General features: G+C 43.7%; 2 protein-coding genes, 1 long non-coding RNA gene and 1 pseudogene across 8 annotated transcripts; 2 read left to right on the top strand and 2 right to left on the bottom strand.

Moving 5' to 3' along the window:
* Positions 1-34,451: 34,451 nt before the first annotated feature.
* TMEM14C (transmembrane protein 14C) lies at positions 34,452-65,247 on the top strand. Of its 2 annotated transcripts, XM_073631044.1 has the most exons (6): positions 34,452-34,603; positions 38,751-38,804; positions 54,140-54,216; positions 57,677-57,778; positions 61,486-61,573; positions 65,137-65,247. In XM_073631044.1, the coding sequence occupies exons 3-6, from the start codon at positions 54,141-54,143 to the stop codon at positions 65,192-65,194; spliced, it is 324 nt and encodes a 107-aa protein (XP_073487145.1). In that variant the 5' UTR covers positions 34,452-34,603; positions 38,751-38,804; position 54,140; the 3' UTR covers positions 65,195-65,247. The 2 variants fall into 2 exon arrangements, with proteins under 2 accessions (XP_073487145.1, XP_073487146.1); XM_073631045.1 differs by lacking the exon at positions 38,751-38,804.
* Positions 65,248-69,398: 4,151 nt separating this feature from the next.
* Positions 69,399-72,879, top strand: LOC141144925 (uncharacterized). The gene is made up of 2 exons (XR_012244483.1): positions 69,399-70,507; positions 71,019-72,879. It is a non-coding gene; the product is annotated as an uncharacterized lncRNA (long non-coding RNA).
* Positions 72,880-83,482: 10,603 nt separating this feature from the next.
* On the bottom strand, positions 83,483-215,124 carry MAK (male germ cell associated kinase). Of its 5 annotated transcripts, none has more exons than XM_073631050.1 (15): positions 214,724-215,124; positions 179,755-180,048; positions 175,570-175,624; positions 170,334-170,455; positions 161,149-161,231; positions 158,773-158,905; positions 140,425-140,596; positions 140,133-140,300; positions 125,274-125,567; positions 123,427-123,611; positions 120,405-120,520; positions 115,447-115,578; positions 99,910-100,035; positions 97,434-97,457; positions 83,483-83,808 (listed from the first exon to the last, which is right to left on the bottom strand). In XM_073631050.1, exons 2-15 carry the CDS (start codon positions 179,853-179,855, stop codon positions 83,651-83,653), a joined length of 1,869 nt encoding a protein of 622 aa, XP_073487151.1. In that variant the 5' UTR covers positions 179,856-180,048; positions 214,724-215,124; the 3' UTR covers positions 83,483-83,650. The 5 variants fall into 5 exon arrangements, with proteins under 5 accessions (XP_073487151.1, XP_073487147.1, XP_073487150.1 ...); XM_073631046.1 differs by having other exon boundaries at positions 97,371-97,457; positions 214,724-215,123; XM_073631049.1 differs by lacking the exon at positions 161,149-161,231 and adding an exon at positions 164,856-164,935 and having other exon boundaries at positions 97,371-97,457; positions 214,724-215,123.
* LOC141146395 (U1 spliceosomal RNA) lies at positions 119,200-119,353 on the bottom strand (annotated as a pseudogene).
* Positions 215,125-288,358: the final 73,234 nt, after the last annotated feature.

Here is a 288,358-nt window from a genome sequence, read left to right on the forward strand (position 1 = left end):
GCACCTGGCATATCCAGACTTTATTGTCGTGATGACATGACGACATGGAAGGTTTTACCCCCTTCCTGACCAGAGCACTTCTTACAATTTGGCACTACGTCGCTTTAAATAGTAATTGCGCAGTCATGCAATGCTGTACCCAAACAAAATTTGTTTCCTTTTTTTCCCACAAATATAGCTTTCGTTTGGTGCTATTTGATCACCTCTGCGTTTTTTATTTTTTGCGCTATACACAAATAAAAAGCGACAATTTTGAAAAAAATAACTACATTTTTTTCTTTTTGCTATAATGAATATCCCTAAAAATGTTTTTAGAAAACAAATTCATCAGTTCAGGCCAATATAGATCATTCTACATATTTTTGGTAAAAGAAAAAAAGAAATCGCAATAAGTGTATATTGATTGGTTTGCGCAAAGGTTATAAGGTTATAGCATGTACAAACTATGGGAAAGATTTATGGCATTTTTATTATTTATTTTTTTTACTAGTAATGGCAGTGATCTGTGATTTTTAGCGGTATTGCAACATACATATCGGACACTTTTGACACATTTTTGGGACCATTGACATTTATGCAGTGATCAGTGCTAACAAAAGGCACTGATTACTGTGTAAATGACACTGGTAGGAAAGGGGTTAACACTAGGGGGCGATTAAGGGGTTAAATGTGTATTCCCTCAGTGTGTTCTAACTGTATGGGGATAGGACTGAGTAGGTGAGGAGACATATCACTGTTCCTACTCACTCCTACTCAAACGACATGTCTCCTCTGACAGCACAGGGATTTGTGTGTTTACATACACATGCCGTGCAGCGGGCGCGCGCCCTCTGGTGGCTCGTAAAGGAACCCCGTACTCGTACGGGGTTTCGCACAGGGGAGCCATTCTGCCTCTGTAAAATACATATTAGCTGGTCGGGAGCCGAGTAAGGTGAAAAACCTTGAGGGTTTAGAACCCCTTTAACAACCACTTTAAAAGAGAAGTATGGGATTTTTTTCCCCATAATCATACTTACCTAGGTGGATGCTGCATTTGTCCCCCGCCGCTTCTACACTGAGAACCAAGCCATCGAACATCGCCGATGGCTCCGTTCTCTTAGCTCCCCGAACAGAGAGCTGCTGCCTGTCAGTCAGCCACTCTCCACTCTGTCCCCCGCACTCACTGGAGTGCTGAGCTGTGGAGCGCCCGTCTCAGTCTCCCAGTGGCTCGCTGAGAGGCTGAGACAGACATCAGTCCAGGCACCTGGCATATCCAGACTTTATTGTCGTGATGACACGGTGCCTGGACTGATTCCTGTGACGTCAGCAGAAAAACGGGTCACAAGAGTGCAAAACTAATTCCAGTGGCGGCTGGTGCTCAAAATTTTTTGGGGGGGAGCAAACAAACTGAAAAATTCAGAAAAAAAAAACCCATCAATTGCAGCCTCACTGTGCCCATCAAACGCAGCCATTGTGTCAGGAAATGGGGGACCAGAAATGTGTGGACTGCCAGACACAAGTAGTGTAAAATAATATAATTTATTTAAGATAAGTGAACAACAAAGATATAAACGCACCTCCAACATACCAAACTGTGCAAAACAAATCAAATAACCAAAATATGACCCACAAAGAACAACTGTCTAAACTAAGTATATACAGCAGATAGGGAATACCAAAATTGTAATCGTAGCTGGGGTCATATACAGATCAAGCAGTTGGAGTTGGGAGCAAGACAGGGCAGGAAAAGGTTAACAGGAGATGGAAAGAGCAGGTGGGAAGGGATCAGGTTGCAAGGCAGGGGTCCAGGAACGGCGGATTCAGAGTTCAGGAACACAGGATACAGGCATTCAGGGCTCAGGCACACAGGATTCAGTAAACACAGGTCAGGGCTCATGGATAGAATACGCTGGTGGGCACTGGAACTGCGGCCCATAGGAGAGACAGCGCCACCAGCAGGTGAAACCTTTCCTGACACACTGTGCCCATCAAATGCACCCACTGTGCCCATCAAATGCTGCTACTGTGCCCATCAAATGCCACCACTGTGCCCATCAAAAGTAGCCACTGTGACCCCCCGCCCGGCCCTTACCCTATCTCAGTGGCAGGTCAGGCAGCGGGTGACAGCGGCGAGCTGTGGGACCTTGCAGCAGGTCAGACAGTGGCGAGCTGTGTCCTACATGCGTCTCCGCCCCTCCTCCTGATAGGCGTCCAATTGCAGCGCCTGTCCTTTCAGCCAATCAGGTGACGGGTAACAGACCCGTTCTTCCTGATTGGCGGAGAGGCGGTTCAGTGTTAGAAAAGCGAATATTCATTCGCTTTCCCAATACACCTGGGTGGACTCCGAGTGCAATGCTTTGAGCTCCGAGTACACCTTTTTTGAAGCCTATTAGAGCCTTGGGCTCTAATCAAGTGCTTCAAAAATACACCCCCTGCCACTGTAATTCAGGCGCCCGGCATCCGAAAAGGGGCCAGACGCCTGAATAGGGGTGGCACACATGGATAGATTCATGCAATGCATGAATCTATCCATTAGTCATAGAGGGGGCAGGCTGGAGAGAGGGGGCGGCGCCCGTGCGCCCTTAATGGACGCACCGCCACTGCTCCTGTCTGTGACCCATAAGAGAAGCCCAGTTAAACGAGCTCAGGCTGAACTTCTACTTTAATTTAAAACTGCACACTTTGACCACTAAGTGGAGCCCAAGACAAATTTAACAGATAAACAACAAACATTATAAACTATAGTATGTAGTGTTTCTCAACCTTTTTTCAGTCAAGGCACCCTTTAAAAATGATGGACAATCTAGAGGCACACCATTCTAAAACGTAAAAACGATTCTAATAGTTTTACATAATGCAGCAACATCCACACATGTAGGACACCTGTAGCAAAGTCCTGGGCCTCTTTAGGCCTAATGGTGACCTCCAGAGTTAAGGAGAACTGACATCCATCATTGTAGAGTGGGCTACAAGGCGTGGTGACAAGATGAACAGGTGGGCGCCAGCCACTTTTTGAATGCAAAGAGATTTATTGTCTCTTAAACAGAACTGTGAGGGAGGGGGTTAGGGCCAGGAAACCCTCAGGTAGATGCAAAGATAATTAGCAGACTCCAAGACCTCTATAGGTAGACAGCTATACAGGTGAAGGCATCCAGCTGGACACCGCTTCTGTATAGGTAGGAGCGCTCTCCTGTGGCAACAATCTTGTAGCTGTTACGGTACTTGTATTCAACACGAAATGTTCTCAGTTTCCCCCACACTCACTCACTGTGTGTCTTCACTCAATGAGCTCCTAGTCCCTCTCACTAGACTTCAGATCCGCTAGCTACTGGATCCCCTGAGCTCTTCCACTTTAGCACTCAGTATCTTCCTCAACCGTCACTCCTGTTTTCCTGCTGGGTCTCTGGCTTGGCACTCACAGATACTCCTCAAGCTTCACCCATGCTGACGCGTTAGGTCCCTGGCTTAACTCTCACTGATGCTCCACAAGTGTCACCTCTGCTGTCCCGCTGGGTCCCTGACTTGGCACTTGCTGAAGTTTTCCCACTTCTTCACCGTCCGGCTGGCGAGAAGTCTGCTCTGGTACTGGCCTCAGCTTACTCACGGTGGTCTCTGGTAGCAAGGTGGATGGTCCTTCAGTGGCAACAGCTTCCCCCTCTACCTCCGACTGCAACTGGTTCCCCGACTGGCGGAACCGTTACTTCTGGTTGGACTACAAGCCTGCAGTCCCAACCCTACGCTGCTTTTCCTGCTTCTGGACAGGCCCTCAGACAGCCTAGCAGCCAGATGTTCCCAGGATAGGCTTAGGTTTCTGGTCTAGCAGTCTGGGGCAATACAAAACACGTCCACCCAGACAGCTGTCCAGGTGGCACAGAACCCCGATCCCCTGACTCCACTCAAATAAATAGGTTCTACCAGCAGGCCAAGGGAATAAAGAAAATCCCTGCCCATTGGCTGAGACACCCCGTTTATTCTTAATCTGTCCTTGTCTTATCTAATGTCACCAGATACCCGGCCACCTAGCGACAGAAGAGAAAAGTGCAGCAATTCCAGATATAGGGCAAAATCAATTGACCTAGCAATTAGCCAAGGCAACTATTGCCTGACAACTAAATTTGATAACATCCCTGCCTAAACATCAGGGTGCTACACACCTAATGTTAGAGGTGATTTATTCTTTCAAAGCAAATACACCTTTGCAAACTGGTACTGACTTGTATTCCAATGTTTCTCTTCTCCCTCAGTTTTTCTCTATCATTCAGCTAATGTGACCCCAATGCTGATGGAGAGGGGCAGGGGAGGGTTAAACAAGGATGCTATGTAGGCCACTGACATCCTCCTTGTCAATTGATGATGCCAATGGTCATTAGGATGCCGGCAGCTATAAGCTTGTGATGGTGCACAATGAAAACCTGTGGCTTTGTGTAACTAAAATGCAGGCTTCATCCACACACTGGTTTGTATACAATTTTTGGGCAATTTTAGGTATTTTGCCAAGGCACCCTGATTGAAAAAGGCTGTGCTAGAGGCATGACAATGATTGTTCCAGATCATACAGGGTTAATAGATTATCCTCCACCACCTTTACTGCAGCTCCTCTGAGACCTTTAGGGAAATCTTCAACTAACAAGAAAGTGTACAAAAACAGAGGACGCAAATCAACTGTACATAAAAGACAATTTAATATATAAAAAACACAATTTTCCCTTCACATGATCAAAAGGAGAAACGTGTATAGTGTCACCACAGAGTATACACTGCTAGGTCTTGAAAAGACCGATCCAATCCAGGATGTGGTGCCTGTGTATTGGCAGAGAGTCAATACTATGAAAGGCAACCACCATCGAGTAACTCAAGAAGACATACGACATTGTGGGAACCCCCCCGGACTGACATAACTGTCTGAGGGATGGTGGATAGGAGTGGCAACACATGTCAGAGTCACCAAGCTCCTTTCTCAAGCCTGCCCCTACCTTGGAACACTCTACTTAAATAGGTGCAGTGTGGGAGCACTATGGGGTTCAGCAAGTGACTATTCTATACACAAATGAATTACATGATGTCACTCCCGTGGTTCCCAGCCTGTCAGCTGTCTTACTGGGGTTACTCGCTGGTGGTTGCCTTTCATTGTCTTTTTGCCAATACACAATCCACTTCCTGGATCTGTCTTATCAGCAGTGGATAGTCTGTAGTGACATAATACAGTACTGTGCAAAAGTTTTAGTTTTATGAAAAAAAAATGCTGTAAAGTAAGTATGATTTAAAAAATACTACCCTTTTAGCTTCAAACCAGCATCAATTCTTACACTTGGACAGTCAGGGATTTTGTAAGATTAGAGTCAGGAGTATGATTAACCAATTATACCAGTCAGGTGCTAATGATCATCAAGTTCATATGTAGGTTGAAACACAGTCATTGACTGAAACAGAAACAGCTGTGTAGGAGGCCTAAAACTAAGTGACGAACAGCCAAACTGGTACTAAGGCAAGGTTGTATAAGACAGTGTCATGCCACAAGTCATAGAAGACTGAGCACAAGACACAAGGTGGTTATACTGCATCCGCAAGGTCTCTACCAGGCGAATGTTTCAAAGCAGACTAGATATGCTATTCAAACTCTTTTGAAGAAGCACAAATAAACCGGCAATGTTGAGGACCGTACACAGTGGTCGGCCAAGGAAACTTAATGCAGTAGATGAAAGGCACATCATGCATACTTCCCTTCAACAGCAGAATATGTCCAACAGTCTCATCAGCACATAACTAGCAGAAACCAGTGGGACCTAGGTAGACCCATCTACTGTCTGGAGAAGTCTGGCCAGAAATGGGCTTCATGAAAGAAATGTGGCCAAAAAGCCATATCTCGGATGTGGAAACAAAGCTAAGTGACCCAACTATGCACAAGACATAGGAACGGGGGTGCAGAAAATGGCAGCACTGCATGAGTCAAAATTTGAAATATTTGGCTGTAGCAGGAGGTAGTTTGTTCACCAAAGGTCTGGAGAGCGGTACAATAATGAGTGTCTGCAGGCAACAGTGAAGCATGGTGAAGGTTCCTTGCAAATTTGGGCCTGCATTTCTGTGAATGGCGTTGGAGATTTGGTCAGGATCAATGGTTTCCTCAATGCTGAGAAATGCAGGCAGATACTTATCCATCACGCCATACCATCAGGGAGGTGTGTGATTGGCCCCAAATGTGTTCTGCAGCAGGACAACGACCCCAAACATACAGCAAATGTCATTTAGAACTACCTCTAGAGTAAAGAAAAACAAGGAGTGCTGAAAGTGATGGTTTGGCCCCCACAGATTCCTGATCTCAATATCACTGAGTCTGTCTGGGATTATATGAAGAGACAGAAGGATTTGAGGAAACCTACATCCACAGATGGTCAGGGGTTAGTTCTCCAAGATGTTTGGAACAACCTACCTGCCGAGTTCCTTCAAATACTGTGTGCAAGTCTCTCTGCAGTGGACAGGGCTGGTATGAGGACGTGAGGAACGTGCTCTTGTTGGGGGCAGGGCCTGACTATGGCACCGAAAGGGAATGTGAAAGGGTGATCCGAGAAGCGCTGTGGGAACCCCGTGGTGTGAGAGGCTGCGGTGTCCCCCATCCTGACAACCCTGATCCTCGTTGACCACTTATGACCCCTCATGCTGGACACCCGCACACGGTGAAGCTGATACGATACATCAGCGGGAAATCGTGAGTGCCGGGTGATTAGAAGACCCCCTGTTACCCCCCCCCACCTGCAAGATGGCACTGACTGGCTGAGAGCGAGGGAGCCAAGCTTGGAGATCAAGTGAGGGGGAGACCCGGCGGACATTCTTTTTCTTCTCCGGAGAGCCCTAACGGCATCATTGGAACTGAGAGCGTGAGGAGAGTGGAGTGGAGACTGGAGATGCCACAGCTTGTGCTAGCTGACGAGGAGGCGGGGGGTAGCATCTGGGGGAGGAGCCACAGGAACGGATCGCAAAGTAACACCAGAGCCTGCCTGCCGGCCTGCCTGCTAGTGAATCAGAGGGAGAGAGCGGTGAGAGGCATGAAGCCGGGGCAGAGATGGGGGAATCCCTGAGTTCCAGGTGATAAGGCAATACAAGTATATATAGCCCCTCTCCTCTGAAGTCTATCTGCTGGCGCCACTGCTTTTTGCTTTCTGATCTCTATTTTTTTTTTCCTCTCTTCTTTATTCCTCCCTTAACCTCGATATCCCTCTCCCTGAAGACTTTTGCGGGGGGAGAAGCAGAAGTATCCTGAGCAAGTCGGAATCAAAGAAACGAACGGAGAAGAAGGGGTGAGTGTTTAACTGGCACCTAAAAGTGACAAATCTAACACTTAGGGGGTTATTTACGAAATGCAAATCCACTTTGCACTACAAGTGTACTTGGAAGTGCAATTGCTGTAAATCTGAGGGGTAGACCTGAAATGAGGGGAAGCTCTGCTAATTTTATCATCCAATCATGTGCAAACTAAAATGCTGTTTTTTTTATTTTCCTTGCATGTCCCCCTTTAGTCTATAACGAACTGCCTATAATACAGTCAATGAATTGTCAGGAAATTGCTTATAAATTGCCTAGGAAACGGCTTATGAATTCCCTATGAAACAACATACAAACTGCTTATGAATTCCCTATGAAACAGCATACAAACTGCTTATGAAACTGTGGATGAATTGCCCATGAAACAGTCTATGAATTGCCTAGGGAGCTGTTTATGTTCAGCCTTATGCCACATACACACACGGGGAATTTCTGACAGAAAGAGTCCGATGGGAGCTTCTCATTGTATATTCCGACCGTGTGTATGCCCCATCGGACTTTTTCTGTCGAAAGGGTCTGTCAACTTCCATTTTCTAGACCCGTCGTAAGTGTTGTACGTTACTGGACGTGGACGGTCGGAATTTGGTGTGAACGTGTGTATGCAAGACAGCCTGATCGGAATTCCGTCGGAACTCTGTTGTAAAAAACCTTCAGAGTTTATTCCGACGGCAAAACCGTTCGTGTGTACAGGGCATAAGAAATTACCTCTGAAACACCTATGAAATTGTTCATGAACTGCTTATAAAATGGTTTATGAACTGTCTATGGTCAGGTGGGGAAGGGTATTCTCTGAATAGTCCTATACACTACCTATTGATTTGTGCCATAGGTCCATTTGAAGCAATATATGAACTGCTTATGACACTTCGCAAGAAACACTTATGGAATAGTGTATGAAACGCTTAAAAAACTGGTGCCACTGCTTTTTGTTGTGTCTCTTCTTTTGTCTACCCCTCATTTTTTGCATTTAACTTCTTTACCCCGTTCACCGAAGTTTTTGGAGGGGGAGAGGCAGAGGCATCCTATGGGCGCTTATTCTTTTGAGAAGCTGGAAAGGAGGAAGGAAGTAAGTGGAGAAGGGGTGAGTGACAACATACACCTAAAGTGATAAATGTAATGTTGTACTCAAGAATTAACTGCCTATGAAACTTTTTGACTTATCATGAAAATGCAATGATCTGCCTATGAAATTACCTAGGAAAATAGAATACGAACTGCCTATGAAACTGCTTATGAATTGCTTATGAAAACAGCATGGGTATACAGTAGGAAATTGCACATGACTGGCAGAAGAAACCATTATATGAATTTTGCGTGAAGCTGTCCAAAAACTACTTACGAAACTGCTTAGGTACCACTCATGAAACCCATGAACTGTCTATGAAACTGTTGATGACCTGTCTATGAACTGCATATCAACTGCCCAGATTGGTATGGGATAAGGTATTTTCTGAATGGCCCCTATTACTCCTTAATGAATTGTATTGACAGTGGCTCTATACAGGCCGTAGTATCATTTAAACAGCTGATGAAGCAGAGTATGAACCTTACATGAAATTACGGATGAAAATGCAGATGAACTACATATGAAATTGCTTATGGGATGGAAATGGGTATGAATAGTCTATGAATTGCCTAAACAGGGTCTAGGGCAGCCCTCAAATTTTCAACTCACCTACTCGCATTTTGCAAGTGGAAAATGAGGTCTGCCGAGGAGCTGGGCTGCCTGGGAGCGAGGGGGGGGGGAGCACCTGAATGGGAGCTGTTCTCCCAGAGAAAAAGTGTGGAGGAACAGAGGGGGCGGCCGGTTTATTATAGCAGAAGAGGTCCAATGCCAGGGCGCATTCTGTCTGTCACAGGTGCGGGGTCAGGAGAGCGGGGCTGTGTGTGATGACGCGCGGAGTCAGTTGTAATGTAAAGCTGTTACAGCGGGCAAACTCAGCTCTGTGATCAAGCCCGATCTCCTCTTCCTCCACGCTCTCTTCCGCTACAATGATCCAGCCGCCTCCTCTGCACAGGTGACCCTGCAATGATGGACACAGGTGAGGCTGCATGATGGACACAGGTGAGGCTGCATGATGGACACAGGTGAGGCTGCATGATGGACACAGGTGAGGCTGCATGATGGACACAGGTGAGGCTGTAATGATGGACACAGGTGAGGCTGTAATGATGGACACAGGAGAGGCTGCACGGGTGAGGCTGCAATGATGGACACTGGTGAGGCTGCAATGATGGACACTGGTGAGGCTGCAATGATGGACACTGGTGAGGCTGCAATGATGGACACTGGTGAGGCTGTGTTGATGGGAACGGGTGATAAAGTTGTTGTTAATATTTATTTGTGTAACTTAATTCTGCATAAAACAATTAAGTGTCATTTCATGAGAATTTATGAGGGTGTGCATTGGGGCAGGATTAGGGGCAGGGCTAGGGGCAGGGCATGGTAGGGGATGGGTGGGGCAACTGGTGGCGAGTAGCCCTTAAGGCCTGGCTAGTAGCTCAGGACTTGAAATTTTGAGCCCTGGTCTAGGGTATAGGTACTCTTAGAATAGCATTATATATACCCCCTATCGATCTGTGCTATAAGAGACTATTGGTCTGACTAAAAAAGGGTCGGTTGTTAAGAAGTGCTCTATGAATCACTATACGGATGTTTTCGGACTTTTTTTATTTATACTTGAGATCATAATATTATATAGCCTTCAGGAAGGGGCAGAAGTAGCATCAAGTTGAAAATTAACCTGGGGAAACTGAAAATTGCAAGAGAAAAATCACAATGAAAGGCAGAACTATAAAAGGCAATGAACCAAAAAACTCCAAAAGAAAATGCAAGTACAAGTACAATTAAGAAATATCTAACAAAGGACCAGAGCCCAAAGAGCCCAGGACCTGATAAACAGCAACAATGGAATAAAGACAAGAAAAAGGACCCTGGAAAAAAAAGGCAAGACCCCAGAGCAATCCAGAGAACCTATAAGCACAGAAAGTGAACTGGAAACAAGTAAAATGGAGGATCAAGGAGCGGGCGCCCAAATGCCAACAAAATTGGAAATGACAGATATGTTCATAAGATTAGAGAGCTCTAGTAAAACAGAAGTTTCCACATTACGGTTGACTTTGGTCAGTTGCTGACACGGGTAGAGGAGACAGAAGAAAAAACAGATAAACAAGCTCAAGAACTAAGAAAAGAAGAAGTTAAGGTAATGCAATTAGATCAGAGGAGAATGTTATATAAACTAGAAGATCAGGAGAATCAGAACAGAAGAAAGAATATAAGATCTGTGCACCACCAGAAGAAAGAGGAGAAGATCTAAGACAAATAATAAACAAAATATTTAACCCTATATAAAGTGAATATGATAAATGAATGTGCAAAACTTAAACACACAACAATAAAATAACACAACAATAATGATAAAATTGCATAAACCAACAGTGTTAGTGCATATAGTCCATATATGGCATCAAATATAGTGACTGTGAATCTGTGTGCACTGGTTGTCTGTAGATAATCCACCACCGTAAGGAAAGAGGCTTACCAGACAGGTTGAACCCAACTAGGCGTATGCCTGATGAGTCAACCAATTGCCTATTGCCTTGCGGCTTCACAGCCTGGTTCCCTACTGTGCATGCACGAGTCGCAATGTGCGTTCTGAGTGGTCCCACTTCAGCGATCTTTTGCCGGAAGTGGGAGCAAATACCTGTATTAGACAGGTATCTGCTCTCCCCACCCCCCGGAAAGGTGCCAAATGTGACACCGGAGGGGGGGGGGGGATCCGGACAGCGGAAGTTACATTTTCGGTGGAACTCCACTTTAAAGTGAAACTCCAGCCCTCTCCAAGTCTTGCACACCTGTACAGGATCCTCTCCTGCCCTGAAATTGCTTACTCTGATTTCACTGCATACTGTAAGCTTCTCACAGTGTGCATTAGAAGCTGCAAGTCAGATAGAGCTTGCCTCATTTCTTGGTTGGAGGACATCCAGCATCCTCTAGCTCTTCCCTGAGATTTACTATCCCTGGCTTGCCCCATTAACCACTTAAGGACCAGCCTCGTTTTGGATTTTAGGTGTTTACATGTTTAAAACAGGTTTTTTTTGCTAGAAAATTACTTAGAACCCCCAAACATTATATATTGTTTTTTTTCTAACACCCTAGAGAATAAAATGGCGGTCATTTCAATACTTTTTTTCACACTGTATTTGCGGCCTTACAAGCGTGCTTTTTTTGGGGAAAAAAAAAAAACTTTTTTGAATAAAAAAATAAGACATTAGTAAAGTTAGCCCAATTTTTTTTTATATTGTGAAAGATAATGTTACGCCGAGTAAATTGATATCCAACATGTCACGCTTCAAAATTGCGCCCACTCGTGGAATGGCGTCAAACTTTTACCCTTAAAAATCTTCATAGGCGACGTTTAAAAAAAAAAAGGTTGCATGTTTTGCGTTACAGAGGAGGTCTAGGGCTAGAATTATTGCTCTCACTCTAACGATTGCGGTGATACCTCACATGTGTGGTTTGACCACCATTTTCATATGTGGGCGCTGCTAGTCGGGTCAGGGGTTTTTTAAGTATTTTTATTTTTATTATTTTACAAGATTTTATTTATTTTTACACTGTTTAAAAAAAAAAATTGTGTCACTTTTATTCCTATTACAAGGAATGTAAATATCCCTTGTAATAGAAAAAAGCATGACAGGACCTCTTAAATACGAGATCTGGGGTCAAAAAGACCTCAGATCTCATATTTACACTAAAATGCAATGAAAAAATAAAATAAAAAGTCATTTAAAAAAATGACATTGAAAAAAATGTGCCTTTAAGACGTATGGGCGGAAGTGACGTTTTGACGTCGCTTCCGCCCAGCAGTGTCATGGAGACGAGTGGGCGCCATCTTAGCCTCACTCGTCTCCAGGCACAGCAGGGAGACAGACGCGATCGCCTCCGCCGCTACAGACGGCTCCGGTAAGCAGCAGAGGGCACCACATCGTGGCTTGAGGGGCCCCTCTCCCGCCACCGATAAAAGTGATCTTGTGGCGAATCTGCCGCAGAGACCACTTTTATCTGAAAGCCGACTGCCGCACAAAAACGGGGATAACGGGGTTATGGCAGCTAGCTGCTGCCATAACAACGATATCCGCCGCCAAACTTTGGACGTACATCGGCGTGCGGCGGTCGGCAAGTGGTTAAGTAATTACATTTTAGTTCTTTCAGTTATGGAGGTTTTCTGAATCACATGTGTTCGGCTTCAAATTAAAGTTCTTGTATTGCACTAGTATGGCGTGCGTTCTTCTTTTATCTTTTACTTTACTGTACACCATTAGAGATTAATGGAGACTGCCATTGCTGACCTCTCCTTCTGGGAATTTCACTTCTCTGGCTGTCAAGTTGATGCTAAAGTTTCAGAGCTGTGATAACGAATTATAACATTTTTTTGATGCACGTTTACAGCATGAGTGTCCTATAACCCAAAAGTGTTATAGCCAGACACAGCCAGGCAACTAGCATTTTTCATAAGGACATCAGTAATCTTGGTTCCCATACTTTTCATAAAACAGACTTCTAAGAGGTTTAGTATTTATACAAGAAAATATACAGTATCTCACAAAAGTGAGTACACCCCTCACATTTTTGTAAATATTTTATTATATCTTTTTATGTGACAACGCTGAAGAAATGACACTTTGCTACAATGTAAAGTATTGAGTGTACAGCTTGTATAACAGTGTAAATTTGCTGTCCCCTCAAAATAACTCAACACACAGCCATTAATGTCTAAACCACTGGCAACAAAAGTGAGTACACCCCTAAGTGAAAATATCCAAATTGGGACCAAAGTGTCAATATTTTGTGTGGCCACCATTATTTTCCGGCACTGCCTTAACCATCTTTGGCATGGAGTTCACCAAAGTTTCACAGGTTGCCACTGGAGTCCTCTTCCACTCCTCCAAGACGACATCACGGAGCTAATGGATGTTAGACACCTTACGCTCCACCTTTCATTTGAGGATGCCCCACAGATGCTCAATAGGGTTTAGGTCTGGAGACATGCTTGGCCAGATATAATTAGGGATGCACCGAAATTTCAGCCACCGAAACATATCAGCCGAAAATGTCCCTTGCGGCAAAAAAGCCAAAAGAGAATTTTTGCTGATACTGGCGATGAAAATGGGGTGGGGCCTAGCTGGTGCCGCCTATCAGGGGGGCTTCCTATATTGATGAAAGGGGGGAGAGCCCCCGCCGCCTGTTTGATTACAGCGCCGGGAACATCACAGCTTTCATTTCAATAGCTGTGGGTTCCCCGCTGCGCGCCGTCACATACAGCCCCTCACCCTTGTCCGGGCACTTTGATAGACAGATCACCCGTCCAATCCTGGGATGGGTGATCTGTCTATCAAAGTTCCCCGGACAAGGGGGAAGGGCTGTATGTGACGGCGCGCAGCGGGGAACCCACAGCTATTGAAATGAAAGCTGTGATGTTCCCAGCGCTGTAATCAAACAGGCGGCGGCTCTCCTCTCCCTTCACTGGCTGCACTGGCTACACTACTGGGGACACTGGCTAAGCTGCAATGGGGACACTGGCTGCCCTACTGGGGACACTGGTTAAGCTGCAATGGGGACACTGGCTGCACTACTGGGGACACTGGCTGGCTGCATCTGACGGGCACTGGTGAGGCTGCATTGATCTCTTGTATCATGTCCACAGTCTCTGACTCTCTGAACATGTCCCCAGTCTCTGACCATCTCCTGTACCATGTCCCCAGTCTCTGACCCTCTCCTGTACCATAGTTACCACCGCTCCGGACAAACCAAGCTGAAATTCCTCGTCCTCCGGAAAGAAGGGAGAGAGCCCCAGGTGCTGGCAATTGCTAGTATAGATGTTGATGAATGAGAAGATCTGGACAGCCGCACACCGGGATAAACAGATTAAATTCTTCTTTATTTGTAAAACAGGATCATAGGGTACATGAGACACCACTGGAGTGGTACAGCTCAACAGCTGACGCGTTTCACACTTAGCTTATGAGTAAGCACTTTGTATAAGTGTGAAACGTGTCAGCAGTTGAGCTGTACCACTCCAGTGGTGTCTCATGCACCCTATGATCCTGTTTTATAAATAAAGAAGAATTGAATCTGTTTATCCCGGTGTGCGGCTGTCCAGATCTTCTCATTCATCAACATCTCCTGTACCATGTCCCCAGGCTCTGACCATCCCCTGTACCATGTCCCCAGTCTCTGACCATCTCCTGTACCATGTCCCCGGTCTCTGACCATCTCCTGTACCATATCCCCAGTCTCTGACCATCTCCTGTAATGTGTCTGCAGTCTCTGACCATCTCCAGTACCATGTCCCCAGTCTCTGACCATCTCCTGTAACGTGTCCGCAGCCTCTAACAATCTCCTGTACCATGTCCCCAGTCTCTGACCATCTCCTGTACCATGTCCCCAGTCTCTGACCATCTAATGTAATGTGTCTGCAGTCTCTGACCATCTCCAGTACCATGTCCCCAGTCTCTGACCATCTCCTGTAACGCGTCCGCAGTCTCTAACAATCTCCTGTACCATGTCCCCAGTCTCTGACCATCTCCTGTACCATGTCCCCAGTCTCTGACCATCTCCTCTACCATATCCCCAGTCTCTGACCATCTCCTGTAATGTGTCTGCAGTCTCTGACAATCTCCTGTACCATATCCCCAGTCTCTGACCATCTCCTGTAATGTGTCTGCAGTCTCCCACAATCTCCTGTACCATGTCCCCAGTCTCTGACCATCTCCTGTACCATGTCCCCAGTCTCTGACCATCTCCTGTACCATGTCCCCAGTCTCTGACCATCTCCTGTAATGTGTCTGCAGTCTCTGACCATCTCCTGTACCATGTCCCCAGTCTCTGACCATCTCCTGTAACGTGTCCGCAGTCTCTAACAATCTCCTGTACCATGTCCCCAGTCTCTGACCATCTCCTGTAACGTCTCTAACAATCTCCTGTACCATGTCTCCAGTCTCTGACCATCTCCTGTAATGTGTCTGCAGTCTCTGACCATCTCCAGTACCATGTCCCCAGTCTCTGACCATCTCCTGTAACGTGTCCGCAGTCTCTAACAATCTCCTGTACCATGTCCCCAGTCTCTGACCATCTCCTGTAATGTGTCTGCAGTCTCTGACAATCTCCTGTACCATGTCCCCAGTCTCTGACCATCTCCTGTACCATGTCCCCAGTCTCTGACCATCTCCTGTACCATGTCCCCAGTCTCTGACCATCACCTGTAATGTGTCTGCAGTCTCTGACAATCTCCTGTACCATGTCCCCAGTCTCTGACCATCTCCTGTAATGTGTCTGCAGTCTCTGACCATCTCCTGTACCATATCCCCAGTCTCTGACCATCTCCTGTAATGTGTCTGCAGTCTCTGACCATCTCCTGTACCATGTCCCCAGTCTCTGACCATCTCCTGTAACGTGTCCGCAGTCTCTAACAATCTCCTGTACCATGTCCCCAGTCTCTGACCATCTCCTGTAACGTCTCTAACAATCTCCTGTACCATGTCTCCAGTCTCTGACCATCTCCTGTAATGTGTCTGCAGTCTCTGACCATCTCCAGTACCATGTCCCCAGTCTCTGACCATCTCCTGTAACGTGTCCGCGGTCTCTAACAATCTCCTGTACCATGTCCCCAGTCTCTGACCATCTCCTGTAATGTGTCTGCAGTCTCTGACAATCTTCTGTACCATGTCCCCAGTCTCTGACCATCTCCTGTACCATGTCCCCAGTCTCTGACCATCTCCTGTACCATGTCCCCAGTCTCTGACCATCTCCTGTAATGTGTCTGCAGTCTCTGACAATCTCCTGTACCATGTCCCCAGTCTCTGACCATCTCCTGTAATGTGTCTGCAGTCTCTCACAATCTCCTGTACCATGTCCCCAGTCTCTGACCATCTCCTGTAATGTGTCTGCAGTCTCTGACAATCTCCTGTACCATGTCCCCAGTCTCTGACCATCTCAAGTACCATGTCCCCAGTCTCTGACCATCTCCTGTACCATGTCCCCAGTCTCTGACCATCTCCTGTACCATATCCCCAGTCTCTGACCATCTCCTGTAACGTGTCCGCAGTCTCTAACAATCTCCTGTACCATGTCCCCAGTCTCTGACCATCTCCTGTACCATGTCCCCAGTCTCTGACCATCTAATGTAATGTGTCTGCAGTCTCTGACCATCTCCAGTACCATGTCCCCAGTTTCTGACCATCTCCTGTAACGTGTCCGCAGTCTCTAACAATCTCCTGTACCATGTCCCCAGTCTCTGACCATCTCCTGTAACGTGTCCCCAGTCTCTGACCATCTCCTGTAATGTGTCTGCAGTCTCTCACAATCTCCTGTACCATGTTCCCAGTCTCTGACCATCTCCTGTAATGTGTTTGCAGTCTCTGACAATCTCCTGTACCATGTCCCCAGTCTCTGACCATCTCCTGTACCATATCCCCAGTCTCTGACCATCTCCTGTAATGTGTCTGCAGTCTCTCACAATCTCCTGTACCATGTCCCCAGTCTCTGACCATCTCCTGTAATGTGTCTGCAGTCTCTGACAATCTCCTGTACCATGTCCCCAGTCTCTGACCATCTCCTGTAATGTGTCTGCAGTCTCTGACAATCTCCTGTACCATGTCCCCAGTCTCTGACCATCTCCTGTACCATGTCCCCAGTCTCTGACCATCTCCTGTAATGTGTCTGCAGTCTCTGACAATCTCCTGTACCATGTCCCCAGTCTTTGACCATCTCCTGTACCATGTCCCCAGTCTCTGACCATCTCCTGTACCATATCCCCAGTCTCTGACCATCTCCTGTACCATGTCCCCAGTCTCTGACCATCTCCTGTACCATGTCCCTAGTCTCTGACCATCTCCTGTACCATGTCCCCAGTCTCTGACCATCTCCTGTAATGTGTCTGCAGTCTCTGACAATCTCCTGTACCATGTCCCCAGTCTCTGACCATCTCCTGTAATGTGTCTGCAGTCTCTCACAATCTCCTGTACCATGTTCCCAGTCTCTGACCATCTCCTGTAATGTGTCTGCAGTCTCTGACAATCTCCTGTACCATGTCCCCAGTCTCTGACCATCTCCTGTACCATATCCCCAGTCTCTGACCATCTCCTGTAATGTGTCTGCAGTCTCTCACAATCTCCTGTACCATGTCCCCAGTCTCTGACCATCTCCTGTAATGTGTCTGCAGTCTCTGACAATCTCCTGTACCATGTCCCCAGTCTTTGACCATCTCCTGTACCATGTCCCCAGTCTCTGACCATCTCCTGTACCATATCCCCAGTCTCTGACCATCTCCTGTACCATGTCCCCAGTCTCTGACCATCTCCTGTACCATGTCCCTAGTCTCTGACCATCTCCTGTACCATGTACCCAGTCTCTGACCATCTCCTGTAATGTGTCTGCAGTCTCTGACCATCTCCTGTATCATGTCTGCAGCCTCTGACCATCTCCTGTACCATGTCCCCAGTCTCTGACCATCTCCTGTAATGTGTCTGCAATCACTGACAATCTCCTGTACCATGTCTCCAGTCTCTGACCATCTCCTGTAATGTGTCTGCAGTCTCTGACAATCTCCTGTACCATGTCCCCAGTCTCTGAACATCTCCTGTAATGTGTCTGCAGTCTCTGACAATCTCCTGTACCATGTCCCCAGTCTCTGAACATCTCCTGTAATGTGTCTGCAGTCTCTGACAATCTCCTGTACCATGTCCCCAGTCTCTGACCATCTCCTGTACCATGTCCCCAGTCTCTGACCATCTCCTGTACCATGTCCCCAGTCTCTGACCATCTCCTGTACCATGTCCCCAGTCTCTGACCATCTCCTGTACCATGTCCCCAGTCTCTGACCATCTCCTGTACCATATCCCCAGTCTCTAACCATCTCCTGTAATGTGTCTGCAGTCTCTGACCATCTCCTGTACCATGTCCCCAGTCTCTGACCATCGCCTGTAATGTGTCTGCAGTCTCTGACCATCTCCTGTACCATGTCCCCAGTCTCTGACCATCTCCTGTAATGTGTCTGCAGTCTCTCACAATCTCCTGTACCATGTCCCCAGTCTCTGACCATCTCCTGTAATGTGTCTGCAGTCTCTAACAATCTCCTGTACCATGTCCCCAGTCTCTGACCATCTCCTGTACCATGTCCCCAGTCTCTGACCATCTCCTGTACCATATCCCCAGTCTCTGACCATCTCCTGTAATGTGTCTGCAGTCTCTGACCATCTCCTATACCATGTCCCCAGTCTCTGACCATCTCCTGTAACGTGTCCGCAATCTCTAACAATCTCCTGTACCATGTCCCCAGTCTCTGACCATCTCCTGTAACGTGTCCGCAGTCTCTAACAATCTCCTGTACCATGTCCCCAGTCTCTGACCATCTCCTGTACCATGTACCCAGTCTCTGACCATCTCCTGTAATGTGTCTGCAGTCTCTGACCATCTCCTGTATCATGTATGCAGCCTCTGACCATCTCCTGTACCATGTCCCCAGTCTCTGACCATCTCCTGTAATGTGTCTGCAATCACTGACAATCTCCTGTACCATGTCTCCAGTCTCTGACCATCTCCTGTAATGTGTCTGTAGTCTCTGACAATCTCCTGTACCATGTCCCCAGTCTCTGACCATCTCCTGTACCATGTCCCCAGTCTCTGACCATCTCCTGTACCATGTCCCCAGTCTCTGACCATCTCCTGTACCATGTCCCCAGTCTCTGACCATCTCCTGTACCATGTCCCCAGTCTCTGACCATTTCCTGTACCATGTCCCCAGTCTCTGACCATCTCCTGTACCATGTCCCCAGTCTCTGACCATCTCCTGTAATGTGTCTGCAGTCTCTGACCATCTCCTGTACCATGTCCCCAGTCTCTGACCATCTCCTGTAATGTGTCTGCAGTCTCTGACCATCTCCTGTACCATGTCCCCAGTCTCTGACCATCTCCTGTAATGTGTCTGCAGTCTCTGACAATCTCCTGTACCATGTCCCCAGTCTCTGACCATCTCCTGTACCATGTACCCAGTCTCTGACCATCTCTTGTAATGTGTCCGCAGTCTCTAACAATCTCCTGTACCATGTCCCCAGTCTCTGACCATCTCCTGTACCATGTCCCCAGTCTCTGACCATCTTCTGTACCATGTCCCCAGTCTCTGACCATCTCCTGTACCATGTCCCCAGTCTCTGACCATTTCCTGTAACGTGTCTGCAATCACTGACAATCTCCTGTACCATGTCCCCAGTCAATGACCTTCTCCTGTAATGTGTCTGCAGTCTCTGACCATCTCCTGTAATGTGTCTGCAGTCTCTGACCATCTCCTGTACCATGTCCCCAGTCTCTGACAATCTCCTGTACCATGTCCCCAGTCTTTGACCATCTCCTGTATAAAAATATTTTTTAAAAACAGTCACTTTCGATTTCAGTGCTGTTTCGGTATCGGTTTCGGTTTTCGGGATCAAGGAAGATTTATTTTCAGTATCAGTTTCGGCACCAAAAAACCCATTCGATGCATCCCTAAATATAATAAAATATTTACAAAAATGTGAGGGGTGTACTCACTTTTGTGAGATACTGTATATAAAAGAAAACCACCTATAGCTATAATACTGGAAACCTTCACCACATCCCAGTACAAAATAAAAAATTGCAAAAGGGGGTGCCCCCCCAGGGAATTTTATGGGCAAAGGGTAGTAACCAGAAAAGGGAGTAGCAAACGTATAAAAATATACAAAATGTATTGAGTACAAAGCAGTATTAGAATGAGTACATAAGGTACATTAACCTAAAAACAATTTAGTCAGACTGGATAGTCACATAACAGCTAGATCAGGGGTCTCAAACTGGCAGCCCTCCAGCTGTTGCGAAACTACAAGTCCCATGAGGCATTGCAAGGCTGACAGTTACATGCATGACTCCCACAGGCATGATGGGACTTATAGTTTCGCAACAGCTGGAGGGCCGCCAGTTTGAGACCCCTGAGCTAGATACTGAAACATCGGGGGGCCCAGCACAGATGTTGAGCCTTCGGATCACCCACAAACCAAATGTGCATTAGAACTCGTTTACCAGACAAACCCCCGGCACAAGCGGCGTCCGGTGTCACCGCGTAGAACGGCGCAATGACGTCAGACATCGCGAGGCCACTGACACGCTAGGTGGACGGTACGCCTTAGGTCGGATGGACAAGACCCTACTGTGCATGTGCGAATCGGCGTGAAACGTCGACTCATAGTGTGGCAGAGAAGACTGAGCCCAGAGGAATGCCCCGAGATGCAATTAGCACCAGGGTGCCCCTGCGTGGCGGGGGAGCCTCGGTGTCCACAGACAGTAGAGATGGTGAAGAGAAATCACTATAGAGAAATCACCAAAGCATGTGCGATAGAATAGGGATGGAGACGATGAAGCCCAACCCGTACAACAAAAATACAAAAAAAATGTATACAAGGGTGCCATCTCGTGGAATAGATGGTGTATGACAGCCATTGAAAAAAATCCAAAAAATATCTTCTTGCGAACACAATAGCACTGGAAAATATGTACTATATTTGAAGCAGCATTAAAACAGGACTAATGTCAATGATTTTTTCTAATACAGCACTGCTTATGCACTTTCAGAAACCACCCACGCACAAAAAATACACTTTAAACCCTAATACACGCTTTGGTAAATGCTCAATTTATTTTCTGATTGATCTCCTTTAATAGGAAAAATCAATCTATAGATGACAACCCATTCAATCAATATAACACAGTTGGGGAAGTGGATTTCAATCGAAAAGGATACAATTGCAATAGATAATTAATACAATAAAATGCATTTCTGTTTCCATCATGCAATCCCATAATCTGATTGGTCACAATAGTAGAGTGGGAGCAGTTTAGATCGATCTGACAAGTCTTTATCACTGTCTGGGTCCCCATTGTGGAGATTTACTCCTTACTTCCTCCGGGGTCAGAAGGACAGGAAGTAAGCAGAATCTCTCCCTTAGATACCCAGTAATAAATAAGGGGTTAAGGAGCATATACTGTACACATGGTAGCCAATGTGAATTGCAGATTCTCTTTCCATTAATGATTGCTTTAGGGAACTACTAGTATTCCCCCAAATGGTTAAAAGGGAACCCATCCTGAGAAAAATATGAAGGTGTAAATTGCTGACCGTCCTCTGAAAATTCTAGACTCCTGGCTGGCTCTGGCTCTGGTTCAGGGGCGGGCTGGGCCGGGGGGGCAGGGAGGCAATTTCCCCCCGGGCTGCCCTGATGCCCCATAAAAAGACCAGTGTACAAAGGCCATATTTACACAGTCACCGGATGCCGCTACACTGTACTAGAAGTGCTGCGGAGTGGTACAAGTGTTCCGAGTGGGCTCTGCCTCCTACATCCGCCTGGCACAGTCACTTCCCGGTCAGGCGGAGTGATGGAGTGATCTCCGCCTGATAGGAGCTTCTGAGTCCCGGCCTGGCATGACATAATTCAAAGGCCGGGAGGTGGGATGGAAAGGGAAAAGGGAAAGCTGCAGCTGCTGCCGATGCGACCCACGAGGAGCCAGTGAACCAGTGAGTGAGCAGAGGCGAATAGCATAAGCTAAGGTACTGTTGTTCAACTGCCTGAAAAGGTTAACTTTGTTTTGTTTGTTTTTTTTTGGGGGGGGGGGTTCTTGATTAGTTTACAATGCTATTTGTAATATGCAGCATCGAGGGGGTTAATGTACCATCACTGAACACTGATGCATAGGTGACCAGTGGCAATTAATGAACCCCTTTGTGCTGCATTAGTGGCAGTGGCATAATCAGTGTTAATTAACCCGTTTATGCTCCAGCATACATGGGTTCATAAACATTGCCACTAATGTATCAGTGATCAGTGGCAGTACATTAACCCCCTCCATGCTGCATATTACAAATAGCATTGTAAATTAATCACTTCAGCTCCGGAAGATTTACCCCTCTTTATGATCAGGCCATTTTTTATACGGCACTGCGTTACTTTAACTGACAATTACGCAGTCATGCGACACTGTACCCAATGTATGTCCTTTTTCCCACAAATAGCGCTTTCTTTTGGTGGTATTTGATCACCTCTGCAGTTTTAATTTTTTGCACTATAAGCAAAAAAAAGACTGACAATTAAAAAAAAAAAATATATATATATATTTTTTTTACTCTCTGCTATAAAACAAATCCAATAAAAAAATGTAAAACATCAAATTTCTTCAGTTTAGGCCAATATGTATTCTGCTACATATTTTTGGTAAAACAAATCCCAATAAGCGTATATTGATTGGTTTGCGCAAAAGTTATAATGTCTACAAACTATGGGATAGATTTATGGCATTTTTATTTATTTATTTTTTTACTAGTAATGGCGGCAATCAGTGATCTTTAGCGGGACTGACATTGCAGAAGACCGGTCAGACACTAATGCCTCGTACACACGGTCGGACTTTCTGGGAAGCTAGGTCCGACGTACTTGCTGCCAGACTTCCGGCGGACTATCGCCGGACTTTCTGAACAGACGGACTTGCCTACACACGACCGGACTATCCGGCAGACTAGGTCCGCCGGTCTTCCCGACGGACTTTCGCAGAGTTACGGCGGACTTTCAGAATGAACGGACTTGCCCACACACGGCCGTTCATTTTGAACGACGGGACTAGAAAAGGAAGTCAACCACACCACTTTTATCGGCGAAATTGATACCTTGCGAGCCCCGTCGCGGGGCATACAAGGCCCTTAGGTCTGGTATGGATTTTAAGGGGAACCCCCTACGCCGAAAAAACGGTGTGGGGTCCCCCCAAAATCCATACCAGACCCCGATCGGAGCACGCAGCCAGGCCGGTCAGAAAAGGGGGGGGGGGACGAGCGAGCGCCCCCCCCCCTCCTGAACCGTACCAGGCCGCATGCCCTCAACATGTGGGGGTGGACAAGGGCCTCTTCCCGACAACCCTGGCCGTTGGTTGTCGGGGTATGCGGGCGGGGGGGCTTATCGGAATCCGGGAGCCCCCTTTAATAAGCCCCCCACCCTATGTGAATGAGTATAGGGTACATGGTACCCCTACCCATTCACCTAGGGAAAAAGTGTAAATAAAAAAAACACACTGCACAGGTTTTTAAAGTAATTTATTAGACAGCTCCGGGGTCTTCTTCTGGCTTTAGGGGTCTCTCCGGTTCTTCTCCGCGCTCTCCGGGTCTTCTGCCGGGCTCCTCCGCTATCTTCTGCTCTTTTGTTAGCAGGGGCCCGGACTTCTGTCTTCTGTCTTCTGCTTTCTTCCTTCTCTCCTTCTCTTCTTCCGATGTTGACACGATGCTCTCTCCGGCTGGAATGCTCTCTGAGAGCTCCGATGTGACTTATATAGGCGGTGACCCCGCCCCCTTATGCCGTCACAGTCCCTGGGCATGCTGGGACTGTGACGTCATAAGGGGGCGTGGTCAACATCACTCGGTGACCACGCCCCTTATGACGTCACAGTCCCAGCATGCCCAGGGACTGTGACGGCATAAGGGGGCGGGGTCACCGCCTATATAAGTCACATCGGAGCTCTCAGAGAGCATTCCAGCCGGAGAGAGCGTTGTGTCAACATCGGAAGAAGAGAAGGAGAGAAGGAAGAAGGCGGAAGACAGAAGACAGAAGGCAGGCTCCCGGATTCCGATAAGCCCCTCGCCCGCAGACCCTGACAACCAACGGCCAGGGTTGTCGGGAAGAGGCCCTTGTCCTCATCAACATAGGGACAAGGTGCTTTGGGGTGGGGGGGCCGCAGGGTGCCCCCCTCCCCCAAAGCACCCACCCCCCCATGTTGAGGGCATGCGGCCTGGTATGGTTCAGGAGGGGGGGCGCTCGCTCGTCCCCACCCCCTTTCCTGACCGGCCGGGCTGCTTGCTCCGATCGGGGTCTGGTATGGATTTTGAGGGGACCCCCACGCCGTTTTTCCGGCATAGGGGGTTCCCCTTAAAATCCAGACCTAAGGGCCTGGCATGCCCCGCGCTCGCCGCAATAGGAAAATGTGTTTTTCCTATTGTAGCGAGCGCGAGATGCAGTACCCTGCCCTTGCGTCGGACCAGCATACAGACGAATGGGCTTTCTGTCAGGAACTCAGTCCGGTGGAGTTACGTCGTAAAGATTTGAAGCAGGCTTCAAATCTAAAGTACGTCGGATTTCCGACCAAAACGGTCCGTCGGAAGTCCGATGCAGACCACACACGGTCGGATTGTCCACCGGATTTGGTCCGGCGGCGTTTTGTAGCCGAAAAATCTGACCGTGTGTACGCGGCATAAGTGACACTTTTTTGGGAACCAGTGACATTATTACAGTGATCAGTGCCAAACATATACACTGTCACTGCATAAATGACACTGGCAGGGAAGGGGTTAACATCAGGGGCAATCAAATGGTTTAGTGTGTCTCTAGGGGCGCTTTCTTACTGTGTGAGGGATGTACTCACTGGCTGAACAGAGAGATCCATGTTCCTGCTTAGCAGGAACACAAGATCTCACTGTTCATGCCTGACAGGACGGCGATCTGCCTTGTTTACATCGGCAGACCGCCGTCCTGTCTCTCTTGGGAGCTATCGTGGGTGGCCACTGATTAGCACCCCCACTGGCTATTGCACGGAATGATGTACTGGTACAGTACATCGTTTCGCACAATAGAGCCGGTCAGCAAGTGGTTATACCAGTAAATTTCACTGTTATGTACATAAATATATGTTTTATATAAATCTATCCGTTCGGTGTTTACTATTGTCATTAGCTTTGATTGATCCTGTCTGTACCATGTGATCACTGTGACCAATCACAGAGATCAAGACATTAGTATACAATGATTGGCATTAATAGATGCCATTAATTGTGTACAATTATCATGTGATCTGCTGTGACTGGTCCCAGCGATCACATAGTACTGGCAGTGGCCCGGTATACTGATCTGTCAGACAGACAGATCATGCCACAGTGCAACCTGTGGGGCACACACGTGGCACGTTCTGGGGAGGTGGGGATTGGGAGGAGGCAGGGAAAAGGGAGAGTGGGAGGGGGGCCAAGTCGCGGCACCATGGGCCTCTGGGTTGTACTTGCCCCCTGGGCCACTAGTTGCCAGTCCTTCCCTGGAGGGAGGGGTACTAGTGGCGGCGGGGTTAAAAGGGGACAGAGGGTCGGGATATTTGGGGCACTGACGCGCTCCCGACTCGCCCCTCCCCCCTTTTTTGTGAACTTGGGGTGTGGGGGGGTTGGAGAGGAGGCAGGGTCAGAGTCACACCCCAGGATAAGAGAATCACTGGTGGAAACGGATTATGTCTCCACCTATGGTTCTAGGGCCGGAGAGGGGTCAGAGGGGGGCAGGGTGGGCGGGGGGAGAGGGGTGGGGGGAGGGAGAGGGTCCCAGAGATCCCTATCTACATGAGTTACATCAAACAGATTATTTTTCTCCCAGATAGGTCAGAAAGAGAGTACTGTGATCAAAGATGACATCAATAAAATTTATATCATATAATGTTCGCGGGCTTAATACGCCAACAAAAAGGCATAAAATCCTAAAGGAGGTTAAACAGTATAAAGCTGGGGTACTGTTCCTTCAGGAGATGCATATCTCCCACGAGGCCAATGTAAGGCTGTTCTCGAGAGATTATCCAACATGGTTCTATGGGGATTCTACAACAAGAAGAGCAAAGGGGGTAGCTATTGGGGTGGCCAAAGGAGTGCAGTTCATATTGGAGGAAAGGATGACAGATCCTGAAGGTCGATACCTTTTCCTAAAAGGGAAACTATACGAAATGGAATGTACCCTGGCAAACATCTATTGCCCCAATAAGAACCCAACAAATTATTTGAGGCAGGTCAGAGGGAAGTTAATGGACTTTAAAAAGGGAAGTGTGATTATGACAGGAGATCTAAATTTTTGCATGGAACCAAGAATTGATAGTACGTCACGGGCACAGGAGAATAGGAATGTATAGCTGAAAACAATAAAAAAGAAATTGTTTCAGTGTCAATTGCTGGACATATGGAGAGTGCAGCACCCCAATACACAGGATTATACATTCTACTCCCCTGTGCACGCGACGTATTCAAGTAAGGATTATATGATGGTCGAACATAGGTTACTAGAGTTGGTGACTAAGACAAATGTTGAAATAAGAAAATATTGTCAGACCATTCCCCGGTGAGCATGGAAATGAAGATATCAGGTGCCCAAAGACGACTAAATTCATGGAGATTAAACAAAGAACTAATACAGAATATTGAAGAGGAAGAGAAAATAAAAGAGGAAATAGAACAATATTTCAAAATAAATGATACAAAGGAAATAACAGAGGCCACCCTCTGGGAGGCCCATAAAGCCTATATTAGAGGCATCCTGATAGAGAAAAGGAAAGGAAAAAAAAAGATGGAAGTATTAATAAAAGACATCCATGAACTAGGCATGAAAAAAAGGGAGAAGGGGAGCGGCTTCAGGCACTGGTGATAAAAAGGAACAAACTAAAAGACCTACTGGATCAGGAGACGAGGAGGGACTTCAATAGCATTGCAAAAGAAAGATATTTATGGGGAAATAAAACAGAGAAACGTCTGGCAAGAATATTGAAGAAGAAAAAATCATTAAACCATATAGAAAAAATATAGAATAGTACTGGGGAGATGGTATTTAACAGAAATAGTGAAAGTGTTCCATGGTCTTTATATTCAATAAAACAAAAGGGTCAACAAGAAATGGCAAGACTGGAAAAGGTAAAAGAGTTCTTAAAAAGTGCCAGATTACCTCAAGTAGCCGAAAACAAGCTAATCACATTAGAAAAACCCATAACAGAAGAGGAGATCAATATAGCCTTAAAAGAATCGGCATCGGGAAAAAGTCCAGGTCCTGATGGGTTCACGATTTATTATTACAAATAATGTAAAAAAAATGTATTACCTATATTATGTTCATATATGAACGGATTGGGAATAAATTACAAGATGGGAAGAGAAGCCCAGTTGGCCTCAATCACAATCATTCCAAAGGAGGGAAAAGACAGTACCTTATGTTCAAGTTACAGACCAATATCTCTGTTGAACGCAGATACGAAATTATTCGCAAAGGTATTAGCTACCAGGATGAAAGACCTGATGGCGGATTTGGTACATGTGGACCAAGTGTGGTTCATCCCCAACAGAGAAGGGAGAGACAATGGGGTGAGGACATTGCTCTTGATTCAGAAAATTAGGAAAATACTCCAGGTCTACTCCTGTCGATCAACGCAGAAAAAGCATCTGACAGGGTAGACTGGGGATTCGTGATGAACACCTTGGAAGCTATGGGGGTGGGCCCAAGGATGGTCCAATGGATTAAAGTTTTATATAAGCATCCCACTGCAAATGTGAAGGTCAATGGGACTCTATCTATTTGCCACAACCAATAAGATCAGTGGAAAATCTAAGGCCGTTGGAGCGGCTGAGTATGGCACCAAATACAAAAAATGGGATATCACGGATTTATAAAATTCTATTGGCAGAGGAAGGGCTGGAGGTCCCGCCATACATTAAAAAAAATGGGAAAAAGAATTGGGAACCTCCAGTTGAAACACTTTGTCAGAACTTTGCCACAACCAATAAGATCAGTGGAAAATCTAAGGCCGTTGGAGCGGCTGAGTATGGCACCAAATACAAAAAATGGGATATCATGGATTTATAAAATTCTATTGGCAGAGGAAGGGCTGGAGGTCCGGCCATACATAAAAAAAAAATGGGAAAAAGAATTGGGAACACAAGGGAATAAACAAAAATTAGGAACATTTTTGAGATTGGTACATAGCTCCGCAGTTGACTCTAACACAGCAGAGATGAACTATAAATGCCTTACAAGGTGGTATATATAACCCCCGACAAAATTAGTAAATATCAAATAGGAAAATCACCATATTGTTGGCGGGGATGTAAAGTAGTGGGAACGATGGCACATTTATGGTGGGATTGCCCAAAAATAAAAAGTTATTGGAAGGAGATCTTACAGTTAATAAAATAAATTACTAACAGAGAGATATTAGAAGAACCTTGGACGTGCTTGTTTCACGGGATAGAAAGTTTAATAAAACAATATAAAGAATCTGTGATACCTCACCTGATTAATGCAGCTAAAAGTCAGATACCAAGATACTGGCAAGAAACAGAAAGCCCCACAATAAAAGATTGGATTGGAAGGGTAGAAAAGGCATATAAAATGGAATATCTGAGATACTGTGGAGAGGAGGGATTAGAGGGAATGACAAATAAATGGAATGGAAGGCGTTTAAGAATAAGATGAGATATGTGGGGGCTGTAGGAGGATACGACGGGGTAAATTAGGAGAACTGGGGGAAAGTGAGAAAATTTAAATAAGGGATGGATGGAGAAGGGAGGGGGTGGGGGAGGATTTCCTTTCAGGTACTTCAGCCACCTCCCTCTCTGTCACTCTCCTCTTTCGAAGCACACTGTATTAGTCTTTTCACTCCAATTTCTCTAAGGATAGCCGTGATCTACAGGCTCCCAGGACCAGTATCAACCTTTCTTGATGACTTCTCTACCTGGCTACCCTACTTTCTTTCCTCTGAAATCCCCACAATCATTCTCGGGGACTTCAACATCCCTATTAATACTAACACTCCTGCCCCTTCCAAACTTCTGAGCCTAACTTCCTCCTTTGACCTGAATCAGTGGATACATGCTCCTACTCACTCCGAAGGCAATATCCTTGACCTTGTTTTCTCTCACCTTTGCACTCCATGCATCCTCTCTAACTATCCATTGCCTCTCTCTGATCACCACCTTATTAGTTTCACCCTCTCCCTTCCCTTCACCTCCTCTCCCTCCAACCACCTTAAAGTTACCCGCAGAAACCTACGTCATCTCAACCCTTCTCTTCTCTACTCTGCTATCGACAACCTTTACGACAAAATCTCACCCCTATCCTGCACCAAGCTAGCCACTTCTGTCTACAACGCTTCACTTCTAGCCTCACTGGACTCACTGGCCCCCCCTCACTACAGACAGAATTAAGCCCCGACCCCTTCAACCTTGGCAAACAGATGATACTAGAAGTCTGGAAAAACGTAGTCATGCTCTTGAGCGCCTGTGGCTTAAGACCAAGTCTCAGAGAGATTTCAACTAATATAAATCTGCCCAAAAATACAATTTCAGCCTCCTCTCTGCCAAGCAGACCTATTTTACCACTCTCATTAGCAACTTATCATCCCGTCCCTGTCAACTCTTCACCTTCAACTCTCTACTTCGTCCTCCACTGCCTCCACCTGCCAACTCACTCACTGCCCAGGAGATCGCCAATCACTTCAAACAGAAGATTAATACAATTCACGCGGAGATCTCTACTGTTCCGATACCCTCCACGCTTTACACTTCATGCCCACAGGCACAATCATTAGTTCCCTCTTTCAACCCCACCACTACAGACGAAGTTGCTAAACTACTTGCTAATGTCCACCTTACCACCTGCCCTCTGGATCCTGTTCCCTCACAAATGCTACGTTCACCCTCTGGCCCTATGCTACACTCTCTAACCCACATCTTCAATCTCTCCCTCTCTTCTGGCATCTTCCCCAACTCTCTAAAACATGCACTTGTCAGACCCATACTTAAAAAGCCCTCACTGGACCCATCCAATCTTAACAATCTACGCCCCAACTCCTTGCCCCCCTTCTTATCCAAACTCCTGGAACATCTGGTCTACAACTGATTGAGCGTCCACCTCGCTGATAATAACCTTCTTGATCCCCTTCAGTCTGGATTTCATCCTCAACACTCCACAGAAACTGCTCTCCTAAAGCTAACAAACGATCTACTAACGGCCAAAACCAATCAACACTATTCTGTACTCCTACTCCTGGACCTCTCTGCTGCCTTTAATACGGTTGACCACCCCCTCCTGAAAAAACGACACGCCTTTGGTCTCCGTAACTGTACACTTCACTGGTTCTCTTCCTACTTATCCAACCACACCTTTAGCGTTTCTTACAACTATACTTCCTCCTCTCCTCTTCCTTTCTCTGTTGGGGTCCCTCAGGGTTCTGTTCTTGGACCTCTCCTATTTTCAATCTACACCGCCTCCCTGGGTTAACTGATAGCCTCCCATGGCTTCCAATACCACCTCTACGCTGATGACACCCAAATCTATTTCTTTACCTCTCAGCTCACTCCCTATGTCTCCTCATGTATCACTAATTTACTATCAGATATATCAGTCTGGATGTCACACCACTTCCTCAAACTCAATCTATCCAAAACTGAACTTATAATTTTTCCTCCCCCATATGCCCCTTCCCCTGATCTCTCTGTCAAAATCGATGGCACAACTATATGCCCATCCCCACATGCCAAGGTTCTAGGTGTAGTCCTAGACTCTGAACCTCCTTCAAGCAACACATCCAATCACTGTCCAAATCCTGCCACCTCAACCTCCGCAACATCTCCAAAATACGCCCTTTCTAACTAATGACACAACAAAGCTCTTAATTCACTTGCTGGTCATCTCTCTCCTCGACTACTGCAACTCCCTTCTCATTGGTCTACCTCTACATAGTCTATCACCTCTTCAATCCATCATGAATGCCGCTGCCAGACTCATCCACCTTACCAATCGCTCTGTGTCTGCCACTCCTCTCTGTCAATCCCTCCACTGGCTTCCGCTCGGCCAAAGAATTAAATTCAAAATTCTAACAACTACGTACAAAGCCATCCACAATTTCGCCCCAAGCTACATCACTAGCTTAGTCTCTAAATACCAACCTACTCGTTCTCTTTGTTCCTCTCAAGACCTCCTGCTCTCTAGCTCCCTCGTCACCTCCTCCCATGCTCGCCTCCAGGACTTTTCCAAAGCCTCTCCAATCCTATGGAATGCCCTACCTCAATCTGTCTGCTTATCTCCTACTTTATTAGCTTTTAGACGATCCCTGAAAACCCTTCTCTTCAGAGAAGCCTACCCTACTCACACCTAACAACTGTATTTTCATTTTCTCCATCAGCTCATCCCCCACAGTTATTACCTTTTGTTTCCACTTGACCCTCCCTTCTAGATTGTAAGCTCTAACGAGCAGGGCCCTCTGATCCCTCCTGTATTGATTTGTATTGTAAGTATACTGTCTGCCCTCATGTTGTAAAGCACTGCGCAAACTGTTGGCGCTATATAAATACTGTATAATAATAGTAAAACGTATACATCAAATGTAATCATGTTGGAATTTACAGAATTTGTTTTCGTATATGGATAGAATTAAATAAATAATAATAAAAAAATAAATAAATAAAACTGGGTGCAAGAGTACCTAGAAGAACTGATGCTGTTTTGAAAGCAAAAGGTGGTCACATCAAATATTGATTTGATTTAGATTTCTCTTCTGTTCATTTACTTTACCATTTTTGTTAATTGATAAAAATTAAACTATTAACACTTCTATTTCAGAAAGCATTCTTAATGTACAGAATTTTTCACATCTGCCTAAAACTTTTGCACAGTAGCGTACATGTGTGTTCCTCCTTTTGCTCAAGCAAGGGGAAAATTGTCTTTTTTATATATTAAAATGTCTTCTACTTACACATGATTTGCTCTGTTTTGGACACTCCCCTATAATGCACAGTATAACTTCAGTGTTACCGATGTAGTCTCCCATGATCCAGTATACTTCATGTGTTCCCCATGCACTCTCCTCTTATTCACAGTGTACCCACTGTGTTCCAAATATACTCTACTATAATCCAGCCCCATGTGTTCCCCATGCATTCTTCTACAAAGCACTGTATAAACCTTGTGTGCTTTATGAACTCTTCTATAATCAACAGTGTACCATCTATGTTCCCCCTGCACTACTTGGTAACCTGCAAGGTACTTCATGTATTTCCCATGCACTCTCCTGTAATGCACAGTGTACTTCATATGCATTGCACAGTGGATTACAGGAGAATGCATGGGGAACGCAGGAGGTACACTGTGGATTCCAGGAGAGTGCATGAGGAACACAGGAGGTACACTGTGGATTGTAGCAGAGTGCATGAGGAACACAGGAGGTACACTGTGGATTCTAGGAGAGTGTGTGAGGAACAAAGGAGGTCCACCGAGGATTATGGGAGATTGCATGAGGAACACAGGAGGTACACTGTGGATTCTAGGAGAGTGCATGATGAACACAGGAGGTACACTGTGGATTCTAGGAGAGTGCATGAGGAACACAGGAGGTACACTGTGCTTTATGGGAGAGTGCATGAGGAACACAGGAGGTACACTGTAGATTGTGGGAGAGTGCATGATGAACACAGGAGGTACACTGTGGATTATAGGAGAGTGCATGAGGGACGCAGGAGGTACACTGTGGATTCTAGGAGAGTGCATGAGGAACAAAGGAGGTACAATGACGATAATAGGAGAGTGCATGAGGAACACAGGGGGTACAATAATACAATAAGGATAATAGGAGAGTGCATGAGGAACACAGGAGGTAAACTGAGGATTCTAGGAGAGTGCATGAGGAACACAGGAGGTACACTATGGATTATAGGAGAGTGCATGAGGAACACAGGTAAACTGGGGATTCTAGGAGAGTGCATGAGGAACACAGGAGGTAAACTGTGGATTCTAGGAGAGTGCATTAGGAACACAGGAGGTACACTGGATTGTGGGAGAGTGCATGATGAACACAGGAGGTACACTGTGGATTATAGGACAGTGCATGAGGAACACAGGGAGTACGCTGTGGATCCTAGGAGAGTGCATGAGGAACACAGGAGGTACACTGAGGATTCTAGGAGCATGCTTGAGGAACACAGGATGTACACTGTTAATACTAAGAGAGTGCACACAGGGTGGCCTGTAAGAAAAGTACATGGGGTGTAGTAGGAGGGGACATGAGGTGCAGTGTGGATTACAGGAGAGTGCATGGAGTACAGATGAAGTCATGTGTTCACCATGCATTGTGGTTTAAACCACCTACTGCCCGCTGCTGCAGGCATCATTCAGTTATAATTCTTTTCCGCCAGCGATTTCCTGCACTGTAAAAACAATCATAGCGGCCCCTCCCCCCGATGCTTCTACTGGCTCGCCCGTGCAATCGGTGAGTCGGAGAAGGAATCCACCTATGGCAGAAGTTCATCATAGAGAATACTGTGGACCAGATGGTCCTCGGCAGTCTCTATGATCCTCTAAGGCCGGGCGCAACGTTATGACATCATGCCTGGCCCCGTCAGTTGTAAACACTGCTGTGTATTCAGCTGGAAATGCCAAGATTTTTTTTTTATCTCAGTCTTTCCAGGCTAGAGGAGAGATGTGGGGTCTTATAGACCCCACATCTCTTTGTAAAGAGGACCTGTCATGCCCTATTCCTATTACAAGGGATGTTTACATTCCTTGTAATAGGAATAAAGGTGATAAAAAAAAAAAATTTTAAAGGGTAAGTGATCAAAAAAAAGAAAAAATGTTAAGCGCCCCCCCGAGCTCACACGCAGAAGCGAACACATATGTACCTCAAGCCCACATATGTAAATGGTGTTCAAACCACACATGTGATATATCGTCGCAAACATTAAAGCGAGAGCAATAATTCTAGCCCAAGACCTCGTCTGTAACCCTAAACTGGTAACCTGTAAAAAAATGTAAAGCTCAGCCTATGGAGATTTTTAAAGTACCGTAGTTTGGTGCCATTCCACGAGTGTGCGCAATTTTAAAGTGTGACACGTTCAGTATTGGTGTAACATCATCTTTCACATTATACAAAAACATTGGGCTGTTTTTTTTTTAATTCATAAAAGTTTTTTCCCCAAACAAATGTGTTTGAAAAATTGCTGCGCAAATACCATGTGACATAAAAAGTTGCAATGACCACCATTTTATTCCCTAGGGTCGCTGCTAAAAAATATATATATAATGTTTAGGGGTACTGAGTAATTTTCTAGCAAAAAAAATGATGATTTTTACACTTAGGAGTGCCAGACTTGGTATAGAAGTGGTTGAATAAACAATTTATCTCCTGTGCTCCTCATGCACTCTCCTACTAGACCCCACGTACTCTCTTCTCCCTCACAGGCCGCCCTATGTGTTCCTCATGTACTCCTATATCTTACAATGTATACATGGTACAGCCTATATGCTTTACCTTATGGCAATCTGAATGAATCCTGTAGGTGTGGCTCCTCCTTGTCATGTGACCGGTCACATGACTTCTGACACTCCGCCCCTCTGCTGAATATCTCCCTTGCAGCCTATACAGTGTATTGTGGTCGCTGTGACTCGGGGGTCCTCAAGCATCTTGTGCGGCTCTCTTGGAGTGTTGGCTGAGGTGAGTGACGTCACGTTCGGGGTAGAGAGGCAGTCCGCTGGTTCCATGTAGTGTATACAGTCTGGTGGTGTTCTCTGAGTCACGTGGGCAGCACATAGGAGGGTCAGGGCTACTTTAGTGAAGTGTTAGCTGTCCTATATGAGCCTGTGTAGTCTATGGTCGGAGTATTGTATGGTGGTTCATAGTCAGTAGAAGGGTAAAGCATGGCGGAGGCAGCACTTGGGCACAGTCCCTGCCCTGTGACTTATCTGGTGTGGACAAGGACTGCTGGTGTGTGGAGGATAAGATGTGGGAGGGGCTGACATCACACACAGGGCACACAGTGGGCTCCTGGGGACAGGCAAGGGCATTTAACCCTTTCACTGCTAAAGGGGTTTGTGTGTTTTATGCACACGTTAAACAAAAAAAAAAAAAGCATTTAGGCTCCATTCACATTTGTGCAACTTCAAAATCATGCAATTTCCAGTACGGTTTTAGTGTGACTTCGGACGAGTGCGACTTTGGCTTTGACCATGTGACTGTGTGCACTACAAAGTTGTACACAAGTCGCATATATATCATTTGGGTGTGACTTTCCTGCAACTTTTAACGATTTTTTTTTTTACATTGAAATCTACGGCCCTCGTGTCGCATGAAGGCCGGACCAAAGTAGTGCAGGAACTACTTTAACCACTTCAGCCCGGAAGATTTCCCCCCCTTAACCACTTCCCGCCCAGGCTATAGCAGATCAACGGCTGGTGTTGTGTCGAGAAGTGCCCGGGACGAACGACGCATGCGCCGTACGGAACAGCACAACAGCTGATTTTCCGATCAGCTATTGAGAAGGCGCCTGCGCACAATAGCCGACAGAATACATTTTTCTGTCATGTTGTGCCCCGCGCTCCTGTGGCGAGTTCATGCCGGTGAGGGGCGGATTTCTACATGTTGTGGGTGAATTTATAAATGATGGGCAGTTGGGTGCGGAATTTTTAAAGATGCCCAGTGCTGCAAAACAAAACTTTTTATGCTCTTCTATTTTTATAAAAATTCTGCACCCAACTGCCCATCATTTATAAATCCGCCCCTCACCGACATGAACTTGCCGCAGGACCGCGGGGCACAATCTGACAGAGAAATGTATTCTGTCGGCTATTGTGCGCAGGCGCCTTCTTAATAGCTGATCGTAAAATCAGCTGTTGTGCTGTTCCGTACAGTGCATGCGCAGTACAACCCGGGCACATCTCGATAGCGGGTTCTTCTCGACAGAACACTGGGAAGTTGTTCTGTTATCCTGACTGGGCGTCATATGACGTCCAGCAGGATAACATGCCGGTGCGCGGCGTTAGTCTGACACACTGCATCTACGATCGTGATAAGGAGCCTCTGTCAGAGGCTTCTTACCACGCATAAACCGGTAAACGGCATTCCTCGGTTTGTGCTGACAGGGAGAGCCGATCGACGGCTCTCCCTGTCAGAGGGGGGTCTGTGCTCATAATCAGCACAGCCCCCTCAGATGTGCCAATCGGTGCCCCAATAATAAAGTCTGGCAGTGCCCACCACAGTGCCCATCAGAGCCACCTATCAGTGCCGTCTGTCAGTGGCCATCAGTGCTACAAATCGGTGCCCATCAATTCTACATATCAGTGCCCGTCAGTGAAGGGTAAAACAAAATTTTATGACAGAAACTAAGAAAAAACTTTTTTTTTTTTTTTTTTTTTCAAAAATTTGGGTACAATGAGGCACAATTGTCATTCAAAGTGTGACAGCGCTGAAAATTATCCTGGGCAGGAAGGGGCGAAAGTGCCTGGTATTGAAGTGGTTAGTAACCAGGCCGTTCTTTGCGATACGGCACTGTGTTGCTTTAACTGACTATTGCGCGGTCGTGCGCCGTTGTACCCAAAAAATTTTCCCCACAAATAGAGCTTACTTTTTAGTGGTATTTGATCACCTCTCCGGTTTTATTTTTTGCTCTATAAACAAAAAAAAAAGGCAGACTATTTAAAAAAACAAAACAATATTTTTAACTCTTTGCTATAATATCCAAAAAAAAAAAAATTGCAATAAACGTATATTGATTGGTTTGCGCAAAATTTATAGTGTCTACAAAATAGATTTATAGCATTTTTATACTTTTTTTTTTTTTTTACTAGTAATGGCAGTTATTAGCTTTTTTTTTTTTTTTTTTTAATTTTTTGCGGGACTGCGACATTGTGGCGGACAGATTGGACACTTTTGACACTTTTTTGGGACCAGTGACATACAGCGATCAGTGCATTTTTTTTTTTTTTTTTTAGCACTGATTACTGTATAAATGACACTAGCAGGGAGGGGGTTAACACTAGGGGCGATCAAAGGGTTAAGTGTGTCCTAGGGAGGTGTTTCTAACTGGGGGGAGAGGACTGACGGAGTACAGAAAGATCACTGTTCCTAATCACTAGGAACAGACAATCACTCTGTACTTCTCTGTCAGAGCGGGGATCTGTTTGTTTACATTGACAGATCCCCATTCTGGCTCTGTGGAGCGATCGCGGGTGGCCGGTGGACATCGCAGCCTCCGGCCACGCACATCAGCTCCCCTTCCATGCTGCTGTAGCTGTTAAAGGGACCAATGTACAGCTATGGCGATTTGTCGGAATGAGCCGACCTGCCGCAGTATAATGATGTCGGCTGGTAGGCAATCGGTTAAACTCGCTGCAACTTTAAAGCGGAGTTCCACTCAAAAGTGGAACTTCAGCTTATCTGTCTCCCATCCCCTCCCATTTTTGACAGGTACCGTTCCCCACTTCCGGGAGATCGGGCCGCGGCCTGGTCTCCCGGAAGATCATCCCCCTCCTCCTTCCTCCGCCGCCAGACCAATTAGCGCAGCGTGCTTTGCACATGCGGCATGCGCAGGAATGGCGGCGGCTGCACCCGACAGCCGGGGCTCACTGGACAGGTAAGTGTCCATATATTAAAAGTCAGCAGCTGCAGTATTTGTAGCTGCTGACTAGTTTTACGCGGGTGGGGAGCTGGACCCCCTCTTTAAGTCACACAGATATGAACGATCCTCATTGGAAAACGGGGGGTGCGACTTGTCATGCAACTTTGGGGGTCCAAATGTGAATGGCGCCTTAGGCCTGAAAATTACATAAAACCCCCAAATGTTATTTTCTGGAGGCAAATATCTTGGAGAACAAAATGGTGGTAGTTCCAATTTGTATGTCACGTGACATGGAAAAGCAAGATGTCAGTAAAAAATACACTAAAGTTAAGGTGTTACTAAACCCACAACAGTAAAATCAGTGTGTATGCAGTAAAGCATGCTCGTTATACTCAATGGGACGGGTAATCTGTCTATCAAAGTGCCCGGACAAGGGGGAGGGGCTGTATGTGACGGCGCGCAGCGGGGAACACACAGCTATTGAAATGAAAGCTGTGATGTTCCTGGTGCTGTAATCAAACAGGCAGTGGCGGCTTTCCTCTCCCTTCACTGGCTGCACTACTAGGGACACTGGCTGCACTACTAGGGACACTGGCTGCACTACTAGGGACACTGGCTGCACTACTAGGGACACTGGCTGCACTACCGGGGACACTGGCTGGCTGCATCTGACGGGCACTGGTGAGGCTGCAATGATCTCTTGTATCATGTCCACAGTTTCTGACCATCTCCTGTACCATGTCCCCAGTCTCTGACCATCTCCTGTATAAAAATATGTTTAAAAACAGTCACTTTCGGTATCTGTGTTGTTTCGGTATCAAGGAAGATTTATTTTCAATATCGGTTTCGGCACCCAAAAACCCATTCGGTGCAACACACACACACACACACACACACACACACACACACACACACACACACACACACACACACACACACACACACACTATAAACATAGCTGCTGTGTCTCAATATAACAACCATGTGGGTGCGAGTGTGTGTGTGTGTCCCCCGAACTCGCCCTGATTCGGGGCTGTGCACACACATGGAGGTCACAGGGCTGGCAAACATGGCTCTGCATGGGGTACACAAGTTTTGGAATGACAGGGCCCAGGTCTCGCTAACGTTGAGAACCACAGGACTTGATCAATTTTTACATTTCAGCCATGGGCCTATTACTTTAACTTTGTTATTATGTAGGATAAAGTAACACTAATATATATTTGTTTGTTTGATTTTGTTTTGCAGAACAAACAAGGCTTTCTATTGGTACTCTTGTCTTGCAATCTACAGATAGAAAAGGTAACAAAAATAGCTTTCTTTTTCATACATCGTGGGACAGAGTTAGGTTAATATTCATTACCTACTGGGTTATACGCCATCTCTAGGTGAATGGACACTGGTAGTCAAAGTCTTAGACACGAAGTGATCCCCTATATAACCCCTCCCATACAGGAAGTACTTCAGTTTTTTACCAGTGTCTGCAAGGTGGATGGGCACAATTGTTTGAGCTCTCTGAGCTCCAGGTCTCCAGTCCCACAAACTGTTCTTAAATGAATCAAGGGATTGACCGATCAGATCCATTTGACACAGGCTATATATGCTTTAGATAAATGGTACCCGAGCCTCGCAAAGAAGACTCAAGATCCTGCAAGGTTTTATGCCTATAATGCGACCTCGGGCACTGGACCCTGCAAAGTGGAATCCTGGACACCACAGCGCTAAGGCATTATTGCAGGGTGCTGTACGGATCGAAGGGAAAGAAACCCTAAATATGAAAAAGGTACCCAGTCCTTGAAGGTCCTCAAGTGACAGAAACCTGCCCTGATGGGTGAGATTGGGCTCTTAGTTTCTAAGCTGCCCTGCGCCTGGATGGGTAAGTGAAACCCCTTTATTTACTATTGTGGGATGTCCCAGTGATTGTAACAATCATTCAAGCTAGCTGGACACCTGTGTGTGGTGACCATATGGGGGCTAGCTGTGGGTGTTTGCAAAGTGTATGTGCATTCACAAGAGTGCGACTGGTTGTTCCAGCGCGCAGCCAGCTTATTTAAACTGTGCATGCCAAGCATGCAGTGCTTCCAGAAGGCAGCTGTGGGACCCAGAGCAGGCTCTGAACCGGGCAATTGCAGCGGTTCATTTCTTCTTACCTGGGTTACGTGAGCCACCAGGTGTTGCTTGGCAGGCTAAAGGTGCTTAGCACGATTGTTGCATAGGGGCTTAGTGAGCCCTTTTAACCTCTTGACATCCACGCTATAGCCGAATGACGGCCACAGCGCGGACCTGAATTTTAGGGAGGCCGTCATTAGATGGCCTTCCCTGTGCATGCGCCCTGTGCTCGCTGTGATCACCGAGTCACTGAGACTCGGGTGATTACCGTCCCGGCCCCTTACCATGTGATCAGCTGTTAGCCAATGACAAAACAAAAGCTCTGTGATCGTTTTTCTCCTCATGCTGACAGCCGATCACCGGCTCATCTGCAAGGGACATCGGTCCCGAAGAGGAAGAGGCAATTATGCCTCATCTGTGCCACCTGCCATTGCCACCTATCAATGCCCATGAGTGCCACCTATCAATGCCCACCAGTGGTGCCAATCAGTGCTGCCTATCAGTGTAACCGATCAGTGCCCATCACTGCCACCCATCGGTGCCCATCAGTGCCGCCTCATCAACGTACATCAATGAAGCAGAAAGATTACCTGTTTTAAAATTTTATAACAAAATATAAAAAAAAAAAAAAAAAAAAAAAATTTTTTTTTTTTTTTTTTTTTTTTTTTTTTAATTAGGACTTTTTACATAATTTTTTTTTTTTAACAAAAAATAAAAACCGCAAAGGTGATAAAATACCACCAAACGAAAGCTCTATTTGTGGGAAAAAAATGATAAAGATTTCATTTGGGTACAGTGTTGTATGACCGCGCAATTGTCATTCAGAGTGCGTCAGCGCTGAAAATTGGTCTGGATAGGAGGGAGTTTGAGTGCCCAGTAAGCAAGTGGTTAAAGGGTCTCCCTTCTGAGGTGTGTTTATACTACACCCAGGTTATCTCTTTTTGTGGCTTGTAAATGTCTTCAAAAAAGAGGAGCGGGACCAACACTACAGGGAAGGGCACTCCTATGTCGTCAGTAGTTCCTGGTGAACCTAGTCGTACCCCTGCTGTATCCCCTGAAAGGCCAGAGGCTTCTGGGCAATCTGAGCCACTGTGCCTATCTGGTATTTTGCCTACAGTCAACGCTGCTGCTTCACCCTTTATCACCAAGGATGAACTGTCCTCGTCCCTAGCCGGGTCAGAGCACAGGATTGCTGGCATGATTGCCTCAGTCCCGCAGGGTGGCAAGAAGCGTGACAGATCCCCCTGCCCGGAACCTCCTAGTTTGGAACAGGAATGGATTGAGGATGGGGAAGAGCTAAAAGCTCAGGATTCTGTGGAGGGCCTGGCGGATGAGTCTGCTTCTGAGCAATCTGGACAAGATATCCAGTTGATGTCTGCCTCTGTCGCGCCCGCCAACAGGGCGCTGGAGCCAGGGGCAAGCCACAAGGCCTGGGCCAGAAAAAGCCCTGGGTCCAAAACTCTTTTAAACCCAGCACCAAGCCCTCCTTTTGAGGGGACGCCCCCTACTCTATTGGGTGGGGGGAAGGCTGCTGCACTTTGCGGACATTTGGAGAACAATGTTTCAGGACGGGTGGGACACCTCAACTAAATCCCGTGGTTACAAGCTAGAGTTGTGGGGAGTTCCCCCTCAGAGGTTTCTAAGATCCAGCATTTCCTCTGATCCTCAAAAAGAAGCTTATTGTTTCAGGCACTACATCACTTAGTGCATCAAGGAGAGATTGTACAGGTTCTTGTATCCAAAAGGGGTGCAGGGTTTTACTCAAACCTGTCTGCGGTTCAAAAACCAAACGGGGACGCAAGGCCCATTTTGGATCTAAGATCCCTGAACCAGTATCTACTAATCCAGTCCTTTCGGATGGAGTCTGTCCGCTCAGTAGTAGCCTCACTCCAGATGGGAGACTTTCTAGCCTCCAATGATATAAAAGACGCATATTTACACGTACCTATCTTTCAGCCTCATCAGAGGTTCCTGCGATTTTCAGTAGAGGAACGTCCTTTTCAGTTTGTGGCTCTACCCTTCAGGCTTGCCACAGCTCTCCGGGTGTTCACAAAGGTCCTAGCACAAGTACTGGGTCTCTTAAGGGCCCAAGGGATCTTGGTGCTCGGGTATCTGGACAACCTCCTGCTCAGAGATCACTCACCACAAGTTCTAGAACAGAGCATAACCTGCACAATGCAATATTTGGAAAGCTTAGGCTGGATCATAAATACCGAAGTGTCAGCCTTGAGACCAGCTCAAAGTCTGAAGTATTTAGGTCTGATCCTAGATACGGTCCAAGCAAGGGTATTTTTGCCACCCAAAAGGATCTGTGCCCTGAAGGATCAGGTGCGTCAGATAAAGGGCACTAGACAACCCTCCATTCGGCTCAATATGGGTCTTCTAGGAAGGATGGTGTCCTCCTTCGAGGCAGTGCCCTATGCTCAGTTACATTCCAGACCTATACAACAAGACATCTTGTTGGCTTGAAACAGAAGAGGGACAAACCCTGTATTATACAATATTCTTAACTCCTCAGGCATGCTTAAGTCTAAACTGGTGGTTGCAGGATCAGAACATGCGAAAGGGAAGATCCTTCCTCCCCGGTAACTTGGAGAGTACTGACCACAGATGCCAGTCTCTCGGGCTGGGGAGCAAACCCAGAGGGGCTCAAAGCTCAGGGGAAATGGTCAAGGACAGAACTGATCCTGCCCATCAAGGTCCTGGAGTTACAGGCAGTACGTCTGGCCCTACAGTCCTGGACGGTGGAGCTTCATGATTTCTCTATCCAGGTTCAGTCCAACAATGCCACTGCAGTGGCCTATATAAACCACCAAGGTGGTACCAGGAGTCGTAGCCTGGGCAGGGGGACATGTGCCGATTGTATCAGCAGTCCATATCCAGGGAGTAGAGAACTGGAAGGCAGATTATCTCAGCCACCAGCAGATCTGCCCGGGGGAATAGTCCCTACACCCAGGGGTGTTCCAGAAAATATGCCAGCGTTGGAGATGGCCAGAGGTTGACCTATTGGCATCCAGGTTCAACAACAAGCTACAGCAGTTTGTGTCCCAAAAAAGGGATCCTCTGGCACTCGGAGCAGATGGTCTGGTAATTCCATGGAGCCAGTACTCCCTGCTTTATGCTTTCCCCTCGGTCCCTCTCCTTCCACATTTATTGCGCAGGATTCGGAGAGAAGGGGTTCCAGTCATTCTGGTGGCACCAGCCTGGCCCAGAAGGCCCTGGTTAACGAGGATTGTGAGACTTACAATAGACTGGCCATGGACGCTTCCACGTCGCCCCGATCTACCGTCTCTAGGTCCTATATTCCACCCCAATTTACAGTCTCTAAATTTGACAGCATGGCTATTGAAGCCAGGGTGTGGAAGGACCGTGGCATCTTGGGACCAGTGGTGTCTACCCTAGTGAATGCTAGAAAAGCTGTCTCTAGGAAGATCGATCATAAGGTCTGGAAAATGTATATTGCTTGGTGTGAAGCCATAAAATGGCATCCTTGGAAATACGTGATTGGGAGAATTCTCTTTTCTAGAGTTTAGCTGTGGAAATCATATTGGCTTTGAGTACAATCAGAGGTCAGATTTCGGCCCTGTCAGTATTCTTCCAAAGGCCTTTAGCCTCCCATTCGCTGATCCGAACCTTTATGCAGGGGGCAACTCGTTTGCTTCCCCCCATTAAATCACCTATGTGTCCTTGGGACTTGAACTGGGTGTTGTCTGTTACAGAAACAACCATTTGAGCCTATCAAGGAAATTCCATTAGACTTGTGTCACGCAAGCTAGACTTACTGATGGCCATCACCTCAGCTAGAAGGGTGTCGGAGTTGGCGGCCTTTCCTGCAGGGAACCATACTTGATCCTTCACCACGACAGGGTCGTGTTATGACCTGTTCCATCCTTTTTGCCAAAAGTGGCATCAGCCTTTCATTTAATTCAGGTCATTATTTTGCCTTTTTTCTTTCAGCCTCGTTCGGTGGAATAGAGACTGCATTCCTTGGACGTTGCTTGTGCAGTCGATGTTTATTTGTCTAGTTCTGCGGATCAGACTTCTTTTTTGTTTTACCAAAAGGACCCAAGAAGGGGCAGGCAGCTTCCATTGCCAATTGGGTCCGTCAGTTGGTCATTCAAGCCTATGGTCTGAAATGTAAAGCTCTTCCCTTTTAGGGTGAGAGCTCATTCTACCAGGGGTGTAGGAACCTCCTGGGCTTTTCGCCATCAGGTATCTGTGGCTGAGATTTGTAAGGCTGCTACCTGGTCTTCAGTGCATACATTCACAAAATGTTATCAAGTGGATGTTCGAGCAGCCGAGGATTTGGCTTTCGGCCGCAGTGTACTGCGGGCTGCCGTATAAGGTCTCTGGTTATTGTTTGGCTGGGTGTCTCCCTCCCCTCAAGGCTATTGCTCTGGGACGTCCCAGTAGGTAGTGAATATCAGCCTAACTCTGTGTCCCATGACGTATGAAAAAAGAAAATGTATTTATCATACTTAACTGTAAAATCCTTTTCTTTAAGTACGTCATGGGACACAGAGATCCCTCCCCCTCTTTTTTTTGAGGATTCAGTGCTTGCTACAAAACTGAAGTACTTCCTGTATGGGAGGGGTTATATAGGGGATCACTTCCTGTCTAAGACTTTGTCTACCAGTGTTCATTCACCTAGAGATGGCGTATAACCCAGTAGGTAATGAATAACTCAGTGTCCCGTGATGTTCTTAAACAAAAGGATTTTACAGGTAAGTACGACGAAAAAATCCTTTTTTGTGCACTAGTTTGACGTGCTATTTTTAAAACTACTGCACTAGTGTATATGTGTATGTGTAATATATATATTAATCCTGTTAAGGATAAGAGGAGGAACGAGTCAGTTAGAGTTAACTATGGGGTTTGCTCGGTGAATGGCAGATTCATTGCTTCATGTATATAGCCCTGTGTGATCTACACTCGAGCTGCACGATTCTGGATAAAATGAGAATCACTATTTTTTTGCTTAGAATAAACATCACAATTCTCTCACGATTCTGAAGAACTTTTTTTATTTTAAAGATTTCCATTCCCTGAACATTAGGTTCTCAAACAAGATGGCAATAAAATAAGATGTAATACTCTTTGCTTCAGTCAAATGTAAAGAAATGTAATGAAAAAAGAATGTAATGTGTAAAGAAATAAAAAAAAAAAAAAAAATGCCATTAAGTTATATATTAGGGTTTTTTTTTTTTTTTTTCTTGTACTTGCTGATACCAATCAACAATACCTACCGCAACTTTTTCATTTACACGTCAGCTGTCAGCAATAAATAGTACAAAGCATTAAAAAGTTATTTTACAAATTTTTTTTTTTTTTCAATGTGAAACGTGTAAATCTATGTTAAAGGTGCAAAAATAATAACGAACAAAGCAAACAAAAAAAGTTTTAATAGTTAAAAAAGTAGAAGTAAATAAAGAATAAATCAGCAGGAAAATTATAATTAAATGGAGAAGGAGAATAAGGAGTTAATAAGGCTGATCAGAGTAAATTTAAGGGGTTAAACAGGAACAATTTGACCACTTCCGGACCGCCGCACGCTGATGTACATCCCTACTTTGGGGACGGATATTGTTATGGCAACAGCTAGCTGCCAAATCCCCGTGTTCGGCCGGCGGTCCGGTACAGGATAAAAGTGGTCTCTGCGGTGGATTCGCCGCAAGATCACTTCTATCGGAGGCGGGAGAGGGGTGCCCTCCGCTGCTTTCCAGAGCCGTCGGCAGTGGCGGAGGCGATTGCGTCTGTCCCCTGGGCTGACATGGAGACGAGTGAGGGGTAGACGGGCCCCCACCCGTCTCCATGACACTGCAGGGTGGAAACGATGTCAAAACGTCACTTCCGCCCATAGCTCTTAAAGGGCCAATTTATTTTGTTTATTTTTTTAAATGACAATTTTTTTTTTTTATTGCATTTCAGTGTAAATATGAGATCTGAGGTCTTTTTGACCCCAGATCTCATATTTAAGAGGTCCTGTCATGCTTTTTTTCTATTACAAGGGATGTTTACATCCCTTGTAATAGGAATAAAAGTGACACTTTTTATATTTTTACACTGTTTAAAAAAAAAAAAAAAAAAAAAAAAAGATAAAATAAAAAAAATAAAAAAATTTTAAAATGCGCTCCGTCCCGCCGAGCTCGCGTGCAGAAGCGAACGCATACATGAGTAGTGCCCGCTTATGAAAATGGTGTTCAAACCACACATGTGAGGTATCGCCGCGATCGGTAGAGCAAGAACAATAATTCTAGCCCTAGACCTCCTCTGTAACGCAAAACATGCAACCGGTAGAATTTTTTAAATGTCGCCTATGGAGATTCTTAAGAGTTAAAGTTTGTCGCCATTCCATGAGCGGGCGCAATTTTGAAGCGTGACCTGTTTGGTATCAATTTACTCGGCGTAACATTATCTTTCACAATATAAAAAAAATATTGGGCTAACTTTACTGTTGTCTTATATTTGAATTCAAAAAAGTGTATTTTAAAAAAAAGAAAAAGTGCGCTTGTAAGACCGCTCCTCAAATACGGTATGACAGAAAGTATTGCAATGACCGCCATTTTATTCTCTAGGATGTTAGAAAAAAAAATGTATAATGTTTGGGGGTTCTAAGTAATTTTCTAGCAATAAAAAACTGTTTTTAACTTGTAAACACCACACCTAAAAAAAGAGGCCCAGTCTTAACCACTTAAGGACCGCCTAACGCCGATTTACGTCGGCAAGGCGGCACGGGCAAGCAAAATCACGTACATGTACGTGATTTGCCTCCCGCGGGCGGGGGGTCCGATCGGACCCCCCCCCCCCGGTGCCCGAGGCGGTCCCGTTTTGTCCCACGGCGATCGGAGGTGAGGGGGAGGCCATCCGTTCGTGGCCCCCCCCTCGCGATCGCCGCCGGCCAATCAGATTACTTCCTTTGCTGCTGTATGCTAAACAGCAGCAAAGGAAATGATGTCATCTCTCCTCGGCTCGGTATTCCGTTGCAGCGCCGAGGAGAGAAGACATCTATGTGAGTGCACCAACACTACACACACAGTAGAACATGCCAGGCACACAAAACACCCCGATTCCCCCCCCCTCCCTGTCACAAACTGACACCAGCAGTTTTTTTTTTTTTTTTTTTTTTTCTGATTACTGCATTGGTGTCAGTTTGTGACAGTTACAGTGTTGGGACAGTTAGTATTACCCCCCTTTAGGTCTAGGGTACCCCCCTAACCCCCCCTAATAAAGTTTTAACCCCTTGATCACCCCCTGTCACCAGTGTCACTAAGCGATCATTTTTCTGATCGCTGTATTAGTGTCGCTGGTGACGCTAGTTAGTGAGGTAAATATTTAGGTTCGCCGTCAGCGTTTTATAGCGACAGGGACCCCCATATACTACCTAATAAATGTTTTAACCCCTTGATTGCCCCCTAGTTAACCCTTTCACCACTGATCACCGTATAACTGTTACGGGTGACGCTGGTTAGTTTGTTTATTTTTTATAGTGTCAGGGCACCCGCCGTTTATTACCGAATAAAGGTTTAGCCCCCCGGTCGCCCGGCGGTGATATGCGTTGCCCCAGACAGCGTCAGATTAGCGCCAGTACCGCTAACACCCACGCACGCAGCATACGCCTCCCTTAGTGGTATAGTATCTGTACGGATCAATATCTGATCCGATCAGATCTATACTAGCGTCCCCAGCAGTTTAGGGTTCCCAAAAACGCAGTGTTAGCGGGATCAGCCCAGATACCTGCTAGCACCTGCGTTTTGTCCCTCCGCCCGGCCCACCCAAGTGCAGTATCGATTGATCACTGTCACTTACAAAACACTAAACGCATAACTGCAGCGTTCGCAGAGTCAGGCCTGATCCCTGCGATCGCTAACAGTTTTTTTGGTAGCATTTTGGTGAACTAGCAAGCACCGTCCCCAGGCAGCGTCAGGTTAGCGCCAGTACCACTAACACCCACGCACGCAGCATACGCCTCCTTTAGTGGTATAGTATCTGAACGGATCAACATCTGATCCGATCAGATCTATACTGGCATCCCCAGCAGTTTAGGGTTCCCAAAAACGCAGTGTTAGCGGGATCAGCCCAGATACCTGCTAGCACCTGCGTTTTGCCCTCCGCCCGGCCCAGCCCAGCCCACCCAAGTGCAGTATCGATTGATCACTGTCACTTACAAAACACTAAATGCATAACTGCAGCGTTTGCAGAGTCAGGCCTGATCCCTGCGATCGCTAACAGTTTTTTTGGAAGCTTTTTATTGAACTGGCAAGCACCAGCGGCCTAGCATACCCCGGTCGTAGTCAAACCAGCGCTGCAGTAACACTTGGTGACGTGGCGAGTCCCATAAGTGCAGTTCAAGCTGGTGAGGTGGCAAGCACAAGTAGTGTCCCGCTGCCACCAAAAAGACAAACACAGGCCCGTCATGCCCATAGTGCCCTTCCTGCTGCATTCGCCAATCCTAATTGGGAACACACCGCTTCTGCAGCGCCCGTACTTCCCCCATTCACATCCCCAACCAAATGCAGTCGGCTGCATGAGAGGCATTTTTATGTCCTCCTGAGTACCCCTACCCAACGAACCCCCCCAAAAAGATGTTGTGTCTGCAGCAAGCGCGGATATAGGCGTGACACCCGCTATTATTGTCCCTCCTGTCCTGACAATCCTGGTCTTTGCATTGGTGAATGTTTTGAACGCTACCATGCACTAGTTGAGTATTAGCGTAGGGTACAGCATTGCACAGACTAGGCACACTTTCACAGGGTCTCCCAAGATGCCATCGCATTTTGAGAGACCCGAGCCTGGAACCGGTTACCATTATAAAAGTTAGTTACAAAAAAAGTGTAAAAAAAAAAAAATATATATAAAATAAAAAAAAATTGTTGTCGTTTTATTGTTCTCTCTCTCTATTCTCTCTCTCTATTGTTCTGCTCTTTTTTTACTGTATTCTATTCTGCAGTGTTTTATTGTTATTGTTATTGTTATTATGTTTTATCATGTTTGTTTTTCAGGTATGTAATTATTTATACTTTACTGTTTACTGTGCTTTATTGTTAACCATTTTTTTGTCTTCAGGTACACCATTCACGACTTTGAGTGGTTATACCAGAATGATGCTTGCAGGTTTAGGTATCATCTTGGTATCATTCTTTTCAGCCAGCGGTCGGCTTTCATGTAAAAGCAATCCTAGCGGCTAATTAGCCTCTAGACTGCCTTTACAAGCCGTGGGAGGGAATGCCCCCCCCCCCCCACCGTCTTCCGTGTTTTTCTCTGGCTCTCCTGTCTCAACAGGGAACCTGAGAATGCAGCCGGTGATTCAGCCAGCTGACCATAGAGCTGATCAGAGACAAGAGTGGCTCCAAACATCTCTATGGCCTAAGAAACCGGAAGCTACGAGCATTTTATGACTTAGATTTCGCCGGATGTAAATAGCGCCATTGGGAAATTGGGGAAGCATTTTATCACACCGATCTTGGTGTGGTCAGATGCTTTGAGGGCAGAGGAGAGATCTAGGGTCTAATAGACCCCAATTTTTTCAAAAAAGAGTACCTGTCACTACCTATTGCTATCATAGGGGATATTTACATTCCCCGAGATAACAATAAAAATGATTTAAAAAAAAAAAAAAAATGAAAGGAACAGTTTAAAAATAAGATAAAAAAGCAAAAAAATAATAAAGAAAAAAAAAAAAAAAAAAAAAAAAGCACCCCTGTCCCCCCTGCTCTTGCGCTAAGGCGAACGCAAGCGGCGGTCTGTCGTCAAACGTAAACAGCAATTGCACCATGCATGTGAGGTATCGCCGCGAAGGTCAGATCGAGGGCAGTAATTTTAGCAGTAGACCTCCTCTGTAAATCTAAAGTGGTAACCTGTAAAGGCTTTTAAAGGCTTTTAAAAATGTATTTATTTTGTTGCCACTGCACGTTTGTGCGCAATTGTAAAGCATGTCATGTTTGGTATCCATGTACTCGGCCTAAGATCATCTTTTTTATTTCATCAAACATTTGGGCAATATAGTGTGTTTTAGTGCATTAAAATTTAAAAAAGTGTGTTTTTTCCCCAAAAAATGCGTTTGAAAAATCGCTGCGCAAATACTGTGTGAAAAAAAAAAAAATGAAACCCCCACCATTTTAATCTGTAGGGCATTTGCTTTAAAAAAATATATAATGTTTGGGGGTTCAAAGTAATTTTCTTGCAAAAAAAAAAACTTTTTCATGTAAAAAATAAGTGTCAGAAAGGGCTTTGTCTTCAAGTGGTTAGAAGAGTGGGTAATGTGTGACATAAGCTTCTAAATGTTGTGCATAAAATGCCAGGACAGTTCAAAACCCCCCCAAATGACCCCATTTTGGAAAGTAGACACCCCAAGCTATTTGCTGAGAGGCATGTCGAGTCCATGGAATATTTTATATTGCGACACAAGTTGCGGGAAAGAGACAAATTTTTTTTTTTTTTTTTTTTTTTTTTTTTGCACAAAGTTGTCACTAAATGATATATTGCTCAAACATGCCATGGGAATATGTGAAATTACACCCCAAAATACATTCTGCTGCTTCTCCTGAGTACGGGGATACCACATGTGTGAGACTTTTTGGGAGCCTAGCCGCGTACGGGACCCCGAAAACCAAGCACCGCCTTCAGGCTTTCTAAGGGCGTGAATTTTTGATTTCACTCTTCACTGCCTATCACAGTTTCGGAGGCCATGGAATGCCCAGGTGGCACAAACCCCCCCCAAATGACCCCATTTTGGAAAGTAGACACCCCAAGCTATTTGCTGAGAGGTATAGTGAGTATTTTGCAGACCTCACTTTTTGTCACAAAGTTTTGAAATTTGAAAAAAGAAAAAAAAAAAAAAGTTTTTTCTTGTCTTTCTTCATTTTCAAAAACAAATGAGAGCTGCAAAATACTCACCATGCCTCTCAGCAAATAGCTTGGGGTGTCTACTTTCCAAAATGGGGTCATTTGGGGGGGTTTTGTGCCACCTGGGCATTCCATGGCCTCCGAAACGGTGATAGGCAGTGAAGAGTAAAATCAAAAATTCACGCCCTTAAAAACGCTGAAGGCGGTGATTGGTTTTCGGGGCCCCGTACGCGGCTAGGCTCCCAAAAAGTCCCACACATGTGGTATCCCCATACTCAGGAGAAGCAGCTAAATGTATTTTGGGGTGCAATTCCACATATGCCCATGGCCTGTGTGAGCAATATATCATTTAGTGACAACTTTGTGCAAAAAAAAAAAAAAAAAAGTGTCACTTTCCCGCAACTTGTGTCAAAAATATAAAATATTCCATGGACTCAATATGCCTCTCAGCAAATAGCTTGGGGTGTCTACTTTCCAAAATGGGGTCATTTGGGGGGGGGTTGTGCCACCTGGGCATTCCATGGCCTCCGAAACTGTGATAGGCAGTGAAGAGTGAAATCAAAAAGTTACACCCTTAGAAATCCTGAAGGCAGTGATTGGTTTTCGGGGTCCCATACGCGGCTAGGCTCCCAAAAAGTCCCACACATGTGGTATCCCCGTACTCAGGAGAAGTAGCTGAATATATTTTGGGGTGCAATTCCACATAGGCCCATGGCCTGTGTGAGCAATATATCATTTAGTGACAACTTTTTGTAAATATTTTTTTTTTTTTTTTTGTCATTATTCAATCACTTGGGACAAAAAAAATAAATATTCAATGGGTTCAACATGCCTATCAGCAATTTCCTTGGGGTGTCTACTTTCCAAAATGGGGTCATTTGGGGGGGTTTTGTACTGCCCTGCCATTTTAGCACCTCAAGAAATGACATAGGCAGTCATAAACTAAAAGCTGTGTAAATTCCAGAAAATGTACCCTAGTTTGTAGACGCTATAACTTTTGCGCAAACCAATAAATATACGCTTATTGACATTTTTTTTACCAAAGACATGTGGCCGAATACATTTTGGCCTAAATGTATGACTAAAATTGAGTTTATTGGATTTTTTTTATAACAAAAAGTAGAAAATATCATTTTTTTTCAAAATTTTCGGTCTTTTTCCGTTTATAGCGCAAAAAATAAAAACTGCAGAGGTGATCGAATACCATCAAAAGAAAGCTCTATTTGTGGGAAGAAAAGGACGCAAATTTCGTTTGGGTACAGCATTGCATAACCGCGCAATTAGCAGTTAAAGCGACGCAGTGCCAAATTGGAAAAAGACCTCTGGTCCTTAGGCAGCATAATGGTCCGGGGCTCAAGTGGTTAAAGTGGTTAATAAAAAAAAAAAAAAAATGTTTTTTTTTTTTTTTTTTTTTAACAGCTGTGAGCAGGGGAACGGCTCCGCACTTTTTACATGAATCGTGGAAATGCTGGATTAAGATCGTGTGGGGGGTCAAATCAAGATCACAATCTTTTAACGATTAATCGTACAGCTCCAATCTACACATCAAAGAACCACACACTATCAAACTCTAAATATATTATACCAAAAATATTGCTACGTTAAATTTATCAGTGACACACTTTGCAGGCATTTTGAAAAAGGAGGTGCTGCAGAAGCTTCTGAAGCACAGAGTGGAACCCACATTTGGCACCTTTCGGGGGGGTGGGGGGAAAGGATACCTGTCATTCACAGGTATCTTGTCCCCACTTCCGGGAGCCTCGCGGGTATTTGTGTCATCACTGGAGCTCCCTCCTTCCCCGGCCGTTGGGCCAGTAGGAAAGAGGAGCGGAGCCTTGCGCATTCACAGTAGGGTTCCCAGCGTGAAACCGTAAGGCTACACTGCCAGGTTCCCTTACTCGCAATGGAGGCGGCATGGAAACATCAGCTGCGGTGCCGACATCACTGGACTTCAGGAAAGGTAAGTGTCCGATTATTAAAGGTCAGCAGCTGCTGGCTTTTAATTTTTGCATTGGTGGGCAGACCTCCTCTTTAATACCCAAGGTCACCAATTTTTTTTAAGTAAATAAATAACAGATCTGTTGTAATTATGTGATGGTATAATATACAACATAGATTGTAATCTTATGAAAATACTCAGGCTGTACTTCTGTGGATCTCAGGAGCACAGTTCGTGTTCCACTCCTGTGACCCATTTTCAGTAGACAGTGGGCTTCAGCCCGCTGTCGCCTGACATCACAGAGCTGGTCCAGGCTCGCGCAAGATTGCAACTGTGGAGTCGGGATCCTCCCACATGGCTGGACCGGCACCTGGCCCAGCCTTTTAGCAAACTGCTGAGAACCACAGCCCAGCGCTCCAGTGAGCGTGGGGGGGGGGGGGGGGGGCAGAGCAGAGAGCTGCTGACTGACAGGAGGGAGCCATGAGAGCTGAGCGATTAGCGGTGTACAATTGCTTTGTTCTTAGTGTTAGAGGCACCAGGGGACAGATGCAGCATCCACCTAGGTAAGTATGATTCTTCTAAAAAAAAAAAAAAAAAAAAAAAAAAAAAACCCCTTTGCATCTCTCAATATATAGGAATACATTATGATATAGCAGCTAACGAGAGATATATATTTTTTTGTTATATTTTCATAGGTGTTTGTTACTGTTGGTTGTCTTTTTTTATTAGGTTGATCCAACTGAGCTTTTTGTAAGGTGCCTTCATTTTAAAGTGGTTGTAAAGGCTGAAGGTTTTTCCCCTTCATGCATTCTATGTAGAAAGGTAAAAAGCCTTCAGTGTGACGCTCCCCCCCATCTCATAGACTCACAGAGGTGGCTTGGGAGCGAGCACGCACAAGAAGGCAGCTTGCTATGGGGGGCACTCAGGAGAGGGGAGGGACCAGCAGCGCTGGTGGGGGACCCGAGAAGAGGCGGATCTGAGCCGCTCTGTGCAAAACTATTACACAGAGCAGGAAGGTATGATATGTTTGTTGTTGTGTGTGTTTTTTTTTTTTTTTTTTTTTTTTTTATTTGAAATATAAACCTTTTTAAGGACTTAATTCATTAAAAATGTGTACTTGTAGGAGAATGAAAGATAGTAATTGAACTGATAATGATATGTGTATGAGGCAGAAAAGGTATACTGCCATATAAACGTATCAACACTATTAATACCAACACTATTGTAAGATTTTACCATGCTGTAAAGCTTAAATCTGAAGTTCATAATGAAGAAGATGCCAAATTGTTCAGCCTTGCAGCTCATATGGGACCAGAGAAGAGTGCATTATATAATGATTATAACATATCAAAGCAATGTAAAGATTGCAATGGCATGGTACAGCAAGTCTTCTCTATCAGTAATACACTCACAATGGTTCCTGGTGTTGTCTTGCCTTTTCCCCAGCTTTGACAACTTGTAGGAAAGTGCATGGCTATCCTGTCCATCTGTTACCAGTTTAGCTATCCTTCAGCTGGGATGGGAAAGCTACTTTAGTGAGCACTATATGAATTTACCAATACCAGAAGAATATGAATCCACTCTTGTGTAGTACAGATGACTAGTGTGCCAATTTATCACATGGGTTACTTAGTTTTTCATGTATTTTTTCAATTCTTACTGATAATGTTAGAAAAGATTTGTCAATGGCTAATTTAGTTGCATATTTACTGCAGTGATGCTTCCTTTTTCTTTTCTTTTTTTCTAGTATGGGTGTGGAATGGTTTGGTTTTGGATATGCGGCTCTAGTCGCCACTGGAGGAGTTATCGGCTATGTAAAAGCAGGTATGTGTCTGAAACCTAGAGCTGTGTTAATAGTTTGAAGAATTTATATGGACGATAAAGCTTAAAAACCACTCCACAGGTACGCTGACACGTTTCAGCAATCTAGGCCTTACAGCTATGAGAAAGCCAGGAGTGGCTGAAGCATGTCAAGATGTCAAGTTATTTTTTTTTTTTTTTTAAACCATGGGCTGTAATAAAGGATACCAAAGATCTATACTGGAGTGGCTTGCAAAGGCTGAAGCTGAACACTGATGACTGTTCTCTGATGAATGGAAATGGGTGGGATGATTGAGCCAGGGGTTATGAGGGCTCCATCTGCCCGGCCGTATCATGCATTCAAAGTTCTGTAAATGGTAAACTTACAAGTAAGCTCTTGAGCACTTGTAGTTCATTGTCTCTTCCTGTCAGTGTGTAACTGCCTTCCTGTACGAGGTACGAGCAGACAGAAACACTGACAAGTCTGCAGGAGTTCTGCATGGCATCTTCGCTCTGATCGTAGGTGTAATGCTTTCCAGGCTCCTTTTACAAAAATGAATAAATGCATGTTTCTTGTTAATACATCATGGGACACAGAGCTCTATTCATTACATCATGGGTTAGATAGCCACCTTCAGGTGTTGGACACTGGCAACCCTAATTGTAAGGAGAGTTCCTCCCCTATATAACCCCTCCCATATGGACAGAACCTCAGTTTTTTTTTTTCGCCAGTGTCTAAGGTGTTTGGAAAGTTGTAACTACAGATGCCAGCCTCTGAGGCTGGGGAGCAGTTCTGGAAGAAGCTTTGATCCAAGGCAAATGATCCAGAACCGAAGGGTCTTTACCCATTAACATTCTGGAACTTCGGGCAGTCCATCTGGCCCTGAAGACCTGGACAGACAGGCTACAAGGCTGTCCTGTCCGAGTTCAGTCCGACAATGCCACAGCAGTCACCAAGGGGGCACCAGGAGTCTGCCCAGAGGGAGGTGAATCACGTTCTCACTTGGGCAGAGAAACATGTTCCTTGTCTATCTGCAGTCCTTATTCCAGGGGTGAAAAATTGGAAAGCAGATTTTTTAAGCCACCAGCAGCTGCACCCAGGGGAATGGTCGGTACACCCCGCCATACTTCAGGCAATATGCCAGAGTTGGGGTACCCCGGATGTAGACCTACTAGCCTCCAGATTCAACAACAAACTGGACATCTTTGTATCAAGAACAAAGGACCCGCTAGCACAAGGTTCAGATGCCTTGATAGTTCAGTTGGATCAGTTTTTTCTGATCTATGCATTCACTCCAGTTCCGCTTCTTGCTCGGTTACTTTGCAAGGTCAAGACAGAAGGGAAGCCAGTAATCCTAATAGCCCCGGCTTGGCCCGGGAGGTCCCTGGTATGCAGAGATCGTGAGGATGGCAGTCGGAAGGCCATGGGTGCTCCCACTGCAACCAGACCTGCTCTCGCAAGGGCCAATATTCCATCCTTCCTTACAAAGTCGGAATTTGACGGTTTGGCTGTTGAGACCCACGTCCTGAAAAAACGTGGGCTCTCAGGTCCAGTCCTAACCACTCTGGTTAATGCCAGGAAGTCGGCCTCCAGGCTCATCTATTATAGAATCTGGAAGGCATATGTCTCCTGGTGTGAGTTCAAAGGATTGCATCCTAGAAGGTATGCTATTGATAGAATTCTCGCTTTTCTTCAATTAGGAGTAGAAATGAAGCTGGCCTTGGGCACTATCAAGGGTCAGATCTCGGCCTTGTCAGTATTTTTTCAGAAACCGCTTGCCTCTCATTCCCTAGTCTGGGCCTTTATTCAGGGGGGACTGCATTTAAATCCACCATTATGCCATGCTTCTTTGTGTCTTTTGACCAAGAAGTTGGTTTTTCTTGTTGCCATATCCTCTGCCAGGAGGGTATCTGAGTTAGCGGCTTTTTTATGTAAATTACATAATTATTCACAAAGACAGGGTGGTGTTGCGTCCTCACCCGGCTTTCTTGCCAAGATGTGGTCCTACCATCCTTTTTTCCAGATCCGCAGTCTGCGGAGGAAATGTTGTTACACTCTGTAGATGAGTAGTCAAAATCTATCTGGACGTGACTGCTCAGATGCGGAAGACTGACTTCTGTTTGTACTGCCAGACGGTCCCAGAAAGGGCCAGGCAGCGTTGAAGTCCACTATAGCTAGGTGGATTCGACAAGTTATTGTTCAGGCCTATGGTTTGGAAAAGAAGATTCCTCCTTTTGATGTTAAGGTTTCATGGGCAGTGCATCACCGGGTCTCCATGGCTCAGATCTGCAAGGCTGCAACTTGGTCTTCGGTCCATACATTCACTAGATTTTATTAGGTGGATGTAAGAAGGCATGAGGATACCGCTTTCGGGCGCAGTGTACTGCAGGCAGCAGTGTAGGTCCTCACGTCCAATGGCGGTCTTTTTTTCTGATCTGTGTCTCCCTCCCCTCAATTTGGGGATTGCTCTGGGATGTCCCATGATGCAATGAATAGAGCTCTGTGTCCTGGTTGTATGAACAAGAAAATAGGATTTTTTTTTTTTAAAAAACAGCTTACCTGTAAAATCCTTTTCTTGAGATTACATCATGGGACACAGATCTCTATTCATTACATCATGGGTTAGATAGCCCCTTCAGGTGTTGGACAATGGCAACCCTAATTGTAAGGAGAGTTCCTCCCCTATATAACCCCTCCCATACGAAGAGTACCTCATTTTTGTAGCAAAACAATAAGTATCCAAATGCATATATATTATATTATATAATTGTATAACTCCTTACAATTAGGGTTGCCAGTGTCCAACACCTGAAGGGGCTATCTAACCCATGATGTAATGAATAGAGATCTGTGTCCCGTGATGTAATCTCAAGAAAAGGATTTTACAGGTAAGCTCTGTTTTTAAAAAAATCTTATTTTTTTACCTGCAAAAAGATATGCATTTAAAATTATAAAAATATATACATTTCTTTTTTTTTTTTTTTTTTTAAAGGTAAACTTATCCTTTTAACGTACAATAATTCGGTACTAAAAAATGCGAGCAGACATGCCATTGATTTTTAACCCAAACTGTCCCCATTTTGATGCCTAAACCTGTCCTGCTCCCACCATTTGACTGTCAAAGGAAGTATCCTACACACCTTGGTATTTAAAGGGTTAAAAGACCTCACGTAGGCTGATTCATATTTGATAAGAATCTTGACTATGTGCGTATTTGGTCAGATCCAGTAAGAACCCTTTTTAGGCTCCTTGACTGCTTAGTTTTGATGTCAGGGCAGTTGTAAAATGATTGTTCTTACAGTCTGACAGCATTTTGGGACCATTGTTTCTAGTGTTCAAAAAAATATCTCAAATGCCTTATTATTTAAATTCTGCTGTTACACACGCTATGGATTATTACATAGGTCTTAGAAAGCCGTAAAATGTTCCTGCCTAAATCTGTCAATGACTGCAGCGTAGATGGTTGTGTCACATTTTTTCTAGGTAGTGTTCCATCTCTCGCTGCTGGTCTGCTCTTTGGAGGTCTAGCTGGACTGGGGGCCTATCAGATGTCTCACGATTCCAAAAATATTTTACTTTCACTGAGTAAGTTATTTTTTTTTTTCTTTATGTTTGTATTGAGTGGGGAATGGTTAGAACATCTGTTGGGTTTTTAATTGCATATGAGTGCCAATTACAAGGAACTAATTAATTCAGTATATTGAGGCTTATATTCACTACAAAGAACATTATTAGCTTGCCTTGATAAGTTTCATAGCTGCTATTCTTTCGGTAAACCTTGAGATCTGCCCTAGGGTGAGAAAGCGTGCTCTTCCTGTGAACTATAACCTCACATGCCAACTCGCAGGGCACCTGCACATACAACTTGGCAGTTCAAACTGAGGAGTGCCATCTAGGGATGCATACTTCCTCTGTACTGCTCCCAGCTGCATTCATTGATGGTGGCTCCCAGAGGGACCAACTAATGCATCACCTCTAAGAAAAGCATAAGGCATGATGGAACATGTAATCCAGGCTTGCCTGGCCACATCATAACAAAAAGACATGTAGTATACAGTGCCTCGAAAAAGTATTCATACCCCTTTTAAATTTTGTCACGTTACAACCAAAAACGTAAATGTATTTTATTGGGATTTTATGTGCTAGAACAACACAAAGTGCCACATAATTGTGAAGTGAAGGAAAATGATAAATGGTTTTTAAAATTTTTCAATTTTTTTTTTCCAAATAAATGTGAAAAGTGTGGCGTGCATTTGTATTCAGCCCCCCTTTACCCTGATGCCCCTAACTAAAATCTAGTGGAACTACCATATTTATCAGCGTATAACACGCACCCCAAGTTTAGGAGGGAATTTTAAGGAAAAAAAACTTTTAGGAGGGAAGTTGAAGGGGAAAAAAACTTACATTTAAATGCCCATCATTGCAGCCTTCCCCGGGGCAGCCTTCCCCGGGGCAGCCTTCCCCGGGGCAGCCTTCCCCGGGGCAGCCTTGTTAGTGCAGCCTTCCCCGGTGCAGCCTTGTTAGTGCAGCCTTGTTAGTGCAGCCTTGTTAGTGCAGCCTTCCCCGGTGCAGCCTTCCCCGGTGCAGCCTTCCCCGGTGCAGCCTTCCCCGGTGCAGCCTTCCCCGGTGCAGCCTTCCCCGGTGCAGCCTTCCCCGGTGCAGCCTTCCCCAGTGCAGCCTTCCCCAGTGCAGCCTTCAATCCTGTGGTCCCCTGCCATACTGGGCTTCAAAATCACCAACCGCGATTTGAAAATGGCGCCGCCGGCGCCGAAATACACAGAGCCGGTCCTCGGCTCTTCTCGGCGGCTCTTGTTCACTTTCGGCTCCGCTCGTAGTCCCGCCCGGGATGGGCTTGACTGTGAGCGGAGCTATCCAAACCTAGCCGAGTACACTCGGCTAGGTTCGGGCGGCGCTCGAGTGAAGCCGAAAGTGGCCGAGAAGAGCCGAGGACCGGCTCTGTGTATTTCGGCGCCGGCGGCGCCATTTTCAAATCGCGGTCGGCGATTTTTTTCCCCTGATTTTAATGGGAAAAAAGTGCGTGTTATACGCCGATAAATACAGTAATTGCTTTCAGAGACTGATTTAGTAAAAAAAAATAAAATAAAAAATGGTGCGCTAAGGTCAGGAATCAAGCTGTGGAGAAGTTTAAAGCAGGGTTAGGTTGTAAAAAAAAAAATCCCAAGCTTTTAACATCTCACGGAGCACTGTTCGATCCATCATCTGAAAATGGAAAGATTATGGCACAACTACAATACCTACCAAGACATGGTCGTCCACCTAAACTGACAGGCCGGGCAAGGAGAGCATTATTCAGATAAGCAGCCCATGGTAACTCTGGAGGATTAGTATTAGTTGGATATTAGTTATGCACTTCACAAATCTGGTCTTTATGGAAGAGGGCAAGAAGAAAGCCAGTGTTAAAGTAAGCCATATGAAGTCCCATTTTATAATTTGCAAGAAGCCATGTGGGGGACACAGCAAACATGTGGAAGAAGGTGCTCTGGTCAGATGAGATCAAAATTTAACTTTTTGTGTGGTGGAAAACTAACACTGCTCAACACCCTGAACACACCATCCCCACCTTGAAACATGGTGGTGGCAGCATCATGTTGTGGGGATGCTTTTCTTCAGCAGGGACAGGGAAGCTGGTCAGAGTTGATGGGAAGATGGATGGAGCCAAACTCAGGGCAATCTTAGAAGAAAACCTTTGAGTCTGCAAAAGACTTGAGACTGGGGCGGAGGTTCACCTTCCAGCAGGACAATGACCCTAAACATACAGCCAGAGCTACAATGGAATGTTTTAGATCTGGCATCACTAAATGGTGGTCCGCGTCCAGCCCGAGCTGTTGCTCTTTTTGGACCGCCGCGATCACACCATTTAGTTGCCGCTTTTGTCCCCAGCCTCCTCCGCTGTCATAGTAGAGAGGAGCCAGAGGTGGGGGCGGGATCAGCACTGCGTGGAGAGAGGTAGCTGCCTCTCGCGTTAATCGGGAGGTGATTGGTTGCTAGGAGGCAGTCCTAGCAGTCAATCACCAGTTTGCTAATATGAAATTCAACCCGGCAGCTCCCGCGCCCCGCCCAGTGCTGCTGTGCCTTCAGTTTAGGATTGTGCCGCCTCCTGCTCTCCGCTCTGTGAAAGGTAGGAGAGTGAAGGGAGGAAAATACATGGAACTGTGAAGGATGGGGAGCAGGTGAAGGGGGGGGCAGTGCTGTGTGGGGTGATATGTGAAGGGGGGGCAGTGCTGTGTGGGGTGATATGTGAAGGGGCAAAATTGTGGGGGAGATATGTGAAGGGGCAATACTGTGTGGGGGTGATATGTGAAGGAGCAATACTGTGTGGGGTAATACTGTGTGGGGGGGATATGTGAAGGGGGCAATGCTGTGTGTGTGTGGGGGGGGGGGGGATATGTGAAGGGGGCAAGCGGCTGTACACAAAATGAGGTGCTGCACAGAAAACGTGTAGGGGTACCATTGACTCTTAAACGCATTGAAATACAAGGTGCATAGAAATTACATGGTACAAACGCACCACGCAGCTTCCATGCGGCTGCATTTTTTAAAAGGTGCCAGGACTTTCCCAGCATAAAATGCAGGCACAGCAGCTCATTCAAATGAGTGGACCGTCGTGCTTGCACACCTGGGCTGTGATGTAAAGAATCTGAGTCGTCTCACAAAACTGCGATTCGGACCTCGGCTGGAAGAAAATTTTACTTATTGGACCTTCATGAATTTAAATTCAATACCCCTGGTTTAGATCAAAGCATGTTCATGTGTTGGAATGGCCCAGTCAAAGTCCAGACCTAAATCCAATTGAGAATCTGTGGCAAGACTTGAATTGCTGTTCAGACGCTCTCCATCCAATCTGACAGAGCTTGAGCTATTTTGCATAGAAGAATGGGCAAACATGTCACTCTCTAGATGTGCAAAGCTGGTAGAGACATCCCCCAAAGGGGGGCTGAATACAAATGCAACTTTTTACATATTTATTTGGAAAGAATATTGAAAACCATTTATCATTTTCCTTCCACTTCACAATTATGTGTCACTTTGTGTTGGTCTACCACATAAAATCCCAATAAAATACATTTACATTTTTGGTTGTAACATGACAAAATGTGGAACATTTCAAGGGGTATGATTACTTTTTCAAGGCACTGTAGGTGTACATTATTTGTTTTTTTTTAAATGAAAGACCTCTTTTGTGGGGAGCAGCCTAAATAGAAGAAAACCGTGTAAGTTTTAAAATTGCATGGCTACAAATAGTCTTGTAACAGGCATTTTCTGTATTTCAGTTGCATCAGGATCATTAGCTGGAGTTATGGGTTACAGGTTTTACAGCTCTGGAAAACTCATGCCAGCCGGAATTATTGCTGGTGCCAGGTGCGTACATGTTGTTTGACTCTTCGAACTTCTCAGACGACGTGGTGCTGAGTAGTAAAGCTGGCATTTTATTTTTTGAGGGGGTTTACACTGGGAGGATCAACTGCTGGGACTGAAAAGCTTGCTTTCACACCTGGGCAACTAAGAAATTATTTGGGCGACCTTCACTGTGCAGCCCTGTCCAACGCTGCATAGCCTTTCCCGTCACGGTCCTATTTATTACTATGGAGGAGCTGTTGCCCAGCCATCTATTGGGATAATATGGTTCACCCCTGGGGTCTTGATGTGTGTGCCCTCTGAAGATGGGCTTTCGCTAGACAGCCTTTGAGAGCAGGGCCACACAGCAAAGATCACTAGAGCAGGGAGCATGGTGAGTATTTAATACAACAGGTTTGACTGAGGAGGTGGCAAACTACATACAGTGCAAGTTCAATAAAAGTGATGATGATCTTTTACATCTGCCCAGAATTCAGCTTTAAAAGTCAACACAAGATGGATTCTGTTACCTTATTTTCACTGTAAAACTCCTTATCCGTGAGTCCTTTTGATACTTAATATTTACTCCTAAAATTAGGGCATAATGTCCCTAATTTTAGAAGTAAATATTACCCACATCCTCCCTTCTTGCCCAAATAGAATGCCTTAAAGCGTAACTCAATGTTTACTGTGACTTTTAAACTGGCCCATATGAACTATTTCCTTCACTAACAGACGTGCCTGATGGGCGTGTTGTATAAACTGTCACACCGGCTACATACAGTACACGGCACTGTGTTCCGGCAGTGGGATGGTAACTTCTTATCCTGCTCCTGGACCAAAATCGAGTTGGGCTGAGTGCTTCTCAGTCGTTAACAGGAAGTTTTGTATTCTATGGATGAATACAAAATTTCTTATGGCTGGTGGCAGAGATTGAGACATCATCTGGCCACCTGTCTGTCAAAGCCAATCGGAGGAAGCTTCCTGTGCCTGGCTTATCAGCGTTCAGCCCGACTCAGTTTTGTTCTGAAGCAGGATGGGAAGTTCCCATTTCGCTGCCGGCACACAGTGCTGTGTACATTATGTAGTTAATTCTACATACAGTTTATACAGCATGCCCAGCAGGTACACTTGTTAGTGAAGAAAGTAGTTCACTTGGGCCAGCTTGGCCTAAACAAAACATTTAAACTCACAGTAAACATGGAGTTAGGTGTAGCATGGGTTCCCTTAAATCTGAACTCCAGGTATGGATTTTATTGTATGGTTACAGTGGTCCAACTTGGACCAATGTGTACAGAAGCTATGTATATGCCATACTTGTGGGACCACTGTGGAAGCAGAAAATTGCTGCTGTCTTCTGGTTCCCCAAAGTATTTTCTGATTGAATAAGGTGGAGTTTTTGACACCCCGCCCCTCTGTTTTGTCCAGTTAGGGAGAACATTGCATTAACTGAGAAATTCAAGGAGTTCTGTGAATGGTGTCCATGCAGAATGAATGACCCCGGCCTGTGGTTGCTATGCAGCAGGGCACCTGTTTTGCACAGGAAACACTGGGCATTTCAGCCAATATGTAGTCATTATACACAATGCTAGGTACTGACAGAAGGATGTTTAGAGCTAAGCACTTTTTGGATTAACGTTCTGCAGAGGAAATTGGGCAACGGATGTTCCTTGATGTTCCCCTGCTTGTGAACCTGACTTTTTTTTTTTTTTTTTTTTGTAGTCCTGGGAGGAGTCAGACAGCTTGAGAAGTCTGGCAGGTGGGGCTGATCCTTACAAGTCTCGTAAAGTGATCAGGTGGCTCTACAACCTCTCCAGATCACTTTTACTAAATAGCCAGGAGCCTGCTGCACAAAAAAAATAATGCGCCATGTTTTAACCCTTTAGGGTATGTCATTGGCAATTAAAGGGTTAAATAAACCAGCAGTGGCAGCTCCCATACATTTATCCTCTTGGGTTTGTTTTAACCATTTGCCGCCCGCCCACAGTAGTTTTACTGTGGACGGGCAGCACAACATGGCCAGGCAATGTAGTTGGAAAAAGGATCACCCCCCTTTTTAAACACGACTTGTAAACTCAATCAGGTGTAGCTAATCACCTTCTTAATTGCACACAAAGCCATTTCACTTTCAACTGTGATCAGCTGTGGTCATTTTGACTATCTAAGCATGAAAAGAACTTTCCCAGAGTATTTCAGTCCCCGGTAGTGCAACTGAAGCAAACAAACAGTTTGGACAGGCACAAGTTAGGTGTTGAATACAAAACCATTTCAAAGGCTTTATCAATCCCTAGAAGCACAGTGAAGTCTATTATTAAGAAGTGGAAGGTATTTGGTACAACACAGACCCTCCCTTGATCAGGATGTCACTCCAAACTGGATGAGAGAGCCAGGAGGAAACTGGTTAGAGAGGCTACCAAGAGGCCTACAGCAACTCTGAAGCAGTTGCAGGAATATATGACCAAGAGTGGTCAAGAGTGTGTGCATGTGACAACAATATCACAAATTCTCCACAAATGTGGCTTGTATGGGAGGGTTGCAAGAAACAAAACCACTCCTCAGGGGCCACATGCAGTCACATGGAAAAAGGTGTTATGGTCAGATGAGGCTAAAATTGAATTATTTGGCCTCAACACCAAACAATATGTCTGGTGGAAAATCCAATACAGCTCACTATCTAAAGAACACCATTCTTACAGTAAAGCATGGAGGTGGTAATATCTTGTTAATGGGGGTATTTCCCAGCAGCAGGGACTGGAGCACTTGTCAGGATAGAAGCAAAAATGGATGGGGAAAAACGCCGTCAAATTTTGTTAGAAAAATCTGCTGCCCTCTGCCAGAAAGTTGTCAATGGGAAGAAGGTATACCGTCCAACATGACAATGACCCAAAGCACACAGCAGATATAACCACACAGTGAAGGAGAAAAAAGTGAATGTCCTTGCATGGCCTAGTCAGAGCCCAGACTTAAACCCCATTAAAAATCTGTGGAATGACTTGAAGACCGTATTCCACAAACAGTCACCATCAAATTTAACTGAATTTGAGCAGTTCTGCAAAGAGTGGGCCAATATTGCAAAGTCTAAATGTGCAAAGTTGGTAGAGACACATCCCAACAGACTAAAGGCTGTAATGAAAGCAATAGGTGGTCCAACAAAATACTGACAGAAGGGGGTGATCCTTTTTCTAACTCGGTGATTCGGTTTTTGAATTTTTTATTTTTTTTTCTGTCATGTTGGTGTTCTATCTTTTGCTTGAGTGTTATAAGTTGCACTTGAGTAAAGACAGCTGGATAAAACAAATGCTGTGTCTGTCTTCATTTCAGGCTGCAAAGCAATAGAATGCAATTTTTTTAAAGGGGGTGATTCTTTTCTATACCCACTGTACAATATAAAACTCCATTTATATATAAATTACAAGCTAGCTATACAGTATATAGAAATGCGGTATTTGAAACAATAACATTCCTATATATGATGTACTCGCTGCTAATCCTATTCATGTGCATATTTCTAGCACATCAGCAAGGCTGTATAGATTTCATTTATTGCATGTTTAATATTTAACATGATTTTTTTTTTCTTCTTGTAGCCTGCTAATGCTGGGAAGACTGGGGCTTAAAATGTTGGAGAAACCTCATGATGCTTGATGGAAACAGCCTAAGCACTTAAATAAATAAAATATATATAATCGGACAAGCCATTCATTCTTCATGTTCTTGCTTTAATATGTCTCATTCTTAGAGTAAAACAATTGAGTTTTTACTTAAAAAAAAGTGTTTGTCGTTTTTTTAAAAACAATACAAATTATTTTAATGTAAGTATTAGGGAAGATGGAAAAGCTCCTGCAGGCAAACCTTTGATTCCTAAGACTAAGAAGAATTCCTTTAATTTATCTCAGGCCTCTGGGTCTACGTCTGGCTCGCATTTTTTGCTGCAAGACCTAGACTTCCAAACCCACCAAATTCAGGAACAAGCCCTCCTCACAATGAGGGGGCACCCCTACTTGTCAGCCTTCTTATTCTTTTGGGCACAGCACATTTCAGAAGTCTGGGTCCAGAACATTGTTTCCAGGGGCTACAAAACAGAGCTTAAAGCCTTGACTCATCCCTACTTAATACTGTCAAATTTTCTACTGGCTTTACAGAAATGGGCAGATCCATGTGCTGCTCTCAGCAGTTTCTCTTGCAGGGGGTCATTGCCTTGGTCCTAGAAAAGGGGAGGTTTTAGTTCTGTTTACTATCCCCAAGGCAAACGTAGGCATTCACCTCTTTCTGGATCTGAAGATTCTCAACAGTTTAATTCAGAGAAAATATTCCACATAGAATCTGCCAAGTCAGGCATTGCTTTTCTTCGGCTGGTGGGCATTCTGGCCTCTGGATATCTAGGATGCCTACTTGCACATCTTCATCTTCCCACCGCACCAAAACTACCTTAATTTTACTGTGGGCATGCAACATGGCACCAGTTTGTTGACAGAAAGGAAACAGCAATTTTCACTAAGGTGTTAGGCTCCTGTTCTAGCTCTGCTACACTCTGAGTATCCCCATCATGGGATACCTGGGCAATTTCCTCCAGAACAGTCAGTCCAGGCCTTGTCAGCCAATGTTCATTAGACAGTGCAGACCCTACAGAAGTTTGGATGGATCCTAAAACTCAGAAGTCTTCTGGACATGGCCAGGTCCAGGCTTTTTCTCGCTCCAGACAAATTTCTGGCCCTCTGCACAAATGTTCGGACCCCAAGGTCCAGGAGATGCCCCACCATTCTCTTTTGCTGATGGTATCTGCCTGTTAGGCAGTACTGTAGGTCCACTTTCCACACTCATCTTCCAGGACAGCTTACGAGAGAGAAAATCTCTCCCGCTTAGCACAGGAAACACAAGGTCCACATTAACCACTTGACCTCCGGAAGATTTACCCCCCCCCCTTCATGACCAGGCCATTTGTTTGCAATACGGCACTGCGTTATTTTACCAGATAATTGCACGGTCATACAACACTGTACCCGAATAAAATTTTGTCAATTTTTTTTTCAGAAAAGTAGAGCTTTCTTTTGGTGGTATTTAATCACTGCTGCATTTTTTTTATGTTTTTTGCTATAAACAAAAAAGAGTTTTGAAAACTAAATATTTTTTACATCTATAAAACCACCAATAAAAAAAATTGAATTTCTTCATAAATTTAGGCCAATATGTATTCTGCCACATGCTTTTGGTAAAAAAAAAAAATCAGCGCATATTGATTGGTTTACAGGAACATTATAGCTTCTAGAAACTATGGTTTATATTTATGGATTACTGTATTTATTGGCGTATAACACTCACTTTTTCACCATGAAAATTGGGTGCAAATAGTGTGTGCATGTTATACGCCAATACTTCAGTTTTAGCTGCCTCAGAGGGGACAGGGAGGGAGGCAGGACGAGCGCCGTCAGATTACATACAGTGAGAATCTCCTGTTTACTTGGCGGCCTCTGTAATAGGAACTCCTGTCTCCTGGGCCGCCATTGGACCACTGTTCTGTCTATCATATGAGATTCTCACTGTATGTAATCTGTCGGCGCTCGTCCCGCCCCCCTCCCTGTCCCCTCTGGGCTGCAGATGGGCATCGATCAGGCTGCACTGATGGCAATGGTGAGGCTGCTGCATTGATGACAATGGTGAGGCTGCATTGATGTGGACTGATGAGGCTGCAGATGGGCATTGATCAGGCTGCATTAATGGCAATGGTGAGGCTGCAGATGGGCACTGACCCTTATTTTACTTCAAAGTTCCTTATTTAAAATTTAAGTTTTTTTCCTGAAACTTCCCTCTTAAAATGAATGTGCGTGTTATACGGCTGTGTGTGTTATACGCTGATAAATACGGTATTTTTTTTTTTTTTTATATATACTAGTAATGGCAGTGATCAGTGACTGCAATATTGCAGCAGACAATGGGACACTGACACTTTTGTGGGAACCAGTGACACTAATACAGTGCTAAAAATATGCAGTCACTATACGAATCACACTGGCTGGGAAGGGGGTTAAACATCTAGAGCAATCAAAGGGTTAACTGTGTGCCTAGCCAGTGTTTTTGTGTACTGTATGTTCTGATTTTACTAGATGTATTTTATTCCTTGCTTTGCAGGGATACAAAATCCATCCCTCCCTTCAGAATGAAGCTCTGCTTTTTTTACATTGGTAAATCTCCATTCTGTGTGTTTTACCGACAATCGGAGGGAGCCAGCAGTCATCCAGTGCCCAGCAAATGCAGATTGACTTATGTTGTGATTAATCACAGCAGAGGCTGCCCACCAGCAATGTATGCCCCCCTAGGCGGAGGTGCAGAATTAAGTGTATATATGATATCCTGCACAGGAGGGCCACCCTGTAGCAGTAAATCTGCTATAGGGTGGTCCGGAAGTGGTTAAAGTGGATATAAATCCTCACATATACTCAGTGAAGTGAACAGACTCAGATGATACACAGAGATGAAACAAATCTCCCTACATAAGTTTTACATGTATATCTGCTGTCTTCATCTTTATATACTGTTTAGAAAGTGCATGTCCTGTTAGAATTAGAGGTCGACCGATATGGGTTTTTCTCTGGCCGATGCCGATATTTAGAAAATCGCGGTGGCCGATGGCCGATATGTGATGCCGATTTTTTTGGGCCGATATATTTGGCCGATTTTTTTTTTTTCCTTTCTTTTTTCCCTTCATCTCATAAAATCTAACAGTTAGACCCCTTTCACACTGGGGCGTTTTTCAGGCGCTTTTGGGCTAAAAATAGCGCATGTAAAGTGCCTGTAAAACGGCTCCCCTGCAGTCTCAGTGTGATATTCCGAGTGCTTTCACACTGAGGCGATGCGTTGGCAGGATGTAAAAAAAAGTCCTGCAAACGGCATCTTTGGAGCGGTGTATACCGCTGCTCCACTACTCCTGCCCATTGAAATGAATGCGCACCGCTGCCGAAGCGCCTGCAAAGCGTTTTGGCAGCGGCGCTTCAGGGGCGCATTTAACCCCTTCCTCGGCCGCTAGCTGGGTTATAAGCGCCCCGCTAGCAGCCGAATAGCGCCTCTAAAATGACGGTAAAGCGCCGCTAAAACTAGCAGCGTTTTACCATCAACGCATGCCCGCTCCAGTGTGAAAGCAGCCTTAAGTAATACAGAATTTTTTTTTCATTTAAACATTAAACAAAACAAACCGTCAATCAGTTCACTCGTATGTATAATTTAAAAAAAAAAAAACAAAAAAAAAAAAATATCTTAAATAATAAATACACAAAAACAGGTAATCAAAACTTTTGGATGAAAAAAATGGGCTAACTTTACTGCTTAGGTTTTTTTCTTAATTCATTACTGTATTTTTTTTTTTTTTTAAATTGCATTTGAAAGACCGCTGCGCAAATACCGTGTGACATAAAATATTGCAACAATCACAATTTTATTCCCTAGGGTCTCTGCTAAAAAAATATATATAATGTTTGGGGGTTCTAAGTGATTTTCTAGCAGAAAATACAGGATTTTTACTTGTAAGCAACAAGTGTCAGAAAAGATTTAGTCTTTAAATGGTTAAACTGAGAACTTCTACACGGGAGTTCAGTCTATTGATAAAAAGAACCTGAAAGATACAATGTATCTTCTTATCAGATTTGGCAGGCTGCCCAGAGGAGGAGAGAATCCTCTCCACAGATAACCTCAGGAAACTTGCATTAACTTCTATTACAGAAGTCATTTGCAAGTCACGGCTGAAGTTATAATCGGCCTTTTTTTATCAGCACAATCAGCCGATGCCGATTAAGTAAAAAAACGCCAAATATCGGCCGATATATCGGCCGGCCAATATATCGGTCGACCTCTAGTTAGAATGTTCTCTTCTTAAATCCCCTGTAGGAGTGGATTATTACTAGACACTGTAAGGCAGCTGATTGGAGAAAAGGCACACACCCCCTCCCCACACATGCTGCGTGCTAATCTATTTTAAGCAACCTCCCCTGACACACACTTCAGGCTCCCTTCTCGGAGAGCTTGTCAAAAGTTATCAGGCTGATAACAGAAGAACGGAACAGGACAAAGCTATGGGACATAGTGCTTTGAAGACAGAGAGAAAAAAACACTGCAGATATATGTGCCCAGCTCAAATTTCATGAATTGGGTTTACATCCACTTTAATAGAAAAAAAGCCCCAACCCCGGGTTCATCAGTATGTATGTGTGTTTCCTTCGGCCAGACAGGATTACTTCAAGCTTTTTTGTTTTTCTGTCAGGCCTGTGTGCAAGGTGGCAGGGGCCTCCCAGCCGTTGACTCCTTTAATTGGGGAAGTGTTTTTTGGGGGGTATTCTGGGGTTTGGGTTCTCCCAGGCATTGGAGCCTGGGAGGAATTGGGGGACCCCTCTCCTCAGATCTTTTAGTCCATAGAAGCATCAAGAGGTGGAGGAAGCCGCTTGCCTAGGGGGACATACCTGTGCTGGTTGGACTGTCTCCTCTTCCCCAGGTGCATGACATTACTTCCGGTCTGGGTGCTGACATGTTTCTGGCAGAAGTGTCAGCAGCCATCTTTGTTTTGGGTGTCATGGAAGAGGGAGGTTTTACCTGGACATGGAATCAGCAGGCAGACATGCATGCAGATCTTCTCATGCCAGGCTGGGACTTGCAAGTCTGGACAGAGGAGATTGATGGGTGAGGCCCAGACTTTTTAAGAGCATCTGTGCTGGCTCTGTAACCAGGCTCTGCATCGTGGAAGTGGCTGCAGCAGAGCAGACAGATCCAACCCCTAAGGTAGAAAGAACATGTTTTTTTTTATTTATTTTGGTCCGTCTTTTATCCTTGTCTTCCGCTTGGTGGAGGGGGCACCGAGTGAGTTTTTATTGTGCGAAGGCAGGGGGTGAAGTACAGTGCACTGGGTGTCATTCCTTCTGAGTACCCTGTGTACTCGCTTGTGCCTTTCAGGCTTAAAGGGCGCTTTAAGCCTGAAAGGCACTGTCACGGAATGTCCCACACTCCGCTTGAGTGCTTCCGTCATATACCACTTCCTCCCAGTCTGTATACAGATATCCCAACCTCTCTGAGCACAAACAAGGCGACACTTGCTTGTTGCTACCAAGAACTGACTTTATTCAGAACCAGAATACAGTCTTATATACACAGGAGAAGATTACTCTAACAATACAAACGTAACCTAATTAACATGAGCTAATTATCTAATCCTTTATACAGCCTAGGTGACTGAGACCTGACCTTTCGCCCAGACTTGTGGTCACCGAGCTTCACACAGTTATAGCAGTCGTCCCGTCTCCTACATTGTATAGAGGACAATGTCATTAGCTCATTCAATTAACATAAACACAGGTTGATGACAGCAGCATCTCCTCACAGGATGTGTCCCAACAGAATGAATCCATTGAAAATCCAGGGCCCATAATCAAAAGGCAACAGGCTTGCATACAGTCCTCTCCAACAGCCTCTGTCCTGGCTAGGTCTGTGACAGGCACCCTGCAACAACGATCGCCGCAATGCGCGCCCCTAGGAGTGCGCAGCGGCTCAATATCCTGCGGACGTCATATGACGCCCAGTCAGGGTATTGAAACCACTTTGCCGCCGTCATTCTGCTATATGGCGGGTGGCAAGTCGTTAAATAACCCAAAAAAAAACAAACAGCAGTGATTAAATACCACCAAAATAATACTCTATTTGTGTGAAGAACATTAATAAAAATTAATTTGAATACAGTGTTTAAATGACAATTGCGCAGTCATGCAAAGTGCGACAGCGCTAAAAGCTCAAAATTGGCCTGGGCAGAAAGGGTGTGAAAGTGCCCTGTATTGAAGTTGTTAATCACTTGGTTCTCAGCCTTAGAGCTGGCGGGGGATAACCACCTAAGTATGATTTAAAAAAAAAAAACCCTCAACTTCTATTTTAATAGCGTAGTAATGGGGTATAAGGAGCAATAAGTGTTGTGCGTACATCAATATCTATGCAGAACAGCAAAATGTTCATAGATGCAGCACCCCCGAGGAGACTGTGGCAACTCACATGGTCACAGTTAAAATTTAGGCTCAACAAGGGCAATTTACTATGACCTTACTATTAATAACATGGCTGTTAGGCCCCTGTCCCTCAGGACCTGGGCTTTATCAGAGTCAGTGCTCCCTACACTCATAAAAACTAGGGAATAGACTTTTGTGTGCTGCAAGGCTTGAAAATTCAATCCCAGGAAACACGTGGGATGAATCTTCTCTTTCCTAAAATCTGGTCTGGATCAGCGTTTGGCCTTAAAGTGGTTGTAAAGGCACAAGGATTTTTTAGCTTCATGCATTCTATGCATGAAGCTAAAAAAACCTTCTGTGTCCAACAGCCCCCTAATACTTACCTGAGCCCCCTCTCGATCCAGCGATGTTCACAAAAGCCTTGTCTCTGAGGTCTCGCACTCCTGATTGCCTTTTGGCAGCAGTGGGAGCCTATGGCTCCCGCTGCTGTCAATCACAGCCAGTGAGCCAATTAGGATTTGGGGGTGGGGCCGAGTTCCGGCTTCGCGTGTAAACGATCACACATAACCGCGGGTTGGGAGCGCTCCTACTTCTGTGCCCCTCACAACAAGCTGTTTGCTGTGGGGGAACCCGTCAGGAGGCTGCTCTGTGCAAAAACACTGCATAGGGCAGGTAAGTATAACATTTTTGTTATTTTAAAGAGAAAAAAAAAGACTTAATATCCCTTTAATTACCAACAAAGTTCAAATTTCTGCCTAAGCCATTATTTCTGATGTCAGTTTTGGGCTGAAGGTGCTTCAGGCTGAGCTATGAGTTTTCAAGCTCATTGTTACATGGGCCTGGCATTTGTTTGCCGTGTTGCCCAATGCTCAGCTGCATTGCTTATGGGCGCCCCATGGTCTCAGACTAAGAAATTGTGTCCTGTAATTACATTACAGGACACTGGTCCGCCACCCCTCCTATTTCTTATGAGTCGCTCCTTATTGTTTGCTACTGAATTGGGGGTTGCTGGGAATGGCAGAGGTTGAGCTAGGGCTATTCTTACAGCTTTTTTTTTTTGCCAGTGTCCAATCACCTTAAGATAGCTGCATAACCCATGATCTAAGTCCATGATCCTGTGTCCTGTAATGTACTCCAAAAAAAGATTTTACAGGCAAGTCAAAAATCTTACTTTTAGGGGCTAAAGTCTGGAAATAAAAAAATAAATAGATGGATTCAGTGATCGGTATTAAACTCTTTTATTAGTCTTCTGTGTACAATGCTGTTATGTACAAAATAAAATATACATTATGCGTTAAATAAACAATTTAAAGCTATCTGAATTCTGCTGGTAAGTACAATAAATACTGTTACTTTTAAAAATATTCCTATGTTCATTTATTTTTACACTACCTTAAACACACTATTGCCTGTTAAAGTAGAACTAATTAGAATGTGGTCTTGAGGTGATATTTATTTACCCTTTCATCAAGCAGGTCTATTTATATAGAGACAATGCTCTGCTGAAACTGGACACTGCCACATTATGACACTTCCAACATTTGTTTCTGTTTATGTCTAGTTGTGACACAATAGCATATGTTAGACCATTATTTTTAGATGATTACAGGCGGTCCCCTACTTACAAACAACTCCTACTTATTCCCCGTACACACGATCGGAAATGCCGCTAGCAAAACTCCGATGAGAGCTTTTGGTCGGAAATTGCGATCGTGTGTATCGTCCATCGCACTTTTGCTGGCAGAATTCCTGCCAGCAAAAGATTGAGAGCATGTTCTCTATTTTTCGGTTGGAAAAAGTACCTATCCGAAAATGCGTTCGTCTGTATGCAATTCCGACGCGCAAAAAAACATGCATGCTCGGAAGCATTGAACTTTATTTTCTTGGCTCATCGTGATGTTGTACGTCACTGCGTTCTTGACGGTCGAAAGTTCAGTGAACTTTTGTGTGATTGTGTGTATGCAAGCCAAGCTTGAGCGGAATTCCATCGGAAAAACCATCCAAGATTTTTCTGACGGAAATTCCGCTCGTGTGTACGCAGTATTACAAACGGAGGGAGACAACAGGAAATCTACCCCTAGGAAGGGAAATTTTCTCCTGTAATGCCCCGTACACACGGTCGGACTTTTGTTCGGACATTCCGACAACGAAATCCTAGGATTTTTTCCGACGGATGTTGGCTCAAACTTGTCTTGCATTCACACGGTCACACAAAGTTGTTGGAAAATCCAATCGTTCTAAACGCGGTGACGTAAAACACGTACGTCGGGACTATAAACGGGGCAGTGGCTAATAGCTTTCATCTCATATTTATTCTGAGCATGCGTGGTACTTTGTCCGTCGGATTTGTGTACACACGATCGGAAAATTTTATATCCTGCTCTCAAACTTTGTGTGTCGGAAAATCAGATGGAAAATGTGTGATGGAGCCTACACACGGTCGGAATTTCCGACAACAAGGTCCTATCACACATTTTCCATCTGAAAATCTGACCGTGTGTACATGCCACGTGTGTGGCATTAGAGTTAATATGGGAAAAAGGTGTCTCCACTGATGCTTTATCACCAGTCCATGTTTCCCTAACAACCCAAAATTTTCAAAATCCAATTGTCATTGGGACAGAGAGTGAGGTGAAATTTTCTGACCAGGGGCACAGATAGCAAAACAAATGTTACAGGGGTGATAACCCTTCCCTATACTATCCAAAAAGCTTAAAAATAGATTTTTTGGCTGGAGCTACACTTAAAAAATTAACCTGTTCCGACTTGCAAACAAATTCAGCTTAAGAACAAACCTACTGTACATTCCCTATCTTGTTTGTAACCCGGGGACCGCTTGTACATCAGTGTCCAGATGCTTAGTATGTCCTTTAGGTCTTTTTCTTGCTTTTAATACAAAAATAGATGTGTCATAACCATTAAATAGCCTTTTATCCATTATGATGAATTTATCTTATCACTATCGTTTCCCACTTGGAATTTCGTTGTCTTGAATGTGTTCTCTAGTAGCTGTCTCTTTGTACAGAACATTAAAGCTGCAGCAACATTGATAATTTTGGTATTTGCCTGTAGTTCTTCTTAGACCTATTCAAAGCTTTCAATTTACAAAATCTCCACTAGAGTGCAGTATTGTATAACAGTAAACCATAGATTTTCTAACCTCAGGCAGCTCTATGTTTGTTACTTTAAGAAAAAAAAAAAAAAAAAAAAGCTATGACCTTCACCGTCAAAAGAATATACATTTTCATGTTTGTATTATTGCGGCTGTAAGTATCTGCAAATTGTTGCTGAAGGTCTTCTATACTACAGATATATAGAAAAGTAAACAAAGAAATGGCAGGCTTTATTTTCACAGTATTTATATGTCTACATATAAATATATGATTAGTTATTGTCGCACTAGTAACTTCCACCTGCTGGTACTCCTAAAAACATATATTTATATAGTGTGTTTGTCATGATGACCTATTAGGTAGAGCCAAGAATCCCATAGAATGCTTGATGTTGCCACTATCAGTAGTGCTTGTTTTGGGGCATCACTGTGTGTAATGTTAGAGAGGTTTGCTCAGCCCCAGAACTAGCCCAGCCTCTCGGAAATAGTGGTAGCCATTAACACTAAAAGGAAGTCTCACTTGTACCAGAAAAGTGCCAACCTTAAGAATATAAAATATGACCCAAAAAGGAAAATGAACATGGATGCTAAATCTCAAAGCCTATTTACAGAATCCTGCAAGGACATGCTAAGAAAGATACACACAAAAAAGTACTATAACACTTGGGATGAGATGGCTTGGTTCAAAATCACGATTTACAGTTGTAGGCTACAGCATGTTAGAAAATTGCATGGATGGAAAATGAGCTAAACGTTATCTTTATAAAAGAAGTAAAATCAACCAGTAATCAAAGTTCCACATCACCTATTAGTGCACTGTACGCTTGTTTGTTTCAAGTCAGTGACATGGAGATCACTGTTACCTTTGGATCAGTGCAATAACCAGGCAAAAGGATTTGAAGCAGTGGTGTGGCCTGTGCCCTACAGCTAAGCCTACATTAAAATGAGTATTCCTATGCAGGTAGGCTGTATTTCCTGTATACATTTCATTTTCAATTGACTGGAGTGTACCTTTTTCTATTTTTTAATTCTCTATCTCATTGATTGGATGTATTATCCAACATGTTATATAGAGGACAGTTAAATTTGAGTATAGGCTGGAGTGAGGAAGGGTTAGAACCACCTACTAATATCACGAGAGTATTAAAAATGACCAGTGATTTTAACCATACATATCTTCAAATCTAGAAAAAAACAGTGTGGAGTTTAAATGCTGTATCTGATAGTATAGTGCAGCTAAAGTGGAACTTTACTCTGAAAACTATAGCTAAAAAGCTCAGCATGACTCAGTAACTTATGATATCTATATCACAGTGAGAACTTGAAAGTGCAATTACAAAAAAGTAGATATTATCTCAAATGGCTTTTTGACATTAGAATGCATGATAAAGCACTGCTGTGTGATTCATTTTGAATGGCAAACTAACACTCCTGCATTGCAGCTTGTCGCAATGCACATTGATGCACTGTTGTGCTTTCTCTTCCTAAAAAAGGGTCAGATGCAGTTTCCTGTGTGTGTTGGCAGTCTATTCAAAGTGAATAGGTCACCTTAACACAATGCACATTAGAACACCACATAGGCCCTACTGTTTGTAGGCTTTTTTGCTCCTCGTCGCTAGCACAAAATCCAAGTAGCAGGCAGTAGAGAAGGGCTGCTGCTTTCTGCTGTGTATATGCAGCAGTGCCTCTGCCATAATCTAATACCCCCCCCCAAACACCTTGCTTCCCACTGAGTCCACCACTCCAGTGCTTCAATCAGCAATCGATCATTGCATCTCTCCTTCGTACTGTAGTGGTGACTCAGAGGGTGTGTTGGACCACTGCAGAGAGATTGCTGCTTTCAGGCCCTTGAGTTTAAGCTTTTTGTCTCTACTGACATTATTTTACCTTTGATTGGGCTTTAAATATATTTCATTTGCTTCCTTTCAAATGCACAGACCACATTTCTGGCATCTATGTGATGCAAAAAAAGGAACATAAACTACCACAGGGATGTAAATAGCAACTTGATAACTGGATTTTAAGAGCATTTTGTGAACAAAATAAAAGTTTTCAGGTGCTTTAAACCTACATTTGAGATCAGTTTGAGATGCTGATCTGAGTAAGTGCATCTGACCTGCAGTTCACCACATTGTTTGTCTTAGGCTACTTTTCCTTTCCCATTTATTAGTATTGAACATGTACATGGGTTATATAGCAGGGCATTTAGAGACAGCCAAGGCTGTTCAGCTTGGAAACTTGTGAAAAAGGAGATGATGGAATGCAAAGGCAAAAAGGCACTGGAGGAAGACTGAGCATAGCTACAAGTGATGTATTAGGCCTTATGTACACTGCTGTTGGTAAACGGACGTTCAGAGGCAGTCGGCTGCTTTTTTCAGCTGCCCCTGAACTAATCCAATGTTATCCTATGTGTACATGTACACAGGTTCATTTAATGTCGTTTTTAGGCAGTTGTCTTTAGAGGCTTTTCTTTGAAGGCAAAAAAAATGGAGTTCAGACGCCGAAGTTTCAGACGCCAAACGCCGCTAAACGCAGTACAGGCGTTTAGCCGCGTTTCCTTTATAGTCGTTTTTCATTTTTGGCTATTTTGAAAAAAAAAAAAAAAAATTGTTTTTTTTCAAACGCTTCTAAAACGCAAAAGCTGCTAAATGCGGTAAAACGGACGTTTTTAAACGTGGGTTTTTATCTGTCAGGTTAAATCTTTCAGGAGAGGTTGTAAAAACGTCCCGTGTACATTGAGCCTAAATGTACCTAGAAGATGCGGCGCAGGAATAATTTTTTTGCTTTCCAAAAAAGGCCTCTAAACTCAACTGCCTAAAAACGACATTAAACGAACCTGTGTACATGTACACATAAGATAACATTGGATGAGTACAGAGCAGCTGAAAAAAGCAGCCAACTGCCTCTGAACGTCTGTTTACCAGCAACAGTGTACATGAGGCCTAAGGATGACAAGAGCAGGACACTGAGAAGGTAGTAAAAATAACCGATGATAAGTAGGAGACAAAAGGTAGGGGTGCACTGTTGGGGTCTGAAAATGGAAAGCAATCTACAAGACACCTTGAGTGGAGGACAGCGATGGTCCACGCAGCTATGACTGCTCTTATTGGGCCTTTTGTATAAAAGGTTTTCATTTTCATAGTAGTGAAGCAGCAGTATATGTAACTTCATAGCTACCATGGCAGCCTTTAAATTAATGCATGGAAATAGTAGTATGTTTTCACATGTAAGGAATCTGGCTTGTGCCATTTTTGAATGTCCAAACAGGAAAAGGCTACTGACCCTAGATGGTACTGACATAAGCAGAGGGAGGAGTAAGGTTGGAAAGCGGTTTAGAGAAAACAGAATCCAAGTTAGACGTATACTAATTAATATTTATCAGATCCCTTTTTTCTTTTTTTTTTAAAGCAATTTTTTATGATTTTTTTTTTTCAATTTGCTTCTCTCCAGCACTCTCCTACTGGCAGCCCTTTACTACCACAACCAAAATCCAGTCACAGCTTCTGTTATTTGGTAATACTAAAGTAAGCTCACGTTGCTTATGCTTTGATAGTTTCAGTTAATAGTAAGTAATTAATAAGTGTTTATAGGTATACATATTGTATATTATAAATATTAGCCATGGTTCCTTACAAAATCAACAGCCTCAAACTGACAGTTGTTTGGTGTCAAAGTCCACTGGAACATGGTATAACTGGTATCTTATATAGCCTATAGGTGACACATTTCTCTCTATATCGTTCAAATAAATGTATTTTAAAATTTGTTTTTCTGCGGTGGAAAGAGCTCACAGAATACCTGCCAGACCTCTCCCGCCAGGAAACCCCCCCCGCCCAATACTGGCCCGTCTCCTGAATTATAGAGACAGGGAAATTATCCTGAAACTAGCCAGAGAAAAGAGGAATGTCCAGTACAATGGCACGCGGATTTCATTCTACCCAGATTTCTCAGCGGCAGTCCAGAAGAACCGCGCGCGGTTCTCAGAAATTAAAAAACGCCTGCAGAGAGTACAAGCCTCTTATGCAATGTTATATCCTGCAAAACTCAAAGTTACATTGAGAGGCAGAGCATATTTCTTTGAACACCCGGCGGAGGCTGCGGATTGGCTAGATGCTAATGAAAATGAGCTTCGTCAGGATAGGAGACCAGAAGCGGAGATAGACTGACATCCCTAACAAAGGCCCGGGGGTCTATCCTTTTCTTTTCCCCTCAGAGGAGGGTTGTGCCGGAAACATATATTGATTCACTCTCCACAAAAATGCGAGTTCGATGACAAGATGGATCATGGCATTGTACTTCCCAGCAAGTACCAGAAAATATGTCATTGTTGTTTGGAGGGACCGGTTGTCCCACACAGTTTCGGTATATCAGTTGACACACCGGTGTCGTGGATTACAAAAAAAAGTTGCCTTTCAATGCGACAAGTGCATATTGATGGATAATCCAGGTCAGAAGAGGCACTTTTGTTTGATTTATGCACCGTTGTGCATTTTACGATACTTCTACACACAAGTTTGTTCCAGAGCAATCGAGGTATTACGGTCCTTGGATAGAGCGGTAACTTTCTTTTTCTTGCATTGGCAGTCTCGTCACTTCTTGGCCCCTGCTGGGTGCTGCGTGGTGGTCCCCCCCCCCCCATGGGTGGGAATCAGGGGGGCTCTATGTTGCTTTACCCTGTTATTTTCCAACTAGACACCCAACAATGACGACAGTAACTGTCCTTTCTTGGAACATTCGGGGTTTGCAGGACCCCCTAAAGCGGACGATGGTATCATCCTTATTGAGGAAACGTCTCCCGGCTATATGTGCTTTACAAGAGACCCACCTTACTGCTGATTCTCTGTCATGCATTAATTTTAGATGGGTGGGTAGGGCATACCACTCCACTCACACCTCTTATTCTCGGGGTGTGAGTGTACTGGTGCCTGGCTCCATAGATTTTGTGGAGTTAGATTCTGAGTTGGATGATGAGGGGAGATATGTATTTTTATGTTGTAAATTGTTTTCCTTTAAATGTATACTGGCATTTGTATATGTACCCCCGCCATACAATAATCTGGTGTTGAGGTCCCTGGTGACGTTCCAAATGAAGTATCCGGAGACACCACTGTATGTCTTCGGGGACTTCAACAATTATACAGACGCAGTACTAGATAAGCACCCGCCTGTGATGGGGGGGGGGGGAGTACACCGCACGGCTCTGGGGAAATTTATTGAGGAGGTGGGATGGAGGGACCCATGGAGAGCCAAAAACCCGGGGGTAAAACAGTTTTCCTGTTTCTCAAAGAGTTATGCATCACTATCAAGGATAGATTTATGCCTATGCTCTAGTGCAGCTGAACGACACATCTCTGAGGTGACTTATGCTCTTAGGAGTGTGTCGGATCACTCCCCACTGATAGCAACTCTAGAGGTGCGCCCCCCTTCCACGATGGCAAAAGCCCCATGGAAAATGAACGCTTTTTGGCTGAGTCTCTTCCCTTCCCATGAGCAGATAGAATCTCATATAATAGATTTTTGGCGCCTACATGAGGCTGACGACCAATGGCTTGTGAATTGGGAAGCCTTTAAGGCTGTCCTGAGAGGCCTATTTATAACTGAAATTCAAGCTGTTAAGAGAAAGACACATGCTCAAAGGGAGGGAATTGAAAACATGGCAAAAGAACTGGAGAGCAAATTTATCACAGATCCAACCCAGAGTAACAAAGAGGCGTGGCTCTCTGCGCAAGATGCGTTGTATAAAATCACGACATCTACAGCAGAGAGAAAGAGATTTTTCCATAAAGCAGCATATTACGAGGAGGGGGAGCACACTGGACGCCTGTTAGCAACCATTGCCCATGCCCATCAAACTTCCCCCTCAATTGGGGCGTTACGTACACATCTTGGTGGGCTGACCAATGCCCCGGACCAAATCTTAGCAGAACTAGTGGAATTTTATTCCTCCCTCTATGAGTCTAAACAAACATATACCCTAGACTCCTTAACTGAATATCTGGATAATATTCAGCTCCCCTGTTTACAAATGGCAGCTAGGGAGGAACTTGACGCCCCTTTGACTGTTGAGGAACTGCAGTTGGCGACCAGTTTGTTCCCCAATTCCAAGGCCCCGGGTGACGATGGACTCCCCATCGAGGTATACAAACAATATGGCGAGCTTATACTTCCACGTCTATTGAAGGTATTTGATGCAGCGAAACAGAGTGGCAGCCTCCCTCAATCAATGACTAGAGCAAATATAGTTTTGATACTAAAACCCAATAAAGACCCTCTCGACCCGGGATCATACCGCCCTATATCTCTTTTACAAACTGATGTAAAGATATTAGCCAAAGCATTAGCAATCCGCATGAATAAAGTCATATCCAGTATAATCCATTCGGATCAGTCCGGATTTATGCCCCAAAAGTCGACCGCGATAAACCTCCGCAGACTTTTCCTCAATATTCAATCCCAGGCGGACAATAGGGGAGATAGAGCGCTGCTGTCACTGGACGCCCACAAGGCGTTTGATAGCGTCGAATGGGACTATCTATGGGCAGTGATGCGAAAATTTGGAATTGGGGAGGACTTTATCAAGTGGGTGCAGTTACTCTACTCGTCTCCTATAGCGGCCATTAGAGAGGGAGGAAGGATTTCATCACCCTTTAAACTATACAGGGGTACGAGGCAGGGGTGCCCCCTGTCTCCGCTCCTGTTTGCTATGGCTATAGAGCCCCTAGCGGCTACGGTACGCGCTAATCCCTTGATACAGGGTTTTAAATACGGAGACATTCAGGAGAAGGTAATTATGTACGCAGACGACACCATGCTGCTACTGGGTGATACATCTAACTCACTGACAGAGGCAATGAGTGTGATTAAACAGTTCGGGAAATACTCAGGTTTAGTTATTAACTGGACCAAGTCCTCTCTGCTGCTTCTAGACCGTGACCCGCCCACAACCCAACAAAATATGCAGGATATACCAGTCTCGACATCCTTTAAATATCTGGGTATACAGATTACAGCCCATATATTAGACTATGTGAATCTTAATCTAACCCCATTGATCAATAGATGTCGGGATCGGGTCAAAGTGTGGAGTAAATTAAAGCTGTCCCAAGTGGGCAGAATAAACTTAATAAAGATGATTCTTATGCCACAACTACTATATGTGCTCCACAATTCTCCAATGGTTATTACTCTGAAAAAGTTTAGAATCATCAACTCCCTCTTCCGTTCATTTATATGGCTTTCAAAGCCTCCTAGAATTAAACTAGAACAACTACAACGTCCTAAAGACAATGGAGGTTTGGCATTGCCTAACCCCTGGGTGTATTATTTAGCCTCCCAGCTACAGCACATTGCTAGAGCCATAGGCCCCGGGGAGGACCTGGAGTTGAACCTGAGAGACCCTTCGGCCCACATACTCCGGTTCACTTCCAGGAGAGAGGTTGCGGATGGATTAGAGGCCTTACAATATAACAAATCTAATAAACTTTTCCCAACTTATGCACTTATGCAGAAAATCTGGAACAAGGTCAGGATGCTACAAGGGGTGGAGGGCTTTACCAGGTATAGCCCCATCTGGGAAAACAATCACTATTCAGAAATAGCTAAAATACCCTACGGACCCAAATGGCAACAATACGGGGTGTCCCATATGGTACACATAATTGGAGACGGTAAATTGAGACCCTTCTCGGAGCTCAGGGAGGCCTTTCAATTGCCGGGCTCTATGCTCTTCTATTACAGACAACTTAAACATGCAATAGATGCACAAAGGGGCCCCGATATTTGGAACCTGCAACCCACTCCTATTTTCAACCACCTACTTGCCATAACCACCTATAGAGGTTTTATATCTGACTGCTATACCATGCTTCTGAACCTTTTCCTAGGGGACGCGCCTCTGAGGGTCGTGTCCCACTGGGAACAGGATGTTGGCTCCTTTGAGGAGGAACAGTGGGAGGAAGCCCTGCTGGCGGTTTCCACGTGTTCATTAAATGCTGCTCAAAAGCTCTCACAGCTCTATATTATTTCCAGAGTGCACTATACACCGGCTAGACTGGCCCGTATGGGTTTGGGCACTGATCCCACCTGCACCAGATGCTCCAGAGACCATGGAGACCTCATACACCTCCTGTGGAGATGCCCAAAATTGCACCTCTATTGGAACGAGGTCATTAACACCATTAATAGAGTTTTCCAAATAGTGATACCTTTGGATCCAAAGCCATGTCTGCTGGGGATTGTGGATGATCTACTGACTGAGGATATCCTTAGACAGGCTATCAGAAGAGCTTTGTTTCAGGCCCGCCTACTTATCCTCAGGCACTGGAGGTCCACGTGTCCTCCCACGGTACAAGAATGGATTACACAAATGGGGGCCACTATTCGTATGGAAAAAATTATTTACCAGCATAGGGGAGCGACACAAAAATATGAGAAACTATGGGCTCCATGGTTGGATACACCAGGTCTAGCGCCAATAGATTTGATATATGATCGCTTATTCTAAAAGCGGCCCTCATTAACCTCACTTCCTATGGGATATATGTTATGCACTATATAATTAGTCAGTATGCTAAGAGGTAATAAGCAAATGATCCATTGGAGGAGTGTGGATAGCTCATGGAAGGATTTTCCTGATGAGAGGATGTGTTTTCTCCTTTCTCCTCTTTGTTTTCTCTTTATCTGATGCAATGGAGTATGTTCCCCCTTTTTTCTGTACTTATTTTTATATATTGTTTCCGCTCCTTACCCTAATACATATGTAAAATGTGACTTCTGCCATGTAAACTACTGTATGTGCTCTGGAACTGTATACACTTATTCAATCTTAATAAAACTTTTTGTTTGAGAAAAAAAAAAATTTGTTTTTCTTAAAAAGCAAATTGGTCCAGCTTTGCAGGAGACTTGCAAAATATAGTGTGCAGACTAGCTTTGATGATACAATTTGGCAGATGATGTTTATGGAGAAAATCTTTAGCAACAACAGTTTAGCAGGTAATGTAAACGAAATAATCTTTGCGCACTTCAACGATGACCGCCATACTTGGAAATCCAGTCCGTCCTTCCATGCACTGGCTGAAATTGTTGGGGTCGGTTAAGCACAGCAAGATTTTTAGTTGCTGGCTTGAAGGGAGGGCCGGGTAGCTGAGGCCGCACAGCTTTTGTATTCCACAAGTCAAAATCTAAAACAGACAGGAGATATCAGTCATTAGACAGTAAGCTATGCATTGCACTTCTCAACTACAATGGTTTCTGCAATGAGGTAAGAAAGGATCGTAAGAGATTGGAAAACAGGAATGCATAGTTTTGGTATTGAAGAGAAATTTCCTGAATATCTCTTGTCCTACACATTAGTGATCAGTCTTTTCAGATACAGTGATATTATTGACATTAAAGAAGACTTCCGCTAAGAACTGCTTGCTTCTAAATGTATGCAATTTTACAAAAAAAATAAAAAATAAATAAAGGCTAAGTTCACTTTTTTTTTTCTAAATTCCAGCTCCCCTTTGTACCAATATACCATTAATGTACCTCTGTTGCAGAAGAATAAAAGCTTTCTATGTTTTCTAGTACAAGACCTTATCTCAGCCCATGGTGGTTTCATGGAAAAGTTCATGACTTCCTGGTATGTAGATATAGGACATAAAAACCAGTAAGAAGCAGGAAGTGGTTTACCAGCTGACCTCATTATTACACACCCTGCACCCATCAACTATGTTTGCACTTTGCACAGATTTCCGGCATCCCTCCAGGCGTGCATTTGCCTGGCTTGTGAATGCAGGTTGCCGCGGCTGCTATGTTTGCACTGCATACTAAGTGCCCAGCCCACATGCTAGACTCTCTCGGGCCAGGGATTGGACACCCCAGATGTAGTGCAAGGGCCTGCCTGATTGGATACAGAGTAAATGGTTAGATAGATTGATGGGTGCAGGGTGTGTGTGTCAATGACCCCTTGCTGTGTGTGCTAACCCCTTGCTGTGTCTTATTGGTTTTTATGTCCTAAATCTACATACCAGGAAGACATGAACTTTTATATGGAACACACCAGGGGCTGAGGTAAGGCCTTGTACTAAAAAACAGAGAAAGCTTTTATTTTTCTGCAACAGAGGTATGTTAATGGTATATTGGTACATAGAGGAGCTGAAATATAGACCTTTAAGTCGCAGACACTAAGAGGTGCCCTGGCTGCTGCAGCATTAGGCCCTCTTGTGGGAGCTCCCCTTCTCCCTCCTAGACCTGGCCAACCTTTTAGATGCCAGCCTGACACATTGTAGGGCATGCAATACCTCTTCCTACCAGGATGCTTTGATCCCATTTACTATTGAGAAAACATTTGTGGGCTAGGGTCTCCAGCCCTAGCTCATTGGTGGGACACTCACGTTGGGCTGCCGAATTTTAGGACCCAATATGATTGCTATGCTTGACACACCCCCCCCCCCCCCCCCCCCCCGTTGTGGGGACTCTTCCAGGCAACATTAGGCTTCCCAGTGCTGAACCTTATATAGTTGGTTGCTTATACTGTATTTTGTATTCTCATCTCAATTTATCTTGAGTAATGTTTACACATGCTGGATTTCATTGTTAAAACAACTGCTTTTTGAATACATTTTGTAAATGCTAAGCTTCAATAAAGTTTATAAAAAACATATAAAAAAATTAAATCCTGTAAAAAAAAGTGTTGCATATAACAACCAACTTCTCCCATTCATTTTATATTTCATTAGAACAATTAGACAAAGGATCTAAAAAGTTGGTCGGAACAATACAGACATGTCTCCTTCAGACTCTCATGTGTGTGTGTATATATATATATATATATATATATATATATATATATATATATATATATATATAAAAGATTTAAAGCTGAATACTCTGTCCTGATGCTTAATATTCCTCCATGGGTGCATACTCTTTAACTAACACTAGATGGCAAAGAAGGTGCAGGATCCACCCAACTTCCAGACTGAGGGGTTAATTTACTAAAACTGGAGAGTGCAAAATCTGGTGCAGCTCTGCATAGAAACCAATCAGCTTTCAGTTTTTTTTTTTTTTTTTTTTTCCTCAAAACTTTAAGTGTACAAGCTGAAGTTAGAAGGGGGATTGGCTACCATGCACAGCTGCCAATTTTGCACTCTCCTGTTTTAGTAAATCAATCCCTCTGAGTGACTTACAATTAAAAATCATGTTTACCTGACTACACTTCATCTTTAAGGTATATGTCCAGACAAATCTGTATACCCACCTGTCGTGTTTTACAACTATCTGGAGTTCTGTTATGTAGATTTTAGCTCACTTACTGTCCTGCTTGCAGTGGTTTAATGAGACAAGAAGTGAGGAAAAATCTGCAACAGGGGCAGCAATAAGAATCTGATAGTAGTTCTAGCCCTTCTCTGCAGTCTGTGTTGCTGTTGGAGATTTTCTCTCGCTTTCTGAATGGGGAAATTGTTATCACCAGAACAATAAGGACTGGTTCACACCTATGAATTTTTTAGTGCATTTTCAGTTCTGCAGAAACACACTACAGTCCGTTTAACATGGTTTCCTATGGACGTAGTTCACATCTGTGCATTTTATGGAAAGGGCCAGGATTTTTTTCTGGTTTTTGGTTCCATAGACTTCAATGGTTTAAAGATGTGTATTGAAAAAATGCAAAATGCACCTGCAATATGCAAACTGCAACCTGCACAAGTGTGAATCAGACCTAAGTGGGGAGAAATCTCTCTAATGGTGCCCCATATAGCAATAACAACAATAATAAAACTTGACAGGGGTTCTAATCCTTCCCTACTCATCTAAAATTAAAAACAAGTATGGCTGGAAATACACTTTAACTTTTAGGGGGTCTCCATGCTTCCAGCAGTCAGGCATTGTAAAACAATTCTAAAATGAGGACCCCCTTGTGCATGTCATAGCTGAACATAATGCAATGGAAGCATTGCCTTTTACAATGTATGTAAGCTGTGCTGTAATTACCATAATACAGTGGAGAAGGTGGGCACAAGCACCCAGTTGTGTAGGGTGTCAGGAGCTAGGCTGATATGAGCTGCTCGGTATACAGATAAAATTAATCTGAATCCAATTTAATTAATGGTGAAGGAACTCAACCAGTAGTAAGGTGTTACTGATTCATCGGTTAGGACAGGATACCTCCAAAGCAAATTAATCACTGGAAAAATTGGAAAAGGGATAAAGAGATGTCCCGGGAAAGCAATGAGGAGAATCAACCCTATACCGTTTGAAAATGTCTAATTCACTTTATTGATCTTTAAATAGTATGTTACAAACCACTAACAGTGACCCAAATGACATTAATGTGGAGTAATTTTCCAATATACCCAACTATAAAAAGAAAACGCACACATACAATTGGACAACGTAGTCACAATATGGTGCCAGAACTGAAAGCCACATGCACACCCAGTACACACACATATATATATATTTCACATGGATGGTATTTAAACTGAATATACCAGTATGCTAATAGCTAAATGTCCATTAGAGACTGATATTAGGACCAATGTCCATTGGTTGATGGAATTCCTGGGAAGTTAGTTAATTAAAGTATCATGGAGCAAAAATAGTTGTAAGCTGGTCTAGTATTATCATGCATAGATTAGCATCCCGGATATAAAACAAGCAGATCAGAAAATGAAATAACAGGTCCTTTAAGCACAGTTATTCATGCAGTACTGCAAGTGTAGTTCAGGCACATTAACACAGCTGATAAATGCAGGGTATACTTAAGTACATCTCAGTGTTCATTTCATATGTAAGGGGGAACAGGTATGGGAAAGGACAGCAAACACACAATACAGCCCGGAGGCTCTCACCACCACTCCGTTGCAGTGTCTGAGGCCGTCTTCATTCAGTCCGATCCGTGCTTCCCCAGAAATATCACTGAGATGAAAATGAATGCTACTGTATTAGTTTAGATTTGAAGGGTATCCATGCAAGGCAGTGCTGGTGTAGTCCATTGTGTCCTGACTGTGCATAGGAGTTGACCGATCAGCTGACCGGGAGGTAAACTATGGTGGCTCATGAGTCAATAAACAGCAGACTTGTCCATAGAGACCAAAGGAAGATGATGGTGCAGCAAAGCCACAGAGATTTGCTGGGGCGTATAGCAGAGCATGAGGCTAGTCTGGCGCTACCTGCATCGATGCATTTCGCACACAACCATGCGCTTTTTCAAGACGTATGACATGAATTATCCCAGTCATTTTAAAGGTAGCAATGTCCAATCAACCACTACCACGTCGTAATACTATTTAGAGGCCATCTTGTGGTGACAAAACATATTGCATTAATTAAAAAGACAAAAGCAAGAAAAGGTAAATCAATAGAAGGATTTTACATATTTGCATAGTTCTTCCACCTAGTACCTTTATCATGTAAAGACTGTGCGAGTAGATAATGCCAAATTCACAATTTTACATCATCACCCATAACCTTAGATGAATGAACTTGGTTACAGTTAAATTTTGATTGTGAATTAGGCTGAGTGAGTGGGGTTTATAAGCCTCTAGATTATCTCAGATTAATGGCTGTACTAAAGTTCAAGGAAAACCTTGAGGCTTGGCTCATTATTTAAGCCATTAGGCTGTAAAGTATTTAGCCTAAAAATCCAAGATTTCTCCTTTTCAAGTAGAACATTGTCATAGTCATCTCTACGAGCTGACAGATCTAGGGCAAAAAATCCCTTGAATCTCAGACCTGTGGATTTACCATCATGGCACAGTATTAAATGTTGTGCCACTGGTGTCTCCTCCTCTGTCGTATACTTTTTAGGTGTTCCTTGATTCTGATTCGAAGTTGACGTTTCGTCTTACCAACATATCATTTTTTGCACAGAGACTCAATAATATACAGTACCTGTGCAGTTGCACAGTTGATAAAGTGTTTGATCTCAAATTCATGTTTTCTTTCAGATTCAATGAACACCGCTAAGCGTTCGACATGACGGCAGACTCCACAGTGACAACAGGGAAACATCCCATTGAGTCTGGGCATGTCGGTGAGCCAATTCATGTTAGGTATTTTTACAAATTCGGACTGGACCAGTGTATCGTCTAGGTTCCTGGCACGTTTTGTTACCGCATGTGGCTAGTTCCTACAATGTCTTCCATGCCACTTAGACGGGTCAGAATGTGCCAGTGATTCCGAAGTATGGAGCCAATCTGGTTCCATTGGGCACCGTACTGTATGATTAGTCTGACCGGTCCCTCTTGTTCACTGGTAGCAGGATCACGGATCGATAAAAGATCCTTTCTTGTTTTAGATCCAGCAATTTTCCTTGCCTGCTTCAGGGCACGATGAGAGTAACCCCTCTCCCTGAATTGCTGATATAACATATCGGACTCACAGCAGTAGTCCTCCTCGGTGGAGCAGTTCCTGCGAATTCTCAGGAACTGGCCCAATGGAATGCCCCTGACGAGGGGTCTAGGGTGGTGACTTTCCGCTGATAGTGGGGTGTTAGCAGCTGTCGCTTTCCTGTAGGTTTTAGTTAGCAATCTGCCATTCTCCAACCTAATGTAGAGATCAAGGAATGATATCTCTTGAGGGTCCACCACAAAAGTAAGATGTATGTTCCGGGAGTTATGGCCTAGCTCATCCATAAATGCTGTCAATTCAGTGGTGGAGCCTTCCCATATCATCAAAATGTCATCAATGTACCTCAGCCAGGTGCGAGCATGGCCAAGGTACATTGACGATCCATATACCACCTCCTTCTCCCACCACCCAAGGTGGAGGCAGGCATAGGCATTTGGATTTTTAGGCTAAATACTTTACAGCCTAATGGCTTAAATGATGAGCTAAGTCTCAAGGTTTTCCTTGAACCTTAGTACAGCCATTAATCTGAGATAATCTAGAGGCTTATAAACCCCACTCACTCTGCCTAATTCACAATCAAAATTTAACTGTAACCAAGTTCATTCATCTAAGGTTATGGGCGATGATGTAAAATTGTGAATTTGGCATTATCTACGCACACAGTCTGTACATGATAAAGGTACTAGGTGGAAGAACAATGCAAATATGTAAAATCCTTATACTGATTTACCTTTTCTTGCTTTTATATTTTTAATTGATGCAATATGTTTTGTCACCACAAGATAGCCTCTAAATAGTATTACGACATGGTAGTGGTTGATTGACATTGGTTCCTTTAAAATGACTGGGATAATTCATGTCATACGTCTTGAAAAGGTGCACTGTTGCGTGTGTGAAATGCATCAACGGAGGTAGCGCCAGACTAGCCTCATGCTCTGCCATACCCCCCAGCAAATCTGTGTGGCTTTGCCGCACCGTCATCTTCCTTTGGTCTCTATGGACAAGTCTGCTGTCTATTGACTCACAAGCCATCTTAGTTTACCTCCCGGTCAGCTGATTGGTCATCTCCTATGCACATTTAGGACACAACGGACTACGCCAGCACTGCCTTGCACGGATACCCTTCAAATATAAACTAATACAGTAGCATTCATTTTTATCTCAGTGATATTTGTGGGGAAGCACGGACCGGACTGAATGAAGACGGCCTCAGACACTGCAACGGAGTGGTGAGAGCCTCCGGGCTGTATCGTGTGTTTGCCGTCCTTCCCCAGACATTTAGCTATTAGCATACTGGTACATCCATGTGAGATGTATATATATATATATATATATATATATATATATATATATATGAAATTCTTGGATTTATATTAATACCACTGTGTACTGGGTGTGCATGTGTATGTGCGCATTGGGCTTTCAGTTCTGGCACCAAATCGTGACGACGTTGTCCAATTGTATGTGTGTGTTTCTTTCTATAGTTGGGTATATTAGAAAATTACTCCACATTAATGTCATTTGGGTCACTTTTAGTGGTTTTTGACATACTATTTAAAGATCAATAAAACTAATTAGACATTTTCAAACGGTATACCGTGGTTGATTCTCCTAATTGCTTTCCCGGGACATCTCTTTATCCCAAACCCTTTTCCAATTTTTCCTGTGATATAAGCTGCTCTCTTACTGCTAAATACCAAGGTTACAGTATTATCTGGTTATGTTTAGTTCTGTCAACCAGTCCTCATAATATAAAATCCTTTTTACCACTAAACTGTATTTCTTTTAAGGAATGTTTCACTTCCAGTGAAAGGAAGAAAAAACAGTTCCTTTTTGTTGACTTTCATCAAGTGACCCCAGTTGTGCCCTTGTGTGTACCTCTGTAGACAGGGTTTCCTTACTGAAATGAAGGCCTTTAAATGCCAACAAATCTATTCATGTTTGGATAATGTAGACATATACCTTTCCTCTCCCAGCTGCTCCTCCTTGCGGTCACCCAACTGTCAGCTGCTGGACATGAAACTGAGCCGTGTCAACGTGTCAAAGGGGGTGGTCCCAGGGAGGTGGGCACTGTCATTGCTATGCTTGTGGTTGTTCCATTACCACAGTGGTGTGCAGCGGTCTTTTATTTCTCCAACAAAATTGATTTTTTTGATCAGGCATGCTTTCCAACAATGGTTTTAATACTATATTAAAGTGGTTGTAAACCCTTACAGACCACTTTTACCTATAGGTAAGCCTAGATTAAGGCTTACCTGCAGGTGCAAGAAATATCTCTTAAACCTACACGGTTTAGGAGATATTTGCAAAAGATAGGCACCGATGTCTGCTAATGCGCTGTAGACAATGGCGCACAGGCGCACTAAGCGTGCCATTTCTAACGGCGATCGTGCCGTTAGTGGCGGCTCCCGCGTGCATGCGGCTCAGGTCAATCACAGCGCCGGAGCCACGATACCCGGAAGGAAGATAGGAGCTGTTCAATTCAGTTACATTTCAAAATAATAAGAACAGTTGATGTTACTTGCAAAACTCAACTTTTCCTTTAAAAAAAGGAACTTGTCCCTGCCCCTCCTTATTCCTGATTAGTCCTGTGCTATTGGTGGACTCGCTGTGCAAAAGGAAGCCCCTGGAGACAGGCGAGGGAAAATAGGATTTTGTACGTACTGTAAAATCCGCTTCACTGAGTTCATTGACAGACACAGCCTTCTTTATTCAGAACGGTGGGGTTATATCATCTCCGCAGGAGCAGGACTAGGCAGAACAAAACACAACCCCTGGCTACGCCCATGGGCTGTCCTCCGTCAACCCCCTCCCTGCTCTAGGTAGTCAGTTTAGTAGCAAGCAGTAATAGAAGTATCAAAAAACTACATAGAGGGGTGGGTGCTGTGTCTGTCAATTAACTCAGAGAAACGGATTTTACAGTAAGTAAAAAAATCCTATTTTCTTATTCGTTCATTGACAGACACAGCCTTCTTTATTCAGAACGGTAGGGACGTCCCAAAGCAGTGCTGAACATGATGGGTGGGACAGAGAAAAATCCCAAGGCTAACAAAAAAGCCAACCAGGTAACAGGAGCTTCACACAGGACAAGCTGAAAACCAATCTGAACGATACCCCTTCAAGAGGGATTAGAACCTCCTAACAGCAGTCTGCAAAAAGCTTGCGGCCAAAAAAGGCACCCGCAGATGCCAACCCATTCACTTCATAGAACTTGTGAAAAATGCGCCACGAACACCTGAAGACAGAAGGCCCAAGACGCACTAGGCGTTCGAGAAGAATGTGCCATAACAGGGAAAGCAGGAACCCGATTCCTGACAGAATAGCCCAGAGTCATCATCTGTCATATCCATCCAGAAGAAGGTCGCAGAAGAAGCAGACAGCCCCTTTCTTGGCCTGTCCGTGAGTACAGAGAGCCTGACCTCCAAAAGACTCAGTGGCTGGCAAATACAACCAAATCCCCCAAACCACATACTGGGCAGATAAGGCAAATTCCTTGGGATGTTTTGCCAGGGACACAAGAAAGGAAACACAATGTCCTTGTTCAAATGGAAACCCAGGGACGGAACTATAGAGAAGGGCGAAGCAGCGCCTAAAAGTGGGTAAGTTGAATGAGAAAATAACGCCACCCTTTTGTACACCCTATGAGCAGAGGTGAAAGCCACCAAGAGGCCAACTTCCGAGACAGAGTAAGCAGTGGAATCTATTTTGAGAGAGGGAGAGAGAGAACGATTCCTGGAGAACCGAAAACACCAAGTTCAGATTCCACAGTGGTAGAAAAAAAATGCACCAGTGGCAACAGACCTCTAACCCCTTGAATAAAGGTACGCACCAGAGAGCGCAAGACCAGGGGATGCTGAAGATGACCACCCAGGCTGACCCCTGGCCCTTCATGGTACTCTAGGCATATTCCTGCTAAACCCCCCATAAATGGGGGTCAGAATTGGAGCCACCTAGAAAGAACAAGGATGAATGCCCGGTGATTCACACCAGGATTTATGCACTCTCCACACCCGGAGGTTAAAACCTCCTAAAAGATGGACTCCCTAGCCATCAACACTGTCGGAACTGTCGCACCTGGCTCAACACAGCCAGGCCGTTAAAACCAGTAACTCTATGGCAGGATGAAAGAACGGCCCTGGGACCATAGATCCTTCTTGAGAGGCAGTCGACAAGGAACGCCGGCGACCAGGCGCACCCGGTCGGCGTACCCAGACCGACTGGACCCATCCGGGGATAACAGAATGACCGGAACCCCCGCAGCCGTGATCCTGCGTAAAAGCCACAACAGAAGCTGGAGAGGAGGAAGGGCACAGGGAAACTCCACTGGCCCCATGGGCCACCAGAGCTGGCAGAGCAACCCGTGACCTTACCAGAAACCTTGGTACCCATCCAGTTGAACTAGGACACCAAGAGAACTACCTCATGAGTGTCCCAGCAGGAACAAACATGAAGAAACACGGCCCAGTGAAGGGCCCATCCGTGGTCCAACCCTCGCCAACTGAGGTATCCACCTGTCAGCATTCCACTCCTTGAATGCATACACTGGAAAAGGGCCGGACGAAACGTTCTGCCCACCGGGGAATACTGGCAATAGCCAGGGCCGCCACAGCCTATTTGACCCGCCCTGGGGAAGGGCATAAGCCATCGTGGTTGCCTTGTCTGACTAGAACCGTACCGGGAGCCCCCGAAGTCGATCCGTCCATGATCCAGCCTTAGCCTGATCGCTTGAAGTTCCAGGATATTACCTGGTAGTCCGGATTCCACCAGAGTACTATGACCCTGAGCAGAGCTCAGTCCCAGGACATCCTACCCGGACCGACTGGCATTGGTGGTCACCCTGTGACAAGGGGAGAAAGGATTTATCCCGCCGAAGAACCGGAGAGCGGGATAAATCCTGGTTTACTAACTCAGCCGAATCTGAATGTCCCGAGACCTCGGGCATTTGTCTCATGCCATAATCTCCCCGAAGGGAGCTTGTATGGAACTGCACAAATGGAATAGTTTCAAAAAGGTAGAAACTCTCAGACCCAACACCCACACGCAGGTCCGCAGAGGGTCTACCTGCTGGACAGAAAAATAAAAAACGCGGCATGCAACTTCTGGAATTTGTCCAAGAGAAGAAAACACGCTGGCCAGAGCTCGGGCTTAGATAATCCGACGTTCTGGAAGGACCCAAGCAGACTTCAGATAGTATAGATGCCTACTGAAATCAGTCAAGGTCTGTATAGAAACTATATTGCCCCTCGGGGTAGCCGAGGAGTGGCAGAAGAAGACTGTACAGGCAGCTGGGACCGCAAACCCCCACAGATGCAACCACTCCCAATCCGGGGCCAACGCCTTGCGAATACCCGAGGAGCGGTGGCCAGACTATGCGCTGATCATGCGCCGCACCCACAGCAAAACGGAGGAAGTGCTGGAGTTGGGCACATAACGGAATGCGTAAACAAGCATTCGTGATGTCGATAGAAACCAGAAGGTCCCCATGATGAATGGGTGCTACCACCGTGCTAAAGGACTCCGTCCTGACATTCTGTACCCACACAAGGCAGGTCAGGGCCTTAAACTGTTCCCGACACGGGAACCGTGACAACCACATTCTGCAGCAACGGAGCTTGCACACCCTCTGCGGAGAACAGCAAGCGGTCCGGCAGTAGATGCCCATTGGAAGTATTGACATCCAGGGTAGCCCCCAAAATACCTGTCTAAGCACCACTAAGGAGACCTTAGAAGCTCAGCAACCAGGGGAACTACGGCCAAGAGGCGTAGCTGACATACTTCAGTGCCTAGACCATAGGTCCGGCAATGCAGCAAAGGAATTCCCAAATGGGTACCTCACAGTAAGCGTTTTTTTTTTTTTTAGAAACACAAAATGCACTTTAGACCCTCCCAGTCTTCAAGGACAATATTGTCAAGATAAGAGGGAACGATTTCGCTGCGCAAGACGGCTTATGAGGCATCGGCTCTCCGCTGCAGCCGCCTCTGCATCCCCCATCTTAAAAGGTTCCTGCACAGATGTAATAAGTGCGATAACCAGCGCTTTTTCGTGCCCTACTGCAGTCATCCTCACTCCCTGACAAGATAGGGAGCGTGGTCACCACCCCGCAAGGTGGGCCACATCCTCAGAGCCAGATAGGAGACAGAGGGGGAGGGGAGGGTAGGGGTGCCATATACTAGGCTATATGCCTAAGCGCTACCCCAAAAAACACAGGGGGGGCCACTAACTGGACCCCCCCGCCCGAGGTCCTCATATGGGATGTCGACCGAGGCCCCTCACAGGGAGCACAGACCAAGGCCCCTTTACAGGGGCACAAAACAGAGCCCCTAACAGGGGACGCAGACCGGGGCCCCTCACAGGGGGCGCAGACCGGGGGCCCCTCACAGGGGGCAAATACCGGGGCCTCTCACAGGGGGCGCAGACCAGAGGCCCCTCACAGGGGGCAAAAACCAGGGCCCCTCACAGGGGGCGCAAACCGGGTCCCTTCACAGGGGGCGCAAACCTGGGCCCCTCACAGGGGGCGCAAACCTGGGCCCCTCACAGGGGGCGCAAACCGGGTCCCTTCACAGGGAGCGCAAACCTGGGCCCCTCACAGGGGGCGCAAACCTGGGCCCCTCACAGGGGGCGCAAACCAGGGCCCCTCACAGAGGACACATTCCGGGGCCCCTTACAGGGGGCACATATCAGGGCCCCACACAGGGGTGCTGATCCAGGAGGCCACAGAAGCCATGGCCCAATAGGTACAAAAATGTGGGCCAGTAGGCCGCAAAAGCCGCGGGCTAAATTTTGGCCGCCCGCCGTGAGCGCGCGGCCCACGGTGGGACCGGACCACCTGACCGGACAGCCGATCGGTAGGCCTAAACTTTCGGACCTCCAGCCGGTAGGCCAAAGGGCCGCGAGTGCGGTAGGCCGCAAAGCCGCGGCCTAAATTTTCGGTTGCGAGTACGGTAGGCCGCATAGCCGTGACCTAAATTTTCAGCCACTGGCCACGAGTGCGGTAGGCCGCAGAGCCGCGGCCTAAATTTTCGGCTGCGAGGGCAGCCCCCCACCTGGTAGGCCGCAAAGCCGCGGCCTAAATTACGGCAGCCACTCACCTCCCAGGCCCAACCCTAGATGCCCCCCCCAGTAACAACCCGAAGTTGGAAAAGGGGAACCATGTCCCAAAGCCCCTAGGCTGGGAGCCTGGGCCTCAACAGGGGACCCCTTACCTCTCCAGCGAAAAGCACGGGTAATGCTCCCAGACAGATACTCCTCGCCACCGAAGTGGGGGGGGGCTGTCGGCCATGAGAAACGCTGCGACATAGGATGAGACCCGGTCGTATGCGACCCGCGAGACGTTTAACTCGTAGGGCCAGCCCCTGTCCAGTGGAGCTATGTCGCTGAAAAAATCCAGGAAAAAGAGAAAATAACAAAACAAAAAAATTCCCAGGAATAGAGATCCCAGCAGGGAACTAGGACCTTACTCCTGACTAGGCAGAAAAAAAACTGAATACCTAAAGCAGGGAGGCAGTCATATACTGATGGAGGACAGCCCATGGGCATAGCTAGGGGTTGTTTTTTGTTCTGCCTAGTCCTACTCCTGCAGAGATGATATAACCCTACCGTTCTGAATAAAGAAGGCTGTGTCTGTCAGTGAACTAATGAGAAAGACAAAGTTTGACTTTACAGGAAAAGTCAAGGTTTGGATATAAGTTTTGTCACCTATGGATCATTGGATCGGCTGATAATTTTTCCATGCTGTTTTCACTGAAGGAAACCTCTGCTTATGTACTTTCACCTTCTTTTGAATTATCCAGGTTTGCAAAATTCTTACTCTAGCACTGATCTAAGCCAAATATTTCTATGTATGTATATTTATAATGTGACATTTCTGAAATCTCAGGATGATGATTTAGGCCTCATTCACATGAGGCGGACTCCGTTTCCACGGATCCCGCCTCGGTCCGCCGGCTCAGCGGAGATCTCTCAGTTGATCTCCGCTGAGCCGATGGATGACAGGTCCCTCTCTGCTCACTGAGCGGGGAGGGGCTTGTCAGGTGCCGCTGCTGCCTATGGAGGGATCGGATGAAAACGGACAGCATGTGCGTTTTTGTCAGATCTCACCAGATCTGATCCGCCATCCATGGATCCGGACGTAGGGCCATCCATCTGCTTTTAGCGGATCGGACGGGGTTGGATGTCAGCGGACATGTCTCCGCTGACATCCGTCGCTCCATAGGCTAACATGGAGCGCCCGTTCAGGTACGCCGTCAAAACTGACAGGCGGACCTGAACGGTCCGATCGTGTGAAAGGGGCCTTCAACTAAAAAATAAATAAATAAAATATATTTGTATCAAATCTTTCTAAAAATACATAATGACAAGAACAGAACTAAGGAAAGAGGGAATTAAAATAGACAGAGTGACGATTACCTGAGCTATTCTCAGTGACTACCTTTGGGCAGGTGGGTTTAGGTTTAATAATTTTTGGTTTACCGTTAACAGCATCAATGGGTAAAGCTAAAGGAGGAATTAAAAAGGACAGAAAAAAATAAAAAATAAAAGTTGAAGACAGAATGAATAGTAGAAATAGAAGACAAAGAAAATGCTGTGCAGTAGTTAGAACTATTTGAAAACATGTCTGAATATGATGTCAATCAACAGTTTTCATACATATAAAAACATAACCTAGAAATTGTAGTTGATATAAGTGTTTTCCTTAGCTATTCCCACCATTGGCTTTACCCACTTCAAAAGGACCCCTACATACAGGCAACCAATGTACTTAAAATGCTGGGGGACACCACATCCTATATTGTAGCAAAGTACAATGTATTTGGTCTGAGCAGCCATCCTACAGCACATTGCAATAGGTTTTAAACTGTGCAAATATATGCAAGGAAGTGCAAGAAAATACAGTCTTGTAAATCCCAATAAAACATTGTAGTACATATATACTTGGGCTGCTTACACTATTCAACTACTTTTCATGTGTGCTACACTCAGGACTAAGCCAAACTAGGAGATAGGGTTACTACAAGGGCCTCTGTTCATGGACTTTGGGCTGTGTCAATGATCTAGTTTTAGACAACAGTTTAAAGTGGAACTAAGCCCTCCTATCGTTTTCAGCCAAGTAAGCTGCCATTTTAGCCTCTGTTTGATCTTCAGTTGCCATGATGCTGCACATGTGATCAGTTATGATGCCAGCCATTTACTGATTTGACAGTATGGTTGGGAATACAAGCACGTGTCACAGTTCCATTCCCAACACTATTAAATTGATGGCTTTAGTTCCACTTTAAGATCCTTCTGAGATCATTCAAAATTCATTGACAGGCGCATTCAACCTGATTTGACCTCATTTTAACCTGTTTCAAGCTGCTTTTGCATTCCCATAGACTTCTATGGGGAATGAAACATTTATGACCTGAACAAAGGTGACACAAGCCCTTACTCTAGCCCAGACGGGGGCTAAGAAAATAGACCTTGTTCTAGAATCTTGTTTGATATTTGACATGCTTCGAAAAAGGGTCATCATTAGTGGCAGCTTTGGAGGTCACACTTTGCTCTTCCTCTACTGATTGTTGGGCCTAATTTGTGAAGTTACCAGTAGATATTACTAGACAGGCCACATGCAGAGGCTCTGACAAACTGCCCTATTATGCTGGCCATCAAATGTAAATAAAATCAACCATTAAAGCCAATTATAAAGTATACCATTAGGCAAACTTTTTTTTCTCCATTTGGCTAGCATGGAGATGGGTAAGAATCTGTTGGGTTTTTATTTCTGTGTCCCCATTGAGAAGATTTACTCTCACCACTTGTAATGGAAACCACTGCTACTGGGAGACAAGGCAAGTGCAAATCCAAAATGTTACAGTCATCACTAGTACAGGAATAGAGGGGATATTTTCCATTGGAGACACTTGTTCCATTCACAAATGCCAAAGTTTGAATTTCCCCAAATATGAGGAAAAGTAGCACTTTCATGTTGTGTTTCTGTTAACAGTAAATCCTGGGAAATCTCCCTCATGGGGATACAAAGGGAGCAATAAAAATCTGACGGGTTTTATTTCTTCCCTACTCTATCCAAAGATATAAAATTGCTGGGTGATACACGCACCGCACAGTCCACTTGCAAGTTTTTAAGATTTGCCAACCCATCAAATCCCTTTCACACCATTTGATGGTTGAAAACAACTGAATCAGTAGTGAAAGATGATCAAACTGATTCGATCAGAGCATCAAAATGATTGTTTCATCAAACTTATCAGATTGAGAACTAGATAACCATCATAAGATGAATAAGCAAGATTGAGCTTTTCTGTTAGAAGTTTAAATGTTGATTAGTTTATGAAATGTAACAATTTATGTATTATACTACTGCGACTATTTCTTTGCTGAATGTACAAGGACCCTGGATAAATTGATGCAACCTAAGGCCCATTTCACACTGATCAGTTTTTCCTCCATTTTTGCCTTACCAAAGCGGAAGAAAAATGCATGACCATTAAATCCTACAGGGCTCTACACACCAGTCAGTTGTGTTTTTAAAAGTCCTGTTTGCTGCATTCTTGGTACATGGTTGGTGCACTAAAAAAAATGCACCAAAAACACACCTCCCCACTGAAATTAATGCCAAACGCTTTAAAAATGCTGCAAAAACACGGTTGCTTTTTTGGTGTCCCATCACTTTTTTCAAAGGTGCAAAATTCACCAGAAACGTGGCAAAAACACATATGCAATTTTACTGTGTTTTTTCAATAGAGCAGTATGAAAGCAACCTAATGCACTTGTTTACTATCAGTAGGATTCCAGATAGCCCCCCTGCCCTGAACTGTATCTGAGTGTAGCAAGATTTTCAAGACAGCTGGATTGGCCGGATTATCTGGAACTCACATGTACTGGTCCATACACCATACCTCTCTGTCTATTGCCTTTATGGAAATATTTTTCACACACAAAATCTTACTTGTAGTTGGTGCAATCGCTGCAAGCTGTATCCTCTGTCCTGCTGATCCAACCTCCTTCTTGTAAAAAGAAGGAATGTATCCTCCTGTGGTGTTGTATGTAGGGCCAGCAAATCCCGCCAGTGTACCTGGAAAGAGGAATTAAACTATTACACGACAGTATCTTCTAAGATATTGATTTTTTTAAGCTACCATTTAATGGATATGTATGGTATTTGTTATGTCTTTTCATTGGCTTATGTTGGTTATGACACTCCCAGTGTATGCAAATCCCCAGATATGAACAGAAACTAATGAACAAAGTCAACTAAACAACTAAATTTAGGTAATGTCTGCTTTAAATGCCCATGTGATCTACAGTATATCTGGTGATATTCTCTTTTGTGAGTTATAACATTTATATAATTTGTAGAATAGTTCACAGTACCAGACTGATAAAATAATAGTTGTTTGCTCCTATCTATTAGTTCTGAATTAGGTCACTAAATACTTTGATAAATCTTGTAGCATGTTTGCAGAACAAAATCTCATAGTAAATTTTGAGAGCAAATCTGGGTAAATTAGTCTTAAACATTCTACACAAAATTGAGAGGTCATATAGTACAGACTCATCCACCTTACCAAATGCTCAGTGTCCATCACCTCTCTGCCAATCCCTCAACTGCTTTCTGCCCACCCAATGAAAAAAAAATCTAAATACTAACAACATACAAGGCCATCCACAACTCTGCTCCGAGCTACATCAACAATCTCAACTCAAAATATCACAAAACTGTCCTCTTTACTCCTCCCAAGACCTCCTGCTCTCTTTTCCCCTCATCACCTCCTCCCATGCTCAGGTCCAGGACTTCTCCAGAGGCTCTCCCATTTTCTGGAGCTCCCTACCACAAACTGTCTGGCTATACCCTATTCTGTCAGCCTTTAGGCGACCCTGAAAATTCATCACTTTAGGGAGGCCTATCCTGTCTCTACCTAACAAACTAAAAAGCACTTTCTTCATCAGTTTATTCCTCATAGTTATTTCTGCTTTGTATCACTTGACCATCCCTTTTAGATTATAAGCTCCTATGAGCAGAGCCCCCTAACCCTCGTATTAAATTGTATCGTAACTGTACTGTCTCCCTTTATTTTGTAAGTGTAAACATTTGGCGCTATATAAATTCCTCATAATAATATAATAATAGTATGACATGGGATTATGTGCCTTATTTAATTGACAAGGTGTAAATGCATTGGCATTATACAAATATGGTATGCACACTCCTATTGTCATTATTATAGTTTATGTAAAGCCTTACAATTAACTTCTTGTTCTCTTACTTGCTTGGTCACTTAAAATACAGTTAAAAGTGTTTTATTATTGTAGCACCCTCATCCTAAAACAGGACTACGGGTAAATTTAGCTGTGCTGGTTGGTAGCTAGCCTGGCTAATTTGTAGTCTTTAGAGATCAAATAATAGGATTTTTATAACAGCTTACCTGTAAAATCACTGGCACACCCTAACTTAAAATGTGCACTCCGTATATAACCCCTCCCACTGGTTGGAGTACCTTAGTTTTGTAGCAAAGCAATACACGTGTATACTAAGGAAGGGACCTCTGTGTCCCATGATGTACTTCAAAGAAAAGGATTTTACAGGTAAGCTGTTATAAAAATCCTATTTTCTTATCGTACATCACGGGACAGAGCCATAGTAGTTACTATGTGGAATGTCCCATAGCAATGCCAACTGAAGGGAGGGAGACGCAAGAGACTAGAGGACTCATACTGCAGCTTGCAGTATACTGCGCCCAAAGGCGATATCCTCATGATCTTTTACATCTACTTGATAGAATCTGGTAAATGTATGGACTGAAGACCAAGTTGTGGCCTTGCAGATCTGAGCCATGAAGGCTTGGTGATGCACTGCCCAAGAAGCACGAACAGCTCTGGAGAAGTGCGCTTTAATATGAACAATCACTTGACGAATCCATTCATAGATAGTAGATTTCGATGCTGCCTGTCCTCTTTTAGGACCGTTTGGCAACACAAACAAAACATCTGTTTTATGAATCTGAGCGGACACTTTTAATAGACTTTGACCGCTCTCACCACATCAGGCAACTCTGATACTCTTCCTGCAGAAGATATGGCAACCAAGAAAATTATTTTTCCTCATCAAGAGGACCAAGGGAATATCTTGTATTGGCTCAAAAGGCTGCTTCTGTAAAGCCGACAGGACTAAACTTAAGTCCCAAGGGTTCAGGGGTGACCTGACTGGAGGATTAATCCGAGTTACCCCCTGAATAAAGTTATGAACCAGAGAGTGTGAAGCAAGTGGTCGTTGAAAAAAACACAGATAAAGCAGACATCTGGCCTTGATAGTACTCAAGGCCAGCTTTATTTCTAATCCTTTCTAATCCTATCTGTAGGAATTCAAGGATCCTACCTATGACATTTTCCCTGGGGTGCCAACCCCTGGATTCACACCAGGAGACATATGGCTTTCAGATTCTATAGTATATGACTCTGGAGGCCGGCTTCCTAGTTTTAACCAAGTAGAAACTACTGAAGCTAACAGCCCACGATCTTTTATAATGTGGGTCTCAATAGCCAAACCACTAAATTTAGCGTTTGTAAGGTAGGATGGAATACCGGACCTTGCGAGAAAAGGTCTGGCCATAGCAGTAGGGTCCAAGGGTCCCCTACCGCCATTTTTACGAACTCGGCAAACCAAGATTTCCTGGGCCATGCTGAGGCCACAAGAATCACCTCCTTCCCTTCTTGCTTGATCCTGCGAGAAGGCGCGGAAGCAGTAGAACAGGACGGAACTCATAGATCAGTGAAAAAGTGACCTTACAGAAAAACCAAGGCATCTGTTCCGTATGCCATCGGATCCCTTATCCTTGACACAAAGTTGTCGATCTTGTTGTTGACCCTGGACGCAAAACAGATCCACGTCCGGAACTCCCCATTTTTGGCACAATGACAGAAAGCTGTCAAGGTGAAGGGACCATTCTCCCGGGAATAATTATTGGCGACTCAAGTAGTTGCCTGCCAATTCCCTGCAATGAAAATTGCTGATAGGAATGTTGTTTTCCTAAGATAGAATATGATTCACCTCTCTCTGGGCTGCACGACTTCTCGTGCCCCCTTGGTGATTGATATAGGCCACAGCTGTGGCATTGTTAGATTGGATCCTGACAGGACAATTCTGTAGTCTGAGCGTCCAGGCCTCCAGGGCCTGGCGTCCTGCCCTAAGCTCTAGAATATTGATGGGCAAGGTCATCTCTGATTTGGACCATTTCCCTTGGACAGACACTTCTTCCAGGACTGCTCCCCAGCCCAGAAGGCTGGCATTTGTTGTTACCACCTTCCAGGTAACTAGTAGAAAGGATTTTCCTTTTTGAAGATTCTTGGATATCAACCACCAATTGAGGTTTTGACGCACTTTGGGGGATAAACGCATTGGGAAGTCCAGAGCTTGGACCTTTTTGTTCCAAGTTGACAGGATAATGTTTTGCAGCAGTCTTGAATGAAACTGCGCATAAGAAACGGCCTCGAAAGAAGCCACCATCTTTCCCAACAATTTCATGCAAAATTGAATAGAAGGATTCTTCTTTGTTTTGATCAACTGAATCAGTTCCCTCGTGTAACTGATCCTTTCATGGGGCAAAAACACCCTCTTCTGAGCTGTATCTATGATCAGCCCCAAGTACTGCAATCTCCTTGATGGTTTTAAGGAGGATTTTTTCTAGGTTGAGAATCCAACCTAGGTATTCCAGGTAGCTGACTGTGGTGATCAAACTTTGGTTTTAAGCGGGCTACCGATTGATCTATCAAGAATAGATCGTCTAAGTAGGCTAGTATCGTTATACCTTGAGCCCCTAACCTGGTTAAAGGAGGAGACAGGATTTTTGTAAACACTTGAGGTGCAGTAGCTAGACCGAAGGCAGAGCTACAAACTGGAAATGAAGATTTTCTACCTTGAAGCGTAGAAATTTCTGGTGAGCGGGGAAAATCGGCACATGGAGAAAAGCATCCTTGACGTAGATTGACGCCAGAAGTTCTCCCCCTTGTTGGATGGAGACTACTGATCTGATTGACTCCATGCGAAAAGAACGGTATTCAAAAACCGGTTTAGAACTTTGAGATCTAAAATGGGTCTGACATCCCCGTTAGGTTTTGGAATTTTGAAAAGGTTTGAATAAAACCCTAAGACTTGCTGGGGAGGACGTGATGCTGACGTGAGACGTCGGATGGGGGGAGGGGCCTGAAGGTGGCGCCGGAGTGAGGGGCGGAGGCGGGCAGGACGGAGCGGGCTGCCGTGTACGAGGCGAAGGAGCGGGGTGAGAGTCTGCGGCCGCCTCGTGCACGGAGAAACCCGGAGGACGCTGCGGGCCACTCTGTCACCCCAGTACCAGCGGGTAAACTGCCACCCCGCAGAATACACAGCGGGGAGAGGGACGCACGAACGGTGCTCCGGAGCTGGAGGAGTGACAGGGGAGTACGGAGGCAGCGGGGATAGGATACCCCGGACGGCAGCGGTCCCCACCAGAGCCTGTGAAACAGCGAAACAAATGATACAGGCAGCAAGGATACCCCAATAGCGGGACTTCTCCCCCTTCATCCCCCCTTGGAATCGGCCACCAGCAGTACAACCTGGAGCATCAGCGCAGCACACATGATAAGGAAATGGTGAGTTAACAGCGCCAAAGAAGATCGCCTCCCCAGGTATGATTATTTATGACTTTGAACTGATAAATATCAATTGATAAAGTCTGGAGCGGTTGGATAAATTTTAAAGGAGGAGGAAAAGGGAAGAAAAGAAGTTAAGGAAAGAAAGAGCAACATAGGAGCTAGCTCATAGAGCCTGGGATTGAAGCGTTGGACTGGAAGAAACTCCCAAATTGTTGGTAGGTGGGGAGGCCGCAGAAAGGGGTTCGGAATTAGGAAGGCATAGAGGCGCCATAGAGAGCCCGGCTTCCTGACAGACAGAAACTAATTGCAGTAAACAGTTTCAGCAGTGAGCCCTATACTGGGCAGCAAGGGTGGGATATCGGACTGAAGGGGGGTATGAGACATACTGTAAGACGGAATCTAAGCAACTGATATTGACAAAAGTAAGCTAGGCGAAGCATGAGAGGGCGGAACCACAAAACAGCGGAACCCAAGACCCCCAGGGAGAGTCTCAACTCTAGTACAATCCAGAAGTACCTCAAAGAAGTGAGTGTCAAAAGTCTGGGTGCGGATATGAAACAAGCAGGAACGAAAGACAAAAAACCCAGATGAAACAAAAAGGGGGACAGGGGGAGAAGCCCAGAGAAGATACGGAGCAAGAGGGCGCAGGAGCCATGAGTGACCTGGAGGAGTCAAGAAATGCTGCACTATTCATAAATAAAATAGAAATGACAGAAATGTTCACTAATTTGGAAAATGTTATCAAATCAGAAATACTAAATGTACGGTCGGATATGAGTCATCTGCTACGCAGAGTGGAAGAAATAGAAGAAGCTTCAGATTCCCAGGCGAAAGAGTTACAGGAGCTAAAAGCTCAAATTAAGAAAATGCAAAATGATAATCGCATGCTAGCTTACAAACTGGAAGAACAAGAAAATCAAAGCCGTCGCCAAAATCTGCGGATAAGAGCCCTCCCTGAGCAACAGAATGAGGATTTAAGGAACAAGGTGCAGAAAATTTTTAACCCAATCCTGGGAAGAAGGGAAGAGGAGGTGCTGAGGATTGAAAGGGTGCACAGGATCAGAAAACCTCCAAATATAAGACAAGATATCCCGAGAGATGTAATAGTCAAATTCCATTCGTATGAAGACAAGGAGAAGATATGGACCAACCTTAGAGGGGCACCCCCATTAAGTTTTGATAAGAAAGAGTTAAAAAATTTTGCCAACCTATCAGCGGGTACCTTGTCACGAAGAAGGCAACTAAAACCCTTGCTAGACCAACTGAGGAAGGCTAATCTAAAATATAGTTGGGGGTTTCCAACATCCCTGCTGGTAACAAAAGAAGGCAGAATGCACAAGATGAGGTTTCCGGAGGAGATGCGGGACTTTTGTGAAAACCTGGGGATCCCTACACCAGAAGTCCCTACATCAGTGAAATAGAAAGATGAAAAGATGAAGAAGACAAATAGAAGATGATTGGAGAAGAAGAGAAGGAAAGAGGACTTCCCTTTTTTTTTTTCTCCTCTTTTTAGTCTCCCCCTGTCGGCCTCCGGTTAGGGGGGGAGAGTGGAGATTGAAGACTGAGGCTTATAATAAAGGCTCCAGGGGATTGGAGGAGGGAGGGGGGCCCCTATCTGCAGAGAGGGAGTACTCAGAGGACATCAGAGAAAGGGGGATAAGGTTAATCTACATGTATACCTGAGTTAAATTTTGTGTCTTATAACGTTAAGGGACTGAATTCCCTAGTAAAAAGACACAAAGTTCTCAAGGAGCTCCAACACTACAGAGCGGATGTAGTATTCCTCCAGGAGACACACTTGACCCTGGAATCAAACATAAAATTATATTCTTCACGGTTGCCCCTCTGGTATTACAGCGATACACCAATTAGGAGATCTAAGGGAGTGGCAATAGGGTTTTCTAAATCCGTTAAATTCTCAGTAGTGGAAAGGCTGACGGATCCTGAGGGCCGATTCTTATTCCTTAAGGGTATCCTGGGGAGGAAAAAGCTCACTTTAGTGAATGTCTACTGCCCCAATAAAAACCCGATTGGGTTTCTAAAAGGGGTGCTCTCCAAATTGGCAGAATTCAGGGAAGGAGAGGTGGTGCTAGCAGGGGACTTCAATCCCTGTCTGGACCCTGCCCGTGATAGTACGTCCCGGGCACAGGGGACAAGTAAGGCTCAATTAAGCATGATTAAGCGACGGCTGCACCAATGCCATCTAATAGATGTGTGGAGGATGCAACATGTAAAAACTATAGATTATACCTTCTTCTCCCCTGTGCACGGGACGTACTCGAGACTGGATTATATACTGATGGACCACAGCCTACTGGATCTTGTTGAGGAGTCTAGAATTGAGGTTACCTCTTTATCAGACCACGCGCCAGTTACACTGAGGATCAGGATTTCGGAACCCCAAAGAGAGTCCTATTCGTGTAAGTTAAACGAAAACCTACTCAGGGACCAAAAAATCTTAGAAAAGATTCAGGAGGAAATTGAATTTTTCTTCAGAGTCAATGATACAGGAGGAATCTCCCCATCGGTGCTGCTGGAGGCGCATAAAGCGTATATAAGAGGGGTACTGATATCCATAGGGGCCAGGTTAAAAAAAAAAAAGAAGAGAGGAGAGGGAAAGGCTCATTAAGGAAATTTTTGTATTAGAACAGGACCACAAAAAATCAAAAGGCCAGAGCCAGGACAGCTTCCGTCAATTAGTTGCAAAAAGGGAAGAGTTGAGAGACAGTATGGAGCAAGAGTCTAAAAGGGCCCTTAATAAATTAACAAAAGAGAAATATATATGGGGGAACAAATCCAGTAAACATCTGGCGAGGAATCATGAGAAAGAAAAGGGACAGGAATTACATAGAGAAAATTCAAAATAAAAAAGGTGAAGCGGTAGGTACGTAAAAGGTAGGTAAAGGAATAGTAAAGGAAGTAAAGGAATAGCGACAGAGTTTAGAGAGTACTTTGTACCTATACTCTATTAGACAAAAGGGATTAGGAAAAAGCTCAAAGGCGGGGAAGGTGGAAGAATTTCTAAAGGAGGCAGGAGTAGCCGAGTTGTCTGAAGAGGAGAGAGATTTCCTTGACAGACCTATAGAGGAGGAGGAAATACTTTCTGCCCTAAAGAATGTCCCCTCAAGGGGAAAAGTCCTGGCCCCGATGGTTTCACTTCGTTATATCTGGAAAAATGTAAACATAATCTGGTGCCCAGACTAAGCCATTACTGGAATGAACTGGGTCCTAATTGCACAATGGAGGGGGAGGCCCTGGTACCTTCTATTACATTAATTTATAAAGAAGACAAAAATAGGGAGCTTTGCTCTAGCTATAGACCCATTTCATTATTGAACGCCGACGTGAAGCTATATGCTAAAGTCTTGGCAGGTAGACTAAGGGACAGGATGACCACTCTGGTGCACCCAGATCAGGTGGGTTTTGTGCCGGGAAGGCAGAGTAGGGACAATGGAGTGCGATCAGTACTCCTGGTGGAGTCCACCAAACGAGGAGGGCCCCCAGTTCTATTCCTGTCAATGGACGCAGAAAAAGCGTTTGACAGGGTAGACTGGGGGTGTATGATCAAAACTCTAGAAACAATGGGGATAGGCCCAAGATTTATCTCCTGGGTTAAAATACTTTACACCAGTCCCTCGGCATTTGTAAAGGTGAATGGAGTCTCCTCTGACCCCTTCCGGATGGATAATGGCACTAGGCAGGGGTGCCCACTGTCCCCCCTCCTATTCGTCCTCACCTTGGAACCCTTATTATCTGCCATTTGTAATAATCCAGACTGTAGCGGGGTGAGGATAGGATCAGAGGAACACAAACTAGCGGCTTTCGCCGATGATGTGATGTTTTTCATCACAAACCTCAAGATTACGATCCCTAATATTCTGCGGGTCCTTAAAAGATTTAGGGAGATGTCAAATTTCAAAATCAACCTTGGCAAGTCCGAGGTACTCAATGTGAATGTGGGCTCACAAGAGGAAAAGAGCCTCGTAGGGTCGTTTCCCTTCCCTTGGAGGAAAGCGATCAGCTATTTGGGGATCAAGTTATCAAATAACCTGAAGGAAATGTATCTAAACAATTACATCCCACTGTTGGATGAAATTAGACGAGAAGTAAGAGGCTTGGTCTCGCGTCCCCTGTCATGGATTGGTCGTATCAATGCAGTGAAAATGGTCATAACGCCTAAAATACTGTACAAGTTCCAGATGCTCCCTATCCCGCTCCCCCAGTCGTATTTTAGGGCCTTAAGGGGCCTGATATCAAGGTTTGTCAGGGGTGGCAAAAAACCACGAATTGCTCGATCAGTCCTGAGTAGGAGGAAAGAAAAAGGGGGACTAGCACTTCCAGACTTTAATAAATATTACAAATAGGTGGTGCTTACACGAGTAATAGAATGGTCAAAGGGGGATTCGGATAGGAGGTGGGTAAATATAGAACACAGTTTGAGTAGTAGAGATTTAAGTCACATTATTTGGAACCCTCCCAAGTTTAGAACACTGAGCACAGAGACGGCAGCACTAACACATAATGCTTTAAAGTTTTGGGACCAGGTCCACACCCAGAATAAGTGGACTTATAATTCACCTTTGATATATTTGAAAGAGAATATTTTTTTTGAACCGGGGAGGAGGGAGGTGGGAGGGAATTGGATTAAAAGGGACAGTACACAATTAAAAGATGTAATCAAAGAAGGGAAAATATGCACGTATTCTGATTTAAAAGATAGGTCTGATAATTTCTCTATTGATCCATGGAGGTACCTCAAGCTGTCTTTTTTCATCGAGAAATTGCCGAAACCACTGCCGAAGTAAGGAAGAGTACAGGCCCCTGGAGCAGCTCTGTGAGAGGGAGCAATCGAGGGGCCTTGTCTCTCAAATCTATAAGATTCTGAGCGAAGGGGTGGAGCTGGAGGTGCCCCCATATATCAAGATATGGGAAAGGGAGTTAGGGTCACGGTGTAGTAATTTCACATTAGGAAAGATTTTTAAGATGCTACATAAATCAGCAGTAGATAGTAAGAGGACAGAGATAAATTTTAAATGCCTAGCAAGGTGGTATGCCACCCCAGACAAAATAAGCAAGTTTGACTCTGCAAAATCGGAGGAATGTTGGAGGGGGTGTGGGGCGGTGGGAACGATGGCGCATATCTGGTGGGAGTGCGCTGTCATCAAAACCTTCTGGGAAAAAATTATAAAACTAACTAAAGCTATCACGGGCAAAACCTTAGTAGAAGATCCATGGGTTTGTTTGTTTCATGGCACGGAAGAGCCCATCAAGCAATATCAAAAATCTATAGTACCCATCTTGCTGGACGTGGCCAAAAGGCAGATTGCGAGGAATTGGCTGGATCCAGAAAGCCCAAACATTCGAGATTGGCTCTTCTGTATAAATCAAATATACAACATGGAGGGCCTGTATAGTGAGGGAGGTGAGCTAGATGAGGGGGAGGTTCGGGTGGATAAATGGGCTGTATGGCAGGATTATAAAAGCTCTTGGAGCTATCTGGAGGAGGTTACAAGGAGGGACTGATGGGGAGGGGATTCCTGACAGCCCAGATATAACAGGAGTACCCCACTTAGCATTATGATGTCCATCTGCAGATGGGGGGCTGGGGTGGGATAGAGGGGGGAGGGGGGGGGTTGAAATGTAAGTGGGTATATAATGAAATGATTTTGTAAGAAGTGTCGATGTAGACCCTCTGTTGGAGGAGAGCTATTTATTTTTTGTACCTGAAAATTTAAATAAATAAATAATTAAAAAAAATAAATAAATAACAACCCCTAATCCTTGCTCTTCCAAGAGGACCACCGATATCACTCCTTGAGACAAGGGATGATCCAAAGCTAAAAAGAAAGACTTCTTTTTCATTGGATCTCTGGAAACGTTTGAGAAAACGAGGAGACGGGAACCCTCGGAACTCTAGCTTGTAACTAAGAAATTGAGGAAGCTACCCATCTGTCTTGACATTGTTCCTGCCAGACCCTTGAAAACTGTAGAAACCTTCCCCCCCACTCGAGCGAGCGGGGGTGCCCCTTTATAAAGAGGATTTCGTATTTTGTTTTGTGGGTTTCCTCCCCCAGGTCCTCTTTTGGTCCTGGGACTAACCCTGAGGTTTACCTCTTGAACCTGACGGTGGAGGCCGTCATGACTGCCTGGAGGCTGATGCCCTTGGCACCGGAGAAGAAGCAAGTTTTAAAAGAAAAAATGCTTAAACTTCTTTTTAACAGGTAAAAGGGAACTTTTCCCATTAGAAATTCTTTGGATATACCTATCCAGATTGTCTCCAAATAACCAGTCACCATGAAATAAGAAACTAGCCAAGAGCTTTTGCATGGCGCTTTGGCTGACCAATTTTTCAACCATAGGATTCTATGCACATGTACCAGGCCTAGCATGAGCCGTGAGGACTGGAGAATAGAATCTTTCATAGCGCCTACTGAAAAACACAATGTTTCTGATATCCCGGCCAAATCTTGGGCCTGCTGATCAGGAATAATCTTGAGTATCTCCATAAACTGGTCCTTTAAGGACTGAGATACTCTGATCGCTGCCAGTGCAGGCTGAACCTGTGAGCGAAATATAGCTTTTGAAAAGGAATTCCAACTTCTTATCTGTTGGATCCTTTAGCATATGAGCATTGTCTACTGGACAAGTCAGGTACAGCGGATATAGCAGCGTCAACTGCTGGAAATCCCCATTTCTTATAGAACTTTTCCTCCATAGGATAAAGTATTGAAAAACTTTTTTGCAGGAAGAAACTGTTTATCTGGGTGCTCCCACTCAGAATACATAAGCTTTTTTACCAAGAATGGATAGGAAAAGCATGAACAGATTGAGGAGGTTTTAATGAACCCAAACCAGAAGTGGGCTCATCGATTGACTGCACTTATAGGCAGTAAAAAAGTGGAGCGGACCAATACAGTCAGAGACTGTACCAACCAATTTCATCCTTTCGTATTAGGTTCTTCGGATATCAGCCCTTCCCTGGTCCCTTGAGAGAAATTCGTCATCTCTCGTCCCTTGTTCCTCATCATGAGGGTCCTGAGCAAATGGACGGGGATCTGTTATGCTTAGTCCCACTCTGGGATGCGATTAGGCATCAATTTTTTGCTCCAAAGTTAGAATGGTTGGAGAAAAAACCTCCTTAGTCATATATACAGGGGCTGTAATGCTAAAAGCAGCTGCAACCCTTGCCCCTCCTGATGGCCCACTCTGACCAGCCATATTACTCCCAGGGGAGGATGCCCTCTTTTTTGAGATGGGTCTAGGCTCCCTAGTGACTATAGTCTTTCTAGAGCCCTTTTTTTAGGTGATTTTAAGCTCCCTTCCGACCATAGCCCGATGCACAAAGCAGAGGTACTACCAGAAGGAATGCATGCATTGCTTGAGCAATAGTCCAGCTCTGCTGCTGCTATTAATGCTCATCCTGGTGCAGTAGTAAATGTGTCAAAGGAATGCCTGTGTCACCAAACCTCATATATACCTTCGCTCTTGTGTCCCTCCGTCGTTTGAAACAGCAAAAATGGTGCCTTTAACCCCTTCCCGCCGACCGTACGCAGATATGCATACTCGGCTTTCCGGGGTAATACCGGGATGATGCCTGCAGCTGCAGGCATCATCCCGGTACCGTTGTTTACAGCGGGCGATCGGCTACCGGTGTATAACAACCGATGCGGCTAAAAGCCGCTCGGTTGTTATACCGGAGGAGCGGGAGGGGACATCCCCCCCCTCCCGCCGCCTCCCGCCGCTGTTACCGGGCCTCCCGTGCGATCGGGAGGCCGGTGTCCATTCGGCTGCCTTCAGCGGCTGGGGGCGGGCTGCAACGAAGCTGTGAGCGGCTTCGTTCCAGCCTTCTCGTTGTAAACGCGGAAGCGACGTCATGACGTCACTTCCCGTTTACTCGGCTGCCAATGGCGCCGAATTTAAAAAAGTACATAGTATTCAGTGTAAAGGTGTAAAGTGTAAAGGAGGGATCGGGGGTCTTTTAGACCCCCGATCCCTCCATAAAGAGTACCTGTCACCACCTATTACTGTCACAAGGGATGTTTACATTCCTTGTGACAGCAATAAAAGTAAAAAAAAAAAAAAAATTTTAAACACAATTTATAAAGTAAAAAAATAAATAAAATAAATAAAAAAAAAAAAAAGTGCCCCTGTCCCCGCGAGCTCGCGCAGCGAAGAAAACGCATACGGAAGTCGCGCCCGCATATGTAAACGGTGTTCAAACCACACATGTGAGGTATCGCCGCGATCGTCAGAGCGAGAGCAATAATTCTAGCCCTAGACCTCCTCTGTAGCTCAAACCTGGTAACCGTAAAAAATTTTTAAAGCGTCGCCTATGGAAATTCATAGGTACCGTAGTTTGTCGCCATTCCACGAGTGCGTGCAATTATAAAGGGTGACATGTTTGGTATCTATTTACTCGGCGTAACATCATCTTTCACATTATCCAAAAAAATTGGGGTAACTTTACTGTTTGGATTTTTTAAAATTCATGAAAGTGTCACTTTTCCAAAAATTTGCGTTTAAAACACCGCTGCACAAATACCGTGTGATAAAAAATATTGCAACAATCGCCATTTTATTCTCTAGATTCTCTGCTAAAAAAATATATATAATGTTTGGGAACTCTAAGTAATTTTCTAGCAAAAAATACGGATTTTAACTTGTAAACACCAAATTTCAAAAATAGGCTTAGTCATGAAAGGGTTAAAACACACATTCCCCACGCTGGGCGTTGGAGGATGCCAACGCCGCACTAAGCCCCTCCCCACATTGCTACGGCCCTTCTTCTCTCCTTTCAAAATAAAGCTTTTCCGGCACGAGCGCGGGCTCTGATCCTATGGGATCAACAGAGAGAAATGGCGTAGGGGGGGGGCCTGGAAGTCACTAAGAGGCGTGCTGTTCGCGCTTCTTTTTTTTTTTTTTTTGAGCGTTCTTTCCCTGAAGGAAAAACAGCACAGGGGGGCGTCCAACCCCCCCCAGATTTACCGGAGGTCTTCTGCCGGCTGGACGAAGGGAAAACTGCTGTTTCCTGGACACATCGTGGGCTCTCTGAGAAGCATGAGACGTAAGTGCTCTATACAGCCCCCAGTGGTGACACAGGCATGACAACATTTACTAGTTAAAGGAGACATTCATAAGAAAATTTTGAAAATTTCTTAGAAAAACTTCACTTACCTTTCCCGCCGCAGGGTTTTCTGTGGTAAACCAACAGACCCAATCTTCACTCTTCATGGTGGGTTCCGTTAAACCTTCAGGAGCTGGGGATAATTGAGGAAACCCACAATCCTGGACCTGTAATAGCACCTCCGCCAGTAAAACTTTTTGGTCTTAATACCAAAAAGTACTGTATCCCGGGGTCCAGCTCTCTAAAAAAGAGAAGCATTACAGGCAAGACCTCGTTTCTTCAGATATGAGGCCCGGGTACCATTCAATTCAGCTAAAAAGACACTTTGAATGGATCCCGCTGCATGGCTAACCCCAACAAGGATTGCTCCAGTGGAGCTCAGCACAGCACATCTTTATTTGTGACCAACACCCTAGAGACTGGCGAAAAAACGGAGGTACTCCCACCAGTGGGAGGGGTTATATAGGGAGTGCACTTTTTAATTTGGGGTGTGCCAGTGTCCATCACCTGAAGGTGGCCTATAACACACATAGTAACTACTATGGCTCTGTGTCTCATGGTGTACGATAAGAAAAGTTTCCTCCTAAGCCTGTTTCAGTTGAGGTTTGTTGCCTTTGGCATTACTATGATGAGCTACAGTGAATTCAGGTTAGGAATAAACATACCTTTCTCAGCCAATCAGCACTGGCCGCTATAAATTGTGGGAGAAGGTATTTATTTGGCGACAGTCAGGTGATCTGGGTCTTCTCCGCACAGACTGCGGTCTGGGTGGGTGTGTGAGGAACAGCTCCAGCTGGGTAGGCCTGATGCCTGAGCATGTGCTCAAGGTTCTGCAAGGAAGAGCCTGCTCATTACCTGGAGGCAATGCTGAGAGGGATGGAGTTCTAAGGAAGCACATGAGGTAACTCTTCATGAGCCGGGGACTATGAAGTGGCTGGGAGGACTTCAATACAGAACTTATCCAAAAGAAACTGCGTATGGTGCCATGAGTTAAGTTCAGTTGCTATAGGAGACAGCCTACGCTACAAAGTACAGATTGCTGGTTCCAGCTTAAATGCCCTTCTCCTGTACTGCTACCTACCTTTTCTACATATTTTTGTCTAAGGAGTCTGCTGGTCTGCTAGTTACTGCTGTGTGTGCTGTGTAAGGGTGTCCTGTGCACTACCCCTTTCTCCCACATTTTTCCTGTTTGTGAGAAATAAACTTCTCTCTGTTTAAGCATAAAAGCGACTGGCGCCCATCTTTCTACCTTGTACACCCCCCACCATGCCTAGTAACCTGCACCCTGAGGAGGAATGTTGGCCCTCGCTGTCTCTGGGGGTCAACACCAGGCCCCCTGAAATTGGGGGAGGCGCTACATTATCTTTGTTCCATAAATGTAAAAAATACCTGTTGATTCTGCCAGTGAGCTGACACCACAGTGCCTCTGCTGCACTGAAATCCCAAACAAAGTTGTCAGTCCTACATTTCTGTGTGGACCAGAGAACACTTCCCCACAAAGTTATAGAGAGGGGTAGGTCTTCATTAGTCCTGCCCTTGGGTGATAATGCCGTTTCTCTTTTGTATACAGTACAGTGTTGTCACCCTAGGACATGAAGTGTGTTACTGACAGGATTGCCAGGTGAAAAAAAAGAATACAAGAAACTAAAGCAGCCACCACATCTATAAACTAGGAAACTCCAATATAATATATTGTGCTCTTGGGTTTATATAAGCTTTAAGCATAATTATTACCTGCATTGTTTCTGTTTAACGTCACTCCGCCATTAATAGGAGCAAGAGGTTTGGTGGACAGAGAACTGCCCCAAGTAGAATGGTTAGCTTCTTTATTAGTAGATATCAGCGTCACATTTTTGGGATTCATACCTAAATAAAAAAAATATATAAAAAGTATTCTATTTACAAGCTGGTTTAATACAAATGTGCAAATGACCCCTACACACATAGCAGAACAGGGACACACAGTTCAATTGCATAAGAGCCACAAAGAGGCCCAGATTATATTGTTATACAGGATTTATATAGCATCAACAGTTTGCTCAGCGCTGTACAATACAGGGAGCAATACAATTACAATTCAAATCAAATCAAAAGGCTTAGGAGGGCCCTGTTTATGAGAGCTTACAACCTAAAAGGGAGGATCAAATGATACAAAACCTAAAGAGATTCTAAAAGCTATTTTTTTTTTTTAGGTTAAATAATAAACATGGTATACTTACCTGCTCTTATGGGGCCCCACTGCTCCTCCTCTTCTGTGTGTGCCCCCACAGCAATGCAGGTGCGCTCCCGAGCCGGGCTGTGTGCACCCATAGACACACACATCACAGCTTGGGCCCCCCCCCCTCGCTCCCTTCTCACGGGATTAGGCTGACAGTAGCAGGAGCCAATGGCTCCTGCTGCTTTCAGTGAAGCCTGTAAATGCAGGAAGAGGGGAGAGAAGAGATGCAGCCAGGCACAGCGTTAGATCAATGTAGGACTGTAGGTTAGTGTTTAGGGAAAGTGGGGGAACCAGCAAGTAATAAAACATTTTTTTTTACCTTAATGCAAAGAATGGAATATTTGTAAAAAAACATTTTAGCTTTAGAACCACTTTACTAGGTGTATGGGAATTAAATGATGGAGAAGGTTAAAGTTCAGTTGTTAGAGAGAGGCGGGTTAGGCTTCCCTGAAGAAATTAGTTTTTAGGTTTTGTCTAGAGGTGGACAAAGTAGGAGATAGCCAAACAGATTGAGGTAGAGAGTTCCAGAGGATAGGGCAGTCTCTATGAGAAGCCCTGAAATCGAGCATAGAAAGAGGTGACAGAGGGGGATAGAGGGAAGGAGGTTTTGGGAGGAGTGAAGACATACAGTATAAAGATAAAAGCCTTTACTATCTAGAGATGTGCACCAATGAGTTAAATGGAAAGTGTACCTACTCAGTTCTCTTTATTTCTAGTACCTTTCAGAGCTCCCTAGGAGCCCCTGAAGCAAGGGTGGTCCTATATGCAAAGACCAAGTTCTACAAGGAAGTTGACACTTGGGCTTGGCCTCACCCTACCCTGCCCTGCAAGAATGAGTGATGCCACCTAATACACATGGGAGCATGGGAGGAGTGAAGGGGTAGGGTGTGACTCCTACTGTGATAGTCTTCAGCACCAGACAATGTTTCTGGGATATGACTAGTTCCTTCAAGTAATACCACACACAGAAACTTTCCATACATTTGATTTTATTGTAAAGTGATTGTAAACCCTTACATATACCCAGTGAAGTGACTGGCCTTTGGTGATACACAGAGATTAAATAAATCCCTCTACATAGGCTGTACCTGTCTATCTGCAGCCTTCTTTTCTCTACATCAGTTCAAAGTCCAGACTTTATACAGGATCTTTCAGCTCTGAAACTCAGGGGGCGGAGAGCTGAAGTTACATCAGTGAGGAGAGCTCTTAGAGCGGATTGGAGTGGAGGAACACCCCCTCCATCACACAGGAACAGAGCTGAGGCTGTCAACCACAGGTTGTGCCCTCCCCTGTCACCTTTTTCCTCTTGGTGTCAGGAAAACTTGTCAGAAGTGATTCATGCTAATAGTAGAGGAAGGAGGCAGCAGACAGAAATGACACTTAGTGCTCTGGATTGAGACAAGTATACTAGAGCGATATGCTTTGTTCATATTTCATGTCTGAGGTTTACAACCACTTTAATTGAAAACCAGACATACTGTATATTGATGTTTTTTCAGTCATCTCTGCAATGGAAGGCAGTCAGGTCCTGACAGACATTCAGAATACATTGGTAGTAGGTATTCTCATTTTGTAGTACATTGCAGTTGTGAAGTAAGAAATGCTGCAGTGACCCTATGTGGTTGATTTACTAAAGGCAAATAAACTGTGCACTTTGCAAAGTGCAGTTGCACCAGAGCTTAGTAAAGGAGGTAAAGCTTTGCAAAGAATCCCTAATCATGTGAAAGGAAAATTTTAAAAACAGTTTTGCTTGCACATGATTGGATGATGGAAGTCAGCAGGGCTTCTGCTCATTTACTAAGCTCTGGAGCAACTGTACTTTACACAGTCTATTTGCCTTTAGTAAATCAACCCCTATGTATCTATTGCCTCGTTTCCACTGAGCGGATCGGTTCGGGTCGGTACAGTTTGGAAGGCCTAGAATGGTCCGGCCTATTCAGGTGAGCGTTTCCACTGCAAGTTGGACCGACAGGGGCCATACGTGGGTTTCGAAAAAATGCCTAGCATGGCATCACATGTCCACCAATCAGTGGAATGTATCGTAGCTCCGCCCTAACCGAACCGTTACATTTTCTATGGCCCCACATCTGAAGCAGGACCCTGAATGGAGCGGTACGGTTCGGTTGTATGGGCCGCTTTCATAATGGAAACACCCAAAATAGCGCACCGTACCGAACCGAACCGATCCGCTCGGTGGAAACGAGGCATATGTGAATTGGCTTTGGGCTTGTGTTGATGGCCTCAGTTTTACATCATTTTAAGACACATTGGAGATCATTCAGATATCATTGACAGGTGCATTTAACCCGGGGCTGATCTACTGCAAAGAAGAGTTAATAAATAGTAGACATGTGCAATTCGTTTAGTTCCGAATTTGTTTTTTAACAAATTTTGACAAATTTCTTAATTCCGAAATTTCCTAATTTTCAAATTTCTTAATTTTCGAAAAATTGAAATTTTGGGAAATCGAAATTTCAGAAAATCGTAAATTCGAAATTTCGGAAATTGGAAAACTCATAATTTTAGAAATGAGAAATTTCCGAAATTTCGAAATTCCGAATTTCTAATTTCCAAATTTTCAAAATAGACATTTATGGACCTTATAACACTGTAGAACAGAAAAAGAAACTGGGCAGGTGATATTTTCCAAATCGTGTTGCGAGATGTGAACACCATTTATTTAAAACGGGGGTGTCCAACCTTTTGACCTTCCTGGGCCACATTGGAAGAAGAGGAATTGTCTTGGGCCACACATAAAATACGCTAACAATAGGGATAGCTGATGACCAAAAAAAATCACAAGTTTTTGATCACTGATATAAATAATGTACCTATCTGAGTAATAAAACTTAATTTTTTTTGTAATATTTTTTATTATAAAGGAAAAGAGGGCAACATAAAACTATTTGACACTGTTTTTGATAACCTAACGCACCAATATCCAGTTTGATGGCTGTAATAGCAATCCTCAATTAATTTTCAAGGTGCTCATCAGATCTTTTCGGTCTAATTTTGCCCTTCGTGGGCTTTATTTATGAAAATATTTGCTCACAAATATACAGTAGGTGTTGCCGAAAACTGATGACATGACGAAAATCAACATTTTTAATTAAGTTTAAGATTTTGTGTTGGGCCGCACTCATAGCTGTCTTGGGTCGCAAGATTTATAACATTAGGACTATGCATACACGCACTGCAGTACACCACACCAGTACAGTGTGAATGGGGCCCAACAATTATGCATTATTTTATTTTTTATTTATTTTTTTCACGAACTCAGTCCCCCACTACCACAAATTATGCAGTCGAGTTTCCTGCATTTGAGGAAATCGCAGGGGTCAGCACAGCCAGAGTGCAATGGCCTAGCCTCGCCCTGGGAGAACCACCTTCGTGATCATGGTGTCCCCCCTGCCAGGCAAGTATTGATGCATTATTTCTACTGTTCATATGGCAGTTTGGCACAACAGTCTATTGCATACAACTAATTTTATGACTAACAATGGCATCCCTAGGGGGGGCCAGAGGGGGCCCTGACCTCCCCAACATTATGCTGTGCCCCACCATGTGCCCCCCAATTAAAAAAATTTTTTTTTTTTTACAAAAAGGCAATGTCTAAGAGGGAGAGCGTCCCCAGTCAGCTCCTGCGGGTGATTCCTCCCCCCTCCCTCTGCTCGCTGACACTGCACACTGCATAATGCGAGCGCTCACACAACCACGGCTGCCCGATCTGCTCCTTCCCCTGCATCCTCATTGGCAGGGAGCAGAGCGAGTTGCAGGAAGGACTCCACCAGGACTCTCAGTAACTGAAAAAACAGACTGATTTCTCCCATCCTTAGGACAGGAGAACCAGCCTGTAAATTCCAAGAGATGCCAGACCAGCGCTGTCAATAGCAGGGGCAGGACAGCAAGAGGAGGCTGGGGAACCCCACAGTGGCAGGACACCAGGGCCCGGTTGCAAGACAACCTTTGCAACCCTGATAGTTCTCCCACTGCTTTGGACCCTTATATTTTCTTGGTATGCTGGTGACATATATCTCGTTTTCTGCCACCCTGGGGGGGTCCCAATACAGTAGGTAGGGAGTTCACTGCAGAAAGGGCCGTTGTGGGATTGTAGTAAAGGGCCCCAGGAGATATATATATATATATATATACACACACATATTTGCATTTTATAGTTGCCCCCCTACTTTTGTCCCTGTCTCCCCATGTGCCCCCCGAAATATGAAAGCTGGAGACGCCACTGATGACTACCAAGGTGCATATACATGCAGACATAGATATGGCATACACCCCCTGTACACACAGACTCTTTACATGTCAAAGAAAAAAATAGAAAACGGTTCATTCAGCCTCCCTCCATATCTGACAGTCTGAAGTGTGTACAGACCATCCTCCATGCTTCAATTGTTGCAAATCAGAGCACACTGGCTTACCTAAATCAGCCAATGATGGCAATATGGTAAATAATGATTACCTGGTAGGTATCTTGCCTGTCTGAGGTAATGCTGTTTGGCAGACAATGCCTTGCCAGAATCTGTTCTTGCTGTAACCATATTTAAACTTTTGTTTAAATCAGTAGAATCTGTGAAGCTAAAAATTAACCAGTATTTAGTGTACAATGCATTTGACTATTCACATTAAAGCTGAACTCCACAAACACAGCTAAATACGAAACTTCTATACATACAGCATATGAGAGCCGATTTACCTGCCAAAGAATGTATTTTGTTGTGCAGCTTATCATGAGATTTACAAATCCCTGCTACAAAGCAAAGTTGGTGACCTGGTTTTTCTCTGCCCAACTTAAAGCGTTTGTTAAAGTGGATGTAAACCCGAAATTTTTTTTTTTTTATGTCATATTGTAGAGTATAAGATTTCCTATCATTTGAGCCCAGTCTTGCCACACAGAGTTAATCCATCTCTGAGCAATCCTCTTTTATTGTTCAGTAAGAAAATTCTTGACAAAATGAGCAAAACTTTGTCAAATACGCCCCCTTGCTGTGAGTGACAGGTGATTTACATATCTCGTGCACTAGCCTAAGTAAAACACAGGCAGTATTTTTTAATTCCCTTCCACTCCTTTCTTCTGCTGCTCTGCCAGGATTGGCTGTTCCACATAATCTCAGCCCTGGCTGCAGACACTCCACTGGTCTGATATGGGGGGGTTTGCTGCTGGACACAGCTATATTACATATATATATATATATATATATATATATATATACTGTATAAAGCTGTGTCCAGCAGCACTCCACCCCCCGTAAATGACATGTATAGCGTTTCCGTCCTTTCCTCCGCTCTCCATCCTGACAGAGCCCGCTGGAATGGAGGGGAGTCGGCTGCGGGGGATGAGGGGGGTGGAGGAGGAAGACACAGGAGGGGGGCCAGAGAAGAAGGGGAGGTGGTGGTGGTGGAGAGAACAGGTCAGGCACTGGAGGAGGAGGACACAAGGGACAGTCGGGGGTGATCGGTGCAGTGGAGGGACAGCCGTGAGCACCGATCTCCCTGCATGGCGTTTGATCAGCTGCTTCTCCTTCTCTGCCTCCTCAGGGGGATCCGTGCTCACAGCTGTCCCCGCCGCACCGATCATCCCCGACTGTCACTGGACAGTGACACATGAACTGACAGGAGTCATGAGCGTGCTCCTCTTCTCCTGTGCGCGCACTTTTCACTCCGGCCAGGCACGAGTGTAGAGGTGGGCGGGGAGTCTGGTGATGTCATGACTCTGCCCACCAAGCGCCGTACAACGGACCCACCCACTGAATCCGGCGTTTTTGGGGGCTCCAAACAGACAGAGGGGAGACATTTGAAAGGTAAGGATACATGCAGGAGGCATGTATATCCTTATAGATCACCCCTATGGCAGCACTTTAAAAAAGATGGGAGTGGGTTTACATCCACTTTAAGCCAAAAAAAAAAAAAAAACTTAACTCAAAGCAGATTACACAGCACAGTGCTTGTGCTGTGTAATCTGTCCCCCTCTAAACTGTAAAAAAAACCCTGAACCTGCCACTTTCTGTATACCTTCTCTGTATCGACCATGAGAATCAAGGCAGCTCTGTCTTGATCACTGTGGTCTGATTGCGTCCCTTCATCATACGCTGCTGTCCCCTCTGCTCCCCCCCCCTTCCTGCCATTCAGCTAGTGTCTGTGTCTCTGTCTCTGGCTCCCCCCCCCTGCCGCTATTAGCAAAAAAAACTAATGTGAAATTCTCACTGCCAGCCCCTCTATTATATCTGAAAACAGCTCTAAATCAGTATTTACAATGTTTGTTTCTCTATAAAACAGGTATAGTGTGCTATGCCAGGCTCTAATAGAGGGTCTGGCATTCTTTGTGTTATATGGGTTAACAAACCCTTTAACCAATATAGCTAGGTCATCTCTCTGCCTTCGACCTAAAACTAGACAGGGAAGGAGCAACAGCAGATGGATGAGGTCATCCCTCGCCTTCCATCTGCATGTTTATGTACTGATCCTCCCTCTCCATTTTAGAGTGCAGCTGAGGATTGCAGAAAGCTGATATTAAGACAAATTCATGTACAGTACTTATTTTAGCTGTTTTTATTCATTTATTTATTTATTTAATGAATACATAAACAAAATAAATTGTGTTTTTTGTATATATTTGCATGGAGTCCACCTTTACAGTATGTAAAAATACAAAAAAAAGGCAAGTACTATGTTATTTTCTACATTGAAAAACTTCTGTGCAGTGCTACTGACAAAACATAAAGAGAACCTGTTACCACTTTTCACTTCTATGTCTGATAACTGCTGTCATAAAGGTGAGCATCATAATATTGCCCCCTGTGGTGATAAGAACTATACCGTTTTGGCAGAGGTACAAGCACTGATAGACTCCTACTAATCCAACACTTCTGTATGTATCAGATCCCCACTGCTCTCTGTTACTTCCCTCCTCGGCCAATAGTCACTAGACGTTCTCTGCAGCTCTTGCACATACGCTCTGTGCTGTCAATGGACATTGTGCAAGGCTGTACTAGTGAGCTGAACAGTCACTTTAGTGACAAAGTATCCGAGGAAGGGGGTGGACAGTCACAGGGATATGACCAACCAGTAGTGTCAAATTAGGATGATTGTAGAGGTAGCCAACCCTTGAATTTGCAGCTTTAAAGTGCCAATCATTGAATGAAGCTCTGTAATCTCTCCATACCATGTGTCAGGCTTTTAGGATAGAAAACCCTTAACACCCAGAGTGTAACAGAGTTGACAGAGACACTTTGGGGGGGGGATTTACTAAAACTGAAGAGTGCATAACCTGGTGCAGCTCTGCATAGAAACCAATCAGCTTCCAGGTTTTATTGTCAAAGCTTAATTGAACAAGCTGAAGTTAGAAGCTGATTGGTTACTATACACAGCTGCACCAGATTCTGAGTGCTTCATTTTTAGTAAATCTCCCCCTTTGGGTTCAAAACTTCTTTACTTATCAGAAATTACGGTGACTTGTCACAAACACAATTAGACATGAGACTTACTCCAAATCATCATTTTTGTTCTCTTTAACCATTGTCATGCTAGGCTTCTTTGAAAAAGAAATACCAAAGTCTGTGTCAAACTCATCCCAGCTGTCCTTCAGAACCGACTGCCCCCAGCGCCGCCTTCCATGCTTTACGTTAACAGCACTGTTCTGTGGTCCACCGACCGCGACCGTTGGTTTCTGCTGTGATGGGGAAAAATGTGAGATTTATTACGTTTTCTTTTTCCAGGTTTTGAAGCCAAAAAACAAAAAACAAAATACAACCCTGTATTTTTTTATAGCAACAACCTATTTTGCCAGTGTTCAACCTGTCCAAAGTTATCACTGGTGCACTACACCTCTCAACAGAAGCAGCCACCTGTGTCAGATCTTTATGAGATTCTATGGCAAACTGGCTCCCAGAGAATAATAACTACTTTGTTACCACATAAAAGCAATAACCAGTTTTTAAACTAACTAGTCTATCACAATTATCCTTAAAGTGTCACTAAACCCACATCATAAAAAACTATCAATGAATGCAGTCTTACATGCTGTTCATACTCACTCACCAAGATTTGTTTTCTGTATTCTGCAAAAAACCTGGTTGATCCTGCTGTTCTCTGCCCCCCCCCCCCCCCCTTTGATCATATCCCCAATGCATTTGGCCATTTTATAGAGCAGTGTTGGCAGCTTCTACACATGCTCAGTGAGTTTCTATGCTGAGCATTTCCTCCCTATCACATCTGAGCAGCCCATGTGACTATAGAGACACACATGTAGGCAAACACACAGTGGTAAATGAAAGCCCACTCCCTCCTTCATGCTAAACACAATGGTGTTGGAATATTGCATGTAGATTGATGAAGGCTTCACCTCCTTGTTGTTCTAAGACATAGGCTGGAGGGGTGTAACACAGCATGTGACTGGCAGAAATCTGCCCACACCATGTTATTAAAAAATAATAAAGATTTGATTTCAAATATATATTTCTATGATGATTTAAACAGTTTATTGAAAATATATATTTTTTTTACTCTGTATCCCTAAGGCTGTTTTATTGTTTGAACATGTGACCAGGGGACTAGAAGCTCCTCCTGCTCATGTTTCCCTGCAGACAGGCTGGGAAATAGCTGGGTCATGTGACAGCAGTATATCGATTAGGAAAAAGGTACTTCTTTTTTTATTAAAATAATTACAGTGCCATCATTCATATACAGAAAGAGAAGAGATTATGTAACAGTGGTGTAGTGGTTAGCACTTTCACCTAGCAGCAAAAAGGGTTGCTGGTTCGAATTCCGACCACGACACCATATGACTGGAGTTTGCATGTTCTCCCTGTGCCTGCGTGGGTTTCCTCCGGGTACTCCAGTTTCCTCCCACACTCCAAAGACATGCTGGTAGGTTAATCAGATCCTGTCTAAATTGGCCCTAGTATATGTATGTATGAATGTGTTAGGGACCTTAGGTTGTAAGCTCCTTGAGGGCAGGGACTGATGTGAATGTTCAATGTATATGTAAAGCGCTGCGTAAATTGACAGCGCTATATAAGTACCTGAAATAAATTTGCAAAAAAAAAAAAAAAAAAAAAAAGCATGCAGCACATCTCTTCATTAACTTGCCAGCTGAAACAGAAAATAAGGAGCTCACTGGATTTTTGGCAGATCAACGTGTATCTTTCTGTACTTGCAGCGATTTTACAGGTGCAAAACATTGAAAAAGAATTATGCATTACAGAGATGTACACTTTAAGATAGTATGCATATGGTAAAATGTGAAATATATTCATAGTAAAAATCACAGGTACGCAATCATTTTTTGTAAAACGTATACAAAGTATACAACATTACATTACTAGGTACTTACCGGTGATATGACTTTCCTGATGTTGGGAAGAGTCACCTGAGGATGCTTGGATGGCAGCTGGTTGTCAGCTGTGCTTTGTGGCAGCTGTATTTGCTGGAGGGGCCTGCTTGGAGCAGGTGAGTCATTTGATGTTTTTTCTGGTGCATTAGGAGGAGAGGAGGATTTCTTTTTTATCTCAAAGAGCGCCTGAGGCTCAGTGGATTGTGCTGGCTTATTTACAGCCTTTTTCTGTTCCACAACTTGTGTTGGAGGGCCCAGTGCATGTCCAACTTGAAAATACGGGTACCTTAAAGCCTTAATACAGTAAAAAAAAAAGAAAAGAAGAATCACTTTCTTCAATCTTTCATTGTTCCAAAGTCATCCAAAAATCAATATGTGCATGTTCAGTGACATTTCAGGAAATAGATACTATTATAAATTTAGTGCTACCAAGAGTGAGTTTAATAAAAGTACCCCTATGCTACTAAAAAGGGTTAACCAGAGTTAATGCATTCTTGCTGAATGGACTAAAAAAACGTTTATTGAGTGTTATGAAACCATAATGTAATTTATTTTACTGTGGTATCATGTCCATACACATGTATACAGTTAAAGATGTAAAATAAAAGGGGGGGGGGGGGGGGGGTTGCATGCACATTAACCACCTGGAATCTGGAAGATTTTACCCCCTTCATGACAAGGCCATTTTTTTGCTATGGTAAGAGCACTCAGGTGCGCTACTATTGTCAGAAAAAAAATGTTGAAAACCCCTTCAACTTGGGTGTGCATATTTATAAACACAATGAAACAATAACAAGTGCTATACATAGGAAACAATGTATAAGAAGTGAAGTGCAGTCCGCTTGGAAAGGTAAACGTCCTACAGGCTTAATATGTAATCCAGGATTTTTCAGAGTTCAAACTGACATCTTCACTGCTTGGCGCATATAAACGTCTATAAAAAAGGAGTAAAAAGGGGCCGCTTACCAGACGTAGATAACCCCTATTACGGAGGTCTTGTAGGCTCAGATTCCGGCAGGAACAGCTGATCAGGTTCCCGTGTTCAGATATCCATCCACACTGAGGATTATACTTAGGATGACCCTGCAGCGCGCTTCCGAAGGCTTGAACAGCTGATCTGTTTAGACACAGGCTCCGGTCTTCCTTGCGCTTCTCACAGGCACTGTAGAATCTGGATGGTATCGTTTGTCTCCGTGGGATCACTCACAGGTTTACAGAAGAGATGGTAAAAAATAGAAGGTCCTCCATAGTGTAGTATATTAAAACAACACTTTGGGGCGGAGCTAAGGGATCTGTCATTACCACACATCAGCTGGCTGGTCTGATCGCAGTGGAGCTGGTTGTAATCGTGTATTGATTTTTTGCCAAACTTTTTCTGATGTCAAAAAAGGATTAAGATTTCCGCGCTCACAGACCAAGGCTTGCAGCCTCCCCTTGCTTACCCCTGCAGGGATAAGATAGAAAGTGAAGATATGTGTGGGTAGGGGCAAGTGGCGCTACCTGTATGGGTACGTATCGGTTATGTATTACCTATATAGCTCAAAATTACTTGTGTGCTCTCCTAGTAGTGAATAAGTGTGCTTGGGCAAACCCGTGTAATAAAGTGTATATGTGCCCAATGGGATAACTATCCCGTAACAAAAATATATACATCTAGCTGGATAAATCATTTATCTTCTAATTTGGGATATGTAAGCTTGGTGATATTGATCCCCTAAACCAATATCTGCAGGTCTGTTTTGGCTAAGGAACCTGGACCCCGGAAGGATGAGGGGTATGGCTTATACAGGGACCATAATTAAGCATACATCTTAACTTTAAATTGGGATCTGTGTATATATTTACGAGGGTCACTTGTAATATCCTATATTGTCAATAGGGGTCATAATTTATAAACCCCAGCGCTTTAACCGTGCGGATATTGGTGGGAGAAATGGTATCACCCAAGGATTAATTTAGAATGGTTTATTTTGAATTATATGTATAATAAAGTACTGATGCCTGTAGTTATAGGTTTATGGAAATGCTCAATTTTGTCGGAATGTTGGCAAGCGGGGATAATAATACTCTATTATCGAGGGAATATACTTGAAACATCCCCGGCATTTGGTTTGGTCCATTATAGGCCGTTTTGGTAATACATACTATGGGACCCCGCCCAAGGGAGGAGAAATGCCCGCTTGCCTTCAAATAGTTTGCCATCAGGGACGTTAGCTACGCCTTTGAGAACGTCAATGACGAAACGCGTAAGGCGGAGCTACGTACCTACATCATACACGGAAGTCGGAGAGAGCGTGGAGCGCAGCTGAGGCGCACGCCGCTCAGCTGTTTGGCGTATATCCACGAGCTCCTCTCCGGGCTTGATCTCCCCTACGCAGTGTGATATTTTCACTCCTTCGGGAGTGTTAATTGTTTTTAAACTTTTATATTTATTTTTATAATACTGGTCATTGGACCTAATAACATTTTAAATAAATACAATACGTTATCACACGATGGGAGCCCTGTTTTCTTTTATATGAGGATAAAGCCTAAACTTGAAGGACAGTCACACCTGGAGTGGAAGCCCCCTAAGGATAACCCCACTGGACAACTACATCGGATTCCAAGAAAGTATCGAGGATACCAGATGCTCTTTACCCCTGCAGGGGTGCAGGGAGCGGGTGAGTGGGGACCCTTGAGGGGGAGCACCTAAGTCACTGGATTTCAACTGTCATCACAACAGTCACGTCACGCAGGAATTGTTTGAATGAAATATCTTCAAGATAGAACTTTCACAAAATTGATTTTTATTCATAATTCTCTTATATATTACAACTGTGTTATAACTGGTATATTTTTAAAACAACGGATCACCTTATATACACATTTTTTTTCTTTTTTTCTTATTTATATATATATATATTGGTTGGTCACGTTAATTGTGCACAATGGAGATTTAGTGGCAATATGTAACCAGTGGATGGCACTGGATGTGGACGGATAAGAGACTCTATATTAGCCACTGTAGAAAGTATAAGAACGAATTGTAAAATAAGGTTAACCCTTTATAGAATAGGAGAGAGTTGTGTGCAGTCATATTTATTTATTATTTACAATTAATGGTACTGATGATATTTTCTGTTACATTTGTATATACATATACACTTTGGTGGTAAACTGTTTTTTTGTTACGGGATAGTTATCCCATTGGGCACATATACACTTTATTACACGGGTTTGCCCAAGCACATTTTTTCTGATGTCAACCATTCATCGTTTTATTAAAGTGTTGTTTTAATATACTACACTATGGAGGACCTTCTATTTTTTACCATCTCTTCTGTAAACCTGTGAGTGATCCCACGGAGACAAATGATACCATCCAGATTCTACAGTGCCTGTGAGAAGCGCAAGGAAGACCGGAGCCTGTGTCTAAACAGATCAGCTGTTCAAGCCTTCGGAAGCGCGCTGCAGGGTCATCCTAAGCGGCAGTATAATCCTCAGTGTGAATGGATATCTGAACACGGGAACCCGATCAGCTGTTCCTGCCGGGATCTGTTAATCTGAGCCTGCAAGACCTCCGTAATATGGGTCATCTACGTCTGGTAAGCGGCCCCTTTTTGCTCCTTTTTTATTTCAACGAAGTTTATTGAAAATTTTCATGTATACAGAGTATAATCAACATGTATATTACATATTACATTACAATGTTCATAAATGAAAACATACATATTAATGAGGCAGGGCATCCTTCAACAAAGGATATGTGCGCTGCCTTGCGGGAGGAAGATACCTTGAAAGGCGCAATTTCAACTAGTGTCAGTAAGTATTTGTCTATGTCAAGTAAACTTAACTCTGTACCCGGTCACCCGAGAGCCATCCACCCCTCTTGAGGGAGCTTGCTGTGGATGGGGGGCTTCCAGGTACCTTTGAAATCAGGTCAGGCATGGGACGATATGTGGAAATTGTTAAGTCAGTGTCGTTGCATATTAAAAAAAAAAAAGGGGAATAAAAGGTCTTTGTACCTATGGTAAATTAAAAATTTCTTTTCATCCGAAGGTGTTAAGACAGTGAAGGGAAGCACCCGAGAACCAAAGCCAGGATATACTTATTATGCCCCCGTATTCTTGGGAGATGAGATTCCATAGAGTTCTGTGTATTTAACTTATTCACATAAGTTAATGATACGGGGTTTGAGTAAAGTCAGTAGGATTAGGGGTACATGTGGTTAGGGGGTTTCCCGTTTCCTTTTCAGGGTATAATTGTTTTGTAGTCGTCTGTGGTAAGAAAATGTAACCAGCAGGCCCATGTGTGAGTGAATTTGGTGGGTGTGTCTTTTGTTTGATGTATGAGTTCTTCCATTTCTGCAGTCTTTTGAATGCGTTTGTACCAGTCTGCTATAGTTGGAGGGTCAGGAGATCGCCATTTGCATGGAATGCACATCTTTGCTGCGTTGACCATGTGCATAGCAAGCGAACGTAGGTATGAACGTGTTGGGATTGTGGAGTGGTGAAGGAGGAATTGCTCAGGGGTAAAGTCAAGTGTATAGGTGGTTACTTGTGTGATAATTTTGTGAACCTCTTTCCAGAACGGTTGGATTTTGGGGCATGTCCACCATATATGTAAGAAGGATCCAATGTCTGTTTGACATCTCCAGCATTGCTGCGTGAGGGCTGAGTTAAAGTGATGTAGTGTAAGTGGGGTTCTATACCACCTGGATAATATTTTGAACGCATTTTCTTGTACTTGAACATTAATGGTTCCTTTGTGTATGTGTGTGTATACATTTTCCCAATCTTTTTCTGTGAGGGTAGTATTCAGTTCATGTTCCCATTTTTTATTGTGCCATATTAGGTTGGAGTTTTGATTTGTGAATAACAGGTTATAGGTAAGAGAGATTAGGTGTTGTTGCGGTTCCTCCGATAAGCATAGGGATTCGAAAGCAGTGGTGCGTCTTGCCCATTCTGGTTGTGGTTTGAATCTACTAAAGAAATGTCTAATTTGTACATAAGTCCAGAAGGGGAAGGAGGTTTTATTCATCTTGGTGGCCAGTTCTTCTTGAGTCAATAAGCGACCCTCAGAAAAAAAGTGTTCCGCTCGAATGTTTGGATGAGGCCATCCGTCAGTTAGAAAGGATGGATGTGTTCCCGGTGCGAACTCTGGATTGTGTGCTAGTGGAGTCATTGGACCAAGGGTGGAGGAGATATTCTGTTTGTTGCATGCTTCCCGAAAGGCGATCAGCGTTGGGTTAATGAGTGGGTGGGATTTACATTCTGAGGGGACATGTTGTGACTTGGTCCAGGGGAGTTGTGCTAATGGGAGGGGTGACGTTGCTTGTTCCAATCGGATCCAATCTTTATATTTAGTGTGAATGTTCCAATCTATGATCCTGGTGAGGAGACAAGCCTGTTGATATTTTTTTAAGTCGGGTAACCCTATTCCTCCCTTAAGTTTGGGATATGTGAGCCTAATGTAATTAAGTCTTGGTGTTATTTTACCCCATACAAATTTTATGCAGGCTGTGCGATATGTTGAAAAGTAAGCAGGTGGGAGTTTGATTGGAATTGTTTGTAAAAGGTACAGTATTCTGGGTAAGATGTTCATTTTAATGATTGCGTTTCTCCCAAACCAGGAAAATAACCCGGAGTCCCAATTTGATAAGTCTTTAGTTATGTTTTGTAGTAGTGGTAGATGGTTTAAGGAGTATAAGTCAGCAAGGGATTTCGGGAGTTGTATGCCCAGGTATGTGATTGCTCGATCGTTCCAGGTAAATGGGAATATTGTTTGGCAATACTGGTGGGTTGCGGGTGGTAAGGTGACATTTAGGGCGTTAGATTTCGTGAAGTTAATTTGAAGATTTGTTAGAGTCTTAAAGGTATCAAAATCTTTGAGTAGGTTTGGAATAGTGGTGAGCGGGTCAGTGAGAAAGAGCAGAATGTCATCCGCAAAGGCTGCCAATTTATACGTGTGGTTTTTAATCTCTATGCCTTTGACATCAGGGTTCTCCCTCAATCTTCTCAGAAGCGGTTCAAGTGTAAGGATAAATATTATAGGGGAAAGGTGGCAACCTTGGCGTGTTCCGTTCGATATGGAGAAGGCGTCCGACAGGTGGCCATTAACGCGGACATTTGCGGTTGGGTTAGCATATAACGCCATTATAAGATTTAGCAGTTTTGCTGGGAGGCCAAGGGCCCGTAGAGCTTCCGTCATGTAGTCCCAGGCCACTCTGTCGAACGCCTTCTCCGCATCGAGGGAAAGCATGAATCCTTGGTGTTTGGTGTTGGTCAGCCAGTGGTGGACGTTGATAGCCTTGAGCGTGTTATCCCTCGCTTCTCTTCCTGGGACAAAGCCAACTTGGTCGAGGTGTATGAGTTGGGGGAGGAGGGGGAGGAGTCTATTTGCTATTATCTTGGCATACCATTTGAGGTCAACGTTGAGTAATGAGATTGGTCTGTAATTGGAGACTATATTTGGGTCTTTATTTGGTTTAGGAATTACAGCAATGTGGGCGCTCAAGAGGTCTCTTGGGGGTTCCAAGGTCGACATGAATGAGTTGAAGGCGGATAGGAAAAATGGGGTAAGTGAATTCGCGTATGTTTTGTAGTATCCTACAGTCAGACCGTCTGGTCCGGGACTCTTGTCCGTTTTTAGTTGTTTCAGTGATTGGGTGGCTTCGTCTATGGTCAAAGGGTTATCGAGGTCTTGTGCTATGGAGTCTGAAATAGGGGATGGACTGTATTTTTTAAAAAATTCAGAGATTAGCTGTTTTCTTGATCTTTCAGTTGCTCTTGGGGTCGTGGGGGGGATGTTGTATAGTTTAGTGTAGTACTTAACGAAGTGTTTTGCTATATCTGGTGTCGAGTTGATTTTTTTCCCTGAGGTATCTGTGATTGAGTGTATAGTCGTTGAAGCTTTTTTGTGTTGTAATGATCTGGCAAGCAGTTTGCTGGCTTTATTGCCATATTCATAAAATGTTTTCTGCGATAGAATGTATCTACGCCGTATTTGTTTTCCTAGGAGATCTAGTAGTTCCTGTCGGGTTTGAATAAGCTCAGTTAGGGTAGATGTAGCTTGAGCGTGTTTGTGGGCTTTTTCTAGCTTTTGAATCTTTTCCGTGAGTGTTTTATAATGTCGTTGTCGTTCACGGTTACGTTTCGCTGCTGCTGCAATAAAAAGGCCACGTACCACACACTTGTGAGCTTCCCAGTTAGTAAGTGGGGAGGTATCGGGTGGTTTATTGTCTTGAAAGTACTGTTTGAGTTGGTTTTCGACTTCAGTTGCAATGGTGGGGTCTGTGAGTAGGGAAGGGTCCAGTCTCCATATCTGAGAGTGGGGAATGGTAGTAGGGAAGGTCAACGTCGTGGAGATAGGATGGTGATCAGAGAGAAACATAGCGTCTATGGATGCGTGTTTGAGCATGGGCAGGTTGTTTTGGGATATGAAAATGTAGTCAATTCTGGAGTAACGGCGATGCGGCGGCGAATAGAAGGTGAAATCTTTACCATTGGGGTTTAACGTTCTCCAAGTGTCGTGAAGAAGCAGGGTTTGGAAAAGTGACTTTATTTTCCGGAGGGCGGTATAGGGAAGGGATGTCGTTCCCGTTGAGGTGTCTTGTGTAGGGTTGAGTGGTACATTAAAGTCTCCGCCAAGAAGAAGGGTACCCTCTTGGAAAGTGGTTAACAGGTCTGTGATGGTGCGAAAGAAGGATACCTGATTGCTGTTAGGTGCATATATATTAGCTAGCGTAATTTTGTGGTGTAGGTATGATCCTTTCAGAAATAGGTATCTGCCGTCTATATCAAGCATTGTGTCGGTTAGTTGAAAAGGGCATTTTTTCCCTATGAGAATTGACACCCCTTTAGATTTGGAAAGTGGGTTGGTTGCATGGTGTACTGTCGGGTAATGATGATTGTGTAATTTTGGTGTGGAATCTGTTCGGAAATGGGTTTCTTGTATAAAGATGATGTCCGCTTTGTTTCGGTGCATTGTTAAAAGAAGTTGAGAGCGTTTTTCTGGTATGTTGAGACCCTTAGCGTTAAGTGAGATGATTTTAAGGGTGGGCATGGTTGCTGGGTTTAGCGGGGAGTCCATGGTGCCAAATTATCAGTGGGATCGCTGATGAGAGCGTGTATTGTGGTCGAGGAGCTGTGGCAGAGAGACAGGCACAGAGATTGGGAGACCGGGAACTTCGAATGTTGTTGTATTTAATAAATGTAAATGTAATGAAGTTTGTGGTGGGCTAGTGACAATAGAGATGAGTGTGATGGTTCTTGGTTCAGGGGGGGGGGGGCAGGGTGGGTGGAGAAGAAGAAGAGGGAAGAGGGCGGGGGAATCCGGAGACTGGTGGTACAAGGATCACCTGTCTAAGTGGGTAGGGTCCACAACTGTGGAAAATCCGGAAAGTGTCAGTGGCGTGAGCTATATGAGGTGATTTATGAGGAGATACGCTCGTGTTGTGCCACTGTGTGGGGGTTGATCTATCCAAGGAGAGATGTAAAATAAGTTTAATAATCTGAGCCGTCAAATCCATAGCCCATTCAGGAGTACGTGTTAAAAGTTGGGGTTGAAATGTTTTAGGTGGATACGTGTTACGGTGGGACAATGAATATGTCTCGGGGTATGAGTATTTGGGATACAACAATGTATATTAGAGGTTTTCTCTTTTTTTTTTTTTCTTTCTTCCTCTCTCTTCCCTGTCCCAAATGTGTATTAGTGGTGGAATCCCTGGGGGATGACGTAGTGGAATGTGTTTGCATTTTATGGACGAAGTCTGGTATGGCTTATAGTATAGAACTTTCCGAACCGTAATAAACCTGTGTATAATAAACTCATATATCCTAAGTGTAATAACGTTGTAAATGCTTAGTTATCTTATCCCTTTCTGGGATTGTTTTATTGTCAGGAATGGGTGGTATAGCCAGGAGATAGGCAATAGAGGATGGGGAAGTTCTGCTTTCCCTGTGCCGTGTGCTTCCCAGTCCTCTTCGTTGTGTATCTTATATGTTGATATACACCTTACCCTTCTTTCACATCTGTGTTCTGCAATGCCAGTGTTCTTAGGTTTTAATCGAACATGTAGTTGCAGAAGACAGAAGTGTCAATTGTACAGATATAACTCGTAGAACTTTCAGATGGTTAGAGCCCAGAGGTGATTGTAGAGGTTTCGGGGAAACATAAATGTTTTGGATCCCGGTCGTGTGTAATTTATGAAAATGGTGGAGGTATGGGAGACCGTATTTGTTGCATGTACCGGGTGTCGGTTTGGGAATGGGGGATAGAGGAGTTATATATCTTTTATTCTTTACCCTAAGGGTTAATCAGGTAAGGTAATTTGGTCCATAAGGGATCGGGGTATCTGTTTTGTTAGTGTGAGGGGATATGAGTGGTTAGCTTATAGTGATCGTTAGTTGAATCACCTCTGAGCTCTGGCTGATATTAGATACATAAAACAAGCAGTGCGGAAACCCGTCAAGTAAACAATGCTCTGCAAGATTAACTAGGAAACCGAACTGAACTAGCACTTAAAAAAAAAAAAAAAACAGGTATGAGGAGATAGCAGACGTTAAGTTACCCCAGCTGATAACGAAGAGAAGTCCATCGAAAAATAAGAGATGTCCGCCAGATTTCGTGGAGAGGGGTGGGTTCTTCTTGTGATTCTCTAATGATCGCAGTGCTCGATGACGGTACGTTGATAGAAGTCTGTCGTCTAGGTTACTTTCGATCTTTCTGAAGTCGGCCGACTTGCGGTAGTATAGAAATTCTGTGATGCAGGTTTTCTATCCAAGGTCGGGTCTGGGCAAATCTCCGTGTAGTGTGAGAATTTTGCGTGTTCGTCTTGATCAGCAAAGTCCGCCGGTGAGGGGAACAGTGAGATCCCTGCAAAGTGTAAGGTGCGGATGGGAGGTTGTAGTAGGGTTTGCAGCTCCTGGAGAATGTTGGAAAGGGCTCGCGGCATTGTGGAACTTCTCAGTGGAGTACGTTGGCGAAACGATTTCCAAGTGGATCGGTGGTGGAAGCCGGCATAACAAAAGGCATAAGGAGGTTAGAGGTGTAGGATCTTTCAGTAATCACGACGGGCTCTACGAGGCAGGGGAGCCGACATTGGGCTTGCCGGATGTCGCTGTGTTGTAGCAGTGGAGCTGGGTCTATGAGCCGATGGGGATCTTTGTCTCCTGAAGGTCGAGTTTTGGGCTTCCATCGGTTCTTCTCGTATTAGGCTTTCCGGATGAGAGAAAGTAAAGTCCGCATACCAGTTTGGCACATCAACATATGGTATGTTTAGGACTTGGCAGAAATTTTCCAGGTCTTCAGGAACTCTCAAGAGGGCTGAGTTGCCTTGATGTACGGCTTGCAGACCGAACGGAAACTTCCATCGGTATCGAATTCCTTTATTCCTGAGGACATCTAGTAGGGGCCGCAGATCTTTACGGTGGCGGAGTGTGATCGCTGAAAGATCTTGAAAAATGTGGATTGTGCGGCCTTCAAAGGTAAGTTGTTGTTTGTCACGGGCCTTTTTTAGAATATCTTCCTTAAGGGCGAAATCGTTTATGTGGCATATTATATCTCTTGGCGGGTCGGATTCTCTTCCACGAGGTCTGAGGGCCCTGTGTATGCGCTCCATTGCAATAGGTGTGTGGCGCGGTTGTTCAAGGAGGCGGTTGAACAGGTCTGATACTGTTGAGAGAACCTGATCATTCTCTACTGATTCGGGAAGGCCTCTCACCCTCAGATTGTGTCTTCTCCCTCTGTTGTCGAGATCTTCAACGTGTCGCTGAAGATCTCGTAATTGTAGCGTGTGTGTGTCCACTTTCTGATGTACTTTCCGGATGGCGGTGGTGTGTTGGGCCGTTGTGTTTTCTATGCGTTGTACTCTTCCCGCTATGGCCTGCATTTCATGACGGAGGTCCGTTATGGCTGCAAACAACGTGTCCTTAATGTCAGCGGCAACCGTTTTCAGGTCGTTCAGGCTCGGTTGTTGGTTTAGGGCTGGGTTGTTGTCATTTGGAGTGGGAGATAGCTCCGTAGGTGTAAGAGTTATCCCCTCCGGGCTGCGAGCAGAGGATGAGGCGGGAGCCGGAGCCGCCATGTTGGTTCTCTGGGTCCTGAAAATCTCCGGTATGTTTTGGCTGATACGGCCGCTGAATTCCCTCGGTGAACGGGATCTTGTTGCCGAGGAACCACGGGAGGAAGTCCCCATGGTGGGCGACCGTTTAGCAGTAGTAATCCCCTGTTATGTGCTTAATATGGGCTATGATCTGACGGAGCTCGAGGTTTAGGCAGCCATCTTCTCCAAAGGCAAACCACACCCCCCCCTTTTTGCTCCTTTTTTATAGAAGTTTATATGTGCCAAGCAGTGAAGATGTCAGTTTGAACTCTGAAAAATCCTGGATTACATATTAAACCTGTAGGACTTTTACCTTTCCAAGCGGACTGCACTTCACTTCTTATACATTGTTTCCTATGTATAGCACTTGTTATTGTTTCATTGTGTTTATAAATATGCACACCCAAGTTGAAGGGGTTTTCAACATCTTTTTCTGACAATAGTAGCGCACCTGAGTGCTCTTACCATTTGTCAAAACTGAATATTCTGGGGTTTTTTTGGGTTGCAGCACTATTAGTCTATGTGTCACGAAAATCTAGTTTGTTAATTTTTTCATTGTTTCCTTCCGTTTTGTTTATAAAGTAAAGGAAACACTATTCAATTAATTTTTATATATACCCTAATATATATTTCCCTTGTTTAATTCATCACCCTTTTTTCACTATTTTCTTCACTATTTGTTTGATTACTTAATTTATTGGTTCACCAGGGGTAGCGGTGATTATTTTGCGTTACCATTTTTTTGCTATACAGCAGTGTGCTACTTTAAATGAGAATTGCCCGGTCATGCAACACTACGCAAATTAAATTTATTACATCTTTTTTTACACAAGTAGAACTTTCTTTTGGTAGTATTTGATCACCACTGGGTTTTTTATTTTTTTTATTATATAAACCAAACAAGACTGAAAATTTTGAAAATAAAATAAATATTTTTTACATTCTGCTATTAAATATATCCAATAAAAAATGTAAAAAAATCTAATTTCTTCATGAATTTAGGCTACAATGTATACTGCTACATGTCTTTGGTAAAAACTAATCCCAGTAAGTGTATATTATTTGGTTTGCAAGAAAGTTATAGCGTCTACAAACTATGGGATATTTAGTTGATTTTTTTTTTTTATGCTAGTAATGGTGGTGATCAATGATTTAGTGTGTCTGTGATAGTGTGGCGGGCAATCTGACAATAACTGATACTGGCTGGGGGGGTACACTAACATTAATAGTGACATTAATACAGTGGTCAGTGCTAATACTATACATTGTCACTGTACTAATGGCACTGGCTGGGAAGGGGTTAACATGTAGAAGTGATTAAGGGATTAACTGTGTGTCCAACAATGTGTGTAATATGTGCTGCTTTTACTAAGCGCACTTGTTGTTTTTTATCCCTGCTTTGCAGGGAAAAAAAACAGCAAGATCACCTGTCAGTGTACAGAGTTCTGTGTGGTTTACCACACAGAGCTCTCTTACATGAATAATGGAGCCGATCAGCGGGTCCCGGCGATCAATCATTGGCCAGATCATTGGCCAGGACTCACTGATTGGCTTGTGCTGTAGCAAATCATAGCACAGCTGGGGTGGCACACGCGCACACACGCCTTACCCAGAAGGGCTGAATATGTACCAGATAAGTGATCCAGCACACAGCGGCAACCCTGCCGCAGTAGATGTATGTGGGGCGGTCCGCAAGTGGTTAAAATAGGTTTTTTGTATTCACAGTAAAATCCTTTTTCTAGAGTTCATTAAGGGACACGGGAAGTCTTTCATCTTCAGGAAATCCAAAAGCAGTTCTACTGAGGCATGGGCAACACAGCAAACCAATGCTAACAGGTCCCAAGAAAACTAGGGACTGCCTGCAGCTCCAAAAGCCACCTGAAGGAGCCTACACCCCAAAGCTAGCATCAGATGAGGACTCAACATCCATCTGGCAGAACCTAGTGAACAGAAGACCAGATAGCAGTCTTGAAAATATAGAAAACCCTGTGCTTGAGGCCAAAAAGCACTCGCAGATCTAGTAGAATGCACCTTGGTACTAAAATATGTTCTTTATCTAATGGCGCCACTAGTCATAATGTTACAGTGCCCTCAAAAAGTATTCATACACCTTGAAATTTTCCACCTTTTGTCATGTTGCAACCAAAAAGTAAATGTATTTTATTTGGATTATATGTGATCGACCAACACAAAGTGGCACATAATTGTGTAGTGGAAGAAAAATGATAAATGGCTTTCAATTTTTTTTACAAATAAATATATGAAAAGTGTGGTGTGCATTTGCATTCAGCCCCCTTTAAAGTCAAGTAATTAGTAAATAGAGTCCACCTGTGTGTAATTTAATCTCATTATAAATACAGCTGTTATGTGAAGCCCTCAGAGGTTTGTTAGAGAACCTTAGTGAACAAACAGCATTATGAAGGCCAAGGAACACACCAGACAGGTCACGGATAAAGTTGTGGAGAAGTTTAAACCAGGGTTAGGTTATAAAAAAAAAAATATCCCAAGTTTTGAACATCTCACGGAGCACTGTCAAATCCATCATCCAAAAATGGGAAGCGTATGGCACAACTGCAAACCTACCAAGACGTGGCTGTCCCCCTAAACTGACAGGCCAGGCAAGGAGAGCATTAATCAGAGAAGCAGCCAAGAGGCCCATGGTAACTTTGGAGGAGCTGTAGAGATCCACAGCTCAGGTGGGAGAATCTGTCCACAGGACGACTATTAGTTGTGAAGTCCACAAATCTGGCCTTTATGGTAGAGTGGCAAGAAGAAAGCCAGTGTTGAAAGAAAGCCATAAGAAGTCCCACTTGCAGTTTGTGAGGAGTAAACATGTAGAAGAAGGTTTTTTGGCCTAAAAGCAAAACGCTGTGTGTGGTGGAAATGTAACATTGCACATCACCCTGAACACACCATCCCCACCGTGAAACATGGTGGTGGCAGTATCATGTCTGCGAAAGACTTGGGCGGAGGCTCACCTTTCAGCAGGACAACGACCCTAAACATACAGCCAGAGCTACAATGGAATCATTTAGATCAAAGCATATTTATGTGTTAGGATTGGCCCAGCCAAAGTCCTGACCTAAATCCAAATAAGAATCTGTGCCAACATGTTTTAAATTGCTGTTCACAAACGCTCTCTATTCAATGTGACAGAGCTTGAGCTATTTTGCAAAGAAGAATGGGCAAAAATTTCACTCTCTAGATGTGAAAAGCTGGTAGACACATATCCAAAAAAACCTGCAGCTGTAATTGCAGCAAAAGGTGGTTCTACAAAGTATTGACTCGGGGGGGCTGAATACAAATGCACACCACACTCAGATATTTTGAAAATTTTGAAAACAATTTATCATTTTCCTTCCACTTCACAATTATGTGCCACTTTGTGTTGGTCTATCACATAAAATCTCAATAAAATACATTTACATTTTTGGCTGTAACATGACAAAATGTGGAAAATTTGAAGGGTATGAATACTTTTTCAAGGCACTGTAAATGTATAATTTAATACAATAAAACACACACTTACTGGCATGGTATTTGTTTGCAGAAAGGATTCAGAGTTTTTAAGTTCACTAGGGAATTTCAACACTTTCAGACCTCAAATCCCTTGCATTTCCGATATCTCAAAGCAGCTTCTCCCTCCCACTACGTCAGCTTCCTCTCCAATGGTTCTCTCCCTGCCTTGTTTACGCTATGACAGGTTCACTTTAAAATTATTTTATGGCAAATTCCTGATTCTTTATAAAATAAAGGGTGAACATATCAAATACCTGACTGGCTGTGGGGCGCTTTTTGGGGTCCCAGTGCAGCATGTCTCTCATTAGTGTTAATGCCTCTTCACTGGCATTGGGTATCAGAGTTTTCAGGTTTATAGGGACACACTGTGGAAAGCGGAAATTCATAGCTGATGCAAGCTGATATCCTTCAGACCAGTCACTCTGCAAAGTAAATGTAATGGTTGTGTTTGCTTAAAATAGTAGATACATGAAATTCTTGACATGTTTGACAGCTAATCTATCACACTAATCATTTGACTGATCAAGTGGGGGAAACACAACTTACTTTTTTTGGTGTACCCAGAACCTGGCAGATTTTAAAGATCTCATCAACCTCGCTTGTTCCAGGGAAGAGGGGTCTGAGGGTATACAATTCAGCCATAATGCTCCCAACTGCCCATATGTCTATGGGAGAGCTATAAGTTAAAGATCTCAGCAACACTTCGGGAGCTCTGTACCTGCATAGGAACAACATATCTATAGTTGGACAATTGTCTATATACTTGACATATTCCTGTATAGAAATCCACAGCTAATACTGCACATTGGCAGGTACATTTGTTTAGACATGTAAGATAACAGGGTTAAATTCCACCCAAAATGGATTACTCAGGTTCCCAAATTAAAGGATATTGTAGGAGAGATTATCACATGAGATCCTAAGGCTTCATGTACACGGGACTTGTCCAACCTCTCTTGAAAGATTTAACTTGACAGCTATAAACCGGCGTCTAAAAACGTTTACATGCTGCGTTTAGCCGCGTTACTGTCTAGAAACGTTTGCAAGAAAAAGTTTTTTTGTGTTTTTTTTTCAAAATAGACAAAAATGAAAAATGCCTGTAAACAAAACGCTGCTAAACGCGACTTGCCACGTTTGGCATGCCTCTAAACACAGCTTCTGAACGCATTTTTTTGGGTTCCAAAAAAAGCCTCTAAACACAACTGCCTAGAAATGACTATAAACAAACCTGTGTACATGTACTGATAAGATAACATAGAGGAGGGTTCAGGAGCAGTTGAAAAAAATGTCCAACAGCTCCTAAACGTCCTTTACCAGCAGCAGTGTACATGAGGCCTTAAGCCCTGTCACACTTGTGTGTCAGTGGTATTACTCTGCTTTATGTTAGATTTTCTATAGCAGTGGTCTCTGAACTGCAGCCCTTTCCCTCTCTATATCCAGCCCTTGGGGCTTTACTCCCAGTGACACCAAGAAGGGGGCACAATTCCTCCCACTGGAACCAAAGATGGGGCAATATTCCTTCCACCGACACCAATGATGGGGCACCATTCCTCCCACTGACATCAATGATGAGGGACCATTCCTCCCACTGACACCAATGATGAGGGACCATTCCTCCCACTGACACCAATGATGAGGCACTATTCCTCCCACCGACACCAATGATGGGGCACCATTCCTCCCACTGACATCAATGATGAGGCACCATTCCTCCCACTGACACCAATGATGAGGCACCATTCCTCCAACTGACATCAATGATGAGGCACCATTCCTCCAACTGACACCAATGATGAGGCATTATTCCTCCCACTGACATCAGTGATGAGGCACCATTCCCCCCTCTGACATCAATGATGAGGCACCATTCCTCCCACTAACACCAATGATGGGGCACTATTCCTCCCACTGACACCTATGATGGGGCATTATTCCTCCCACTGACATCAATGATGAGGCACTATTCCCCCACTGACATCAATGATGAGGCACTATTCCCCCACTGACATCAATGATGAGGCACCATTCCTCCCACTGACACCAATGATGGGGCACAATTCCTCCCACTGACACCAATGATGGGGCAACATTCCTCCCACTTATACCAATGATGGGGCACTATTCCTCCCTCTGATACCATTGATGGGGCACTATTCCTCCCACTAATACCAATGATGGGGCACTATTTATTTTCCACTCACACAGACAGACCAGCCCCCCCCCCCCAAACATCTGAAAAACTAAACTGGCCCTTTGTTAAGAAAGTTTGGAGACCCCTGCTCTATAGGAATATATGGAGTAAGAGCAAAAAGTGATGGTACTGACATCCTAATACAGCAGATGATGGATATCTTAGGGCAGGGATTTCCTCAAAGGTATCACCAAGATGATTCCAGGTGACAGGTGACTGAACCTGTTCTTGTAAAAATGAAGTATGCAGTTTTGGGATTGCATACCCTTTAAAGTTAGCTTGTACTTTGCTTATTCTAGGCAAAGTTATAGGTTCACTTTAGGACTGAAAGAACTAATCGATTAATCAACTATGAAATTAATCAATTACTATTTTTATAATCGATTAATCGGCCAGCCGATTAGTTGGCCTGCATACAGAATGCACTATTTGTTACATATCAGGTATTACAGTGCAGCACACATACAGCTCAGTACACCATCCATACATGTCAGTAAGTGACTGAGAACTTGTGAATGTGAATGTGTGAGGAGCAATGTCTCATGGGACATGTAGTCCTGGGCAGGAAGTAAGTGGTTCTAAAGGCAGAAGCAGCGTCCGGGGACCCTAGAAGAGGAGAATCAGGACTACTATGTGCAAAACCATTACGCAGAGCAGGTAAGTATAACAGGTTTGTTGTTTTTAACTAAAAAACAAAACAAGACTTTAAAGACTGTGTGCATGGAAGGTCAGCATCTGAACCCAGAGAAGGTGGAGGCTGATAGACTGGAGGCGATAGAAGGGATTATAATTACATTTAAAGTAAACTTTTACCAGTATTGTGCATTAAATATAAAATGATCATATCCATGAGAAAAAAAAAAGTCTCAGCTTTTAGTACTACTTTAATATAAAAGATTTATATCTCCCTTCCACCCTTCATGTTCCACAGTATAAATTAACCCCTTATTGTAGCGATTATTTGCTCTTTTTGTACTATAAAGGGCCAAGTTTAGTTTTTTTTAACCCCCATTATGACAGATGATACAAAAAAAGCATGCTGCTGCTACTAAATGTCTTTGGCCTGGGACACACCTATGGGTTTTTTTTTTCTTTTTGCAGAAACGCACTACAGTTCACTTAACATGGTTTCCTATGGGACAGTTCACATCTGTTTTTTTCAGTTGCTGTGTATTTGGAAAGGGTCAAGAACTTTTTTCAAAGCAAAATGGTGCTTTTTTTGGTTCAATATACTTCAATGGAGAAGTTGCAGAAAAGTATGTAGTGCGTTTTTGCATCAATTTTCAGACGGGAATATTCATACGAAAAATCTTTGTACATAAGCTGAATGAAAGAATGTCATTTGAAATTTTCACTTGCTTTTAACATTCTGTTTTAACATGAATTTAATTTCTTAACGAAAACCACATTCACTGTCTGAAAAATGGAAAATTGTATCATACTCACCGTAATTTTCCTTTCTTGGTGCCTATCCATGGCAGCATACCTGTGATAGAGCTCCGCCTCGACTCCTCCCTCAGGACTAGTGAATAGCATAAATTAAAGGCATAGTCCCTCCCCCTACATTCTCTGTAATATAGAATACCGAGGGTGGAAGCGTATGCTGCCATGGATAGGCACCAGGAAAGGAAAATTACGGTAAGTATGATACAATTTTCTATTTTCCTGGTGCCTCCATGGCAGCATACCTGTGATAAATAACTATCTGACACGGGTGGGATAATACTTAATAAGTATTTAATCAGAAAAGGACATTGCAGCCTGCACTGCCCTCCTTCTGAACAGTTGTGAGAGCTCCTGGATCAATATGGTAGTGTCTGAGAAAAGTATGGCGAGAATACCTGGTGGTGGCCCTGCAAACCGTCTTCAACGAAACAATAGCCCTTGCTGCCCAAGAAGCTGAGTCTGCCCTTGTAGAATTCACTCGGGATGGAGGCTCCATATTCTTCACCCTGTAGGCCTTCTGGATTAGCTTTACAACCCAAGATGCCAGAGTTCTGATGGAAGGTTATTTGCCTCTGTATTTACCGAACGGTATAATGAAAAGTCTCTCAGAGTTTCTGAAGGGTCCGGTGGCTTCTAGGTAAGCTCTGAGCACTCTGGAGATGTCCAGCTCGTGGCAAGACTCTGAATCTGCGTCTGTAAAAACTGGTAGTGCCCAGGGTTCCAACAGGTGGCTTTGAGTAGTGACCTTAGGTGTGAACCCTCGAAGGGGACGAAGTTCCACTGTCTGGGAAGGAGATATGGTTATCGCCTATCCCTAAAGAGTGAATTTCCGAAATTCTTCTGCCAGATGTAATGGCTAGCAGGAAAGCGGTTTTCAGTGTTAGGTTCCATATTGCTAGTTGTTCCACTGGAGCAAAGGGATGATCAGATAGAACTTCGAAGACTAGGGACAAATCCCACTTAGGAAATGATCGTTTGACAGGTGGGTGAATCTTTAATACTCCCCTGAGGAAAGTGACCACCAAAGGATCCTCTGCCCATCTCCTATTTGTTGCTGCAGAAATTGGTGCTACCTGCACTTTGAGGGAGCTTAGACCAAGCCCCAGATCAAGACCTGTCTGAAGAAAACCCAAAATATTGGACGTAGAGAGAAGGATTGGATCAAAGCCATTCCCGGCAGCAAATGACAAGAACTTGTCCCAGATTCTTGAATATATAACATTGGTTGTAGGCTTTCTGGCTTTTAGAAGGGTTGATATGACCCCTGGGGAACACCCTAAAGACTCGAACCTTCGCCTTTCAACTTCCAAATTCGAAGATCCAACTTCTGAGGGTTTGGATGAGACTGACTGCCCTGTGACAGAAGTTGAGGAAAAGGAGGGATCCTGATTAGAGAGCTCACACTGAGGCGCATGGCTAGAGGAAACCAAGGTCTCTTCGGCCAATATGGAAGTACTGCCACCACCTGGACTGACTCTCTGAGGAGCCTCAGGAGGAACTTGAATATTAATGGCTGGGGAGGAAAGGCATACACCGTGGTGATCCTCCAAGGGCATTACAGGGCATCCACTGCTTCGGCTTGGGTATGCGGCAGGCGAGAGAAGAATCTGGCCAGTTTGGCATTCTCCGGCGTGGCAAACAGGTCTACCTGAGAGGGATCCCACAGGCTGGCAATCTGATGGTAGACATGGGGATGAAGGGCCCACTCGTTGTCCAGGAAGTTCCTTGACAGTGAGACTGCTTAAGTGTTCAACTTGCCTGGAAGATACATCGCTCTGAGGTCCAGGAGGTTCTTCTCTGCCCAGAGCATAATCGGCTCTACCTCTCTGAGGAGTGATCAGCTGTGGGTGCCTCCCTGCTTCTGCAGATATGCGACAGCTGCCCTGTTGTCCAGGCGTAGGAGTATTCTCTGGCCTCTGATTTGAGACGCCAATGAAGTCAGTGCCAAGAATGCTGCCCTCATCTCCAAGATGTTGGATACCACTCCCTGGGTGGAACATGACCATCTTCCCTGTATCCTGGTTTCCCCGCAATGGGCTCCCCAGCCTTGCCCGCTTGCGTCGGACGTGATCGTGATCCAGGAGAGGAAGCCCTGGTGACGAGGCTTGGAGAGGTTCTCTGGAACTTTCCACCAGTGAAAACTCCTGTGCATTACTCCCGTCAGCAGGATCCTCTGAGAGAGTCGTTTCTTCCAGTGCGCCAAGAAACCCATCTGGAGATAGCTCAAGTGCCAATGAGCCCAAGGAATCAGGGGTATGCAGGAGGACATTGTGCCAATGAGGCTCAGGCATTGTGAAGCCGTCAGATACGGGCTCCGGATGACCTTGAACATTCTCTGGATGATGATTTTCGCCTTCGGAGGAGGTAATGATACTGTCCCCTCCTGAGTGTCGAACATTGCACCCAGATAGATCATCTGCTGAGTCGGTGCTAGTTGACTCTTGTCAGAGTTTATCAGCCACCCTAGTTCTCTTAGGGACTGTAGAAGCATCTCCCAGTGATATACCAACTGATCCGGACTACTTGCTAGCAGGAGGATGTCGTCTAAATAGTGGTATATCCTCAAGCCCTTCTCCTGCAAGGGGGCCAGAGCGGATATTAATATCTTGGTGAATACCCTGGGAGAGGTGCACAGACCGAAAGGCAGGGCTTGAAACTGTAGGTGGGTCTGCCCCACTGCAAATCTTAGGTATTTTGAAATGCAGGTAGAATTGGAACGTGTAGGTATGCATCCTGCAGATCGACTGAGATCATCCAATCCGTTGGCTGGACTGCTTGAATAATTGTTTGCAGGGATTCCATTTTGATGAGCCTCTTCAGATCTATCACAGGCCTCCACCCACCTGTCCTCTTGGTATCAGAAATAGGGTGGAATAGAACCCTGCAAAGCGCTCCAAGGGAACTGGCACAGCCACCCCCTGAAGCTGGAGTGATGTTATGAAATGTTTTAGAGCTTGAGCCTTCAACGAAGAAGATGGAATCTCTGTTCTTTTGAAAGATATGAGAGGTGGAGGATGAGAAAAATTCCAAAAGTGTCCCCACTGGATTGTTGACAGAACCCAGGGGTCCTGGCAATGGGCGGCCCAGACTGGAACAAAGGACCTTAGCCTGGCTCCTACCGGGGGTGTCTGGGCTAATCTGGCGTCAAAAAGACTGCTTCTGCTCCTGTGGAGCCGTAAGGGCCTTATTCTTCCTGTTCAAAAAAGGTTCCCTGAGTGCCCTTCCAAGGCCTTCTGTTATCTCTAAAGTGTCTTGACTGTCTGAAATCCCTTGGGTTCGACTGGCGGAACCTAGAAGAACCGCCTCTGGGTCTTCGCATCCTTCTGTCTTGGGGAAGCATGGCGGATTTCCCTCCTGTCACCCTGGAGATAGCTTTATCTAACTTGTCTCAGAATAGTGCTTTCCCATCAAATGGGATCTTGCACCAGTACTGTTTGGAAGCCGGGTCAGCCTTCCAGAGTTTCAGCCACAAGGTTCTCTTCGCCATTACTGAGTGCAGCATAGATCTTGCTGAGCACCTAATCGTGTTAATGGCCGCTTCCCCGACGAAGTCTGCCGATAATCTAAGCTCTTCCAAGACCTTAATTATATCCTCTTTGGTGACATCCTGGCGTAAGGCCATCTCGATATTGTCTGTCCAAACCCTTATGGCGTTTGGCACAGAAGTGAGGGCGATGGCTGGCTTACTAGCTGCTCCTGCGGCTAAGTAGCTCCTCTTAAGATCTAGATCGATCCGCCTATCTAGTGGATCTTTGAAAGAAGCGGAGTCCTCCATTGGAAGAGTGATATTCTTCGCGAGGCGTACAACAGCTTATTAAACCGGCCCAATGAAAGTTTTTTATCAGTCTTTGACCACTCATTCTGAATGACTTCACTAATCTCGCCCATCAGAGGGAAGAGAATCTGCTTCCTCTTGTGGAATGGGAAGTAACTCTTAGATTTCTGAGGTGGTTCCTCTGCATCCTCCCAGGCGATTGCAGTCTTGACTGCTTGGATGAAAGGTTGGACCAAGGAATAACTGAACCCAGAAGGCTGTGACTCCTCTGAAGAGTCTCCTGAGGGGTCTACAGGTGGTGAATTTCTAGTCGGCCGGCCTGGCAGAGGCAGAGGGGTACTGACTGCCGGAGGGCCAGGAACATTAGGTTCTGTCTCCTGTACCTGGGATGTCTGTGGGACTGACTGAGCGGGGACCAAAGCTGCTAGCTTAGAGAAGGAGTCCTTCATTGTCCGCTTAAGCAGATCCACAACCTGCTGACTCTAAAGCTCGCGGTTGGATGCATAGTCCCTAAAGCAGGCTTTACAGACCAGCTTGTCCGGTAGTGGCGTAGCCCCACACATCCAGCACTTCTTGCTTGCATAAGTTCTAGGAGAGGGAGACCGATCTCGTCTTCTGGATCTTGACCTTTCTGACCTATGGCGTGAAGAAGGGGATCTATGATGTGAAGAATGGGACCTGCAGTCTGGGCTGTCGTCATCACGGTGTCTTGAGGATTTCTGGTGCTTTTGGAGTGGGCAGGGCTACGATGCAAGGAATCCATGTTAGATTTAGGAAGCGCACTTTTTTTTTTTTTTGTGTTGTGTTTTTTAGTTTCTAAAGAAAAAACCTACCACAGAGCAGTGTCAGAGAGAACCTTAGCAGGGTACAGCTGAGCAGACTCTGTCAGTTATGTCCCTAACAATCTGACCTTTTATATGTAAAAAAGGTGGGTGGGCTAATCCTAAGCTCACCTCTGACATTGAAAATTGGAGAAAGGGCAAAACTGGCACTTTTTCCAGTAACAAAGATGGCCACCGGGCGGCCAGGCAACAGCGCATGTGCAGTAGCTATCGGCACCGAGGGTTCTACACAGATCCCTCACCGGCCAGAGTCCTATTGGCTATTGAGTACTACCCCGAACCACGCATGTGTCAATGCGGTGGTGAGGACGCCAACCGGCACTGTTCTTTTTCCTAATATGACGGCTAAAGAAAGGAAGGGGAGCGAAGAGAGAAAAATAAAAAAATAAAACCACCAGCCTGGGAAACAAGAGCGACTCCGCTGTATTCATCATGATATGTGATGGCAGATTGCATTCCTGTGAGGAAACTCTGCAAGATGACCCCAAAAGATCCACAGAAGGGGTTCCCAGTCTTATTAGCGCTGTAAGCGGCCCAAGAACAGGGACTGCGCACAGGAAAGGCTAAACCCGGCGGAAGCTGCTAAAGGCAGAGGTATGTACGTACTGCTACTCTTCACCAGCACAAGAGGTATAAGGAGAAAAAGGAGAATGTTGGGATGAGGGACTATGCCTTTCATTTATGCTATTCACTAGTCCTGAGGGAGGAGTCGAGGCGGAGCTCTATCACAGGTATGCTGCCATGGAGGCACCAGGAAATTCCTTTGACCAAGAAGTTTTCTATTATTTCTAAATTTTCCCATCACTGTGGTTGAAAACAAACATTGATTTGACCCCACTAATAATTAGAAAATTGAACGAACGTTCTTAACCACTTCCCGCCAGCCCTAAGGCGGATTGACGTCCGGGAAGTGGTTCTGTTATCCTGACTGGACGTCATATGACGTCCAGCAGGATAACATGCCGCAGCGCGCCCCCGGGGGCGCGCATCGCGGCGATCGGTGGAGCGGTGTGTCAGTCTGACACACCGCTACACTGATCTTGGTAAAAAGCCTCCGGCGGAGGCTCTTTACCACGTGATCAGCCGTGTCCAATCACGGCTGATCACGCTGTCAATAGGAAGAGCCGTTGATCGGCTCTTCCTCACTCGCGTCTGACAGACGCAAGTAGAGGAGAGCCGATCGGCGGCTCTCCTGGCAGGGGGGGGTCTGCGCTGATTATTTATCAGCGCAGCCCCCCCTCAGATCACCCCACTGGACTACCAGGGATGCCACTAGGACCACCAAGGAAGGGGCAACGTGGATGGCCAGGTATGTACCCCATGGCCATCCACATGTGCCCAATCTGTGCCAATCAGTGCCCACAAATGGGCACTGATTGGCACTATTATGTCAATGATATGCCCAGATCTGCCCAGCAATGCTTTAGCAGTGCCACCTGTCATTGCCCATCTGTGCCACCTGTCATTGCCCATCTGTGCCACCTGTCATTGCCCATCGGTGCCACCTGTCAGTGCCCATCTGTGCCCATCAGTGCCCATCAGTGCCACACATAAGTACCCATCAGTGCCACCCATATATACCAATCAATGCCACCTACGAGTGCCCATCAGTGCCGCCTATGTGTGCCCATCGGTGCCACCTATGAGTGCCCATCAGTGCCGCATACCAGTGCCACCTATCAGTGCCCATCAGTGCCACCTATCAGTGCCCATCAGTGCCGCCTATCAGTGCCCATCATCAGTGCCCGTTAGTGCCACCTCATCAGTGCCACCTCATTGGTGCCACCTCATCGGTGCCCATCAGTGCCGCCGTATCAGTGCCCATCAGTGCCGCCGTATCAGTGCCCATTACTGAAGGAGAAAGCGTACTTTTTTACAAAAAAATTTAACAGAAGCAAAGAAAAACTTGTTTTTTTTTCGAAATTTTCGGTCTTTTTTTATTTGTTGCGCAAAAAATAAAAACCGCAGAGGTGATCAAATACCACCAAAAGAAAGCTCTATTTGTGGGAACAAAATGATAAAAAATTTGTTTGGGTACAGCGTAGCATGACCGCGCAATTGTCATTCAAATTGCAACAGCGCTGAAAGGTGAAAATTGGGCTGGGCGGGAAGGTGTCTAAGTGCCTGGTATTGAAGTGGTTAAAATGACATTTTTTTGGAAGGAAGACATTGTTTTTGTTTGGCCAGCATATAATATATTACAGTTCTGTTTGAAAATTTGCAAAACAGTCCTTAACTTTTTTTTTTTTTTTTTTTTTGAATAAAAATTTTTTACCTCTGAGTCTGATGATATTTACCAGATTCAACCTCTAATGCCCCGTACACACGGTCAGACATTGATCGGACATTCCGACAACAAAATCCTAGGATTTTTTCCGACGGATGTTGGCTCAAACTTGTTTTGCGTACACACGGTCGCACAAAGTTGTCGAAATTTCCGATCGCCAAGAACGCGGTGACGTCAAGCACGTACGACGAGACTAGAAAAGGCCAGTTCAGAACCAAGCGCGTCACCCTTTGGGCTCCTTTTGCTAATCTCGTGTTAGTAAAAGTTTGGTGAGAGACGATTCACGCTTTTTCAGACTCGTGGTTTTCAGATCGTTTTCTGCCATTCACTTTGTGCTTGTGGGTTTGTATCTGCTCTTCAGTGCGTGCAAGCAAGTTCCGCGTGACTTTTAGTCATTGTATTCTTGTTCGTTAGTTACTGTTTTTCAGGTCGCTCTTCACAGGCCTTGCTGTTCTTCAGTGCGTTCTGTTACTTCGTTCTGAGCAGCCGACCGTTTTCTAGCCATGTTGCGTATGCGTACTCCTCAGAGTTCGTGCTGTGCGGGGGCTTGGTGTTGGGGTCCTGACCTTGACACAAGTCCAGTCCATGAACAGGGTGGGGAGGAGTTCATGGACCAAGAATTGGTTGCTTCAGCGTGACCAGTTCTCTCATATGCCTTTGCTCCGTGAGATCCGTGAGAATAATCCTGATGATTTCAGGAACTTTCTCAGGATGACGGACCCCGTATTTCACCGTTTATTGGCTTCGCTGACCCCCTATATCAGCAGGCAGGATACCTGCATGAGGCAAGCCATCACTGCGGAGCAGAGGTTGGTCGCTACCCTGCGGTATTTGGCGACAGGGAGAAGTCTGCAGGACTTGAAGTTCTCGACAGGCATCTCCCCCCAGGCTCTGGGTATCATCATCCCAGAGACCTGTTCTGCCATCATCCAGGTCCTGCAGGAGTATATGAAGGTAAGATTTTTATCCTTTAATATCACATTTCATTGTATTTAATGTGTGCTAATATATTGTATTTCTTTCCTCATTCCCTAATTACCATGATTGTAATATGCTGTGAATGTCCCCTTTGTCCTCATGCATGCTGGATTTTTATGTAATTAATTTTTTAGGTCCTTCATACAGATTGTCCTTCACTAACCTCCCCAGCATGGTCTCTCCTGGCCCTATATTCACCTCATGTAGTCACTTAACAATGTATTTTATCAGCTCCATAGTAGTGCTTTACCCCAAACACCCGCTAAAATGTTTCGAAATGTTATTTTAGCTTTAAATTCTGGAAGAGTGGCAGAGGCTTATTTTTTGTGGTGTCCCCAAATCATTTTTAGTAACCCTCCCTCCCCCAACTGCTAAGTCAGCTGATCCCAATTCTCTATCCTCAATCATCTATCTGCTGACTTTGCCAAACCCATACACTTTATACCCATCTCTTTTGTGCTCTGATTTATGGATGAATTCCCCAAAGCATGTAGTGCAAGGGCCTGCCTGAATACTTTCAAATGGTACTGTTAAAAGTTTTTGTATCCTATTATTATCTTGACAGGTAATAGCAGAATGTCCAAATGTCCTCAAATGTGTACAGTGTGTAATTCTATCTTTGTATTCGGACACTTCTTACCTGTCCAGTGGGCTGCCAATAGTGTAACTAAGGAGGGTCTGTTCCAAGTAATACCCTGTATTTAGGCATTCTTCTCTCAATGAAGTGAAGAGGGTTACCTGTCCAAGATTTCCACACACCCCATAATGTTAGAAATGGCCCATGAGGGGGGGGGAGGGGGAATATGATAGGTGTACCTTATACTTTGGCGTTGTTAAATTCCCCTTACTAAATGCTATCTGGAGGTTGGCCAAGAATGTTTGTGTCTAATCTGCTTGCCATGTTTATGTGCAAAAATAGTAATTTCTTTTTTTTCCTCTACAGTTTCCTTCCACGCCACAGGAATGGCAGACTGTGGCCTCCCACTTTGCTCAGCGGTGGGACTTTCCTAACTATGGAGGGGCAATTGATGGAAAACACGTCCACATCGTCCCACCACCCAACTCGGGGTCGTACTATTTCAACTATAAGGGGTTCAATAGTATAGTGATGTTGGCGGTGGTGTCGGCTAATTACGACTTCTTGTATGTGGACGTGGGGAAGAATGGCCAGATGTCCGATGGTGGAGTCATCGCCCAGACGGAGTTCTACAGGCGTCTCCAGAATGGCAGCTTGGACTTGCCAGCTCCAGAGGACAATGTGGAAGGACTCCCATTTGTGTTCGTTGCTGATGAAGCGTTTGCGCTGGGGGACCATCTTATGCGGCCATTCCCTATGAGGACCCTCACCCCGGAACAGAGGGTTTTTAATTACCGGCTGGCCAGAGCCCGAAGAGTGGTGGAGAACACATTTGGAATCCTGGCCAGCCGGTTCCGTCTATTTCTGACACCTATCCATATGGCGGAGTATAAACTTAATCATATCATCATGGCATGCTGTATTCTCCATAACTTTTTAAGGAAACATTCGGCCAACTATGCTGGCTCTGTTGGGCCTGAGGCCGGAGTGATACCTGAAACAACACTGACGGCGCTTGAAAGCGGACGTCCTGGCCTGCCCTCCCTGAGTGCCCGTGATGTCCGGTTACGATACCTGGAGTTCTTTGCGGGTAGGGGGGCCATCAATATGCCAGCAAATATGTGAAGCCTTTTTATAATAAAAAAGCAAACAAAAGAAATTCTTTGTGGACATTTACTGCTTGTGTTTGTTTTAACTGACCCTGACAGAAATGTGGGGAGTCCTGAAAATGGCGTGATTGTGTAACCTTATACAAAGCACTGTTGGGTGTTATTGAATAAAAGCAAAGACACTTTTCACTACAAGTGCACTTGCAACTGCACTGAAACTGCACTTGTAGTGCCAAGAGGATTTGCCCTTAGGAAATAACCCCCATTTTCTCTGAAAACAGCAATGACATCACCCCAAAAGTGTTGTAGCGTTGAGACAATAATCCACACATTCTTGATTATCAAACTTTTTTATACCTGCACAATCACATGTGCATTTACCAAAGGTTTTTCAAACAAACCGACATGTTTGTTGTATAACAATTTTTGGGGTAGCATTATCAAAAATAGAAATGTCCATTTAAGATAAAACAGGCATGTGTAAAACCAACAAGAAAGACACAAATCTTGAACTTACAAAGTTCACATTTGCTAGAATTTGAAGGCAATATCAGACATGAGTATTTATGAACTGTGTTTGATATTGCGTTCAGATAGGGTGAAGTCACCCCAGGAAAAGCCAAATTTGGAACATGCACACCAATTTACGAATTTCAACATGTGCAACCTGCCATCACGGGGGATCAAGGGACGTGTTTGGGATGAGAAACCCCTTCCTCACCGCTACTTTATTATTGAGGAAGGCGTTGCACCCCCAAAACGCGTCCATTGATCTCCCGTGATGGCAGATAGCACATGTTGACACACTGTGTGCATCCTCCAAATTTTGGCTTTGTGAAAAATCACAAAAACCTTTTGCACATTGTATCACACCAAAAAACAAAGGGTTTTGGAGGGGCTTTAAACTCGCCCCAAAACATCAATGATGTTTTTTTTTTTTAATAACATCATTGATATTTTTCTTGAGGTTTTCCAATTGTAAATTACACCCCATGATCTCCCCGATCAGGATCTGGGCACCTTCGGATGTGAAAGGATCTGGATCCACAACATCACGATCACCTAAAAAGAGAGGAACTCCAAAAAAAATTAGGTCTCAAAAATATGCCGCCATCCATCTCTTACCTGAGCCTGTGGTTGCAGACACTCACCTGTTGTGGTGACTAGTTCCACCACGTCTTCTTCCTCCTGCTCAGCTTGTGTTGGGGGGATTTCCCCTTTTTCCAGAGGGGGGTGGGCTCTGGTCTCCTCGGATGAGGGGTGTCCTCCGAGTCTTTTCTCCCCTATGTAACAAAAAAAAAGGTATACTTAGCACACAGATATTTGATGGCAGAACTAGAAATAGTAAACATTGCTTGGAAGTGGGGTACAATTGGCAATTTTAGCAGAGTTCCAAAATGTAGCATTTTCAGTGTCCTTTGTCAAACTTCAATACTTTACCTGTTTGGTACAAGCTTCACAGATGTAGCCCAACCCCTATAGTATACACTGGAGCACCTGTGTGGCCCCCTAATAAAAATGGTGTTCTTGTGTCCCACACTAGTGCTCCAGTGTCCAGATGTGAAAACAGCTGCTGAGTGTCCTCTCCTTACACAGAATCTACTTTGCATTTCATTCTAGTAAGAAAGCCATCTACACAACCAAATTCGTTTCATACAAGTAGGCCCTAAAAAATGTGGCCAAATGCATATGGCCTAAACAATGGTATTTTATAGTCCGAAAGAAAAATGTTTGATACGAACGAATAATGTGCCCATGAACATGAAAGTTGCCATTTTAAACTGTACAACAGTTTCTAAAAGCACATGGAGCAGCACGAACGTAATAAACATCAAAAGAATAGGAACACAGCACAACTACTTACTTTTTTCAAGCACTCTCCGGATCTTTCTGTACTGCTCATGTTCTCTGAATTTGAGGTCCGACCACCGCTTCCTGAGCTGATCTTTCGATCGTCGTTCCCCGAATTTCCGGTGCAGACTCTTGACTACTTTCGCAATGATCTTGGCCTTTCTGACATTGAGGTTGGGGTAAGGTCCATACTTTCCATCATAGTCGGCACTCTTCTGGATGTCCACCATCTCCAACATCTCCCCAAAGGACATATTTGCGGCCTTAAATCTCCTTCTGGATTGGGACGTTTCAGGATCCGGGCTTTCCTCCTCCTGCTCGTTGCTACAATTATCACGATCCTGCTGTGTATCCGCCATGTGCTCTTCCTCCACTGCGCAGAACGAAAAGGGGCGGGGAATAGACTAGAAAGAACGTCAGGGGCGGGCGGAGTTACACGCATGCGCAGTGTGTATAAAGCGTAGCACGCGTGCGTCTTACGTACGATCTGTGAGCGGAGGAAGGAGCATCGGAGGCGCCGATCGTGATAACGAAGGTAAGATCTAAACTTGCGCCTATACTGCTTCGAAATGGAAGCCTATATTTTAACAAGATTAGGGGAGTTTGGCCTGACCTTAGGGTTTGTCTTGTGTTGTGTCTTGCAGAGAAAATGGATGGGTTCAACGACCACAATTTCCTCCCCCTGTTCATAGACAAGTACAGGGAGCTGCCCTGTCTGTGGCAAGTGAGACATCCTCATTACAACAATAAACAAAAGAGGCAGACAGCGCTGGAGAAACTGCTGGAGTTGGTGAAGCCGGTGGTCCCCACAGCAACCATCCCTTATTTAAAAACCAAAATTGGTGGCCCGAGGAGCACTTATCTTAGGGAGCGCAAGAAGGTCACAGATTCCCAGAGATCCGGAGCTGCAGCAGATGACGTTTATGTCCCCAGGCTGTGGTACTATGAGAGACTGCGGTTTCTGTCAGACCACACTGAAGTCAGGGAATCCCTCTCTACTCTTCCTTCCACTCTTCCTTCCACCCCAGCTGAGGCTTCCGATGTCCAACCTGGGCCTTCCAGCCAGGAAGAAGTGGAGGAGCCCAGCTTGAGTCAAGTATAGCATTCTTCTACAGATTTCTGGTCAATAAATAAATGATGTTTACTATAAATGTTATTATTGATCACTAATTGGTGATTGATAAAAAGTGTTTTACATATTAATAGACAGTAGTGGGCACCCAAAATTGTTAAAAGAAACAAAAATGCTGGGCTCAGAATGCTAGTCTGTTATATTTGTTAACATTCAATTTGCAACAGTCAGAAGGTGAAAATTGTGTGTGATTGATGAATAAAAAACTAAAACTATGTCCCTTTTTCATACACAGGAAGACCTCAGCCAGGAGGAGGTTGTGGAATGTGGCAGTCAGGAGGAGGCGGGGATTAGTGGCAGCCAGGAGGAGGCGGGGCTCAGTGTCAGCCAAGAGAAGCCTGGGACCAGTCGCAGCCTGACTGAATCGCAGGTTCCTCCCCTCCGCCTTCCATACAAAAGGGCGAGGAAGACGACTCCCGTGCAGGATTCTGCGCTCAGGCTCATTCAGGAGGCTTCTGCGTCCCTCCGAGCCTTCCGCACTCCTGAAGAGGCCTTTGCCTGCATAGCTGCCACCAAACTGCAGGGCATGCAGGAGGGTCAACGCAAACTATGTGAGGACCTGCTTTATAAAGTCCTAAGTAAGGGGGTGAGTGGGGAACTAACACCCAAGACCGACGTGATTGAGTTGGACCATCCTCCTCCTCCTGCTGCCAAAACTCCACCACCACAGCCACAGCGTGGAAGGAAGTGTGGAAGGAAGACCAGAGAGTGATGACTCTGGGTTCAGTCTGGTCTGACAGAAGCTGCAGTCTCTCGTATGACCACAGCCTGGGGACACAGATGTCATCTGCTGCTTTCAGGATCTCTGGGACTTCTGGACCAGACTGCCCTCCCTTAGATAAGGACTCCTCAGGCCAACAATTTTGCTTGAAAATTATTGATGTCTGCCCTGGGGGTCCAAGGCTTCGCCAATTTCTGCAGTTTCTCCAGCGTTGCCTCCCTCTTTGTTTAGTTGTGAGCCCTTAATAGATGTTTTTTTTTGGACATTATACTCTCCTGTGTGTTTTAATCCAAAATGTACAGTTTGTTGGTGACGATTCAGGTACATTTCTAACATAAAATGTGAAATTAACAAGGGACAACAACACCAAAAAATCTCCTACAGATTAAATAGAACAACATATCAATGGTGTTGTGGTAACTTGACACAAAAAACACACACAAACATTTTCGGGAGTACAAATAAAAATCAAAAAAAAAAAAAAAAACACCCTTCAAAAAAATACAAACACAAAAAAAAAAAATCTACATTAAAGCCAAAAAAAAATAAAAAATACACCAAAATAATGTTGTCAGATGTGAGAAATCAAAATATATTGAGGGAATCCCGATAAATAGTAACGAAATAAGTTTGTGAGAAGTGTGTGTGAATATGAGCAGCAAAACTACTTCATTCTTGTCACATTATAAAGAAGAAGAGAGTACGCTGTATTAAACCATTTTTAACATTGCAGCGTGACGAAAGTGCTGTATCCATTGTGAACGCTAAGTTTACCAGACCGAGTTGTTCCGTGTCGGAATTTCTTCTGAGCATGCGTGGCACTTTGTGCGTCGGAACAGGCCACACACGGTCGGAATTGACGCAATCGGATTTTGTTGTCGGAAAATTTTATCTCCTGCTCTCCAACTTTGTGTGTCGGAAAATCCGATGGAAAATGTCCGATGGAGCCCACACACGGTCGGAATTTCCGACAACACGCTCCGATCGGACATTTTCCATCGGAAAATCCGACCGTGTGTACGGGGCATAATAGTATATACAGTATATCTCTTCTGTCTGTTATTCTCAGAGTGGATTAGATATTTTGCTCCCTAACCATATATTAGGTTATTTATATTTACCACTGCGTATAGATATTTAAGAATAAGGTTATTAACCGATTAACCGCTTGCCCTGGAAGATATGGCTGCTGAATGACCAGGCCATTTTTTGCGATTCAGCGCTGCGTCGCTTTAACTGATAGGCCAATATGTATTCTTCTACATATTTTTGGTAATAAAAATCACAATAAGCGTATATTGATTGGTTTGCGCAAAAGTTATAACGTCTACAAATTAGGGATAGATAGATTTATAGCATCTTTATTATTATTTTTTTACTAGTAATGGCGGTGATCTGCGATTTTTATCATGACTGCAACATTATGGCGGACACATCAGACAATTTTGACACATTTTTATGACCACTGGCATTTATACAGAGATCAGTGCTATAAAAATGCATTGATTACTGTAAAAATGTCACTGGCAGGGAAGGGATTAACACTAGGGGGCGATGAAGGGGTTAACTGTGTTTCCTACTAAGTGTTCTAACTGAAGGGGTGATGGGTCTTGCTAGGGGAAGAGATAGATCGGTGTTCATACTTTCTATGAACAGACGATCTGTGTCTCCCCTCCTCTCCTCTTTACACACAGAGATCCCGATTCTCGCCGTGTCACGAGCGATCGCGGGAGCCCAAGATGTTGGAGAAAAATGGGGAAGGTAATGTACAGCATGCTTATGCTAAGTACAAGTTCACATGAATCATCTCATGATTACCCCAAGTCCTAAGAAGCAATTAGGGCAAACAGACCTAGAGTGAAAATGACTACCTGTAATGCTTTGTAAGAAATATTCCTTATTCAATTTTCAATATATATGTTTATTATTAACCCATATTCCATATTAAACGGTATACACATTATTAGCTACTATAGGTAACTTACCATCGGGTGGACACATAATCTGTATAGGGCGGCTGAGATCGCAGTTCTCGTACTAACCCAAAATCAGCTATTTTCACAAGCTCCGGACCCATACATAAAAGATTTTCAGGTTTCATATCCCGATGAAAAAACCCTGACCCAGCAAAAGGAAAAAGGGAGTGAGAACAGAACATGCCCAGATTTTAAAAATTAACAGAAAAAATGAAATGAAAGAATAGCAGTATAAAGATTTTGTGCTTGACACCCATGAATGCCTATAATGCCCCCCAAAAAGTCAGGACAGTATCTTAAGACAAAAACTTGAAATGATAACTTAAAGCAGTATTAAACCCAAAAGCAAATATTTATTATATTACAGCTTACCAATTCTTACATGTGGCTACATTAGTTTTCTTTTTTAGGCTTTCTTTCCCTTATTTTCACCAAGTGATCCTGCAAGTAAATCTGTTGTTTTTCAGCAGAACAAGCTGCCGCGCAGATTTAGCAGTTAGAGGGTTAACACAAACCATTTACCACTGACATTGGTGCTTACAATGATCAGCTTTTATTTATTTATGTAAAACCTTTATCCCAAAAGGAAAAAAAAACGATTTGCTGTAACTTCTTTTATAGTGTTAGGCTTCATTCACACTTGTACGACGCCAAAGTTGCACCAACTTTGATGCAACTTTGGATGAGTGCAACTTGAATACGACTTTGACCATTGATAAGTGATAACTGTTGCATTGTATAACATTCAGGTACAACTTTCATGCAACTTTTGAGGGTTAACATTGAAGTCTATGGCTCTCAAGTTGCATGAAAGTTGGACCAAAGTAGTGCATGAACTACTTTGAAGTTGCTGCAACTTTAAGTCACACTTATATGAATGGTTATCATTGGAAAACATGAGGAACGAATTGTCATGCAACTTTGATGTCCAAAGTTGCATGACAAGTAGCACAAGTATGAATAGAGCCTAATGCCTCGTAGACATGTTCCGATTATCGGATGATAAAAATCGCTTTCGGATTGATCATTCGATAATGTGATCGTTAGTACACAGCTTTCGACAGCCGATCATGACAGTCCGTCCAACAAAATCCAAAAGGGCAAACACAAAAACTTTGCTCGGACAACAGCCCATCGTATGACAATCGTTTAATCAGTACAGTATGCGTCCCCTAAAAATCGATAGATGAACACCATGCATGATTGGAAACAAGAAAATAAACCAGAAGGACACAGGGGTCACACGTATTTGACATCATTTCAGATACGTAGCTACGCACACCGGAAGGTTTTTCCAGAATCGTACAACAAAAATCTTACTTTTCGTAGAGCACATTTTGCACGGTTGTATTCAATATTAGTTTTATGCAACAAAATGCGAATGATACGTTGTACGATAATTGGAACGTGTGTACGAGGCATTAGCTGGAGCTTAGCTTTTTCTTTTTTTATGCAATTCCTTTTTGAGGCTGGGTTCACAGCAGAGTCTCACAGCAGGAGTCCGGTGCGTCTCCATTCATCGTTTCAGGTCCGATTTCAGCCTGAATTTTGGGCTGAATTCAGACCTGAAACTAACAAAAAGATACACAGGACTCCTGTGCAATTCGCACCGGAGCTGCTGCGGAGAGCGCTGGTCACAATCCAACCCACATTCAATTTGCATAAGTGTGAACCCAGCCTTAGACATTGTGCATTTACAAAAGATTGTGGCAGTACTACAATAAATGTGAGCAGGAGCTCCACAACGAACCAGCAAAAGCTCATAAGAGCACAGTGATTTTCCAGTAACAGTGAACTCTAGAAAGCGAATATAATGTATATGTAGAAAACTGATAAGGTACCAAACAAATAAGCTGGAAATAAGGGGGGGGGGGGGTTAATGGTCACAAAATGCACGAGTTTTAATGTTTTAGCTGGAGTTCAGCTTCAATTTGTTAGTGTATCTAAATTTGCTAGTGCCTCTATCACTCCCCTCCCCCCAGATTACCAGTGCTGCTGTGCAAAGGTGCCCCCTGTGCTCCTTCAATCTAATAATTGGTAAGTTGCAATATATTGCATTTTTGGTTTTAGGTTTCATTCCACTTTAAGCTTAGGAAAGAATAAATCCCCTATTTACAGCTACTGACAAGGTGCTTTTCTACATTTATTTTATTACAGTTACTTATATAGTACTGTCAATTTACACAGGGATTTACAGATACTGTATATTACATAAATCTACTTCATATAAAATGTCTAATGCATGTATGTTTTTCCAAACAATATATTATAAAAATATAATACAACAATAATAAATAGGGATAGTATATAATAGGGCATATAATTTAACTTCAGTAACTAACACTTAGCAGGATGCAGATGAAAAATGGCATTCTAAATGCTTACCATGCTTGTGTATAAAGGCTAAGCCAGAAAGCACCTGAAACATAATGTTCCTTATTTCACTCTCAGTGAACATCTTATTCTCTCTGCCGAGACAGTGATGTAGGAAAGCAGTAGCAGAAAAGAAAAGAATAAATAGTAATGAAAGGAAATGAAAATCACAAGGCCTCTTGATACCATTTAGAAGTCTCATCAAAAGACATAAAACAGTGTCCAGGATATTTGTGTATCTTGTTTCAATGCCAATTGTATTCTCTGCCAAGGTAAGTGTTTTCATACATTGTAAAATGAGCCTATACAGGAATCTGATGTGACCAATTTACTGAATGCATATTATCATCTACCCTCTATTCATCTAAATGGTATCAGTAGTTCTCTCTCAAAACTGAAGAAGAAAAAGAACAGTGTAGGTAAAGAATGCATATTTCAAGATCACAGGCTTCTGTTGTTAAAAGAGAAATATATATCTGTAGATTGAGGCCTCCTTCATATGGCCATATGGCATCCACCAGATTCCAGCAGAAAGAATTAGCTGATTCTTGTGGTTGGAATCACAAGTGCAAGCGAACAGCTATATAAACCAATGACAGGCTGACAGCGGCCACCACTATGCACATGTAGCTGCACGTCATGGGGTTACAGTGAGGGGAAAAAGTATTTGACCCCCTGCTGATTTTGTACATTTGACTACTGACAAAGAAAGTCTATCATTTCAATAGTAGTTTTATTTTAACAGTGAGAGACAGAACAACAAAAATATCCTGAAAAACGCATTTCAAAAAAGTTATAAATTGATTTGGATTTTAATGAGTGAAATAAGTATTTGATCCCCTATCAATCAGCAAGATTTCTGGTACCCAGGTGTGTTCTATACAGGTAACAAGCTGAGATTAGGAGCACTCTCTTAAAGGGAGTACTCTTAATCTCAGCTTGTTACCTGTATGAAAAACCCCTGTCCACAGAAGCAATCAATCAGATTCCAATCTCTTTACCATGGCCAAGACCAAAGAGCTGTCCAAGGATGTCGGGGACAAGATTGTAGACCTACACAAGGCTGAAATGGGCTACAATACCATCGCCAAGCAGCTTGGCGAGAGGGTGACAACAATTGGTGCGATTATTTGCAAATTTAAGAAACACAAAATAACGATCAATCTCCCTCGGTCTGGGGCTCAATGCAAGATCGCACTTTGAGGAGTTTCAATAATCATGAGAATTGTGAGGAATCAGCCCAGAACTACACGGGAGAATCTTGTCAATTAACTCAGGGCAGCTGGGACCATAGTCCCCAAAAAGAAACAATTGGTAACACACTACGCCGTGAAGGACTGAAATCCTGCAGTGCCCGCAAGGCCCCCCTGGTCAAGAAAGCACATGTACAGGCCCGTCTGAAGTTTGCTAATGAACATCTGAATGATTCAGAGGAGAACTGGGTGAAAGTGTTGTGGTCAGATGAGACCAAAATCAAGCTCTTTGGCATCAACTCAACCCGTCGTGTTTTGGGGGAGGTGGAATGCTGCCTATGACCCCCAAAACACCGCCCCCCCACCGTCAAACATGGAGGTGGAAACATTATGCTTTGGGGGTGTTTTTCTGCTATGGGAACAGGACAACTTCACTGCATCAAAGGGACAATGGACGGGGTCATGTACTGTCAAATCTTGGGTGAGAACCTCCTTCCCTCAGTCAGGGCATTGAAAATGTGGCATGGATGGGTATTAGATAGGACAATGACCCAAAACATACTGCCAAGGCAACAAAGGAGTGGCTCACAAAAAGCACATTAAAGTCCTGGAGTGGCCTAGCCAGTCTCCAGACCTTAATCCCATAGAAAATATGTGGAGGGAGCTGAAGGTTCAAGTTACCAAACGTCAGCTTCGAAACCTTAATGACTTCAAGAGGATCTGCAAAGAGGAGTAGGACAAAATCCCTCCTGAGATGTGTGCACACCTGGTGGCCAACTACAAGAACATTCTGACCTCTGTGATTGCCCACAAGGGTTTTGCCACCAAGTACTAAGTCATGTTTTGCGAAGAGGTCAAACACTTATTTCACTCATTAAAATGCAAATCAATTTATAACTTTTTTGAAATGCGATTTTCTGGATTTATTTGTTGTTATTCTATCTGTCACTGTTAAAATAAACCTACCATTAACCACTTGCTAATCAGCTGCCGCAGTTATACTGCGGCAGGGTGGCTCTATTGCGCGAATCGCCGTACCGGTACAGCACTCTGTGTAATAGATACAGTGGGCATGCGCACAGCACCGGAGCCGATGTGTGTAGGCAGCAGCTGCAATGTCTGCCGGCCACCCACGATCGCTCCACAGAAAGGCAGAATGGGGATCTGCCAGTGTAAACAAAGCAGATCCCCGTTCTGTCTGGGGAGTACAGTGTGATCTTCTGTTCCTAGTGATTAGGAAGAGCGATCTCTCTGTACTTCCAGTCAGTCCACTCCCCCCACAATTATAAACACCTCCCTAGGACACACGTAACCCTTTAATCGTCCCCTAGTGTTAACCCCTTCCCTGTCAGTGTCATTTATACAGTACTAAGTGCATTTTTATAGCACTGATCGCTGTATAAATGTCATTGGTCCCAAAAAAAGTGTCAAAAGTGTCCGATCCTTTTGCCGCAATGTTGCAGTTCTGACAAAAAAAAAATCACTGATCACCACAATTACTAGTTAAAAAAAAAAAAAAAAAAGTAAAATAAAAATGCCATAAATCTATCCCCCTTTTTGTAGACGCTATAAATAAAACAAACCAATGAATATACGCTTATTGCAATTTTCTTTACCAAAAATATGTATACGTTTATATTGGCCTAAACTGATGAAGAAATTTGTTTTTTTACATTTTTTTTTGGGATATTTATTATAGCAAAAAGTAAAAAATATTGTTTTTTTATTTTAAAAATTGTCGGTCTTTTTTTGTTTATAGCACAAAAAATAAAAACCGCAGACATGATCAAATACCACCAAAAGAAAGCTCTATTTGTGGGAAAAAAGAACATCAATTTTGTTTGGGTACAACATCGTATGACCTCTCAACTGTCAGTTAACGCGACACAGTGCCGTATCACAAGAAATGGCCTGGTCATTAAGGGGGTAAATCCTTCTGAGGCTGAAGTGGTTAAAATTATAGGCTGATCATTTCTTTGTCAATGGGCAAACATACAAAATCAGCAGGGGATCAAATACTTTTTTCTCTCACTATACCTGTGGTCAAGTTAGGTTACTTTGTGTGCAGCTACATATGAACAGTGGCGGCTGCTGTCAGGTTTATGCAGGCTGAGCAGCTGCCGCTAGCCGCTATTCACTTGTACCTGCGATTCCAGCCGAAAGAATCCGCTGATTATTTCTGCTGGAATCTGGTGGATGCAGCTAAATAGCCATATGAAGGAGGCCCAAAACTGACTCTAATACCAGAGCTTTACAATTTAAACTGATAACCAGCAATGGTTGGAAGAATTCCACCTAAATATATACATGTATCTGCCATTTACACAGTAGGGTTGATTTACTAAAGCACTGAGACTTTCAAAGTGAATACCTTTTATCCCTTTAGCATATCAACCCCACCCTTTTAGTAATGATATGGTAGCAGTCCATCCCTGTTTAAATAAGATATCACATCAAATGATGAATATACATTACCAGGAAAAAGCACTGCAAAGGTTACACACGGTTCTCACTTTGTAAACCTACCGTGCTTATGGATAAAGGCTAGGCCTTGTAAAATCTGATACATTATGTTTCTGATGACTGACTCAGGAAACAATTTATTTCTGTGAAGAGACAAATTAAACACTTCAAGTAATGATACAAGGGAGCTTGTGTAAAGTCTCAGGGTATATTATTTTTACATGGCTGCATTTGTCATTGGTGGCTGCACTGAGAACCACATCTGCTAAGTCTGTGGCTACATGCTTTACAACCAATGCCATCCAAAGCACCAACGTTGTTTGCTAAATGATTTTGAAAAATTTTGCCTAAGCGATCTGACAGCATACACATTCATTAGATGTATTTCATGTAATACTGTGCATTGGTTACAATTGCCACATGGCAACCAAAATTTGGCATACATGTGCATACACCCTTAAAGCCTAAGGCCCCTTTCACACTTATACGACTTGTACCACGATTTTGTACTGCAAAATCGTATGACAAGTCGTTCTCCATGATTTTCAATGACTACCATTCATATTGGCACGACTTTAAGTCGTGCCGACTTGAAAGTAGTCCCTGCACTACTTTGGTCCAACTTCTATGCGAGTTGTACTCCATAGACCTCAATGGTAAACCCTCAAGTAGCATGCAAATCGTGCCTGAATAATAAAGACACGATTTCAGTACGACTTTGTAAGCACAAGCCTGGCTCGCTGATCGGGAAAGGAAAACTTTCTTTTTCCTTTCGCGATGACCGACAGGCAGTGCTGACAGCTGTCTGGTATGAATCCTGAGGCGGAACACCGCACAAAGTTTTAAATGAAAAAAATGGCGTGGGTTCCCCCCCAGGGGCATACCAGGCCCTTAGGTCTGGTATGGATCTAAGGGGCACCCCCTACGCCGAAAAATCGGCGTGGGGTTCCCCAAAATCCATACCAGACCGCATCTTCTGCCGACACCTGGTATGCCCCTGGGGGGGGGAACCCACGCCAGTTTTTTTATTTAAAACTTGGCGTGGAGTTCCCCCTTATGATTCATACCAACTACTGTATGTTTTCATTTGTTAACGCCAAAAATGTGGCAAAGTTGTACAAAGTAGTACTGCTCCCAAATCGTGGTAAAATCGCGGCAAATCGCGGCAAAATCGTGGCCGCAAAATCGCAGTAAAATCGCGCGGCTTTGAAGTCCTATAAGTGTGAAAGGGGCCTTAGTCTTTTTTTTTTTTTTTTAAATCAACACAATGGACAATACTTACTGTACATTGAATGAGAAGCATTTCTTGTGGGTGGCTGTTTTCTCACTAATTTAAATCTTCAGTCCTTAGTCGCTCCCCTCCACCAGAGTAGTAAACTTCCGCTGCTGGGGTTAATATGAACCACAGGATCTGTCATAGGCACTCATTGAGAGTGTGGACTGGACTATGACCCCCCCCACAGACACACACACACCTCCTCCATTCATAAAGGTTGTGCTATAGTTTCCAGCAACAAAAAGTGCTTAATGAATGGAGAACAAACTGATGAGTATTAGGTCTTCCTCCTCCATTCATAGTGCGTTTTCACTGTGGGAAGTTATAGTACAGCTTTACAGAATGAAGGAAGGGGCAGAAAGAGTGGAGACAGTTGGCATTCTTTACAAGTGGCTTATAATAACCCCTGCAACATTAGAAGATTACCACTGCGGCAGTATGTTGGAGGGCTGAAGATTTAAATGTCAAGAGCAGCCATCTTTATTGAAAAAGGCTTATTGAAAAGCTCTGAAAGTCCCTGCCTATCTGGAGAGGGGTGTGTGCCTTTCCTCCAGTCAGCTGTCTCCCAGTGGAATCCAACACTGCTGACTGCTACTGCCGAATGAGGAACTAAAAATTCAGGACCTGCACTTTCTAAACAGTATATAAAGCTGAAGACAGCAGATATATATGTAAAACTTATGTAGGGAGATTTGTATCATCTGAGGCTGTTCACTTCACTGGGTATAGGAGAGGGTTTACATCCACTTTATTACTGCCAGTGGAGCCTAATGACTTATTATACAGACCAAAGACTTCAAATAAAGAAATAACTGAAATAGATCAACTTCTTTTTCTCTCTGCAGTGATTACCCAACATCATACCAAGTATATTATGTCACCTTCTGGCACATTGTGTTAGACAAAAAAAAAAAAGATATGGCTTGCCCTTATGAAGAGAGGACATGTTTCAAATTTTCTATACAGAGTTGTTATGCTAATGGGGTTCACTCATGGTCACAGTATGAATTAAATTATTTTTCTTAGGTTTAAGACCAGTAAATATACTTGGGATAAAAGCCACCAGATTATGCAGGCAGTATTGACACATTCAGTGCAGGTGATAAATGGGGTGATTTCAAACTGTCCTGCTGAGGTTTGGCCACAGTGTGGGTGCAACATAGTGTTTTGGTGTGGGGTTATCCACACTTTCCCATAGACTTCTATTATGTCCTGCATTTTTTGGGCATTTTCTGAAAGCACACCAAAGATATATGTCAGTATACATGACATTCGGTGCACTTTCAGAAAATGCACCAAAAGCATGGGACACAATAGAAGTATATGAGAAACCACAGGTAACCCGTACAAAAACTGTGGTTACATTGTGCTACACCCACGCTGTAGCCAAATCGCAGCGGGGCAGTGTAAAAGTGCCATAAAGCTGACTATAGATGGTGCAATTTTCTTTCCTGTAACCAGTGGTTGCTCACACAATTCCACTAACATTCAGTGTTGATGGGGAATCCCTTCCGCAGAGCTACTCTGTTCTCCCGGCGAGCGGGTGTGGGGAGCCATCCTGCTGGTAGTACATAGTAATTATTGCTAGCGGCTATAAACGATGGCAATAATCGCATCCTAAAACTCAGACATGCTGGTTGTTCCCAAGTCAATCGATGGACGGACTTGGGTACAATCAGTCTGCCTATACGTGGTTCGAATCTCTGCCTGTCCCTGCTGAACCATCTGAGATTCAAACATTCTATGGGAGGCTTTAGATTAGTGTACTTGTAACACTTGATGGCTCTAGACATGGCTAGTGCCTTGTGGGTGGGACTCCTTTTCAATAGAAAGTAATAGAGCCCCATACAGCCAAATAAAGTACTACAGTTCCTAGTATACTTTGTTGTCCTGTGAATGGGGAACTTCTGTGGGGCTGTGTGAATAAGCATTTGTTCTACTGTCTACCACTAATGAAGAAATCCCCTTGGGCTGCTTGTCTTTTCATAATTTGCCTATCTAGAGGAGAGTATTGTCTTTAAAGGGACTATATAATAAGAAGACAGAAATAAGGCCTGGAATATGTTTTTTTAAAGCTTAAGTTTGGTGATGTTTCTTTAAAATAAGCAGGGATGGTACTTACAATAAAAAAAAGTGCCCCTTTGGGCTGGTGGCTGCTATTTTGCTTAAAATATTCAGTCCTCTGTCCCCCAGATACCCAAAGTAGCTGTTAGCTTCCAATGCTGCAGGATTATTTTGAGTATCTGCAGCTGTGACAGGCACTCATTGTAGGTGCTGACTATACCCATGTTTTCTGCCCCCCCCCCCCCCCCCCCCAAGTCATACCCTGTTTCCCCAAAAATAAGACCTAGCGTGATTGCCGGTGATGGCTGCAATATAAGCCCTACCCCCCAAATAAGCCCTACCTTTTTTCCCCCAAAATAAGCCCTACCCTGAAAATAAGACCTACAAGGACTTTAGGGCATATTTGGGGGGTAGGGCTTATATTGCAGCCAGCACCGACAATCACGCTAGGTCTTACTTTCGGGGAAACAGGGTAGAAGCTGTACAATTGTCTCCCACAATGAATGCAATGTATGAATGGAGGAGGTGGACCTTTCATTCATCTGCCTGTCCTCCATTCATAAATCACTTATCATCATGGTAACCAATAGTACAGTTTTATGAATGAAAAGGGCGGTGGAAAGGGCAGGCATAGTCGGCAGTTTTGACAAATGTCTGTCTCAGTTGCAGCTAATAGTTTTAACCCCTGAAGCACTGGAAGATCACAGCTGAAGGGGTATCTGGAGGGGGGAAGAGGACTGAAGATTTCAATCAACACAGCAGACACCTGCACACAGGGCAATTTTCATTCATTGGACCATCCCTGATGATTTAAAATAAAAATCACTAAACTTAAACTTTAACAATGCATTTGTTGTTATCAGGTAGAGAACAATGAATTTTTTTATGCTAACACAAGCATATTTACTGACTGAAAGCAACAAAAAATCTATTTTTTTTTTTTACAGGGTTATTCACCTAAAAGTGATATTCCAACTTCTTAACCACCTACCAGCTTTTTATTCCCCTCTAAATGTTTAAGTCTATCCACTTTCGATAATCAAAATGAAAAAGCCGTAATCTCACCGTTTGATTTTGTATTAACTTTATAGTACGAAGAATGCAACAGGGGCATGGGAGGAAGGACCAGAGTTAGGAATTTGGGCAGCACAGTGCCACTGCCACTGTCCCAGTAGGATAGAAGTTGGAGGGTGAAGCAACTCAGACTAAAGTTAGGCCATACATTGTTAGTTTCTTTGGTTCAGCCAAAAGGCTAAACAAAAAAAAAAACACAAAAACTACCAGATTCCTCCATCCACACAAATAGTGGATGGAGGACTCCTCTCCCCACTAGGAGATTGTATGATGGCAGTGGGGCACTTACTGCTATTAGAATATACTGATCAGCATCTGCAGCCACTGATCGAGAAATGTTTTCCAGCTTGTCTCTTTTGACACTGCGGAGCAGGAATGGCCACACACTGATCGAAATTCGGCCGGTCTTTGCGAAACCGCCCAATTTTCAACTAGTGTATGGCAAGCTTAAATAATCAAGTGTAAATGCCAGGGCCGTGCATGTAGACCTATGAATATATAAAGAAAATTATGCTGTGTAAAAATGATATATTGCTTTTTTTTAAACATTTAATAATAAATAGTGACCCAAATCCTGTAGTGATTAATCAGCAAAGAAAGAAAGGAAAAACTACTAAAGCAATCTATTCAAAGGTAAAATGGCTGGTCTGCTATCAGTTATTGCAAGCTTCAATTCATAGGCCCATTTTTAATTCAAGGCAAATTATCATCTTTTTTAATTAGCAGGCCCATCACTACTGGTTTTACACTTCACTAGTATCCCTGCTTACCCGTTCACTCACTGGAGCCCCCTCTGAAATTTCTGTACAGGCACGCACGTGGTAGGTTGAGGCTTATATAGGACTAAGCATGTCCTCTCTGCCTCCATATCACATTGCTCAGGTCTCACAATAGTCCACTTGGGCACTGAAGGCTGCACAGTAGGAGGAACGGAAGAGAGTCACAAGTTCTTCCATAATCAGGAGTATCAAAGTTGTGTAAACTGGGTGGCAGGGGAGTAGGAGAAAGGTAAGTGTCAACAATGTAGGGAGCATGCTTTACCATGAACCAGTTCCAAATGATTTAGGTAAAAGTGAACCTTGATACCAATATCTTGTTTGAATAGTACAGTGATAAAAGGATCATACCTGTCTTTCATCAGCTGATAAAGATTTTCCTTCATATATTCAAATACGAAATAGAGTTGGTCATTCTCTCTGATTACCTCCTTTAACTTGACCACGTTGACATGATTAAGTTTTTTTAGGGACTGTAAAAAAAAAAAAAAAAGTATTGATTAATCTCTCTATATAATACTGAAATCTGCAATAACAGAGTACACAATAATTGATGGATTTCTGTTTTTCTTGTTGATGTAGCAAAAGGAATCTAGAAAGCGAGTGTTATTGCAGCTTACTTGACAGACTATGATTATATCACCTCCCCAGTGCATATTTCTCATATCTAATTTTAACACTCAGCTGCTTTAATCTAGGTTTCCATAAAAGGTGTGCTTTGCGTTTCCACGTGTACATGGAAATATATAAACTCTATAAATACATTTAAATCCACGGGGTCACTGTCAATTCAGCTATTCAGCATGTAAGAGTGCTTTTTTCTTTGTCACCTTACCAGTAATAGATGCTCCAAAGATCTGTTCAGGAAACACTCAAGACTGGTGATGCTATTGCCTGGTACAGCTTGGATTGAGGGTGGCTGGGGATGTTTTAAAAAGCTGAGAGGTGCATCCAACTAAATGTGATTTTTAGGCAAATCTATCCTTAAAAAGGAGACTACCATAAAAACTGCAAGTCACCTATTTGTTTTGAACCACTCCATGTAGCTACAAAGATTATTTCCCAACTCACAGCTCCTGAATTGTTTCATATCTTAGATGTATTATTTGTCAGTTGTTCCTGGAGTGTCACCTGCTGGTTAAATTTGGTAGTGTTATCCAAACATCAAATTTCATGGAAATAAATAGACCAACCATAGCATGATATGACACATGTATGAGTCTGAGAGGCTGCACACCCCAAATGACAAAATATTGTAAAAAAGGAAAATTTCCCCATGGATTTTTTTAGCAGCAATTATGAGTCAGCAAAATTGTAAAAAATATATAAATAATTTTATTATCAAAAAAAAGGGCAAATAGACAATGTGGACAAAAAAGGGCAAATAGACAATGTGGACACAAAGTTAAAACATGAGCTCTGGGTATGTACAATGCGAGACTATTATATTAGAAGCGGGGAAAACACAATGTTAGACAATACCATGAGGGTTAGAAAATGGATGAGATTATCAAATTTTGCATCCTACAATAATAATTTGTGGTTGTACTGTCCGATGTTCGGAACAGTTCGGGTTTTGTTCCGAACATCGGACAGGACAGGACAGGACAGTACAGCCACAAATCATTGTGGTTGTACTGTCCTGTACTGGCCGATGTGTTTGTGTTTTCCCTGCTTGTAATATAATAGTCTCGCATTGTACATACCCAGAGCTCATGTTTTAACTTTGTGTCCACATTGTCCATTTGCCCTTTTTTGTCCACATTGTCTATTTGCCCTTTTTTTATAATAAAATTATTTATATATTTTTTACAATTTTGCTAACTCATAATTCCTGCTAAAAAACCCCACGGGGAAATTTTCATTTTTTATAAATAGACCACCAACCAGGCCATGGTCTAATGACAAGTCAAAGCCTTACTCCTGCTGTGCCCTGGTTCCCTATCTGCTCTGACAGGTAGACTTAAGCTTTTGAAACATGTGAGGGCCAAGACTCAGAAAAAGTGCACTGTTCTGCATTCCTGACAGCTCCTCGAGAGAGGGTGAAGATGCAGGGGGCCTTCTGGCCAGCTCTGGATATCCGGTTTCCAGTAAAGTAATACACACCAGGTTCCAGCTTCCAAACTAGTACAGAGAAGCAGCCAAAACTGGTTGGAGGGCAGTGCAGCTCTGCCCTCATTCAGGGAGAAAGCAGGAGTGCAGGAGAGTGTGGATCTCAGTGTCATATCATCTCAGCATATATGCTGCTGATACCTGCCTGTGCAAGCCTGCGGCACTGCAGTGGACCCCATTTGCAGGCAGGACACAGCCAGTCTCCAGAGATATTTTGACAGGGAAGCATGCAATCTATTTCAGGGATGTTGTGTGGCTCCGGAGGTTGGCCAGCTTGGGGTATGCACTCACATTCACATTGTCCTCCTGGGCTCTTTATTGCTGGGGCTGCCCACTGCCCTCCTCCTGAAAACATTTCTCTGCTGTCAGCCGGGCTCGGGGCTGCCCCAACGATTGCTCTCTAATATAAATAAACAGTTTGAAATAGCTTGTTGCAAGTTTGTATCCATTCTGATTGGTGTGTGCATTTATGTGACAAGTCATTAGGCAAAAAGTCTGCTCCAGGGACTTAACATTACATTAAAAATGAATGCTATAAATAAAGATACGGGACCTCTGTGCTACTATAAATCTGAAATGAATACAAAATAAAAATATATATACAAAGAACGTGGAGATTCTGCAAAATCAATATAGTGATCACTAGTCACTTAAATACAGTAGAAAGTATATCATTAAATTAGATGTGATCTTGCGCATAAATCTCAGTTAGCAGTGAATGGTTGAGAAAGGTGCTAAAAATAATCGTGTGTGCGGCACAGTCACCAACCAATAATTAAACTTTCCACCAATAAACTCATATACAAAAAATGTGCTCACATGTGTAACAGAATAAGAATGATCAATACATAACAGTACATGCAAGCTATAAACATCAAGAAAGGGGTCTATATAATGAATGTTCATAAAAAAGTGTTCAAAAATGATGTGCAAAACCCCCAATGTATCCAGTGAAAATACTAAATACAGTTCCAATAAAAAATTCAAATAAAAAATTCCAATGTGTAAAACTTTCAAGAGTCTTCACCAGCAGATGGAAAATAAATAATGTGTTGACCGTGGTTCAAATGATATCCCTTCATTGTGCTCCCATTGCTCTTACCTTGAGGGCATGGATCGAATGCCTTGAACCATTCCTAGGACAATCACCTCGGTGTTGGAGCCCATACTCAATCTGGATAGGGTGTGGATTCTTGATGCAATAGGTGAATATCTCCTCCAGCCTGGTATCCGGATCTACATGTAAAGGAATAGCCTCCAATAGTGTATTACCACAAAAGACCAATTTCATAAAGATAAAATTATGCTTACATCAAACAAATGAAGGATAAGCCAAACAAAGACCAGAAACAGCGTGTTTTCGCCACCTCATACGTCACTTCCGGTCCACGGTGACCACTTCTGGTTCGCAGTAAACCCCCGGTTCACGGTGAACGGCTTCCGGTTACGCCTTGCGTCTTACGCGTTACGTCACACCCTCGTGACTTCCTCAGAGAGTGACTTCCTCTCTGAGGAAGTCACGAGGGTGTGACGTAACACGTAAGACGCAAGGCGTAACCGAAAGCCGTTCACCGCGAACCAGGAGTTTACCGCGAACCAGAAGTGGTCACCGCAGACCGGAAGTGACGTATGAGGTGGAGAAAACACGCTGTTTCTGGTCTTTGTTTGGCTTTTCCTTCATTTGTTTGATGTAAGCATAATTTTATCTTTATTAAATTGGTCTTTTGTGGTAATACACTATTGAAAGCTATTCCTTTACATGTGGATCCGGATACCGGGATGGAGGAGATATTCACCTATTGCATCAAGAATCCACCCCCTATCCAGATTGAGTGTGGGCTCCAACACCGAGGTGATTGTCCTAGGAATGTTACAAGGCATTTGATCCATGCCCTCAAGGTAAGAGCAATGGGAGCACAATGAAGGGATATCATTTGAACCACGGTCAACACATTATTTACCGTATTTATCGGCGTATAACACGCACCCCAAGTTTAGGAGGGAATTTTAAGGAAAAAAAACTTTTAGGAGGGAAGTTGAAGGGAAAAAAACTTACATTTAAATGGCCATCATTGCAGCCTTCTCAGTGCAGCCTTTCCCCAGTGCAGCCATGTCAGTGCAGCCTTGTCAGTGCAGCCTTCCCCAGTGCAGCCTTGTCAGTGCAGCCTTCCCCAGTGCAGCCTTGCATCCTGTTATCCCCTGCCATACTGTGCTTCAAAATCGCCGACCGCGATTTGAAAATGGCGCCGCCGGCGCCGAAATACACAGAGCCGGTCCTCGGCTCTTCTCGGCAGCTCTCGTTCACTTTCGGCTCCACTCGTAGTCCCGCCAGGGATGGGCGTGACTGTGAGCGGAGCTATCCGAACCTAGCCGAGTACACTCGGCTAGGTTCGGGCGGCGCTCGAGTAAAGCCGAAAGTGGCCGAGAAGAGCCGAGGACCGGCTCTGTGTATTTCGGTGCCGGCGGCGCCATTTTCAAATCGCGGTCGGTGATTTTTTAGATCTGGCAGCTCAGGATCGCAGGGGATTGGCGTATAACACGCACCCGCGATTTTCCCCTGATTTTAAGGGGAAAAAAGTGCGTGTTATACGCCGATAAATACGGTATTTTCCATCTGCTGGTGAAGACTCTTGAAAGTTTTACACATTGGTATTTTTTATTTGAATTTTTTATTGGAACTGTATTTAGTATTTTCACTGGATACATTGGGGGTTTTGCACATCATTTTTGAACACTTTTTTTATGAACATGCATTATATAAACCCCTTTCTTGATGTTTATAGCTTGCACATATATTGTGTTATGTATTGATCATTCTTATTCTGTTACACATGTGAGCACATTTTTGTATATGAGTTTATTGGTGGAAAGTTTTATTATTGGTTGATTAAAAATGAGACTTGAAAATAAGCAAAGAACTGACGTTGCACCTAATACAAGTAAACCAGATTTTACGGATTTCACCACTTGATTTCCAGAAGGTTTTACCCTGTTCGTAGCCTATAATAAGGCTTACCTGTAGGTAAAATTAATATCTCCTAAACCTTACAGGTTTAGGAGATATTAATTTTACCTACAGATAAGCCATATTATAGGCTAACCTGTAGGTAAAAATTACAAATTAGGGTATACAACCACTTTAAAGTAAACATGATAGGATCCACTTAATTTATCTGTTCCAGTCAATTTGTGCTGTTGTTCACATGGTGGTGGTTGGAGGAGAGGAACTCTCTATACTTTACTGTGGACACTACTTGAATATAAACGTCATGCTCACAATATATTAGATCCTCACAGACAAGCATAGTTTCCCAACATAGCCCTACATCTATGTTTGAGGAAATAAACAAAGAAATGCAGTAAAACACATTGCTTCACCATGCCGCATATCACTATGTAATCAATACTAGATGTACTAGTTGAACACAAACTAGAAGTATCCCCAACTAAAATACAGTTCCTTATAAAATATTACCTTCACTTCTTTTAAATTCATACATTCGTCCCAAGAATAGAACTTCCTTTTCATCCTGTAAAAAAAAAAATCGATATAATAATTTTTTTTTTAAACAGAAGTGCATTTCTGAAAGTAGAACTATATTTAAAACTTTTTTCCCCATTTTGGATAGAGTAAGGGAGGGATATAACCCCTGTCAGATTTTTTTTAGCCATCTCTGCCTCATTGCGGAGATTTCCCTTCACTTCCTGTCCCATAGCCAAACAGGAAGTGAGAGAAAATCCCTGTAAATTAAGGGAATCCCTTGGGGGCCTCCAGGTCACCAGAACTAGTGTCCCCATTGAAAGATTTCCTCTCTATTACGTTTCTGGGGACAACCCAAAATTTGGGATTTTCTCTTACTTTCAATGATAATAGTAAACAGGACAAATAGAGAGGGTGGGGGCACAGACAGCAATGAAAACTGACAGGTATTCTAATCAATCCCCACTCTGATTCTGATAAGCCCCCTGTCCACAGACCCCCACAACCACCGAGCCAGGGGTGTGGGGGAAGATGCCTTTGTCCCCATCAACATAGGAACAAGGTGCTTTTGGGGTGGGGGAGTGCAGAGGCCCCCCTGCCCCAAGCACCCCCCCCACCCCCCGGTTAAGGGCATGTGGCCTGGTATGGTTTAAGGACGGGCGCTTGCCTGTCCCCCCCCCCCTCCTGGTCTGACAGGCTGCATGCTTGAGTAAGGGTTTGGTATAGATTAGCAGGGGAACCCCACACCGTTTTTTTTTTTTTTAATTTTAGCGTGGGGTTCCCCTTAAAATCCATACCAGACCCAAAGGGCCTGGTATGCATTGGGGGGGACCCCACACCGTTTTTTTTCATTTATTTTTCAATTCTTTTTTATAAATTCAACTGTCAGTAGGGAAACTTGCTGACAGCTAATGAGTCATCGGTTGTTTAGGACGCCGCGGCCGGCTTCCTGGCCCACTCCTCAACAACCAGCTATTCTTCACACAGAATTCAAATCGATAATTTCTCGACTAATCCGAAATCGTTCCTAAAATTAGGAGATCGTTAGAGAACTAACATACAAAACAAAATGAAATGAGTTAAACAAAATTTTACCACTTCATTCGGAGATTTGGATACACCCGAATCTCTGAATAACCAAAATGTGTTTATTTATATTTGGACCAAAATGAATCGCACATGTCTACCTCTGTTTTTTTTGTTCAGGCTGCTGGGTGAACGAATAAAAACTACCTGTGTGTACTAGGCTTCAATCCTGCTGTCATTTTAATCATTTATTCTGTCTGTTTATCCATGATTCTGTCCGCTGTGCAGGCTGAGAAGATTCAGAAACTTCTCAGCCTGCACAGTGGGCAGAATCACGCTATGTGGCCCTTTTTGTTCTCCTCTCTTCGATTATACATGTGAACATATGGGAGAATGTGAACATATGGGAGAATCTATCCATTTGCCTGTATGAAAATACCTTCCATGGAGACCACTACCCTAATATTGCTTGAGGATTTGTCTTACTTGTCAAAGGTCTCCAGATCTGATGTATCCAACTTTGGCGTTCGCCAATACAAGCTTGTTTGACTCATAGGACGTACGTCCTTTTGAGTTCAAACCATCTGGTAAGCCTTCATCCTATCGGTGGCGGATTACTCACCTTCACATATTGTCTCATCATCTATTCACCATTTTGATGTCTTATTGATGTTATGAACAATTGGCGCATGTCCCCATAAGGGCCATTTGGTTTCACCACGTTTTTAATTTCACTTATGGACTTTATGTTTATTTAATGTTTAATTTTCCTTTTGATTTTTTTCATACAAAATCACTGTGAATTTATTCAATCAATCAGAGTTCCACATTGTGAGACCCATCCAATGATCTTTGTTCACTTGAAGTTTTAGCGCTGCACTTTTACCTCTATTACCATTATTGCAATTGTCTGTTTGCTGTGTTAGCTGCTTTATTTTAGGGCGTAGCGCGGTATTATATTTGCACTTTTTCACATGGATCTGAACGTCCCCTTAGCTGCCCACAAGGTAGACGGGCCTTCCACTGTGATTACCTTTTTAGGTATCACCTTAGACACACACCGCATGTTCGACAGTTTGCCTCAGGAAAAGCTGGATAGGATTCGAGGTATCATACACAATCTGGTCAGTTCCCTGGTGTGCTCTAAGAAGGATTTGCAGTCACTGTTAGGCATGCTGAATTTTGCCATGAGTATTATTCCTCAGGGCAGGTCATTTGTTTCCAGGCTTTTGACTCTTCTTCCTCTCTACCAGGACATGGCGATTCGGCAGTGAAATTACAGGCCGATGCTCGGGCGGATCTGCTCATGTTGGATCAGTTCTTACGTAATTGGAACAGAATCTCCATGTTTATCCATTTGCCTTCAACCATGTCTCCCAGAATTTTTTTCGGACGCTGCCGCCGCCTCAGTGGGTTTTTCAGCTATTTTTGGGTGTCAGTGGTTGGCCGGCCCATGGCCCCCCCGAGGTTTCTGACATTTCCAGGTTTGCTCAGACTGCCGCATTATTTGAAATCTATCCAATAGTGGCTGCTGCTGTCACTTGGGGACCCTCTTGGTCTGGGCACACAGTGGTTTTCTTTACTGATAACTCGGCCACTGCTGAGATTATCAATAAAGGTAGATCGGGGTCTCTCCAGATAATGTCCTTCATGCGCAGGTTGACATGGTTGGGCCTCATGTACAATTTACATTTCCAGGCTGCTAATGCCTTATCTCGTTTTGATTTCCGGCGTTTCTTCCAACAGCATCCAGAAGCAGATATGGTGGGCAAGGCGGTTCTACCTTTTCTCCCTCCTGACGTTGGATTACATGTATTCAGGGCGCAGGCTTACAATCTGGTGAATGCGTCACTGTCAAGGAACACCCTCAGGGCATACAAGACAGCGTGGAGGTGTTTCTGTAGCTTCACGTCCCTCTATCCCTGAACTGGGTGGGGGATGTCAAGTACATGATGGCTTTCGTGGCCTATTGTCATGGCAAGTTGTCACTTTTATTCAACACGATCAAGCTATACCTTTCAGGTATTCAGCACTTCTTCTCACTTCACAATCCTGACAGACTGTCCATTTTTGCATGCCTATCTCCGGTTTGATGTTCCGTGGACTAGCAGATTTGTTGTCCCTTTCACCCTTTGGGTTAGGTCCCAGCTTGGTCCTCAAGGCAGCTGTTTTCCTAAGTTACTCAGACCTGAGGAGGTGTCCCAAGCTGGTCTTAACGCACCTGTACTTCTCAAAGGTAGTCTTACCAGGTCACCTGAACATTTTTCACTTCAACTCCCCAATAACAATAACGGGCATATAGGTCAGGGTTTCGTGATCAATTATTACAAAACCAGCGCTTTCTGGTGTCCAGTTGAGGTCTTGGATCAGCTCTCCTCCATGTTCGCAGCAGCCCCTCTGGATAGCCCATTATATCTCTTCCCCACGCAGCCTCTTGCTTCCAGACAGTTCATCTCACGTGTCAGAATTCTGATTGCTAACTTGGGGTTGAACCCAAAACAATTTTTGGGTCATTCCTTTAGGACTGGGGTGGCGTCCGCAGCATCCAAGCAGGAGGTCCCATCCCATGTCATCAAATACATGGGACGCTGGCAATCATCCTGTTGCAGTCGATACATTACTGATCCTCATGTGGAAGTCAAACAAGCTTTTGCAATTTTGCTTGATTAGTTGTTTGTTATGTTTTCCATTAAACGTCACATTACTTACCTAGTTTGTGTCTCTTTTGCCCTCTTTTAAGCATACTCTCACATGCAACCATGGCACACCTCAGGTCGCCATAGTTGGGGTATATGTCTACTCCAGTATCCAGACTCTGACAACAAGTTAGGAGGCTGGTCATTGGCTAGCCTGTATTTGTAGGAGTCTGGGGCTTATAATCCCCCCTTCTTCCCTACACACTCGTAGGCTAGCGTTTCCGGGTTCCCTCCCAACCATACCCACTTTTTTCTTCATATTTCATACTAAGGGTATGCCCTCTTTTAAGCATACTCTCACATGCGACCATGGCACACCTCAGGTCGCCATAGTTGGGGTATACGTCTCCTCCAGTATCCAGACTCTGACTACAAATAAAGGCTAGCATTGCTCATGTATAATGAAAACCAACACAATACTGACAACATCACCGTTCCTTCTCCAAAGTCTACTTACTTTTTGATAGCTACTAGTTCTCCAGACTCATTGCTTTTCCCCATCAGCACATTTCCATACGTGCCATCTCCGAGCTGTTTCATTGTTGTGTATCGATTCATTTTGAATCTATTTTAAATTCTTGGATGCTAAAGATTTGTGGTTGTAAAAGAGCCACCAATAACAGTCTGATAGTTTATTCGGAGTTTGTTCATAAGAGCATTTTGTGTCACTGTTACCGGTGAAGAGTTAAAATGACAAGATGAAGATAGAAAAAAGGTAAAGGTCTAGTGATTCTGCCATTCCAAATGATATCTGAAAAAAGAAAAAAAAAAGTCAGCATGTATCCTTTTTGTTTGGTTTCCTACAAATATCAAAGAATTTTCACCTAATTTTGCCATTTTTATTTGTATGTCTGTAGGCCTTCTTGGCCATGGTGGAAATCCTCTACTACATGGAAGAATAGATGGCTGGATTGGATATGTCCTAGACCAGTGGTTCTCAACCCTTCTAGTGCCATGACCCCTTGATAAAATTTCCCAAGTTGTGGGGACCCCTAACAGTAAAATTTTCATAGCGTGGGTTGTCAGCACCCAAAGCAAGACAAGTAATTTGCGCCTCTAACCCACAGACATTTAGCGCTCCCTGAGTCCCTTCCACTCATATAGTAATTCATACTCATACTCAACTTGTCCAAAACCGAACTTATAATATTTCCTCCCTCACGTGCCTCTTCCCCTGACTTGTCTGTCAAGAGCAATGGCACAACCATCCACCCGTCCCCACATGTCAGGGTGCTAGGTGTTATCCTGGATTCTGAACTCTCCTTTTGGCCCCACATCCAATCACTTTCCAAAGCTTGCCGCCTCAACCTCCGCAACATCTCTAAACTACGTCCCTTTCTAACCAACGAAACCACAAAGCTCCTGATTCACTCCCAGGTTATCTCTCGCCTCGACTACTGCAACTCCCTCCTCATTTGCTTACCTTTAAATAGACTATCCTCCCTTCAGTCCATCATGAATGCTGCTGCCAGACTCATCCACCTTACAAACCGCTCAGTGTCTGCTACCCGCCTCTGCCAATCCCTCCATTGGCTGCCACTCGCCCAACTAATTAAATTCAAAATACTAACAATAAGTTACAAAGCCATCCACAACTCTGCCCCCAGCTACATCACTAGCCTAGTCTCAAAATACCAACCTAATCGCCCTCTCCGTTCCTCCCAGGACCTCCTGCTCTCTAGCTCCCTCATCACCTCCTCCCATATCCGCCTCCAGGACTTCTCCCGAGCCTCGCCCATCCTCTGGAATTCCCTACCCCAATCTGTCAGACTGTCTCCAAATTTATCCACATTTAGGCAATCCCTAAAAACTTTCCTCTTCAGAGAAGCCTATCCTGCCTCCATTTAACAACTGCACTATTTTCTCCATTAGCTCATCCCCCACAGCTATTACCCTTTTGTATAACTTGAACCTCCCTCCTAGATTGTAAGCTCTAACGAGCAGGGCCCTCTGATTCCTCCTGTATTGAATTGTATTGTCATTGTACTGTCCTCCCTAATGTTGTAAAGCGCTGCGTAAACTGTTGGCGCTATATAAATCCTGTATAATAATAATAATAATAAAACCCCTTATGGTACATTTCAGGATGTACCACTCTCTCTTTGTTCTCCTTTCTTTCCCTTTTATTTCTCTCTAGCCTAATTTCTTGCCCCCATCCCTCTCTCTAACTGTCTTTCTTGTTCTCTCTTATTCTTTCTCTCCCTTTTTCTTTGTTCCTCCCAATCTCTTCCTCTCCCTTCCATGTATTCTCTATTTTTATTCCTTCTCTTACTCCTTGATGGGGGGTGGGGGAATGGGATGAGTGGCGGGGAGTTGGGATGAGTGGCAGTGCTGGTGGGAGGTGGGATCAGTGGCAGCGCTGGGGGGAGTTCTGATCAGCCAACATAGGTGCTCTTGATCAAGGTCATCTGCTGAACTGAGAACTGTAGTGGGGACTTTTAATGGCAACTCTAATCACAGGTAGTGGTACTCATTGTGACTCCAGCTTCACTGTGTCTCCAGCTCTGTGGTGTCTCGCAGCAGTGACACCTATGCCGAAATCAGGCGATAGGGTCTCCTCCAGCCCCTCCTACTTTACATTCCTTACCAGTCAGTTGACCTCTAGTCTCTGCCCCCCAGCTATGCCGTGAACTGAATGGGCGGCTGCGAAGAGGCTGAGTGGGCGGACGCGGGCTCCAGGAACAGCCCAGCTGGGTGGCCATGGGCTCCAGGAACAGCCCCGCTGGGCGGCCACGGGCTCCAGGAACAGCCCAGCTGGGAGGTCACAAAAAGGTTGGGAGAGTGGTGCGGGCTTGAGGAACAGCCCATGATTCGGTGACCCCTGGCAAATCGTCATTTGACCCCTAAGGGGGTCCCGACCCCAGGTTGAGAACCACTGCTATAGAGGGATATGCTTGTTCATATTTCATGTCTTGTGTGGTGCAGGGAGTTGCGTCATCATTCTCCTGCAAGATTTTGTGTAATGTAAAGTTCTCCAATTCTTGCAAGAAGCCACTGAAGCTCAGTACTGCCAGAAGGGTTTTTTTTTATCCTTTTTTTATCCTTTTTCCAGCAGTGGGGGCTGGCAAATGTAAACAGCACACCTTTTTTTTTTTTTAGGTGCAAGTATTGTTTTAAACCCATAAGTGCTTTTTTTCAGTGCTACAGGTACAAAGGCCCGTGCAAGAGTCATTAGCTTTATGTTTCCCAAGCAGGGTGGAACTGTGTGCAGCCAACCTGTGCTAATCAGAGACACATCGGCTGTTTGGATTCACCCGCACATCCAAGTTTGACAAATGTAAAAATACAGTTGGATGAAAGATTTTATTCCCTTGCTCCCCTGGTGGACTGCGCTCTCCTCTTTCCTCCCATGCTCTGGGTTTGGGATGAAAAATTGACATTCTCACTTACAATGATGTCAGAGCTGCAACTGCTTGCCAGAGTGCAGAAGAGAACAGGCTTCAAGGGGGGGGGGGGATGGCGGGATGACAGGAGGAGACTGTGGGAGCAAGGTATAAGGTAAATGGAAGTGCTTTTTACAGGTACCCTAAGCATAAACAAGCATTTAAAGTGTAAGTTCACCCTAACACTAAAATCCCTGCATCTACAGACATCTACAATATAACACTAACCTGTCTAGCGCTGTAAAGAAGAAATCAGTATACATACCTTTTTGAAGCCGATCTGACCCGATCTCCAGTGGCAGAAGCTCTGCAGAGGACACAGCTGATAACGGCTGTGAAATGAATGGGTAGTGACGTCACCCATAGACTTACTATGGGGCTTCCGTTGTCGGCTGTGTCCTCTGCACCCGCCTCCACAGCGAAGCTGCAACTGACAGCTCAGCATGGGATCGAGTCAGATCAGCTTCAAAAAAGGTATGTACAGTGGAACCTTGGATTACGAGCATAATTTGTTGCTTGTAATCCAAAGCACTCATATCAAAGCGAATTTCCCCATAGAAGTCAATGAAAACTCAGATAATTTGTTCCGCAGTTCGTATTGCGAAAAGCTCGTTAACAATGTTACTGGCAATCCAAGGTATTACTGTATACTGATTTCTTCATTACAGGGTTAGATAGGTTAGTGTTAGATCGTGGATATCTGTAGATGCAGGGATTTTAGTGTTAGGTTGGACTTCTACTTTAACCCTTGCAGTATATGAAAGGGGGAGCTCCAATGCAAGGATATCATTTCTGTGGAGTTCCACTTTGACTTTAAAATCAGGACTTCTGCACTGGCAGATAGTGTTGTGCTGTGTGACAGAGCTGTGTAAATCTCAGAAATGGATGGAAAGAAATACAGGCAGGTAATGCGTCTCCCTTATAATTATTTGATCTGTGTATTCGGAGAGCTACAGACCACTTTTAGGAACCACTGGTTCAAATAGCTCTGCCATTAGCAAGTACAGTTTAGCAATACAAATAAACAACACAGGCGCTCAGATGACAATTGCCAAGCTACCCTGAAAAACAAATCACACCAAACCAAAAACACATTCCAGCCATTGTTTAAAAAGAAGTCTGTCACCAACGGAGTGATGAAGTGTTTATGTTTATTTACACAACCAATGGAAGAGATTTATCAACCAAGGTACAGAGAGAGCCACAATGGAAGAGAAGCTGTATTTAAAATTTGGTTTACTAGAGCTGGACACACACTAATCACATTTTCCTAAAGATGGCCATACATGGATTGAAATTCAGCCAGTCCAACAGGCACCGGCTGAATTTTCGATCCATGTATGGGCACTGTGGTTGAACAGAAGTCAATCTACCAATCATTTTCTCTTCAACCAGCCTGTTGGAAAAGATCTGCTCAATCAGCATTGCAGGCTATAGCCAGCAGCACTGATTAGTGTATTCTGAAGGTGGGGAACACTCTCCACTGTCAGAGTACAAAGACACAGAGGGGAGGATTCCCCAACGCACTTTGACTCTTGGTTCACAACTATGCGTTTTTTAGTGCTTTTTGCAGAAACGCACTACAGTCCATTTAATATGGTTTCTTTTGGGATACATTCACATCTATGCATTTCAGCTGCTACATTTTTTGAAAAAAAGAGTCAGGGACTTTTTTTCACAGATTGCATTTTTGGTGCAATAGCATCTTAAGCTAGCCATAGATGGGAGAGGAAGATTCTAAGAAAGTTCATTTGCTTTTCTATCCGTTAGTGGGTCAAATTGATGTTTATTTTCGACTGCAGTGACAAGAAGATTTTTTCTCGAATGAACGAATTTCTAACAGTGAATGTGAGTTTTGAATTTCAAAATCAAATTATAAAGGCAAAGAACATTTTTCGAATGACAAACAAATGTCCTGAGAACATTCTGAGAAATTTTCGTACAAATTTCCCTAAGATTTTCTTAAGAACTTTCATTTGAAATTCTGTCCATCTATGGCCAGCTTAAGGGATTTTCATGACTACAAGGACAACATAGTCTATAAATAGGGATGCTGGGGTTTGCAACATCACAAGTCCCCAAACCCCATTCTAAAGGGGAAAAAAATGTGTCAGTTTTGGCTCTCATGCTACTTACTACACCTCAGTCAGATATCTCAGATTCATCTGAACCTGTAAGTTCTGTAAGGAGCTTGGCTAATTCTGTTCTTTCAAAAGAATCGATTTTTCAAGATTCTGTTCCAAAAAACACGAACAGATCCTTAAACTACGAATTTTCGAAGACGAAGGGAAAAACAAGTGTAAACAGAAAAAGGGCGTAGATGGAGAGCGGGCTAAAAACAGAAAAAAGCCAACGTTATCCACAGAGCAGAATAACAAGAAATAAAAACTGTTATAAATATATTTCTTACATAGATTTAAATGATAGTGATAATGATAGCTGTTCTCTCTAAAAGGTATGTCTCCCCAATGTGTCATTTGAATGTTTTTGATGCAGTTCGGGATGTAAATAGATTTAATAAAAATATACAGAGGCAGCATTCCTCTCAGGATAAACACTAGATATTGATTTCTCTCTGCAATGTGATGATGGTCTATGGCAGTGGTCTTTAAACTGTGGCCCGGGTGCTGAGTGAGGCCCTTTACTTGCCGTTATCCGGCCCTTGGGGCATTTTTCCTTCCACTGATATAAGACACTATTCCTCCCACTGACACCAACAATGGGGCACTATTCCTCCCAATGATACCAATGATGGAGCACTATTCTTCTCAATGATACCAGTGATGGGGTACTATTCCTCCCTCTTATACCAAATGTGGTGAAGTTTACCCCGACCTATGCTAGGAAAATTTTCACTCCTGCTGGACACAGTCCGGCTCCCCTAAAGTCTGAAGGACAATAAACTGGCCCTTTGCCTAGAGAGTTTGGAGACCCCTGGTCTATGGCATGTGGTAATATTTACAGTTTTAGGGAACTCTTCTGCAGACTCTAGTTCACCATCTATACATATTTCCAATAGAAGAGACAAATATTTCTATCTTCTCAAGTCACAGAGCGAAGCTGTTCATTGTTTTCAAGAGACCGTAGAACAGGAATTGCTACAATTGAAAAATAACCCCACACCAGGGGGCCATAATTTTATTTATTAGCCATTACCTCTTTGAAGAATAAAAGTGGAATTACAATAAGGAGTGCTGATAAAGTGCTGATAAGAGATGGTCAGTCGCAGTAATAAATACTTTTACAAAGCAGAAGCTAGTGACACTTAAGTAATCACATTCTGGACTTATATCCTACACCTGTATTCAAGAAAAAGCTCAGAGCACTACTTGAGTTTGGCTGCCATTTGGAAGTTCAAACTCAGAAAACATTGGAGTTCTTAATGTTGTCCTACCCCACTCTCCCAGTCTTATATAATTTTCCAAAAATCCTCAAACAAGGCATCTATCTAGGTCGCCCTATTGTTCCATGCATTAGCTTGCTGTTGGGCCAGTGGGTTAGACTCACCCTCAACCGTTAGTTTAGTTCAGTTTTATCAAAGATACTAAGTTAATTTTAGATCTCTTATCAGAGGGATAAAAATATCCCATTGGTGACTCTAGATGTTAAAATTCTATACTGCATAACTTTGTTCTCCAAGGTTTACAGTAAAATATAAAGCAATAAAGTGGGTACAGTAAATCTGGTTATATTCCAAGCTTAGGTGTGGGTTGAGCTGCTGCCTCCCTTGAGGTGGTCCCAACTGGAACCCCCTTGAAAATTTTTACAGGTATAGGGTTGGTGGCGCTGCACATCACTCGAAGAGTGATCCTCCACAATGAATCAATGGCTTCCCTGCTTGCACACTCACCCGGAAAGAATGATTCACTGTGAAGGATCACTCTTCGAGTGACAGGCAGCGCCACCAACCCTATACCTGTAAAAATAAAGTGGGTACAGTTTGAATCTTGAATTTTTGCTTGTCGAAAAAAAAAAAAAAAAATGTTGTCAAACCTTTTACTTGCATAGATGTGGAGGGTAAATGGGAGCTAAATTCCCACCCTTTCTCACCAACTTCTTGATGGGCTGGTGGGAAGAAGGTCACCTTTTTGCAGGCAGTAACCTCATTGCTGAGTTTATTTTGTGTTACAGTCACTCTGTAGAAGACCTGTTGATGGTGTGGTGGTTTCTGGTGGAAGGTTTACAGCCCTTTTTATCGTAAATAAATGATAATCTAAATTCATTTTTTACTTGTTTTTGGGATAAAAATTATCATTACCTATTTAAGTCTTACCCTGTCAGCTGATTTAACTACTGTAATTATCCATACTTGTACTTTCCCGTAAGCAGACCTCAAGCAACTTGGGTATCTTGACAGCAAGCAGTTGTTGCCGTAATCACACAATTAAGTCTATTCCTATGGATGAATATGTTAGGGTCCCTCAAAATTGCTCCCCTGTTGAAGCACTTGAAAAAGAAGTTGATGTGAATTCATGCCAGAGGATACCCTAAAGGCCTTATTGAACAAGGTAAAAAATGGGCACTTCTAAGATCAAGAGCAGTACGTATCAAAAACATTGGACCTTTAAAAAGGTATACCAACTTTTGTTACTACATATTGAAAATAATACAGCATAATTAACATTATCCAGAATAACCTTCTAATTCTATATACAGATTCGGTGCTTAGGTGCTTAGATTTGTTAGACAGAAAGCTTTGACTTTGGGTTCTGTTTTACCCCCACCCTATTTGTGGACCCTTATGTCAAAAAATATAAGAAAACTTGGTTATCATCAGGGGGCTATTATAGATGTGAAATTGCTACATGCAGGTATTGCATTTAAAAACTAGAGAGGGAAATCTTGCGTCTCAGGAGGGACGTTAGTAATCAATTCATCAACCGTGGAACCAAAAATGTAATCTATCTTATAGCTTGTTCTCAACGTAATGCACAGTATATTCGATGTACTATGAGATACCTCCGCATTAGAACTTCCACACTACTGTGGAAGACAAGCCACATCTTCCTCCAGAATTTCAATAGCATCTCACCATTTTACGATGTACATGGAGGAGACTTTTTTCTTTTCAAGTCTTAGAAAGTGTGCTACCTAGTTCTAAAAGATGGAATTTCTGTAGAAAATGACTACAGGGAGAAGCCCTGTGGATCTTTATACTACAAACCAGATCTTCACTGGGTTCAAACTTCAGGTAGTAAATAAATCTATTCTTAAAGTGAGAAATATATTTTTCATCTTGTACCTACTGATGTTTATCTCTCTTGTTTTACTGTTATATATGAGCTTGGGTATCCATTTAGTTTTTTTTTGCACTTTTTCTTTTGGGATGGTGGTTTCAGCTGATACCTGTTAGTATTGTCTGTTTTATGACTGAATTAGCTTGGATGTATCTCAACTCAGAATTAGTAGACACTTTTTAACCCTTTCACTGCCAGGTCTGTACCTAGTACAGACCTGACAGCGGGGGGGTTCACACACAATCCGGTGGCTGCAGCAACCGGGATTATGTGTAAAACTGACAGGCAAACTCCTGCCTGTCAAGTGAAAGCATGTGGGCCTGGGACTGACATGGCAGGTGCCAGCCGGTGGAGGGGAAGGAGAAGAATGGACACATGTTTGCTCTCCTCCCCTTCTTGCTGTGACCTGGAAAGCGACGTCTATGATGTCACTTCCAGGTCAGCCTCTTAGTGTCCCCAGCTAGCATAGCCAGGAAGTAGAGGTCAGCCGATATATCGGCTGGCCGATATATTGGCTGATATTTGCCCATTTTTGATAAATTGGCATGGGCCGATTATTATCTAAATTAGGCTTATATTTATTTAACACTGGCCGCCGTTCCTCCTCCCCTCGCCACACTCAGCGGCTCTGGCAAGCATCAAGCGCCGCGCTCAGTGTGTGAAACTGACAGGTAACGCAGAGGAGAGAGGGGATCTGTCAGAATTGAGGTTGATGTCGGGGGTGGGCGGGACCCGGCTGGGGTGGGCGGGACCCAGCAGCTAACCCAGCAACTATCAAACACAGCCAATAGGATGGGATCTGGGCGGGCCGCTATGTGTACGTGGCCCTGCCCCTTTTCTTAAGCAGCCCAATCATTGGCTGCTGTTTGATAGCTGCTGGGTCCCGCCCACCCCGGCCGGGTCCAGCCCACCCCGACATTAAGCTCAATTCTGACAGCTCCTCTCTGTTAGTTTCACACACAGTTTACACTCGGCTCAGTGTGAAACCTGTCAGTGCCACCTGCCAGTGTCAACTAATGCCACCTGCCAGTGTCACCACCAACCAGTGCCACCTGCCAATGCCAACCAGTGCCACCTCCAATCAGTGCCACCTGCCAGTGCCAAGTCAATCAGTGCCACCTGCCAGTGCCAATAGTGCCACCTGCCAGTTCCAAACCAGTGCCACCTGCCAATGCTTGCCAGTGCCAACCAGTGCCACTGCCAATCAGTGCCACCTGCCAATGCCACCTAGTGCCTGCCAGTGCCACCGCCAATCAGTGCCACCTGCCAGTGCCAACCAGTGTCTCCTTCAACCAGTGCCACCTGTCAGTGCCAACCAGTGCCACTGTCAATCAGTGCCAACCAGTGCCACTTGCCAGTGTCATCTGTCAGTGCTACCTGCCAATCAGTGCCACGTGCCAGCGCCACCTGCCAGTGCCAACCAGTGCCACTTACCTGTTCCAAACCAGTGCCACCTGCCTGTTCCAAACCAGTGCCACCTGCCAGTGCCAATCAGTGCCACCTGCCAGTGCCACCTGCCTAAGCCAACTAGTGCCACCTGCCACAGCCAACCAGTGTCATCTGTACTGAGGACATCAAGTGTGTGGTAGAGTGACAGGAGCAAGCAGGGAGGAGTGGGTGAGGTTTTTTTTTTTTTTAAATCGGCCTAAAATATCGGCCACAAAAATCGGCATCATATATCGGCCGCCCTAATTTCTAAATATCGGTATCGGCATCGGCCAGAGAAAAACCCATATCGGTCGACCTCTATCAGGAAGCAATATTTAGCAGTGTGATCTGCATTGCAAAAATGCAGTGGAGCCCAGAGGAGACATGCAGGGCGTTTTAGACCCTGCATGTCTCATTAAAGAGAACCCCTCATCTGAAAATCATCACATAGGGGACAAAAAGTCCCCTATGTAATGAAAAAGAAAATGGAAGTAAAAAAATTTTTTTTTGCAAAAAAATACAATTACACCCAAGCACATAAAATTTACCCAAGCACAAAATATTTTTTTGAAACTCCCCACCTACATATATACACACACGTACAAACTTAAAAGCATGTGCCGGGGGCGCCTACGCATGGAAACGTCAATTGCAATACACGTTACATATCGCCGTGCACTCCAGAGTGAGAGCAGTAATTCTAGCACCAGACCTCCTCCGTAACACTAAACACATATACAATATATATATATATATATATATATATATATATATATACACACACACACAATATATATATATATATATATATATATATGATGTTTTCCAGGCACTAGGAGAGGTGGCATAAGAAAGGGTGAGCTGTATACTTCTTTTTGTCTATGCCCTGTTGTCTCCATGTGGATCCAGAAAATTCAGCAACTAAGCTTTCTACATTTAAAGTGGTTGTAAACTTCAAGCATGAAATATGAACAAAGCATATCCCTGGGCTATAGTGTGTACTTGTCTCAATTAAGGGCAATAAAGAGTTGATTTACTAAAACTGGAGAGTGCAAAATCTGGGGCAGCTCTACATATAAACCAGCTTCCAGGTTTTTTTGTCAAAGCTTAAATACACAAACTGAAGTTAGAATCGTATTGGCTACCATGCACAGCTGCACCAGATTTTGCACTCTTCAGTTTTAGTAAATCAATCCCTAAGTTTAATTTCTGTCTGCTGCTTTGTTCCTCTGCTATCAGCACGAATCACTTCTGACAAATTTTCCTGACACCAAGAGAAAAATGGTGACAGGGAAGGGAGCTCCAGCAGATTGACAGCCCCAGCTCTGTTTTTTGTGAGCTGTGAGAAGGGGGGGGGTGTCCTCTTCCCTCCAATCAGCTCTCAGAGATCTCCTGGCTGATCTCTGCAGAGTGTAATTTTAACTCTACGCCCCCCCCCCTTTTTTTTAACTCAGAGACAAGCTTATAAATTCAGCACTTTGAATGGATGTAGAGAAGAGAAAACGGCAGATAGACAGGTACAACTTATATAAGAGGATTTGTTTCATCTCTGTGTATCACCTGAGGCCAATCACTTCACTGGGTATATGTAAGGGTTTACAATCACTTGAATATAAAAATAAATTGTTTATACAGAAAAATCATTTCACCAAAATTACAGAATATACCTGGAGTAAGCATCATTGAAATATTCTATTGACATATTATTACGTTTCTGCTACCCTTCTCCCAATAACCTGCTTTCTGCATTGCAAAATGTGAACCATACTAGGGTTGTGAACTGAAGTACTGGCTGTGACCTAGTTGTGCTCACTCGTGTGCCAGCTAATACACTTACACCAGATGGACAGTTACATTATATGATGATATCTTTTCATTGCCGATATCCTAAGTAACTTGGTATCCACCTAATCTTTAATTATCCCTATCATTATACTTTACACTTGGTTCCTGCAACTGAACAATCCAAGTAGCACACATTGTTCTTTGGCCTCTGACTTACTGGTTCTCATGATAAACATATGAGCAAATTCTGTAATTACAGAAAAAAAAAAGAAGCAAGAATACTGTGATACTAGGAGACTCAAATTAAATACAGATCCTGACTACTGATCCGTTTCATAAGGTCTAGCAATAATTAAACCCCAACTCTGGGAAAGCTAAACATTTTCCCCGTAAGTAGACTGCGCCCACACTGCAGGGGACAGGAAAAGCACTTTTCTTTTCTCATCCTTTCCATGTTTATGGTGGCACTTTCCTATGCTCTGGCAGTGGACTGCCCCTTTAGCAGGAATGAAGGGCATAAGTTTTGGATGTCTACCCAGGAGAGGTTTTACAGGGAAAAAAATAAAATAAAAAAAGCACATACAGTTGTGTGAAAAAGTATTTGCCCCTTTCTGATTTATCATTTTTTTTGCATATTTGTCACACTTAAATGACTCAGATCATCAAACAAATGTTATTATTACACAAAGAGAACCCGAGTAAATACAAAATGCAGTTTTTAAATGATAGTTTAATTGCCCCCTAAAACTAATAACTGGTTGTGCCACCCTTGGCGGCAACAACTGCAATCAAGCGTTTGTGATAACTGGCAATGGGGGTTATTTACTAAAGGCAAATCCACTTTGCACTACAAGTGCACTTGAAAGTGCAATCACTGTAGATCTGAGGGGAAGCTCTGAAATGTGGGGAAGCTCTGCAGATTTTATCATCCAATCATGTGCAAGCAAAAATGCTTTTTTTTATTTTCCTTGCCTGTCCCCCTCAGATCTACAGCGACTGCACTTCCAAAGTGGATTTACCTTTAGTAAATAACCCCCAATGAGTCTTACACATTGCCGTGGAGGAATTTTGACCCACTCTTCTTTGCAGTTTTTGAGTTGTTTTAACTCAGCCACATTGGAGGGTTTTCCAGCATGAACGGCCGATGTAAGGTCATGATACAGCATCTCAATTGGATTTAAGTCCAGGCTTTGACTAAGCCACTCCAAAGCCTAAATTTTGCTTTGTTTTAACCATTTGGAGGTGGATTTGCTGTTGTGTTTCGGATCATTGTCCTGCTGCATAACTCAAGTGCACTTGGGCTTGAGGTCACGAAATGATAGCCGGACAGTCTCTTTTAGGATTTTCTGGTAGAGCTCAGAATTAATGGTTTCATCAATTATGGTAAGTTGTCCAGGTCCTGAAGCTGCAAAGCAGCCCCAGACCATCACACTACCACCACCATGTCTGACTGTTGGTATGATGTTCTGGTTATGAAATGCTGTATTTTTGTATCATTAGTCCACAGAATATTTGCCTAAAAGTTTTGGGGATAATCAAGATGTTTTTGGTAAATGTGAGATGAGCCTTTGTGTTCTTTTTGGTCAGCAGTGGCTTTGGCCTTGGAACTCTCCCATGGATGCCATTTTTGCAGAGTCTCTTTCTTATTGTTGAATCATGTACACTGATCTTACCAGAGGCAAGTGAGGCCTGCAGTTCTTTAGATGTTGTTCTGGGTTCTTTTATGACCTTCTGGATGAGTCGTCGTCATGCTCTTGGAGTAATTTTTGTAGCCTGGCCACTCCCGGGAAGGTTAACCACTGTTCCAAGTTATCTCCATTTGTGGATAATGGCTTTCCCGTGGTTCACTGGAGTTCCAAAGCCTTATGGGGCGTACACACGGTCGAACTTTTCGGCTACAAAAGTCCGACGGACCAAATCCGGCGGACAATCCGATCGTGTGTGGGCTTCCCCGGACTTTCAGCTGACTTTTCCAGTCGCAAATCTGACGGACTTTAGATTTGGAACATGCTTCAAATCTTTACGTCGTAACTCCACCGGACCCAGAAATCCGCTCGTCTGTATACTAGACCAACGGACAAAAACCCACGCTAGGGCAGCTATTGGCTACTGGCTATCAACTTCCTTTATTTTAGTCCAGTGTACGTCATCACGTATGAATCCGTCAGACTTTTGTGTGATCGTATGTAGGCAAGTCCGTTAGTTAGAAAGTCCGCCGCAAGTCCGTCAAAAGTCATTTGAAAGTCTGTCGAAAGTCTGTCGGACTTTTGTAGCCGAAAAGTCCGACCGTGTGTACGCGGCATTAGAAATGGCTTTGAAACCCTTTCTAGGCTGATTCATGTATATTACTTTGTTTCTAATCTGTTTTTGAATTTTTTTTAGATTGTGGCATGATGTGTGGCTTTTTGTGATCTGTTAGCATGCTTCACTTTGTCAGACAGCTTCTATTTATGTGATTTCTTGATTCAACAGGTCTGGCAGTAATCAGGCCTGGGTGTGGCAAGTGAAATTTAACTCAGCTTTTCAAAAAAATGTGGTTTATCACAGTTCATTCATGATTCAGCATGGGAGGGGGCAATTCCTTTTTCAAATAGGGCCAGGCAGGTTTAAACAGCTTTTTTCCCTTAATAAATGAAAAAATAATTTCAAAACTGCATCCTGGATTTACTCTGGTTATCATTGTGTAATATTAAAATTTGTTGGATAATCTAGATCATTTAAAAGTGTGAGAAATATGCAAAGAAATAAATAAATCAGGAAGGGGGCAAATACTTTTTCAAACAACTGTATATTCCTATGGGAAGATCTATGTTGAAACAAATAGTGTGGGAACAGGGTTACACCACTTCCATACCGGGATTATTCTGGCACTTCTCTCCTACAGGTAAAAATCATTTTTTTGCTAGAAAATTACTCAGAACCCCCAAACATTATATATGTTTTTTTAGCAGACACCCTGGGGAATAAAATGGCGGTCATTGCAACTTTTTATCTCGCACAGTTTTTGCGCAATAATTTTTCAAACAGAAAACGGTTTCATGAATTAAAAAATAACAAAACAGTAAAGTTAGCCCAATTTTTTTATATAATGTGAAAGATGATGTTACACCGAGTAAATAATACCTAACATGTCACGCTTCAAAATTGCGCACACTCATGGAATGGCGCCAAACTTCAGTACTTAAAAATCTCCATAGGCGAAGCTTTGAAAATTTTAGTTTAGAGTTACAGAGGAGGTCTAGTGCTACAATTGTTGCACGCGATCTACCGCACACGGCGATACCTCACATGTGTGGTTTGAACGGCATTTACATATGTGGGCGGGACTTGTGTGTGCATTCGCTTCTGAGAGCTAGCTACCGGGGACAGGGGCGATTAAAAAATTTTTTTTTTTATTATTATTTTTATTTTACTTGATTTTTTTTTATTTTTACAGTTTTTTTTCACATTTTTATTTTTTTGATCACTTTTATTTCTATTACAAAGAATGTAAACATCCCTTGTAATAGGAATCTATGTGACAGGTCCTCTTTATGGAGAGATGTGGGGTCAATAAGACCCCACATCTTTCCTCCAGGCAGGAAGGCATGAGATCGATGAATCATAACGTCGCGCCCGGGCCTCCAACGGTCATAGAGATGACTGGTGACCATCTGGTCACCGGAAATCTCTATTGTAGTCATCCAGCGCCGGCCGATTCTTTCCCCGGGCCCCCGATGGCACGGGAGAGCCCGGAGAAGCACCGGATGGCAGGCGGGAGGGGGCGGACGTCCCCTCCCTTTGCCTATAGATACTATCAAACGGCTGAACTGCCGCTATGTTCGTTCATATGGTGCACAGAATCGCCAGCTGGAAATAATGATATCTGAATGATGCCTCTAGCTGCAGGCATTATTCAGATATCACCACACAAAGTCAAGGACCTCATTTGACTATGTGTGGTAGGGAAGTGATTAAAGAGGAACTGCAATCTGCTCACATAATTTGTAATAAAAACATCTTTGCCATTCTGAAGCTTCCCTCCAACCACTTTGCATATTATTTTATATATACTGTGATTCTGTACTTGCCAAATATGCCGTAGAAATCTCCCTCCACTGAGTCTGGCTGCATCTATTTTAACTGTGGGTAGCTGAAGTTGCTGCCTGTTCACTTCCTGGATTTACACAAACACACAGAGGCACACCTCCAGCTCTGCAGCCCTGCAGCTCTCATTGGCCCTCTTATGACTTATCCCCCCCCCTTAATGGGAAACTCTCACAGGAGTGAGAGAGAGAGCTGTGCATGATGTCATAAGCCTAGGCTTTTTACCAGACAAGAAAGAGGAAGAGCGCTGTATAAGGTATTTACTGGCAGAAAAAAAAGTTTTACTATCCAAAGTTAAAACAAGGGCGGGGGCGTGGCTTGGCGCACAGCTGAGATGGCAGCATACTTGAGGAGCTCCGGAGGAATCGCAGCCTCTAGCCTGTCTTTCTGCACATTCCACACCTGATAATGAGCAGGCAGAACTACCGAACACCCCACACCCGATCCCACCGTTCGGCGGCGGCTTACAAAGGCAGGAACATCCTCTTCAGACCTCTTCAAAAGCCAGTCTTCATCCCAGAGCAGCATGGCTGGAGTCAAGATGGCGCTGACCCGCACAGAGGCGAGGACTCTCAGTCAGCTACAGAGGACAACAGTAGGGGGCTTTCACACTCCAGTCACTTACTTATGCTGATATCTTTACTGCAGACATCAAAGTCCACATTCTCAGCAGCCATAACAGATCTCAAAACCAATCGGCTAGTGCTTACTAAAAAGATGGCCTCTGCTGAGGCGGCTGGGAAGCACAGGGAAAAAGCGATTAGCAGACTTGAAAGAGTGACAACATCACACTACCCATTTCATAGAAATGAACAGACACTTAGAGGACCTTGACAATAGAGGGAGATGGAACAATATTAGGGTCAGGGGGATCCCTGAATCAGTGGACACTAAACAAATCATTTCGGCCTAACAAAGGGTATTCAATAGTCTGCTGGATAAGCCTGAAGACACCGAGACTGAGTTTGTAAGAGCCCATAGAGCCCTGAGAGCTCGTGGCCCAGATACCATGCCCCCATGTGACATCATCTGCTGCCTGCAGAGCTTTGCGCGGAAGGAAGATATCATGCATGTGCCCATCTGCAGCCTGATCTGTGTCCATATGCAGTCTAATCAGTGCCCATCTGCAGCCTAATCAGTGCCCATCTGCAGTCTAATCAATGCCCACCTGCAGCCATGCTCCTCACTGCAGCTTGATCAGTGCCCACCTGCAGCATTGGTCCTCACTGCAGCCTGATCAGTGTCCATCTGCAGCCTTGCCGAAATATAGGCTGCCACCGAGGGGAAGGAGGGGACGAGCGCTGCCGAAATAGAGCCGGATCTCCTGTGTACTTGGCGCCACGCCCAGTCCCACCCCTTGGCCTGGATCCTATAATGGACATAACGCCGTTCCAATGCCGGGATGTCAATGCTAGGAGATGTACGGGGGGGGGGGGCGGGACTGAGCGTGACTGCGAGCCGAGCCGAGTACACAGGAGATCCGGCTCTATTTCGGCAGCGCTCGTCCCCTCCTACCCCTCGGTGGCAGCCTATATCGGCGTATAACACGATTTTCCCCCTAATTCAAAGGGGGAAAAAGTGCATGTTATACGCCGATAAATACGGTACTTATTCATATCCTGCAGAGACCTGTATGTAGTCTCTGAAGCAAATATAGGAATCCAGTCCATATCTGACGCCCCTATCTCTCTATCATTGAACCGTGCAGCTCCCACCCCTAAATCTCCCACTTGGCGATTGAACTCCTCATTATTAACGGACCCTGTGATGCTTCCAAAAGTTACGTCGCTCTTAAACGAGTTTTTTGAGCACTATGCGTCCCCTAAAATTGACCCTTTGATAGTCTGGGAGGCCCAACACAAACCGCAACTGATTTGCTGGAGACTAAGAAAACACTACAGCAGACACTAGATGCCACCACTAAACGCTTCCTATTCTTTAGGAGGAAGATTTACTATGAATATGGGGACAAGACAGGAAAATTTCTGGCTAGGGCCCTGAAAGGTTCTCGGAACAAGAACAACATTCTAGGTATAAAGAATCAAGATGGGACATTAGACATCACTTATGAATTAATTGCTCACCACTTTCATGACTATTATACCAACCTCCACAACCTCCCGAGACAACACAAACCAGCTGACATGCAGGGCAATAGAACACAAATACAAGAATACTTGAACTCCTCTAAACTTCCTAAATAAACAGACACAGATATTGAACTCCTAGATCAACCTATTGAAACTTCAGAAATCCGACTAGCAATCAAAAGATCTAAAGACAGGGAAAAGCTCCGGCCCAGATGGCTTTTCATCCATCTACTATAAAACATTCATAGACACTCTAACAAATCCCCTCACAGAAGCACTAAATTCCTTCTCAACACCCAGGGAAGTCTCCCTGGATCCCTTGGACAAGTTGCCCACCGACCTTAAAACAACACCCTCTGATAAGTATCACCCTATCAATATTTCATTTATTGACTAAACAATATAAGCTTTCCACACCACTGAGTCTATTTACCCTGTTAAAGAACAACCCTGACTTTCCATCGGGAGTGGCGGATCACTTACTACAAACCTCAGACCCAGACATCCCTCTCCTAACAAAACACTGCTTTCAGAACACACCGATTAAGGATTTCCATGTGCTCAAATCAGACAGACAACCGCATCCCGCACCTACCCTTTGGACATCTTCCAGATTCGTAGCTACGTTAACAATATGCGCCGCAAGGGCCATTTCAGTAGACCATTAACTGAGCTGGAGTGAGTGTGCTTGGAGGGCGACCAAATTTAAAAAGCCACCTCAGTATCATACGCCTGGCTACAGAATTCAAATCAACCACCCATGGACAGATTCAGAGAGAGCTGGTTGGAAGACCTTAATATGGTACTAACAGACAGTCAATGGCAGAGGGCTTGCATGTTCGCGCACAAATGTTCTCTTAGCACCAGAATGCAAGAAACAGCATTCAAAATAGTTACATAGCCAAGATGCATAAATGGTATCCTCAAACTGCGGATCTTTGTTGACGCTGCCAGAAAGACAAAGGTACTCTCTTCCACATTTGGTGGCAATGCCCCTTGATATCTCCGTATTGGATGGAACTAAACAGAATCATTCGCCATATTACAGAAACCAAATTGAAGCTTGATGCAGCATGCTGTCTGCTCCATGTCACTAACTTCTTATTCCAAAAGGACAAAAACTCTTTGTCCAAACATCTACTGAATGCGGCCAAATCTCTTATACTGCTGTTCTGGAAATCTACTAGCACCCCATCCATCAGGGATTGGCTGCACAGAATCACAGACATCTGTGACATGGAGGAAACTTTTGCACAGTCAACTGACAAAATCGGATTAAATATTTGCCTCACCTCCCTGGGGGCCTCGGCCTCAACCTGTGCCTGTACCTGTACCTTGATCTGAGTCTTCTGTTTTGCATGCATATCTGCACCTGTATTACTTCCTCAGGTTTGAATTCAACTACTGTAATCACATAATCGTCAACTGTTGATATCCTATTACTGAGTAACATATATGAAGTGTTATGCTTTATGACAGATTATAACTACTGCTCCTTTCTTCCCCTTCCCCTCCCACCCTCACAACCCTCCTATCTCTCCATCCTCTTCCACCTCCTTTCCCCTTTACCTGCCTCCCCCCAGCTCAATACCCCAACTTTATTCTTATTTTCTCTGTTTCTACTCTTTTATTCTCAAGTACTGTGAATTTCAGATACTTCCAGAAATAGGTATACATGACTGGTCACCTATACTAAGGTTGTAGATGATAGTCCGAGCAGACCTCACACAATACACAGTTCAAATGAAAATTTCTTGATATTATGCTAAATATGTTGCGGCAAAACGCAAAACACGTGAAGCTTACCACCCAAAAGAAGCTCCTGCTCCTTTTTGGGCGACAAGCTTCACACGATGCAATTTGCAGAGATTTCCGAGTGACATTTGTGGCAAAACCGCAGCGCGTTTCAGCTGCCATTAAAAATAATGGCACCTGAATCTGAATTTTGCGATTGTACTGCGTTTTGAGATTGCGGGCAGAATCCCAGGTGTGAACAGGGCCTTAAAGAGAAATACTTTTGAAATTTCTACTAATTCAAACTTTGATAAATGTGTTAAACCTTCTTATCATTGACAACATTCTGGCAGAGGACAGCAGATTTTCCTCAAGAATTTTACAGTATTTTGCCCCATCCATTTTTCCTTCTATCCTGTCCCTGCTGCAGAGAAGCACCCCTAAAACAGAATATTACCACCTCCATGCTGTAGGAATAGTGGTATTTGGATAGTGAGCTGTACTAGATTTCCACCAGACATATTGTTTGGTGTTGAGGCCAAATAATTCAATTTTAGTCTAATTTGACCATAACAACTTTTTCTATGTGGCCCCAGAATCTTCAAGGTGCATTTTGGCAAAGCTCAGTCGTCACTGAGAAGTGGCTTTTTTCTAGCAACCCTCCCATACAAGCCACATTTGTGGAGAATTTGTAATATGGGTGACACATGCACACAATGACCACGCTTTGTCATAAATTCCTGCAACTGCTTTAGGCCTCTTTGTAGCCTCTCTGACCAGTTTCCTCCTGGCTCTTTCATCCAGTTTGGAGTAACGTCCTGATCCAGGGAAGGTCTGTGTTGTACCAAATACCAAATACCTTCCACTTCCTAAGGCCCCTTTCACATGTGCGGATCCATATTCAGCCATCCACTTGCTCAGCAGGGATCGCTTTGTTGATCCCCACTGAGCCGGTGGATGACAAGTCCGTCTCTACACACTGTGCAGGGACAGACCTGTCAGATCTCCGCTCTCCTATATGGGGGGAATCGGATGATTACAGAACGCCTGTCCGTTTTCATCTGATCCGATCCTCCAGACGGATGGAAAATAGAGTTTCCATCCATCTGGATTTTGCGGAGTGGATCGGGGCGGATCGGATGTCAGCAGACAGGTCACCACTGACATCCGTCGCTCCATAGAGATGTATGGATGTTCAGGACAGGTGGATCTGAACGGTCCGCACGTGTGAAAGGGCCCTAGTAATAGACTTCACTTTGCTTCTAGGCATTGATAAAGCCTTTGAATTATTTTGTATCCATCTCCTGACTTCTGCCTGTCCACAACTTTATCCCAGAGATCTTTTGACAGTGCCTTGCCACCCATAGTTGATGTTTGCTTCAGTTGCACTATTAGGGACTGAAATGCTCCAGGAAAGCTCTTTTCATGCTGGACTAATCAAAATGACCACACCTGATCACAGCTGAAAGTCAAATGGCTTTGTGTGACACTCAGAATGTGATTAGCTACACCTGACTGAGTTTACAAGTCAATTTTTTAGGAGGGGGTGAGCCTTTTTTTAACTCAGTGCCTGTTTTTTAATCTTATTTTTTTTTTCTGACATGCTGGTGTTATATCTTTCACTTGGATGTTATAAGTTGCACTGGGTAAATACGGCTGGATAAAACAAAAACCGTGTCTGTCCTCCGTTCAGGCTGTAAAGCAACAAAATGTGATTATTTGAAGGGGGGGTAGTGAATCTTTCCTTTACACACTGTATTTCTGCTAAATAAATACTATACTAAATATATACAATACTATCACTTATATCAACTCATCAAAAAAATTACCCGGCCGTGATCGGGAAAAAACAGAACAAGACAGGACCCGCCTCTCCTCTCTGACGTGTTGCGTGACTGGGAATCAGCTGTAGTGTGTGCTCGTTTTCTTTATACTAATGTAAGTGGATACTTTAAATAAATTTGGTTGTATTTTGATACTACACCATGGAGTATTCCTTCTCTTCTTTTGTATTGCCTGACTGACATACTGAGGTGCCGTGGGAGCAGAGAGCATTTTCTTAACAGAAGACCCTGGTGCTGCCCGTCCATCTGGACTTTATTTACTGGGCTGTTATCGATCAGCCTTAAGGTGAGAGGCTGGGGGGACTGCACTGGGGAGCTGTTGCTGGTACTATTTTCACTATTTCCTGGAGATTGCCACAATCCAGATTGCACAGTGTATGGGACTTGTCATCGGGTGCACGATTTATTGCACGAATTTAAAACTATTTTCAATATTTTTTGGACTTCTACTTCTTATACACTGATTATAATAATTTATTACACTGAATTTATTTGTCACTTATTTTCACTGATTGTTTATACTTTGCATTTTAATTCTACTTGATTTATATTGGGTCCTGGTGGGATTCCAGTCACTTTTAGGATATATTGATTTGGATATGTGATTCATTAGTGATTTACAAATAGGGATATTTATACATATTTTTGTTGTAGCGATGGTTCATCATAACCTTTGGTACACATTATGATGGTAGATTAAATGCTGTTGACACAATTATTATTGGGATTTTTCATGTAGAATCTCCATTTACGTGGTTGTTTCACAATATATATATTTTTTTATTTGATTTTTACTGATTTTTCACATCATTGTTGTTTTATTTATTTTTGGATTTAGCGCCACATTACCTATTATTATTATTATTGTTAGCTATTTCATGGTGTGGGAACACCTTTAGGATGGCAGCTTTATCACCGGTATTATTTAATATTTTTTTATTCATTATACAGTCTAGTTGGTGGTTTGCGCACTAGTACGCATTATTATTTTCGATCATTGTATTTTGCTGGTGGGGAAGGCTCCCTGCGCTGTGGAAGGGAATTCCCACATCAACACTGACTAGAGCTGCATGATTAATCGTCAAAAAAATTGCTATCTCGACTCAACGCCCCTCACGAGTGCAGAGCCGTTCTCTGCTCGCCGACAAATGTTTATCAACAGCGCTGGGAGATAACTATAAACAAAGTATCATTTGGTTCTTTTAGATCAATGGAATGAACTTCTGTCTGTAAATGAGGACAGTTTAACCACTTAAAGGAGAAGTCCAGCCTGAGCTTGTTTGGCTGGGCTTCTCCTATGGTTCACAGGAGTGCAATTTGTTTTGCAACCTGTGACCCGTTTTAAGCAGAGAGTGGTCTGAAATCCGCTCTCTGCTGATGTCACAGGAATCAGTTCAGGCACCGCGTCATCACGACAATGAAGTCTGGATCTGCCAGGTGCCTGGACTGATGCCTGTCTCAGTTTCTCAGCAAGCCGCTGAGAGACTGAGACAGCCGCTCCCCGCCCCTCCACAGCTCAGCGCTCCAGTGAGCGTGGAGGAGCAGAGAGGAGAGCTGCTGAATGACAGTCAGCAGCTCTCCGCTCAGGGATGTGTGAGAACTGAGCCATGGGCGATGTTCGTTGGCTCAGTTCTCAGTGCAGAGATGCCGGGGGACAGACGTAGCATTGGTCCCATACTGCATCCACCTAGGTAAGTATAAAAGGGGGAAAAAAAAAAAAACATACTTCTCTTTGAAAGACTAAACCTTTTTCTGACACTTGTTGCTTACAAGTTAAAATCTGTATTTTTGCTAGAAAATTACTTAGAACCCCCAAACATTATATATATATTTTTAGCGGAGACCCTAGAGGAGTAAGATGGTGGTTGTTGCAATATTTTATGTCACACTGTATTTGTGCAGCGGTCTTTCAAATGCAATTTTTGGGGGAAAAAATACACTTCAATGAATTAAAAAAAAAAAAAACAAACAAACACAGTAAAGTTAGCCCGATTTTTTTGTATAATGCGAAAGATGATGTTATGCTGCGAGAATTGTGATATTTAGTCTAAGCATAAAAATCTTTATTTTAATTTTAGCCAGAATCGTGCAGCTCTAACACTGACTGTGTTAATGGGGGAATCAAGCAATTTTCTTTCCTTCATCATGTGGTTGAATGTAAGAAAATGACATAATATATAGCCTGTGGGGAGTGAGTAAATCTCATCTGTGAGCGATATAAGAAACTAGCAGATTATTCAAGCCACTGGTGTTAACCAAAACTAAGACCAAGTGTGGGAACAGTTGGTATATAATACTCTGTATATTGAATGTTTTCAGTACAAGAACACACATACAGTATATACAGTATGTACATGAGGATGGCTGTCACAGTGTACTAATACACAACTTTCTGCAGCTGTATGATCTATCAGCCTATTTTATATATCAAGTAATAATCATTAAGCCCGGGTTCACACCTATGCGAATTAGATGTGCGTTTCCCCGCATCTAATTCGCATAGTAGGAGAATGTGACTGGCTCCCTATGGAGCCGGTTCACATATCTCCGGGGCGGCTGCGGAGCACACTGCACAAAAATGCTGTGCGTCTTTGGCTCCGTTTCAGGGCCGAATTCAGGCATAGAATCGGCCCTGATTCGTCCCTGAAATGGGGAACAGGGACGCAAAGCGCTCCTGTGCGATCCGCAGCCCGGTATAGTGTGAATCCGGGCTAAATCTCAGAATATACCATGAATATAATTTGCCTGACACATTTCTAAAATCTCAGAGTACCAACTGTAGAGCATTTTTTATTCACTTTAGAAAATTGTGCTACTCTAAAGGAGCTGTGATGAGACGAAAATCCAATAGAGATTAGTCTGTCGCCAGACTTGGTGACACACTAAGCACTAATCGCTTTACATAAGATTAGGGAAGAATTACCTAAAGGACAAATAGAGGGCAATTTACTGCATGTTCATATATATAGGTTATAGAAAAAATACATGCGTGGTCAGATAGATGAAAAAGCAGGGGGTCTGTAATACACAATTATAACTTTCAAAGTCAGATAAATTATTATATCCTTATGTGCCCACAGCTTCAATAGGTCACTTCTAGATACACCATTTCTTATTTTTTCTTTCTTATTAAATTTGTTTCTAATAGGAAAGTTGAGCATCTTCTTTCGATTTTCTGGAAAATAATGTTTATCCACAAATTAAGAGTAAAGCTGCAGCTAAATTCTATGTATGTCTTCACACTGGTCCATTGAGGTTCTGTTGTGGTGTTAAAAATCTTGTTTGCTTCACTTTTGGTCAGTTTTTAAAAAAACGCACAAAAATGCATTGAAAACGCAGCAAGAAAGCATCAATAACGTACTAGTGTTACATTTTTGATGCAGTTTTTGAGTCACGTGACCTATGAAAAACATACCATAAGCACAGTAAAATCGTGGCAAAATTGCTGTAAAATCTTGCCAAAAATGTGTGCGTTTCGGTGCCTTTATCGGCACCTTTTTCTTTATCGGCAGAATGCCGAAAACACAATTTTCAGCTGATATGTTTTGCCTGTTGAAATTTCGGTGCATCTCTAATTAAGAGGTTGGTGTTTCAAAAAAGGAAAGAGGATTGTCATTTCTCTGACTCATTCAGATCTCTATTTGGTCCAGGGGTTACCAAACTCTTCAGCTTATCGACCCCTTCATGAAGATTCAGATTTTTCATGAACCCCCAAACACTGATAGATGAAAATAACATAAAAAATCTCTATTATAAATAATAGTACTACAAATAATAATAATAATATTATGGACTCTTTTTCTTGGCGTTAGCAGCCACCATTATGGTGGTTGCAAAGCTGATATGTTAGTAAATGCATATCAGCCAGTACTTTGGCACCATCCCTATTGCTATATAGGGCGGCACAGTGGTGTAGTGGATAGCACTTTCGCCTAGCAGTAAGAAGGGTCGCTGGTTCGAATCCCAACGACACTACCTGCCTGAAGTTTTCATGTTCTCCCTGTGCCTGTGTGGGTTTCCTCCGGGTACTCCGGTTTCCTCCCACACTCCAAAGACATGCTGGTAGGTTAATTGGATTCTGTCTAAATTGTCCCTAGTATGTATGAATGTGAGTTAGGGACCTTAGATTGTAAGCTCCTTGAGGGTTAGGGACTGATGTGAATGTACAATGTATATATAAAGCGCTGCGTAAATTGATGGCGCTATATAAGTAACTGAAATAAATAAATATATGTGTACTCACTGGCTCTCTAGCAAAGTGTGACGTGAGGGAAGTGTATGATTGGTTTGGAAATGGAACATGAATTTCTATTCTTCCTGGGTGGAAGGTCTCAGACATAACACAAAGGCATGTTGTAAACTAGGTCAGTAACACCTACTGGTAGATAAGAGAGACCAATTAAGGTTGTTCTCACTGGCACTTAACCATCCAACCATGGTGGCTGCTATCTCCTCACCTTCAGGACTAGAGATTAAACATGGAGCTATACACAGACCTCAATAGATGATTAATATACCCCAAATGACCTTCAATCATTTATTGATCACTTATTGACACCTAGACATTTGCCAAGCCCTCTGGTCATTTTAAAGACCCCTTGTATAGTCCTGTCGATCCTTAGGGAGTAATATTGACCACTTTGGGGAACCTTGCTTTACAAACTAAAAATAGAAATGCTCTCCCTCAAACTATTATTTTCTTCCCTTCCATTTTCCGTTCCCTAGTTTGTAAAAGCAGTGGACAACTATTCTAATTTTCATACACAATAAGCAAAAAAACAAAAAAACAAAAAACACAATCTCTTGTGGCATACACTGACTAATGTGTTAAGGTAAAATACATAAAACATAATTCAAAATCATATCAATAATGGTGGAAAACACATCAAGTTCCCATAACCTCTACCCCTACTAGTCATAAAATCTTGACAAGGGGAAGTTTTTTTTTCTTAAAACAATTTCTTCCTTTTATGCTTTCTACTGCACGTTCTCTACATTTAACTTACTGTTATAAAATTATAACCCCCAAAAAAATTTTCAGCTATAGGCGGAGTGGTAAAATTAAACTATTATTTATTTATTATCTATTAGTCTTGAATTAGACTAAAACTTCTGTTATGTTTTTTTATACAGTATATCATGACAGAGAAGCACAAAAAGCAACTAAAACCACTGTCAAAAGTCTAGCTTTCCCCCACTATGCATTCTATGCATTAAGATAAAAAGCCTTCTGTGTGCAGAGCCCCCCCTCAGCCCCCCTAATACTTACCTGAGCCCCCTCTCTATCCAGTGATATTGTAGGATTGTCTTGGCTGCCCGGGACTCCCCTCCTCATTGGCTGAAACAGCAGCGCAGCGCCATTGGCTCCCGCTACTGTCAACCAACAAGGAGAGAAAGAGGGCCGAGGCCGGGCTGGGCTGCAGCTCCGTGTCTGAATGGATACACAGAGCTGCAGCTCGGCTCGGGTGTCCCCATAGCAAGCTGCTTGCTGTGGGGGCACTCATCAGGAGGGAGGGGCCAGGAGAGCCAAAGAGGGACCCGAGAAGAGGAGGATCTGGGCTGCTCTGTGCAAATCCACTGCACAGGGCAGGTAAGTATAATATGTTTATTATTTTAAAGCAAAAAAAAAAATCACTTTAAGGGAGCGATAATAAAATACTTTTTATGGAAATTTAAAAAAAAATATTATTGAAAAAAAAAAAAGGAAAAAAACAAAGAGTGTGAACCTGTTTGGGTATTTTCTTTTATCTCTTGAGAACAGTGATCAGAGATAGTACCTAGCTCTGTTCCCACTGGCATTGCCATCTTACTTCTCCTGTTTCAAAATGGAAAGTGTTCTCTGTAGAATTTTTTTACAGCCATTATACCATGAAAACAAAAGTGGCCTAGATTACACTACAATGATGGACAAAATGCATGCTAATATGATATCATCAAGCATCAGCTTTCCAGACTTTTAGTGTGTTGTCCCCTTTAAGGGGCTTGTCTGGATAAACTCTGCTCTTCTGGGTTACTCAAATATATGAATGGAATAGGCTCATAGTGTAATATGTAATCTATAGGTGTCTTTAACCACTTCAGTACCGGGCACTTTGACCCCCTTTCTGCCCAGGGCAATTTTCAGCTTGCAGTGCTGTAACATTTTGAATGACAATTGCGTGATCATGCAATACTGCACCCAAGTGAAATTTTGATCATTTTTTTCCACACAAATAGAGCTTTCTTTTGGTGGTATTTGATCACCTCTGCAGTTTTTATTTTTTGCGCTATAAACAAAAAAAAGCAACAGTTTAAAAAAAAAAAAAAAAAAAACATTTTTTAATTTTTGCTATAATAAATATCCCAAATTTATTTTTTAAAAATACACATTTTTTCCTCGGTTTAGGCCGATATATATTCTTCTACATATTTTTGGTAAAAAATAAAAATGGCAATAAGCGTATATTGATTGGTTTGCGCTAAAATTATAGCATCTACAAAATAGGTTATTGATTTATGGCATTTTTATTATTATTATTTTTTTTTTTTTTTAATTTTTGCTATAATAAATATCCCAAATTTATTTTTTAAAAATACACATTTTTTCCTCGGTTTAGGCCGATATATATTCTTCTACATATTTTTGGTAACAAATAAAAACGGCAATAAGCGTATATTGATTGGTTTTTATTATTATTATTTTTTTTTTTACTAGTAATGGCAGTGATCTGTGATTTTTATCATGACTGCGACATTGCGGCAGACAGATCAGACAATTTTGACACTTTTTTGAAACCATTGACATTTATACACAAATCAGTGCTATATATAGCCATTGATTACTGTGTAAATGTCACTGGCAGGGAAGGGGTTAACACTAGGGGGCGATCAAGGGGTTAAATGTGTTCCCTGACTGTGTGTTCTAACTGTGGAGGGATGGGACTGACTAGGGGAGGAGACCGATTAGTGTTTCTATGTAGTAGAAACACACGATCTGTCTCCTATCCCCTGACAGGACATGGATCTGTGTGTTTACACACATAGATTCACATTTCTGTTCTGTCACGAGCGATCACGTGTGCACGGTGGACATCATGGCCACTGGGCACGTGCATAAGCTGCTTGATGATGCGGCGGGCGTGCGCACCCCCTATACCGACGGGAAGCCAAGGACGTCATATGATGCCCACCCGGGATGAGAGAGCCACCTTGCGGACATCATATAACAATACGCAGGATGGGAAGTGGTTAATAAAGATTCACTAAACCACTCACATAAAATAACTTGTACATGGCATAAAACTTAACATTGGCAAATCATCTCCTCACCATTTTCCGGGTAACGGAGACACCAGAAGTGACGTCACAAACCCTGCCCAACGCATTGCGTCACTTGTGCTGTGACTTCCTCAGATTTGCTCCAAGGCCAATTTGTGAATGTTCACTTCAGCACTATTTACATATGATTTAAATGTGGACATCTATACATATTGGACTTCCACTGTTCACAATTATATGTGGTTTCAGCACAGTTTGATTATACTAAAGAGGGATAAATTTGTATTTTCTGTGCACCTTTCTACTAGTTGAATTTGTTGTAAATTTATTTTGCATGAATTTGTTTTTAACCTCTTAGCGCCGGTGCCTCCTGGTCCTGTAAGCCTTATGCCGAGGCGGGGCGCAGCTTAAAGCGGAGTTCCGACCCGCCCCTTTAAAAATTAAAAATCAGCAGCTACACATATAGTAGCTGCTGACTTTTAACATTAGGACACTTACCTGTCCTGCAGTCCAGCGATGTTAACACCGCAGCTTTTGTTTATATTGGCTGGTCGGGTGCTGTTGCCGCCATTGCGGGTAAGGGAACCTGTCAGTGTAGCCTTTCGGCTTCACAGCCGGGTCCCTACTGCGCATGCGCGAAGCTCGCTGCGCTCTCTCACTGGCCTGGCAGAAGGGGAGGGAGGAGGGGGCCAAGCTGCTGACGTAATTTGCCACAGCCCAGTCTCCCGTAAGTGGGGACCGGGTACCTGCAAAAAACAGGAATCAGATAATCGGAAGTTCCGCTTTTGGGTGGAACTCCGCTTTAAGATCACGTGACCACCATAATTGCCTGTCACATGGTCCAAAAACTCCAGATCGTTTGGTTAGGCGATTGTAACTGTGCTGGGAGCACGCAACGCCCCTTGGCACTAAGGACCAGGCGCAGAGAGGCGGCATATTCTAAGCTGGCACCAAGGGGTTAAGCTGTGTATTTTTCAACATTTATTTTAGAACAGTGCACCATTTATGTTGAATTACACACACAAAATACACTAACAATAAAGATAGCTGATGACCAGAAAAAGTGGAGCAGATGACAAGTTAAAGATCGTTGATACAGATACAGTATGTACCTATCTGAGTAATAAAACTTAATTTTTTTGTAACATTTTTTATTGTATAAGGGGGCAATATAAAGCTAGCGCGATATTTAACACTGTTTTTGACAAATTACCACATCAATATCTATATTGATGGATGTAGTAGCAATTCTTAATGAATTCTCAACGTGCTCATCAGATCTTTTGGTTCTAATATTGCCTTTCGTGCACATCTTCAGTGAAGATAGTTGCTCACAAATATCGGTGCTGCCGAAAACTGATGACGAGAATAAGGAGTGATTGTGAGGAGTGGGAGATATTTCTTTAAGAAGATAAAACTCATAAAGGTTCAGTAAAGAGACACTGTCAAATTTTTCTTTGGCCGTATGTGTTTACTAAGTTCATTAAAAAAAAAAAAAAAAAAAAACGTATATATACGTTGCGGGTTTGAAGTGGTTTACTGGGGGTTATGGCTAAAGCGATCAGCCATAACCCCGTATTTTTTTCTTCAGCCAGCAGCTGGCTTTCTCATGAAAGCGTTCTGAGCGGCTCATGAGCTGCTGGAATGCTTTCAAAAGCCAGAGAAATTATCCAATGGTGCGGCCGGCTAGTCCCAGAGACGATCCTCCTTCATCGCCTGGGAGGACAGAAGCGACACCATGATGACATCACTTCTGGTCCAGGCTGGAAGTAAACTATTTTTTTTAAAGCAAAAGATCAAAAAGATTATTTTATTTTTTTAATCTTCTTGACCTCTTCATAAAGAGGGTGTTTACATTCCTGGTTATAAAAGTGATCTTTTTTTTTTTTTTTTTAAGGGACATTGTAAAAAAAAAAAAAAAGTTAAATAAATAAGAAAAATCGCTGCACAAATATCGTGTGACATAAAAAATTGCAACAATCTCTATTTTATTCCCTAGGGTCTCTGGCAAAAAAAAAAGTATGCTTGGGGGTTCTAAGTAATTTTCTAACAAAAAAATACTCATTTAAACTTGTAAACAAAAAGTGCCAGAAAAAGCCTGGGTGGTAAGTGGTTAAAGCGGAGTTCCACTTAAAAGTGGCACTTCCGCTTATTCGTCTCCTCCCCACCTCCGGTGCCACATTTGGCACCTTTCGGGGGGAGAGGAGGAGGGAACGGGCAACTGTTTTTGACAGGCACCTGTCCCCACTTTCGGGAGACGGGACTGTGGCGCTGTCCCTCGAAAGTTCAGCCCCCTCCTCCGCCGTCAGACCAATTAGAAAGCGCAGCGTGCTTCGGGCATGCACAGTAGGGACCTGGCTGTGAAGCTGAAAGGCTTTACTGCTGGGTTCCCTTACCGGCAATGTCAGCTGCACCCGACAGCCAATCCGAAGATCGGCTGCAGTGCCAACATTGCGGGCTCGCTGGACAGGTAAGTGTCTGTATAATCAAAGTCAGCAGCTGCAATATTTAGCTCCTCTTTAAGTAAGTTTACGATTTGTGTTGGGCTGCATCCATAGCCATCTTGGGCTGCAGACACCCCTGGGTTAATGTTTATTAAACTATGGTGAAAGAGACCAAAAAATTCCCCTATGGTGGGATTTTTCAGGCACTACCATAACTAATACAATATAGGTACAAAAATAGTTTTTATTACAAAAATCGAACAAAGTAGATAATTTAACAAAATATACAAATCAAATACAGAAACTATGTACAATGGGATACTTCAAAAGCACAGTACATATCGTTAAGAATACATGATATACTATCGATCCTAGCAGCTATCACTGCACACTTCGACTGTTTAAATTATCGTTATTTATGGGGTTGTGTCCTTGGTTTCAGGTCCTGAGACGTTTGGACCCCAGCCTGCGCACAAACGCCGCGCCAAACCCTCAGGCGCGGCGTTCTTTAGCACAAATTGGGATTTCCTCTGTTACATCAGTCTTCTACAATACCATCCTGTATGGCCAGCCATTAGGCTACCTTTACATGCACACGGCCTGGGAGACCTTTGTGAAGTTGATTTTATGCCTTGGATACTCTTATAGCATTTGTACTTTGGAAGTGAGTGATTTTCACACATACCTTCACTGGGTGTGGGGGGACTGTCATCTGCTTTGTGTGTGATGTTAATTACTTTCTCTTACTCTGTAATCCCATAGATGGTAACTCTCACTTGGTTAACCCTGATGAAGGATTCTCTGAAACGCGTCGGTTCAGTGAGACTTATTATATCCCGACCTTTGGTCTTTTCTCCATTGTTATGCTATTTGTATTCTTAACGATATGTACTCTGCTTTTGAAGTATTCCATTGTACATAGTTTCTGTATTTGATTTGTATATTTTGTTAAATTATCTACTTTGTTCGATTTTTGTAATAAAAACTATTTTTGTACCTATACTGTATTATTTATGGTAGTGCCTGGAAAATCCCACCATAGGGGAATTTTTTGGTCTTTTTCAGACTCATGGGATGTGGCACACACTGTTTACTGCTCTTTGTCAGAGCCTTTTTCCTTATTAAACTATGGTGAGTCTTGTGGCTCTTGTGATACTAAAGCTAAAAGGAAAAATGAAGATACTACACAACAAAAAAGTCAACATGAGAGGGAGATCTATAATGAAAATATGGAACCTGAGCCGCAAAAGCAACATCCGCCAATATGGGGATCTCCATGCTGCTAGTGAAGAGCTTTAGTAACTCCAATGAACACTTGATGGGGAATTCTAATGCATTGACGGTACTTTACCACGGATGTACGATGACCTCATCATATTATATCCTGATGTCACAGTTACAGCAGGAAGGACACCCGGATCAGGTAAAGGGGTGCTTACCCTACAATACCCTCCATGTGCAAGAAGTGATGGAAACACGAGCCTTCAGTAATATATTTGTATCTATATAGTTTATATATACACACACACTATATATTACACACACACGCACACAGTATCTCACAAAAGTGAGTACACCCCTCACATTTTTGTAAATATTTTATTCTATCTTTTCATGTGACAACACTGAAGAAATGACACTTTGCTACAAGGTAAAGTAGTGAGTGTACAGCTTGTATAACAGTGTAAATTTGATGTCCCCCCAAAATAACTCAACACACAGCCATTAATGTGTAAACCGCTGGCAACAAAAGTGAGTACACCCCTAAGTGAAAATGTCCAAAATGGGCCCAAAGTGTAAATATTTTGTGTGGCCACCATTATTTTCCAGCATTGTCTTAAAGTGGAGTTCCACCCACTTTTACAACTCTTCAGCATCCCTCACTAAACTGTGCACTGTAAACAAATTGGATATTTTTAATTTTTTTTTCTCAGCACTTACTGTATATCTGCTGTATTCATTTTTCACTTCCTCCTCCCTGGCCGTGGCCCATCACATCATTTCCTGTTTGCAATGCCTTCTGGGAAGGGGCGGCAACTTCCTCTGATACTGCCGTTGCTATGGAAACCTGACCTGAAACCTATTACACTGCTTGTGCTGCACTGAGCATGTGCGAGATCTGCAAGGATGAGATCCAGGAAGAAATACAGTCTGGCTTCAGATGCCCACACTTAAGATGGCCATGGCCTGCTGTAAGTTTATAAAATAACAAACTACTCCTATAAACTAACAAAACAGACCTTAGTTTACAGATTAACTTTACTACAATACATTAAGCTTGTGTATTATAGGGGTATTTTTATTTAAAAAGTATAATTTCAGCTGGAACACCACTTTAACCCTCTTGGGCATGAAGTTCACCAGAGCTTTACAGGTTGCCACTGGAGTCCTCTTCCGCTCCTCCATGAAGACATTACGGAGCTGGTGAATGTTAGAGACCTTTTGCTCCTCCACCTTCCATTTGAAGATGCCCCACAGATGCTCAACAGCATTTAGGTCTGGAGACATGGTTGGCCAGTCCATCACCTTTATCCTCAGCTTCTTTAGCAAGGGAGTGGTCTTCTTGGAGGTGTGTTTGGGGTCGTTATCATGTTGGAATACTGCCCTGCGGCCCAGTCTCCGAAGGGAGGGGATCATGCTCTGCTTCAGTATGTCATAGTAAATGTTGGCATTCATGGTTCCCTCCATGAACTGGAACTCCCCAGTGCCGGAAGCACTCATGCAGCCCCAGATCATGACACCCCCACCACCGTGCTTGACAGTAGGCAAGACACACTTGTCTTTGTACTCCTCACCTGATTGCCACCACACACGCTTGACACCATCTGAACCAAAGAAGTTTATCTTGGTCTCATCAGACCACAGGACATGGTTCCAGTAATCCATGTCCTTAGTCTGCTTGTCGTCTTCAGCAAACTGTTTGCAGGCTTTCTTGTGCATCATCTGTAGAAGAGGCTTCCTTTTGGGACGACAGCCATGCAGACCAATTTGATGTAGTGTGCGGCGTATGGTCTGAGCAATGACAGGCTGACCCCCCACCCCTTCAACCTCTGCAGCAATTCTGGCAGCACTCATACGTCTGTTTCCCAAAGACAACCTCTGGATATGACGCTGAGCACGTGCACTCAACTTCTTTGGTCGACCATGGCGAGGCCTGTTCTGAGTGGAACCTGTCCTGTTAAACCACTGTATGGTCTTGGCCATTGTGCTGCAGCTCAGTTTCAGGGTCTTGGCAATCTTATTATAGCCTAGGCCATCTTTATGTAGAGCAACAATTCTTTTTCTCAGATCCTCAGAGAGTTCTTTGCCATGAGGAGCCATGTTGAACTTCCAGTGACCAGTATGAGAGAGTGAGAGTGATAACACCAAATTTAAGACACCTGCTCCTCATTCACACCTAAGACCTTGTAACACTAACAAGTCACATGACACCGTTGAGGGAAAATGGCTAATCGGTCCCAATTTGGACATTTTCACTTAGGGGTGTACTCACTTTTGTTGCCAGTGGTTTAGACATTAATGGCTGTGTGTTGAGTTATTTTGAGGGGACAGCAAATTTGCACTGTTATACAAGCTGTACACTCACTACTTTACATTGTAGCAAAGTGTCATTTCTTCAGTGTTGTCACATGAAAAGATATAATAAAATATTTACAAAAATGTGACGGGTGTACTCACTTTTGTGAGATACTGTGTATATATATATATATATATATATATATATATATATATATATATATATATATATATATATATATATATACACACACACACACACACATATATATACATACATACACACAGCATATATTATGTTTTTATTTTTTTATTTTAAATAATATTATGTTTAAAAAAAATATTAACAGTCAAACCTAAACACAAAAAAAATTAAAAAGTAAACCTAGGAGCCAGTGAGCAGAGCTCAGTCCACACCTTACTATGTAAACATGTATGTGTTGTAAATGAATGTACAGGGAAGTCAGTGGAGGATTTGGTTATCACTCAGACAGGTGTATGAGGATTCCAGCCTAGAGAGGTATCTGTGCCCCATACAAGCACACACACACACACACCCGCTTCCATCTAGAACATTCCCTAGAAATGATAGAGGACCACGACCCCCCTCACCTCCTCTCACCTGTTGCTCCTGGCCTTGATGAGGTGCTCCCCAGTCACATGATTCCCTCATCGGCTCCCCAGCGCCTGTCAATGTGTGACTCGTCTCCCTGGTAACATCACACAGTGCACGAGGGAGGAGCCGAGCCTGTAAGGCTCTTGGTGATGCCATTGGATTAAAAGAGAAAAGGGGCGGAGTGAGGCGCCGGGGACTTGTGTTGGCACTGGTCGGTGAGGTCATTGCGGGCTCAAGCAGTGACCATGGCGACGAGCGGGTTGGAACTTTATGACTGGGGGGATGCAAAACTGAAATGGGACGTTTTGGTAACCCCGTGGTAATGCCGTGTTAGTCTGATCTTCAGGCGTGGGGGGAGAGAAATAAAATAATCCTGGAATGAAGTGCTGCTCCAGCATCAGCCAGTGTATGGAAATAATAGTAGTGTATATGTCGCCACCTAGTGTTGGATTAATGTATAGCATAGCAGGCAGTACATTATAGGGGAGCAGAGTGTAATCTGGAGAGTGTTGGTGCACCTAGAGAGAATTATAGGATGGTAACGTATATCGAAATACAAGGCTTGTGTTTGTTTTGGTTTTTGATAGAGAGTTGTGTAGGTAAAGTCCCTGTGATTTTTTTTTTGTTCTCTGTGTCCCATTAAGGCCCCTTTCAGACTTGTGCGACTTGGGACTGCAGAGTCACATGACAAGTCGTACCCCATGATTACCAATGAGTACAGATCATATCTGTGCGACTTCAAAGTAGTCCCTGCACTACTTTGGTCCGACTTTGATGCCAATTGAGGTCCATAGACCTCAAGATTACAGAGACATTGCTTCAAGTCGTGTGACTTTCAGGTCATACAAGTGTGAAAGGGGCCTAAATCAGATCTTGCAGTAAAATACAAAGCCACTTATTGGAAAAAAATGCTGCATATGGGGAGAAGAAAAACGTACCTGTAAGAAAAAAAAAGAATATATACATACCTGAGCTTTGTCTTCTGCATTACAGGGTGTGAGATCTCTAGTAGGGATGACCCAAGGCATATTTGGATTCTAGTCTGATCCCACCATCCAATCCCATCAGGAAGTTGTCACTGTACTGGAAAAATCATAAGCAGTCAAGGCCATGGCCGCCTTGCAGCCGCACATACAATAGGTATAGAAAAAAAATCACCCCCCTTTAAAATAATTACATTTTGTTGCTTTACAGCCTGAAATGAAGACAGACACAGTTTTTGGTTTATCCAGCTGTATTTACTCACTGCAATTTATAGCATCCAAGTGAAAGATATAACACCAACATGTCTGGAAAAAAAAAATTAAAATACAGATTCACTCCACTAGTTGCAACTAGGGACAGATTAATACAATTCAAAATCCTGCACAGAATATACTCTATGCCCCAACACCTCCATCGCATATACCCAACCTCGTTGGCTGCTTGCTGGAGATGCTCTAGCATCCCTGTTGGCTTCCTACATATATTCTGGGATTGCCCACAGGTTCAGGATATTGGAGGGAGGTAACTCAATGTATTAATGGATTGATTACTATACCTATTCCTCTGACAATTAGTGTCTGTCTCCTCGGGCTTATGGAACAGTTGGCGTTAGCTAAAGCGTTCTGCACCCTAATGCCACGTACAGACGATCGGATTTGCCGACAACAAAATCCATGTTTTTTTTCCGACGGATGTTGGCTCACACTTGTCTTGCATACACACGGTCACACAAATCTTGTCGGAAATTACGAACGTCAAGAACGTGGTGAAGTACAACACGTACGACGAGCCGAGAAAAATGAAGTTCAATAGCCAGTGTGGCTCTTCTGCTTGATTCCGAGCATGCATGGAACTTTGTGCGTTGGAATTGTGTACAAACGATCGGAATTTCCGACAACGGATTTTGTTGTCGGGAAAATTTGAGATCCAGATCTCAAATTTTGTTTGTCGGAAATTACGACGGAAAATGTCCGATGGAGCCTACACACGGTCGGAATTTCCGACAACAAGCTCCCATCAAACATTTGTTTTGGAAAATCCGATCGCGTGTACGCGGCATTAGAGGTATCCTATTATTCTATGCAAGGAAAGCCATAGTATTAAAAATGGAAGTCAGCCAACCCCCCTACCTTGTCATCGTGGAAAACATTAATTAACAAAATGATAGCCCTATACAAAGCCACATATCTATCCCGAGGATGCCCCAAAAAATACGAAAAAGTCTGGCACTTGTGGACAGACTCAGAGTCCACGACAGATGATCAGCCTGTTGGGGCTGTCCTAGTTAGATACCCGGAATATTTCCCTGGCCCTGTTGAGTGTTGGGGTCCAGGCACCAGGCAGGCGGGTGGTGGTGTTAGTCCAGAGGTCGAGTGTTTTCACTCAACCCTAGCTGTCCTTGCAATGTCCGGCTCTGACATATAAGAGGGATGAAAGGTCATACAAGAATAGATATATCCTGTCAATATCCTATTATGTTGAAACTGGGTACTAGTTATGTTGTTAATTTTAACTATAGTTAGATACATTTAGTTTTGAGATACACGGTGAGTTGTACGCTGTTATGCACATGGCTATGTGCACCAGTTGGCCGGGGTATGCCCCAATGGCCCTGTTTTGTACCTCCACAGTGACATTTTTCAATAAAAGAATTTTCAAACAAAAATACAGATTCACTGAGTTGGAAAAAGGATCCCCGCCTTATGTCAGTATTCAGTATTTTGCTGAACCACCTTTTGGTTTAATTACAGCCTTTAGTCTGTTAGGATATGTTTCTACTAACTTTGCACATCTAGACTTTGCAATATTTGCCACCTCTTCTTTGCAGAACTGCTTAAGTTCAGTTAAATTTGACGGTGACGGTTTGTGGACTGCAGTCTTCAAGTCATTCCACAGATTTTCAATGGACTCTGACAGGTTATGCAAGAACATTCACCTTTTTCTCCTTCAACCACCCTGTGGTCATTTTTGCTATGTGCTTTGGGTCATTGTCATGTTGGTAGGTAAACCTTCCCATTGACAACTTTCTGGCAGAGGGCAGCAGATTTTCCTCAAGAATTTGATGGTATTTTGCCCCATCCATTTTTCTTCTATCCCGACAAATGCTCATGTCCCTGCTGCAGAGAAACACCCTCATAACAGGATATTACCACCTCCATGCTTTACTGTAGGAATGGTGTTATTTGGATGGTGAGCTGAATTGGATTTCCACCAGACATATTGTTTGGTGTTAAGGCCAAATAATTAAATTGTAGTCTCATCTGATCATAACACCTTTTTCCATGTGGCCTCAGAATCTTCAAGGTGCATTTTGGCAAAGCATGTGGCCTTTCTTGAGAAGTGGCTTTTTTCTTGCAAGCTTCCCATACAAGCCACATTTGTGGAGAATTTGTGATATTATTGTCACATGCACACAATGACCACTCTTTGTCATAAATTCCTGCAACTGCTTCAGAGTTGCTGACCAGTTCCTCCTGGCTCTCTCATCTGGTTTGGAGCGATTTTCTGATCCAGGGAAGGCCTGTGTTGTACCAAATACCTTCCACTTTTTAAAGCGGAGTTCCACTACTTTGTATGTGTATTAAAAGTGAGCAGCTACAAAAAGTGTAGCTGCTGACTTTTAATAAACAGGCACTCACCTGTCCCATGGTCCAGCAATGAGGCCGCCCAAAGCCTCGCTCCTCTCCCTCTCCTCTCCATGGTGCCATCATTGCAAGTGTGGGCACCAAGTTTTGACAGCTTGCCGCTTCACAGCCAGGTGCGCACTGCGAGACGTCCAAAGGAGGAAGTGGGACATGAATTACCTGTCAAAACTAGGTACACACTCCCCCCCCCCCCCCAAATGTGGCATGTAAGGGGGCAAGGAGTGCTTAAAGCGAAAGTTCAATTTTTGTGTGGAACTCCACTTTAATAATAGACTTCACTGTGCTTCTAGGCATTGATAAAGCCTTTGACATTTTTTTTTATCTATCTCCTGACTTGTACCTGTCCATAACGTTATCTCAGATATCTTTTGACAGTGCCTTGCCATCCATAGTTGATTGTTTGCTTCAGTTGCACTATACCAGGGACTGAAATGCTCCAGGAAAGCTCTTTTAATGCTGAGCTAATCAAAATGACCACAGCTGATCCTGATCACAGTTGAAAGTCAAATGGCTTTATGTGCCATTGAGAAGGTGATTAGCTGCACCTGATTGAGTTTAATAAAAGTCCTAAAAGCCATTTTTAGGAGGGAGGGTGATCCTTTTTCCAACTCTGTGATTCTGTTTTTGAATTTTTTCCTGACATGTTGGTGTTATGTGATTATTTTAAAGGGGTTTAATTCTTTTCAATACCCACTGTATACAAGGGGCATATATATGTGCTGTTGCATGGCAGGGAATTATCTCAGTAGAGTGACAACTTCCTGACGGAATCGCCCAGGTGGGTTCAGACTAAAATCCAAACATGCCTGACCTAATGCCTATTCACTGATTCCAGCAATATTCCTGGTGAGTGATGAGTGTCCTAGATCTTACAGGAAGACACTCAAGGCCAGTGCAAGAGTGTGTTCTCATAATATTTGAAGTCCTCATTGTTCCCAGGATCTCACCAGAAGGACATTTTTTACTGATATGTGAATTTTTTAAATATGTGTTTTTTTATTTTTTACAGGGGTATGGAATCCCAACTTGATAAGAAGACTTTACATCTTACTGGATGGTCTCCTTTAGTTAAAGTGGACGCAAACCCCATTTTTTTTATAATGAAGGCATTTACCTGATAGAGTAGAGGATGTCAAGTCATCTGTGCCCAGTCTTGCCACGAAGAGTTAATCCACCTCTGAACAATCCTCTTATCTTTTTTTACTATGATAAAAACCACACATAGATACATTTGTGTCACCACTCCCCCCACTGCTTGTGACTGACATCTGATTTCCTTATCTCATGCAGGAGCATGAGAGCAGAGAGAGTCTCTACTACGGCCAGCACCGAGTGTATAGGACAGTGATGGAGAAGCTTGGCACCCCAGATGTTTTGGAACTACATTTCCCATCATGCTCATGCACTCTGCAGTGTAGTTGAGCATCATGGGAAATGTAGTTCAAAAACATCTGGGGTGCCAAGGTTCACCATCACTGGTATAGGACATGCACAACAGTGACAGTGGGGCCGTGAGCACGCTCTGCTTCTGCCCGAAACGCGCTCTGCTTCTGCTGTGCGTGCACTTTTCACTCCCTAGGCGCAAGGTTCATCCTCGCGACGCTGCCTGGCCAAGGGGAGTGTAGAGTGTATCAGGGCTCCACCCACAAAGCACCAGCAAATTGACCCGCCCACCGATTTCAGAGTTTTGTAGGGCTCCTACTGCAGAAGGGGGTGACATTTGCAAGGTAGGTATACATGCAGGAGAATTGCATATATGTATACATTGATACTGTGCCATTAGTTGATACATGGTGAGCGGTGGGCTTGCATCCACTTTAAGTATCCCTTTACTTCTTGCCTTTAGTTCTACTTAAATTTAGAACTAAAGGCAAAACCTTGTTTTAAGAGTGGAGAGGGATTAGAAGATCTGTCAGCCCTTTATTGCTGTCTGTGCTCCCGTTAGAAGGATTCACCCTCTCTGTTTGTCATGTTTTCAGTTGTCATTGAAAATGAAAGTAAAAAAAAAATCCCAAAATTTGGGTTGTCCCCAAAACAGTAAGAGATGGGAAATCCTTGATGGGGACACTAAATCAAGTGACAACCAAGGATTCACTCATTTTAAGGATATTTTCTCCCACTCCTGGTTTAGTTATTGGACAGGAAGTGAAAGAAAATCTCAATAATGAGACAAAGATGGCAAAACAAAACCTGACAGGAGTTATAACCCTCCTTTGCTCTATCCAAAATGAAGAAAAAAAAAAACTGAAAATGGTATAATACTTACCATAATTTTATTTTGCTGGTGCCTATTCATGGCAGTATACGTATGATAGTAGCCCCACCTACTTCCGCCAGCAGGACCAGTGCATAGCTATAAAAAGTTAACACCCACACAACAGCCCATTCCCTGTACATCGCTAGGAATGAACTGGGTGTGTTCGGTATGCTACCATATATAGGCACCAGAAAAAGAAAATTGCGTTAAGTATGATACAATTTTCTGTTTTCCTGGTGCCTCCACGTATGATAGATCAATAACTATCAGGGTGGGAAGGTTCAGCAAATTTTATCATAAGATAGTGAGTAAGCTACTGGCTCCCTGCCAAAGACAGGTGTAGTGAGGACTACTAAGCCCATAAGTAGTGCTGAGAAAGAATGCGCCTTAAGACCCCTTTCACAAAGAAGCACTCAAAAACTGCCCATAAAACATCGGGCATTTTTGTAGTGCTTTTGCGGCGTTAGCGGTGCACTTTTTTTTAATCGGTGCACTTTTATTAAGGTCACGTGACAACGTGACCTTAAAGAAAAAAGAGCCGCTTTGAGGCGCTTTTGAAGTGCTTCCCATTCATTTCAATGGACCCGGGGCGTTTTTGAGCCGCTTTTTAAAGTCCTCCAAACATGCACCAAAGATGCTGCTTGCAGGACTTTTTGCACCACCAGGCCAGTGCACCACCCCACTGTGAAAGCTTCCATTGAAATGAATGGGAAGCAGTTTTCAAACACTATTTTTAGCGCAAAAGCGTCTGAAAAGCGCCTCAGTGTGAAAGGGGTCTAATAGAACCAGAATTGCTCCCCTGCCTGTCATGTTGGCTGACATCTCTGCATAAGGTGCCCACGATGTTCAGATGCTGCTGGAGGAATGTACAGCAATTATTTTTGGTGGTTGCAGGCCAGCCATATAGCGGGACCTTAGAATTAACTTTAGAAACGGCAAGGTGATTTTGCGCTGGAGCCTTCTACCATTGTTGGTTTCTAAGCAGCTATAGCTAATTTCGCTAGCTAATGACTGTTTGCAAGTGTGCCATATATATGCACACACATGTACATCCACATGCAAAGGCTGCCACAACAAGCATAGTATATGTGGGAAAGGAGGGCAAAAGAAGAAGGGGGGAAGAAGGAAGGAGGAGGGGGGAAAAAGAAAGAGGGGAAGGGGGGGGCATGGAAAAGGGGAGTAGTATCATACTTACAGGGCTACGAACCCGCCACCCCCATATATATATATATATATATATATATATATATATATATATATATATATATATATATATATATTGTAATAGTCCCTGTCACTGGGAAAAGGGATGGGATCTCTAACCCTGTGTCCATGTCTTATGGAGAGCCAGCAGGTTGTGTGCCCAGGTGCACACAGCCCATATAACGAGGGGCTAGTGAGAGCAGAGGGTGGAGGAAGGTGGAGTGTGTGTAGCTTGTTGCTACTGCTGTGTGAAGACAGACCTGTGTCTGGAGAGTGGTCTGCCCTGTGGGAGTCTGCAGCCTATGTAAAGGGGATTCTTTGCCCAGGGACTGGGAAAGGCTGGCCAGCCTTGAGAGTCGGGGAGACTGAGGAAGCCAGTGAGTCCAGGGGGCTGTAAAGAATTGGCAAATCTGTTGAGAGCAAGCAGAGGAACTGCTGACAAGAGAGCCAGGTGGCTTGGTATGTTTTCCTTATTTTTGGAGTGCTTAATGAAGTTAAACCCCTGCGTGGGAATCCTGAATGGACCTTTTTGCTTTTGTTTTTCGGTTTAATAAACGTGGGCTACCAGGCCCTTAACTATAATGCCTGTCTGAGGTGGACTCACTGCACTAAAAATGCATTTATCGCTTGAGCTAAATACCCCAAACATTACAAGTGGTGTTCGAATGCGGGCATGAAGACGGTGAAGTCCGGGTCTCTGCGCCAGTAGTGAGTCATTTCAGGAATTGCTGCTAGCGGTGTGTGGCAGCCAGGCAAACTGCATTGCGCAGAAGTTAAATTGATGAACTGTGTTTGTGTGCATGAGACAGCACAATCTGTGTGTGCACTGTGCAGGTGAGGAAAGCTTGCATGAAGTGAAAAGCAACTTGCTTTAAAGTAACAGTGCTTCATTTTTTGCTGGAAAGCGCAAAAGTGTGGTGGAGTGACTGCAGAGATGAAGCAAGAGTTTGAGCCTGCCGGAGAATATTGCAGACTGTTTTTTGCTACACTTAAAGGGGAAGTGCATGCTGTTGCCCCTGGCAACGCTGGTGCAAGCAGGCCAGCTATTAAGGTGCAAAGTCCCAAGCTTACAAGAGGATGCAATTTGGGAAGCCCTGTCAAGGCTCTGAAGCAAGAGCGCTGTTTTCGGTGCAGAGAGTGGGGGCATGTTATCTCCAAGTGCCCTTTGTCTCAGTCTCCAATACAAGGCGACACGGCCAGACAGAGGTCTGCAACAATGTTTAGAAAGCCTGATTTAAGTCCCAGGAGTGTCCAAAAGGTTTATCAGAAGTTTGACAAGTATGTGGTTGCCCGTAGCAACGGCAGTGATGTCAAGTCTGTGGACTACGCGAGAAACGTATTGCCGACAGAGGATCGTGGCATGTTTAAAGCAACAATGCTTCAAGGAGCGCAAAGTCGCTGCTTTTGGGAGAGTCAGCAAAGTACAGCTGGAAGAGTGCCATCTCCCTTAGCAACAAGGGATCGGGTGTTAACCGGAAGGAGGAGATACAGTGGAGATGTGGAGCGGCATCCCATTAAAGATATGTGTAAAAATGTACCATGCCTGGAATGTGGTCAACTGGGGCATGAAATTTTTTCTTGTCCCAGGTTATGGAACATGCCTGGAGATGTGGTTACTGGGCAGAAGTCTTTGTCTGCAAGCCCAGATTTTTGTGCAAACCTATTTTCAGTCACCTCTGGCAACAGTGAGGAAGTACCTGTTGTGCCTGCAGGGGGTGCTAAGGAGTCAGAAGTGGCTGCTGCAGTTTCATCCCATGGCCACCAGGGAGAGTTAGTCAGTAAAAGTGCGATAAAGGATAGACAACGTACTCAAATGAAGCCAGAGTTACCTGCTACAGATTATGGTAAGACTGTTGCAGTTTGCGGGACTGATCCCAGTGAAGTGGGAGTATATCCGGCTGGGAGATCAGCAGAAGTGGTAAAAATGGACTTGCTGCAGTTTGCTACCCCGAGTAGTGGGGAGACACAGGTTGAAGCTCAACCTGCAGCAAGGTTAAGAACTCAAAGACTGGACTCTGTATGTACCTGGTGTAATCCACCAGAGTGCTGGAAGTGGTAACCTAGGGGTGACCAATACAGTTTGTGTGCCAGGTTCCCTAGTGACAGGTGCTACAGAGATGCCCAGGGAAACCTCCCAGGAGCCCGCAGTGGTGAGGCACATGGTTTCCCAGGACAACTGTGGAGCCGCCCTAGTGGGCAAAAGAATGCCTTTGGAGAGGAAGGGTGGTGTGCTGAGCGTTACACGGGGTGCTGTGTGTTCTGACCAAAAACAGCCTGTTAAAGCTTATAACACTGCTATGTCTATGGCTGATGATACATGTACTTATTGTGATGTATTCAAAAGTAATGATGATGTTGAAAAGTGTATTACTGACAATGTTGATGGTTTGGTGTCTCCCATGGTAACCACAGGTAGTGCAGCAGAGTTGTCCCAGGAAATCGCAGGAGGACTCCCAGTGTTGGAGCCGGCGGGGCTCCAGGACAGCTCTGATACTGCTCAGGTGGAAAACAATGGGAAAATAGCTCAAATGAGGGAGTATGTATTATCACAATCTGATGTGGTTGACCGTGACTGGTGCAGATTGTCTGCTGCTAAACCACTCTGTCCACCTGTGTCTCCATGGGCAGAGGGAGCAGTACTACAGAGTGCTGATGACTGGAGCACAGACAGGATAGACTGGGATAGTCTCGCCATTAAGGTGATAGCGTGGTGGAAAGAAATTTCTGAAGGTAATAGTAAGCTGGACACTATTGCTGCTGTGACAAATGGAGAGGCTGCAAAGCCAGTAGACACAGGTGCGTTGGCTGTTGCAGAACTTAACCCCCTCCAGGCGGAAGGATCGGAAAAGGGCGCATATATAGCAGAAGTTTTGTCCACAGCAAAAGAGATGAGTCATGTTGAGTGCCAGGATGATGGGATAATGGATAGGGACTTGGAAGGGCTCAGTGTTGCTGAAAATGAGACAATGAGTGTGACACATGCATTTAGCGGTGCTCATTGGGAGCCGCAAGTTTTGTCAGTGGCCTCTGAGGTGGAGGTCTCTTTGAGTGTCTCAGCCTCTCAAGCCTTAGCAAATGAGCCCCTCCACGTCGTTAGTAAGGGAAAAGTCCCTAGAGTTCTGTGTTTAGATGTGGCATGTCTAGAAATAACTGAGATGTTGTTGGAATTGGTGAAAATCTTTCCGCTGTATACCTGCATGTATCCACCGCAGATGGGCGACCTGGTACTGCGTAGTACCAATCAGTGGAGACACGTGGTACAGGCGATGTTAAGCAATGTTGATAAAAATTGGTTACTGCAATGTTGGTTACTTTTGCAGAAAGTGGTCTCGCAGTTCTCTGCGAGAATGCTTCCAGCGACAGTTATGTGCGGAAGGCGTTCAGGGGAACTGCTAAAGGAATCAGAAATGATAGACATAGTAGACGTCTCTCCGTATGCTGGTGTGATGAGGTGCATTCCTGCTGGTGCGATCCGAGGTGCAGCTGAGCAGTGGTTGGTACATGGCGCGTGTGCTGTCTCACCCGCTAGACCTCATGAAAGGGAAGGGCCCGGAAAAGACGCAGCAGTAGTGGGAATTCAATCCATCACTCGCAGGGAGGTGCAGTTTGAGGTACCCGGAGACACTTTGACAGGAAATGGCAGTGTTGGTAACTGTAATGAAAAAGTGTATGAGAAGCACTGTAGAGCACTGTCGGACAACTCAGAGGTATTGGTTGAGGTACCAATGGACACAGAAATGGTTAAAGAGATTGGTGTGGAAAAATGTGGCGCAAAATGTGTGTTGGTAGGACAGTCGCTATTGGAGTGTTGGACAACCGGGAGCGATGTGAAACTGCGGGAATGTCCCATAGGGAGTAACTGCTTGCCTGTAGATGGTCCCTCCCTAGACCCTGTCCTAGCAAACCAGGTGACAAGAGGTCTTGATGATGATGATGATAATATTGAATTAAATAACCCCTTGTGGAACATTGCTATCGAGGTTAAACAGAAGTATGTGGTGTTGATCTCAGATGATTTGGTTGCCAAGGGTAACCACACAGGGGTTAGTGAACCTGATAAACAGATGTTGTTGGTTAGTGTTGCGTCAGGTAGTGAGAGGGGTCAGTCCCTGACAGATTTCATGGAAATGGGTCCCCAACAGTCCCAGGAGAGTAGGTCTGTGGGAGGGAAAAGGAGGATCCCGTGGCCAGAAGGTGGAAGGGATAGAGAGATTAGTGGGAGCCCATGGTTCAAGGTGAAGTGCTGGTGGAAACATACCCGGAAAAAGAAATGGGCCTACGCAGCGAATGGCTGGCACAGAGGTGTCCCATTCTTAGTGACTGGTTTATGTGTTCCTCCCTCCGGTGCGAAACAAGGGGGGAGTATAGGGAAATGTAGGACCCTGTTAAGATCCAGGGTGGGACGTACCTGGAAGCGCACCCGAAAAAAAGGTTGGGCCTACGTGGCTGACAGCCAGCACAGAGGTGTCCCAACCATGACGGGTGCTGGTGTTCCTCCCTCCGGATCGAAACAAAGGGGGGGGATATGTAATAGTCCCTGTCACTGGGAAAAGGGATGGGATCTCTAACCCTGTGTCCATGTCTTATGGAGAGCCAGCAGGTTGTGTGCCCAGGTGCACACAGCCCATATAACGAGGGGCTAGTGAGAGCAGAGGGTGGAGGAAGGTGGAGTGTGTGTAGCTTGTTGCTACTGCTGTGTGAAGACAGACCTGTGTCTGGAGAGTGGTCTGCCCTGTGGGAGTCTGCAGCCTATGTAAAGGGGATTCTTTGCCCAGGGACTGGGAAAGGCTGGCCAGCCTTGAGAGTCGGGGAGACTGAGGAAGCCAGTGAGTCCAGGGGGCTGTAAAGAATTGGCAAATCTGTTGAGAGCAAGCAGAGGAACTGCTGACAAGAGAGCCAGGTGGCTTGGTATGTTTTCCTTATTTTTGGAGTGCTTAATGAAGTTAAACCCCTGCGTGGGAATCCTGAATGGACCTTTTTGCTTTTGTTTTTCGGTTTAATAAACGTGGGCTACCAGGCCCTTAACTATAATGCCTGTCTGAGGTGGACTCACTGCACTAAAAAACGCATTTATCGCTTGAGCTAAATACCCCAAACATTACAATATATATATATATATATATGTGTGTGTGTGTGTGTGTGTGTGTGTGTGTGTGTGTGTGTGTGTGTGGAACCTGTGATGAAGACAATAGGATAAATAGTTAAAAAATGTGTTTAAAAGTTGAAAATGTGAGAAAAAATAGTTTAATAATGATATCAAGAAATCGGGGAAGGGTCTGATCAGTGGGAACTTATAAAACAGTAGCTATCTCTATACTCTCGTTGAGGCCGCCAGGCAAAAGAACATCGAGAGTATAGATCCAAAAGGTCTCCCTAGCGCAGAGTTATTTGAAACGTTCCGCTGCAGTAAAAGACTTAGGAATTTGTTCGATTGCCCAAACACGGAGGCCCATGGTAGATTTTTTATGGAATTACGCAAAATGTCGCGGAACGCTGTGCATGTCCTTACCACCCTCTATTAATCTGCGGTGCTGGCCGAAACGCTGTCTAAGAGGGCAGATCGTTCGGCCAGCATAAATCAGACCGCAGGGGCAAATAAGGCCATACACAACGAAATCAGAGGAGCAATTATAAAATTGGTCCAACTGATAGGTTTTGCCCTTAGAGGAAAAGGACAAGGTTTTGGTAGATGAAGCATGTGCCTTATATTCCAAAGGCAAACCCGTCAGAACAGAAAAAAGTGAGATTGATCATTCCACCAGATTCATCACCACCTTCCATTTCCAATACAGAAAGATGTAAAATATAATGAGTAAGCAGTGGAGTATTTTACTATAGGATCCCCGCCTCAAAACTATCCTCCCCAGGACACCAAGAATTACCTACCGCAAAGCTCCGAAAAAACAAAATTGCTCCCAGCAAATTTCCAATCATCTGTACCACAGACCATCCTACCACTCTCATACTCCTAGTTGGCATGTACCAATGTAAAAAGACATTGTGCAAAACCTGCTCTTTAATCACACATGGACAAAAGTCCTTTTCCTCTAAGGGCAGAACTTATCAGTTGGACCAATTTTATAATTGCTCCTCTGATTTCATTGTGTATGGCCTTACTTGCCCCTGCGGTCTGATTTATGTTGGCCGAATGATCTGCCCTCTTAGACAGCATTTCGGACAGCACCGCAGATTAATAGAGGGTGGTAAGGACATGCACAGCGTTCCATGACATTTTGCGGAATTCCATAAAAAATCTACCATGGGCCTCCGTGTTTGGGTAATCGCACAAATTCTTAAGTCTTTTACTGCAGCGGAACGTTTCAAAAAACTCTGCGCTATTCCTTTATATAGCTATAGATATATATATATGGGGGTGGTGGGTTCATAGCCCTGTAAGTACAATACTACCCCCCTTTTCCATCCCCTTTCCTCCCCCCCCCCCTTCTTTCTCCCCCCCCCCTTCCTTCTTCTCCCCCCTTCTTCTTTTGCCCTCCTTTCCCACATATACTATGCTTGTTGTGGCAGCCTTTGCATGTGGATGTACATGTGTATGTATATATGTGTGTCCATGTATGTGTGCATATATGTATATCTCTTTTCTCTTGCACATGTGGTCTGCATCTTTTGATTCGCATATATGCATGTACTTGTACTCATATAAGTATATTATTGTTGATGATAATATATTATATATCCACTTTTTATCATCATTTTTAACATTTCTTCTATTCATTCCTAATTAATTGATTGATTTTCAATTAATTAATTTTTTAATAACACATAAACATGTTCTATAACAATTATGCCTACATATATATATTTTTATGTTTCTTTGTGTCACTTTTGCCTATTCATTTATTAATGATTACACTATTATCTAATTTATGGCTAATGTATGTATTTATCGATTTAACCGTAAACCCTTGTTTATTCCTCTTTATATTTTATATTTATGATACGCTGCTCTTTAGCCATGTGTCAATAGAATAACTATAGCTATTCTCTCCATCGATAGCGAGCTGACTCGGAAATGCTTTGCACAGTAGTGACGTCCCTGTCCGGCGCCACTATGTTTGCCATCCAAGCCTCGTTCTGGCTCCGACCACACGGCTGTGCTATTTCTCCATCACGGATGCCGGGCGAGGCGCTGTTCGATATCGCAGCACAGTTGAAGACCGGCTCTGACGCCCTGACCGCCCCTTTCCCGGAACCCACACCATTTCTGACAGCTCCATTACGATCAACTCTTTTTGGTGTGCCGCTACTCTGAGAGCTTACTGCAGCCCATCCCCGGTGAACGAGATGTGATGCTAGTACATATGGAATTGTTGCTGCCTGTAGTCCTCCTTTCTCTCTCCTGCTTGGAGATGTACCTGAACTCAACATTTCAGCTCTACATTGGCGCCCCTTTTCCTTGTTAATTTGGGTACAATCACCCCAAGCCCCTGGTAGAACACAGGGAAAGTAAGGATAGAAGCCTAGGTGGCAGCCTTGCCGATCTGAGAAACCATAGTCTGCAGCCAAAAGCTCAGGATGCACTAGATTTAGTAGCATGCATATTGTCAGGACAGGATGGAATTATATTGTAAAGGTGGAGGGGAGGAGTCAAGCCAAAGCACCACATCCCAATTGCTTAATAGAGAAAGAAGAAGGGACTTTTGGCCATGGATAGGCCAGGGACTTTAACGGTGCTTAATAAGCAAAATAGAAATTTGTAAAGGTAAAAAATATATTTTATTCATAAATCTGTTTTAAAAAAGACAGACAAGAAACAAAGCATTTATGTTTACAAGACAGTTAGGATAAAAGTATAATACAGTACTTGATACCACTTTCTCAACATGTTTCGCTTTCTTAAGCTTCTTCAGGAGATATACTGTGGCATCTAATCAACTATGAAATGAAAAATAAACCATAAGTAATCAAGATAATATATAACATAATCATATAGCATTGAACTGATGTACAGAAATATAGAAAAAACATTATTTGGAGGGTATGAATCATACATAAGGTATAAATATCGGTATTCAAGTGTGTCAGTGAAATTTAAAAAAAAAAAAAAGGGAGGGGGGGGGGGGGGGAGAGGGGATTATCCTTCTTACCTAATGTTTAAAAAGCTGTAGATGTATATTTTAATTCAATGGTGCACCAATAAAATGTGCCCTTCAGCCCAGACTTCCTAAAGAAGGCATGCAGAGGGGGATGATTTGCAGTAGTATAAAGTGATCAGTGAAGGGATAAAGACCCCACATTTACTTCTGCGTGTCAAATAAGACAGGGGGCGTCGCTAATGTTTCCTTGAAGCTGGAAGCCTAGGAGGTTAAAAAATATATGTATAACATATGGATGTATTTACTTCAATGGAATCAAAGAGATATCTATCAAAGAGCACAAATTGCAAACTAGGACAGAGGAGTTGTTTGAAAGAACTTACTTATGTTTCATGTGACATACGAAGAAGAGACCCAGGAGCCCCAGGGGGCCACAACGTTGTCTGGCCAGCGTTCAGGGGAAATGACAGAGGTTGACGGGGAACGCCCCGCTATATATCCCTCTCCAGCGTGGCGGCGTCTGACTCGCCGTCATGCTGCGGACCGAATAGGAGGACTGCGCATGCGCATGTCTCCAGGTCAAAGTACTGGCGGCGGCGTCAGTGATGTAGACACGTTCGGCTGACCAGCGGCCATTTTAGAAAGTCCTATGCCCAGAAATGGCATAGGGAATCTGTCCTCAAGGTAAACAAGGAGGGAAAAAAAAAAAATAACTAAATTAACCCCCCTGGTTTCCGAGGCAGATAAATAGAATATAAAGAAAATCATAGACCTGGAGAGAAAAAAACATGCGTTGGTCCTCATGGACAGGATGGAACCTGAACCCTAGACCATATGACAGCTTTCCAGAACGAGAGCCACCCTGCCGTCATTTGACGGTGGGCGGGCGGCAAGTGGTTAATAGAGACCGTCACTATTATAGAGGGAGTTTCCTAGGTAGTTTCTTGGCTTTTTAAAGTTGAAATTCAGTCATTTTTTATTCCTCTGGTCATTTCTTGGTAAAAGGAAGCCAAAACAGGTAAAATGGCTGAAAAATAAATTTGGCCTATTTTGCGGCCGTGGCCCCTGAAATTTTCACATCTTTGGCCAATGGCTCAGTTAGGCAGGAAATATGTCAAAACAGGACCAAAGGTCCCTAAAATGGATGCAAAAAGGATTTAAAGGCCAAAATGTCAAGGAGAAAGGTGTTTAAGGGCCTTTTCTGGTTTTGAGGGGGTCACTTCCGGTTTCATGAAATGGCAGTTTCCTAAACAATTTCTTGGCTTTTTAAGGTTTAAATCTAGTCATTTTTCACCCCTCTGGTGATTTCTTGCTAAAAGGAAGCCAAATATAGGTAAAATGGCTAAAAAAAAAATTTGGTCCATATTGCGGGCGTGGCACCTGAAATTTTCACACCTTTGGCCAATGGTTCAGTTAGGCAGGAAATGTGTCAAAACGGGATCAAAATCGCTAAAAGTGATACAAAAAGGTTTTAAAGGCCAAAATGTCAAGGAGAAAGGTGTTTAACCACTTGCCGCCCGCCATATAGCAAAATGACGGTGGCAAAGTGGTTTCAATATCCTGACTGGATGTCATATGATGTCGCCAGGATGTCAAGCTGCTGCGCGCCCCTGGAGGCACGCATCGCGGCGATCGGTGGTGCGGTATGTCAGACTGACACACCGCACCACCGATCTAGGTAAAGAGTCTCTGGGGGAGACTCTTTACAATGTGATCAGCCGTGTCCAATCACGGCTGTTCACAGTGTAAACAGGAAGAGCCATTGATTGACTTTTCCTCACTTGCCTCTGTCAGACGCGAGTAGAAGAGAGCAGATCGGCTGCTCCTATGATGGGGGGGTCTGTGCTGATTAATTATCCCACACTGGACCACTAGGGACATCACTAGGACCACCATGGATGATACCTCCAGGTATGCCACCCTAGACCACCAGGGATGCCAATCAGTGCCCGCAATGGATGCCAATCAGTGACCACAAAGGGAATCACTGATTGGCAGGCATTATTGTTTGGCACTGGCATCCATCCGTACCATCAATTAGTGTACATCAGTGCCACCTATCAGTGGCCATCCATGCCCATCCGTGCCACCTATCAGTGCCCATCCGTGTCGCCTATCAGTGCCCATCTGTGCCACCTAGCAGTGCCCATCCATTCCGCCTTTCAGTGCCACCTATGTGTACCCATCAGTGCTGCATATTAGTGCCACCTATCAGTGCCGCATATTAGTGCCCATCTTCAGTGCCACCTCATTGGTGCCACCTCATCGGTGCCCATCAGTGCCACCTTATCAGTGCCTGTCAGTGCAGCCCCATCAGTGCCCATCAGTGAAGGAGAAAACTTACTTATTTACAAAGTTTTGTAACAGAAACAAAAAAAACATTTTTTTTCAAAATTTTTAGTCTTTTTTTATTTAGCAGAAAATAAAAATCCCAGAGGTGATAAAATACCAACAAAAGAAATCTATTTCTGGAAACGAAATGATAAAAATTTAGTTTGGGTACAGTGTTGTATGACCGCGCAATTGTCATTCAAAGTGCGACAGCTCTGAAAGCAGAAAATTGGTCTGGGCAGAAAGGGGTATAAGTGCCCTGTATTGAAGTGGTTAAGTGCCACTTCCGGTTTTGAGGAGGTCACTTCTGGTTTCATGAAATGCCACTTTCCTAAGCGGTTTCTTGGCTTTTTTAGGTTGAAATCCAGTTATTTTTCATCCCTCTGGTCATTTCTTGGTAAAAGGAAGCCAAAACAGGTGAAATGGCTGTAAAAGAAATTCGGCCCATTTTGCGGGCGTGGCACCTGACATTTTAACATCATTGGTCAATGGCTCAGTTAGGCAGGAAATGTGTGAAAACTGGATCAAAAGTCCCTAAAACGGATGCAAAAAGGTTTTAAAGGCCAAAATGTCAAGAAGAAAGGTGTTTAAGGAGTATTTCCAGTTTTGGGGAGGTCACTGCGAGTGCACGTGGCCTGCGAGTGCACGTGGCCTGCGAGTGCGCGTGGCCTGCGAGTGCGCGTGGCCTGCGAGTGCGCGTGGCCTGCGAGTGCGCGTGGCCTGCGAGTGCGCGTGGCCTGCGAGTGCGCGTGGCCTGCGAGTGCGCGTGGTCTGCGAGTGCGCGTGGTCGGTGAGTGTGCGTGGGCGGTGAGTACCCGTGTATTGTATTGTTGCGTACCTGTGTATTGTATTGTTAAGTATTAGTGTCAGGAAGCTAGTTGTTAGGTAATTTGGACAGTGTTTAATCCCCAATCCTCATTAAATTAGTAGGTATGATGCCCGGCGGGTGTGGAGATGCAACTCAGTGTACATCTTGCAGTATGTATGCGTTCCTTAATCATCTGATTGAGGGCGAATACTGCTGTGCAAAATGTAAGCGTATTGTTTCCCTGGAAGCCCAGGTTCTGAATATAGGGAAGCAACTGTCAACACTGAGAAGTCCTTCCATACTAAAGGAGAGCCAGGAAAGTACCAGGCAGGTGCGGGCAGGGGCCAGCACAGAGGCGGGTGGAGACAAAGAGGTGCAGGCATCAGAAAAGAGTAGATGGGTGATAGTCAGGAAGGATAGAGGGGGAAGTGCCAGGGAGGCCCATCCACGGCTGGAGAATCCCAATAAGTACGCTCCATTGAGTGACGTTGGTGAAACCAGTCAGGTACCAGCACTGTTGGAGCTGAGTGACTCTCCTAGCTACCAGGGGAAGAACTCCTCCAGTGAGAGTGGGTGGAAAGCAAAGGGAAAGATAGACAGACAGATTCTGGTGGTAGGGGACTCAATTCTTAGAAGGACAGAGAGGGCAATCTGTGACAAAGACGTGAAGGGCCGAACTGTATGCTGTCTACCAGGCGCTCGGGTTCGGCACATCACGCATCTGGTGAACAGATTACTGGGAGTGGCTGGGGAAGACTCAGCTGTCATGGTGCATGTTGGCACCAATGACAAAGTCAGAGGCAGATGGAGTGTCCTAAAGACCGATTTTAGAGACTTAGGAGCAGTGGCGGCTGGTGCTCAAAATTTTTGGGGCGGCGCAAGCAAACTGAAAAATTCAGAAAAAAAAACATCAATTGCAGCCTCACTGTGCCCATCATATGCAGTCACTGTGCCCCATAAAATGCAGCCTCTGTGTCCATCATTTGCAGCCTCTGTGTCCATCATTTGCAGCCTGTGCCCATCATTTGCAGCCTGTGCCCATCATATGCAGCCTGTGCCCATCTTATGCAGCTTCTGTGCCCATCTTATGCAGCATGTGCCCGTCATATGCAGCATGTGCCCATCATGTACAGCCTCTTTGCCCATCATATACAGCCTGTGCCTATCATACAGCCTGTGCCTATCATGCAGCCTGTGCCTATCATGCAGCTTCTGTGCCCATCATATGCAGCTTCTGTGCCCATCATATGCAGCGTGTGCCCATCTTATGCGGCTTCTGTGCTCATATTATACAGCCTGTGCCCATCATATGCAGCTTCTGTGCCCATCACATGCAGCCTGTGCCCATATACAGCCTCTGTGCCCATCATATGCAGCCTGTGCCCGTCATATGCAACTTCTGTGCCCCTCATATGCAGCCTGCGCCCATCATATACAGCCTCTGTGCCCATCATATGCAGCCTGTGCCCATCATATCCACTTCACTCCAAAGACATGCTGGTAGGTTAATTGGCTTCTGTCAAAAATTGGCCCTAGTATATGAATGTGAGTTGGGGACTTTGGATTGTAGGCTCCTTGAGGGTAGGGTCAGGGACCGATGTGAGTGTGCGATGTATGTGTAAATTGACGGCGCTATATGGGTACCTTAAATAAAATAATAATATAATAGATGAGCATCTTAATGAGATGCAATTTACAGGGACAGGGATAATTGTAGACACGCACACTCACTCAGGTTGAACTGGATGGACTGGTGTCTTTATTCAACCTTACAACTATGTAACTATGTAACTATGTATATGCAGCCTGTGCCCATCATATGCAGCCTGTGCCCATCATATGCAGATTCAGTGCCCATCATATGCAGCATGTGCCCATCATATGCAGCCTATGCCCATTTTATGCAGCTTCTGTGCCCATATTATGCAGCCTGTGCCCGTCATATGCAGCCTGTGCCCGTATTATGCAGCATGTGTCCATCATATGCAGCTTCTGCCCAACATATGCAGCCACTGTGACAAGCTCCCCCCCACTCGCCCGCCATCAGGCCGGCACTTACTCCAAGTGACAGCAGCAAGCTGGGGGATGGCCAAGGGGACGGCTCCTGCATCCTGTGTGTCTCCTCCTTCATTCCGGCCTCGCGCTGTGTTCTTGACTCCTTGTCTTCTCCTCCAGTGTCAGCAGCAGTGGAGGCGTCCGCTCCTAATGCTTCCTCCCCTGTGAGTGTGTCCCTTCCGCCAAAGCGCCGGGCATCCAATAGGATGCCCGGCGCTTTGGCCAATCGGGAAACAGGTCTTACTGACCTGCCTCCTGACTGGCAGGGAGGCACTGTGGTGTAAAAATAGCGAAAATGAATTCGCTATGGTCACACAACAGGGTGGGATTAGGGCACACTCTCTGCGCTCTCCCTTTTTTGAAGCCTATTAGAGCCTCAGGCTCTGATCAGGTGCTTCAAAAAAAAAAAAACACCCACACTGCCATAGGAGTCCATGCGTCCTGAAAGGGGCCGGGCGCATGGATCAGGAGGTGGCGGCAGGGATTAGGGGGGCGGCGCCCGTGCACCCACAATGCATGGGCCACCCCTGCTTGGGAGCTAAATTGGGGAAAAGAACCTCCAAGGTAGTATTCTCAGAAATACTACAGGTACCTCGAGCCACACCAGAAAGGCAGAGGCAGATTAGGGAAGTAAACAAGTAGCTGAGGAGCTGGTGTAGTAAGGAGGGGTTTGGGTTCCTAGAGGACTGGGCTGACTTCTCAATCGGTCACCAGTACTGTAGAAAGGACGGACTGCACCTACATGAGGAGGGTGCAGATCTGCTGGGAGTAAAGATGGCCAAAAAGTTAGAGGGGCTTTTAAACTAAGCAATGGGGGAGGGTCTAGAGGTAGGGATAGTCAGCGCGGACATAGTAACATAGTCCAGAGGGTAGTATTGGGGGCATTAGTGGTAGGTTGACTATTATTATTATTTTATCATTAAACAGGATTTATATAGCGCCAACAGTTTGCACAGCGCTTTACAACATGAGGGCAGACAGTACACTTACAATACAAATCAATACAGGAGGAATCAGAGGGCCCTGCTCATTAGAGCTTACAATCTAGAGGGGAGGGTCAAGTGGAAACAAAAAGTAATAACTGTGGGGGGTGAGCTGATGGAGAAAATTAAAAAAAACAGTTGTTAGGTGTAGGTAGGGTAGGCTTCTCTGAAGAGAAGGGTTTTTAGGCTAAAGCACATAAACCCAAGGTAAGTATAGTAACAAGTCCTAGTTGCAATCTCGGAACACCCAATAAGAGGATAGTATGCGACCGGTCTAAACTACGTGGCATGTTCACCAATGCAAGGAGCCTGGCGGACGAGATGGGTGAACTAGAGATACTGTTGTACGAGGAGGATTTGGATTTTGTGGGCTTTTCAGAGACCTGGTTCAACAGCTCTCATGATTGGCTGGCAACCATTCAAGAGAATACCCTTTATCACAGGCATGGGGAGGGGTATGTCTATATATCAAGAATAATGTACAAGTGAATGTCAGAGATCATATCACTAAGAGCCCTTGCACACTGGGGAGGGGGCGGTATACACACCGCTCCTTCACCGCTCCGAAGATGCTGCTAGCAGGACTTTTTTTACCGTCCTGCCAGCGCATCGCTCCAGTGTGCAAGCCCTCGGGGCTTGCACACTGGAATGAAAGCAGCGGCACTTTCGGGGCGGTTTGCAGGCGCTATTATTAGCGCAATAGCGCCTGCAAACCGCCCCAGTGTGCAAGGGCTCTAAGGGAGCTAGAGAGGAGGTGGAATCATTATGGGTAGAGCTCCAAAGGGATGAAGCAAACGAAGGAAAATAATACTGGGAGTATGCTATAGGCCCCCTAACCTGAGGGAGGAGGGGGAGACGGACCTACTATCACAATTTGGATTAGCAGCAAGGATGGGAAGTGTTATCATAATGGGGGATTATAATTATCCAGACATAGACTGGGCGGAGGGAACCACGCATTTGTCTAAGGCTTACCAGTTCCTAAATGTCTTGCAGGAAAATTTCATGGGTCAGATGGTAGACGCACCAACTAGAAATAAAGCATTACTAGATCTACTGATTACTAACAATACAGACCTGATCATGGATGTGGACATACTGGGCAATTTAGGAAACAGCGTTTACATGTCAATTGGCTTTAGTATAAATCACACAAATAGGAAACATAAGGGAAATACAAAGACACTGAATTTCAAAAGAACCAACTTCCCTAAACTACGAACCTTGCTAGCAGATATAAATTGGGATAAAATCTTAGGAACAAAGAACACAGAGGAGAGATGGGTTCGCTTTAAGAGCATATTAAATAAGAGCATTAGCCAGTGCATCCCATTGGGTAACAAATTTAAAAGAGCGAACAAAAGGCCTGGATGGCTTAACTCCAATGTAAAAATTCATATAAAAGCAAAAGAGAAGTACTTCAAAAAATACATGGTTGAGGAATCATCATCAGCATTCAAACTTTATAAAGAATGAACAAAGAAATGTAAGGGTGCAATTAGGGCGGCTAAGATAGAACACGAAAGACACATAGCGGAGGAGAGCAAAAAAAAAAATCACAAAAAATTCATAAAGTATGTAAACAGTAAAAAAGGAGGACAGACCACATTGGCCCCATAAAGAATGAGGAAGGACATCTGGTTACAAAGGATGGGGAGATGGCAAAGGTATTGAATTTATTCTTCTCCTCAGTCTTCACGAGGGAATCGGGGGCTTCAGTAACCAAAACTGCAGTGTTTATCCTCGTGACACATCACAGGAAGCACCCTCATAGCTAACAGAGGACAGAATTAGAATTAGACTTGGGAAACTTAACATTAATAAATCACTGGGACCGGATGACTTGCACCCGAGGGTACTTAGGGAACTCAGTCAAGTAATTGCCAGACCATTGTTCCTAATTTTTACTGACAGTCTATTGACTGGAATTGTACCAGCGGATTGGAGAAAAGCCAATGTAGCACTAATATTTAAAAAGGGCCCAAAATACATCCCTGGGAATTACAGACCAGTTAGCCTAACATCAATAGTATACAAGCTCTTGGAGGGGATGATAAGGGACTATATACAAGATTTTAGTAATGAAAACGGTATCATTAGCAGTAATAAGCATGGATTCATGAAGAATCGTTCTTGGTCAAACCAATCTATTAACCTTCTATGAGGAAGGGATTTGCCATCTAGATAAAGGAAGGCCCATAGATGTGGTGTATCTGGATTTTGCAAAAGCATTTGACACAGTTCCCCATAAATGTTTACTGTACAAAATAAGGTCCATTGGCATGGACCATAGGGTGAGTACATGGATTGAAAATTGGCTACAAGGACAAGTTCAGAGGGTGGTGATAAATGGGGAGTACTCGTAATGGTCAGGGGTGGGTAGTGGGGTCCCACAGGGTTCTGTGCTGGGACCAATCCTGTTTAATTTGTTCATAAACTACCAGGAGAATGGGGTAAACAGTTCAATCTCTGTATTTGTGGATGATACTAAGCTAAGCAGGGCAATAACTTCTCCGCAGGATGTGGAAACCTTGCAAGAAGATCTAAACAAATTAATGGTTTGGGAAACTAAATGGCAAATGAGGTTTAATATAGAAAAATGTAAAATAATGCATTTGGGTGGCAAAAATATGAATGCAATCTATACACTAGGGGAGAACCTCTGGGGGAATCTAGGATGGAAAAGAACCTGGGGGTCTTAGTAGATGATAAACTCAGCAATGGCATGCAATGCCAAGCTGCTGCTAACAAAGCAAACATAATATTGGTGTGCATTAAAAAAGGGACTAACTCCAGGGATAAAGCGATAATTCTCCCACTCTACAAGACTCTGGTTCGGCCGCATCTGGAGTATGCTTTCCAGTTCTGGGCACCAGTCCTCAGGAAGGATGTACTGGAAATGGAGCTAGTACAAAGAAGGGCAACAAAGCTAATAAAGGGCCTGGAGGATATTCGTTATGAAGAAAGGTTGCGAGCACTGAACTTATTCTCTCTGGAGAAGAGACGCTTGAGAGTGGATATGATTTTAATTTACAGATACCATACTGGTGACCCCCACAATAGGAATAAAACTTTTTCGCGGAAGGGAGTTTAACAAGACACGTGGCCACTCATTAAAATTAGAGGAAAAGAGGTTTAACCTTAAACTACGTAGAGGGTTCTTCTTTACTGTAAGAGCGGCAAGGATGTGGAATTCCCTTCCACAGGCGGTGGTCTCAGTGGGGGGCATCGATAGTTTCAAAAAACTATTAGATAAGCACCTGAACGACCAAAACATACAGGAATATACAAGGTAATACTGACCTATAATCACACACACATAGGTTGGACTTGATGGATTTTTTCCAACCTCACCTACTATGTAACTATGTAACTTCCGGTTTCATTAAATGGCATGAAATGGTTTCCTAGGCAGTTTTTTGGCTTTTTAGGGTTGAAATCCAGGCATTTTTCATCCCTCTGGTCATTTATTGGTAAAAGGAAGCCAAAATAGTTAAAATGGCTGAAAAAAACTATTGGTCCATTTTGCGACCGTGGCACCTGAAATTTTTACACCTTTGGCCAATGGCTCAGTCAAGAAATGTGTCAAAACGGGATCAAAAGTCCCTAAAAGTGATACAAAAAGGTTTTAAAGGCCAAAATGTCAAGGAGAAAGCTGTTTAAGGGCCACTTCCGGTTTTCAGGAGGTCACTTCCAGTTTTATGAAATGGCAGTTTCCTAGGCACTTTCTTGGCTTTTAAGGTTGAAATCCAGTAATTTTCATCCCTCCAGCCACTTCTTGGTAAAAGGAAAACTGGCTGAAAAAAAAATGTGGCCAATTTTGCGGGATTGGCCCCTGAAATTTTCACACCTTTGGCCAGTTAGGCAGGAAATGTGTCAAAATGGGATCAAAAGTCCCTAAAACGGATGCAAAAATGTTTTAAATGCCAAAATGTCAAGGAGAAAGGGGTTTAAGGGCCACTTTCGGTTTTGAGGAGGTCACTTCCGGTTTCATGAAATGGTAGTTTCCTAGGCATCTTCTTGGCTTTTTAAGGTTATTTTTCATCCCTCTGGTCATTTCTTGGTAAAAGGAAGCCAAAACAGGTGAAATGGCTGAAAAAGAAATTTGGCTCATTTTTTTCACACCTTTTGGACAATGGTTCAGTTAGGCAGACAATTTGTCAAAATGGGATAAAAACTCCCTAAGAGGGATGCAAGGTTTTAAAGGCCAAAATGTCAAGTAGAAAGGTGTTTAACCACTTAAGGACTAGCCTCGTTTTGGATTTTAGGTGTTTACATGTTTAAAACAGTTTTTTTTTTGCTAGAAAATTACTTAGAACCCCCAAACATTATATATTATTTTTTTTTCTAACACCCTAGAGAATAAAATGGCGGTCATTGCAATACTTTTTTTTGCACCGTATTTGCGCAGCGGTCTTATAAGCGCACTTTTTTTGGAAAAAATTCACTTTTTTGAATAAAAAAATAAGACAACAGTAAAGTTAGCCCAATGTTTTTTTATATTGTGAAATATAATGTTACGCCAAGTAAATTGATACCCAACATGTCACGCTTCAAAATTGCGCCCGCTCGTGGAATAGCGTCAAACTTTTACCCTTAAAAATCTCCATAGGCGACGTTTAAAAAATTCTACAGGTTGCATGTTTTGCGTTACAGAGGAGGTCTAGGGCTAGAATTATTGCTCTCGCTCTACCAGTCGTGGCAATACCTCACATGTGTGGTTTGACCACCGTTTTCATATGCGTTCGCTTCTGCACGCGAGCACGTCGGGACAGGGCGCTTTAAAACATTTTTTTTTTTTTTTTATTATTTATTTTACTTTATTTTATTTTTTCACTGTTTTAAAAAAAAAAATTGGATCACTTTTATTCCTATTACAAGGAATGTAAACATCCCTTGTAAAAGAAAAAAGCATGACAGGTCCTCTTAAATATGAGATCTGGGGTCAAAAAGTCCTCAGATCTCATATTTAGACTAAAATGCAAAAAAAAAAAAAAAAAAAAAAAAAAAAAAAAAGTCGTTCAAAAAAATGACACAAAAAAAAAAAGTGCCTTTAAGAGAAGTGGGCGGAGCCGACGCAATGACGTCGCTCCAGCCATCCTATGGTATAGAGACGGGTGGGCGCCATCTTAGCCTCACTCGTCTCTATACTGAGAAAGAGAAAGGACCCGTTCGCCTCCGCCGCTACCGACGGCTCCGGTAAGCGGCGGAGGGCGCGGGAGAGCGGCGGGGGGGGGTGGCACCTCTCCCACCGCCGATAATGGTGATCTCGCAGTGAACCCGCCGCAGAGACCACCATTATCGTGTACAGAATCGCGGGCCCTAAAGATGGATACCTCGGTTGTGGCAGCAGCTGCTGCCGTTACCGAGATATCCATCTTTAAAGTAATGACGTATATATACAGTGCCCGGTCGGGTCACTTCTGGTTTTGAGAAGGTCACTTCTGGTTTCAGGAAACGGCAGTTTCCTAAGCATTTTCTTGGCTTTTTAGGTTGAAATCCAGTAATTTTTCATCCCTCTGGTCATTTCTTGGTAAAAGGAAGCCAAAATAGGTACAAAATTTTGGTCCTTTTTGCGGGTGTGGCACCTTAAATTTTCACACCTTTGGCCAATGGCTCAGTTAGGCAGAAAATGTGTCAAAACAGGACACAGCCGATCCCCAATCGGGGTAAAGAGCAATGAAATTGTCTCTTTACCACGTGACCAGCTGTGTTCAATCACAGCCGGTCACATGTATTCTGCTCATGATCGCTGCTCGTGCGTGCCCCCGGGGTTGTGCAGTGCGGCGATCAGGGATGAGCTGTGTCCCTTGGACACAGCCCATCCCTAATCGGGGTAAAGATGCAATGAAATCGGCTCTTTACTGTGTGACCAGCTGTGTCCAATCACAGCCGGCCACAATTGTCAACAAACGGCTGTAGTGCTGTTTCCGGGTTCTCCTCCTCAGTGTGCGAGGAGGAGATCTGGAAGGAAAATGTACAGTACAGTGCCCAATCTCCCTCCAAATAAAGAGGACTTGTCACCAGCCCCAGAGTAACTGTCACAGCCCATCAGATGACATGCCACCAGCCCATCAGATTACCTGTCACCAGCGCATCAGAGTACCTGTCACCAGCCCCAGAGTACCTGTCCCCGGCCCATCAGAGTACCTGAGTAGCTGTCACCAGCCCATCAAAGTACCCGAGTACCTGTCCCCGGCCCATCAGAGTACCTGAGTAGCTGTCACCAGCTCATCTGAGTACCCGAGTACTTGTTACCAGACCATCAGAGTACCCGACTACCTGTCACCACCTCATCAGAGTACCCGAGTACCTGTCACCAGCCCATCAGAATACCCGAGTGCCTGTCACCAGTCCATCAGAGTACCCCGAGTACCTGTCACCAGCCCATCAGGGTACCTGAGTACCTATCACCAGCCCATCAGAGTACCTGAGTACCTTTCTCTAGCTCATCAGAGTACCCGAGTGCCTGTCACCAGCCCATCAGAGTATCCAAGTACCCATCTCCAGCCCATCAGAGTACCCGAGTACCTGTCACCAGCCCATCAGAGTACCCGAGTACCTGTCACCAGCCCATCAGAGTACCCGAGTACCTGTCACAAGCACATCAGAGTACCCGAGTACCTATCACCAGCTCATCAGAGTACCCTGAGTACCTGTCACCATCTCATCAGAGTACCTGTCACCAGCCCATCAGAGTACCCAAGTACCTGTCACCAGCCCATCAGAGTACCGAGTATCTGTCACCAGCCCATCAGAGTACCCGAGTACCTGTCACCAGCCCAATTAGAGTAACCGAGTGCCTGTCACCAGCCTATCAGAGTACCCGAGTACCTATCACCAGCACATCAGAGTACCCGAGTACGTGTCACCAGCCCATGCCTCATAGAATATACGTTGGGGTGTTTGCTTTTCAAAATGGAGTCATTTTGTGGGTAATTTCACTGTGCTGGTGCTCCAGGACCTTCAAAGGTGCGTTAGGTCATCAGATCTCTAACAAATTAATAAATTACAGAATCCCATAATACAGTTCCTTTCAGATTCTAGGGAACGATCAGCAGACCAGTACCCCCCGAACCGGAAATAGGGGTCATTCGAGGCACTTCCGGTTTCGGACACTTCCAGTGGGGGTCATTAACTATCTATATATAGAGCGGTGGGATGAGGGGGTCCACACCCCAGATGATGACTGTTTAGTTGAAACATGTCGGGTGGACCCCTCCTGACTACCGCTACAAGATTACATGCTTTTCTTATCTTCTGAAAATGTAGTTTATTTTTATTCAATATTTTTAAATAAATCCAAGTTTAAACGTTATCACGCTATGTGAGTGTTTTTATCCCTCACATGTAATACAAATTATTCGCTTGGCTCATGGTGTACCCATTGACGAGGAAGCCGTGCTGTTTTCTTCCCCCCACCTGTGTGATGACACCAGATTTAATATCTAGACCTGTTGGTCATCAAGCCTTTTTGACCTGTATGGCATACGCCATTTCAGGCCAATACTTCTGGTAAGCCTCCTTGGTTTCTGGTGATGGTCCTGGCACCGATTTCAATCCTCTGTGCACTTCTGGTCTCCCTACGGTCCATTTATCTACCAGGTTGCCGGGTCTGAACAATCCCCCTGCATGCTCAGGAGACACCTGTTCATCATTATTTTTGCACTGTTATCACAGACTCTTTGCTTTTGTTTGTCCACCCATTTGGACTTTGTATTCAATATCATTTTGTGATTTTTACATCACCTGATTCAGTATATGTATTTAAGTGTTATCATCTTATTCACTATCACATTCATTCACGTAGCATTTTTCTGGTTCATACCGAAATATTTGCTTTGCAGTCACTGAATATTCAAAATAATTTTTTCGTATCATTTATTTATCACTTTTTCACGTAGCTTATAGCGCCACACTTTTGAATTTTTATTGTTAGTTTGATCCTGAGTCTACGGGTGTGCTGGCTGCTGTTTGTGTTTTATCCCTAGCTCAGCGCTGTACTTGACCTCTATATACTGCGTTAGGTCATCAGGAAAATATATGTGTAAATTTATGCTCCTAGAACACCTGATGGTGCCCCCTGAATGTTTGGCCTCTCTATGTGGCTTGGCTGTGTAAAAGTCTCACACATGTGGTATTGCCATACTCAGGACGAGTAGCAGAATGTATTTTTGGGGGTAATTTTTGCTATGTACATGCTATGTGTTAGAAAAATCTTATAAATTGACAACTTTGTGTAAGAAAAAATAGGTTTTCATTTTCTTTCAACATTTTCCAAAAACTTGTGGAAAAAATGACATGTTCAAAAGACTCATAATGCCTTTATAGATTATACGTTGGAGGTAATACCATTGTCCTAGAGCTCCAGGACCTTCAAAAGTGTGATAGGTAGGAATGAAATGATATGTGTAATTTATGCTCCTAGAACACCTGATGGTGCTCCCTGCATATTGGGTATTGTCATAATAAGTAATTTCTCACACACACCATAAGCATACTTGCAATTACACCCCAAAAAAAACCTTCTGACACTCCTCCTGAGTATGGCAATACCACATGTGTGAGACTTTTTCACAGCCTGGCCACATAGTTTTTTTGGGGTTTAATTGCAAGTATGCTTATGGTGTGTGTGAGAAATTACTTGTTATGACAATTTTGTGTAAAAATAAAATAATTAATTTCTTCATTTCCCCAAGAATTGTGGTTAAAAAATTACAACTTAAAAAAACTCACCATGCCTCTTACTAAATACCTTGGACTGTCTACTTTCCAAAAATGGGTCATTTGGGGGGTATTTGTACTGTCCTGGCATTTCAGGGACTCAAGAAATTAGATAAGCCGTCAGTACATCAGGTCTGATCGATTTTTAGTGATCTGTGCCATAGCTTGTAGACTCTATAACTTTCACACAGACCAAATAAATTACACTATTTTGGGCCATTTTTACCAAAGATATGTAGCAGTATAAATTTTGGCCCAAATTTCTGAACAAAAATTACTTATTTGCAAAATGTTATAATAGAAACTAAAACAGTGGTTTTTTTTCAACATTTTCACTTTTTTTTACATATAGTGCAAAAAATAAAACACCCAGTGGTATTTAAATACCACCATAAGAAAGCTCTATTTGTGTGAAAAAAATTATAAAAATTTTGTTTGGGTACAGTGTTGCATGACTGAGTAATTGTCATTCAAAGTGTAAGAGCGCTGAAAGCTGAAAATTGGTCTGGGCAGGAAGGGTGTATAACTGCCCTGTATTGAAGTGGTTAACCACTTGCTGACCAGCTGCCGTCATTATACTGCGGCAAGTCGACACGATCCCCCGAACCATCGTAGCTGCACATCCGCTCCTTTAAGCGGGATAGCAGGCGCCCGCTGCATTGCGGGGGTGCCGATGCTCGTGGTTGGCGGTCAACTATGTAGAAGAATACATATCGGCCTAAGCTGAGTAAACAATTTAAGCAGATATGAGGGTACTAGACATGTGCGATTCGTTTCATACGAATCGAAAAATCGCACAAATTTCCAAAATTCTTACATTCGGTAGCATTCGAAATATGAATTGCTCTGCTTCCGAATTTTATACGAAATACGAAATTTCGTTGACGAATTTTGGATCCAAATTCCGTTACAATGGAAACGTGACTGGTGTTTTGTTGACCAATCAGAAGTTTTCTTCTGCTGCTGAGTGAGGGTTGGGAAAATGACCTTTTTTAATATGGGAGTGGGAGACTGATACTGGTAGTCCATGGGAGATTCAGAATCGGACAAAATGTTTGTTAATATCGTTTTATTACTGTCATAATAATTACGATTATTCGTTATGATGAAGTTAAAAACCCATGAAGTCAGCACAGCACAGGGATGGTGGCAGCCCCTCATAATGAGCACAGCAGGGAGCCCCAGGAGGAAGTCAGCACAGCACAGGGATGGTGGGAACCCCTCATAATGAGCACAGCACAGGGATGGTGGGAGCCCCTCATAATGAGCACAGCAGGGGTACAGCCCCAGGAGGAAGTCAGCACAGCACAGGGATGGTGGGAGCCCCTCATAATGAGCACAGCGGGGGTACAGCCCCAGGAGGAAGTCAGCACAGCACAGGGATGGTGGGAGCCCCTCATAATGAGCACAGCAGGGGTACAGCCCCAGGAGGAACTTCCTCCTGAGGCTGTACCCCTGCTGTGCTCATTATGAGGGGCTCCCACCATCCCTGTGCTGTGCTGACTTCCTGGGTTTGTACCCCTGCTGTGCTCATTATGAGCGGCTCCCACCATCCCTGTGCTGTGCTGACTTCCTGGGGCTGTACCCCTGCTGTGCTCATTATGAGGGGCTCCCACCATCCTTGTGCTGTGTTCATTATGAGGGGCTCCCACCATCCCTGTGCTGTGTTCATTATGAGGGGCTCCCACCATCCCTGTGCTGTGCTGACTTCCTCCTGGGGTTGTACCCCTGCTATGCTCATTATGTGGGGCTCCCACCATCCCTGTGCTGTGCTGACTTCCTCCTGGGGCTGTACCCCTGCTGTGCTCATTATGAGGGGCTCCCACCATCCCTGTGCTGTACTGACTTCCTGGGTTTGTACACATGCTGTACTCATTATGAGGGGCTCCCACCATCCCTGTGTTGTGCTGACTTCCTTCAGCCCTGAAGTGGTTAAGGCAGTTCTGACACATTCTTCAGGCTACAGTGTTACTGACGCACTCTTCAGGCTACAGTGTTAGCGTTTGCCGTATGGAAGAGGATTTTCTCTACCTTAGACTGGATTTCCGGTGCTCCTCTCATGCATATTCCTGTCAGTGGGACAGGCTGGGCTCCTTAGCCAAGAGAGAGGTCAGTTAACACCTGAATGCACTGTTTTAGACATGAGTAAGGACATATCTATTCACTAGGCAGCAGGAAATGGCTCTTGATGCAGATTTTGCAGCTATGGGCGTGTTGGCATGCAGTCCTATTATGTGAACGCCTTATCTGTAAGCCACTGGGTCTTTAAACCCCATATTTCTCAACTCTTCTGCCTGCCTCCCACTCCTGGAAAACTTCTCACCTTGCCCACTTCCAAGATGGCTCCCAGGTAGTCCTGCCCAACTCCAAGATGGCCACTGGGGCAGTACTTGTCCGAATCAAAGATGGCCCCCATGTGAGCTCTGTCCACTTCACCTGTTCAGCATAATGCATCATTCCCTTGAATGTAGACACTTAGCTTTCTCTTCCAGAATTTTTACTATGCATACTGGAACATGGTGCAGCAGAAGCACATCTGAGAGGAGATGTAACACACCACTTATGCCATTCACAAATACATTTACAAAAAATGAGAAAACATACTTTTCTTTCTCGTACATCACGGGACACAGAGTCTCAGTAATTACTGATGGGTTATATAGGGTATCACTAGGTGATTGGACACTGGCACACCCTAGACAGGAATTTCAAACCCTATATAACGCCTCCACTTACTGGGAGTACCTCAGTTTTTTCACCAGTGTCTTAGGTGTTGGTCACGACAAGATGTGCTGTGCTGAGCTCTGCTGGAATTTCCTTACTGGGGCAAGCCATGCAACCAGATCCATTCAAGGTGTCTTTTCCAGGCCAAATTGGATGGTACCCGGGCCTCGTGTCCTGAAGAAACAAGGTTTTACCTGTAACCCTTGTCTTTTTAGAGAGCTGGACCCCGGGATCCAGTATTTGTTTTTTTGAGCCATATTCCTGGCGGGGTGCTTTACAGGCCCAGAGCTGCGGCTCCCCCTATACAAAGGGGGACCCAGTCCCTGAAGGTTTTTTTCTAAACGGAGCCCACCATGAGAGGTAAAGATTGGGTCTGTTACACAGAACCCTGCAGCTGGATAAGGTAAGGTAAGGGAGACTCCTTAAGAATTTTTCTAATTCTAGTGGGTTTCTCCTTTAAGTAAATGTATGCTATGCCTAAAGTCGCCACCGGGGGCTGTCTAGAGCACATACCTCTTCATGCCTGTTCTGTCTTGTCTTGGTGTCCATGCTTTATGCTCATCCAAGCCATGCCAGGTAGGATGTGGGAAGGATTTCTCTCAGGGATTCTCCCCCCATGGTTTAGGTTAAGGCTCAAGGAAGCGGTAGTGTACCGCACTGCCCGCCGCCGCCATTGCAGCGGCTTCCCATCCACCGACCCTCCTGTCTCCTCCGCCCAGCCTCCCCTCCATGCTTGTTCCGAAGGAACGGAGCCCTCGGCTCGAGCAGGAAAGCAGTCTTTTTTGAAAAAGATGAGGGGGCGCAAGGGGTGGGTGGAGGAGGGGGGGGGCAGAGTGTTAGCGCGACGTCGGCGTGGTTAGACGCCCACAACGCAGGCTACACAAGCTATAGAGTGCACTCTTTTCCAGGTGCACACGGCCTATGGAGAGACACAGAGCAGATGGGCGCATGTGAGTGTGGGGGACACAGCTATTCCCAGGCAACATTTACTTAGGCACCAGGCTGAGCCTTGGTAGCAGCGGCAGTTGCTGAACTACATTGCTCAGCAGTCAGTGCATTCTGGTAGTACCTCTGCCTTTTGTTGCTTGGCACTATGGGCAGAAGAGGTACAAACCCCTGAAAAATAGGGGCTCTAAGGGATCTCCCTCAGGCTCTGAGGACCCCCCCACCTTCCCCCCTGAAGGACCTGGGGAGGATGGCCAGGGTGAGTCGTCGGGGTCAGGGGCTGCAACTGCTTCTGGCATTCCAGCCCCTGTATACATTACTCAGCAGGTTTTTTCCTCAACCTCAAATGGATTAGAGGAAAGACTAGTGACCTTAATTGCATCTTCACTCAGTGGAAGAAAACGCACTAGGTCCCCGTCTACCACCCAGGACCCTCAAACAGTGGCGTCACTAGGGTTGGTGTCACCCGGTGCCGAAAAAATTGGTGTCACCCCCTCCTCCACCAACTACCTCAGTACAGACCCCCCTCCACTAACTACAGACCCCACTCCATCAATATAGCCCCCCTCCTTCAGTACAGACCCCCTTCCATCAATATAGACACCCCCACTCAGTGCAGACCCCCTTTCCTCAGTATAGACCCCCCACTATGTACTGACCCCCTCCCTCAGTACAGACTCCCCTCCCTTATTGCAGACCCCCCATCGGTACAGACACCCTCCCTCAGTGCAGAGTCTGCAGACCCCCCTCCATCAGTATCAACCTCCCACCTCAGTGCAGACCCCCCCATCAGTAATACACCCCCCTCAGTGCTGACCCCCATCAGTCTGGAATCCCCCTCTCAGTGCAGAACCCCCCATCAGTATAGAATCCCCCTCTCAGTGCAGACCCCCCCCATCAGTATAGAATCCCCCCTCAGTTCAGTGCAGACCCCCATCAGTATAAAATCCCCCCCCTCAGTGCCAACCCCCATTAGTATAGAATCCCCCTCAGTGCAGACCCCCATCAGTATAAAACCCCCCTCAGTGCCAACCCCCATTAGTATAGAATCCCCCCTCAGTGCAGAGCCCCCATTAGTATAGAATCCCCCCTCAGTGCAGAGCCCCTATTTGTATAGAATCCCCCTCTGTGCAGACCCCCCATTAGTATAGAACCCCCTCAGTGCAGAGTCCCCATTAGTATAGAATCCCCCCTCAGTGCAGAGCCCCCATTAGTATAGAATCCCCCCTCAGTGCAGAGCCCCCATTAGTATAGGATCCCCCCTCAGTGCAGAGCCCCATTAGTATAGAATCCCCCCTCAGTGCAGACCCCCCATTAGTATAGAATCCCCCCTCAGTGCAGAGCCCCATTGGTATAGAATCCCCCCTCAGTGCAGACCTCCCATTAGTATAGGATCCCCCCTCAGTGCAGAGCCCCATTAGTATAGAATCCCCCCTCAGTGCAGACCCCCCATTAGTATAGAATCCCCCCTCAGTGCAGACCCCCCATTAGTATAGAATCCCCCCTCAGTGCAGACCCCCATTGGTATAGAATCCCCCCTCAGTGCAGAGCCCCCATTAGTATAGAATCCACCCTCAGTGCAGAGCCCCCCATTAGTATAGAATCCCCCCTCAGTGCAGAGCCCCCATTAGTATAGAATCCCCCCTCAGTGCAGAGCCCCCATTAGTATAGAATCCCCCCTCAGTGAAGACCCCCATTGGTATAGAATCCCCCCTCAGTGCAGTGCCCCCATTAGTATAGAATCCCCCCTCAGTGCAGAGCCCCCCATTAGTATAGACACCCCCTGAAAATGTCCACCCACATATACATAAAGTTTACAGACCTCAGAACAGCGCGGATGATACACACAGCCCTGTGTGTCCCTCGGGCTCCTCCTCCTCCTGTGTGGATGTAAACAGAGAGGAGGGGGAGGCGGCTTCAGTCCGCTGCGCTGAGGGACACAGTGCAAGTCCGGAAGAGCAGATCAGGGCAGCGGACAGTGTTAGAGGTGCGTGCCACTACCTACGGGTGTCACCCCTCTGGCGGGTGTCACCCGGGTGCGGCCCGCACCCCCCGTACCCACCTAACAACGCCACTGCCCTCAAACAGAGAAACTCTGGGAAAAAGGAGAGGAATCCCCCTCAGGGGGTTGGGATGAGATTGATGACTCCTCTTCTGAGGAATCAAGTGGAGAAGGACCCTCTTCTGCTTCGCAGGATGAGAAGTTGCTGTTGCAAATTCTTGCTGGATTGGTCCACTGCACATATAAGTTACCCGTAACTGAGTCAGTTGAAGAACCCTCGTCTTGTTTGGGTTCACTGAAGCCTCCTCAAACTGCACATGCCTTTTTCTGTTCATGGTTTACTGGAAAAGCTTATTTATTCTGAGTGGGATCACCCAGATAAACATTTTTTCCCTCCTAAAAAGTTTTCAACACTTTATCCTATGGAGGAAAAATTTACAAAGATTATGGGTATACCGGCAATTGACGCCACCATATCCTCCATGAATAAAAGTCTGACTTGTCCTGTTGACAACGCTCAGATGCTTAGGGATCCAACTGATAAGAAATTGGAATTCCTGTTATAAAACGTTTTCTCTTTGCAGGTTCAGTAGCTCAACCTGCAGTGGCAGCAATCAGAGTTTGTCAATACTTAAGAGACCATGTTAAACAGGTGCTCAAAGTTTTACCTGAACAGCATGCCCCTGGGTTGGCCAATCTACCAGCGACTTTGTGTTTTGCAGTTGACGCAATCAGAGATTCTATCCTCCAGACCTCTCGCCTTACGTTTGGGTTGGTGCATATGCGTAGAATCAAGAATTAAATCTCAGAGTCAACCCCAGGGACAAAAGAAGTCCTAGGGGAGGAAGTCTACAAGACAGAACGCTAAAGCCTCTTTATGAAGGGGCGCCCGACTCATTTGAGTCGGGGGAAGACTGCTACAGTTCTCAAGGGTCTGGCAGGAGGATTTTCAGGACAGATGGGTGTTCTCCACAATAACTCTAGGTTACAAACTAGAATTCCAAGAATTTCCCTCTCCTCGTTTCCTCAGATCAAATGTTCCCAAAGACCCAGAGAAAAAGAAGTCTCTCTTTTTAGCGTTGGAGCGACTTTTGTCACAAAAAGTTATCGTGGTAGTTCCTACGCAAGAGCAGGGATTGGGGTTTTATTCAAACCTTTTCACGGTACCAAAACCAAATGGAGATGTCAGACCCATTCTAGATCTCAAAGATCTAAACCGGTTCCTAAAAGTATGGTCTTTTCGCATGGAATCAATCCGATCGGTAGTCTCCATCCTACAAGGAGGAGAACTTCTGGCGTCGATAGACATCAAGGATGCGTATCTGCATGTACCTATTTTCACTGCTCATCAAAAATATCTGCGTTTCGAGGTAGAAAAACGCGACTTTCAGTTTGTAGCTCTGCCTTTTGGGCTAGATACTGCACCTCAGGTGTTTACAAAGATCTTGGCTCCTCCTCTGGCCAGATTAAGATCCTAGGGTATAACGCTTATAGCGTACCTAGACGACCTGCTCTTGATAGACCGGTCGGTGGCCCGCTTGGACCAACTTGGTCACCACAGTCAACTACCTGGAATATCTAGGTTGGGTCGTCAACTTAGAGAAGTCTTCTTTAAAGCCAGTAAGAAGACTAGAGTATTTGGGTCTGGTCATAGATACAGCCCAGAAAAGAGTATTTCTACCCCAGGCAAAAATCAGTGCCATAAAATAACTGATTCAGGTAGTCAGGGCAAAGAAGGGTGCTTCTATTCGCCTTTGTATGAGGCTGCTGGGGAAGATGGCTTCATTCGAAGCAGTTCCTTATGCTCAGTTTCATTTGAGACTGCTGAAAAACAGTATCCTGTCTGCCTGGAACAAAAAGGTCCAGGCGTTAGATCTTCTGATGCGTCTGTCTCCTACAGTGCATCAGAGCCTCAGTTGGAGGTTGATAGCCGAGAATCTGCGAAAAGGGAAATCCTTTTTACCTGTTAACTGGAGAGTGGTAACAAAATCGATGCCAGTCTTTCGGGTTGGGGAGCAGTTCTGGAACAGTCGACTGTCCAAGGGAGATGGTCCAAGACCGAGAGGACCTTACCCATCAACATTTTGGAGATCCGTGCGGCGTATCTAGCCCTAAAGGCCTGGATGCTCAGGTTACAGGGTTGCCCTGTCAGGATCCAGTCCGGGGAGGGGTTATATAGGGGGTTGAACTTCCTGTCTAGGGTGTGCCAGTGTCCAATCACCTAGTGATACCCTATATAACCCATCAGTAATTACCAGGAACCTGTGTCCCGTGATGTACCTCAAAAGAAAAGGATTTTACAGGTAAGCTGTTATAAAAATCCTATTATCTTGGAAATGCGGTGTCACAGTTCAGTGGATCCACCCACTTCTGGGAGGCAGGCTCCAGACAGCTCCTCTGAGGAACAAAGCCCTGGCTGCACTGCTGTATGTGATCTTTACCCCAAAAGATCCACAGAAGGGGCTCCCTGCCTTACCAGAGCATTTAGCGCGCCAAGGTCAGGGAGAGTGCTATAGGAGAGGCTTAACCAGTGTGGAAAACCACCAAAGGTGGCAGGTAAGGGTTTCTTCTCTTCACACTGGCTGTCAGTTCCATGAGGACAAAAAAGGGAATGGGCTGTTGTGTGGGAGTTAACTTTTTATAGCTATGCATTAGTCCTGTTGGCAGAAGTAGGCAGGGCTACTATCCTAAAAGTTTTGCCTTTTAGTTCTATTTGAAAGCAGTTTTAAAGGCAAATTTATCTTTTTCTATTAAAATATTAAATATGTTATACTCACCTGCTCTGTGTAATGGTATTGCACAGAGCTGTCCCGAACCTCCTCTTCTGGAGTCCCCCGCCAGAGATCATGGCTCCTCCTTTTCTGTGCCTGCCCCCATAGCAAGTGCTTGCTTTGGGGGCAGACGTGCAGGCTCAGTCCCGAGCCAGGCTGTATGCATCCACAGACACACACACATCCCGGCTCAGTCCCACCCCCCCATGCCAATGGCTCCCGCTGCTATCAGCCAAGCCTGTGAGAGCGGGGAGACAGGAGAGAAGACTGGCAGACGGGCACAGCGTTTGATGACTCAGATAGTCAAGTAAGTATTTAGGGGGAGAAGGGCATAGCGAGTGGCAAGACGTTTTCAGCTTTAATGCAGAGAATGCGTTACAGTAAAAACGTTTTACCTTTAGTGCAGGTTCACACAAGCGCGGCATCAAAGGGGCGCAACTTTGAAGCCAACATCCATGCGCAACTTCATGGGGGCTTGCAAACGACTTCTTTAACAGAAGTCAATGACATTTGTCATGATGAAGTCGGCCCGAAGTAGGGCAGGAACCTTTTTGTTGGAGTGACCTACTTGAATGTTCCATTGTCGTTAATGGGGCATGACTTTGTCGTATGACAAGTTGCCGCAGTGTGAACGAGGGCTTAGAATCACTTTAATGTTTGCTTATTTAAATATGTTTAAAGAGTCAGACAAATATGTTTAAAGAGTCAGGCAGCAGTTGTCTGTAACTGTCACCCACTGTATTAGTGGCTGATGGTTTTGCCTTTTTAGGTATGATAGGTGCTCTTTAAGATAAAGCTTGTGTCCTACAAGCAGACCTATTAACTTTTCTTGCTATTTCAGGTAATGGGGGCTTTTTATAAGCACAAATGCGTTTTTGTGACTCTTTGTCCTTTGTAAGCAAATTCTTAGATTCAACTTATATACTGAAAGCCTTTTAAATTGAAAGTCTTTTCCTCCCTTTGTTGTTGAAGAGGATGTTTTTTATTCACGTGCTTGAAACATGTTCTTTAGAAATTGCTGGCAAGATAGCTTTCCATTGTTATTCCTTTTTTTTTTTTTTTTTTTTTATTCATCTGAATTGACCAGGACTTGTACAACAGCCACTGTATAGCCTACCATAGTCTGCATTCAATTAAGTAATGTCATCTTTGCTTTAAAAGTGAAGGGACATTGAAAGTAGCATTAAAACACTATTTACTTATTGGTTTCATATTGTTATTTTGTTGCTTCTCCCTTCCCAGCTATTCGGTAATTGTGTTATACTTTAACACAATGTGATGGTATGTTGGTTGCCCTCAAAGTTTACATTTGTATATATACCAGTGTTGTCTTAAAATTAATTATTGCTTTGAACATATTTACTCATGAGTCCCTTGCAGTGTCTGCCTGTCTATAGCCAACTCTAACGATATCATTAAATCAATTGATATTTAAATCTGAACTCTAGGTGGATATAAATTACACAAATGAATGAGTATCTGTAATCAGTGCTGTGTCTTGGCCTAGGCTGACAAGGCCCAGGCCTAGGGCATGAAAAAAAGCCCCCTGACCTGTCCTCAAAATTTTCGGCTCCCGTGGCCGTCTCCTGCACTAATATTGTCCCTGATGGCCAACACTTGTTGGTACCCCATAATGCGGTCCGTGACTGGCTACACGTAATTCCACCGGCAGAGGCTCCGTCTACCCTTCTCCATGCGGCCATTGAATCTTTTCCCTGGCCCGGGCGAGGCCTGTTAGTGATGATAGGGGAGAGAGAGAGAGAGAGAGAGAGGAGAACAAGGGGAACCCCCAGGTGGCAACCAGGACAGCAAGTACAATTAATATTTATGTCATGTCAGTCTGTTAAATTTGCAGCACGGATCACTGTATTGCAATATCATCTGTTATTGACAGATGATATTGCAATACAGTGATCCATGCTACAAACTCATTAAACAGTCCACATTCAGTGAAAGTTCATGTATTGCAGTGTTCCATGCTGAAATCAATCCAAACTTTGCAGTACATGAATTTTCACTGAATGTGGACTGTTTAATGAGTTTGTGTTGATTTCTACATGTGCAAAATGCTTCATGGTGAAAGCAATGCAAACTCATTAAACAGTACAGAGTAAGCCTGGGTTCACACTGATGCGATGCAGGAACCAGCACGATTACAGTGCTGGCTCCCAAATCGCATCTCTCCCACAGGCAGTTCACACTGCCTTCTGCGAACCGCTGCGGGTGTCATAAAAATGTTAATGACACTCCCAGATCGGTTCCCAGATCCCTGCACTTTTTTCCTGCAAATTTAAATGGAGTTCAGCCATACAAAAAAGAGGGGGGAAATGTGGGACTTTATATGAGGCCAGGGCATACGCCATAGAATGCCTCCATCCCTATTGGATTGATACAGAAAAGGAGTTTGGGACTTTATATGAAGCATGCGGCCGAATTGAACAGCATCAACAGAGAATGGCTGGTGGGTATACAAAGATAAATGACCCAATCACATAGTGTTATGGCATGTACAAAGTAACATAACATGAACCAGTATCATGATTATATGGTTTATTAGACATAACAATCATATAGTAATAAAAGTAGCGTAGGTAACATGAATGGTACATGACATTAACAACATGATGTCAGAAGAGAGGGGGACCACCAGATATCAAATTCTATGTTCACGTATTGTAGTAAGTTCATAAAATAACTTGGTAGAGGCCAGTAAAAAACAACAGAATAATAAACATGTTGTGGAATATCACTCTTGGATAAAATTGGTAATCTAGGCATCTCTATAGCTTGACGCGTTTCATGGATACCTCCAATCTTCAGGAGCAGATGCAATAATCTATAAACATAACATAAGGTAAATTGATGGAACTGGCCAATTAACAAGAGGGGAATTGGAACATAGAGGGGCTAGAGGGGCAGAAAGAGCAGGAGTTAATATAAGTAACAATGATGCTATAGATATATAACCCATAGACAACTTACAATTGAGCTGTGATTGTATGTGACAGCGCAATAGACCAGTCATCCTCCCGGGAGCTGAGGCGGTATAACCCACGGACAAGAGTGGAAAAACCAGCGTGAAAGAGAGATAGCTGAGGAGTGGCAACTTTAGGCAAATGCCTAAAGTGTGAAGAATATGAAAAATAAACATAAAATAAAAATATTGGAAAAAGAAATATGAATAAAAAAGATTGGAAGTATCCATGAAACGCGTCGAGCTATAGAGATGCCTAGATTACCAATTTTATCCAAGAGTGATATTCCACAACATGTTTATTATTCTGTTGTTTTTTACTGGCCTCTACCAAGTTATTTTATGAACTTACTACAATACGTGAACATAGAATTTGATATCTGGTGGTCCCCCTCTCTTCTGACATCATGTTGTTAATGTCATGTACCATTCATGTTACCTACACTACTTTTTATTACTATATGATTGTTGCATCTAATAAACCTTATAATCATGATACTGGTTCATGTTATGTTACTTTGTACATACCATAACACTATGTGATTGGGTCTTTTATCTTTGTATACCCACCAGCCATTCTCTGTTGATGCTGTTCAATTCGGCCGCATGCTGTTGCTTGATGTCCAGGTTGCAGCTGCTGCTGGCTCCCACGCCCCTTGCCAACTATAGGGCATTTTCCACAATTGTAATCCATCGTAAGTTTGCGCAGCTGTGCTCTGCCTTTTTTACCCCCTTGGGGTGCCGGTGGGCCGGGGGTGATTAGGACCGGGCCGGATGGTGGGGGGTCTTTTGAAAGCTTCAGATTCAGGAGAAACGGCTATACACATGTGATTGGTAACTATGCTTTAAATTGTTTTGCATTTTTATATCTATTATACATAATTTTGTATATTTGCATTGATATAATTTTCATGCATACAAATCTTTTCTACAGCGCATACATATCCTCTGAAGAAGACCCGATGGGGTTGAAACGCGTCAGACTTTATCCAAGCGCTTGACCATTTGTATAATTGTGTGTAGTTTTACATGCGCGTTTGCGCTTTTAAATATCTCCTATACCACAGCTCATGTTTTTACTTTATTGTATATGAGTTTAGCCAGGCCTAGGGCAGCACAAAACCTAAGCACACTACTGTCTGTAATCATTATTAAATCATTACACCAACATCATTAAAAATGGTCAGTACATTCTGTCAAATATCATGGTTTATTGAAATACAGTATAAGGAGAAACATCTGGTACAGTAACACAAATCATATTCCCCAGTGCAGTAACAAACACATATTAGTACACATTGTTACATTACATAATGTTACATAGATAACAAGCCCTGACGCGTTTCGACCTGTATGTGGTCTCTTCAGGGGGACAGTTGGATCTAAAGAATAGTTACATAAGTAAAATTGATGATGTGATGTTGGATGGTGCATGAAGAGATAAAAGCATAACATGGTGCCTGCCTGGTGCCGGCTATGTAAAGAACACAAACAAATATAGACTGATAGGTGGTGAAATCTAAAAAATGGGTAAAGACCAACCAAAGTGTAAGGGTGTGTGTATGAGATGATGTGAAGTGCCAAGTGAAATGATGTGATAGTAACAAATAATTTACCTTATCAATGTTGTAGATCGTGTAGGCTGGAGGTTGTATTAGACTTGTAAAATTAGGACAGTAGCATCCATCCTGGCCTGCATGAGATCATAATCTGATTCTCAGGCATCCAGTCTCCTAATAGATCCGAATTCGGGCAAATGGGATAATCATATGCAGGTGCGAACCCCCCCCCCACAAAGGCATGGAGCAGCCCACGTGTGGCTCCCTCGGCGTCCCAGAAGGCCGTACGGCCCCGACCGCTGTCGTCATCTCCGCCGCAATAAGCGTGTCGTCATGACGTCGTGCGCACGCCGGACCCAGGCATGCGCACTCCGACAAATAATCCGGAGATGAACACGGGACGCCACCGGCAGGGTGAGGCTCACCTTGGCAGCAAAGATGAGCAAAAAAGGGGGCATGCAAAACTTGTTTGCATGCCCCCCATCCTGCCGGGAAGCCGCAAGGGGCCAAACTCACCCCCAGGGGGGAGAGGAGGCACAACCAAACCCGCCAGTTCAAAACGGCCCTCAAAACGAAAACATGATACTATGGGTCATGTCAATGGGACATTGAGTAACTAACTTCATTGGATCGCCAGCATGGCAAACCAAAGATGTTGATAGTCTAGTGTTTTAGCCAGCACCAGGCAGGCACCATGTTATGCTTTTATCACTTCATGCACCATCCAACATCACATCATCCTTTTGCACACAACACACTTTTCTCGACTCGCAATTGTTGTTTTTCACACATACATATGTCCCCTTTTTACCTATTTAATTTACCCATTCATTATGAATTACAAAGACATACTACACTACTGCATTGTCGGATTATATGATTATTGAACCTTGTTGATTACATTTATGGGACGAAAATAATACCGTATTATATTTATACAGTAACAATCCAATCCAACGTCAGTCTCTACATATATATTTAGAAATACTCATCATATTACCAAGCTAATTATCAAACTTCCTCTAACTAATATATGGCTATCCTTGGGTATCTGTTGCAGGTGTGTGCTCCTTCCTCCCCCCCCCCCCCCCCGGGGCGCGCAAAGTGTGGCTCCTTGTAAGCTTCTTGGGGCTGGCTCTCCTGGGGAATTGAGGGTGGCCTCCTGAGCCCTCCGGTGTTTCCATCAGCCCCCAGTACCTATCCTGGATCATAGAACACTCATTCCACCGTTGAGCGGTAAAAACATATTATCTTGGTGTAATCACAGTGATGCACAACAACATATATATTTATGCATTTTAATTTTACTTATGTAACTATTCTTTAGATCCAACTGTCCCCCTGAAGAGACCGCATACAGGTCAAAACGTGTCAGGGCTTGTTATCTATGTAACATTATATAATGTAACAATGTGTACTAATATGTGTTTGTTACTGCACTGGGGAATATGATTTCTGTTACTGTACCAGATGTTTCTCCTTATACTGTATTTCAATAAACCATGATATTTGACAAAATACTTTTATACATCTATTAAGAACTTCCTTTTTGGATCTTGTACATTGCTGTTTTAAAGCCCCATGGGGGGAAAACAATTCTTCTTTAATCCAATTTCGGGGTGTGCAGCTCTTTCCATCTCTTCTATATGTGTCCTCCTTTTTTCATAGTTCAATTTTGGGTGGTTAAACACCCCTTCCCCACCTTGACACATTAGAGATAAGACATGAGCTGTGTGTTTTCTTGACAATTCCTGCATTTTGATAATTAATCTTTCCCACTTGTTTAATTTTTAATGGTCCCATGCATTAGGAGGAATCTAAATTAGACTCCTATATTGCATGATGCTCAATTGCTCCACATGGCATTTGCTGACAAATTTATATATTGACATTTGATGCAGGAATGTGAGGATTTGGAATCAACACACAGCCCATGTATAAAACACTAGACTATCAACATCTTTGGTTTGCTATCCTGGCGATCCAATGAAGTTAGTTACTCAATGTCCCATTGACACGACCCATAGTATCATGTTTTCGTTTTGAGGGCCGTTTTGAACTGGCGGGTTTGGTTGTGCCTCCTCTCCCCCCTGGGGGTGAGTTTGGCCCCTTGCGGCTTCCCGGCAGGATGGGGGGCATGCAAACAAGTTTTGCTTGCCCCCTTTTTTGCTCATCTTTGCTACCAAGGTGAGCCTCACCCTGCCGGCGGCGTCCCGTGTTCATCTCCAGATTATTTGGCGGAGTGCGCATGCCTGGGTCCGGCGTGCGCGCAACGTCATGACGTCACACTTATTGCGGCGGAGATGAGGACATCGGTCGGGGCCGTACGGCCTTCCGGGACGCCGAGGGAGCCACACGTGGGCCGCTCCATTAGCGGTCCCTGTGCCATGCCTTTGTGGGGGGGGGGGGGTACTCGCACCTGCATATGATTATCCAATTTGCCCGAATTCGGATATATTAGGAGACTGGATGCCTGAGAATCAGATTATGATCTCATGCAGGCCAGGATGGATGCTACTGTCCTAATTTTACAAGTCTAATACAACCTCCAGCCTACACGATCTACAACATTGATAAGGTAAATTATTTGTTACTATCACATCATTTCACTTGGCACTTCACATCATCTCATACACACACCCTTACGCTTTGGTTGGTCTTTACCCATTTTTTAGATTTCACCACCTCTCAGTCTACATTTGTTTGTGTTCTTTACATAGCCGGCACCAGGCAGGCACCATGTTATGCTTTTATCACTTCATGCACCATCCAACATCGCATCATCCTTTTGCACACAACACACTTTGCTCGACTAAGGCAATTGTTGTTTTTCACACATACATCTGTCCCCTTTTTACCTATTTAATTTACCCATTCATTATGAATTACAAAGACATACTACACTACTGCATTGTCGGATTATATGATTATTGAACCTTGTTGATTACATTTATGGGACGAAAATAATACTGTATTATATTTACACAGTAACAATCCAATCCAACGTCAGTCTCTACATATATATTTAGAAATACTCATCATATTACCAAGCTAATTATCAAACTTCCTCTAACTAATATACGGCTATCCTTGGGTATCTGTTGCAGGCGTGTGCTCCTTCCTTCCCCCCCCCGGGGGCGCGCAAAGTGTGGCTCCTTGTAAGCTTCTTGGGGCTGGCTCTCCTGGGGAATTGAGGGTGGCCCTCCTGAGCCCTCCGGTGTTTCCATCAGCCCCCAGTACTTATCCTGGATCATAGAACACTCATTCCACCGTTGAGCGGTAAAAACATATTATCTTGGTGTAATCACAGTGATGCACAACAACATATATATATTTATGCATTTTAATTTTACTTATGTAACTATTCTTTAGATCCAACTGTCCCCCTGAAGAGACCACATACAGGTCGAAACGCGTCGGGGCTTGTTATCTATGTAACATTATGTAATGTAACAATGTGTACTAATATGTGTTTGTTACTGCACTGGGGAATATGATTTGTGTTACTGTACCAGATGTTTCTCCTTATACTGTATTTCAATAAACCATGATATTTGACAAAATACTTTTATACATCTATTAAGAACTTCCTTTTTGGATCTTGTACATTGCTGTTTTAAAGTCCCATGGGGGAAAACAATTCTTCTTTAATCCAACTTCGGGGTGTGCAGCTCTTTCCAACTCTTCTATATGTGTCCTCCTTTTTTCATAGGTCAGTACATTCTGAATTACATGCTGTTCACAATTACTCAGTAACTAAGGGATTCATTTTCTGTATTCTGCAAACAACCTGGTTGATTATGTTGTTCACTGCCCTCTCTCCTTGTCTGTGTCTCCATTTGCAGCCTGAGACTGTGTAGAACAGCTCTTGCCACATCTACTGAGCATGCTCCAGTTTCAGTTCCCTTCCAAGCAGTTCATTTCCTCCTTTTCCTTATCTGTGCAGCCCATGTGTCTATAGAGTTACACATGTGGGCGTATACACAGTGATAAATGACAGCCCACCCCCTCCCCCTCCTCCATGCCATCTAAACAGGTAAACACTATGACAGTGGGATATCGTTAATTGCTGGAGGTATCACTTTCCTGTAATTCTAAGCACATACAACAATAGGCACAGGCTGAATGGGCTTGAAACAGGCTGTGATTGGAAGAGACTCCCATACATATTCAAGTACATATTTCTATGAGTGTTCTGTCTGTAGGACAGAGAGCTAAACCTTCACGCTCCATAAACTTCAGATAACATATTTCTTTGATCTTAAATGTATTAGAATGAGCCAGGTGAAACTACAAAGTGATCAAATAAACATCAGTACAATATTGCATATAATAAAGAAACAATGCTCTATAACATGGAATGGGATAACAACTCACTTTTTAAGCTCGCTGAGGGGTGATGGTGAGAGATTGAAGAAACAGCCTTACGGTCTTGTTGAATATTCTTAAATATGGTGGCTGACTTACTTCCTCTAGATAATCTCCCAGAATACACTGGTTCCTAACAACTTTATTAACACATTCTAAGAAATTACAACAAGTAACTAATGCAAACAGCTAAAGCTATCCCAGAAAGGGAACAGTAGTGGTGCCTGCGCTCTGCATAACTAGCTTGGTATACATCAAGAAAACTAATATGTTATTTCAAGCACATAAACACAGTTAAATTGAAGAAAAGCCCGGTGGGTAGAACACTACCCATCTGACGTCATGTAACATCACTAACAGAGTCTTCTGCAGAAAGCAACAGAACAAGTTTGGCCACTGGTCTTAGGAATAATTTGACCTCATTCTGCTGGAAGAACGTGACTTCAACTTTACGGACATGCTTGTCCTGACTTGGCAGTACTCGGGTGACCAGACCCAAAGGACAATCATCTCTTTGTGTCTGGCAATTTCTCATGAGCACAACATCATCAGGTTTAAGATTAGGTTTTTCAATCTGCCACTTTCTCCTTGCTTGAAGAGTAGAGATATATTGTTTCCTTCATTGACTCCAGAAGGTATAGGCAAGGGTTTGTACTTGTCTCCACTGATGTTTGTAAAGGTTCTTTTCAAAAAACTCTCCAGCTGGAGCACCAACAAGGCCAGTCTTTTGAGTGAGTAACATAGCAGGTGTGAGAATCTCTGGATCCTCAGAGTCACTTGAAATTGATGTCAAAGGTCTGGCATTAATGATGGCTGTAACCTCTGCCATAGGTCACTAGGCATTCATGGGTAAGCTTTGCAGTTCCCACTTCCAAGAAGATGGAGCCCAGAATTCTGCGGGCTATCATACTTTCCCAAACACCTCCCATGTGAGAAGAGTGAGGTGAATTGAAAGTCCATGTGCAGCCTTGCTTACTCAAGTATATTTCTACACTGAGAGTGTCCAAGTTGGAAGGAATTTTCAGTTCCTTTGCTGCTCCTACAAAGGTAGAACCTCTGTCAGAGCAAATGTGTTTCACTGGGCCTCTGATTGCAATGAAGCGTCTAAGAGCATTAATGAAACTTGAAGTGTCCATTCACTCAATCACTTCAATATACAGCAATATACAGCAATATACAGCTTGGATAGACATGCCGGTGAATATGACTGCCCAGAATTTACTGTTTGAATGTCCCCCTTTGGTGTACCGGGTGGTAACAGACCAGGGACCAAAAACATCAAGTCCAACATTGGTGAAAGGTGGATCCATATTAAGTCTGTCAGATGGTAAATTGACCATCTTTTGTGTCTGTAACATTCCACTAAGTTTACGGCAGATAACACACTTGAAAAGGAACCTGCTCACACATCTCTTAGTTCCAACTATCCACAGTCCAGCAACTCATAAAACTCCTTCAGTAAACAGTCAGCCCTGGTGTTTTGTTTGGTCATGGTAGTGTTGAATGAGTAAGTAGGCAATATGATTGTGAACTGAAATCACTAAAGGATGTTTCTTTGAAAACTCTAACTTGCCTTCTTTTAAATGGCCTCCTACTCTTAACAGGCCATTTACATCAAGGATTGGATCAAGCTTCCTTAAAACAGTGTCTTTAGGAACAGGTTTCTGGTTGGCAATGCAGTTCATTTCTTTGGCAATGACTTCTCTCTGTACAGCAGAGATTATCCTGTTTTTGGATTGTTCTAGGTCAGCTACTGTGTATACCTTATTACAGTGGTGCCAACCTCTGCAGTTGTCATAAGTTAGTGGATCACTTTTTTAGGACTGAGATATGTTTATTAGGCAAGTGATGGCTCGAACAAGTGATTTCCAGGTGGAGAACCTGCTAAAATGGTGGGTTTTAAAGTGGTTGAGAAAAGTTGTTGTAACTCAGGTAGAAAGATTTCCTGATCCTTGTCTACATCTATTAAATCAAATGTGGCAAAGTCATTAGTGTTGCAGTTTGGACTGTGCAGAAAAGTGGGACCTGTGAACCATGAAGTACTTTCAAGGAGACTGGCTGCAACAGGACTGGTTGCTAGGTCTGCAGGATTGCAGTCTGTAGGCACAAAATGCCATTGTTCTGGGTGGGTGGACCTCCTTATCCTCAACACTCTGTTATTGACTTATGCCCTGTACACACGGTCGGACTTTGTTCGGACATTCCGACAACAAAATCCTAGGATTTTTTCCGACGGATGTTGGCTCAAACTTGTCTTGCATACACACGGTCACAGAAAGTTGTCAGAAAATCCGATCGTTCTAAATGCGGTGACATAAAACACGTACGTCAGGACTATAAACGGGGCAGTGGCCAATAGCTTTCATCTCTTTATTTATTCTGAGCATGCGTGTCGCTTTGTCCGTCGGATTTGTGTACACACGATTGGAATTTCCGACAACGGATTTTGTTGTCGGAAAATTTTATCTCCTGCTCTCAAACTTTCTGTGTCGGAAAATCCGATGGAAAATGTGTGATGGAGCCTACACACGGTCAGAATTTTTGACAACAAGGTCCTATCACACATTTTCCGTCGGAAAATCCGACCGTGTGTACAGGGCATTAGACTTAGACTTAGAAACGTCTAGTTTCATTGTAGATGTAACCTAGAACTACTTTACTGTCTGTGTAGAACTCAGCTTCTCGAATCTGTATGTTTGTCTCCGATGCAGATAGCTCAGCTAGCTCTAAAGCCAATACTGCAGCACAAAGTTCCAATCTAGGTATGGTGTGTTCAGGGAGTGGTGCAAGTTTTGCTTTACCCATTACAAACCTCACATGGCATTGCCCTTTAGTGTCTATGGTTTTGAGGTAACAAAAAACAGGAAATCACCCCGGGACTTTAAATGAGGTGAATGCGGTTAGCCAACACTTGACAGAGTACCTGCAGTCTCAAAATGTATTAAAATTGTCATGCAAACATAAACAACATGAATCATATCTGAGCCACTGAAATGATACATACAGTAAAAAATGTCATTACACGTATCATGGTATAAAATGTAAATTGCAAAGTACACAGGCATAAAAAGTATTCCAACACGTTTCGCAAGACCATGCTCACTTCATCAGGGATAGATGCGTGTATAGTACATCTGTAGGGGATATAATAAACCAAATGAGTATCAACACAGAGATGGTATCATGACAATTAGTCAAGAGGGTCCAAAATGCATTACTGCCGCCCCTGGGTATACAGCATTTGGTAATCTGATCCAGACTTTGGTGAGTATAGGGCCATATGTTTTGGACCCTCTTGACTAATTGTCATGATACCATCTCTGTGTTGATATTTGGTTTATTATACCCCCTACAGATGTACTACACACACATCTACCCCTGATGAAGTGAGCGAAATGTGTTGGGATACTTTTTATGCCTGTGTACTTTGGAATTTACATTTTATACCATGATATGTGTAATGACATTTTTTACTGTATCATTTCAGTGGCTTGGCTATGATTCATGTTGTTTATGTTCACATAACAATTTTAATAAATTTGGAGACTGCATTTACTCTGTCAATTGTTGGCTAACTGCATTCACCTCATTTAAAGTCCCAGGGCAATTTCCTGTTTTTTGTTGCATATATTGGGATGGAGGTGGTTTGCGGGTGACACCAGACCTTTGCCTTTTTGTCTATTGTTTTGAGGTAAGCTACAGCAGCAATTACTTTAACAGAAGTATCAGAAAACACACAAAGTCTTTGCATCTGAACTTCTGTAGATGGCACGGGGACATACGGGCTTGGAACTTTGAGGTTTGGGGCTATCTCTGCATGACCATTCATGAATATTTTCTCCATGAAGGAAAAGAAGTGTTCTCTCATCTCCTGGTTTTCTTTGAAGATTGTGTCTTAGGGAAGTGAAGCGTTTATATACTTGCTCCCTTTTTGTTAGGCAAACATCGTCTTTGTGGCCTGAAGGGAAGAGGTGCATCTCAGCTATTAGACTCATCATTCTCTATACTCTTTTCCATAACTTCCAGGAAGAGCCTATCCTCAATGGACATTGCTACCTGATTGTCCTTCTTTGTTCTCCTGAACACTGTGCATCCTAAGTCGTCTTGGTCACTTTCATAGGTATTGCTGTCACAGAGGGAACTTGTGAAAGGATGGGGTACAGGGTTGCTGTGTGGTAGCTCCTTTATGAGGATGTGATTTTGACAGGGCTGGAAAAGAAAAGGATGACATTCTCTAGTGTACTAGTGATCAAGTTATTGACAGATGTTGGTTTGTGTGCGTTCCCAGGCAAACATCACCTATAATGGCCCACCCAAAATGCAGTTTTTGGGCATATGGGGCGTTGTGAGGGACATTGATCTGCTTTCTCGCTTTGTGGGCTTGCAAGATATCTCTCGTTAGGAGCAAGATTATCTGAGCCTGATCATCTAGTTCTGGTATGAGATGTGCTATGTGACTCAGGTGAGTCTGGCGAACTGCTGCATCTTGTGTGGGGATCTCAGATCTGTTGTCTGGGATCTGATTGCACTCTATTATGGTTGGTAAGGGTAGACATGTCTTGCTATCCATAGATTCTATTTGTAGGCCGTCAGCTCTTCTCCCCCTGTCTCCACAGTACCTGCACAAGTCCTAAGGGAGTAAGGACTACTGGGGTCCTTAATGTTTTGAATGTCAAAAAACACAGATCTAGCTAGTGACTTATTACTCTGATCATCCAAGATGGCATAGAGCTGGATTGCTTTGTCTCTGCGTCCTTTTGGGGTAAACTCTTACTAGACAGATTTTGGAACAGGATCTGTCACCTGCCATTGCTTTGCAGACTTCAGTACACTATGAAGTGAATGCTATTACATCTGTACTAGAGTCCTTGGTCTCCCCGCCATGCTCATTGTCACTACGGGCAGGTGGGGAGGTTCTTGGTACAAAAACAGAAAATGACTCCTGCGCACAAGTGGTCGACCAAATAGATGAAAGGGATACACAGGCCTTGCTGCCCTCAAGGATGGGGAATCCTAGCAGACAAAGAAATAAGAAGAGAAAAGGGCGCACCAGCCATGTGCATAATCTTTTGTAAAACATTTATTGAGTAAAATGATAAAGGAAATTACTCACAAGCAGTAGTGAATCATGTGCCATAGACCTTGGACATCAACTAGCAACAAGTGGTTAAAATGATAAACGAAGCCTTCCAAAGGTCTTTCAGAGGAATATATAACACTGCTTGCTTACGTGTTTCGAAGGGCTCCTCCCTTCTTCATCAGAGCTCTGATGAAGAAGGGACGAGCCCTTCGAAACGCGTAAGCAAGCAGTGTTATATATTCCTCTGAAAGACCTTTGGAAGGCTTCGTTTATCATTTTAACCACTTGTTGCTAGTTGATGTCCAAGGTCTATGGCACATGATTCACTACTGCTTGTGAGTAATTTCCTTTATCATTTTACTCAATAAATGTTTTACAAAAGATAATGCACATGGCTGGTGCACCATTTTCTCTTCTTTATTTCTTGGGGAGGTTCTTGGAGCTGACCCCGGGTGCAGAGCTGTGTTACGATCTGTGCTGTTACACTTAACACTGACCTTACAGTCCTTGGCGGAGTGTAATTATGAGGAGCAGCAATTGTAACAAATGTTGTTCTCTTTGAGGAAGGCCTTGCGATCCTGCATGGTCTTTGCTCTGAAGGTCCTGCATTTCAGAATAGGATGTGGCATCTTATGTAGAGTGCATAACTTAGCAGGGTCACTTTATTGATCCTCTGGCTGAGACTCTGCAGATCTGTGGGAAGAGATGTTAGTTTTGTGCACTGCTACTAGAGCTCTGTGTTGCTTAGGGTTAGAAGAAGTGACATAAGACACTGGAAAATTGAAGCTGGAATCATCATTCCTTCCTGCTTGTATGTCTACAAAGTCCACAAACTCTCGAAAGGGTGGAAAAGGTACATTGTGTTTTCATTTGTAGTTACAGCCATGAGGGATCCATCTTTGGTGCAACTCATAAGGAAGTGTTTGTGCTAAGGAGTTAATACCTCTAGCTGAGTCAAGAAGAGAAAGGCCAGGTAAGTCTCCTTCTGCTTTAGCAACTTGTAACTCCACACACAGGTCACTGAATTCTCTGAGTCTATGGTAACTCCTGCTAGGTATTTTTGGGAAGTCCTCTATCCTTTTAAATAGTGTACTCTTTATAGCCTCTGCTGAGCCATAACATCTATCCAGTATGTTCCAGATGTTTGTAAGGCCTATTTCAGGGTAGTTTATATTAATGTCTCTGATTCTCTTGGCATGCTCAGTAAAATCGTTGCCAAGCCACTTTACAAGGAATTATATCTGTTCCCTGCAGGATAGATCTAGACCTTTGATGGTACTCTGGTAGGAAGATCGCCATGCTCTGTAATGCTGGGGGCGATCACTGAATTTGACAAGTCCTTGGGTAACTACAGTCGTATGCAAAAGTTTAGGAACCCCTGACAATTTCCATGATTGTCATTTATAAATATTTGGGTGTTTGGATCTGCAATTTCATTTTGATCTATCAAATAACTGAAGGACACAGTAATATTTCAGTAAGGAAATGAGGTTTATTGGATTAACAGAAAATGTGCAATATGCATCAAAACAAAATTAGACAGGTGCATAAATTTGGGCACCCTTGTCATTTTGTTGATTTGAATACCTGTAACTACTTAGCACTGATTAATTGGAACACACAATTGGTTGGTTTGGTGAGCTCATTAAGCCTTGAACTTCATAGACAGGAGCATCCAATCATGAGAAAAGGCATTTAAGGTGGCCAATTGCAAGTTGTTGTTCTCTTTGACTCTCCTCTGAAGAGTGGCAACATGGGGGCCTCAAAACAACTCTCAAATGACCTGAAAACAAAGATTGTTCTACATTATGGTTTAGGGGAAGGCTACAAAAAGTTATCGCCAAGATATAAGCTGTCAGTGTCCACTGTGAGGAACATAGTGAGGAAATGGAAGACCACAGGCACAGTTCTTAAGACCAGAAGTGGCAGGCCACATAAAATATTGGAGAGGCAAAGGCGAAGGATGGTGAGAACGGTCAAAAACAGCCCACGGACCACCTCCAAAGACCTATAACATCAACTTGCTGCAGATGGTGTCACTGTGCATCCTTCAACAATTCAGCGCACTTTGCACAGGGAGAAGCTGTATGGGAGAGTGATGCGTAAGAAACCTTTTCTGCAAACGCGCCACAAACGGAGGTATGCAAATGCACATTTGGACAAGCCAGCTTCATTTTGGAATAAGGTGCTGTGGACTGATGAAACAAAGATTGAGTTATTTGGTCATAACAAGGGGCATTATGCATGGCGGCAAAAGAACACAGCACTCCAAGAAAAACACTTGCTACCCACAGTAAAATTTGGTGGAGGTTCCATCATGCTGTGGGGCTGTGTGTCCAGTGCCGTTACTGGGAATCTGGTTAAAGTTGAGGGTCGCATGGATTACACTTAATATCAGCAGATTCTTGAGAATAATGTTGAGGAATCAGTCACAAAGTTGAAGTTACTCCGGGGCTGGATATTTCAACAAGACAACGACCCAAAACACTGCTCAAAATCTACTCGGGCATTTATGCAGAGGAACAAGTACAATGTTCTGGAATGGCCATCCCAGTCCCCAGACCTGAATATCATTGAACATCTGTGGGGTGATTTGAAGCGGGCTGTCCACTCTCGGGAACCATCAAACCTAACTGAACTGGAGATGTTTTGTAAGGAGGAATGGTCCAAAATACATTCATCCAGAATCCAGACACTCATTACAGGCTATAGGAAGCATCTAGAGGCTGTTATTTCTGCTAAAGGAGGCTCTACTAAATATTGATGTGATTTTTCTGTTGGGGTGTCCAAATTTATGCACCTGTCTAATTTCGTTTTGATGCATATTGCACATTTTCTGTTAATCCAATAAACCTCATTTCACTACTGAAATATTACTGTGTCCTTCAGTTATTTGATAGATCAAAGTGAAATTTCTGATCCAAACACCCAAATATTTATAAATGACAATCATGGAAATTGTCAGGGGTTCCTAAACTTTTGCATACGACTGTAACTAACATTTTGCAAGGAACTTGGCAAGGTCTACAGTAGCCTGATTAGCATTGGGGTAGGCTGCTGGTGTATCGTGGTGTGGTGTATAGGCATACCTGATAGTCTAATATATATATATATATATATATATATATATATTGCATACAGTGCATTCGGTGGTGTACAGTATATAATACTATATAATATAATTCATGCGGTCCCCCCCAAAATCCATACCAGACCCTTATCCGAGCAAGCAGCATGGTAGGCCAGGAAAGGGGGGAGGAGGGAGCACTCCCCCTCCTGAACCATACCAGGCCACTGTCCCCCCAAAGCACCTTGTCCCCTTGTTGATGGGGACAAGGGCCTCATCCCCACAACCCTGGCCCGGTGGTTATGGGGGTCTTCGGGTGGGGGGCTTATCAGAATATGGAAGCCCCCTTTAACAAGGGGGCCTGCAGATCTCAACCCCCATGTGTAACTTTTTTGTCAATTTTATTGGTGAATGGGTAGGGATACAATGTACCCCTACCCATTCACCAATAAAAGTGACAAAAAAGTAAAAACACAAAAGACAGTTTTTGAAAATTCCTTTATTAAAAAAGAAAAAAGTGTCCTGCAATGTCCATCCATCTTCAATCACGCCGCCCGACGGACCCAAAAAATTAAAAAAATATATATATAGGCAAGGGCGGGGCCACCCGGTGAGGTAACCAGAGTGACCCCACCCTTCTGACATCTGAGGGGGCGGGGTCATACGTAAGTGGGTGGCCCTGACCCTTGCCTATATCACAGCGAAAAGACCGCAGTTGGCGGGAGCCCTCCCATGGAGGCTGAGGATTTTTGTTTTGATTTTTCTATTCTTCTGGTCCTTTGGGCGGCATGATTGACAATGGATGTACATTGCGGGACAATGTACTGTTTTTCTTTTTTAATAAAGGAATTGTCAAAAACAGTCTTTTGTGGTTTTTACTTTTTGACACTTTTTTTGGTGAATGGGTAGGGGTACCCGATAACCATTCACATAGGGGGGGTCAGGATCTGGGGGGACCCCTTGTTAAAGGGGGCTTCCAGATTCGGATAACCCCCCATCTGCAGACCCCCACAACCACCGGGCCAGGGTTGTGGGGACAAGGCCCTTGTTCCCATCAACATGGGACAAGGTTCTTTGGGGGGGGCCCACTGGTTCAGGAGGGGGGGCGCTCGCTGGCCCCCCTATCCTGTCCTCCAGGCTGCATGATTGGATAAGGGTCTGATATGGATTTTGGGGGGGACCCCACACTTTTTTTTTTTAAATTTTCGTGTGGAGTTCCCCTTAAAATCCATATCGTATGGACTGGGGGGGGACCCACGCTGATTTTTTTCCTTGATTTTTATCTATATTGCCGGGATCCGGCAATACATTACCTCCACGAGCAAGTTTAAGCCCAGGTTCAGGTTAAGCCCAGGTTTCTGCACAGATGTCAATGTAAATCGCAGCTCGAAATCACAAAAAGTAGTACAGAAACTACTTTTTGAAATCGGTGCAGTGCCGCAGATGTGGCGTCGCACCAATTAGGACGATGCCATTGACGGCAACTGCCGCTGATTTGACATGCAATTTGACATGTCAAATAAATGTCAAAACGCTCCAGTATGAACCAGGGCTAAATAACATTTTTTTCTTTAGGAATGTCATTTTGCTGCGGCACTGTAAAACACATCACACAGATGCGCCACTTTACAGGCAGACTTAGGGGACACCCAGGCACGATATTTAAAGGAATATTTCATTTTAATTGTTTTACTTTAAGCATTATTAAAATCACTGCTCCTGAAAAAACAGTTGTTTTAAAAACTTTTTTTTGCATTGATACATGTCCCCTGGGGCAGTACCCGGGTCCCCATACACTTTTTATGGCAATAACTTTCATATAAGCCTTTAAAATTAGCATTTTTGATTTTTCATGTTTGTGTCCAATAGACTTTAATAGGGTTTGCATGTTCGCACAAATTTTTTGCCTGTTCGCATGTTCTGGTGCGAACCGAACCGGGGGGGTTTTTGGCCCATCCCTACTGTCAAGTGACCTTCTGTGATTGACCACAGAGGCCACATGGTACCAGCAGGGGGCCGGTACAGTGATCTGCCATGCCCACTGGACACGGCGGATGACAGATCACACTGGAGCATCCTTTTAGAACAACAGTGCTCCTGTCCGGCCATCATTGTACAATAGGTCAGGCGGGAAGGTGTTAAATTATCTACAAATTTTTATCATATTTCTACTGACTCTAAATTCTGCTGTATAGTTTTGTTGACATCAAAATGCATCACTTTAGGAATTAATAGGGCCATACAGTTAGCTGTATCTGCAGACAAGAATATGTGCCACATTTAGCAGCATACGCAGACAGAAGGAGATGGCTGCATCCAGAGCCTTATGCATCTGTAGATTTTATAGAAGTACGTGTATAAATGTCAGAGGGCTTGTAAACGTTTAAAGCAGGGATTCTTAATCTGGGGTCCATGGACAGGTTCCAGGGGGTCCGTGAGAATCAGATAAAAAATAACTTCTATATTCACTATACAGCTCTCCACCTTGTCCCAATCCATGGTTTGCCATTGAAAGAAATTAAAGGAAACTTACCAAGCCACTGCTTATAGCGCTGACCCCTAAGCATCTCTTGACTAGTTGTTGACCTATGTTTACCATTTAAATCTGTGTTATCATTCTCTGCACAACTGCCATCTTATGATACTCCATGATAGCAGGCACCGATTTCCATTTTAAAATAGTAGTAGTAGTAGTAGTAGTAGATTTGCGCAGAATTAACTTTTTTAATGAAAAGAAGTTCTTTATTAAGATTGTTTACTGTATTCAAACTGTATGTACGTCATATATGTATAAGGCAATCACATTTCAATAAAATAGACTATGTATATATGTTGCATGTAGAGTAGTGTTTATGTGTACAATTTTGGGGGGATTTATAGCTTTCATCAGATTCTTAAAGAGGTTTGTGACTCAAAAAAGGTTAAGAACCACTGGGCTAAATAATGTACTTTAGGAATGTATTTTCCACAGGATCATTTTCTAGTTTTGTCAGCAGAAACATGCAAAAAATATATATGTGCTTGTGTGAATGAGTCCTAATTGTACCCACCAGTACTTAACAGTTGACCAATCAGAATCTGAGAAAAAGTACAACAGTGCACATACTGTAAATCAAGAGGCTAAAGAATCGCTGTTCAATCCTATTCCCACATACAGTACTTCATAGGTATATTACTATTGATTGTAATAATGCTGTATATTATTTGTTATAATTATATAATATGTGGAAGCAACACGTCCTCTATTGTGGGATTATTGCATACATGCCATGGACAACCACTGAACCCTAAGCACCCTTTGTGGGTGATCTGGTCTTGTCAGAACTAAATTGCTGGATGAAATGTATTTGACCTTTAGGCTTCATGTACACGGGACATTTTTACAAACTCTCATGATCGATTTAACTTGATAGATAGTAACCCACGTTTAAAACGTCTGTTTTGCAGCGTTTTAGTGGCGTTTAGAGGCTTTTTGCCGCGTTTGTGTTTAGAAGCATTTTTTTTTAAATAGCCAAAAATGAAAAATGCCTGTAAACGAAAAGTGGCTAAATGCGAATTACCGCGTTTAGCCACGTTTAGCCGCGTTTAGAAGTGTTTGGCGCTTGAAATGCCTGTAAACTGCCTGGAAGCTTCTGGACGTATTTTTTGCACTCCAAAAAATGCCTCTAAACTCAGCTGCCTAGAAACAACTGTAAATGACCCTGTGTACATGGACAGATAAGATAACATAGAGGAGAGTTCAGGGGCAGTTGAAAAAAACTCCCAACTGCTCCTAAATGTCTGTTTACCAGCAGCAGTGTACATGAGGCCTTAAATGATTAAATTGACCATGACCATGTAGGAATACTAAACATACCCTTTTTTTTTTAATACAGTGGATGTTTATTACATTTGTAGTTATTTTAATGTTTTTGCATTCCGTTTTACAGTGAAAATGACCAGCTTATCCAGTCTTAAATCAAATGTCACTAGTGTGATAGAAAAAAAAGAAAAATACAAAGACAATGCAGTGATAAATATAGTAAAAAACAAGATAAAATTATGTGAAAGCCATGTAAGTTGAAGGAATCCTTCCAGATATGTGGTCCTGCCGCACACCTGGAGTAACCATTTAGGAAAATAACTGAGATTCCAAAGCCTGGTCATCTATCTCCATTAACATCCCTACAATAAATGATGGTTTGTGTTGTAGTGATGTAAAGCAGAGATGCAGAATCATCATGAATTCAATCACATAGATAGCAATTTCCGTCTTTGAAGTATCCACTCATCATTGCAATTTACATTATTATCATTTAATTTTACTTACTGGTAACTTACTGAGTTCCCCGCTTCTGGTTCATCTGTACGCATATAATTTTCCACGTAAAAAATATCATACTTATACATTAAAGCAGTGCAAGAGAAAATTTTATCGGGCACTGACTCTATAACACGCTATTACATCAATCAGTGCAGAATGAGCCACTAAAAAAATGGCTCTGTCACACAGACAGTCTGGGCATTTAAACCAACAAACATGTGCTTAGCAGGAAAGGACTGTGGGTTGTACAGGTAAGCCAGAGGTGCTTACAGTTTATTCCCCTGCCACCAGTGATAATTTTGTCGAAGAAAATATTTTTGTCAACAAAATTAATACTATTATAGTCGACTAAAATATGACTAAAACTAAAACAATTCAGATGACTAAAACTAAAATTGCATTTTAGCCAAAAGACTATGACTAAAACTAAATTGAAATTTGACGTTAAAATTAACACTGGTTATTTACAGTGCTGTGAAAAAGTATTTGCGCTGATTTTTTTCTTTTTTTGCATTTTAGTCGACTAAAATCTCCAGTACATTTTAGTAGGCTAAAATAATTTTAGTCAACTAAAAACTAATGGGTTTAGTTAAATTGTAATGCATTATTAAAGCATTTCTCTAGAATTTCCAAACTCATTATATACTCCTGGAGTAAAAATCGAATAACTTGTTATTATTTATGGTATTAAGGTTTGAACATGCACTACAGACACAGATTCAGCCGTTGTAATACAGTGCTATGAAAAAGTATTTGCCTCCTTCCTGTTTTTATTATTTTTTTGCATATTTGTCACATTTAAATAATTCAGATCATTAAATTTTAATATTACACAAAGATAACCTGAATAAATACAAAATGTACTTTTTAAATGATGATTTCATTTATTAATGGAAAAAAAAAGCTGTCCAAGCCTGCCTGGCCCTATGTGAAAAAGTAATTGCCCCCTAAACCTAATAACTGGTTGTGCCACCCTTGGGGGCAACAACTGCAATCAAGCGTTTGCAATAACTGGCAATGATTCTTTCACATGGCTGTGGAGGAATTTTGGCCCACTCTTCTTTGCAGAATTGTTTTCATTCAGCCGCATTGGAGGGTTTTTGAGCGTGAACGGCCTGTTTAACCACTTGCCTACTGGGCACTTTCACCCTCTTCCTGCCCAAGTCACATTTCAGCTTTCAGTGCTTTCGCACTTTAAATGACAATTGAGCCCATATGCAACACTGTACCCAAACAAAATTTGTATAATTCTTTTTGAGACAGGTAGAGCTTTCTATTGGTGGTATTTAAAATTTAAAATGTACTGGAGATTTCAGTCAACTAAAATACGACTAAAACAATTCAGATGACTAAAATACGACTAAAACTAAAATGGCATTTTATTCAAAAGACTATGATTAAAACAAAATCGAAATTTGACGTCAAAATTAACACTGGCTGCCACACTGTTTGTCATGTGAGTGAAGCTCTGTGTAGGCTTCCTGTTGATCATCACACAGTTATAGAATTTCTTCCCATGTCACATCCCACCGCTAGTGTCAGCCAGCTGTTCAGGTACTGTGGGAGAAAAGCAAAAGTGTGACATGTTTCCCCATACCTGGAAGTACTGCCCTGCATGCAGGGCTGGACTGGGACAAAAATTTGGCCTTGGACTTCATCCAGACTTCACCCACTTTACTCCTGGTGTTGGCGCTTCAATCATCACGACACCATGGTTGTTATGGTGTCAGGATGATTGAAGCGCATTATTTCTATTATTACCGAAAGGGTCATGTAAAAAGCCCCCTTTTGTTTTATAATCTAATATACAAACTGCACCTTTAAAAATTATCTTGCTGATTAAGTAAATATATATTGTTGTGTAAGATGGGTCTTGTGTTGAAAACGAAACTAGACATAGGAAGTGACGTATGTGTCATAAGATGGTCTATATTTATATCTGTCTATGTGACATAATGTTATTGTGACATAATGATATTGTGACATTGTGATTAGTTGATGTAATTTGAACATGTACCCTTATTGGTGGAATTTGATTGGTAATGCCTATCTATCATTCTTACTTACCCCCCCCCCCCCCGTTGGGGATAATAAATTGGAACAGTGTATTGTAGAGCAACCTGTCTTGTGTCAATCATTGTGTCCCCTATGCATAGAGATATATTTGGGTGAAAGCAACGGAATCGGCTGATAAGGTAATTATAATTAGATAATAAGATAATAGTCAAGACTAGTGATTAAAGGTGAAATTGCACCTTTCAGTGGTGTCAGAATTTTATATACTCAGGTAATTTGATAATTTTTTTTTAATGCAGATTACATTTGATAGGGACTTAGATTAAAGGGAGAATTGTTTTTTCTTGAGTATTTTTGTTGGGGAGGGTGGCGGCCACTTCGGTGACAGAGTTGGTTAATTCCTAGCTTTCGCCTGGGTTGCTCACCCTTATAGGACAAACGCCTTAGGTCAGGTACTTAGGAAGTATTTTAAAGTTTGTGCAAAATGGTATTACTTAGTACTAGTAGCATAACTTGTGGTTGCTGGTTGTTATTGCTAAATTGCTTGCATATTTCTCTGTTGTAGCAGCCTGGGGTTTCTATGCCATTGTGCCCAGGTTGGCTTTAAGCATTCTGGGAACGCTATGTGGAAAAGTGTATATGCCCATTGGTAGCTCTGGGAGCTTGTGGGAAAGGTAAAGTGCTCGAGCAGGTAGATTTTTAGTCAGAAATAGGGAAAAGAACTAAATTGGGAATCTCCCTTGCTTATACCCAAATATTGTGAAAGTGGTAGGTACTTTTGTATGTATGTTTATATAATCTGCTTTTTTTTTTAAAGAATAAAAGAAGGTAATTCAAATGTGGGTAGGTCTTTACCCGAGATGTTAAAAAGACTAAAGAAATTAAGGAAAATGTTGTTGCTGTGGTGCTTGTGGGACAAAGGGGTTTTACCTATGCGATATAAGCTTGAAGTTTTAACTACCATACAAAAAAGGATAATAAGAGTTAGATGGAGAATTCAAAGGGATATGTTAAAGGTTAAACAAGAGAAAACTTCTTTGCTTAGGTTACCACGGTCATTCTAACAGAGGGGTAGAAAGGAATATTTATATTCTTATATTCTTGTCAACACATATACAGACATACAGTATATCAAGAGAATGAATATTAAATGACCAGTCAGTACAGTAACACTAGAGTTTTATGTGAGGTAGGTGGGACAAAGGGGTTTTACCTATGCGATATAAGCTTGAAATTTTAACTACCTAATTTATTAAAATGAGTAAACAAGAGTATCACCCACAGCAGCGACCGCGGGTTGCTGCTCAGGCTTAAATGAGAGCTGCTGCACCACTGGCTGCACAGGTTGAGGTAGCTGTTCATGCACAGTCCCCTCTAGGTGAGGCACAGGTTATTCAAGCTGTGGCTTTACCATCTCCTGTGGCCAATGTTTCATCAGCTCCTGTAATACAACTAGGTAGTCCAGAACAGCATCAGTCATCAAACTCTTCCAAACTGGACTCTGACCTTCTTCTATATACACCTGATAATGATGAGGTGGAACTTACTCCCCCTCGGGTACAGGTTCAGCAGAGGGTGGCTACGGTGTCGGTCCTTTCTGAACACACCGAGAGTTCTCATCTTATACAGAAAATACAAGAGTACAAACAAAGAGCTCAGTTAGAATATAAGGCTCTTAGAAGCGAAGTGGATAAATTAAAAATGCTTGTCACTCCCAAATCAGATAGAGCTCATACCCTGAAACTTAGGAGCGTCATGTCTATGGCTGATCACGGCTCAGAAGTAGATGATATAATAGAATTGATTCTTTTTGTTTTATGGGTGCACTTTACCCTCTATTATTCGAGAATGCATATTGCTATATTTGCATTCCATATTCAGCGAGTCCGAGAGACTTGCTGGAATGGAGAGTGAATGTTGAGAGGGGTTTAATTCAGAGAAGTTAACTGTATAGATTTAAAGTATGTTATTACATGTTTATTGTTAAAAGGTTGCAATTACTGTTAGTCTATTCATGGAATGTGTTGGGCACATATTATTAAGCCCATGCCCAATGCACTGTTAATTGGAATCATATATGGGCAATGTAACTTCACTATTAAATTACATGTATGTGCTAGTACCAAATGTTTTTTTTGAGGAATCTGATCATATAATTAAGTAGATTAAAAGGTCTAAGATAGTTGCAAGATATGAGTTTTTAAGAGTCACATTTAAATTTATACATGGGGTCTTTTGATTTATTTCAGCTAGAGTCTGACTTTAAGGAATGGTTTTTAATTGTGCAATTGCCTATCCTCACATTGTTAACGGTTTGGAAGCTATTTTTCAATATCAACAAATGTACTATATTTCGGATAGATAAAATTGCCCTGGGTTCCGAAGTGTTCAATAAATGGCATTATGCTTTTATAGAAGAACCTAGAGTGGTGTTTTATGTAGGAAAAATATGTTGTTCAAGATTAATTATGAAAAAAAATAGATTGTATGTTTGAGGGGTATTTGGGCCGATGGGCTCATTTGTTGATATTGAAATGAAAGAAATGGGAACTTGGCATTATACTAGGATACATTGCCTTTTACAAAACAAGGAAATGGTTATTTGTGAAAATGTTTTAATTGTGTTTAAGTTAATACAATTAATACAATATTGGAATAATTATAAAAATACTTGGGGATTTATAAATGTTTGATTTTTACTTTTGAGTTAAGAAAAAGAAAAGAGGAAATGTTTCAGGCTATGTATTCCAGGCGCTATGCCAGAGGAATTGTGGTTAGGAAAGAAAAAGGGAAGTGACTTAAGGTTGTGTAATCCTATGTACTAAGCTACCACTAGAAAAGAAAAAAATATACCTTAAATATGGGAAAAGGTGTTTTAGAGGAAAATATGGAAGAATGCATTCTAAATGGAGAATGAATGGAATGGCCAATGAATGCGGAATGAGAAAGTGGTTGTGTTTTGTTTAATGAATGCACATGGTATAATTTGATTAGTAAAGTATCTAAGTGTTTGTTCAAAATGTACACAAAGAGATAATGTCAACTCATGGGATATTGTGTATTTTTTACTTTTGGGAGTAGAGGTTATTAGGCCCATGTTTCTGATTTTATATATATATATATATATATATATATATATATATATATATATATATATATATATATATACTATTTACAAAAGTGAGTACACCCCTCACATTTTTGTAAATATTTTATTCCATCTTTTCATGTGAGGACACTAAAGAAATTACACTTTGCTACAATGTACACTTTGCTACCCTTCAGAGACTGCACCTCAAAGATGACCGCTGCCTTGCTAAAGAAGCTGTGGGTAAAGGTGATGGACTGGCCAAGCATGTCTCCAGACCTAAACCCTATTGAACATCTGTGAGGCATCCTCAAACAGAAGATGGAGAAGTGCTAGGTCTATAACATCCACCAGCTCCGTGATGTCGTCATGGAGGAGTGGAAGAGGACTCCAGTGGCAACCTGTGAAGCTCCGGTTAACTTCATGCCCAAGAGGGTTAAGGCAGTGCTGGAAAATAATGGTGGCCACACAAAATATTGACACTTTGGGCCCAATTAGGACATTTTCACTTAGGGGTGTACTCACTTTTGTTGCCAGCGGCTTTGACATTAATGGCTGTGTATTGAGGTATTTTGAGGGGACAGCAAATTTACACTGTTATACAAGCTGTACACTCATTACTTTACGTTGTAGCAAAGTGTCATTTCTTCAGTGTTGTCACATGAAAAGTTATAACAAAATGTTTACAAAAATGTGAGATTATATATATATATATATATATATATATATATATATATATATATATATATATATATATATATGTATATGTATTTACAAAAGATTTCCCTAAAGATTTCCCTAAAAGTTTGGGGTTAAAATTAAAATTGATAATGGGATTTTGGTAAAAAAGGGTGAAATTCTAAATGTTTGAAGAGTTACTGAAATAAAGTAATCAGAACCAAAATAAATTGTTGCATGTATATTGAGTCTATGAAATGCTAAAATTTGAGGGGAAAGTTTGTTTGAATGACAGTCAAGGTGACTATTCTGAATAATTCCCAGAATTTCAACCATGAAGTGTTAATGATGTAATGTTTATTCATCAATGTTTTGTTTGTTGCTGATGATCAGATATATTTGCAAAGTTGGGAGGCTGACTTCTGAGTCAGAATATGTGTTTGGGTAAAATGTTCTGTTCTGAGACCCTCGGGTCCACTTGGGTCCAGGGAATAAAAGGAACTAAAGGTGTTTATGTATTGTTGAAATCCTGCTGTAATACTGGATTTGGGAAAAATGTTCAGTTAAATATAATTAAATATTGAATCTATATAATGAAAACTCTTGCTGAGAAACATTTTTATTTCTGCATGCTTTACTTATGTTTACTTATGAATTAATGAGGAATATTATTTTTAATACCTCCAATGGTTAAGGCTTGAATTGATAAGGTATATTCTGTGGTTATTCATGTTGGATGAGGAGTGTCCGCCCCAGCCAGCCAATATTCACCCCTAGCCCCATGCACAAAAAGAAATGCCCACCCCATTCATACCCTATACCCCATTCATACTCTACCCTATACCCTATCCGGGTGTCAAGTTACTTGAAGAAATGACTACAGCTTTTACATGGAAATCTTCATTGTTCATCTTTGTTGGTCTACTGCCATGGAAGGTGCTGAGATGAGTAAGGGCGGACTCCTGCTGGAAAATGTTCCTGGAAATTAAACCTTGAGGGGGAACCAAATTACACAAACTCGATGTCTACAAAATTCCAGTGAGCATCACAAGGAAGAGATTCAAATGCTAGCCCAAAGACCCAAGTCTAGCCCAATGTATCAGTTTCAGTCCGTATGTGGATGTCAAATTCTGTCCTTACAAAGAGGCAGGGTTTGGGGCGGAGGATCTCTGTAAAATATAAATGAGCACAGAATCGAACCAAAAGTTTGGGAAAAGTTTCGGGAAAAGTTTAGGAGAATGAAAATTATAATGTGTACATTTTCCTTTTCCTTCTTTTTTGAATTTTATAGACATTCATAAGTCATAAAAGAGCCCCCCCCCCACTTGCTTTTATGGACTGTCATGCCCCTTCCCCCTTTATATTTCATAGATAATTGCTATGCAGCTGAGATTATGTGTTTATTGTTCTCTATTTTTACATGCTAATGATAGTGGTATGTTTATGGGAAAGTAGTCCAAGTGAATGTTGGGGACATTTTGGGGCAACAGGGTTTGTGATTGTCACGTTCGTGACAATATAGAGGATTGAAAGGGTCATGTCAAAAGCCCCCTTGTGTTTTATAATCTAATATACCAACTGCACCTTTAAAAGTCATCTTGCTGATGAAGTAAATATATATTGTTGTGTAAGATGGGTCTTGTGTTGAAAACGAAACTAGACATAGGAAGTGACGTATGTGTCATAAGATGGTCTATATTTATATCTGTCTAGGTGACATAATGTTATCGTGACATAATGATATTGTGACATTGTGATTGGTTGATGTAATTTGAACATGTACTCTTATTGGTTGAATTTGGTCGGTAACGCCTATCTTTTATTCTTACTCAACCACTTCAGCCCCGGAAGGATTTACCCCCTTCCTGACCAGAGCACTTTTTTCAATTTGGCACTGCGTCGCTTTAACTGCTAATTGCGCGGTCATGCAATGCTGTACCCAAACAATTTGCATCCTTTTCTTTCCACAAATAGAGCTTTCTTTTGATGGTATTTTATCACCTCTGCGATTTTTATTTTTTGCGCTATAAACGGAAAAAGACCGAAAATTTTGAACAAAAATGATATTTTCTACTTTTTGTTATAAAAAAAATCCAATAAACCCAATTTTAGTCATACATTTAGGCCAAAATGTATTCGGCCACATGTCTTTGGTAAAAAAAATGTCAATAAGCGTATATTTATTGGTTATAGTGTCTACAAACTAGGGTACATTTTCTGGAATTTACACAGCTTTTAGTTTATGACTGCCTATGTCATTTCTTGAGGTGCTAAAATGGCAGGGCAGTACAAGACCCCCCAAATGACCCCATTTTGGAAAGTAGACACCCCAAGGAAATTGCTGAGAGGCATGTTGAGCCCATTGAATATTAATTTTTTTTGTCCCGAGTGATTGAATAATGACAAAAAAAAAAAATTTTACAAAAAGTTGTCACTAAATGATATATTGCTCACATAGGCCATGAGCATATGTGGAATTGCACCCCAAAATACATTTAGCTGCTTCTCCTGAGTATGGGGATACCACATGTGTGGGACTTTTTGGGAGCCTAGCCGCGTACGGGGCCCCGAAAACCAGGCACCGCCTTCAGGATTTCTAAGGGCGTAAAGTTTTGATTTCACTCCTCACTACCTATCACAGTTTTGAAGGCCATAAAATGCCCATATGGCACAAAACCCCCCCAAATGACCCCATTTTGGAAAGTAGACACCCCAAGCTGTTTGCTGAGAGGCATGTTGAGTCCATGGAATATTTTATATTTTGACACAAGTTGCGGGAAAATGACAATTTTTTTTTTTTTCTACAAAGTTGTCACTAAATGATATATTGCTCAAACATGCCATGGGCATATGTGGAATTACACCCCAACATACATTCTGCAAAATACCCCAAGCTATTTGCTGAGAGGCATGGTGAATATTTTGCAGCTCTGATTTGTTTTTGAAAATGAAGAAAGACAAGAAAAAAAAAATTTTTTTTCTTTTTTCAATTTTCAAAACTTTGTGACAAAAAGTGAGGTCTGCAAAATACTCACTATATCTCTCAGCAAATAGCTTGGGGTGTCTACTTTCCAAAATAGGGTCATTTGGGGGGGGTTTGTGCCACCTGGGCATTCCATGGCCTCCGAAACTGTGATAGGCAGTGAAGAGTGAAATCAAAAATTTACGCCCTTAGAAAGCCTGAAGGCGGTGCTTGGTTTTCGGTGTCCCGTACGCGGCTAGGCTCCCAAAAAGTCTCACACATGTGGTATCCCCGTACTCAGGAGAAGCAACAGAATGTATTTTGGGGTGTAATTTCACATATTCCCATGGCATGTTTGAGCAATATATCATTTAGTGACAACTTTGTGCAAAAAAAAAAAAAGCTTGTCATTTTCCTGCAACTTGTGGCAAAATATAAAATATTCCATGTACTCAACATACCTCTCAGAAAATAGCTTGGGGTGTCTACTTTCCAAAATGGGGTCATTTGGGTGGGTTTTGAACTGTCCTGGCATTTTATGCACAACATTTAGAAGCGTATGTCAGACATCACCCACTCTTCTAACCACTTGAAGACAAAGCCCTTTCTGACATTTTTTGTTTACATGAAAAAATTAATTTTTGTTGCAAGAAAATTACTTGGAACCCCCAAACATTATATATTTTTTTTAAAGCAAATGCCCTACAGATTAAAATGGTGGGTGTTTTATTTTATTTTTTTCACATAGTATTTGCGCAGCGATTTTTCAAACACATTTTTTTGGGAAAAAACACACTTTTTAAAATTTGAATGCACTAAAACACACTATAATGCCCAAATGTTTGATGAAATAAAAAAGATGATCTTAGGCCGAGTACATGGATACCAAACATGACATGCTTTAAAATTGCGCACAAACGTGCAGTGGCGACAAACTAAATACATTTTTAAAAGCCTTTAAAAGCCTTTACAGGTAACCACTTTAGATTTACAGAGGAGATCTACTGCTAAAATTACTGCCCTCCATCTGACCTTCGCAGTGATATCTCACATGCATGGTGCAATTGCTGTTTACATTTGACGCCAGACCGACGCTTGCATTCGCCTTTGCAGGGGTGCTTTTTTTTTTTTTTTCTTTATTATTTTTTTGCTTTTTTATCTTATTTTTAAACTGTTCCTTTCATTTTTTTTTAATCATTTTTATTGTTATCTCAGGGAATGTAAATATCCCCTATAATAGCAATAAGTAGTGACAGGTACTCTTTTTTGAAAAAATTGGGGTCTATTAGACCCTAGATCTTTCCTCTGCCCTCAAAGCATCTGACCACACCAAGATCGGTGTGATAAAATGCTTTCCCAATTTCCCAATGGCTCTATTTACATCCGGCGAAATCAAAGTCATGAAATGCTCGTAGCTTCCGGTTTCTTAGGCCATAGAGATGTTTGGAGCCACTCTGGTCTCTGATCAGCTCTATGGTCAGCTGGCTGAATCACCGGCTGCATTCTCAGGTTCCCTGTTGGGACAGGAGAGCCAGAGAAAAACATGGAGGACGGTGGGAGGCATTCCCTCCCACTGCTTGTAAAAGCAGTCTAGAGGCTAATTAGCTGCTAGGATTGCTTTTATATGAAAGCCGACCGCTGGATGAAAAGAATGATACCAAGATGATGCCTAAACCTGCAGGCATCATTCTGGTATAACCACTCAAAGTCCAGCAACATACCAGTATGTTGCTGGTCCTTGTTGGGCATATATTGTAAACTTTTTTTTCATGCAGCCTGTGGGCTGAACGAAAAAAAGAGATTGATCAGTGGGTATGTTCACCATTAGAATACCTCCCTTCATCCACCCACTTCTAATGATGGGCATACATGCACCGTATATATATGCCGAAGCATGGGGGCATCCTCCTGCAAAAGTTAAGAGCAAATCGCTCCTCCACCCTCTGCTGCCCCCACGCTTCGGCATATATGCTGAAGTATGTAACACTGGTGGTGAAATCACCTCCGACAGTGCTGGAGTCACGGCTTTATGTATCGTGGGAGCAAACGCTGTTGCTGTCAAGATAAATAAATCCACGCTGCAGCTGAATGGCGTACCTGCTAAGCAAATGATGGTTAACAATAAAACAAAGTAACATTACAGTATAACAGTAAGACTTACCATACCTGCAAAGCAAATACAAAAAAAATAGTAAAAAATAAAACATTTAAGACAACCTGTGCCTAAAATATATATATGCCGAAGCATGGGGGCATCCTCCCGCAAAAGGTAGGAGCAAATCGCTCCTCCACCCACTGCTGCCCCCACGCTTCAGCATATATGCTGAAGTAATAACCAAAGAATGTCCAGCGCTCTGAATGTCTCATAAACAGTTGCCAGCAGTCCAATAATAAAGGTTAAGAGATTTAATGTTTGTGTATGATAAAAACACTGTAATAAAAGCAATAAATGAACAGTATGTCATCCTATGTTAATAACACTGTAGGACACTTGAATAAGAAGGTTTCTAACAGCCAGAAGTTCCAATCAGCAGCAGGCAGTTTAAGACTGGAGATCCATCCAAAAAACCTAACCCCAGGCTGGGAAGCAGATGGAAGGGAGTTGGAGGGGAGATGGAAGCCCCAGCCCGCCAAACTCAGGGGATCCACACTGTAAAAATCAGCTTAAGATGGAGAGGCTCACCGATTCCGGAGGACAGATCTGTGGATGTGATGTGAAGGCAGGCTGTGAATCCACCGGGAGGGAAAGGTCTCGCAGACGCTCTGTGTCAGGGGATGATGACGTCAGCCCAGCTGGAAGAGGAAGGCGCGGCTTCACACAGGGGAACCGCCGGAACAACAGCTGATAGCGCTGGGCAGCTGCAATGCTGGTCTGTGTCCCCTCTGACTGGAAAAACCTCATTGGGAGGCAGTGACACTTGGTGAAGCCGTAGTGATAGTGATAAAACTTATCAAGAGGTGACAAGGTGGACAGGAAGCCACCAGGGGACAGGCTGGGGGCATAAACCAATGAGTCTGCCGGTTTGTGTCACCTCTGCATGGAGTGAACCTCAGGAAAAAGTGATGGCAATCAGGAAGTCTAGTGAACCACATGGGCTGCCAGCCAGAAGTAGATAGATGGAATTGGCAGGCGAATGGGAGAACGCTGTGTGTGGACCATATGAGGCTCCCACGGGTGGGTAAAAGAGAGGATGGATTCACCGTGGCATGGTGCTGAGTGGAAACTCTGTTAGTAGTTGCCTTGACGACGCGTTTCGCGCGTTTGCGCTTTTTCATAGTCCTCTCTTTTACCCACCCGTGGGAGCCTCATATGGTCCACACACAGCGTTCTCCCATTCGCCTGCCAATTCCATCTATCTACTTCTGGCTGGCAGCCCATGTGGTTCACTAGACTTCCTGATTGCCATCACTTTTTCCTGAGGTTCACTCCATGCAGAGGTGACACAAACCGGCAGACTCATTGGTTTATGCCCCCAGCCTGTCCCCTGGTGGCTTCCTGTCCACCTTGTCACCTCTTGATAAGTTTTATCACTATCACTACGGCTTCACCAAGTGTCACTGCCTCCCACTGAGGTTTTTCCAGTCAGAGGGGACACAGACCGGCATTGCAGCTGCCCAGCGCTATCAGCTGTTGTTCCGGCGGTTCCCCTGTGTGAAGCCGCGCCTTCCTCTTCCAGCTGGGCTGACGTCATCATCCCCTGACACAGAGCGTCTGCGAGACCTTTCCCTCCCGGTGGATTCACAGCCTGCCTTCACATCACATCCACAGATCTGTCCTCCGGAATCGGTGAGCCTCTCCATCTTAAGCTGATTTTTACAGTGTGGATCCCCTGAGTTTGGCGGGCTGGGGCTTCCATCTCCCCTCCAACTCCCTTCCATCTGCTTCCCAGCCTGGGGTTAGGTTTTTTGGATGGATCTCCAGTCTTAAACTGCCTGCTGCTGATTGGAACTTCTGGCTGTTAGAAACTTTCTTATTCAAGTGTCCTACAGTGTTATTAACATAGGATGACATACTGTTCATTTATTGCTTTTATTACAGTGTTTTTATCATACACAAACATTAAATCTCTTAACCTTTATTATTGGACTGCTGGCAACTGTTTATGAGACATTCAGAGCGCTGGACATTCTTTGGTTATTTGTTTTAAATCTGTATCTATCAGTTACGGCTAGTCCAGCTGCACTGATTTCCCTTTCCCTTTCCCCCAACCCCCCCCCCCCCCCCCCCCCCCCATTTTAAGTCTTGTCAATCTACTTTAGTACATGTTATGTGTCACATGGATGACTGACTATATGGTATACATTTGTATTATTTGATTATTTTCTACATGCCTTGATTGAGGTCCCTGGGTTTACACACATTGGCGCTGGATTAGTATTGTGTTTTTGCATATATGCTGAAGTATGTAACTGTGGTGGTGAAATCACTTCCAACAGCGCTGGAGTCACGGCTTTGTGTCGTGGGAGCAAACGCTGTTGCTGTCAAGATAAATAAATCCGCGCTGCAACTGAATGGCGTACCTGCTAAGCAAATGATGGTTAACAATAAAACAAAGTAACATTACAGTATAACAGTAAGACTTACCATACCTGCAAAGCAAATTAAAAAAAAAATAGTAAAAAATAAAACATTTAACGCAACCTGTGCCTAAAATATATATATGCCGAAGCATGGGGGTATCCTCCCGCAAAAGGTAGGAGCACTGTGGTGGTGAATTCACCTCCGACAGCGCTGGAGTCACGGCTTTATGTATCGTGGGAGCAAACGCTGTTGCTGTCAAGATAAATAAATCCGCTCTGCAGCTGAATGGCGTACCTGAAAACAAAAAAATGGTTAACAATAAAACACAGTAAACAGTAAAGTATAAAAAAATTGCATATCTGAAAAGCAAACATGGTAAAACATAATAACAATAAAACATTGCAGAATAGAATACAGTAAAAAAGAGCAGAACAATAGAGAGAGAATAGAGAGAGAGAACAATAAAACGACAACTATTTTTGTTTTTTTTTTATTTTATTTTTTTTGTGTTTTTATTTTTTTTACTTTTTTTTACTTT

Source organism: Aquarana catesbeiana, linkage group LG05 (genome assembly GCF_042186555.1).
Source record: "Aquarana catesbeiana isolate 2022-GZ linkage group LG05, ASM4218655v1, whole genome shotgun sequence".
In the NCBI taxonomy this organism is placed as follows: Eukaryota; Metazoa; Chordata; class Amphibia; order Anura; family Ranidae; genus Aquarana; species Aquarana catesbeiana.

Bases quoted from the DNA above. Each gene is read 5' to 3' on its own strand.
- TMEM14C (XM_073631044.1), top strand. From the start codon at position 54,141: ATGGGTGTGGAATGGTTTGGTTTTGGATATGCGGCTCTAGTCGCCACT. The intron at 57,779-61,485 runs GTAAGTTATTTT...TCTGTATTTCAG, and splicing joins AAATATTTTACTTTCACTGA to TTGCATCAGGATCATTAGCT. The intron at 61,574-65,136 runs GTGCGTACATGT...TTCTTCTTGTAG, and splicing joins GGAATTATTGCTGGTGCCAG to CCTGCTAATGCTGGGAAGAC.
- MAK (XM_073631046.1), bottom strand. From the start codon at position 179,855: ATGAATCGATACACAACAATGAAACAGCTCGGAGATGGCACGTATGGA. The intron at 97,458-99,909 runs GTAAGATTTTGT...TTCCTCCTTTAG, and splicing joins AGCGATTGCACCAACTACAA to CTTTACCCATTGATGCTGTT. The intron at 83,809-97,370 runs GTAATCGTCACT...TGTCTGTTTTAG, and splicing joins AGTCACTGAGAATAGCTCAG to ATTTTGACTTGTGGAATACA.